This window comes from Lampetra planeri, chromosome 3 (genome assembly GCF_965212315.1).
Source record: "Lampetra planeri chromosome 3, kcLamPlan1.2.h2, whole genome shotgun sequence".
NCBI lineage: Eukaryota > Metazoa > Chordata > Hyperoartia > Petromyzontiformes > Petromyzontidae > Lampetra > Lampetra planeri.
In genome coordinates, this window is record NC_136109.1 from 13,128,296 (window position 1) to 13,381,152 (window position 252,857).

A 252,857-nucleotide genomic window follows, 5' to 3' on the forward strand; every position below is an offset into this window, starting at 1 on the left:
ACCAGGCTCTCCCGTGCGGTTGCTCCATCAGGCTCCACCGTGTAGTCGCCCCACCAGACTCCACCTAGCCACCACACCCATAGCCCCATTCATGGCACTTAAACATGACTTATGTATTGGCATGAATGTATCGATTAAACTGCAGTGGACATTCTCTTAGGTGGGTTCTCTTTTTTAACTGCCATTCCATCGTTAGTTCCATCCTTTCTCGCAACGTGTTAATATGCATCAGTGTATCATATCACCCCCATTGACTATGTTTATTCAATGCTCTGTCGAGATCACACCAAAAGGGTTCATGTTAAAGTTGTCTCAGCATAAAGAAAATTGTAAGAAACCCATACTCGGTGACATCTTACTCCACATCTATTATTTCAACATGTACATTTTCAGTCCAGTCATAAATAACTGAACAGTATATTGTTTTGTTATCGTGAAATTGCAGTCATGGTCTTCATTTCTTGTTGAGATATATTTACATTACAATGAATGAAGTGATTCGCTTGTGCTGAGTCAAAATTGAAAAGCATCAAAACATTGTAAATCAAAATGCAACTAAAAGGTTACAGTTACTGTTACTTCACTTTGGTTCATAACCAACTGCGTTAACATTGAAACCACTATCACTTCCAAAAGAGACCTGTTTTTTTATAATTTTGTAGCGAATGGCATTTTGAATAATCATTTTATTAAACTAAATGAGGCATTTTTATATACATTTGTTTGTTTATGACTTTAAAAACTGTGTTTTTTCCCAATTTTATTCCAATTTTTCTATTCTAAACAATTGTTTTTATTTTACCAGGTAAGGCCCACTGAGCTATATAACTCTTTTGCACAAGAAACCTGGCCACAAATCATAGCTCAACAAAGTGGCTTATGTGGAATTATATAGCAGCCAAATACTCTAAACGCATATTTCTAAAAAAGGAGGGAAAAACCGAAGGACCCAGAGAAAAATCCACGGGATCACTGGGAGAACATGCAAACTCCAAATATACAGGCGTCAGGGTCGGGATTGAACTCACAAACTTCCTGTATACCGGGCGAGGTTGTTAATATCTTGCTGCTGTGGCACCTTTCCATTACATATTCACATATCATGTAATGAAAACAAAAATATGTTTGGACTATCACAGAGCAGTGCATCGTCCAATCATAACAGACCGCATGTACTAAAAACTGTAGATATCAAGTAAAACATTTACCCACAGACGAGGTGCACTTTCGCACATGCCCTGCTGCATATAAATGTTTGTCAGATGGTAGTCAGACTAATATTTTAAATCTCAAATCTGGAATTAAACTAAAGTAAAAAAAATACATAATATAACCCCTTTTTGCAGACATTAGTGTCCAGGCTGATACAATAAACTTGCTTTACTTGACAATACAATCTCATTGTGGGTCGTTACCCAAATTCAAGCCCGAGTAACTTATGTACTGAACTTCTTTCGCACCGTACATAGCCAACCGTGCTAATCGGACGTGTGGGGGAAGGACAACGAACTAACACAAAAAGCAGTTCTATAGGAATTAAACGTAGTGTTGTGAGACCTCGGCCTACGATGATTTCTGGGGGGGGTTATATCCAAGGCAGTAACGTCTTTATGAAAAATGTAAGTTCAAAAGGTTATCAAGAATGTCATCCTGATTAAATGACCAATATAGCAGATAGCCACTGGTAGACGTGAACAAGTGGCAGAAAGTCCACATTGCACACTGGTTGACGACTGTTGACATGGTGGTGCTCATTTTTATTAGCTCTGGATAGGTCAGGCACCGGGCCAATCCCTGACAAGTTTCCAATGACGAGATAAGCACTATAACCACACCACCAGTGAAATAGTTCATTTAAAATAATCCTGTGTTCAAATGCTCTGTTTGGTCAAATAATGTGTAATTGCCCTTTATTAAACACAAGGTTAGTCTCTTATAATATGTTTTACAAGAACTCCTGTAGAGCTCATAAGTTTGCTCGTGGCAGATGTATGCAGTGGTTGGCTGCTTGCCAAAGGTGAGTCAATGGAGCTGTAATTAAAGTCACTCGTCTGAAGGATTTTGAAGCAATTACAAGAGAAAATTGCCTCCCAGCTGTTCCATAGACATCTATTTTTCAACTTCAAGCAAACACTTTCAAAGTCTCAGCAGTCCGTGACTTCCTCTGAAAACAAACAATAGTCGTATAATGGCGGCGTGCTCAGCAGGTCATTAACCCTTTGCTCACAGGAGTTCCTTTTTGCTATTTCCGTTTGGTGGGCTGAGTTTCCATGAGTGCAGATTATTAAGATTCGCGAGTTTCTTTATTGTTGTACAGAGGTGAATTGTTAAATGTCATTCGCGATTGAATAATACTGTGGTATCGTTAGGAATGAGATGTAGAAAATAGCACATGCACACACGAACAGTTTGCATATACTGTATAATACAGTTTCAGGTTGGACAATCAGTAAGAATGTAGACAGTGCATTTTTAACATCTTGCAGTGACTCCGATAATAGTTGAGCCCAACTCATCAGCGATCGAGAACAAAGGTTAAACAAGGAGGTTAATGTCTGTCTCAATGCTTAGAACCTTATATACATTCTGAAGTATATCGGTAAATGGGAATGGCCAAATGTAAAGCAAGGAGGAAGGAGAGGCTCGGTTAACTTGCCATAAACGTTTAGTACTATTACATGTTTTAGTTTATTTGCAATGGCTGTTGGTGCATTGTACATGACTCAGCCAACACATATTTGACTGTGAGGTGAGCCCAATGGTGAGCCGATGTCAGGATCTCTATGGTACCAGCATGATGCTTACACACGAGATTAAACCATGATGGATTGTGGGCAGGTGAGCCTGACTGAAGCTTCTCCCAGATGTCCCTGTAAAGGTTTCCACATTGTTTAATGTAGAGTGGATAGCGCATAATTGAGGCTGAAAAAACATGAAGCAAAGTGTGGATTGACAAGCGAGGCAGCTGCCATACAGTGGCATACAGCAGATTAAATTACAATACTGATAACAATTATTTTAAATAAGACCTCTGCTATGAAACCAGAACCAGGCATTAACACACTAACTACCCAGGCATGGGAATTTGTAAGTATGCAAATACATACATACATGCAAATATAAGCAAATGCATCCAATGAAACTACTCTTATCCATGGTGATGAAGAGGGTAGTATCCTATTGTTTAGACATCCTCAGATATGACATTATCTGAGTGGCTATCCACAGAAAATTGCAGATAATAGGATAACTTTGGCACATCCAGGAGACCACTTTAACATACTGTTGAGGCAAGTGCTGTTAGTGAGCACTTATGGCACATGGGGATTGGGTTGGCCACCACCACGCCCGGCCGCCTTTGTCTCCCTAGTGGCAAAGCTTACACACCGCCCTCGGTACTCATTTGAGGCTGAGTCGACCTCAAGGAGGCCCAGGACCTGTTCAGATAATCGTCACGGGTCTTGGCCGTGAGTGGGGATCGAACCCGTGTGTGTACAATCGCACATACCACACACAGAGCCGAATGTTTCAAGGCGGCACAGGTGTTCACGTAAGGGGGTTCCCCACGTTTCTGAGACTATTGAAAGCTTCGTGTAGAACGACATGCACGGCAGCTTCCACGCAACATTGTGGCATAATAACGATGCTTGAAACAGATTGAGACATGCCACCAACACAAAGCTGTCAATGAGTACAGTACACTGCCCAAGGTATGGGAACTCATACGTGTACAAGCACACACACGTGCAAATACGATCGTCCTCATCAGCCACCCCCTTGAGACCCCCAAAACTCGGTATTTTATTGATGCTTACAAGAGAAAATCAATGTAATGTTTTGTTTATTGCTAATGCAGGATTATATTGGAAAATCGTGATATTTTGGGATCCGTTCCTCGTCCCCTGGGAAGTTTTCTAAATCCACGTCTGTGTGTGTAGGTCACTGCTTCTCATGCCCGACATGGATTCTTCCATTCCCCATGCTGCCACTGCACCGTTTGTTCCCCACCTCCCACAACCCACCTATGGAATTCTGATGTAATGAATAGATTTGTATTTTTCGGCCCCCGAACAACCCCTAGTTTATAAGAGTCGAATTGGTACTAGGGCCTGAACTGTTTTTTTCACATCACTATCTCAATCTGGCATGTGACAACTGATGTCATTATGTCACAAGGGTAAGCACAACGGTAGCTTCATTATTTGTATTGTATTATGTTTTGAACAGCGAACTTTTAAAGAGGCGTCGTGTGCCACAAGGCAGGACATGTGATTATAGTAATTTGTTAATAATGAGATGATAATGCTAAGCTCATTGAAACCATGATTGTTACTTTTAATGGAATTATTGAATCTGTCTATCTGCAGTCCACTGTTGTTCCAGGGGAGAAACATGAAATAAATCTGTTACAATAATAATAGAACCAGACTTTACCACATTTAAAATTCACAATTGACAACTGGATTTACCAGATAACATTATCGCAAAGAACACACTGTACCCTGGAGCATGTAACAGAAGCTTTTTGCAGGCATCCACGTGTGGTGATGTGGCTGATACAGGCCAGGATTTGTGAAGATCTGTCTTTTATCCTACAAGATAATCAACACAGCTGCCACGCATGAGGTATGATAATGCAGCTCATGTTACAGATGTTCAGCACTGCGTTCTGCATTATACACCACTTGTCCCGTGTGCTAACTCACCGGTGATGTGTGAAGAGTGTGGTTGTCATTGTTTCGTGGATTGATTGCTTAGTTTTTAATACGTTTGTGTCCTTACTAAATCCTAGGGCAGGAGCAGTTTTATTTAAGATCACTTTATCATACATCTGCCCAATCCACGAGACTGGCATTCATTTCTAATTAATATAATTTTCAATGTGAAAACAGACACAATGTTCTCAACGTGATCTATCTGGGACATGTTATTAAAGCTTGTGAGTTTTTAAAAATAGTTTATATAAATGTACTGCCAAAGCAAGTAATCCATAAAACAGTCTTCTTTAGACATTGGTATGTTGCTTTTAATGATCAAGGTCAGCTTTTCAAAAGTGCTGCAACCTGCTCTCAAGGTGACTGAACGTGTTCACCAGGCCACCTGGCACAGAGATGGAGTTATGAGATCAACTGCAGGATTGTGAAGGATGGTGATGAGGCCTTCATCCAGCAATGGATTTATTATGGTTGATGGTAATATAAATACTCTATTATATTAGGCAGTAACATCATTTGAAACCAACCTGTAGTCTGATCAGTGGCCTAGTTATATGAGAAGTGGCAATTCATGTGTCTCAGGGCGAGTGTACAATTTAGACGTGAAAAAATAATTCACTACTCTAGTTTTCACTACCAAAGGGACGTACAACATAGAATAGATCATTTAGACTTTCCACAAAATGGAACTCAAGTTAGTAACCCTGGATGAATTAAATTATTATATTTTTTGGTTCGTGATTTTTTTCAGTTTTAACCTAATGTATTGCCGTGTAATAGTAAATGTCATTATAAGTTAACTATTTAACTCGTTTTTATTCTACCAGATAAGGCCCACTGAGCTATATTACTCTTTTTCGGAAGTGACCTGGCCACAACTGACAGCTCAACGAAGTGGCTTATCACGTGGAAATGTATATCAGCCAAATACTCTGAAGACACGTTTCTGAATGTGGAGGACCCGGAGAAAAATCCACCAAATCACGGGGAGAATATGCAAACTCCAAATATGCAAGCGTCAACGTCGGGATCGAACAACACGACCTCCTGCATACCAGGTGATGGAATTAACAACTCGCTGCTGTGGCGCCCGATTATCATCCGGTTTAAGATGATATTGTTATAATTACTGTTAGTGCTACAGGTTTGTTATCCTCTAGTCAGATGTTGTATTATTGCTTGAGTCATTGTTAACATTAAAATTATTGATGTGTTCGTTTTATCACGTGAGTATAACTTAGCACGTAGGTTTTCATCGCCAATATGATTCATAATAATTATTTGGTTAGGCCTAACCAAAAATATATGCTACGATTCAGTGTAATTGTCTTTCAGTGTTTTTTAGTAACAGATAATTATTGCACTGTTGGTCCCCTATAGTAATTATGGTCGAAGAGTGTTTTGAACCTCATGGGTGAAGATTGTGTATATATACAATGCAAATGTATTGTCAAATTGATAGATTGAAATGATAATTGATAGATAGATAGATGACTTGTTTATTTCATTAGTCGATAGTTGCAGCTCTATATTACAGTACTTTAGGTTTGCATTAATGTCATTATTTAAAACCTTGTTGACATATCGGAATGTGGAATTTACACCTCTCGTTCAGAGCTGCCAATAAACATCAGCGTCACCCTGGTGCTAGTTTGTGTAAGGAGACACTTTGACGCCTGCATAGTTTGCCATATTTGTTAAACATTATTGAAAATACGCGATACAATATTTATTCAAGTAAGAAACTTACATTTATTGCGTAAATTCCAAAGTGTTTTGCCAAAGTGGGAGACATAGAAGACTGGTGATTAGCAGCATGGAATGGATAAACAATGGTGAGATTTCAGTGTGAACATACTGAATTGCCATTACCTAATTCTTCTAAATGGCTCCGACAGAAACACTCATAGAATATTGAACGTTTATTTTTGTAGTCGCGATTATGGTGAAGTCATTTATATGTTGTACATGTAATACTTTACATGCAATGGCATTGCGATCACCACAAGATGTAAATATTATCTTCGTTTTAGTTAGCTCATGGACACTCGTTATATTGTGACTGGTAAGACAACGTACTCATTGTGCACCTTAAGATGTAAAACACAGCACTGCTTGTTTAGCTCACGAGCTTTCAGTCACCTATCCCTTATACACACTCAACCACAGAGCGCTCTTTCTTACTCCTCTGGTGGGAACCAAATAATAGCAAGTGAAGCAAATGCCGCTTGATAATTAGCTGCTCGTTTGGTTTTCCAGGAAGAGTGACAGCTCAGACCTACGTGACCCCAGGAGAATTAGCCGGTCACATTTAAAGCCACACAATGTGCACTTAAAGGTTTATGTCCACAGGACTGATGAGGCAGGAACTCAAAACATATGGTAACGTTAATGTTACGCGATACGTCCTGGCCACGTGTTTTTGTCAATAACAGGACATTTTTGTTATATTTAATGGCGGGGTAAGTGTATCTGTATCTTCTTGACTTCCTCATGTGCCATAAAATACAAATACGTGACATCAGTAACATTTCATTTTTGTGATTCGTTTTTTTTTTTACAAATATGCATCTTGTACAATAATATTCAATAGGTGAATGCAGAAATGGACTTGTTCTTGTTTAGGCTGATAATATAGCTCAGAAAATGAGGAGTTATTTATTCATTGCCACAACCCACTGTTTTTCTTCCCAAGCAGTGTTTATGCTGCCACGCATTTTATTTTACAGAGATCTGTGTTTATATTGTGAATTTACATTCTCATGTCAGCCTTCACTGCTGTTTAAATAAGGTGTATTGCAAGACTAATTTGTTAGCCTGTTATAATTTCCATTTATGTTTGTATTCGTAACGTACAGATTAACATATGGGATGTCAAAATTGGCACACCACCACAAACGTGTCGTGCATATGGTAAAATCATTCTCACATGTTCAGTTATATATTCATATATATCTCTATTTTGTACTGTGTGGAGTATACGTGTTTGTAATTTACACAAACTGTATCCGAGCTAACATTTTTATCATTGGCTTTTTCTCACCGAAGTAACGGTTGTACTCTGGCAGGTATCATTAAAAAAACCGATTGAATGAAAATGTCAATGTGAAAAATGCATTACATATTTATTATTGGAGTGACCTTGGCCCGCAATGGTTATGGATCATTTCCAAAATGATGGTTGAGCCCCACGCCCATAATCTTGAAACTCCACCATGGAAAAGAGTGAGGCTACAAAAACGATTCTAAACCATAGTAAAAACAAGCCTCACAGCAGGCCTCCAAAGGGCAGCATTGTTCAGTCTGTTTATTTTCAGCTGAAAGCTTTGTGTGCTGGTTTTCAGGTGATGTTTTTAAAGGACCCATTAACTAAAGTTTTTTTTCTCTTTTAAAAACATTTAAAGTGAACTGTGATTTTTTTCTGTCATTTGATTTATGTGCACCAACGTTTGGTGCAAAATTTGTGTGTTAACATATTTAAGACAATGTGTGAACAAGTCACGTCCTCTTGAAAGGTTTCAACTCACACTTAACATAAAAATATAGTTATTTATTCCTGATGATTATCTGCACGTTTGTCGAATTGAATCTGGAGAATCTGTGTACACATTTTGCTGATCTTGTTTCATTTCATAATGGACTCAGAAACAGCCAATTCATTTTAAAAAATCACAAAATTAAATATACTTTACTTAATATCCATTTGAATAGTACTGCAAGTAGAGGTTTCGATTGGCAATATCAACATGGAAATCAATATCTATTGTTTCAAGAGCACCAAGATCATTGTTTTAAGTGTTATATGTCCAGTGGCTGTTGCACCCTTGTGGTTCAGCTTGTCGCTATTTTATTTTCCTATAATGTCCCAACTTCGTTCCTGTTTTTGTCTTTTCCCCTATTTTCCACTTTTCTGCCATTCGGAATCTCTATGTTCTGGTTTATGTTGCAATACGATTTGTAAGGTCAAGGCATTTAAGTACCAAATACATTCAAATCCTAATCATTATGTGAACATTGCATAAGGCGTTCCGTTATTTCACATATCAGGACTTTAAGGCGAACTTTCTGTCAGTATATGACATGCAGATTTTTGTTTACGTATAAACAGATGTCTATATAAAAAAGAAAGTACAGACAGTATTATAATATACACTGTACAGCCCTGTGTCAATTCACTGCCGTGTCGGTTATGGGGGCTGTTTGACCATACTTCACGACGCTGGTCAGTGCAGGTTGGGGAAGTTGGAGAGTAAGGCCTGGCGCAGAACAAACCCAGACGCCACACACCACCAATGTCAGTCGCAAACCGAGAATCGAACCGAGGCTGCCGGGCTATATAGCACGCCAACCACTGTGCCATCACTCCCTCTAACAATTAGTCACTTAAAATCAACAAAAGGTTTAAATTGTAGGCTATGTATCATTGCCACTGCACACATGTCAGGCAAATGCAACACTGTCACAACTGTGACGTGTGTTTAGATAACCTGGCACGTGTTGGTTTTTTTTACCAATCTTAGGTTACATTTACTATCAAATATATATGCATTTTCGTGATGTAACCTTGTGCGTAAATATTTTTTTTTTCATTCTAATTTTTACCACAATTACTGTTTATCTTAATCGGAGGATGTGTGCGCCCTAAAATATATACCCATCCTTTTATGAAACGCAATACAGTTATGTAAAGCTCCGAAGCGTGGCCATTACCCAAAGTGTTTGGTGATGTTCAGTGAAGTATGACGTCACTCCAGCTGTCCCGGATTTTGTTGTTTCTATTTAAACAAAAGAGGCCCATCTGCATGATATGCAGATATATTCTCAATCAGCCTTCGGGTTCAACCAAACCATAAAGACAAAATATGGATGATGTATTGGCTCAATCTCTTGTGAATTGGCTCATCACACTTGCCTGTGCTAGATTGCTGTTAAATAAATGAGCTCACGAACCCATGAATAGCATACTTCAATTGTAACTACAGTGTTGTCTGACAGGTGACTATTGTTTCCAGTACCCTAAGGCGCTTGACCTCTTACTGAGTGCAATGTTCGCCAGCGTGTGTTGTGTCTTCTGTGTATTGTAGTTGTTCATATGTGTGCACACAGCTTGTGAAACTCTTTACTGGAGTATGACTTTATGCACGTTGTATCCTAGTTCGTGTTAATTTCACCAGGGGATCATTGAAAAACTTGTTCGGTGGCTCAACAATACAATAGTCAGTTTTTTTATCTGAAGTTTGCAAGTTAAATTCCTGGTTGAGGGTTGACTCAGCCTATCATCCTTCCAGGATCTATAAAGTGACTACTTCTTCGTGGGGAAGTCAACAGTGGTTGTCCTATGGATAGACTCGCCCCTGTCATAAGGTTGTAGAATTCCCACCACTTACTCAAGGCTGTAAACAAAAGATGAATACTGCTTGAATGCAAGAAATCACTTTTGTTAATGGAAAATCAATCTGTACAAATAAATATATTCATGAAGTGAACGTCCAAATAACAATACTAATTTAAAATCATTTTTCACTAATAAACTGCTGGATCAGGTTTATTTTACCACACTGCACGGCGCCAGGCAGGGGACAGGGCAGGACTTGTTCAGATATCACTCACCCCTGATGTTAGCCATGCCTAGGGATCGAACCCAGGTCACTAAGCTCATAGCGCAGTGACCAGAGACCAAACAAGAACCATTAATAAACATGAAGAGCGAAGTACACATCACTCAGTCTGTCAAAATTGTACATGTCGTTAATACTCCCATGACAGAACGTAATGAGTTTTTTTTACAATAGTTCTCGTTTTGCACTCAATATGTCCCAAGGTTTTTTTTAATGCATTGCTCTTGCCGATAACAAATGGCAACTGAGCAGTATTTGTTTAACAGGCCTGGCTGCTAATTGATACCGCCGAGATCAAAACCAGTTTAGGGTTTGCCTGATTAAACACAATCTATTGGACAATATTGGTGTGGAAGACCTGTAGGTTAATGGACTAAAATACTTCTTGCAGTATTTTTTGTGGAGAAACATACATTTATCTTTAAAACATGTTTACGTAGTCACTGCAAATTATGCAGAAATCCAATTAAAAAAAAAGCTTTTACATTCCAAATTATTTTTTGACGAATGTGTTTTGTTTCACACACCAACAACGTATAGGAATAATTGTTAAAGGGGCCCTAGCAATCATCGGGGTGGGTGATTATGTTGGTTTTGTTCGATTACATTGTAATTTGTTAACTGCCAGTTTGTGTTTTCTTTTGACTCTTGGTCAATGATACTTGTTCCACTTACAGTACAGCACAACATTTTAATCGCAATGAACAGTCGCCAACACAACATTCATGTTCGGTGATTGAGTGAACCTCTGTAAGCATCCTCGGGATTTCTTGGGTTGAGGAATAGCCTAATGAATGGCCTTAACGAATAGTCTACCATGCTGTCTGTTGCTTTGCATGTTGCACTTCCATTCCCACTACCACCTATTAGCACTGCCAATGCGGGAAATCTCAGCACAATGGGGTAGAAACATTGCTAAAGTAGCCGACGCTGCTGGTGGCAAGGCAAGCCTGGGCTTGTTTACGTGGGAAATTCAGACACATACAGGCCTCTTCTCAACGATACTTAGTAAATATTCCCTGTTATTTAAAGTCTGAAAGACGAATTCATGTTTAATGTGTTTATGCTAAGTGTCCAAACAGTTTTGCCATTTCATGCACGGTGGGGTGCTTTATGCCATCTGTGTGTAGAGGGCTCGGTGTGGTTACCATGTTTTGATTTTGCCGGACCAGGTCGAGTGGTGAAGAGATGGGAGGACGGGCTGCCCAGTGGGGGGTAGGAGTGGGAAAATGTTTTAGTGAGGGGCAGGAGGAGGGGGGGATGAATTTCCCATGGAAGGATTCTGGACAATTCCATTGAATGGGTCCCAAAACTGCACATTGTCTGGGTTGCTTTTGTCCTGCAACCCAAACACAAGCACCAATTCTCATTCTGCACTTGTCAACCTGGACAGGTGGCAACCCCAAGAAAAAGGCTATGGTTAAAGAGAGAACGAATATTCTTATAATTCCTAATCCATGTTTAAACGTGGGTTTAGCTTGGCTTTGCTCCTGCAACAGGCTATTCAGCAGCCTGGCCATGTATACGTACTCACAAATGTATTGAAATACATTGGTACTTCTCAACTTTTCGTTGTAAATGTCACAGCAGCCATTTCAATGGCGTGTAATTTCCAGTTTCTGCTGCACAATGCCCACTCCAACTGCAGAGATGTACACAATGCTGGTGTAATGGCTGGGCTTTAAACCCATTTCATTCAGCAACCTGGCACTGTCATGGAGAAACTAATGCACACGTCGAACATTGTGAGAGAGAGAAAAAAATCTGTTTGGGAATGGAATCAACCCATCATCCCTCCTGAGTCAATAACATCCATACCACTTTGTAGCAACTCAACAGCGGTTATTCTATGAAGTGAATAGCTCCTGTATAGGAATGTTGAATGTCCACTACTGGCTATGGGCCAGTAATGAAGATCAACACTGTCCCACACTTGTTTGAGCAGGGAGACACCGTTTAATAGACTTGCTAGATAGAGGCCCTGAGGTTTTCAAACACAAAGAGCCCATCCACAGAGCCAATTAGGTTCGGAAAGTGTGAGGTAGTAAGCTTCTTTAAATTAAAACGGATTTCTTGAGGTTCAACATGTAGAAGAAATGGAGTTCCACTTAAGAACATTGCAAGGGAAGAGTTAGAAGAACAATGTTGCCCTGCAGTGAGGTTGCTGCACCTCCAGTAAAGATTAAAGAATGCAGTGCCATAGAAAGCGTGTGAAAACAAGGCGTTGCAGTTACTGTGAACAAACGTTCCTGATAGCTGATAGTGGGGTAAGAGAAACAAGAAGGTGACGGAACAATGATAAGATCGTATCCGTAGTGAATAAAAATGTACAATCATCTATCAAGCAAACAGCTGCCACTTCTTTCTATCTTGTGGCCAGGTCGATTCTGAAAAATAATCGGTGGGCTTTACCTGGTAGGATGGGGATGGGTTAGTTTTATCTGTATGTGTTTTGGTGATTTGTTTACCTTTCTTGTACTTTGCACGACGATCACGTGTTTTTTTACTGTTTGTTGTTGTAACGTTCTTACCCGCCCCTACTGGACATCTGTGAAAAAAGAGCTTTATAGCTCATCGGATTCCTCCAGTACAAAGAAATCTTCAGATTTTGTATTGCATTTCAGTGTTTATTGTAATACCCACGAACAGAATGTTTTTACTCTGTAAAGCATTTTATTGCACAACTAGCCAAGTCGCCATTTACAGTGTATGTGTTTATATCAAGAAATGGGAAGTTGGTACTAATTTATTGGAGCGTGACTTTAAGTTTAACACGTAGGCTTTCGAAACCAATGTCACCCATCATATAGTTTGTTTGGGTTAGATCGCGTAAATATAAATGTGTCGTTCAACCCGCCACCACCAAATACAATCTGGCTGTCGCCTGATGAAGCTAGTTGGAATTACTGGCGAAACGTCATACTCAGATTGTAAATGTTGTGGATTTGCCCTCCAACACACTGTACTAGGAACGAATTGGCACGTTCTGTTTACGTGACAAACCTTACTAATTAGCTGTGGCGGGTGGTGGCGGGTTTAACGACACATTTATATATTTACGCAATCTAACCCAAATAAAACTATATTATGGGTGACTATTTAAAGATGTCTTGATACTATTTAAGATTTTTACTCGTTTATTTGCTATTGTTTTGAATTTATCGTGTCTGTGATGCTAAAGTTCCAAAAATGTTGTATCCATAGTTCTAAACAAATACTCTTCTCCTTGATATGTTGTGCTCGTTTTAACCCCATTATTACACACAGTCAAAAGGTTTTGAAAGTGTGGTGTTTGGTTTATTGTCCTTCCCCGCACCTCCTATTAGCACGGTTGGCTACTTACGATGCGAAAGAAGTTCAGCATACATACATACATTTTGCACCAACTGTGCAATAATTAATTAAGTGCATTGACATTGAGTGTATAATGAAATATGAGCTTATTCTTCAAATGAATACATATTCAACTTCTCTATTCAAATGTCGGCATGCGCACTTGCCAGGACTTTGTATTGAACAACAATCACATTTTTTTAACCATTTTCTGACTTGGAAATGTTTTGGGTTACTTATGACTCTCTGCAAATGCCTTGAAGGAATGCTTACACAAACTTGAAAGAATATATTTAGAATAATTTGTTTTATATAAACATGGGAAAATTCTTGTACAAGATTCAAAGGTTTTTCCAATTTCCTACTACCGTAGAAGGGGTTGGCGAACAAACATTAAATGTGAAGAGTATGTTGGCCCATTACGGCAATGCTTTATATTAACGTCATTCCATGCATTCCGCAGATAATTTCAGTGCTCAAAGCTAATGTATTGGTATTGTTGGTGTCTGACAATGGCTCTTTGATTGCATGTAGTCTCACTGCGTTTCATCTTATTCGGAGGTTGTCCCAAGGCACGAACTGGCATAAGACGTGACCTTTATCTCCATTGCCAAGACACCCCTCCACCCATTTCACCTTTCAGAGAGGATGTTTATTGTCTGATACTATTGATCCAATGCATGTAATGCTACAGACACTACGAAATATCAGTGACAGTTAGATTTTATTTAAATCAAGGAACCTCGTTGTTGCTGCACATTGCTTATATATATGAAACTGTAAAATACACATTCAGTATGAAAATGCCTGCAACATAGATCAAAGGCTGTTCAGTGTTTGTTGCTCTGAGCATGATACACATTTCAATGTTAAGAAACAGAAGTTTTTTTATTAGGAACCCATTAAATATGTATTTAAATCAAATACATTTCTCTAAATTGTTAAAAGGTTACGTTAATGTATCTTAACTAATACACTCTTGAGCATAGACATGCAGATGCAAAGACATACATTTTTTAAAATTGATATATCCAATTTATACAATTTTCCCCCTATAATTTACATAATGCTGAAAACTGTTGAAAAAACATTGCTCATTTTGTATGCAAGGAACAATGTAATGTAGTATTTTACTTTGCATGGTGAGATCAATTTACAAACGCATCGAACTGCACAACTGTACTGGTATTTACTGCATTTGTTTTAAAGCATGTGTGCATTAATATTCTGTTCTAGCGTATGGCATTATGTTAAACGTCTACTATCCATGAGAGAATTTCAGGAAAGAGTTCGTGTAGTTTTTCTATTCCTCCTGTAAAGGAGTACAGACTACATAGTGGTTGAACTATATGGTCCATAGTTTGGGTTGCGCATCGGCCTATTGATGTTTTGATGCGGTTGATGGCACACCAGTATCTTCGAGGAATGTCAAAGCCAGTAGATGCAACGTTTGGGTCTCGAATGAGGTGTTTATTCTACATGCCTGCGATATTCCACTCTTCTGGGTCTGGGTAAGATTCTAGGATGGTGATCCAAAAGAGGGGATCGTGACTTCAGTTGACAGCGAGGAACATTGTTGAGGTCATGGTCGATGGGTGGCCAAGAAAACGTGTAACCTCCTTTGCAATTTTCATGTCTTTGCGGATAATTGGTGTGCAGAATATTTTCCAGAGTAGGGAGCCAGGGGCTATGGTGTCGATATCAGTGTTCTGGTTTCCGGTTATGATGAGCATTGCGTTGTTTCAATTTGCATCTCGCAGTTTTTGTATTCAAGTTACTCGACGAGGCTGGAGCACAATATGGCGCAATCGAGTAGATCAATGAAAGGGTGGCAGTTCGCAGAACATCAGCTCAGGTGTCCCAGGTCATTGTTGCAAGTTTCTTTAGCAGCACAATTTTGTATTCGGTCTTGTCACAGATCGTTTTAATGTGGGGGTGAAAGGTCTGGCTTCTGTCCATGATAACCCCTAGATTACTTGGAGTGGGGTCATATCACACTGGACTACCACAAAAGTGCACGTGAAGGGTGACTGGCATTTGCTCCATGATTGTTCAAGTGGAAAGTGCTTTTCGATTTAAAGCTTTCGTGACTGCAGGGATTCATCTTCTTGGTTCTTTCGGTAAAGTCACGTTTCTACGTGACTTTACCGAAAGAACCAAGAAGATGGAAAGTGCTTGTGGTGGTTTTGCAAGGATTTGGTTGGAGTCACCAGCGACGGGAATATGCCTCCAATAAAGTTAGATCAGCAGTTTTAGAGTGTTGGCAATGCTCTCAAATGTTGTGCCCTGAGCAGTAAGGGCTTTGTCATCTAAACCTATGAACTTGCGAGATGATGTACATGGCAGCTACATGAATTATGTTTTTTATGCCTTGCTTAATCCAGTGAATGCATCAAGTACATTGGTCACACATAAATAAACAGAGCACATGTGGTCTACCCTTCCAAGTCAATTACCTCTATTTATCCGGAAGTTAAAATAAACATTCCCACACCTGCCAGTAAAACAATTTGTGCAATGACTTTTATAGAGTCTAAATCTGGATATTAAATATCTCACTTGGCAATATTCAATATCTCATTTCGCTCGGTGAGAGTGCATGGGACGTTGCGATGGCGAGATGTTAACTACCTTGCCTGGTACACAGGAGATCGTGGGTTCGATCCCGACCCTGACGCCTGCATATATGGAGGTTACATGTGTAGAGTCGTGCTTCGTGATTACAGACTCAGACGGAGACCAGGGTAGCATGTTCAGGGCTGCTTGCCGTTTATTCACACCGACGTCCGCACTCGTTCGGTCTCGAGTACCCCCTACTCCCTGACTCTCGCCCTCACTCCTGACCCCCTCGACCTTCGCCCAGGCTACCCCGTACTCATCCACCCCGAGCCTCCTTTGTCTCTCTGGCCCAGGAGCCTTTCTCCCTGCTACCTGGCTTCTGTCTCTCTCTCTCTGACTCCCTTCCGGCCAGGTTCACCTTTTATCCCCTTAGCCCGGGCTCCTCCCTTTTATCTGGGGTCTTTCTACTTACCCTACTCTCTCTATGCCTTCTGGCACTCCCCTTTCTGCTTGGACCCCTTCCCGCGGTTGCCCCTCGTTGGGTCCCCGCAGTACTCCTCGACACATGTTCTCCCCGTGGTCACGTGGAATATTCTCCGGGTCTTCCAGTTTCTCCCTCCACGTGATAATTCACTTTGTTGAGCTATCATTTGTGGCCAGATTGCTTATGAAAAAGAGCGATATAGCTCAGTAGGACTGAGCTCGTATAATAATAAAAAATATATAGTTTAATTTAGATTCAAAATGTTTGACTAATTTAAGACTAATGTACTTTCTGTACATCGTAACTAATGTACTTTCTGTACATTAGTTACGATGAATACAATTTATATTCAAGTACTGTAAATCAAATGTACTATATGGCTCATGACAAAACTGCACAGCAGCTTGCTCTGAATATTTGATGACGTGGTAATTAACAACCACTTTAACAAGGGTGTAATGGCTCACCCCCTGGCCATTCAATTGTTGTGAATAAGGCTATGATTTCATTCAAGAACAGATTCTTTGTTGTTTTGTAATATCTGTATAAATGTTGAACTTGTTAAGCACTGCACGTAGCCAACTAAACACAAAACGCAGTTCTCGGGAAATTAGTTTTCAATCTAGATTTAAATGTGTATAGCTCCAGTGACTTCCTAGTATCGGCAGGAAGAGTGTTCCAGATGGCTGCAGAAGCGCATCTGAAAGCGCGCGATGCAGTGGCCATCTTTGTTCAATGGTTAGCCAAAAGCCGCTGCAAGGATGACCAGAGTTTGCGTGATGGCTTATGCTCCTAGACGAAATCAGCAAGTATTGTGAATCATTTGTGGCAAGCACTGTGTGTGTAATGTTAATAGTTTTCTGTATTGTTTATATAGTTTCGTGCACAGCATTAGCCTAAATGTGATATTAGCATATGGTTTGAATATGGTAAGCATGCATTCAAAGAGTGTGGATTCGTACACACATTATTCGATGTATTGTGAGCTTTAAGAATCGATATTAATCGATATGAAGCGATGAATCTTTACACCCTTAAGTTTTACAGCACTGCACTAAGGCAATTTCCCACAGAAATCGTTGGGCGGCTGTAAGAAATGGTCCTGTCATGAAAGCTGGTGCACAAGCAGGTACATACTACATCATGGACTTTCCAGCTGCCAAAATAAATGCTTTTACGAGAACATCTGTGTGGTAAATGCCTATTTGCATCGTTTCATATTGTATTCAAAGCCATTGCTTTATTTACTACTCGGAGATCAGAGTCGCCTACAGATATTTTGTAACACCCATCATACAACACCCACACATTGTGAGAGAGCCTTTTGTGACTAGAAACGCAATGCCATGCACATAGCGAGTGAAAAATGTGAATGAAATACAATGAGCAATGATGAATGATACTTCTCACCCCAAAGCACTGACTGATATTGATTTTTTTTTACTATTTTAAAGACCTGTGACACTCATTAATGATATTTCACGGGGTCAGGAGCTCCTTTAAATGTGGTTAATCTTGCACTGACAGCTTGTCTTTTCCCACTTACATATAACCTACAACCAACACACAGCAATGTGTTAAAAGCACACGGCCTTTGTGCAGAAGTGCATTTTGGTTCTAACACTCCATTTTTTTGTTCGTCACTGATGCTATGAATAGAGGCACGGTCAAGTTTAACCTTCACCGATTCCAATAATATTCATTAATTAGTTGATATCCCCAGTCGGCTTGTATACATCTATATTTAATACATGCATACCACAAGTACCGTATGGAGTTGATGTTATTGTACTTTGGCAAATAAAATAGAAAGCGCACCCGAGAATACCACCACTCAGAGATGAAACGATGAGATTAACCTGTACATTAGCGATGGTGATTATCTAGCGGTGAATAGAACATGGATAATGGTGATGATGAAGCGACAACGTAGCTTGTGCAGAGGGCACGCATCGGTATAAGCAACAACGATGGGTGAAACACAAGCAGCAGTAACATCGGCAGCGATGTAGAATCAGCTGGGAAGCAGCGTGTAGCAGGCGTCACAGTCTCATCTGTGTCACCAGCAGCAATTTGGCGGATCAACACGGCTAATGTAATATATTGCCAGTGCCTTACTTATTAAAGCATGTCAGAATCCGTTTGGTAATGTAACCCTTCTACTTTCTTCATTCTTCTGCCTTATAAGCAGGTGTCTCAGCTCACACGTTAGCTTGTAAAAATGTGTCATTTGATTTATTCTTCCTATTTTCAGTGCTCGTATTTGATGGTATTCTCATACAGAAAGGTTATTTCACCTCGTCTTGCTTTATAGCTTCATTGCTTTCTGTCGCCAATACCTTAGTGTTTTCTGCCATCACTCTTCTATTCCATTCCTTATTTATTCCACTCTGTGCACTTTCCCGAATTCTGTGTGTGTGTGTATTATTGCCTGACATCTCTGTTGGGTATAAGCCAATTACTTTAGGCTGCCGTATTTTGAATTTCTATTTCCATCCTGTTTGATGTTTTCTCGTAACAATTCAGATGTCCTCCATGGACAATCCTCAGAGGCGGTTCATAAAACCTTCCCTTGTTTGAGTGTTCATTTTGTCAACCAAATCAACTTGGTGACTTTAACATTTATATTTTTTCGTAAAAAAAACGACTATGAAGTGGAGGAAAATGATCTAGCACGACAATGACTATAACTTTCACCAGAATCCTGAGCGTGACGATGGTGAGATACAGTTAACTCGTCTGAATGAAGACGCAGATCAAGATAATTAAATAACGTCATTAGAGTCGATACTATAATTGAGATTTACTGAGCGTGCTGATTGGCTGTCCTTATAACGGTGGGATGGGGAGGGTGGAATAGTGTTGCCCTACTTACCAACATTTAATAACTCAGAGTGGACTAAAATCATTACTGCATTAGTCGACTGGCCTAATAGAATGATTACATGGAGTCCACAGACTAAAACGTGACTAGAATTTCACAGGTTGGCATCGACAACACGACTCAGGAATCACCTTGATTCGCTACCGATTGATTGGTTGATCTGGCCATGCCGGAGAATCACAACATGTGACCTCCATGGTGCCAGTAAGTCTGAAGTACTCTCATTTTAAAAAATATTAGAAATGTGGGTTCTTAAATGTACTGTATCGTTTAAAGCTCCTGTATTGAGATCCTAATTAATGCTATATCTGCAAGGTACAAATTAATTCATTTTTTCATGGGTTTCTCTGGGTACTGCAATTTCCTCCCACATGAAAAAAAGACCAAATTACGAATTGGCCCAATGTCCCAAGCAGAACCTTACTGACAAAATCTTGAGACTCAGTTTGTTTCTCTTTCGAAATCAAAGGATGTATTTTTTTTTTACTTTTTGTTGCGTATTTCCTTATTTTTGCTATTTATATTCCGATACATTCATGACACTTAAATACTTTTTTCGTGTGCTCACATATTGTACCAAATCGAAGTCATAAGTCAAAGTGCCTGTCGGCTCAAATGTGTCAGTAGTGAAAATTCCACATTTACATTGGATGGCGAATCTATCCATTCAATGACCAATCTAGTCTTCCCACAAAGTAGTACCTATTTTATCAACTCTGGAAGCATAATTGGCTGAGTTAGCCCTAGACTGGTATTAGAGCTCACAACCTTTTTATTGTTTTCCAAGTAGAATGAAAAGCAGTGCCCACAGCCCTCACATTTCAAAATCAGTTGAACATTTCACTTCATCGCTGTAAAACCCAAACATCGTGATTTGGGGATGTCAGCCAGAAAATGTGTTTTTAACACTACATATTTCCTCAAAGATAGTAGTTATCTACATGGACAGGCAATTGCACACATTTTTTTCATGAATCCACAAACACATAAAATTTACTTTTGGCACATCTAAACACGATTTGTATATAATTTTATTTTGAATAAGCACAAAGAAAATTAGGAGCTCAAAAGAAATACCACACCCAGAAACAAGACACACCTACTCGGACTGCATTCTTTCGCATAGACTTTTGTAACGTGTATTTCACCTTAAAGGACTAAAAGTTGTTTTTCTCTTCGAATGCTTTTGAAGTTGTCGAACAGGTGTGACCTCTGGTGACCCATAAAATGCCATTTAAAAAATGTTCCCAGTAACTAACAAAGACACTCGATTGCTTTGGAAGTTTATTGCCAGCTGACAACATCAGCTCAACTCCAAAATAATCATGGTGCAGTGCACATCTTAACCCCTCATTAAGGCATTGGTTTCTGCCTTCATGTGAAAAGGAGGAATGTGCATTTGCAGGCTGGGGTTCAGTTTTAGTTTTGGCTAAAGAAAACAAAGGTCTTTGCAGCGGTGTGCATACGTGTAAGCAAAGCTAATATCAGGCTGGCTCCAAAGAATACACCGAGGAAAGCACACGGAGTACTCTGCAGCTTGGCCAGTGGGAGGAGGGAGAAGTGGGGGTTGGAGCATTCGACGAGGTTGGTGGTGTACAATTCAAGTGCTGTGGAGTTGGGGGCATAGCTACCAAAAATCTGTAGGGTAAAAGTTTGAAATGTGGTACCCCTAGAGCCTGTTCTGGTGCCAACCCTGGTCAGAAAATTGTCTTATGGTTTGGAGCGCATTCTGCAATGAGTTCCCGTGACATTAACAGTCCATTTCCCTCTTCTGCCTATTAATTTACAAACACAATTACCAAAGCTTGCCATCTGCTGCTAAACGGATATTAAAATTCCAGAGACATTCGCACAATGTTCACTATTGTCAGATAGATAATGGGAACGATTATCCGCAAAACGGTTGCCAAATTAAAAACTGTTTTGCAATAATTTATAAAGTAAAACAATTATCCCATGTTTAATTTTTTAAATACATTTTCACAGACCTTTGTCAATCCACTTCTGGATGGAGACCTTCCTACAACATGCCAATCATAGGGGTTGTTTTGCCCACACTTTGTCATGCTAGTCAGTGAAGGTTAGTGGTGAAGGGAGGGCCCAAGACCAGTTTATATAACACTCACTCCTAATGTTATTCATGACTGGGAATCAAACTCAAATTTCTGTGCTCATAATGGAGTGCACTAGCCACTGCACGACTCTCCATCCACCAAGGAAAAACATGGAATGTCAGCATAAATAGGCTAGAAATAAATTTTAACTTAACAGCATGTTCATGGGCTCTGTCATTTCTGTAGACGATGTGGTATGCAATATCCCAATGCCATATAATAGCATCTGGCAACAAAAAATAACTACACAGAAATCTTAATTCATTATGCCCCAACTACAACCTTATACTACGAGTATTCATTTACAAAAAATTAACCCGTAAAAACAAAGTTTTTCACTGTAAATCCTTTATATGCGTGGCGGCTAGAGTCCTCTCGTCCTCTGGCTTGAGATGGCTGCCACCTATGGGTCAGATGATTGTCTGCCACCATTAAGCAATTGGTAATTAAATATTTAATTTGTTTTCCCTAAACAGTGTAAAATTTTGGAATTTTTTTTCACGAAAATTAATTGTCACACACAACGAGTCTGTGTGGAAAATGTCAGCTTGATTGGATCACGGGAAGTGGGATAAAAAACGAGCGAAAGATTTGCACGGTCCTAAGCAAGCAAGCGAACTTAATATAAAGAATTTTAAAATATATTCGCCTGTGGAGGACGCGGGGATCGATCCCGCGACCTTTGGCATGGGAAGCGAGGGCGCTACCAACTGCGCTACTCCGCCACGGCCTGTGGAGGGGTTACGCTCTGGGCTCTTACACTGTGACGTTCAGCCAAAGCCATGAATGAGTTCTATCTGAATATATGTAAAATCATTTTTTTTTGCCTAAAAAGTGTAAAATTTTGGGAATTTTTTTTCACGAACATTAATTGTCTCGCACAACGAGTCTGTGTGGAAAATGTCAGCTCGATTGGATCACGGGAAGTGGGTTAAAAAACGACCGAAAGATTTGCACGGTCGTAAACAAGCAAGCACGCAAGCAAGCAAGCAAGCGAACTTAATATAAAGGATTTTAAAAATAGGGTGGAGTGCTGGCAAAGAGGTTATCAAACTCTGCTATGAACCTAAGTGACCTGTGCTTGATTCCCAGATATGAAGCACCCTTGACAGGGTTTGAGAATGCCTTCATCCGGAAATTGATTGACAATTAGTTGTAAAACATTATTTGAAAATTAAATAAAAAGATACGAAATTTAAAAAATATTCGTTTTCCCATCATGCAATTATGGACGTGATTTACTCCATTATTCAACACAGTAATCTAACAACAACTGTATTTTTCTGCAATTCCATTTAAGATGTTAGCAAGATACCTCAGCATGCCTTATTTTCCAGAATATCATTACATCCCTGGTGATTATTATTATTTTTATGATAGCCTGTTTAGGGCACCATATCTGAACAAATACAGTCACAGCATTGTTAATTGTACTCAGTGATCTATAAAATAATTATCATTGTGGTTTTAATCCGTATTGCGACCACAACATATTTAGATATTAGTAATATGACGGTCATGCCTTTACTGTAATTTAATTATGCGAGTTAGCCCTTAATTACTCCAGTTTGAAGGGCACCTTTGAAATCCATCGAGTTTCGTGTTAATGCCTGAGGTTCAGAGTGTGTTTATGATTCTTACAGATCATCATTGTGCCAAGCTCAAAGAGACAGTTTCAAAGGAGTCACCGCTGTGGTAACTCTTGTGTATATGTGGATACTGTATTTATATTTGCCTCATCCCTTTAAGTGGTTGCTGTGGTGAGAACTAAAAAACTAATATTATCCATGCTGAATGCCAAATTAATTCTGCTACACATCTTATTGGAATTTAGATTAAGGGTTTGATTTATATTCGTTGTCAAAGTTGATGCTACTATTGCTTTTAGGCTGAAAAAGAGCCAACTCTTCATGATTTCCCACGATTTTGCATGTTTTCACACCAATCATTGGCATAAACTACCCTTCTAGCTAATGTTGAAACAGACCATAAATGTCCATAGAGGCGACAATTATGGATTTTTTTCATGAAATATAGGTGCCTGCATGCAATGTGTTTGCACATTTGCAATTCTGCATGTGACCTTGGCACAACTTATTGTGGACGGACATTACTAGATAATTGAGAGTGTGATAAATGCATGAATTTGGTCTGTGCAAAGAACAAACAATGGATAGTCATACAAATTCTGTATGCCTGCTGTGTGTTTTTTTATATCTCCACATGAATGTATGTATGCAAAATTGACCATAAAGTTATGCTTGAGCATGTGCATTCATGAGTGTGCATATCTTAAAATGTATGTTCATTGTTTAGCGTGAATATATGTATACACGAGATTGAAGTGATGGTGGAGTGAATATCACTTTGCACACTGACCTGAGTTTGATTCCCGATATCTCAACTGGTCCTGGTTTCCTCCTTCAACAAACTGCATTGACCATAGTGACAATGAATGGTGAAATAACCTCACCACGACCAATACGGGAAGCCTTCATCCAACGTTGGATAGACAAAGAGCCTTAAATTTGTATTATTATATGTACACATATACCTAGTACATGCACCTGTGGTGCTAATGTAGCCACTGGGATACATTTCACAAGTTGTGATGTAAACCAGATAAAAGCGAGACAAAAGAACTTGCGACCTTTTCAGCTAAAAGCAATAATCTGGAACTTAAATGACAAGGGTTAATAGAGCTTGACTTTTTTTTTAAATTATTTGATCTTTTAATAAAAGAACCGGCCTCTCCTTCTAGCTCCAGTTTCCTTTAAATGCTGTAAACATATATTTATAGTAATGAGAATGACTTCTCGACTTTAGTTATATGAACATAATGGGGATTGCATGTGAAGTTAAAATGCCATCTGGGTCAATAGTTCACGTATACAGTTAGCCGGTCACTATTTGCAAAAGGTACAGACCACGTGATACCTCCTCTTTAAGGTCCTCCTCTTCAAACAAATAGCAAACAGCTTCAATATATGAACGTACAAAATATAACCTTGATCATTATAAAAACAAGGGGAAAATGTATAGTTATAATCCTGAAATATATATATCATAATTTCCATGGAGTGTTGGTTTGATTGAAGTGAATGCCACATTTGAAATACATGTCTAGCCTCTCCCCATTGCTTGAGATTCCCCGTATTTACAATAATGCATTTTAATAACATGTAAAGGGGGGGGGGGGAGGTGGTGCTGTGGTTAGCACAAACCCGAAAATCTGAGTTCAATCCCCGGCCCTGGATAGCATCAGTGGCGAGTAATATCAGAACAAAGTTTTGGCCATCTCTTTGTCAAGCAGCAATGACCAATATGGTAAAATATGGCCAAACAAAGCTGGTGATCGACAAGGAATGGGGAGGCCATTATCCTTCAGTGGATTGAAAAACGACTGCAAGAGTATCTTGGGAGCTAAGACTACTTACCTAAGTGCAAATCTGTCATGTTTTTGTTTGCTTGTAATAGTACTTGAAACAATAATCTTTGAACTTAGGTCACATTTTGCTAGAAAAGGATTTGTTACCTCAAGCCTACCTCACAAAGGTCGTTGTGGATGCAGGCTTCAGGGCAACCTTTATCTGGCCATCCTTTAGTTTGGATGTGGGCGCCACAGTGGTAAGATGTTAACTACCTTGCTTGGGCAGGAGGTCGTGGGTTCGATCCCGACCCTGACGCTTGTATATTTTGAGTTTGCACGTTCTCCTTGTAGTTGCGTGGATTTTTCTCCGGGTCTTCCAGTTTTTTCCCTCCACATTTCGAAACATGCATTTTTAGTATTTGACTGCAATACATTCCCACGTGATAAGCCACTTCGATGAACTATCATTTGTGGCCAGGTCGCTTCTGAAAAAGAGCTATATAGCTCAGTAGGCCTTACCTGGTAAAATAAAACAATCGTAAATATGACTTGAAATATTGTCAAATGCACCACAATCATAGGTTGTTGTTGTTGTTTTTTACAGTGTGGCTCAGACTGTAGGCCTGGCGTGTCCTCTACAGTACAATGGTTTCCCCAGAAGCTGCGATATAAGTAGTTTAGAAATACACATCGTGTCATGCAGATATTTGAAGCTGACCTTCTCTATATCAACCCAGCCTCGAATGTGTACCTAAAACCCCCTCCTCACTCGTGCCAATGTGACGATTGGCACGAGTGAGACAAAGGTGGCCATCATTGTGCGCTGATATCCTTTACCAGGTGCTTGGTAACAGCACGTATATCCCAAGACTCTACATGAGGCTAAAGAGGGATCTTCATCCTTGGAGTGCTTAATGTGCTGTATTCTAAAATGCATTTGCAAGGCACAGAGGTTATGCTGATAGGAAACATGAAATAATTCACAACACATGAGGTGTTTTATATTTAAGCTACCTAATATATGCTCTTTTTCAGGCTACTGTACAGTTATGGCCACTGGTAACTAAACCACGATTCATAAATCTATCAGTGACCAGCCTCACAAGATATACAACATTCAAATAGTCTCCCTCCCATTACAGCAAGGTTCATCCCTTATGGTGACCCTGAACCAGTCATGGAAATTCCACAATCCCATGGCAGGGGCAGTTTATTCATAGGACAAGCACAGTTGGTGGTAATTATTTTAATGACCCTAGAGAGTTGATGGGGGTGAGTCTCCCCTCTACCAAGATTTAAACTCACGACGTTCCCGCTGTGAGTCAATCACTCTGCCATAATGCCACCTGGCTGAGTAGATTATAATTATCTATCATTGCCAGGAACGGCTTGCAGTCTTCACTGTCAGCTTGAGCTTCCACCTATTCTAAAATGTACCTGAAGACTGAATGCTGTTGAAAATATTGTGACATTGTATCCAGTGCCTCTCAAATACTCCAAAAACGAAATGTTGTATAGCTAGGCTCAACAATAAAAAAAATACTTGCTAAGCCTGAAAGAAATTACAATTTTGGATTGGATTTTTTTATTAAATCCATTACATATTCTTATCGATATCTCTGGACAGCGACATAAGGCGGGGGGGGGGAGGTTTTCTGATTTAGTGTGGTGAGGGGATTGGGAGAGGGAAAAAAGAGATTCCAGGACCCCCCCCCCCCTCAGACACGGTTGGAAATAGGCCAGAACGAGCAGGATCGCCATTGTGGTGGCAGTGAAAACTGTAACCAGACTGCTTTTTGGAAGAAGCCAGGGACAAAGTGAAGCAGTGGGTCGTCTATCCATACCTCCACATATATTATGCTCCGTATATACCAAACGGTACATGGGAGGAAAACATACATATAATTGTGTAAAAGATGTATGAATATACATAACATGTGTATATACATATCTATGTGAAACATTGATTTATTATTTTTAATTGAACGTGCTAACAACGGGCAAGAAATGTAATGCATTTGTCAATGCTCGTGTCTGCCATTCTGCTTGTGCTCATTATCAGTCGGTACGGTCCCGATCTGGGTTGGAAGGGAGAATGCGACGAGTTCCCCCAGTAATTGTGCCCATTGCCAGAACCTTTCCCCAAGTCAAGTCAGTTTTTTTCTTTTCGGGGGGAGGGGGGGGTTGAAAGGCAGCGGCTACATTGACATGTTTGAGTCTTGGGTTGTGAAATCTTACATCATGTTTTTATCAATCTTTAAAACTCCCAGATAATATATTACTTATTTATCCAGGAGAGCCACACTGAGTTGTAGGACTCCTTTTCAGGAGGGTCTCTTAATCTGTTTTCAGACAGTGTGTTAAATCTTCTACTGCTGCAGAAATAACTAAATATTTATACAATTGGCATCAATAGAATCACTGGCTTATGAAAGTTTTTTAGACATTAAAAGAAATGTGTTGATCTTTCGTATTGCAGGCGTCCCTCGCATAACGTGCAACATGCTTTCCTGAAAAACATGTTGAAAGGGGGGGGGGGGGTGCGTTATGGCCGTCCATAAATTACGTCACTCGATTTTATACGATTTTTGACACCACCCCCCCTCGTCACACAGCGTCACAAAAAGTCAGACCCCCCCTCAAATATTACGTCACAAAGCTCTGCCCCCCCCCCCAAAAAAAACATGCTTTAAACTATTGTCATTGTAGTGCGTATTTAATATGACGCTGCACTCTGATGTTGTAGGAGAGAACATTTATTAAAACGTCTATTTAATTAAGTAGAACGTGTTGTCTATATTTATTTAAAGTTGCGCATTTTGATGTGACGTCACATTTCTCCCACTCGTCACACATCCTCACAAATGTCTGACCCCCCCTCCCTAGGTGCGTGACGTCATTTATGGACGGCTCCTTATTTTAGCTCTGGTTTAACAAAATGTGTATTAATAATAACAACATTATGAACATTACAACAAATACTTAATAAGGAGTTTAATTTTAAAAAATACGGTGCGAAAGAAGTTCAACATATATACAAACAAATAATAACTAAGATTAAAAAGATTAGTACTTAACAAGACGTAACGTCAGGGCTTCTTGAATGCTTCCATTGGCTGCTTGAAGCAGCATGCGTGATGCAAACAAAGGCAGTAGATCTATGAGAGCTTCACCGAGCCCGTGACACCGAGTGCCGCCATGACGCAGTGATGCCATCGGATTTAATATTTGGTCGGTTAGCTTGTGATATAATTTTTGTTACATGAATTTTTGTCATAGTATTTTTAAAAATGTGTACGATTTTCTTATTTTGTCTGCGTAACAGTGAATTTTAGCTATTGGGCGGGGGGGGGGGGTATGCGACGGATGCCTCTACAATGTTTCTAGTTCACCAACTTCAAATGTCATTACAAATCCCTTCGCACCCTTAGCACCACAATGTTAAGTCAATTTTAAAATGTTAAAAATGTTGCAAACTCTAGATTGATAAAGCAGTTGCTGACTGTTTAATTGGGCTAAGCTGTGAAAGGTCTCTAAATAATCAATGTTCGGTTAGAGTTCCATTTCTCCTTAATTGAAGTCCATTAGTAAATAACATTTCTTATTCATCAACGACTTGGTTTCTATTATTTATGAATGTTCCTATTCCAGGATAGGTTTTCATTATCGTAGCCATGTAAGTTCCAAGGAAATATCTCAGAGCTTCATAAAACGAGTACCTTAATGGGTTCCAACTTCTACTGATAGAGAGATTAAGCTGAGACAATTGTGCAGCAATTGTAAAGAGTATTACTGAACAAGCACAGCTGCGCTTGCAATTTCTAGAGAATGGTGTGAATGGCGTTTGTATGTCAAGAAACAAGACCTTGAGATCAAATTACCTTTGGGATACAGTACAGCATGTCCTGTGTGTTGTCAAGGGTCTAGATGTAAGTTAATAGGCTGGAAACCCGAGCCCGGTCAACACAATGGTTTCCTGATTCCAAACATCTGTATGTTTTACTTTTTTCGCACCGTACGCAGCCAATCGGAGGCGCGGGAGAAGGACAACCAACTGAACACACAAACAAATCTGCAGTATGCATACAGTGCGACTCCGAGTACTGTATACCACACACACACACACTTTACACGATAAGATAAAGGATTTAAAATTAAATAAAAGTTTGACATGTTTACATGCATCCCACCTGTCAATCACTCACTGTGCGCTTACTGTCATAGCCACGTTTTAACACCTGTATTTATATACGCAGCTATATGTGTGTGTGAAGAAGACTGTTTAATATTTAACAGTGCAGATGTTGTTTAAGAAACAGTGATGTATTAATTTCGTAGTGGTACACTAGGTTAACAGCATCTTGGCTTCAATATTAAGCGATGCTCTACGCCTTCGTCCCACCAGAGACCAGCGGAACTCCACCTATATTATCATTCCAGCTATAGCTATCAATGATCAGCTGATAAAACCATGAAGGTGAGCTGATCGTAGACGTTTTCAACATTTTTGCCACGGTGTCTGCCAGTCTTCCTGGTGGCAAGTAGGTCACTATGTTTGCATCCGATGCAGTAAATATTTTACAATATGTGAGTACTGTATTTACATTGTATTCATAGGGTAACATAGGATCCTAATAATAGGCCGTGTGTATTGTATTGACTACGTATCTTGTGTTAAAATGTAACTAAGAGTAAAGCTGTATTTTAACACCTCCACAGATGCCTGTTGAAGTCTACACAATCCCAGAGGATGTATTACAGCCGTCAATTTGTAGGTATTAATTCTAGATTTGAAGCTTTCGTGACTGCAAGGATTCATACTCTTTGGGTTTTTTCGCTAAAGTCACGTAGGTAAAACAATCAATAAAATAAATTAAAACACTAAATTAAATCACGACGTTTCGGAGGCAACAACTTCCATGGTGAATTTAATGGATGGGTGTCTAGAATTTATTAATTTATTAATTCTAGACACCCATCCATTAAATTCACCATGGAAGTTGTTGCCTCCGAAACGTCGTGATTTAATTGAGTTGTTTTCATTTATTTTGTAGATATACGATATCACACAGGTCTGTTATTTTGTATAAAATGTAGTCTTTAAGCTGGTTTTTGATGGCGAAGATGGTATCAAAAGGTTATCTTGCTCACAATAACAACTTAACATTACATATGAAATTGCACGCGTTCACCTATTTGATCTTAAACTAACAAGGGAAATCTTGATTTGAAGCTTTCGTGACTGCAGGAATCCATACTCTTTGGTTCTTTCGGTAAAGTCACGTAGGTAGAAAAATAATAGATCACGACGTTTCGATCGCAACACAAACAATCATCATCAGGTGGGACAACCACAGCAAGAAACAAGTATAACCCGTAAAAAACAAAGTTTTTCACTATAAATCCTTTATATGCGTGGATGGCTAGAGTCCTCTCGTCCTCTGGCTTGAGATGGCTGCCACCTATGGGTCAGATGATTGTATTGCACCATTAAGCAATTGGTAATTAAATATTTTTTTGTCCTAAAAAATGTAACATTTTGGAAAATCGTTTTTCAGAAACATTAATTGTCACGCACAACGAGTCGGTGTGGAAAATGTCAGCTCGATCGGATCACGGGAAGTGGGTTAAAAAACGACCGAAAGATTTTCACGGTCGTAAGCAAGCAAGCAAACTTAATATAAAGGATTTAAAAACTGCTGAAGTAGGCGAGAGATCTGCCGTGGCACGAGGTTATATAGGCCTCGGCAGTAGGGGGGAGAGAGAAGGGGGGGGAGAGAAGGGGGGGGGAAGGAGGCGGGGCAGAAAGTGGACCCCGCAGTAGCACCCGGGTCACTGGAGTAAAGTGGACCACCGCGGCAGCCCGGGTGCTGCTACGGGGTCCACTTCCTGCCCCGCCCCCTCTCCCCCCCGCTTCTCTCTCCCCCCCCCCTTCTCCCCCCCCCACCGCTTCTCTCTCCCCCCCTACTACCGAGGCCTATAAAACCTCGTGCCACGGCAGATCTCTCGCATACTTCAGCAGTTTTTTCTTGCTGTAGTTGTCCCACCTGATGATGATTGCTTGTGTTGCGATCGAAACGTCGTGATCTATTATTTTTCTACCTACGTGACTTTGCCGAAAGAACCAAAGAGTAACAAGGGAAAGTAATATTTAAATGCTCCCAAATTATAATGCGTAAAGTTTTCCTGCATTATATGCTTTGGTTGGCTGCCCTCTGCAGTGAAAATGGTCCTTCTGCAGACAATTCCCCCCAGTGTATGCACACCTCTGATTTGTGAGGAAAGTGATAACAGCTCAGACTGAAACGTTATGACCCCAAAAAAGCATTCCATTATGCGTTTTACATTATTTAGCACCATTACGTTTAATTAAACCTATTTTACTTTATGTTTCCTGTTTTTCTGTATAATTATCCCATATTATTCCCATAAGTACAACACCCTGTCCTCATCAAGGGAGACAAGGTTAGGAGAGTAGTTAAACAGAGGGAAATTGTGTTTTCATTTTGGTTTCTGCTCGGTTACCAATTCCTGAAATATAATTTCCATCATGATATTTTATTTTTCACTTGATACATTTTTTTTCAGCTCTTGAAATTATAAAATTTTGTTTACTTGAAATACGGTAAACAATATGCAGGCCATATACAGTATAATTTATGCCCCTAGTTGATATAAAGAAGCCCGTTGAAGTGAATTCAAAAGTAGATGTGCGACTTCATTTTCAGGTGCTGTTCTTTGACACATATCGGTGCACTGCGAGCTGCGAGAGTCCGAAATGGAAATATCTTTATCTTACAACATGATAGTGCAATTGGAATATCGGGAATCAATTAATACCCATGAAACCCAGGGATCACAATTAATTATAAGTCAATTGCACCTGAGCGACATGGTTTATGCATTTATGTCAGTGGGATTCAGCGTGTTAGCACATGTGGCTGTAGAAAGTGAGAATATGGCAGCAGTAGCAGACTGTGGATTTAAATGCGCAATTTTGAGGTAAAGAGATATATTTGAATTGTCGACTTTTTATGGACTATATAGTCCAATTTGGAAGAAAATAGAGATCAACTTCTTGGTTCTTTCGGTAAAGTCACGTAGAAGGGATCATAGGTTTCTTACTTGCAAACTTCCCACAGCGCTATCTGACTGTGAAATTTCAGTTTAGGTTGTTGCAATATATTTTGTATTTATTCAACGGTATCCCAGGATGCAATACACTCACTATTATCTGGCTGGATACAGAAACCAGGTCCTTCCCTGGTTCAATAAATTACTGTACATGAATCAACAAATCAAATAAATTATTACAATATAGTCCACAATTTGTGTACCACATCGTGGCTGTATGGATATGTGCATGCACAGGCAGCTTTTCTGTAAAAAAAAAATATGTAAGGGATGCCGAGAGGTGATCCCCAATTAATTAAATCCTCTGCATGTGGCACAGCTTACGACCTCTGTATGAAGCGAGACAAAATTTAAGGGACAGGGAACGGAAGTTTGAGGCATTTTTGTCCTGTCTCCCTACGTGTTACGCACATCGACATTATTACCGGCTTAAACAGGCCACTCCCATGCACTGGACTCCTCTCTGCGCTCTACAATTGGTGGAAGCAGCGTGATATATCCAAAATGCCAAAGCTAGTGCCGCCGGTGGCAGGAACCCAACAACTGTCAGGACCTGCCACGTCTGGCGCCGCAACCGTGGCCGACGTCCCGGTTGTAGGAGAGACTCGCCAAAACTTCCAGAGGCAATGGGCTAGCAGGTAAGCAGCAGCGACAAGGGAATTCAGCGGCTGCTTGCCGGGCTGCTTGCCGGGCTGCTTGCCGGGCTGCTTGCCGGGCTGCTTGCCGGGCTGCTTGCCGGGCTGCTTGCCGGGCTGCTTGCCGGGCTGCTTGCCGGGCTGCTTGCCGGGCTGCTTGCCGGGCTGCTTGCCGGGCTGCTTGCCGGGCTGCTTGCCGGGCTGCTTGCCGGGCTGCTTGCCGGGCTGCTTGCCGGGCTGCTTGCCGGGCTGCTTGCCGGGCTGCTTGCCGGGCTGCTTGCCGGGCTGCTGCGTGGTGAGGTGGCTCCACCGACAGAGTCAACTGTCCAGCCACCAAGCTCGGTGGAAACCCAGGGGCGACTTGCCCAACCGCCGCCTTCCACTGCTATGCAGGAATGAATCGAAAATGAGGCAGCCCTGTCACCTTGGGCAAGTGGAAAATTTCATGACCGTGGGTGGTCATTGGGCAGCGTTTGTCTGCCGCTTCGAGGTCACATACAGGGTGCTCAACTGGACAGAAGAGGAGGTTCTGAAGGCCCTGCCTGATGGTGCCGGGGGATTAGGTGCTGGTGACATTATTTTCCATTCCTGAGAACTCAGACACCCTCCAAGCAGTGTATTGGGCAATTACAGGCAGAAGTCTAGCACCCCCTATCCACCATGGCTCAGCACTTCCAGGGCCGCCAGCTCCTGGAACCATGAGTTGGCATACCGTGGCGTGATATTGGTGAGCTCATCGGCTTATTAATTTCGCCCACCGGGTGAGGATTGTGCTGCCGGTAGTAGATGAGGAATCGCGCACCTCCTTGTGGGTTGCCTGGAACATCTAGGCCCACAAGGAGGTGATTGGCCCAACCCATGTCGTGGCATGGCTGGCAGAGCCAGGCGGAAGATGCGGCAGAACTGGTGGCGACATCAGGGGTGCGAGCAACGGTGGCGAGAACGATGGAGGTGACGCTCAATGATGTGGTGGTGGTCATCCAAGGTCTGGCCTGTGTGAGGTACACACAGCAGGTGCACCTCGTCCTTGTAAGACTGTAGTCTGTCACCGCTGTGGCCAGGAGGGTCACATAGTGCGGGAATGTCACGGAGAACAAGCCGTGTACTGACCTGCTTCCCACACACCCAGGCAGTTTTGTTAACTGCCCACACCATTACCGAACGTTAACCCCACTAGCCCTATCATGTCTCATCACCATTAGCATCACTTCTCACCGAGCACAGCGCCTATTTAGTGACCCGACTCGATCACACAGTGGCACAAGCACGTGCAGGCGGGTGGTGGCGGCCACGTCAGTCCTCGTGGGGATGATTGCGGGCGGCACGGCACGTACAACCCACCTCGCCTCAAGCCTCATCTTCACGCATCATCTTTTACATACCTTCAATTTACACTCGGCAGAACATACGTGACAAACCTTACTAATTGGCTGTGTCGGGTGGTGGCGGGTTTAACGCCACATATTTACGCGATATAACCCGAAAAAAAACCTGTATTATGGATGATATTGGTCGCAAAAGCTAACGTGTTAAACTGTCTCTCTGTGTTGTGCACTTCGAAATACATAGTTGTTTGAAGATGCCACTTGCATGTGTTGGACTCCTCTATATCTTATATATAAATTAAGTAAATTGTAAATAACATCATTTGGTGACACTGTACTGTGTTGGCAGTGGTGCAAAATCACAAATAACAAAAAATGTTCATACATTTCATATCCATAACATAGATTACAATAACCATGACATATGAACAAATCCCCCAAAATATGCACAATCTCGTCTAATCTTGAAATATGAGGAGGGAAGCTAACGACACTGCAGCAGAATGTTATTGTACTCTGTCACGATTACTCGCCAACTTCACTTCGCCACACTAACAAGCGTGGTGAAGTACGACTCAATAACTCCCATGACTCACACAGCGTAGGAAGGCCCTCATCTAGCAGCAGATTGACACTTGTCACTATAATGAAGGTACACTATCTTGATAGCACTGCGTTCCATATTTAAAGATAGCTCTCATATTCCTTTCTCTGCTATCCATTTAGTCACTTGTTGAAATCAATTAGATCCTAATTGTGCTCTCTAACAAGAAGGATGCGACCTGGCAGATAAATTCCTATTTTGGGACTTTCCTACGGAGAACAGAGTGGCAACTTTTGCAAGGAACTATCCCTGGGGATGACACTACAGAGCTGCTCACGGTGATTCTCTCCTTAAATGTCCTTTACAGTTTGTGCAGAGGGGTTCATAGTTCAGTCCATATTTTAAACATATCCTGTCACAGCTGAGCATGTAAACCATGAAATGCATTTTTATCACTCTTGCAATGACGTAAGAATTAAAAAAAATACACGTTTTGCTGTCACAAATACATGCAGAAAATTGTCTGTGTACAATTTAATTATTTTCTGTAAGTTGTATGTGATTTGTTCATGTGAACACTGCAGCCCAAGTGCAACACAATGGCAGGCAAATAATGGAATCTTTAACCAAAGGACAACTACAAATTGTAACAATTGCAGGGTGAATTGTTCAATGCCTACTTCTTTCCATTGTTGACCCAGGCCGAGACCATCAACTCGTTACACCTCAGAACCTGGCTTATTTTCAGCAGGATCAAGATGTCATCGTGGCCAAAGCCGTTGATGCCACCACACCTCGCCCAATGCCTTCTACCGTGTTTCAGCAGGAGTTCAGAATTTAATCGTCGCCGTTCAGACGGGCTGGCTCAGTTCTCTGCCAAAGCCATTACTCTCAAGGCATCCGACCACTCCTGACAATTGCTCTTAAAATACAATGCATCTTATCCTGGTGGACAAAATCATATCAACGTGAGCTTTCTTTACACGAGGCATGTTTTGTCAACAGCAGCGTGTCTGCGCTCGGGACGGACAATGGAGAATTACTGCTAAGTGCTCGGGCTTTGTAATGGTATCAAGTGACAGCATGTTCCCCCTCCATCACCTGCACGCCAACACACTTTTAGCCTCACTTTACGACATTCCTTGAACACAGGAGCTCTACAATAGCATTGCACGGTTGTGAACACAACTGTGTCCGTGTGTATATAATCACCCATGATTTATTTACTGCCACTATTTTAATGTGTACTCTACCCCTCTGATATTCATTATTTACGGTGTGCGCGTGCTTTTTGTTATTAACAATGAGTACAGACGGTACAGTTTTATAAATAGCTAGTGACATTCATTTTTTAAAATAATGTAATACAGTCATGTGTGTGAAAATGTTCCGCGCATAATATGTAAATGATAATATCAAGAATGGGAGCTGCAGAACGCCATCTTGTGTGCAGGGTTTTAATATTATTCTATTTCACCGTAATGGGAACTCTTAAACAAGATTTAGGATGCAATTTTCGTGTCATCATAAAGGCCGTTTTGCTATTTTCTGTCTCATAACATAGTTTTAATGGAACTTCTAAGGCATTAAATAAAACAAATGACTCAGTATCACATAACGTTTATTTATAATTCACGTAAAATAACATTTGTGTTGGCCTTATTATGCACATAAATGGAGAAGGGCATTGGCAAGTCAACGAAAGCATCAAATGTTCCCGTGATGCATGGCCCATGTCGTTTATTTTACTGGCACAAAATCACTTCCACCTGAGGGTGAGTATGCTGCAGAGTTTGATTGCGCGTGGTTAACTTTGTTGTTTCTCTCTGTGGATTCTACAATACATTTGCAGGCACCACAAGGACCCGACAACTGATATGATGCCAGATACATTTTCACGTACATGACTAGACATAGTATACATGGCAAAAGCCTGGTTTTCTTCTCCGATTTCGATTTAAAGCTGTCCGACAGCTCTGTTCTTCACCTAAGGACGGCTGCGTGTGTGGTGGCCGAAACGTCGTGAGAATGGTATTGTTTTATTATTATTTTGTTATTTCCCTTCTACGTGACTTTACCAAAAGATCCAATACTATTCTTCTCTGATGTTACGGGTTTTTTTGACATATAGTTGGATTTAATCATATTTAATACGTAGAATACTAAAACATCATGGGAGGGGAGAGCCGTGGCGCAGTGATGAACTGACTGCGTGAAGAACGAGGTGACCCCGGGTTGGTTCCCAGCCACGAATAACATCATTGTAAACTTACAGTAAACGGGTCCTAGAGCCCTCCCTTTCACCTACCACAGTGACAGGCGTGGGGAGACCTTCAGCCAGAAGTGGATCGAAAAATGGCTGTAATTTATCATTATTATAACTGTGAAACATATCAAAGAAAGTCTTAATTAGGATGAGCAATTCACTCGATGCAATATACAGCAGGGACGTGCGGTCAGGGGAGGCAGGGAAGGCAGAGCCTCATCTGTCATACTCCAATGATAATAGCTGTTACTAAAAGTAAAAAAGAAAAAACAAATAAAATGAATATTAAGATTTTACTACTGATTTGTGTTATAAATGTAATTTCTGTACGATTCCAATCATTTTTATAGTAAAAATCGCCAAATTTGCGGAGCTCCGCTGCAAATACAGGAATACACGAGAGGGAGGCAGCGACGCGCTCAGCCTCCCCTCTAATTGCGCAACCCCTCAGGAACTAAATGGAGCGTGGACAATAAGCACGTGTCTGTTACTATCTCAGTATGTCACCAATTTAATGTTTGTAGACCCCTTCATTTCATGTCCTCGCCTTCCATACTCCAGGTAACTTATTTCACGTATGTGTATAAAGATATTTAGGCTCGCTGATCTCGTCATGAAACTGCAATGAAAAGCACCAGGGGAGGCAGCTATCACATCTGCCTCACTGAGGGGGACGTGTCTAACACGCCCCCCTCAGTGAGGACACGCCCCCCTCCGTGAGGCCACGCCCTCCTCAGTGTGTGAATCTGGCTCTGACACGAGCCAGTGCCTCCCCAGCCATTGACGTCACCGCACGTCACTGATATACAGCAACACTCTCCAAGGGCCTGAAGCAATTTTATCATTGGGGTACGATGATACCAAACCAACAGAACGGAAGAGTCTGAGAGATTAAATTAACAAAAGTAACGTTCTCGTGGTATACCAACATTTCAATGAACAAAATAATTTGGGAAAACCTTTATCTGCTTACTTCTTGTCAACAATTGCAAGGAATGCATATTTTATCCGTACATAAAAAAAATACTTAAATTGGTGAAGCATGTTATTTTTTTACTTATTTCATTTTAATTGCCTCTGAGCATGAATAGTAATGACAAGTACTGAGATTGCATGGCACTTGACTTGTCAACACATTCCTGCGGAGGGTGGCTGGTAGTAACGTTGGGTTGCTCGGTCAATGGCCAGGGTCAACGGCGGCGTGGTGTATACCGCAAATATGGCCGACTGTGAGGGCGGGCACAAGCCGGCGTGATTAGGTTAAACGTTGAGTTTTATAAGGGCACCACGGGGTGACCAGCCCCTCCCCACCCCACTCCACCCCTCCCACCCTCCCCTCCCCACCCAGCCCCTCCCCACCCTCCCCTCCCCACCCAGCCCCTCCCTGCACGACGGACACAATAATTCCCTGTGGGCTGGTGTAACCAGGAGGTTCCTACCAGTAATATTGATCCTGTTGCAGTATAAGTACATGCGTGATGCTCCCAGGGGTGCGACCTTATCACGTCATGCTGATATTTTTTGTATAAAGATGGTTAAGATTGGCTGTAAATAGACAGTACTCGACTTACGAACCCCCGCACTTACAAAATCAGCTTCCCATAAGATATGAATGTGTTTAACATCGACTTGCGAATGTGAACTCGCACTTGTGATCCGAACCGTCGAACTATTTTGTTCAGCGGAAAAATCCTCCGCGAGACGTAGCGAGTCACAGAATCCTGCCGGGAGTGGGTATTTGTGTGTGCCTGTGCGCACAGACTGTTTGGGGCACCAACATTCTGTAAAGGCTATACGGGGGATCTTTGTCTTGCCTTTGTGTGCACGCACATGTGCGTGTGTGGATGTCGGTGTGTGCGCACGTGTACGTTAATAATGTCAGCAAGTCCGACAGTTTCTTTCAAAGGCACTACAGCTTCCTCCGGGTTTGCTTCGCTGCAAACGCCTCTGGTGACAGCCAGTTACTTTACGCTGTCTCTGTTCTCTTTGTTTTTTTTTGCCTGGGCACTGCCTCCTAAGATCAATGAAACACAAATTAATGAGTGCACAGTAGCGTTGTTATTCATGAAGGAGCGGCGAGCTGCTGTGTATCCATACATATGGTAAAGAGGCTAAATGTAACGAAATGGTTGTCAACCACGCAACATGAATACGTAACTCAATCACAGACTGAAACTAACATCTAATTATTGGCAATTATGGCCACTGTCTGATCATAGCAGAAGATCCAAATTATGACACATTAACAGAAAAACAATCACGTTATCTGGGAAGCGGGTTGTGGGTTTTATTTTATTTTGTATTTTACTTGGGATAGTTCTTACCTTTCTAACCAAGTATCCACAGTGTGCTTCTGCATTAACTAAGGTTATTCTCAATGTTATGTCTTGGTGATAATTAAATATATAGTTACATAACATTATAAAATTAAAGTTCTAATTAAATTATTGTAATAAAATCATATACTGCTGTAATAGTGAATGTGAAGTTATTAAAGGGTTATAATTATTTAACAATTCCGGGGCAAGCTGTCACGTCATGTGCAAGTGAACGGCTCTCTCAAGGACTTCCACAAACCTTCTCACTTACCTAACACTATTACCCGTGCTAAACGTGTTTGTAGTTTCACCCGGCCTATTAAGAGAACCTCTTGGGCAAATTTGGAACCAACCTCCCCACCCCCTCCCCACCACACACATACATATTTCGCTGATCCCAGGAACAATGACTCCCCCCGCAAACCGAGACCCAGTCCGTCCCCTCGTGCCTAACGGCGGACAGGCCACCAGGTTAGAGGGTGAAAGCGACCTCCCCGCTCGCTTGCCCGGCCACACAAGGTCAGAGCTGACGATCTCACCGAAGAGGCTTTCCAGCTCCTCCAAGAACTTCACCCTAAGATTGACCAATTCGGCATAAGGTTAGAAGAAAATGCCCCCCCCCCCCCTTTTAATAGCAAGATGGACACCTTCAACGACCGCTTGGATAAGCAGGAGGCAGCCATCCATGAATCTCAAAAACGCGGCAGAAGTGATGGGCGACTCAGGCCGTAAGCACGAAGAAAATATGAAAGAAGTATAAAACAAACGCGAGGCTAAAATAAGAGAAAAAAAACAGCTGAGGCTCCAGACTCCCCTTCCATCTCACCGGACTCAAAAGTGCAAGCATACAGAATAGGCAGGAGACCAACAAGAAGCCGAGACCTTGTCAGATGTTGATCCATTTCTGTCGCAGACAAGAGGCGTTGAAGCTGGCGAGACTCTCCAAGGGAAAGGGTACCCTCATCCAGAGCAACCGAATCTTCATATCACCGGATCTCACGCTGGCCGACTCCAAAAGAAGAAACCTGCTCCTGCCTCCACAATAGGAGCTAGTGAACAAGGGGTCCGGTCCCAATGCAATACCCCAGTGAGGGATCCACACCGGAGGAAGACGGTGGGACTTTGTGACCCCAAAAGCATCGAATGCAAAGTCGTTCAAGAAGCACCGCAGGGCCTTTCCCCTAAAACCAACCGCGCTGGTGACCGACCCACATGTTGACACGACGGAGAGCAGAACCAGCCTGTCGGAGAGCCTGTGGCAAGGTTAATCATTACTTATAGGGGTGGAAGATGGCACTGACTACTCACAGCGCCACCCTGTTAAGTGCAAAAACCTCGACGAATGTCATCAAAACGGTGACCGAAAGTCAATCATCGACCTTCCTGTAAGAGGAGCAACTGTTTAGGCCATCAAAAACGTCCTTCTCAGGGTCAACCCTTCCATCAAATTTCCCCAGGTGTCTGCAATTCACCAACTGTCAGACAAAGCAACTGAATGGCTAAATCAATTAGAAATTAACATTTATTATTCATTGACCATAGGGAATAATTCACATAGTTGCTCATGTTTTTTTTCATAAGCAGACGGAGTATACGATTTACATCATATTTATCCCCCCCAATTGTATCTTGTGCCATTGGTGGCATGCGTTTGGATCTCTTGCAGAGCAAAACTTCACCCATGGTTAAAGATTGAGCCACAGAAGTAGATATCACAAACTACCTCTGATATGGCTGGCCCACAAATGTAAAAAGAAGCCACGGTAGTGATATATTAACTACCTCGCTTGGTGTACAGGTCGTAGCTTCGATCCCGACCCCTGCCCGTAAATTTAGAGTCTGCACGTCTCTCCCTGTTGTGTAATTATGCTGCGAGTCCTCCGGTTTTACCCTTTACATTTAGAAATATGCTTTAAAAGTATTTGGTTGCTATAAATTTCCACATGAGAAGCCACTTCGTTGAGCTTTCATTCGTGGCCAGGTCGCCTCCGAAAAATAGCGATACAGGTCGTCGAACTCGCACTTACCAACCAGCTTCCACGAAATATATATTTTTTATATTGACTTAAAACGCAAACTCACACTTGCAAACTGAACCGCTGAACTTTCGTTAACATATCCTTGAAATGTAATGAGTATTTGTGTGAAAGTGTGGGTAGCAATAGTGTGGCGGTTAGCGCGCTCACGACCAACAGACGATTATCTGAATGGGTCATGGGCTTCCTCTAGGTTGACTCAGCCTCAAATGAGTACCTGGTGCGGTGTGTAAACATCGCCACTGGGGAGACAAAGGCAGCCGGGCGTGGTGCGGGCCACTCATCCCCTCGTGTGCCGTGCCGGCCTTCATAGGCGCTGCTCGCTAACAACACTTGCCCCGTACGTCTGTGAATGCTGCAAGGTGGATCGTTGTTAAGTGTCTGTGCGTCCGCACGTGTCCCGTGTGTGCAATTGTGGTTACTTATTGCGCCCCTTCTGACAAGCCAGCATCAGATAAGCGAAAATAAAACATTTTCTCTTTACTTTTTGTTTTACTATATTTTTTGTGTCACATGCAAATGTACAATATTTCTTAATATTTGAGTTTCCCTGTTTTGCTGAACTAACACATTTCATAACACTGACTGTATGGGCATTTAAATACGGTACATTATTGTTCCAACTTACAGACGGGTCTCATGAACGAATTGTTTTCGTAAATCGACTGCTCTATTGCTAGGTGGGCTTTACCTGGTAAAATAAAATAAATAGGTACCGCACTTTCCCTGCTCCAAAAATTATCCTCGTATGGAAGTCAAAGTTATATTTTTAATTCTTAGAGTTCTAATTAACCAAAATTAAGTGCCAAACCGTTTGAATGTTTTTAAGGAATGGTGATTGGGCTGAGACGATCAGATAATTACATTTGAGTACCCAGTTTAGTTATGGAAGTTTCTGGGATTTAAACCCAGGATATTAGAGCAGTGACATCTCAGCAGTTACCCCATAACAGATGCCGCAAACTCACTGTCTAGATTTGGGTGTAATTAGCAATCAATTGGAAGCCTTTGGATGGGACAGAATGCTCGTCTCTACCAAATATACTGTGCGTCCTCATCCATTATCCACATTGCATTTGGGTATGTGATTAAATGGGTGCTCAGAGGTGACTGCAACACATTTGGATGAGTTTTTTTAGGAACTCTAATTAGCTTTGACCACGTAAGTTATGAATATTTTCCTGCATGATTGGATCACTTTACATTTTATTCAACAATATCCACACGTGAGTTTCACGTCTGTGAGGCTGCCATGAGTGTATCCTTTATATAGCACACAGTAGTAGCCATTTATACGTGAAGAAATATAAACTACTGCAACAGACTTGACCGAAGTTTTAATACAAAACCAAGATTAAGTAATCTATTTTCCATTTCACATTTATGTAACCTGCCTCATTGGAAGTTTAAACTTTTGCTCAATGACTCTTGACATTATCTCATGATAAAATGGCTATTGCCAGACATTGTTTTAGGATTGTGTACGTGCTTCACGAGGACATGTCGATAAAGTCAATTTTTAAACAGATATTTCGTTCTTAAAACGATGTCAATGAATATATTTAATGTTTGCTGTAACATATGTAAACACTTTAATAGAATACAAAATGTAACGTCTACGTAATTAAACCAGCTTGCAACTATGCCATTCATGAGTGCTGCGATTACCAGAACATACTGTGCAAAGTACATGGAAAAGTAGCAGGATTATTTTTCGTTCCAAAATGTACTTTATTTGAACACCCATGTTCACTTGTTACACAGCAAAGAGTCTGTGAGAAAGAGCACAGAGGCACTTAACAGAGGATATTTCACGAGTGATCAGTTATTTAACAGAATACGTACAGTTATTTAACAGAATACGTACGTATAGAATACGTACATTGCTGATAACTACATACAGTGCATGACACATTAGTGGCAAGTTTCGTTGTTTAATGATTTGGAATAATCCAAAATCAACTCAAGTGGTTGAATAACCACGTGCACTGCTCAAGATCAACGTCAGAAACGTCCATGATTGGACACTAGGATTTTCATGACCTTACACATGTACCCACACAGCTTCAACGACTTGAGTGGGATTTCAATGACAGAACTTGTATTACCTGGCCCGCAGGGAATTACTTTGTTACAGTTCTTTATGTATGGAAAGTGCCGATTCCCCTTGTGCCACAAGTCTAAACAGCATCAACAGTCAATAGGGATACTCTCTGGTTCTTTCGGTAGTCAAGTATAAAAAGACGCTTCGGTCGCAACACAAGCGTCCGTTTTCAGGTGTGAAAAAATCATCTGCTGTTGTGGCTTTATATAGGCACGGGAGGGGAGAGGGGAGAGGGAAGGGAGGGGGAGTTTGGCTGTGGGAGTTTATAGGGGAGAGGGGGGAGGGTTTGTGGGGACGCTTGTGTTGCGACCGAAACGTTGTGAATTCTTTTATTTTATTATTTTTTCTATCTACGTGACTTTACCGAAAGAACCAGAGTATAGATTCGTGCAGTCACGAAAGCTTCAAATCAAGTCATTCGGGATCATAAGGAAAACCATGCATAGTCACTAGAAAAGGGGAATTACATTATCATACATGTTTTACTGTACAATATTATGAAATCTGTTAGACTTTTAACGTAATATAAACATTAATTTAAGTTTAGCTTTAACTGAATAAGTTTTCATATGTAAACAATTTCAGGTCTGTTGAAAATATTGGACAAGCTTTTAAAAATATTAGCATTAAGATAGTGATGTGTGCAAAATCATGTTTTCATTTGGTATTTTTATTTTTGCCTGAGTTTTGAATCTCCAATGTCAGATTAATTTAAATAAAAGTTGATCGGCTGAAGATATGAGATGAAGTGTCCTTGAACTTTAAAAAAGGAGTCGCACGGAGAAAAGTCCAAAAAGCACAGAGGCAATTGCACAGCACCATCAATGAGTAAAAACGAATTCTTACCTAAAACTCAGCAATGATTCGATACACTTTCCATTGGTGTGATGTTTATACGTAATCCCTGATAACTGTTACTGCAAGGTTTTGCATTTATCATCAAACTAAGTTGGCAACTATAGCTAAGTGACACTGTATTAGAAGTCAACATTACCCCAAAGTTATGGAGATATGTTGGTGATGCTCATCTTAACTGTGGCTCCAAGCCATATGCGGGGAAACTGATGTTTCCATGTCAGGGCACATTATGTATGTTGAACTGCAACGTATGAGTTTCCCTCAAAAATGGTAATAATTTGTAATGAGCTCAGATTGATAAGATGTTGACCTGGCCAGATTTAAGTTCATGATACATGATGGAGTATTGCTGCTCCACCAAATGAGTTATTTCTCTGCAAGCAACATATGTATGGTCGTTATGTTTTGGATAATTGGATTAAAGTTCACGTGTAATTGTTAGTTACCCGTTGGAGCCAATGATCCCAACTCGCCATTTCTGGAAATGCATAGAATATAATTCAGTGTTACGTTTCAATGGAAGATGGTATACTGTTGGTGTATATTAAAATGGCATCAGTGTACACTCCGTATAAAATATAATATAATCCAACAAACCAGTAGCCACGCAACAGCTCATATATTTGTACAGAAAGACCTACATTAACAAAGCGGTTGTCATTAATGAATTGTAACTGAATGATCTCTGCATAGTCTTGAAATATTGGTTTAAAGAATATCCTCTGAAAATCTGTTTTGAGCTATAAGATTTAATAAAACTGGATAAGCTGTATTGCTTTGTATTATCCGTTTATATATTACTTACCCTATGCTAATTCACTGTGTATCCTTAAGAATGTTATGGTTTCATGTTGTGAAATTATAACTCGAAAGGAACGTGTAGAATTGCAAAACACTTCAGATTGATAGTTTCAAACTTTACCCAGAAAAATTACTTGGTATGTGAGAAAAATTAAGCAAAAAATTATATAAATATTCAACAAAAATACTTAAAAAAGACAATAAAGTGGTTTGTCATATAAAGCATTTTTCATTTTTACAAAATATAAAACATGGGATGAAAAGGCGTTTATACATGTTTTGTACAGGACATTATGCATGTCCAAGACCTCAGAAATTATCAATGTACATACAAAACCACAAGCAATTACAGTATCCAATTACACAGAATGCAATGGTACTGAAGTGATTTTCAGTACCAGAACACAAGCTGGCTCTTATGTCCCATCAACAATAATACATTAATTATTGCTGTTTGTCCACGTTACTATTTCATACTGTTTGTACAAAATCTTAATTTTAAATGGGAGATAATGTGTGCAACACCAGTAATCGTTCTAATATAGAGATGTTGTCTGCAATTACCCTCAAAAGCAAAAAAAAACATTTCCATAAATCAACTCCACACTAATCTGTAAAATGTAACAAAACATTTGATCTAGTGTTTGTACAATTTATCCATTACTTCTAAAGCCCCTTAAGTAATTACTTTTCTATGGATTTACATATTATGCTTGAACCATTAATATTTTTCTTTTATACATATTTCTTACAAACAAGTGCATCTTACGAGTGCAAACCAACAAGTCTATCACCGCTATAGTTGTAATTGATTCCATAGAGTAACCAAAATTATTTGATTATTTTTTTAGGACTCAAAACATCTTGCCAGAGTGGCATATGATGGAAAGTGTATAGTACAGCATTTAAAAATAAGATTTAAAGTTTTTACATATATCATTCATATTTCTAAAAAATACATGTTCATCAAAAGAACAAATGTAGTCAACAGACTTGACATAAGTCACCCCATAACATATGTTGAATGTGATGTAGAAAGTTACATGGCAAGTCAATATAAAAATGCACAGATGGGTATAGGATAAGGCTGGAACTATAAGCATATAACTTGTGAAACCCAATATCATTGTCAAGCAGCCAATCTTTCTAAAGGTATGTCTGTTGGCTACAATCTAAGAGGGAAAGATGGTCCAAACACTGTGCCAGTTCAGCGACGACTGAATCACAATCTGCACTTGGACTTTCTGCATCTGAAAACAGGTGACAACAAGGGCAATTAACATCATGCTTTTCAACATCACTCTCAATATATAATACACCCATTGTTTCATGTATCACACGATTGTTTAAAATATATTCATTTAATTACACAAATGCAATGGACCGATATCACAGGAAATGGAATGGACCTCTCGCCCAAAGAAGGGCTTTTGCCAAAGACGTGAGCCTAACGAATTTTGTTAGAAATTCGAAGGCAACGTGAATGCCGACACACATTGGCATTTTATTCGTACAAATCAGACCCAACAAATCAACTATGAATCATATTGGTCACAAAAGGCTACCTGGTTAAATGTAAGCAATATCAATGACGACATTGGCAACAGCACTTGTCGTAAACATTTAACATTCCAAGTGGTTTCCTGCAATATTTACGCGTGGAAAAAATACGGTGCAAGAGAGTAACATCATTGTCTCAACAAGATCATATATCAATATAAAATTAGTTTTTTACATAAGAATACAAATGTCTAGCAGTGTGCTCACCTGCACAGCTCATTCCATCCTGATCCACCAACCCTTGTACAAAATCACCATCAACTGGTGAAATATCCACAGCACGGGGCTCAAGCTCTGTTTGTTCACTTTGGTTCAGAGTCACAGATATGTTCGATTCATCACCTTGGTCTGTTGGCCGTACTCCTGCTGAATCTGTGGCTTCTTTGTTTCTACTCGGACTCATACATTTGTCGACATCAGACCCTTTTTCTTCAACTACCAAACTTTCTGAAGCTTCTGACGACTGATTATTAACGTCATCCTGGTCTGTCTCAATGGTTTCAAAGTCAGACATATTTTCCTTTGTCTCTTTAGTGTTCACACTGATGTCTTCTGTGACAGTTTCATGCATGAAGTTAGAGGTTGAGTCGCCGATTATATCAAGTTCAGCTTTTGTCGTAGGCTGACAATGCGCTTCTGGCATAGGAGGTTGACAAGACTCTAAATCCTGAAGCAATTCTTTCTCAGGATTGAACAAACTATGATCTTCCGTGTGTGTCTCCAGCTCTTCTGCATCTCTGTTTATTTGCCCTTCCTCTTCATTTAGCTGATCACCAGTCTGATCACTAGACTGTGACCCTTTACCACGTTTTTCTGAATTTCTCTTTTTTAAGAAGCCATCTGGGCGGAATGTACTTCTGGTCACTTGCTGTTTTTTTACTGAAGAATCAATTTCAAGCTCAAATACCTCTGCTGACAAAGCCTCACTCGTAGTGTCTTCTGTTACCTGTGTACACAATTTCAGATCACATTCAGTTTCTGCTGCATCTTCTGCACACATTTCTGCAGAATCTCCACATTCATTTTCTTCAGCAACCTTCTCACTTACATGCCGCAATAAATTTGACACTGGCTCTGTTTCCTGTTCTAATATCAAAAGATCGGCAATCGTGTTATTTTCTATTTCATTTTCTACTTCTGACTCAAGTTGCTGAGACGCAGTGCCTCTTTCACCTTCCAAAATAATTTCTTTCATTTCATTTTCAATAGCATCCTCTTTTAATATGGCTATTTCTACTCTGTGTATGTCAGTTGATTCCAAACTCGTTCCTTTATTTACTGCAAATTCCATCTCAAACATGTCTTTTGCATCTTCATCTACTTCCAACTTTTGTTCACTTACTGGTTCTACTTTACAGGGATCTTTACTTATTACCATCCGATTCTCATTCTGCCATGTGTCCACTGTATCCTCTTCAACATCGACATCCTCACGCTTTTCTTCACTTTCTTCAACATTAACAATCATAATAGAACTGTTATCCTCTTTGTCGGCACCTTTGCCGTTATCCATGTCACTTTCTGTATCTTCATCTTTTGTAACCACCTTGAGATTGTATTGGCGACTAATAAGTTTCATCAGATCTTGTTGCCAACCGGTATTGTCACTCTCAAGTGCCTTCTTTTCCAGAAAGTGTATCACCTTACAGGAAGGGTCCTCTTTCAACTTGGCAATTTTGTTCTCCAGCACAGTGCGTTCATTCCGAATGCATTCCCTCTCAATAGCAAGCAATGTCCTTTGCTCCTGCAGTTCCACAGCAAACTGATCAACTTTGGCCTCTTCCAGCCTCAATCTTTCTAATTTATTTGCCAGTTTTACTTTCTCTTCTTCAACCTTTGCTTTTTCTTCATCAAGTATTTTTTGTTCTTTTTGTAGTTTAGTCCAGTTTTCTTTTAACAATGCTTCAGACACATCGAAGCTATTTTCTTGCTTTGTCTCTTCCGAATCAGTCGTTTGGGAGCTCTGATCTACTGTTGGGCGTAATGGTATAGTGTGATCAGATACAGGGTCACTTGGCACCTCTCTAAATTTGGCCTCAACTGCTGAATCTGCAACTGTTTCTTGGTCTTCCTGGGCTACTTGTTCCCAAGTTGCATCCTTACTGGTTCCAAGGAGAAGCTCTTTCTTGATTTTGTTTGAAAGCTCCTCCATTGACTCCACCAAAACATCATTTGAACCATCACTTGGTCCACGAACGTACGTATCGATCAGCTCCACATCCTAAAGACGGTACCGACAGACAGTATCGATGATCAAGGTCAGGTTCAAAGCATGGAACACATCATCGGACAGGATGATATTGTTTATTCGTTTTTGACTGAAGCTGATAAAGAACCAATGGGTACTTTTTTACCACACTAGAATTATTAAAAACTGTTCTGAAGAAAGCTAATTACAAAGAAAGGATTACTTTATGAATAAATCAGGAACGTTACCTCTTCATATTCAAGAATTTCCATGGCCTTAGATAGGTATGTGTTGGTATCAGTTGGTACTGGATCTAGAATGAGAATAAAACACTTTGTTAGGACACTTTTTTTATAAGGCACAGACATTCTATATAATATACATGATTACATCAAATTGAGTTTCTCATATCTTGGCAATGTGGCCGAGGAAAATTTGTTCTGCATTTAAATGCATATATTGTATATACATTACGTCGCTTATCCACAACTCTCTCATCAATCAACTCGGAGACATATTAAATTCTTTTAAGAGTCAAAATTAAAAGACAAGGTTGTCAGCAGCACAAACATTTTATTTTTCCCATGCTGTTGCAGCTACGGTGGAGATTTTCCTCTGTAACAGTAAAAATTAGACTTTTAAGTATGAAATGTATTCAGTCCATGGTAAATTGGTGACAGAGAAATTATTGGCACATCGAGATACGACGCACTCTACATCATGCCATACAGAACGTGACGGTGCATACCACCTCTGCGATAAATATAAATGGATGACATCACGAAACCATAGTGGCTCATTGACTTTGCTTGCTGAAATTAGGTGAATATAAAATGTTTTCAGGTCAGTAACACGACAGAGCAAAGGAAGACCACTGCTTTTGAACACGATGTCAAGTTACATTCAGCATGTTGCAACTGCACTTGTGGAATAAGCTGAATAGGCAGATAAGATGTATTATGTAGCGATATATGCAGTATAAAAGAAAAAGAAAAGTTTTTTGTAAGATAAATATTTCTTGCCAACATTAAAGGTCAACATTTGCCATTTCCAGCTTTAAAACATAATAGACCAGGGCTGGCATCATTATACAAGCACTTATCACCGAGTCTCAAATGGTCAAACAATTGGCAGGGTTAGGGTGGTATGTTTAAAAAAGTTACATCATTTGTATACACACAAGCAAACACACTATTAATTGTTGCTTTGTTGTAAATGTGGTTTTAAAATGAGTCTGATGAGCACGAGACCAATGTTTTCTGTGCTGCATAGTTTCTAATAGAACAAGCTTTAACGATCTCCAATAAGCATGGTTGCGATAGAAGTTCAGCATACAATATACGGATGGATAGTTGGTTTTCTTTTCAATTCATGCACTTCCACTTCTAATGTTTTTGTATTGTGTATACAGTACGTGGTACAGAAGCAATTTCATGTTACGGTTATATACACGCACATGTCACTTTTAACTTGCAACAACAGCAGCATAGATCTGCTAATATATAATAAAAGTATCGTCTGGATAAGATGCTTGTGGCATGTAGAGCAGCAGAGGCCCAGTACCTGGATTTCTACCCCTCAATGCCTCGTAGTCAGAGGACAGCCTCACACGGCTGTGATCCATGACCTCAGTTGGCGATGACACCTTCGCCCAAGACCGTGGCCTCTCGCCTGGCACACACTCTTGCATCACCAAGCTTTCCATGCTCCCTGCAAATAAATACAGACATACACGTAATACACAGCAGCCTACGTCAATTTCATTTTTTATTTAGTTTTCTGTACCGACGATATATTTTATGTGTTGGTCAATTGGACTTCTTGCAAAGACCTTACACAGGGTGTTCACAAATGGTATCAATGAATTGTCAGTATTTTGAGTTAGGTCAATACAACTGTTCATGCACACACATATACTTAGTAACATGATGATATTATCTTGAGTGCCATTCTTCTACATGTCCACACTGATCATCCTGAGATTTGAGAGAGTCCCAAGTGTTCATAAAAATATTGAATGCGATATTTTTCAATCCTTCAGTTATGTGCAGCCAAGGATTAGTAAAAGCTTGACGGTTTAAATAAACTCAAATATATAAGGAATGTGCCCAACATTTCAGTTATACAGCTTAAAAATAAGTCAAATTATAATTCTTAAAAATGGTTGATAACCTTTAGAACACCCTGTAGTTTCAATTGAGAGTTGTAAATATGGTTAATAGGATGGACAAGGGTTTTATTCAAATACTAATAACCACAACGGGAAATGGGGTGATGTGTATTAACTTAATAAATTCACTTACGGTAATGACCACTATCTGAAATGTTAGATGGCATATTTTTCAGTAGCTCTGCAATGTTCGTTGATGTGGATAAGGAAATGTATTTTCAGTCAAGAGTAAGAAATCATTTTGTTTTTTAACCATTAAAGCTTAACTGAAACATGTATAGTGTGCATAAAAAATTGACTACGTCAAACGTTACCTTGAAAGTATTTTGGTGGCATGATTTCTGCGTTATCATTTTTACTCTCCAAAGTGCACCTGAAAAAAAGCATTAATTGTAATGTGTTTTTTAAGTTAAAAGGTAAATTTGCAGCCCTGCAAATGCTCATGCCATTGTTGGTTGAAGGGCCTTCACTATAGGGTATTTGGCCTTCTCTTCCATGCCGATCAGATATTTGATCGGTTGATTGACCTGCCGATCAACTAACTGTGATGTACCCATTTATACTGCCGGTGGACAGATCGAGGGATATAAGAAACTTGTCCGTTGTTTCAGCTTCCACAGCAGGAGATCGAATGGTGACTTATAGATTGCAAGTCCTGTGTATAAACCATTACACGATGGCAGTATCATAGCATCAATTGCAAGTTCTAAAACACGTTTCTTGCAGTCCATTGGAATACATGAGAATACATCAGTTTTAATGTGATACAACCCAAAAACACCTGTATTAAGAATGCATCATGCTGCACAAAGGTATTTTTAACCACTACCCTTTCCACCCAGACACCCAACGCTGGTGTTGTGCCAGTATTCTTTTTGTCAAAGACATGGCCCTTTACTAACGTGTGTCATGCCTTTTCAGTCGTTCTCACCTATCAACAGCCTGCCGTAGCAGAGTGTACCACGTGTTTCTCACTTCCCGCTTGTTGGCAAAAACCTCAAACATCCGAGGTTCTGGAGGTGTTGTGTTGATGAGGAAGAGCCCACAGCTTTGGTTTGCCATTGGCCGCACGAGCAGCTTTTGGAGAGAGATGGCCGCTGGCATTTGATCCTGTGCAGTTAACGGCAAAATATCTTGGCGAGTTCACAGGGATATCCCCCCAACACCGGTGTTGTAGACACACATGTACTGGAAACTTTGTATACGCACGCGCAGAGCACATTTTTACGTCATGCAACACAGCTCACTTGGTCAACTTCTATGAATTTGTGGCTCATTAGAATGAATCAAACGCTAACGATGCAATTAACTATGCTGAGCTATAATATATATCGTATGTCAAAGTTACAGCTATTTATAGAAAGCAAGATTTATTGTGTTAAAATTAATATATATTCTAATGCAAACATATGGATGTGATATTTATATAAGGATGGCACGGTTATACACGAGAGCATGGTGGGTCCAGCACCATTTCAGAAGTTTTCTTCCCAGGTGCTAATTCTGAGCACTCAATATAGGTTGAGTACTTCGTGGAGGTCCATGAGATTAGATGAGATAAAAGAGAGTCGTTTTGGGAAATTAAAAAAAATCACAAGTTGATACTGGATGGAGAAGGCTTGCGGCCAAGAACCTCCATTTAGGCAGATAACTCAAGAAGACCCAAGCCAGTTTTATTAATTAGGTTTGACTGCAAATAAGCATGACCAAGAATGTAACACTGAATGATGGTGTTAAATAACCACTGCTCCCCATTAACACATTTATAGTCAGAGATAAAGATCCCCCATATAGCCTTAACAAGACTTTTGGGGGCAAGTGCTGTTAGTGAGCACCTATGAAGGCCGGCACGGCACACAATTGGGTGGGTGGCCAGCACCACGACAGGTCGGCTTTGGTTTCCGAGTGGTGATGTTTACATACTGAACCAGGTACTAAATTGAGTTGAATCGACCACTGGTACGCACATACACAATAACATCATTATAACAGTATGTACCAGTGACGCAAAGACGTATTTCTGGTCTTTCTCTTGCAAGAAGATCAAGCAATCCTTCAGCAGCACAGCATGGATATCTGTAAAAGACACAATAACTTTAACTAGGCAAGCGACCATTTAAAACCCAACTCCTTTGCTGTGGAGATTTGAGAAGAATTCTATTCTATTTAGGATTTATATAGCACCCTTTCCAGAATAGCTTTTAATAAACTGATGAAAAGCATTAAATCATATTCAAAACAAACGCTCAAAGTCACTATACACATGCAAATCATTTAAATATATACAAGCCAATATGTAATTAAGTTTATGTAAACTGTAAATCATACAAATTTTACAATAGAAATAGAATGATTACAGTTAACTCAGTTCAACAGTAAAGACAGCAAATGTAACTGCCTAGACATATAAAACCTAAAAACAAAACAATATTTGAAATAAATTAATTCAATTGGAGAAAAAAAAAGTTATTCCAAAGGAAAATTAAACTAAGATATAGTATGATGTTAAGCAACCTACGCATTACAGAGACACAATCCAACGATCTAATATGTGATTAATCCTGTCCACAATTGGTCTGATCACCCCCTCTGGGAAGGGATGAACCGCTTCTTCAGTGACAAAAGTTTAACTGTGAATTATTTTTGATATGAAAATTAATTGCAAAAGTATCGTAAACATCAAAGTAAAAATGCCTAAAATAATACATTTTAACATTTTCAAAGTTTCATGCTGTCAATATACTACAAACCACTGTTTAATGATTTTTTGTGCACTGCCTTAAATGATACGAGATCTGTTTGATCCACAACTGGCGTATTATAATGGATAGAACGTACAATAATCAACCACAGATTGGTAACAAAGCAGGAATCCTCTGTAATAACTCTCCCTTTGCAACCCAATTAATTCGTGATGTGGTGTGAATCCGAGTGAAATACACATCACTTTTACTCTTGGAGTGAGTGAGGTGCCGATAGTGGTTGCAGGGTTTGCATGACCCAATTATATATACGAATGCAAATAATTTAATCTAGGCATTTATCCTAAGAGTAAATATCTTTTTAATCGGCGAATCGACACATAGTTACTAGCCCAAAGTTAGGAAGTGTCAGCGTACCTTTTGTGCGGCCTGGAGCCATCTTTCCCACTAGTGGTCCGTCATGGATCAGCTCCTTGGCAACCATGTCATCGCGATTGAAGGGAAGGCCACTCTTGAAGGTTGTGTGCGCCTTGGCCTCGATGCGCCCAACCAGCTCCTCTAGGCGCTGCTGCTTGCGGTATTGGCTGACCTGCTCATCCACATTGCTCAGGATGGCACGAAGCGAGGACACTGCACGTGTCAGGTGCATATGCTCCGAGATGCCCTCTGTGAGACAAAACAGGGCATGGAGAAAAAAAAATTACATATGAAGTAGATGAAACATTTTTTTTAATGCATGACAACTTCAATTCCTAAATTTTATATAAGTAAAACCTCACAAAGAATGTGGGGTAAACCGGACAGGGTACCTAAATACGTATATGCCTGTTCGGTCGATTTCAATTTGAGCAATGGGATAGCACTCAGACTGGACAGCCACTTACCGGCCATGCTGTACCTCCAGGCACTTAATTGCCCTCTAAGTGGCTGTGTCACACAAATCTACCAACCACTCCTTCAATATTGTGGATCACCATAGCCAGAAAGAGCTTTGCAAGTGTCAATCAAATGCTGGAATAATAGTACTTCAGTTGTCCATAATTTTAATTCTAAGTAATCTCCTCCACACTGCTCTAACGCCCCACACATTTCTTTTCTTGCTATGCTTTCCTCCATCCTCATCCACAGACAACTCTCTCCCACATATCTCGACAGGGAAGATGAAAACTTATTTTAGTCTGCAACGTTCTGAACTGGAAGGCGTTCCAAAGCCTCTGGGTGTCATGTACATACCAAGTCACATAACTAATGAGACTGTACGACATTGTCCAACGCAATTACGGCTTCATGTACCCCTTCTATATGGCCTCTTCATATGACCACACATGTCTTCACCCAATGTCACAGGGTCTGCTTTGTTTGCACGTTTGCCACATGACAAATATGAACTATGACAGCATGACATGGGGCAATGGATAGAGCAGGGCACACGTGCTCTCTGTAAGGCACAATGGACTAAAAAACATTTTCTCCATGCAGATGGATTTTTGACTGTAGGATCTCTTTTGTAAAATGCAATAATGTTACATTAGGGAATCTTAAAACTTAACTGGGGCAAAATATTAACATGCACATCTTTGTTATTTATTTCCCCGGCTTTGCTCTTCTGCAACAACTAGATTATGGCTTGAACCATCAACCATGTACACCATCACCTCTAAATAATAAAGTGTATCCTGTGCGATGTTCTGGTTATAATGTAACATATCAGCATCTCAGTATTTTCTTCTGTCAAACAGGGTTGCCAAGCATCCGGTCATATGATAAGATTTACTGGTTTTCAACCTTGCCGTACAGTGTCCACTCAATGCCCCATGAAATGTATTCACTACGACACATCATGAAGCAATGCATAAAGCAGAGCACACTTGCACTCTGTAAGGGATTTTTTTCTCTCGCAGATTTCTCTATGACTTTCGTCTGTTTATTTTCTGCCCATGACTTACGAATCATTTCACTCCCCGCCAACCCGTCCCCAACTTGTATATTATTTTGGAAATGGGAAAAGTCGGCAAACCTCGATGTCATCACGTGACGTGTAAAGTCATGCACCTTTTGTGTACTTGAGAATACGATCGAGGAGTGGAGGGTACTTGGTGATTCGCTGCGTAACGAGAAGCACGCACTCCAGGAAGCCCTTCCGCCGCACTTGTGGATTCTTACTCTGCTTCTGCATGGGGCACAGTCGCCAGCCAAACATGTCAGCTCACAGTAGTTTTGTCATGTCCTAGGGTCAATAATCAACCATGTGAAATTGAAACAAAATTACAAAACGTAAAATGAGCAACGTTTATTCAAATGCAATACATGTGACTCGTGTGTATCGTGTGGATTTTCAATTTCACTAAGACAGCACGTACCCGCACGAAAATCTGCATCTTCTTATCTTTGGTCAGAAGTTCCTTGAAATTAGTGACGGACTCACTCTGTTTACTGCAGAAGGCCCCATACAAATCCTTCATCTTCCCACCCAGATCACCTGTAAACTGTGCAAAAACACAAAAATTTACTCTTCTGATTACTAAACTGCAATTAATCAAACACAATACACTATATAAGTCCTCATAAACCATTGTTTTGAGATTACCTTCCAATTTTTTACATCCCTTAACACTATCAATTCCTCGCCATTAAATGTGAATGCATCATTATGAACAGCAGAGCATAACAAATTACAGCTTAAGTCAAATTACAGCTACAAATACACTTTTGATATTTATCTTTGCAAGCGACGGATTTTTAAGGAAATCATCCTGTTTTCTGTACAACCAGTGGCACCAAACAAAGTTAATCTTCAACAAAATCTCACTTACTATGGCACATATACTCACTGAGTATTTATTGAAAATTTTCCAGGTTATTGGTCGACTGCAGTAGTCATATATTACCTATGTACGTCTGTACAACATGCTATATTCTTGAACATCTGATTGCATACATTGAACATACTTTCAAATGATACTTAAAGTTCAACTGATAATAATTCTGAAGCGATAAATTACAAACCTGTTCGAGCAGAAGGTCTCCGATGTGATGAATGACAAAGTTTTGCTGGCTGTCTGGCTGCAGACTGTCCTTCTGACGGGCCAACAGGGTGTGTAGGAACTGCGTGTGAAATGTACTGAGCTCATCAAGCCGGGGGAAGATACGATCCACCACAACTTGATCTAGCTGCACATCGTTCTGAAGGCCTTTCCGGTACACCTCGGACAGGATACGCAGTGTCCTCACATAGTTCATCTCCGTCTGTATCAGCTCTGTTCCCAAACAAAGCCATGAATGTAATTTAAATATATACAGTACCATGCAAATTGGCAACAACAGTATGTGTTACTTCTATCATTATGGAGCAGAGAATGGAGGTCAATAGTTTTTTCTGTGGCCACTCATGATTTAATAATGAAAACCGATCGAGCAATATGAAGATAGAGAGGGCATCGCAGTTACTAATATGTCATGTGATGCATTTACAAAGCCATAATTTATCACCCTGGCCAGGTGAAATTAACTCTTTTGTCTGGAGCATTAAGAAAATGGGTCATATCGTGAGAAATTATCTCTCTGGGACGAGAAATATTCCATTGTAATATTCAATACGATGTAGATGGGACTTAGAATTGTGAAAATAGGCAACATCTGTTTAGGTATATAGGTGTGAGGGACTTAATAAAAGTATGATATCCAAATTTAAGGTATATATCCCATTTCATTACTTGCATACAAAATTAAATACACAACAAACACACATCTATGAGCCGTAACTATAATGAAATGACTCAAGTTGTCCATAATGTACCAAATTACTTTATAGACAACTCTGTGAATTGGGAATACAACTTTAAATTGGTGGCACAAACCCATAATTCAGCATTTTGGAGGTGAAATTGGTATGTTGCACTGAAATTATCATGCATGTAAACTTGCCGTCAGAGCAATGAGGTGGGCAGTAGATGACATTGCAGAACATTGGGGGCTGAATTATATTATATTGAGCTTACTCTGTGGAATGTTTCCTCCCACGTTTCCTCCCACATGCCAACTAAGGAAGTGGGGTAAATATTCCATTGCAGGAGCCACTGGAATGATCTGCTCGAGGCATGATTGACTGAAAGACTTATTTACTAATAAAAATGACCCAAAGTCTAGTGTGCGGACTGCTAAACAATGCTTGCGTATACAATATATACAAGTAAAAATGGTCAAATGTCAACTGGTTATAGAGTGCTTACTCGCCATATCTTTTATTTTCATGGGTAAAAGTTGATATTTTTACAGCCCTTTCTCAATCCACTGCTGGATCAAGGTCTCCCCATACCATGTTCGATGGTGAGGGGGGAAATCCAGGAACCAGATCAGATATCTCCCACAAAGACGTTAGCCGCCGTCCGGAATTAAACTCAGGTTACTGGATTGATAGCGCAGTGTACTAGCCACTGCTTGACCACTCCACTCCCATGATTCACGATCGTGAACACTGGAGGTCCTGCACTTCCTGGTGATGATGCTCTCAAGCTGTGTCATAGGTGAATTGAAGCTCATACAAGGAGCAGATGGTCATCGAATGCCATAATTAACTCGTGGGATATTTGTGTTCATTCCATGTGGCAATCTAATGCTTAATATTGAGATGTCTGCCAAAACATTTGACACCCAAGCCACAACATGTCATTTATTACACATTCGATGATGAGGCACACCAAGAAGCCCCAGAACCCGCTTTATAGTTCATGACGTTGCATTTGGTGGTAATAATGACAGTATTTTATCATATAAAGCAAGTGAACTCCCTTGTCCACGCAACATTATTTGAACTTAGGTGATGATGCTTCCGTTTGTTTTTATCCACCATTAAACTTCTCTGGAAATCATTGATCATTCACTGAATATAGATCTCCCCAGCCTTGGCAAATAATTGTATTTGTATAGAACAAGATAAGAGAGGTTAGATTGTGTAATTAGCCATATCAATATTTACACAATCAAATTTACCACAAATGTATAATACAAACAGAACAGGTACACATTTTCAAGAGAAATGTGATTACAAGGCAGGTCCGTCTGAGTCACAAGTATTGTGCATGTGACGTGCAATTAACTCCCCCCCCCCCTTATACACTCGTAAACATGTCACATGACTCTCCCTCTTCCCGGGCCATTACTCTACACTGGGCTCACATGCAAACATAACCCTTATTCAATCTGTTACACTCAGACACGTGACACATTTACTTCCACATCATAGCCATTACCCTTCAGTGCCACCCCTTGCTCCGGGAAATACAATTAATATGGCTAAGACTATAAGACGAGGCAAGGTTTCATGCATTTCCCTTTCAAAGAACTCAACACCCTTCAATCCTATTCTTGTTGGCTCCTTTTTACTTAGAATGGAGCAAAACGTTACAATGCAGAATATAATGTTAAATTATATATACCATTGAAAATAATCACGAATGGCTCCTGCTCATACAATTAGTGTACCAGTAGCATTGGATTATAAAGCCTCAATGTGCCAATGAGATACAATTTACGTATTTAATCAAATACTACTATGAAAGATCGTCTCTTTGAAGGCCCTTAGCCTAGGAGCAAAGGTTACGTCCTGTTTGATTCAACTCTCTTACACACGCGTTAACTACTTATGTACCTTTAAATTATATATCGCAGCCATAAAAGTAGCAACTTTGCAAAGTCATCTTATGAAAATCAATCATGACAGACAATTTTTTAAACCAACAAGCCACATTGACGTGAAAGACATTAAAACTATCAATGATTTGCAGAAGAGGGAGGAAAGCGTCCATGAGCTCATATGGAAGAGTGATTTAGAAATACAATTTTTATTATATTTTGAGGAACCTTGATCCCCTAAGAACGACTTGTGACCTGGCGGCTGAGGGTCACTGCTTGGTGGCCGAGTATCTCAACAGGATTGTCATGTCACCACCTTAAGTATACATGTCAGCACTTCTCATATATTAGGCTTTGTACCTTGGTAAAAATGTGTTCCTCGAATCAATGCTGCCATCTACAGGTATTTTTCCTAACTCTATGATAGTATTGTTACAATTGCTAAACGAGTGGAATGTTATTCATAATAAATTGGAAATGGTATTTACATGGCATGAACATTTGTTTGAAGCCGTTTTTAAAGATTTAACATATCTACAGCCAAAAGGCATATAGCCCAGCAATGAGGCCGTCTCTTAGACAAAGAGGATGATGTTGCAGATGTCACACACAAAGATAAAAACTCTGCCCTTCACATTATGGACTCAATGGTATAACCGTGGATTTAAAAGAATACCAATTGTTGGAACAAAATAAGCAGACGAATTCACTAAATGATTACACACAAATAAAATATAGCAATTATGAAATGATACCTCAATCATTCTGCTATTCAAAATGAATACCAATTTAACTTGAATTTTTAATTTGTTACTCTCTTATCGCAAAAATATTAATTGTTCATGGCGGTCCTCGGGAACAGACTAATATGAGACTTTGGAGGCCAACCAACCACCGCAGTCAGGGTCGAGATTCTGCTCGAGGATTCTGGAAGGTGGTCGTGGCCAAGGGCAGAGCCAGCCACGCCACAGAGGATAAAAACCGGGTCCCCCAGAGGGACCGGCGCTGTTGTTCATCCTGAAGAAACCTTAGTCTACGTTCTATGTCCTACATAGTCTCCAACACGTGGACTGGGACCCAAGCGGGGGGTCCATTGTAGTTAGATACGGTGTAATTAGTGTAGTTAGCCTGGTGATCACCACCATAGGTTGTTATTCTATAAAGGGGCAGTAGTTACCCTGTGTGGTGGTGTTAATAAATGTGCTGCCTCCAAAGAGTAAGTCTGCGACTCAGCTGAACTCACTACACATATATTATGCATATAACAATGCATATATAATTATCATAGCATGTTTTTTGTTTGCATGTTCACCACAGGTACGTGTGGTTTATGCAAACAGGATTCCTTGAATAAGGTTTCTGTTTGATGTTTTAACATCTTGGCGCCTGTTTTATTGCCAAAAAGGGTAAAACCTGTTGTTATATTTTAATACTGGCAGGAAAGGTCCCATGTGACATTTACAGCAGTTGAAAAAAGCTATTTACACGTACTATATCTATAAAACATTATGTTAAACTGCAGAAATCTTTACTCAGGGTTGAACCAAGTTTCTTTGGGTCTCAAGGGCACTGGGAGGGGGGGGACTGCTGGTACATTGGTTAACAGATTGTGCTATGAACCTGGTGATATGGGTTCAATTCCTGGGCACACTGCCCCCAATGTGGTGAGGTATAGTCAAATAATATATATTGGCTACAAAAGGGACAAGAGAAGTTCAACAAACAACCATACAATTTATAAGCTGTAGGGAGGGGCCTTTATCAAGCAGTGTATTGACAAAAGGATGTATTTTGTTTTTATTAGCACTAAACCCCATTGTGTCAGATCATTATCCACGTGTGTATTATGCACTCCTCTTTTGCCTTACCATAAATTACTTCTTGCCTCCTGACAATATCCTTCTTCTGCTTCTTGACAAACTTCTCCTCCATGGCCACACTCCATGACTCAGCTTCAAATAGCTTCTGTTCCATCTCAAAGTCGTACATTAAATTTGTCAAGTGCATATCTCCTGCGCCAGTCCAGGGAAAAAAAAAAGCGCGACGAATTAGAAATCTCTCAGCATTTTCCATAGGCTCATATAGTCGGAGTGAGAGATCCACAGTTCACTTTCACATTCATAAGCATAAAAGCCTGCTTTTGAAACCACTTCCTTGAACAGATGTCATCAAAAGATTTTCAAACATATATAAAACATAGAATCAGAATATTTATTTACACTGGAGGAATCCGATGTGCAATTCAAGCTCTTTTTCCCAGATGCCCAGCAGGGGCGGCTCAGAATGTGGCAATGAAAAGAAAATCCAAACACAATTGGAGTGCAAATTATAGGAAAAGTAAACAAATCACTTTAAAATATATACAAAAACGCAAATATTTTTTTATAGGTTAACAATTATCACCCTTTGCAATTGAAGGTAAAACAGGTATAATGTGCCTTGCAAACACTTCAAATTCTCAGAAATGTTGCTGCAATCGTGGAAAATCTCATTCATAACACTATAACATTTACACAAAGTAGATCAAACTTATAAATTACAGCTTAAATTGTGCCAAAACACCTCATCTCGAGTACCCATATAGTCGTCTGCCACCTTATTTTATTTAAACAATCTTTGAGGAGCTTTAAATGTCTTCATATACCCTCAACCTAACAATCTATCCTGGATGATTCAATAAGTGTTACAACAAATACTGAAAATGTGCCCTAAAATGTATACTAATCTGAATTCCTACACATTTCTTCGTCATGAACTATTTTACACATTTAACTTTTTTCTACTTTACTCTTTGTTTGCAGACTTTAATGTTCTGATATTTTGTAAAATTTAATATTTCTATTTCACAGTTATATTTGTATTATTTAATTGTTCATGTCAAGCAGGTCTAATGCCTGTCACACAACCGAATTATATCACTGCCGAGATCCTGCGTTTTGGCCGTAAGAAATACAAGTTAAAACAGACTCTTAAGTTTTACAAGTCTCAATGCAACAACCAAATATCCCAAATAATGACTGTTAGAGAATGAGTCTTGAGACTCGGTAAATAACTTATAAAAATCCTGTTAAGCTAAGTTAGGGCCCATTGTGAAGACATGTTTACTTTCTTCGGGAGGCTTAGGAGAATATGTTTGTCATCAACTTTAATTGCCTTTGCTCCATTACCAGTAATTTAGCAAAGCAAGTAAGAAAATAGTCTGGACCTAATTCAGTCAAGTGTAATTGTGGTGAATTAATATATGCACATATACTATAGATTGAGAGACCGGTAATCTGCACAGTTGAAGGATGGCTTTTTTGTGGCTGTGATTATTAGTCCTTAAACTGACATGGATTCTGTAGAATCTCTTTAGCCGTTTAACAATTTAAAGTACAATTATTCTACATTATACAAATTCAAAAGATAGCATATTTACATGTGTATATCTGTGTATTTGCTGGTTAGATAATCTCAAATTAATGTGCTGGGTAATTGTTGGGCGTAATACACCGCCACCACTTTGGTTGAGCAGGTACTTCCAGTCAGGGGCCAACAGGGGGCAATAGCGAGTCCGGCCTGTGCTAAGCAGGACTCGTGGTTCAGGCATCCCGGGAGGGGGGGAACGGTTGAGAACCGGAGGGGGACACCCCAGGGCCCCGGGTGGGGGGCTGGGGGGGGTTGCGCAATAATCCAGGTCCCTTGAGAAGGTTCCAGATGGTGGGCGTGGCCAGGAACGGGGTGACCCTGGGAGCCCCATAAAAGATGGACCCCAGAGCAGCTGAGCTCAGTTCGCCTCAAGCCGAAGACCCAGAAGCCACCTGAAGATAGGACCCTGGACCCCAAGTCCCGCCGTCCTTATAAGGGCCGGGGCTCAGTGAGTCCAGCGCTCAATAGGCTAGGACCCTGAGGATCCCCCAACCCGACGCCCTCTTCTCAGGGCCGGGTCTGTGTGAGCCAGCGGGTGAGACCTGAGGACCTTGGCTGGGTCGGGTCAGCCTCCCCTAGGTCCCGCTAGGCAGAGGGCTCAGAGTGATTAGCTCAGTGGTTAGGGCACGATAGCCCAGAGGCCGTACCTCCTTAGGTTGTGGGTAGAAGGGGCCATTACCCCTTCATGTTAGGGACCTAGAGTTATTGTTGTTATAATAAATACGTGTTGCCTCCTACGAAGACTGAGTCTCCCTACAAACCCACTACATATATACATGTAAAATAAACAAATGAAAGAGCTAAAATATCTCACCTTCATCCGTCAAAGACTCCATGGAGACACCAATGTTCTGGTGTGCCAGGACGAGGGAGTCAATGGACTGGGACATGTTCCCAAGAAGCGTGTGAACACCTTTATCCATCTTATCCATATCCGCATACCCGCTGTAATCGGGTAAAAACAGTATCATAATTTTTTTTACAAATTACAGTTCAGATGGACCTGTTCATGAATTACTTCATTACTTGTTATAAATCGTGTGTGTATTGTACATATGGATTTGTATATGCTCTACCCGACCTGTATTATTCCGACTTAAATGTGTGAGCCAATAGAGTTATAATTGTATGTTTATATGCAGTTGGAAAATACATGAGAATCTTCATCCCCTACTGCAAACACTAGCAGGACCCTTCTGGAAACAGAGTCATGAAACTCAGCAAGGCTTTATTGGGTAAACAAGCATTAACAATATACATTACGGCACTGAGTAATAGTTGTGTTCTCCTAAGAACATGAATACCAATATAATATTTTTACAACAACAAATATTGATAACACTATATACTTTTCATTGCTAGGATATGTTGTTTACATATGGACTAAACGTCAGCTAATTTACAAGAACAAATATTAACAAAAAAAACGATTAACAGCTTTTTGCAGTGGTTTTTAATCTGCCTGCTTAAAAAAAATATCAGATGAACATTCACCTGCAATATGCACCCATGACGTGCATTCCACAATACACCTGTTAAGTGACATATTGTGCACAACACGTGCATGCAGAACGAATGCCGCTTGGAGAACGTTTCTTTTGTGTGTTGTGCATGCAGCAGAACATACATTGGAATTCCAAATGTGTCAATCAGAGTTGTCCAAACTACCAAACTATGGGCCAAAGACCAAATCCAAATAGGGGCTTAAATATGGCCTGCTGCAGATATAAAATTGTATCAAGTTAATAATCTTGGTCCACATTAGATTTGTGATAATTGTACATGCAGGGGGTTCAGGCATAGTCGGTGACCCTCAGTGAGACTACCATAGGAACATAGGAACATGCATGATTTTATCTCTGTACATATATCTTTCTCATATCTCTCTTCTGAATTCATCTAATTCATCTTTACTCGCTTATGAATCTCTCTCATTTCTCTTCTGAATTAATTGCTTATATCTCCCTATTATATTTATGTCAGACGAAAGATATCTGTCATATTTCTTGTCCGAATATATCGCTCATCTTTTATATAGCCCAAGGCTGAAGATAAACCTCATGTCTCTCTTATGAATATCTTTTATGCATCTTACTCTCATATAAATTCAGATCTCTATCTCTTGTGGCTCTCTTTATGAATCTCTCTCCTATCACTCACCTCCATATGAATCTCTGCCTTTTCTGTTACGTATTATATGTTTGTGGTACAAGGGTCTGAGTAAGGATGTGTAGTGAGCCATGGAGTGGGTTATTCAGGCTGCACGATGGGTCATCAAGTGGCACAGTAGGCTGTAAATAAGTTTAAGCATGACTATACCTTTACATATTTCACCCACTGTGCATTGGAGCAAGCACTGAGTTTTACAGTCGGGTATTAAGTGAGGATTTGGTGTCGTACACAGTGAGATGTTTCTTGCAGTGCAGAGTGGTGGCCTATACAATAACCAATGTGGTTGACATCAGTGGTATGTAGTGATGTGTAATGCGATGTCAACATACCCTGCCATGTTGATAGTCGACACACTCTTGGAGAGTGTGGAGCTGCTCATGGGGGTACGAAAGGTATGACTTCGGTCCGAGAACATTAAGTCGGCTGCCTCATTTGGTAGCACGACTGAGCGTGGCCGCTCACGCCTTTGTGGTGTTACTGCAAAAAGTGCGAGAAAAGGACAAATAGGAGTGTTAAAACAGGTGTCATTTTAGCCTGTGCCACAGAAGTGAAACATTACATGATACTACATTTGTTCTCCGATGTGTCTAAGCTGTAACGCATGTTGTTCAGCATTATGCTCAAAGTTTCGCTCCACAGCTTATTCATGAATTGAATTCAGCAACATGAGACATTATGCTGAACAACATGTGGTACAACACAACAACCTTTCGTGCAGCCATAGTTCAAATGAGTTCTCAGCACATGTACAGCCCTTTTGTCATTTCAATGCTAGAAAAGGGCCTCCCCCATGTTGTACAGACTAAGCCGGTTAACTAATCGTACTTCACTATGCTGGTCAGTGCAGGTTGGTGGAGGCAGGGAACACAGACACAGGAGCATATGAGTACAATACAACGATGGATTCTTCTGCACTGCCCTCTGCTGCCCATAACATTGCCAAGAAGAAAACATGATTTGACACCACCCATCAAAAACTAAAATCTATTTTCCTTTTGTTCTCGCCAGTGACTCTGTGATCAGGTTGGGTAGAATTATTTATTGTAAATACTTATATCATGACATAGTGATGTAGATCCTGATGTAGTATTACAATGTACTAAGCACATGGTCCATAATGAGATAGTCAAAGCGTTTCGTTGGTGTGGGTTGGTTAAGGGAACGATTCACCCTCTATGTAAAGATGTTCAAACACCAAATATATATATCTATTGCAAGGCATCAAGTCTGCATTAACCCCACATACTTGTGGCAAAACATGCAAACAAACATGCTCTGATAATATATGCATCGTCTTTGAAATTGATTGGCCTACACCAGAAACAGCCTTCTTTACAGCCTTGTCTCATGCGGTGCTAGACGAGAGAATGGCAAAAGGTGAACACAGTACAAAGGCAATGCAAGTATCAAAGTATTAATAGCTCGAGTTGAGCAGTTATATATATGGGGCATTTTTGCCAGTATCAAAATGATGAAAAAAAGAATCGGCTTTAACGTTTCTGGCAATAAAGCAAGTGTTAAGATGTTCAAACACCAAATACTTCCCTTGTCTTTGTACTGTTTGTATTTTGGCGTTCCCCAAATATACTTTACCTGACTCGACATACACTCATAGTCTTAAGTTTTTTTGCAGGATTAATTGACCCAACCTGACACACACATAAACCATAATATTCGGTCCTTATCCAAACTTTCCAAAACTGGACGTGAATAGGTAAGGAACACTGCATGTCACAGTCCACACTAGTGCGATGCACTGGTTGTCAAGACGGTGTAAAAAGTGTGGTGACAATGGCATGAACCCGACTAAAATGTCTGACGGAAGGCATTGGGCTGTTTTTGTAATGGGGGGGGGGGGGAAACTTGAGCAGTGGATTTTTCCAGTTTTTTTGACAAAAGTAGCATATTTTTGTTTAAATCCATCAACACATGAATAAGGATCATAATATTTTGTTTTACGCACAAAAACATGCTGAAATGATCCATGCTTTCTGGTTAAGTGCACTGCTTTGCAAAAATACAGTAACAATATTAAATACAACATTTTTGTGGGGCATACATTGTATGCAATATTTTTTCATTTTTTGCGGTTTGAGAATATTATAATGTTACAATCAGACTGAGTATCAAGGCAAAGCTTCACCCGCATAGCACAATTAACACACTTAAAATAATTAAAATTGGTATAAATGTTATAAAGAATACCAAACACTAAGCGGCGTGTATAGTAAAACAATGTGTAGCTATCAGTAGTTTGTGTATGTGTTCTATTTACCCATGTTATTCCAATTGTGTTGAAAGAATGTAGCATCTTGTCTTATCAGCAACAAGTTTAATAAACCAATCAATTTCAAGGACAGTGCATACATTATCAGAGTTGTTATTTTTTTGCATTCCGACCGCAGGTATTGTGGTCAATGCAAAAATGACTCCTTGTAAAAAAAGGTGTCAGTTTTGTTGCCAGATAAAATGGTAAAAAAAACAATTATCAAACTTAATAAAGTTATTTCTTTTTACATGCAAACCAAAATATTGTCATAAATGGATAACTGGTAATGCCATTTCATATTTTATTGATAGAAAGTAACAATGGATCATACAACGTTTCTGAACGCTTTCACATTTTACTTTGTATGCCGTGTCAAGCGTCATCTGGCCACTTTATAAACGGTGGACAGAGTTTAAACAGAAAATGTATTCCACAATGTTGGTCGTCACTGCATGTGCCATGAAATGTTATGCATGTTAGAGCCATATTATACTTATGTATATCACCAACACAAATGTTAATATTACTGATATTAACAATGAAATTATGACAATTTATAAATGCTCATAGAAAAGCTTCGTAGCCAATAAAAGGTACAAACTTGAGATAGTTGCAAAAGTAGGCTTTCCTGTATCTGGAAGTTGCATCGGGCTTGGAATTTCCTGCAAAAACAACAAATTAATTGAAGGCAAATTGAACTCCCATTCGCGTAACATGATGCAATACAAGCTGCTATTGTAGTTGTGAGCCCTGTACAACACATTCCTGCGGAGGGAGCTGGTAGGAACGTTGGGTTGCTCGGTCACTGGCCAGGATCAACGATGGCGTGGTGTATTCCGCAAATATGCCTGACTGAGGGCTGGCACAAGCCGGCGTGAGTAGGTTAAACGTTGAGTTTCATAAGGGCACCACGGGGTGACCAGCCCCTCCCCACCCAGCCCCACCCCCCACCCCTCCCACCCCCCACCCAGCCCCTCCCCACCCAGCCCCTCCCTGCACGACGGACACAATAATCCCCTGTGGGCTGGTGTAACCAGAAGGTTCCTACCAGTATAATGTTTTATCAAATGTACACAATGACCGTTTTAAGTAGGGGTAGAATGAACATGTCATAAGTGAAACACAAACTCAATGTTGATGCCACAGTTATCAGATGACCTGTAGGTGGCCTGGCTGTTAAAAGGTGAACAGAATGTATGTTTGGAAACAAGTGTCGTGATAGCAAGTCCGTTGCTAGGGATGCCTCCCCGAACTATGATCTTCCTTAAAGAGGTGTGGCACAGAAGATTGCTTTCTCAATTCTAATGCAAACATTAGAACATACACTGTTCATACTCCAATGTGACATGACATGCCCCCTTAAAGGTGCCTTTCTGCAGCAGCAGGCATAATGTTGTACAACCAAGGCAATGTTTGACTGAAACCTTTAGTTAGGTTAAGGTTTTTACTTGAAATACTATATTTAGTATTGCAAGGGATACATGGACATCAGTACAAGGAAAGAACCATTAATGATACTATATTTTTGTAGTTGTTAAGAATTTTCAAATCTGGAATATAAGCCAAATCATGCGTAGCAAAAATATAGTAAAACATGGTAAATTAAGATACTGCACCCTGAACATCCCCTTTACTTCTGATGATATATTTTAATGGCCCAACAATAGCAGGAAAATTATTATGCTGACTTGTTCAGGAGTATATGAAGAACACGTAGCTTCAAAAAGTATTCCCCAGAAATGTGCTCATTCATTCTCCACTATAAATTCAATATTTCAATTGAACAAATTACAACATTAAGATCACTGATGCTAACACACATTCATATTTGTAAACATAATAATACTACACAACTTTCATTTTATACTTCACCTATTTAAGTGATTCTAGAAAGAAAACAAGCATGGTACGTTGTACTGATAATAATTCGGGTTAACTTAAAAAGCAAATATATCCTTACCCTGAGCTTGTTCATAGGACAGGGTGGTACTTTGTCTTTGCATGCTTTATGGGCCATCACGCTGCAATCTGAGCAAGCAATACAACAGCTGTACGTTTTTATGGGTTCCTTGTTTCATGCATGCAAATACAGTGAGAATTTTAATTTAAAGTGTTGGTACAATAAATCGGAATAAAAACTAACACAAATATTAATACGTGGTTATACAAAGCATCTGAAAATAACATTTTCAAATAAAGTTATCAGTCCTAAGAAAATATTGGATTTTTTGGCCAAAATATTAATTTATCAAGTCCCTGGTGGGAACACAAACAGAATGTCAAGGAAATTCAAGCTGGGCAGTTCATTCAGAAACTAGAGAACACATATATGGTCAATGAACTCCATAATGTACTTGTGCACACAACAAGGTATTTGCTATGACAAGACCTGCATACATGAAGCACCATGCAATACATATGGGATCCTAAAAAAAAATTATATTATCTCATCCTAATGTGGGGGGAGATGACATTTCAGAGTTATGAAATGCAATGGCAGTTGTAAATATCAACAAGACAATACCAATTTTCAGTGCACGGACTGCTGCAAAGCCATATCTCATCAACAATAATACATTGTGTAGCTTGAAAATAAACTTGATGAAGAACATGAAGGATTGTGACACCACATCACATATTAAGGTCGTCCAACCTTTAAAACAATGTGCAATTTCGCCTAGATGGTATTAGTTGCGTAAAAGGTAACATGAAAGCACGTAACAGGTGGGCCTCGGGAAGGCCAGTCCTTCCACCCTAAACTACATCAAGGCTTTCCTGAGGCCCTCTTATGGCGAGCAGACCTCGACATTGTTATTGAGCTCCTGAACATATTGCCATACACAATAACGGAATAGTAATACTTTTAACTCAATCAAACTATTTCGGTGTTTAATGGTTGTTATGGAGAAAATATTGAACATTTTTGCATAATACTAAAATACATGTTTCCTTGCAGCAGCTTTAAAAATATAGTACAGTTTAAAGACGAGAGATGGTAGTCGTCTCAAATGTAACTAAATTAAGCTACTGTAGGACATTAAAAAAAAGCGAAATCAGCATTCAGTGATTCAGCGGTTGCTATGATCAAGCAACGAAGTTAATGAAATAAATGTAAGAAATAAGAATTGTCAGTAGAATTATGTTTTTTTACAACGATTTCAGCAAAGAAGACAGTTGGCAAAATATGATACTTAAGGCACCCCAAGAGTTTGATTGCTATGGCATCAAAAGTGATTACATTGCCAATAAAAACAGACAAAAAAGTAACGAAAGTTAAGTTTCCAAAACAAGCCCAATGAACAATTGCTAAAGCCATAGCACAAGTGTGATGAGAAGACCTTGGTGGAATATTCAGTCACTTATAATGCCAAAGGCAACAATTCTGTTTTAAAGACTTATAGACCTCATGGCAATTACAGAAATACAAGTTACCTGGAGTTTACACATTATCATCCACACTTCCGATTAATAATTTCGTCAAACACGAGAAAATTATATCATTATCAGGATCAGAAGAACATGTTACAAACTTATATTCAATAAACTTCTCTTTGGACTGAAAGTAGTGGCAGAAATGAACATCCTCTATCATCAGCGTCATAGGTTCTTCATAGGTTCATGTGTCCCCATTACAGATGGAAATCTCAGGTAAAGGGTTACTTTATAAATGAATGCAATGCCATGTATGAAAAACAAGTTTAGGTAAAACACAAACATTAAATTACTTATCATTTCACTCCAAAAAGTTCATCTTCAAATGAAGAAAAGCAGGAAAATCAATGCTCTTAACAATATGGCATGGATCAAAAACAGACAATGAAAATTTAACAAATCTCTAAAGTGCATAAAGGAGAGATATATGCTTGCAATTACACTGAAAAACAGAAACATGAATGAATGGATCAGATAATAAATACAAATCTGAATATTCATATTAATTCTGAAGTAAAGTTCGTCAGGCTAGGGCAGGATACGTCATTGGCAGGGATGATGGCAGACTGGACAAATGAGATCATGGCACCCAAATGAAAGAATGTGCCCAAGAGAACAGCCAGATAGGTGATTAGCACAAGTTCAGATGTAACATTTATTGTGGCATCATAGGACATTGAGGAATATGGGGGGGGGGGGGGGGGGCTTCATCTAGTAGTGAACAGACAAGGGGTAGTGGTACAGACAAGGGTTTACAATCTCACTCCAAAATGTTGCAATATTTTGATGAAAACTGCGAATGTTGAACAAGACATTATCCAGTAACAGGAATGGCTAATTTATGGCATACTTACTCTGGCAGCGCATGGCTTCCTTGTGCTTCAGAATGGCGGAACAGTAACGGCAATGCGCCGACATAGGTGGAGGGCTTACCACCTCAAATTGGTGGCCAGTGCCCATTTGTGGCCCTTTTTCCCTGTCACGATCTTTCAGTCGATCCTTCTCTTTTTGTTTCCCCTGCAAGTGGATGAATTGATACACACAAACATCTCACTTTTAACTAACATTGGTTAAATAAATTTGCTGTTACCAAGCACATGCGATGGCCGCCATGGCAATACTATATATGTGCAGTAGAAAGTCTAGCAAAACAACAATTGGCTTTCTATTTGCATTTCTGGCGTTCACACACCACACAAGGTATTCACGATCTGGTGGAGTTAAACTAAGGCAAATAATGTACATATTCAGAAATCTAAACGCACGTACTTTAGATTTGGCACAGCACACAATGTAATCTCCATAACAGCACTCTTTCCGCACACATACAAATTATATGAAAAGACCAAAAAACATCAAGTACATAATATGATACACATAAATATAAACAATTGTTCAAATACTTTTTGCTTCAGAAGTGTATTAATATTAACAGGTGTTAATTTAATAACATTAGATATATTAATGCCAGTCGATAGTTATATGGAAATAAAATAGAAGCCTTGAATACCACGTAAGACATTACCTTCGGCAAATTAAACGCAAAAGACATTGTAGCAGTCCAAGACGATGACTAAGTAATGTCACGCAAAACGGTCTATACTTCCTTGCTGCTGGTAACACTCATCACAAAACTTTGCTCAAAAGCGACGCTACACAATTCAGTTTCACTTAGATGACTGAAAACCACCATACGGTTCTGGCGGTAATCAAGAATTTCCAATTTTAAAAAAAAATATGTTTTACATACATTCGGAAAGACTAAGATTTTGTACTGCTTCAGCTAAACGTACACTGAAGGAACTGCGCGCTTAAACAGTCTCCTCGTTTGTACTTTAACCCCTGCAGATAAGACCTGAACTTTCTACAGTGAATCACGTTACTACAATGCCACTAAAACCCCACCCTTCCGACACTGTACTCAATAATGAAGTTGAACATGTCAGCGAGCTGACTAATCCTTAAACTTCCTATAAGAACATCACGTCAAGGATTTTAAATTTGTAGTTAAAGAAAACTAAATTATGTTTTGTAACACACGACCAAAGTAGATTGTGTAAATATTGCATACAAGCTTGAAACATAGCACCAAAATTAGGACCAATATTTATATCTTCCATACCACACCAGTTTTGATATTTACATTACATAAACTGACACCAATTGGTCATCTAAAATTATACTTTGTTGTTGTTTGACTATACCAGGGGTCGGCAACCTACGGCTCTGGAGCCACATGCGGCTCTTTACGGGCTGCTTCTTGACGATATGTACGTATGTCAACAATCATGATGAGGCGTACGTGTCGTATCATGATCAGTCGATGCGCATCGCGTCTGCCGCGATCATTGCCCACATTGAGGACCAGGGATCGTTTGCGCAGGAGAGCTACGAGGGTCTCAATGAGGTCGACAAGACAAGGATCGTCAAGGAGATCTCGATATATGCGATGACGCTGATCGAGGGTCTCAACGACGTCAAAGCAGAGCGTAACGACGCCAATCGAGCTCTCGACCAGGATGCGGCGCCCGTGATGCCCGCTCAGCTCGTGAAGATGCGTCCTGGTGTGTTCGTGAAGGACGTGCTGGCAGTGCGTCGCGTGCATGTTACGAAATTCTGGTCAGCTGTGAAGGTCGACATGGTCAAGGAGGAGCATCGCCAACTGGTCAAGCTCTACAAGGAGGACACGATCATTCACGACGCCATCAACAAGCACACCAACACGACGACATTCAACGACGCGTGGGATGTGCTGCCGAGTGGTTTCGACAACCTCCGCGCTTTCAGCGGCGGGTTGGCATCGGTGCTCGCCAACACGACGGCGGTCGAGTCAGACTTCTCGATACTCAAGTGGGAACTCGATGAGTTCCGCAGTTCTATGATGCATCTGTCCCTTGAGGGCATCTTCCAGACAAAGCAGCGTCGCCTCCTGGTGTCGTTGCTTCGTTAGCGAGCGTAAATCAATGAAACAATGGGGCTCTATAGATGATCTACATTTATTCTACAAACTAATCCTGGCGGTGTCTACAAACTAAGCTAGTCTGTATAGTTTGTAGATATGCACAGTTTTAGGAGGCCTGATTAAAACCTCATGTAGTTTTAATTTTCAATTTGTAATCACAAGACGACCATTATTGTAGTGATAATATAGGACCAGAAAATGGTTTGCACACTGTGCTATGAACCTGGCGACCTGAGTTAGATTCCTGGCCATGGTGAACATCAATGGCAACAGAACTTGCCCCGAGTGCTCATTTCACTAATCTGCAGTGGCCAGCATGGTGAAGTATAATCAAACAAACTCCCATGTTCACTAATGCTTGGAGAGACCTTAATCCAGCAGCATATTGACAAAGGCTTTAATCACCTTTATAATGTGTAATCAACGTGGTATAAAATCACAAAACCACATGGCATAAAACTTAACACTGTATAAGCAATGAACAAATCCAAGTAAAAAAATATATTTATATTTACTTAATATAACGACATACTTGTTACTCTGAAATAAGAAATAAGCACAACGCTTCCAGTTAGCATATCGTGTTGGATAATTCAAACTCTTTTTAAAAGTCCCATTTTGTTTTTTGAAGAAGAAAAAACACACCCCTACTGTTACAAAGCCCTCTTAGGTCTGAGCAGCCCGTTTTAGTTGTTTGCAATAGTGTGAATGGCTGCCATTAAAATCACACTGTCCCATGCACACAATGCAAAGGCCACAAGTAATGCAGCATTCTCTTTTCACCAACGCTTTGGCAAACCGTTTTCCCAAAGCATTTGCCTTTAAATGTGTGCTTTAGTCAGACAGTACATTATTTCAGCAAGAGAATAGATGTTGAACTGTATTTCACAAACTGACTTCATGGCCTTGACCCTTGTCTTTCACATTTAGTTCTGTTCTCCTCCCAATGATCTGTATCAGTAACCAAAGCCTCCCCGATGACACCACGAATTCAATTCTGCTAAGTGTTCATGTCACGGTCTCGATTACCCTCTCATCTGCATCACATTTTCTGCAATTTGTGTTCCTCAATCCTAAACAGAATCTTTATTTTACAAAATATTGTTTTATATTTCTTCCTGAGTGTGGTTAAGTCTTGGGTCATATCGACACCACCCCCTGTGTGTACCTCTCTCTCTCTTCCATACCCTTCAATTACTGGTAAAACTTTCCACCAGCTTTGAGCAGGTGGAACATTGCACATGCACGGAGGGAGTGGCAACAGGCATTTAAAAAGCTCATTGGCACACCCAAGATGACGAGCCATTTCATACGTAAGCTTCCATGATCAATATTACAATTCATAATTGGTTTATTTTGGGTGATAGTGTAGGTAGACGTTTCACTGGAGATTACACCCAGTACCATCAGGTGTTAGCAAGAGCTCAAATCTCAAGTTGATCTGAACTTTTGCTCACACTTGATGATAATGATGCTGGTTGTAATATTTGGCGAAAATTGCATAACATGTTCCAAATTTAGCTTGCTTTTTAAGATACATGAGAATAGGGTTTCCCCTTTTTTTCTGGCAACAAAACAGGTGTTAAGATGTTAAAAAACCAAACTGAAACCTTTAACAAGGAATCATGTCTGCATTAACCACAATACTTGTGGTCAGAATGGAAACAAAAAACATACTCTGATAATTTATGCATTGTCTTTGAAACTGATTGGTCCACACCAGAGAAAGCTTTCTTTTGAGCCTTGTCTCAAAACGGTGTTCGACCAGAGGATGCCAAAAGGCAATGCCACTATCAGAGTAATGAGAGCTCCGGGTGAGCAGCTACATCATGGGACCTCCTTTGCCAGGACCAACATATGAGAATAGGTTTTCCCCTTTTTTCTGGCAACAAAACATACGATACATATTTGCTAAAAAACAGAATCAATTGGCAAGTTTGCCCTCCTCACAAATTGATTTGTTTGGCGTGTAAGGTGTTTGAGGGTGATAGCTCGAGTTGGCTTCATACTTACATCCATAAAAAAACAATTATGAATCACAACTAGCCATGGCCACTTTAGCAGCAGTGATGCTCACAAAACCAGGTAATTTATTTCTAGTCACATGTTTATTAGAATCACTGGATTTTGGTGGAAACTGTAAAAAAAAGAATAACTTAGCTGTCAATTACAATTTGTTTTATGCAGTAAAGATCCCTACTGGTTATATCAGAATTGCGCCCAATACTGCTAATTAATGCTTACATTTCATGTGGCAAGGTGATACATCTGATGACAGCATATTTGATATCAAATACATGCTTTTATATTTAAAATAACATTTCCTGGGTCTTCCTTTTAAAAGGAATGATAAATAATGTTTCTGCACACACAAGAACTTGCGTTCGTTCACACTCATGCTCTTAACTTACTTGGTGTTATTCGGTCCAAAGGCAGTTCCTGGGCTAAGAATTACCAATAAAAGTATATTAGTGAACCTTCCAAAACTAGTTTAGTACCAATAAAACCTATGTGCTACTTTGACCCTGCCTTAAAATCTGTCAAGACAGTCAAAGCGTAAAAGGTTGAGGTGATTTGTGCCGAGGCTTGTTGACGAAATGTTGCAGAGCAGTTGTTTTTTATTTAGATGTTCGAAATGAGGATGTTTATAAAATAGACTACAGTATGTTTTATTAATATAAAAACCACGTATATACATCTAAAAAGCAAGAATCAATGTTGCTGCTTTGAATTTGTATACAGTGCAATTAATAATCAAAACGTGTTTTTTTTCTGTTAATGAAAATAATATCGTAGAAAAAAAAATGTCTTTACTTATTTAAACATGCACACTGATTGGAATGCTGTTGACAAGAATTGATGTGTCCTACAATGCTTACATTAAGTTGAAATGAGATTATTATTATCATTGCTTGAAACTATTATTAGACCAGGTTAGTCATATTAAGCAATCTTTCACCAAAATTATTAATACTCTCTTATTTGTAAGAACTACTCCATTTGGAATTTCAGCCCAAACATCCTGCTACAGAAATTGAGACACATCTATAAGGACCACCCACTGCATGATCCCCGATTTAAATATATTTTGCCCACAGTGTGTAAATATTAACAATTGCTAAATGCAACACTGTGGATGCAATAACCAACAATGAAGCAATGCAAGACCACACAGCACTTGGGAGTTAGTAGTTTGAATGACGCTGCTTAACAATGCAGCTGCGTCTGGTACACGGATTTGCCAAGGGAGTGGTTCCAAACATGTTGCGTATCCTATACTTCCACCAGATGTATAAATGGTACACATAACCCTGCCATAATATGGGTTTTATATTTATAAAAGCCAGATTTCCTCCTAAATGTATGTATCTGCATACTGCACATTAACTCGATATTTACAATGTTATAAATACACTTAAAATACCCTTAAGCCAAATGAATCACTTGCCATCACCACGAATCAGAGGGGAAAAGGATGAAGATATTTTATAATGCACAATCAGAGTACGTGGTTGACCGTGGCATCCAAGCTCACGGGATCACTAAATTCAAGACAACAGATAAGAATGTAGCTTTGGAATGTTTAGTGTACAAATGCATAGTGAATTCAACACAATAGATTAATATACCTATGGACTTGTTAGCACACACAAGCGAAGCTGCACTACGAAGTAACCCTGTACAAGCATTCCCCACACTATTATGTTAAATATCTCACATCTCCCAAAAGGTTTCACAACTGGTACCTTGTACAAAAGGTTGTGCAAACGACGGCATTAAGGTATGGTTAGTTTTTACTTCTCTCTTACTCTCGTACACCATGCACTCAGAACATTACAAGATACCTTCCTGGCTACTATTGCTCAGACATCATAAGAGACAGTTTAACACATCGTACTCAAATTGTAAATGACGGTGATTCACTCTTCAACACACAGGTGGGCTAAAGTAGTGAACTATTTGTCCTTTGGCCATGTCGGATGGTGGAGGGTTACGACACATTTATACTGGTAGGAACCTCCTGGTTACACCAGCCCACAGGGGATTATTGTGTCCGTCCGTCGTGCAGGGAGGGCCTGGGTGGGGAGGGAGGGGCTAGGTGGGGAGGGGAGGGTGGGGAGGGGCTGGGTGGGGAGGGTGGGAAGGGGGGATTTAAATAAAATATGCACAATTTCTACCAAGAGGAGACGTTTGTTCAACTGTGTCTCTATTTTCAAGCTGAGCAATGTTCACTCAACAGGGGTGACGAAGACATGGACTGCTAAATCACAACATTCTCTTCACAAGGGTACAAATCTTTATTATCTACACAGGCTAGCTTAAAAAAACTAATACACATACAGTACATACCGCCATATACTATTAGCTATGTAAAAAATAAAGTGTCCATTGTTTCCTTGCGTCTACCAAAACATTCACATATAAAGAAATAAAATGTACTGGTTTCCCTGGTGAAAGAGTTTTGTTGAAAAAACAAACACTATGTTTGATGCTACAAGGCTGAAATCACATATATTTTGCTTTCCGATTCCTTCATATTCACTAAACTTAAGCATTAATTCATCAACTTCCCATGGGATACATAGATTCAAATTCCTCAAGAAGACCCATTAACTTACGTGAATGTAGGAATGATACTGTGTTTTTTAAACGTGAACATTTAAGTAAAATTAATTCAACTGCAACTTGGAATTTTACCAAGAACACTCTGTCAACATGTATGGTTAAGCTTTAAACAGTCTGTTACAATAATCTTGTTCTCTCAGATGGTATTTAGTTACACCAACACAATAAACCTGAATGTCTTTATAATCACATGATCACACGCTTTTATTTTAAAAAAAATCTCAACGCGAGAATCATATCCTACACACATTTGCATGATTACAGCAAAACAATGGCTAGTTGTATTTATAGGGGGATCACTGGCCCAGCTAGCTGAAAAGTCTGGCTAGTTGCAAATATAACGAAAATAAATCGTATAATGTAAACAACCCTGTAAACTCTAGTTAGTAAATTGCATTAATATGAATGTTTAAGAAAATAAAATGTTCCAAGACTCTTCTATATTTGAGTATGGCAATATGTGCAGGTGCTGAATGCCAATGTCAAGGTCTTGAGCGAGGCCATTATTCATAATTCTCTTGTGGCTGTGTTACCAGCGAGGTGTGCCCTAAAGTACGGTTGCTGAGCATCGCGTCCATTAGCTATACAGTCGAACGGCATCGGATGATTTTGGCCAACTTCAGCAGCAGGCCATGGATGTATGTTGATCCTCTTTCGACATCGTAAGTAGCCAACCATGCTAATCAGAGGCGATGATGCCAAACAATGTCATAAGCGACAGAGGGGTCAATCATTGCTGTGCCAATTTTCAGAAGATGCTGAAAACCAGTTTCAATGAGGGTGGTGAAGCCAATGGTCTGTTTCGCAGCAGCAACGACCAATTTTGAATCTGACGTGTTGGCAAGGCAGGTGGTCGATAATGGGGGAAAGTCTGGCAAGCATGGCACGTTCCATCAGCTTGGAGGTGGAGGACAAGAGGGATATTGGCCTGTAGCTGGAGGGCAAGTCATGTGGCTTTCCGGGTTTCAGAATGGCGATGACTCTGGCTGGCTTCCATTCGATAGGCATTTTGCCTGTCCTATTTACGACGGCGAAGAGGTTCTGCAAGCCATTGATGTCCATAGAGTCCCGAAAGGCTATGGCTATTAAAGACGATGAAATATGCATACAATAAAAAAACTACTGTGCTGTACTGTATTTACGGTGCGTTCTGCACTTATTCACCAATGACGTTATTCAAGGCCCTCCAAGAAAAGTAACAAAAAAAAACATGCGAACATAATAATGGATGAAAATAAAACAGGGATTGAGTACCCACATTACTCCCAATTTGAATAGGTGGCCGCCGACACACACCAAACGAGAATGTATGAACACCACGCTATGCTGAGGCCACCATCCCCTCCCCCACTCAATTACCAATGTGAGCTTGTCTCTGGTTAGCCAGTCAAATTTATGTCGAAGCTTTATACGGAGGGACATTGACTTCTGCATCTTACAAGCAATCTAAAAGTTGCAATTTTACCAACATTGACAAGACCAGCCGGCAATTAATGTTTTTTTTCTACTTTCATTTTATACACACACCCACAACGATGAAAACACCCCCAACACAAAACCTTTAGCAGGGAAAGGCGGGTGGGAATGGAATGTGTCAACGACCGCCGATGAAAATCGGGATCAATGTAAGTTACAGCGGTTTCCGACACGCTCTCCACACAAGAACATACCAACCCTTTGAGAACTCCACTGCTGGTGGCATTTTTTTCTTTCATTTTCCATAACGCTTCGACTGAGGCACTGCTATTGAGATGACTGCCCTCCCAGGCCATCGTGTCCAGCCTACAGGGGTGTGTGAACGTTTGGGGTGAGCTCCACAATGCTGGCTTTCAAACCTCAGCCAGGGAGACACCAGCCCTACTGGACCACGAGGTTGCCATGGCCCTAGTTGAATGGTGATTACATCTCCCAGTGGGACCCAGCCCCTTAACTATGTAAGCCACCTGGATGCATTCCCTCACTCAGTAGACCTTCCGTCACAGGTGCTGGCTAAAGTGGCCCTTCAGGATAGAGTAATCTTGTTGGGTGACTTCAATGCCCGAGTTGGTCATGATACTAGCACCTGGTCTGGAGTGATTGGAAGACATGGGCCAGATCAGCTCAATAACAACGGTAGGAAGCTGCCAGATTTTTGTGCAGCCCATGGGCTTGTAATTACCAACATGCTGTTCCGGCATTGGCGCATCCACACGTCATGGATGCATGCCGGGTCCAAGCAAAAACATCTGCTGGACTACATAGTGACGTAACAGCGGATGCGGGCCCATGTCCTTGACACCAGGACCTACCGTGGAACTGACCATCGACTTGTCATCTGTAAGATACGCCTGCCATTCTTCCACTCCGGTGGTGGGTGTACACCCAGGACCCCATTCAAACCCATAGTGGCATGGTCTCAGCTAGCTGATGAAAGTTCCAAGCGAGAATTTAATCATCGCTTGCGACTGGCATAGTCCGCCACTCCTGATTTCGAAAGGAAATGGCCGAGGTTTAGGACTGTGGCTCATGCAGCTGCAATGGCTGCTTTGGGTACATAGTCCAGACCTCCTCAGAGACCCTGGCTCAGTGGAGGTGTTCAGGCTGGCTGAGAAAAAGCGACAGGCCCACTCTCGTCGTCTACAGCATCCCATTCAGAGAATGAGGTGGCTTACTGCAGCCTTCGCTTGGAAGTTCGGAGAGCTGTGAGGCGCTGCAAGGATGGTTGGTGGTCGCGGGTTGCTGAGGAGATGGAGTCTGTCTCAATGGCCCGTGGTCACAAATCACTAACTCCATCAACAAAGTAACCTGCGATGCCACACCTATGACCATCATTAGGGGAAAGAATGGTGATCCAATCTCCAACCCCCAGGAACAAGTTTGCAGATTTTCTGAGCATTTCTGTGAAGTCCTGGGGGAGGGGAAATCCCTCAGCATGGAAAACAACGTGGGACAAAGTGGGGATGACCCTGCTGAGGCTGCTGTGCCTCAAATATTGGAAGAAGTCACCCCCTGTGAGTGGCTGGCTGAGGTGCCATCTGTTGAGGAAGTACTGAAGGCGATCCGGAGCCTGAGACCAGGAAAGGCATCGGGCAGAAATTATCTCCCAAGTGAATGCTGAGGGAGGGTGGCGTTTGTGCACAGACTGCCCTACATGACATCATAACAACAGTCTGGGCCACTGGACGGGTTCCACAGGATTGGAAGGATGCCCTGGTGGTCCCCCTCTTTAAGAAAGGGGACCGCATAGACTGTAATAACCACAAGGGCATCTCTCTCCTCAGTATGCCGGGAAAGGTCCTGGCAAGGATTATTCAACATCGCCTTGCCAGGCACGCTGAAGAGAGGTTAGCGGAGCCCCAATGTGGTTTCAGGAAAGGGCGATCCTGCACAGATGCCATATTTTCTGTCCGTCTGCTACAGCAGAGGTGTAGGGAATTCCAACAAGACCTACATCTCTGCTTTATTGACCTGGTCAAGGCTTATGATACCATCAGTAGGCCTGGGCTCTGGGTTGTTCTTCATGCTTTCGGAGTCCCTGACCTGCTGCTCATGATCATTAAGGACCTTCGTGATGGTGAGCGGGCCCGGGTAAAACTACGTGGCCGGGAGAGTAGGAGACATTCCCTGTACACCTTGGGGTACGACAGGGGTGTCCTCTGGCTCCCACATTATTTAACATATATTTCGACCACGTAGTGGCACAGATACAATGAGAGGCTGATCGATGCCCAGGTGCGGTCAGGGATGGCTCCCTATTGCTCAACCACGTTATGTATGCCGATGATCTGGTAATTGCCACTCACTCAGAGGAGGAGTTGGAGGTGCTGCTGCTGAACCTGGAGCGTGCAACTAAGAGGTGGGGCCTTACCATCAGCCCCACCAAATCTAAGCACCTGCCTGGGCATTTTGTACCATCAGACACTCCACCCCCACAGCTCCCAATTGGTGATGGGGCAGTTGTGGAGAGACCCATACGTGGGCAGTGTGCTCATGACCGGCTTCGGTTTGACAGCAGAGGTCTCACTCCGAATCAGTCGAGCGGCATTATCTTTTCATCGGTTGCGTAACGCTGTGTGGAAGCTACCTGGTCTATCGCTCCACACGAAGCTTCAGGTCTTCTCGGCCACGGTCATTCCCTCCCTTCTCTACGCTTGCGAAACGTGGACCCCCCTAATGGATCATCTTGGCTGGTTAGAAACATTTAGGCTGGCCTACCTACGATCCATCCTGAGTTTAACCAGGCTGGATTGTGTGAGGAGCTCACAAATCCTGGAAAAATCTGGTACATTTCATTAAAGCTTGTTTAAAAAAAAGTATTTTTAACTATTACTTATTATACAAAAAGCTGAGTAGTTAAACAACATTTAAAGGCACTGTCCGTGAAAATAAAAATTTCCTTACCAAAAATGTCTCATGCTGATACACAAGTTCCATACACTGTCATTCTTTTCCACGCATAGTTGGGTAAAATTTTACGTGTGTTTATTGAAGAACTGGTCGTCCTTTTGAAAGATCACTGCTGAATGAGGGCCCTCCACACGCTCTGCAGGTTTGTGGGTGTAATTTGGCCGGTACTTTATGCTGTTGGTCAGTATGGTGTTGGTTAGTGTAGGGTGGTGAAGGTTGAAAGCCACAGACATGCAAGTACCGTCTAGAAACACAGAACCGCAATACATTCTACTGCACTGCCCCCTGCTGCCCATAACGTAGCCCCACAAGCCCTGTGACAACCTACAGTATTTATGTAAGGTGGTCACCTATCGGGAGGCACTATCCAGGTTAATCTATGCTTAGTTTATGAGATCTGAAGAGATCGAACACATTCCGGGTGATTTAGTCATAGGTGCTCACTGGAGTGTATCGGTCCATATTCAGACACAATGTTTAACACGTAGGCTCTCGCCACCAGTATTATTCCTAATAAAGGCTTTTGGGTTAGATCACGTAAGTATAAATGTGTCACAACCCTCCACCACCCGACACGGCCAATCAGTAATGTGCGAGCGGGAAAATAATAGCCTCGTGGAATTTACTGGAGTGTATTGTTTAAATATGCTGTCAATAAAATACAACTTGGCTTATGAATGTCAGCAGATAATATATAGGATAAAATAGCTGCAAAAAAGAACCCATACATCTTCAATCACAAAAAAAATTTAAATTGAACATGTCTCTACTAGCACTATGGATACTTAAATAAACAACTGTTAATTTCTTTGTGGAAAATGTGATGACCAGCTTTTATATAAGACTCCAAAAATATTCAAAAGATAATACATGCATTATATCTGGTGTCCTACAGAATCTTACATAAATGTCAACGAAATATAAATGTCAACGAAATTAATGTCTTGGAACTGGAGAGGCTATACTGAACAGCATGAGCGTGAATCACACTCAGCCACCAGTAACATGATACATTCTGTAACACGAAAGGAATCGATGTAACTTATTCCTTTCAACACTGCAACTAAATTTCCAAGGTTTGAGAATAAATCACAGGATAGTACAATGTAAGCATATCACAATAAACCCTCTGATCTATCCACATGGGTGTTTAAGTTTTTACCTCTAACATAAAAAACATTGCAAGAGGTACTGTCATGTATCAGAATGGAGAATTATTCTGCAAATTGTGAGTCAGTTTGACTTTCTTGGATGAAAAAAATAGAGATATTATTATCAACAATCTATCTCAGAAAGAAAAAACAGTCGAGGGACTGCTTTGTCAGTGGGAGACAAATTCAAACTAAAACTTACCATGTACCTCAATATTGCCATCTTACAACAGAAAATTTTACACTATAATAGGCTAATTAGACAAGCCATGGTGCTTCACAGCAGACAGAGGTGGCATATCAAAAGATAGATGGACCTCCCTTAGGGCCACCTTGTCATGATCTGAATGACTATACTGCAGAACCTCAACCTTGGAATAAATTCCAGCTGAACTTTCATTAAAATGTAATGATATAGGCTCCTTAATGTTCAGTCAAACAAATGTATATTGAACCACACACCATCCACAACTGGGAATGGCAGCCCAGTAAGTACATTAGATATTTTTATTTGAGAGTATGTCCCGACATATTTTAGACAATTTTGGGATAAAAGTAATGGTGTTCAGTTCCACTTTGAAATAGTATTTATAATTTTTAACGTCTGTTTGAAACTGTGAAGCAAATCCACGAATCAAATAAATCTCATTCTAGATTTGAAGCTTTCGTGACTGCAAGGATTCATACTCTTAGGTTGTCGGTAAAGTCACGTAGGTAAAAAAAATGAAAATAACTCAATTAAATCACGACGTTTCGGAGGCAACACAAGTCTCCGACTTCTTGATACAGTAAATTTGGCTGTGACGGTCCCACCTGAAGACAGAGACTTGTGTTGCCTCCGAAACGTCGTGATTTAATTGAGTTATTTTCATTTATTATTATTATTTTATTATTATTCTTTTTTACCTACGTGACTTTACTGAAAAAACCTAAGAGTACAAATAAATCTCTTCAAAACTATGAAGTAAATGAAATAGAACCCATGATACCTGGCCTAATAGATAATTTTTGGTATTCAGCCATAGCCTACAAAAAATAATTGTGTCCAAGGTAGGCAATTACTTAGGCTTGTTAACAAAATTAAGTGGCAGCATTACAGTACAAGACATGTTGGTATATTTTTATTTCTCATTATTATCAATTGTGTTTCATTTAATGATGCACAACAGTATAACAAAGAGTAAGCATTTACATTAGTCATCCTCCCCTTTGCTTCATTTATTTAAATTAAATCAGACTAATGGATTCTAAAACCCGTGCGTTTATACGAAGTCCTGGTCATGTTATTTTGCACTTAGCAAGGAATTACGTTCTGTATCGAGGGAGGTGCTCACCTTATTCTTCTCACGGATGCTGGACATGCGATTCTTCAGAAAACTGAAGGTCCGACCAATTCCCCCCTTCTCTTCAGACTTCTTCGAGCCTTTCCTTCCAGTTTCCGCTTCATCCCTGTTAAGAGGTCTGGTTTGAAGCCGCTATACTCTTCTGTTATATGCGATTACATGAATGGAAGCTATACAATTGTAAAGTAACATTGTGGTTTAAAATCTAAAATTAAACTTAAGTTCAGCCCGAAAATAAAATTTTTAAAATCACGTAAGAGGTAAATTATTAATACGTTTATGCACATTTGTTTTAATTTTACAGAATACTCACATTAAACAATGTATATGCAAATTAATATACTTGTATTATTAATAGGATTTTAAATAACACCTAGTTGGGTTCAAATCAGCATAATGGGTGAGACGCTCCCATATAACAGTTTTTTTTTATATATTGGAGCAATACTGGGTGTTTTAAAGGCGATAACATTTTCTTACTATATTCAAATATATACATTTCTATAAAAGATGAAGAGCAATAGATAAGATTAGTGCAATGGCAGTCGAAGGAGAATAAAAACACCACAAAGACTGAGTAAAAAGATCAAATCATGTGCAAGACTGAATTTAGTAACACAGAACAGTAAGGAGTGCTAATGGTGTGGGAAGCCTTTCATCTAACAGTGATAAGACAATGCCTATTGATAACGTTTAGATCAAATTAACTTGCATTTTTCTACAATAGAGTTTATTCCTTACCAAGAAGGATCTTTTTAAAAATCCAGGTCTATGATCATAATCATGGTTTGTAAAAGGTCTTAAAACTATTTCAGCCATCACGGAAATTTTAATGTGTGACCACAATCAATGTTCATGTGCAGGCTATACTGTATAAAATTAGACCAAGTAGTTATTTTCATATGTATTTCTTTAACAATAGCATATTGATACAATTTGATGGTCAGCGATACTGCAGCAGGATTAGTCACTCTGCACTTGCTACCTCATATGGTTCAAAACACACAGCAGACATCTTAGCGAGACTCCATCCCAACATCCTGTGCTTAAAGCTGGGACACTGTTAAAAAAACGGACTCTAAAACATATACAACAGGGGTTCTCTATATTCAATAAACGGTGCATGTAGAATATTGCAGGATCAGTAAATAACCCATTTACCTGTCCTCGGAGAGTGAGATATTGGAACCGTACACGGCTTGCATTCCGTCTTCCTTGGAACCAAGCCAGCCAGTGGCATGAGCACTATACAAAATGCCACACACTGATCAGTTAAATTACAGTTCTACCTTTTGGTGGAGTAGCAGACTACAACTAAAGCCTTGCATGAATACAACGACCATAATTAGAACTTATATAAAATAATAATCTGTCAATGTCATCAAATGATGGTAAACTACAACAATCAATTTGCCATCAATAATTTGAGTGCTCTGGCTGCAGTGATGCTGGAGAAAGTTATCAAAAGTACGTCTCTAAATAAGCCACAAATGTATTCTCCAGAGACAGGATGAGCCGGGGTTAAGAGGGAAATCCCTGCAGGAGGTCCCCCACTTCGCTGCTTCTAACCGCACCCTTCCTACTTAGAGCACAAGGGCAGTACTACTCTCAATACTGCTGAATGCACTAATTACTTTAAATTCAATATTTAGGTGAAAATATACTTTTTACATGTGTGTAGGCGAAAGTTTGGTTGTTAGTGAGAAATGTTTTAGAAATATGAAATGAATGTCAAAGTTTTTGTTAGTATCATTACTACTGGTAATAGAGTAAGTGCATGTAACAGTGCAGGGATTACTCTTAAAGTGTGTTAGAACTATTATAGAATAGTGAACAAGAGCTCCAATATTCAAGCGCGACTCTCCTGCACTCGTGTGGAGCACTTGGAAGCCCATTTATATTCCACGTGATTTAACAACGCAACAAAATGCCTGTTATCCACACTGAAGTGTGCATTATGGTCACAAATAATAATACAAATATCCTGTAATTCACAAAAAAAGACCTAATCTGCAATTGCAGATACATAACCTGATTAACAGGATAAATGTATTCTGTATTTCCTTCTACTCATTAAAACAGCAGGAAGATAATAGTTTGCTTTAGCCATTGCTGATTAAATTGTCGATTGTAATTGAGTTCCCACAACGCATTTCCAAAGCATTTATAAGCAATGCAAGACATTGAGTTTTGCAATGCTTACAATAAAATTCAGTGTATCATTAGCTCCGACCCAGACTTGACAGAAATATAATTGCAGCTGTGACAATCCACAAATTACACACATTTCCCTATGTATGCAAACTCTTGGGGGGGGGGGGGGGGGTTCCTTCACATATAAACACCCAAAACGCTTTGAAAATTAAGCTTTATTCTGAGCTCTCGCCAAGCTATAAATTGTAAAAACAGTTAACTCATCTTATCTGTGGAAAGAATTCCATTAACAGGACTTGGCACATCCAGGGCGATTTGCATTAAACATTGCATATAACCACAATGGGTGTGCACACAGGGAAATGGATCTTTCAGCTAAGAAAAACATAATTCGCATCGTTTATTTATGGATGACAAGTTTCATTTATTAACCAGATCTTTAAATGCATTTAAGTCTTCCTGTTATCCACAAATTTACAGATGGATGAACATCTGTGAATGTGTTAATCTTCGGAAGAGATGACCTGTGGATAACAGGAGTCATGGATAAGGTTAACTGGAATGGCTTTAATTTCCTCCCATTTAACATTCAATGGGGGGCGTGTACTTTATCAACAAAGACAGACTTCCTTGTACAGGAAGCTAAGCAAGCTTTTGGCCTGGATATTGCTTGAACGAGTGACCACTGTGCATACAACAGGTGTAGCAGAGGAAAGCACACAATGCCCGTTCACCGTCTTCACTAACCTGCAATAACCAGCATGGTACGGTATGGTCAAGTTACACCCATGATCTGCGTGACATGCGGAGGCCCTCATCCAACAGCAGATTGATACATGGGGTGTACATTTAAAGGAATTAAGTTGGGCTCATGATTGTCCTCTTCAAATGAAAGTGTTTGTGCATGGCTTATAATTTCAATTGTATTTTATGATTTATTTTCATTTCATAATGGCAAGGTGGTATTTAATTACCCTGTCACGATTCACCTGCATTAACTAATGTGAATACATACAATTCAATACATAATTGTAAAGCAGTAAGACTAGAATCAGCATTTATAAGCACAGATGTTACAGGACTAATACATCCTTTACCGCCATGTCCTGGAGTTATTAATGCCAGTTCAGCAACATACGAGGTGCATATACCAAGTCCTTGCCATTCGCCTCATTCACTGCCTGCTGAACCAACTGTGCCGGGACGGACAATGCTACAATTCCCAATTGTAAATCATGTTTACGATGATGACACCTGCACGGTCCACAACCACTAACAACTACATCAGCATTGATACTAACATGAACATATGTTCATGTTAGTATCAACATGCATAAACATGACAATGATACTAAACAATTCATTCAAATCAACTTTCATTACTAACTGTTTGTATGTTCACAAACGAGAAATTAAGCAGAACGAACACGTTTTTAGACCAGCATAAAGAAGAGGCCCTGCCGACATTTTGAAGGGTAAGCGAACACAGTAAACGCCCATGAGGCCCCATTTTCAGGTGGGATGTTCGGTTTTGTAAGCAAGCGTGCCCGGCTGTGGCTCGGTTTACCTGTTCTCCGTGACACCATTTGGCTGCAGTGATATCCGCATCCCTGAACAAACACAAAATGCAAAAGAAAAGCAGCATGAGTGACAGCCGGAGATCTCCCTGGCAGTTGCAGGGAACGCCTGCTTTGTGTTGGCCCCAGAACCATGGAAACGGTCAGGAATAAAATAAAATGGAAACAATGGGTTTATTTTTAAAACGTGTTTTCCACAGATAGGTGACGCTATGTACTGTATACTCTTTGGAGGATTTAGAACAGTATGCTATTTGTGTAAATTGTACTGAGTGTCCCTTGAAAATAAATATACAATTCAGATGTATTTTTGGCGTATAATAATAAACGACAATTACCGTATTTATTCAGGATTATTTTTTAAGGAAGGCCTTCATTGGATTGTTTGCCCAATTCCATTTACGAGTGTTTGGCATGTGGGAGGAAACCACAGTAGCTAGAGGAAGCCCACTCATAGAGGGAGTAACAATCAGAACGATCCGTCAGCTAATCTCACAGCTCAATATCTACAACACCTGGCAAGCCCTGGCAGTCACCGATTCAAGTCCTAACCCAGCTCATTCCTGCTTAGCCTCCAAGATGGAAAGACATCAAGTACATTTGGGGTAATACGCTCGCAAGTCACATACGTAAGCTGGAAATGGTGCAGCCCGAGAATTGTTTACCTACGGTACTGGTGGTGGACACTCCCTTCCAATGGGTGTTGCTGTTCTGCTTTCTTACCAATAGAGGGCAGTACCAGCAAGTGGACTAATCACAATCTGTTTCCATCTGTATGTGGAAAGAGTGTTGCCTCCTAGCGCGCAAATGTTTTCTCGAGATGCTTTGGTTTCCTCCCACTTGTATGAACACTCATTAATTGGCTGAAAACATCTCAATTAAAAAAAACAAATGTAGGACACTCTTAAAAAAAGAGAACGTCGCAGTGGCTTTCCTGGATAAGTAAAACAAGTAAATTATCTGCCGTGCGGGAGATTGAACCGGTGACCTCTGGATTGCAAGTCCAGTATGCAAGCCACTACACCACGACAGCATAGGTCACATTATACTTGTTATGTATTCACTTATATCACTATATAAAATAGATGAGAGTATTTTTACATTTGCAGATTTTATTTTAGCTTTAATTAAATGGTCATATTACTCGGCAAATATTGTTTTAATTTGGACTAACATCCACAAAAAAAAATAGTAAGCAATGACAATTAATTTTGAGGAGGGAAGTTCTCATTTTAGGACACGTCTCCACAACAGCATGCATTAATGTACAGCTTTGGCTTGTGCAATTTCACATATATACGGCAAACCTATTTCTACCCAAAATTTGCGAAATGCGGTTTGATTTTACTCATATGCGGCTATGCGGTTGGGCAACATTGTATGTGTACTGTATGCACTACTCGGCAGGCAGCTGCCTCGTGATGTTTCGCTTTGTTTGCCCTTTTTCACGCATAAAGTGACAGAAACATCTAGCTAGTCTATTGGCAGACCACAACCGTCTCACTGCACACACACCTGTGTACTTTGATCTCACATGGCAAATACAGTATTTATTTATTTAACTTTTCATGCTGATGGTCACCTTATATTTGCTCATGCGTAAGTGTTTAGTGTATTTACTCCTAAGAGCACAACTGTTCCATTGAATTAGTGATGGCAGAAACTATCTATTCAAAATTAAATATATAACATTTTGTGACATGGATGTCGTGCCATTTTGGTCACATACTGATCACAGCTAAATTGTAAGAATGTATAATTTACAATTCATTAAATGAATGCAAATGTAATATTTTGCCGAAGGGAAATAAGATTGTTTATGCGATTGAGACCACAAATAATCAAATCTTGAACTGGACTGCGACCCTCAATCGTAACAACTCATGGAATCATCGAATGCAAATTAAATACACGTGTATTATGTTTGAATGTGAGAGGTGTTACTTTCAGTGAAAGACAGATTAGTTTCCGAAGGGACAATACACCAGTTCCAACATGATTTCAAAAGTGACACTCACACCGATGCCATATTTTCACAATAAAAAAATATTACTTACACTTAACCCATTATTATAGCGGTACATAACGCATAAGGAGTTTCTCACTGTCAGCAGCTGGTTTCGTGGAACGGCAGAGGGGGGAGATGGGTGTGGTCTGGTTCAGGTGTCGGAGCGAGGCGTTGGGCATCCACACATTCTTGAGATGTGTGTGAGACTCTTTAGCCTGTGGCAATAATCAAATAGCACATTAGTGACTGCAGACATTGCATCACATGGATCTAGCCACAACTGAGAAATAACTCTAAATCAACTTCATGGGTCTGAATTCATGTGCACTCATGAAAAAATTGACATTATGAAGAAACTATATCCTGAATCAAAGCAACCTGACTATGATCAGAGGAGCGCTAAAGCTGAAACATAGCACAAATACATTCAAGTTCAGGATAAGTAGAACGATCTGAAAACCCAAATATTTGAATATTATGCTCATACGCATGTATTAATTTGCTTTAGTATATGTATATGCACCCCGTATGGCTTGTATAACTTCATTCCATCAGACCACAAACTCTTTGGGCACAATTTTAAACATATCTCCTCCAGCCAGAAAACTACCTTGAGATTAAAACTTATTTCCTTTAGATTATAAACTAATTTCCTTAATCGAGCGGAAGAGAGGTTTTCACATCTTTCATTATTATTTTACAATAGATTACCTAGACATGGACATCTAAACTCTACAACAGCACCTAAAGACAACGCATGACCATTTGTTAAAATAAAGTCTCATCCATTTAGTATCTAAATAAATGTGAAGTCAAAAGTTTATGACATTTGTACTGAAGAAAATATGACCTAACTCAGATATAATCCCCATAAACTAAAAACAATTTATGAATGCCAAAACAAAAAAATTAAGTCACGGACAAAGCAGGAAATGTATGACATTCCTGTAAAAAAATTAAGCAAGTGATTTTTGTTGTTGTACCAGTCCTGAAAAGATTAGAAGTGGTAGAACACTCATCCTCAGACAAATACCTTATAAATAAACTGTTACTCGTAAACCAGCCCAGTAGTTGAGACATATGAAAATAAAAAATAAGGTAACCTATGTGTTTGAAGAGTATCTCCGCAATTTATATGTTTAAGTTTTACTCCTTTGACATGCATCAGATATAAGTGTGTGCTTGAGTAATTACCTCTGCAATACAGCTCATGCTGTGCCTGAAGTTCTCCATCTGTCGAGTCTGCATATCTCGCTGGAGTAAACAGTGGTGGGGTCCCTTGCCACGAGTTCCTCCCATCATCAGAGTCCTCCGTAAGTCGAGAAGAGTTGGGGTGGACCCGTCTGGGACGCACTGTCCTGCCTCCCCTTTGGCCTGGCTCATTGCATCTAGCTGGTCAAGGCTCATACTGATCATTCGGGAGAAAGGAGATTACATTCGATCTGCAGGAACGCAAACACATTGACATCCTACGATGTTGTTCGCGTGTACTACTGCACCTGCTGTAGATAAGGCATATTGTGTTCAAGTAATGTTAATTAAATATCAACGTAAATATAGGTATGTAAAGATAATATCTGAACTCAAACATTAACTCAGACACTATGCAATTAATATATTATATAGCTCTGTGCCTGTAAGAATCCATTAATGTAACAATTCTTAAATTCTCAATAGAGGACTGTGTGCGTAAGAGCCAAATGTTTGCAATTAATTGTATTTGTTAATGTTTATATGACCCTGTAACCAATAGAGCTGTGAGACAATATTTTTATTTAAACAAAGTATAACTGTGAATCGTAATTCATCATATAACTAGGATGGTACATGGTTACATGCCGATATGTTTCCAATTGCACGGTTTGTTTAAACATAGGTAAATATATAATTTTAACTTTAGTATTCATGAGTGTGACTTTGAGAAAAGTACCTTGCTTGAGGTAACTCAATGCACTTAGAATTATACTGAAAGTAATGCAATATGCTGCTACTTAACTGATGTACGAAACAGAGATTAACAATGTATTCTGCTTCTGAGACAGATTAAATATTTGTGCTTAGAAGATATGATACTACTTTTTACCCAAATAAACCTACTTTATTTTTCAACACAACTATTATATTTCTCTCGGAGCGATTTTGGTTGTAGTCGTAAAGCCACCCCGCCCGGACTATCCCCACCCATCATAACCGACTATCCCTCGTCAAACCTACCTACAGACCCCACAAACCACTACCTACGACTGCTTCTCACGTTCACTCCCCCAACCACTCCCCCATCCACAACCAACCCCCACCCTTAACCCAAACAAGCCCAACCCTAACTCTTTGGTTCTTTCGGTAAAGTCACGTAGGTATCAAATAAAATAAATCACGACGTTTCGGGCGCAACACAAGCGTCCATCATCAGGTGGGAAAGCATGATCCTGCTCCTGAGGCAGACTGTTTTCAAAGGTTTGAAATGGGTGTAGCTCAAGGGTTATAAAGAAGTGGCCGGGGCTAGTGATGTTAATGTGAGAAATTAGCATGTAACTGTAAGATAGGTGAGCGGCCTCCTCGACAAGGGCACGGAAGTGGCTATGTTAATGTGAGGGATTAGCATGATGTTAATGTGAGAAATTAGAGGGCACGGAAGTGGCTATGTTAATGTGAGATATTAGCATGATGTTAATGTGAGAAATTAGCATGTAACTGTAGAAAAGAAGAAGAGTGGCCTCCTCGACGAGGGAGTGCAACCCAACGGATGTAATCCAAAGAAGCTGTGAGTATGAGAGTGCAATCCAAAAGACATGTGAGCATGAGAGTGACCAACCCTGTCTGAAGGGGCGGGACCTAAACAGAAAGAGGCGGGGCGTAAAGAAGAAAGGGAAAGCCCTTAAAGAGAATGGTACACCTCAGTGACAGGGCGAATCAGAAAGAAGTGAGGCCTAAGCCAAAAATAGGGTGGGGCATAAAGGGGAAGGAGGTGGCACCTAAATAGAAATGGCCAGAGCCTAGAGAGGTTAAATTTGCCTGTTGATTTAAGGTAATAAAAGCATAGACATTAAATATGTACAGTGAGCAGCAAAGCTTTAGTGCCACATTCCAGTTAGCAGCATTCGATTGGGCCAAATTACTTCATTGGGAAGCAATAATTATCACCCATGACTGCAAAAACTTAGCAGGATCCTCCTGTAACCAAGTATTGAGACTCAGTGAGTCTTTGCTGGATAAATTGGGATTTCATAAATGATGATTGCAAGAAAGTCAGTATTAAAAATATGTTTACCCAACAGTTCAGCCTGAGTATACCACAAACCAAATATTTTTAAACATACAAATTAAAATGCAGCGCTAATTATGGGAAAGATAAATATTTAAACTGTTAAAGACTGTAATATTCCATCCATTTTAAGTGTTGTGTCTTTATGTAGAAATGTCCTTCTCTTAATTGTTAGTTTATAGCAATGGAAGGTGCTCACAGCCTTGAGATTGATATGAGTCATGTGATATTTTCAAACGGCTCCCTATCATCAATGAACAGTTTATCAAGAGTTTCTTAATGTTATTGTCCTTTTAAGTGTCAAAGGACAATGACTGTGAGACATGGGGCAAATCAAATGACCTACACAATGGTGTCATCTAAATATGTACTTGAATTGTTATGCACAACTGTAGATTGGTAGCCAAATCCTAAAAACATTTTTTTTTAATCACAAAAATGTAACACAATGTAGGCACATGTATGAAGTCACAAGAGTCACAGGGATTAAGTAAACTTTAGAGTTCCATTAAAGCCTTAATTCTAGCAAAGGCTGATCGTTAATAATATCCTATATAAAGCATTAATAACATTGCAAGAATCGGTACAGTGTACTCTATATATGTTGAACTTCTTCACACCTTACAAAGCTAACAATGCTAATCGAACAAACTAAACACAATAATCAGTGCAGAACACACTTCGTACTGATAGTTGTAAAACTTCAAAAACACCAAGTTACATCAAACTAAATTGCGGTTAGTCCCCAAATTTACCAGCCAAAGAAGGTTTATATTTTTGTTTATCCCACACCAACAAAGTTTTTAAAAATCAGTGTTTTCTTCTCAGAAAATATATCCATGTGATGGAAAAACTATTTTATACACATGACGCAATACAAATGCCTCTTGGTCATGTGTCACTGCAAGACAATAAAATCCTCAAATAAAACACTCCATCAATACGCAACAATAAAAAGTCCTTGTGAAACTATTCAGGCATTGTGGAGTGTTCTAAGATTATCAAGATTAACATAAATAAATTACCATTCGCTATACAGTAGATCTGCTGATATAGCAAGTCTAGAAGTAATTTATGTAAATGAATATTGTTTACAAAATCACAACTCGTCCAACACCTTTTTGTTGGCTTTGAAATTGCCACCGTCAGAAATCTGATAGCAGCATTTTGCATAATTTAGAATAAATAATAAGGGATATGAGGCTGTAATTGAAGTAGTTGAGTTGGGATATGCTGAAGGCATGGAAGAGGGTCACAGTGGCAGCTGTGATAAGGAAATGGTGGCTGTGGAGCAATGAGGTCCTGAAAAGTTGAGATATGTGGTTAGAGAATGACAGCCTGAAATCAATTACAAGTTTAGGAGGTATATGCTCAAACTGGAGCCTCTACTGGGTGTGAAATCTGCCAATGAGTTTTGGCAACATTTAGGTGGTGAAAGTTAGAACCAATCCAAGATGACAGTGCGTCAAGGCAGGATGCGAGAGAGTACATTGAGTTTGGGTTCATTGAGGTAACGGCAATGTAGAGCTGGGTTAGAATACTACTGAAAACTGGAGATCATTTTGTCAAGCAGGAAGAAATATACTGGAAAGAGTAACAAGGCAAGGATGGAATATTGGGGCATACAATAGCCAGTCCTTATATAGAAACATATGGAGCAGTTTGTGAGGTAACAGCATTAATCAACGTAATCATACCTAAGGGCCCACACATAAAAAGTCGTTCTTATGCTAATGATTATTGCTTACTCTAGAACAGTGCTCCACAACTGGCATGCTGTGGCACACCAGTCTGCCTCAGCAAAGTCCCAAATGTATAGCATACTTTTAAAAATTTTAGGAAAGGAAAAAACCTAAAGCTACCAATTCCCACCGCCTGCCCTCCATTGGTCGTGGCACAGTATGACAGACAGCCGTCAGCCCCCACCCCCAGCCCTCTCAACCCACTTGCTTTGCACATGCACAGTTGGGCTTCCATGGAGAGACACACACACAGACACACAGGGAAAGAAACACACACGGAGACATGAATACAAACACATACATGGAGACCCGCACAGATATTGAGACACAGATAGAGACACACACACTGATACTGAGACACTCTCAGAGACACAAAGACACAAATACACTCACAGAGACAGAGTAAAAGACACGGAGACACGCGCAGACACACAAACACGTGATTGATGTACTGTAGATTGTAATGTATCTAGAATTCACTAAAATAAAGTATATTTAATTTAAAATCATATAGTCACATTGTATAATTCATATTAAGCGAATTAGTAATGCAATAATTATACGTTTATTTTTGTACAACATTCCTGTTTTAATACATGCCTTTCTTAAAATGCAATTCAAAGCAAATGCCCCACAAAAATGGCTCAAATTAATCTGCCGATACCTGAAAAAGGTGGAATTAAAAACATTGGATTCACTTCAAGAAGCATGCAATTGAAATACAACCAGACATAAATACAGAATGGCCAGTGGACAGTGTTGCTAGCAATGCTGGTACCTGTGTAAATGGTGAGTGTTCTCCTGTGGTTCCAAGATAACAGGACACCAACTGAAGCTTAGAAGACACCACGAGGAGGACAAAGATAAAGCACCAAGAAACACCCAGTCAAAGCGAGGCCGTGATTTTCAACAAGCACAGAATAGTAACACCAGTGACCCAGTCCTGACAAGCCACTTATCTTGATGATTTTTCAAGGAAACTCTATTAAAGTTGGAAAATGTCCCTTCAGGAACACAAAACCAAATCCTGGTTTGTCAGGACATGGTGACAAGAACAAGCAAAGTCAGAGGTATTGTTTGCGTTTTCAAAACATGCGGAAATTTTTGTTTTTGTTTACCTTGTTTATGTTTGTTACAGTCTATCAACATGTGCATTTAATTGAAACTAGTATGGGCATTCAATGCATTTTCATCGGCGATTACATTTGGTGCATATGCATTTCATAGGTGCCAAGTGTTGCGTGAACAGCAATTACTTTATTACAAGTACATGGTCATTGCCGAAGACTCTCTACCGTGATGCTACCCGACTAACCGACATCTATGCTCCATCTGCTAGCTCCTGCAAACTTTCGCACAGTCAAAAGCTGGCCTCAAAGGTCCCTTCTTACAGTGTCTACCATGTGGCTGTACGTCTTCCCCTTGGTCTATGGCCTTTGCGTTCAACTGCAATGCCGTCTCGGTGACGTGCCTTCCTCCATCCAGAAAACATGGCCAACCCATCACAATTTTCACGTCATGATCTATTATAAACGTCCAAGTCGATTGTCTTATCCTGCATACAATTCTTAACATTCTTCAATACAGTGTATTCTGAGTGCCAAAAACTATTTTCTAGTTTGTTCTATTGAGACAAACATTACTTCTCCCAAACACATATGTTGACTTTACTACTATTTCAATGAAGTTTATTTAAACATTTGTGCTGCTTACATTGTTCACATAATTTAAACGGTCTTTAACTACCTCCCCATTCTCACATCCCTATTTCTTCCTGTAATAAAGGTGTAAAACCTGTTCAAAAAAGGAAACTTTTGAAGTAAAGATTTGTACAGCATTACAAGTATGCAAAGATGGATTCTCTCACACTGGATTTCAATGAATGTGCGGAAATGTGGATAGGAATCATTTGCATTGACGACATTATTAGACACTATTTTTACAAGGCACGTCACATGACAGGCACCAGAATTAGTTGTCAGAAGGAAAATTAATCAGAGGCATGCAGCGATAGGAATAGATCTTGGAGCTCCAGCCAACATTAAGCAATGCGTTGCTCAAGAGCCACCAGATGATATTTCAAAGGCTTACTAACAAGAAGTGATTACATTGAAAATCCTTGAGGCAATGTGGAGGTTTGAAATTTCATAATTTGTAATTTCAAGTATAAAAATGTGAATGGATCTCTTGGTGCTTTGGAACGCAACAACAATGGTGCTAATAAGTAGTTTTTACTCCCTTAAAAGGCAGTATGATCATTGCATCTTAAACAATATATACATGTATTTTCCAAGGTGCTAATTGGAAAAACGTAAGGCTCAGGTAAAAAGGCCACACATTTATACCTCCGCTTGTGAGACAGTGGTCTTCTTAAAAAGCCTCTGAGATGGGAGAAACAGAAAGGACAAATACTCAGAAGAATGGATTAACCAAAAAGATCATGGACTGTAAGCAGAATGGAATAACATTATTCATTTAGGGATAACGTCAAGCAATGGAGCATGCAGAGCTGTTAAACAAAGTTCCAAATATGAAGGGTTATACAAATGAAATGTCACTGAATGTTTTTCTCAGACAATACCAGACCTAGACACATGCAAATGACACCAGTTTTGGAGTACAGTACACACTAACATTTGCTAGTCACAAGCAAAATGGCTCAAAAGTGAGGTGAAGCTCAAACACGGTGTAGCAATCCAATTTCTGCTCAAGGAGGATGAATCGTGCAAGAAATCCATGAACACCAGGTCAACATGTACGATGGTGGCATTGTAACCGAGCGATGTCCGTTGGCAAGTGAATCATTTTTGATCCCAGTTCCCCACAAGCATTCATGATAGGCCGCGGGATTTTCACTGTGTCGGGATTGCTGCTGCCCCTCCCCTTCACAGCTGGTGAGAGTGCATTGATCATATGCGTGGGTCAACGTACGGGCTTCCTTTGATGTCATCATTACGGTACCTCTCAGGTTACTATATAAGTATATAAGTCTTGAAAAGCTGGATGAATATTTCAATTGGGGAAATTATCTTTAAATCCATAAATTAGTATTGGCTCGAACGTCTGCATGCATTTTTTTATTTAAAAAAAATGTAACACCCACAAAACAAAAGTAGATCTATCATTGTAAAAATAATTAGAATTCAATAGTTGTTTGCATCATTAGTTTATAAATTAAACATGTACATTTGTCCTCGGAATTTAGCGATGAAATCTAAGTTAAAATTCATGGAGATGGTGGATGCTAAATGGAGTGGAGATGAAACCTAATTTCTTATAAATAAAACACCTTTACAGTGCTAAGTATATGTTACTATATTTAACAAGAAGTTAAATCTCTTGAAGTCAAATGAATTGCAAGCAAGAGCCTTTTCTGTTGAGCAATGTCTGGCATTAAGCAAATAATTAAAGATAAAACAAATTTAATTTCATTGTAATTATCCACCAATACATTTTATTCAAACATAATAACAATTTATTAACTTTTAGAATTTAATATTTTTTATTTAATAATCCAAGCCACTCAGCATCACGATGACGTGGAGGTGCAAGATTAAGGTTCACTGGATATGGAATGATGAAGAGATTTTCTGATAGGTTGGAAAGTTTTATTTGTCATAAAAAACTAAAAATAAAATGTAACAAATGACAGAGAGAGAGCACTAACATAGCATGGAGCCCAAGGTTATGGGTTATCTAAATTCTAATTCTATATTTGAAGTTTTCGTGACTGCAAGGATTCATACTATTTGTTTGTTTCGGTAAAGTCACGTAGGTAATTTTTTTTTATAATTTTAAAAATGTTTTTTTTCGGTAAAGTCACGTAGGTAAAAGTCACGTAGGTAAAAAAAATTCTCATTTAAAAAATTTTACCTACGTGCCTTTACCAAAAAAACCAAAGAGTAGATCTAAATTCTACACAACTGATAAGTATACAACTCTATAATTGCAAGTACACACTATTTAAACTTGGTTTTGACAAGCGCATCTTCACGTAATTAGTTTTGCCTTTAGAAAAGTGGGCTTAGTGAGGACATATCACTAGGAGGGAACGCGCCCGAGATCACGCATATGGGACGATGAAGCCACAAGCCAAAGCAATGATGAGACTGATGCGTACGGATTGACTGCATGATGTCGCATCCTACTGTGCACAAATTAACTTGCACCCAAACAGTCCGAATTTGTGGATTTATTTTTAATGTTTGATTAATTAAATTTACGGTATGCTTTCTGGATAATCCTAATTCAAGCTTCCTCTAGTCCAGCTTCAAAACGTTTTATGGCCGATGATGATGAAACTTAAACACACTTAATGAAATCATTGTATATACATTTTAATAAGTTACACAAATATCTAATATATTAAGACAAATATGACGCATTCGCACATAATGACAAACAAAAAATGCATAATGAAATTGCAGGCGTGGTGACTCACCTTTGGTGGCCAACCGTGTCTTCCCAAGACACTCGCTTTCCCGGTTCCCAGGTATGCCGACGTGTGGGCGAGTGTGAGCGCAAGGCTGTGCGGAATCTTGGATCGCGAAGAAGAACCTCCCCAACTCGGTCCTCGCCCTCACCATCACTCTCCACCGTCTCTGCTGCCTCTTCAGTCACCACTTGATTGCTGGGTAGACGGCCACCTTGAGCAGAGTCTTCGCATGACGATAGGCAGCTGCCCCTCAAGTCTCCTTTGGCGGCCGCCCCATGCACTTCACATCCCGGACTGCCACTCCGGGACACCATGCTCATACCAAGGGCGTCGTCAGTCGTAGAATGGGAGGTGGTGACGCCGTCCACTATCTGCCAAGTAAAAAAGAAAATTCAAATGGTTTCATTCTCAGCTGAGCGTGGGCTAGTGCTCATGACAAAATTACTTGACGGAGTTGAGTCTTTCCATATCCTCACTGTTGGCTTCCCCACAAAGCGATAATCATTGACCAGAGGGATGAACGGCCAAATCGAGTGCAGATGACCTAAATTGGCTTACAATGAAAAGGTTACGAGTTCATATTTGCAGATTGGGCTCAACTCAAGTCTGCCAAGTAGTCCAATTGTGCATCAGTAGAGTAATGCAGTCATATTAAAGTTCATCAAATGTAAAATGGCCATTCATGGAAAATTATGCTTCCATTCAAATAATTAAAACATAAAAATGCAGCTATACAAAGCAAGTAATAGAAATAAATTCCAGCACTCACAAAATCTCTTCGCAAGGGTAAATAATCATCAAGTTCATGAGGTACAACTGTTTGCATATTCCATCCTGTGATAGGGTGTTCATTTCGGGTTAACGTAGAAATTCATCTACGGTCCATTTATCACACACTGATAATTCAAATCACGTGAAAAATGTTAATATTGAATTTTAAGTACCAGAAATGTCATTAAATGGTTACGTTCACTTGAGAATGTAGAATTGAAGTCGTGTATGCAACAGAATATGATTTAGTCTTTTTAATCGTACATATTTTGGCAGCATATATATGCCAGGTAGAATATAGACTAACCTACAGAGGAATCAAGAACATGGAGACACAGGAAGCTTGCTGGATTGCTGAAAAGTATCATAATGGCTAGGTCAAGCACTGAGACAGCACCACTGTGAAGCTGAGTGTGAATCAGGATTTCAGCCACCATTGAACCAGTTTATCACATGCAGTGATTCGATGATTTTGACTCGAATATCAATGATTGTGCAATAAACAATTAATATATTGTGTTTTACTTAATTATTCCTGGTTCAGATACGAGGGCTGAAATACGTAAATATAATGGAAAACTGAAATATGATGAACACCTTTTTATAAAGCATGACACAAAAGTGTATAGTATTACATGAGAGATACCTATTCAAAGATAAACACTAATTGACTTGTGTGGTGTAATTTCCCGGGGCCATTCTCACCACCTGCTAGCTGCAATTGCAATTAAAATGTGTAATAAGAATGCACATGTGTTACACATGTGTACATGTAATATTTACATTCATTAGTGTGTAGTGTAGTGTATGCCTTTGTGTATGGACCAAAAAGTACAGTACTTACTACATATGCGTGCTGAACAAAATGTCTAGTATGGAAATTATTATTCTATTTTTACACTTCTTTGAATATAATTTACATTTTAAAGTGTTTTTTTTTATGAGCTGACCTGGTCCAGGTAAATGCTAAATCCACCTAGCCAGTGTTTTACTGTATAATATATTCGAAGATGAGACTAATCATGTATCAAGAAAAGCCTCATTTAGTTTCATCTTTGGCTGCTGCTGTACAAGTATTTTGCTTGCGGGCGGAATCCAAGTAGCAAGAGAAAACCCACATATACATGTCAATGACATTCTAAAAATCTGCAAAACAGATATCAATAAATATCTTCCTTTAACTATTTACATTATTTGGGCTGCTCGTTGCCTTTTCTGATTTGGACGAACACATATGAAACCTGACTAAGCCACAAAACCTGTTCCAAAGTTCTGGATTACAGGCCTGAAAAAAATGGCCAAAGATGGGGGGGGAAAAAACAATTAAAACAAAAGAGAGAAGAAGAAAGGCAAGTTTAACAAGAGGCAGGGAGAGAAAGGAAAGACAAGGAGATGGCCATACCCGAGGTATCATGTGATGCGACTCCTCCACAGCTACATGAAGTAAACACAATCGCTTATTAAAGCATGTGTTGTTTTGTTTCACATAAAACTAGTGACCTATTGTGTAAGCCTCTTATTTATTATCCATCTTGAATTATTCTAGCCTCTGCTACCCAACCACAACTAGGTGCAAACTTGTATACAGTATTTAAAAAATAGCTGTGAATAAGTTAAAGTAAAAACTTTTCTTATCTGTGTTTCTCTCAATTGTTCCTTCTATTATCTGCAAATGCCAGATGTCATATCCTGTTTCCATGAGCCCTGGGGCATTACAGTGGAGCGTAAAGGAAAGACGAACAGGGCAATGGAGAACTCTGAAGGAGGCACAAGCAGACATGGAGATGCATGGCAAAATATGCAGGCAAATGTGGTGAAACACAGATGCTGGTGGATTTCGAGGGAACATGCTTGAGGCAAAGGAAGACACAGGGTTCATGTGGGAGATGCAGGGAGACAGGAGCGTGCAAGAGATAAAAGAAGAAACAAGTATAACCCGTAAAAACAAAGTTTTTCACTATAAATCCTTTATATGCGTGGCGGCTAGAGTCCTCTCGTCCTCTGGCTTGAGATGGCTGCCACCTATGGGTCAGATGATTGTCTGGCAGCATTAAACAATTGGTAATTAAATATTTTTAAAATGTTCCCTAAACAGTGTAACATTTTGGAAAAAAATTTTCACGAAAATACATTGTCACGCACAACGAGTCTGTGTGCAAAATGTCAGCTCGATTGGATCACGGGAAGTGGGTTAAAAAACGACCGAAAGATTTGCATGGTCCTAAGCAAGCAAGCGAACTTAATATAAAGGATTTAAAAAAGACAAGCAGCACCACCAGGAACCACTAAGCTGGAGTAAACATAGGATCGAACAGCGTGAAAGACTTAGTGATCATATGATCTCTACAGTGGCCCACGCTGCTCAACACAATATGATTATTTAAAAAACTTTATTTATTCAGCCTGACATCATAACCTGCTGGCTATACAGACACAGCCAAACAGAAAACAGGTAGCTATTATTCAAATGTACATATTATAGATATACCGACTATATGCTTTAATAACATGTTAAAATCTGAATTTAAATAATTAGCATTGTGTTTACCTATACTCTTTAACAATAATTAAAATGGCAAATTAAGAAAAACATTTAACTAAAAGGAAACCGAACTCATGACTGAAATTGTAATGAAGTCCTAACTATAACTGCTTTGTTTATATGCTTTACAGTAACATCGCTATTTTGGTAATTATTACTGTCTAACAAAAAGCGATGCAGTGAGAGTCAAGACTTATCAGGGGATTAACGATACTAAATTTTAGTTCAACTGAAACAGAGTTAACTTTAGAGACATAAGCCGTCACTGGGGGAAATAAATATTTCAAGTATCGGCATGGGTAGGTGATGGAGGCAGTCTAAGCGATCCCATAATGGGCATTGGACATTCTAAATATCCAGTCATTTAAAAACAAAAACACTCAAAAACAATGGCAACACTTTCCATTACGATTTCAAAATCAATACCAGTCAATACCGGTGGTTCAGAACACTGTGTGCTGTGATCCCTGTCGGAGGGGACACGGAGCGAGAGACACATCAAAGCTACATTTAAAGGGTGTCTCTTCTTAGGCCTTGATTATAAGTAAATTACGAAATATGACTGCAGTTGCTTATGACATGCATGTCCATTGCACTCCCTCTGATTCGTCAAACCTCGACAATGGCTCAGTTCCACCCCTCTCACCCAATCAATGATATCGCATAGGACTGCATATTCCATAGTTCCTTCCATCATAGTAAAACTGTTAATCTGCTTGGCACAACAATCACATCTGACCTGTCACGGAATGGCTCTGTTACTAATCTGGCTAAGAAGGCATTAAAAAAGCTTTGTTTTTTCTCCTTCGCCAAATCCTTCTTTAACTCCTAACAATTATTACTACTACATGAAGCACGATTCGGCCAAAGTTGGGATAGTGTTGTTGGAGCTAGGGTGGAGCAGTTGCTACCTCACTGTACTTAATAGAATTCAGTGTCAAGCAGTCAGGCTGTTTGATGATTCAGCACACAATAATTCACTCGTCACTCGCTCAAGGGCAGTCGGTTGCCTCCTCACCACATTTATATCACTACGACCATGGTTACTCTTCCTGGGACTTTACGGATATGATTCCTCCAACCGAGTTGAGGATTCAGTCTACCAGACTGACTTTGTAGCATCCAAAATGCAGCATGTCAAAACACTTCTCGCGCTGCTGAACTCTGGAAGTCTCTCTCATCATATATTTTGCCAAGCTCTTATATCCTTGCTCAATTTAACAAAACGTATTAACTCTCATCTAATACAATTGTGATGGTGCTGTTTGTTGATAGCCGCTTGGCATTTGGGCCTTTGGGGCTGTGCTTAGCAACACTGTTAAAAAAAAGTTCTCGCCCTCATAAAACCGGTCAGGAAAATGTGGGAACTAAAACATAAACAACGGGGGCTTAGACATAGAGACACGTATAGACAATGAGATAGGCAGAGATAGAAACAGCACACATCGTAGATAGACCTGGTGGCAGCCATGGAGAAATGGGACAATAGGAAGCATACATAAAAAGAGATGTGGAGATAAAAGTGGCTACAGTCATAAGCAGAACAAAGTACTAAAGAGATCCAATCCTCGCCCAGAGGCAGACAGAAGAATGCAGATCAAAATTGTGCAACGAGTACAAACCATATATCGCATAAAGTGATCTGGCCTCGTAGCTCAGCAGTACAGCTCGAAAATTGGAAGGTTGCAGGTTCAAACCCAGATTGGGGGTTGACTGAAACAATCATGCCTCTAGGATTGATGACACGATTACAACTTTGTGGGTACTCTTATGGAGAGACTCACCCCCACCATGGGAATGTAAAATTTGCACCACTGGCTCAGGGCTGTAAACAGGAGATGAACACCACTTCAATGCTCATTTGAGCGTTAAATCACTTTGAATTGACTTTTTTACGGTGTGTTGTGGTTTTACACAAATATAGAAGGCGGAAAAGAGATGCCTACAAAATTAGACTTGAAGAAATGGAGACAGAAACATTCACACACAAACACCAAACACAAGAGTTGAATAAATTCAAACAGGCTGATGTGTCATCTGGAGAAGCACGCATATTTTGCCAACTCCACAGTCCTGTGCAATTAAACATGATTGTTTACCAAAGGGCAGCCCATCCTATGAGTGAGGCGATTTAAAAAAAATAACTGAGACTGACCTTACTAGACACTAACCACCACGAGCCAGCATACACTTACCACTCAGCAGATACTCACCACCCACCAGACATTCACATTCACTAGACGACACACTCACCACTCAGCAGACACATACCAGACACTCACCCCTTACCACCCAAGCAGAGACTCAAGACATGTGCTCCAGGCGCTCACAAGAAACTACTCACCAATTACAAGCCACTAACCCACTCACCAACACCACTCAACGATACTCAATACTCACAATGCATTCACCATACATACACACACACACTCACGTGACACTCACCAACCAGAGACAAGACTAACTCAGCCACAAATTCACGACTCACAAGCATTTGCCACTCATATACACTTATTATGCGTCGATCCGCAGCGGGTGTTGCCGACGAGTACTATTTAGGCTGTGTCGTGCAATAGCATGTTACGTCCATCAGGAGGTGCACCGCTCAATGTGAAAAGGATGTGCCCCCATGGTTTTTTAGATGTGTAAAAGGTCGTAGGTCATATATAGGTCATGTTAAATCATATCGGGCATTGCATTCTCACGGCCTGAAGGAAGCATAAATGGACACTGTACGCATAAAGTTACTTAAGTAAATAATGTGACTGAGTGACATATTGAAAGGCAAATTAAGCTGTTAACATGTGGATAGAATGCTGTTATATATAAATTCTGATTACAACAATCACTAAACATCCACACGAGTGTGCTCCTCCCACACAGTGATGCACCGCTGGAAGGCATCCTCTACTAGGGCTATCTCAAATTATAGGAAATAATTTACATTGCACTTGTAATTAAAACTCCTCATTCACAAATATGAGAGCAGGCTGTGGTTATTACACCATTATCTGGGACCATAATTTATTTTATAGTCGTTTATTGCCTGCACTATCATGGACAACAAGATTACAGCACTTTCTGACAAAATCACTATTACCCATTTTAAAAAGGGGGTCAAGAACTAAATCTTAGTAAAGATTTGAATTATCTGCTGCCAAAAAGTATTAAATACTATACCCCATAACGCACAAGAACATTAGGAAAAAATTCACTGGACGTGTTGGGCCTTGCAAAATTGTCCACTTTGAAATTCCTATTTGAGAACTTACCATGAGGTTTGTCACTTATGCAACTCTGAAAGTAATGTTTTGTTATAACAAGGTGAACCAACTCCAATTATTTCCAGAACATTATGAACAGGTAAAAAAAAAGTTATTCTCTTACAGGAAGACCCAAAAAACTTAAAATGTAATACCAATTGAGAATAGGTTTTCATATTTTGGTACTGGCAAAGGAGGTCCCATGATAAAATACCAATTATTTAAATAGTGATAATAATGACTCACCTCATCTCTGTTGCCAGCAGCGAAACACAAATGAGGCTGGTTTCACAAGTCCTGCAGTACAAGTATTACTATGGCGCCACTTTGGGAGACAGGGTGGCACAGTGGTAAGACTTGTGCCTCACAACAACAAGATGTGCCTGGGTTGGATTCACTACTCAGATGCATTTTCTGTGTGAAGTTTGTATGTTCACCTCCTGTCTGTCCTGTGTGGGTTTGGTTTCCTCACATCGCTAAAAGAGAATGCAATTGGTTTTGGCCAAACATACCAATGCTGAAAAATTACCTGCATTTTACTCAACTGGGATTACACATCTCAACATCACCCCCTCTGTGAAACCGTGGCAGGATCCTCATGAAAAAAGTTGTGATACTCTAGTTAGGCTTTCCTGGGTAAAGCATAATAGTAATTCAGACTCGGAACTTATGAAAGCCTGATGTCACACCAGAAGGCATGGACTTCCCCTATAGCTGTGGGAAAATACAGCAGAATGGGACTTTTTGTCACAATTATCTCATTTCCTTCATAAACGCTGAATCAGGCTTGGGCACTAGAAGAGCATGAGTTAACAATTTATATTTATCGCTTATGAGTATTTCTTATTTGAAGCAATTACAGTAACACTTCACTACATCTACTAATTCAGAGGTACAGACTACAAGTAATACCACATCCACAACATAAATTAGATTTTTTTTGTCATCCTTAATTATCATCATACATTTTTGGTGAATCTTTGACAAAAATACTTACATCGGAGGACCTTATTTCATACATTCACAGCTATGGGTCTTAAAATGGCAAGCTTAGTAACAACTGTATATTCAAATACACAGAGAAATAATACAAATGTAAAAGTATACAACTACGTAAAACGCCTGCCATAGCATTTAGCCTATGAACCATCACATAGCGGAGATGCCCTGTCTTGGTGCAAGCTCTCTGGGCTGGCTACGCATGTAGACAAGACGTCTTGGGGAAATCATTCGAGTGGGTTACATCTCTTGCTGACTAAATGCATTCCAATGCACGAGGGTTGACTTTTTGAAGCACTAAAACACTCCCCGAGTAATAGGGGCACAGGAGGAGCCTTTGGGGGGCACTTTGTGTACAGGAAGTTTCTATTTATTCGATAACGCTTCGGCAACGCAGTACCAGTGGGATGATGTTGTATTCAAATCCTTTGACCGTACCCAAAAGGCAAACGTTATATTTACGCTTTACAGTACTGAATAAAATACGCATGAAAACGACCCCACGGCAGTGAAAACGCTGCATAAGACACCGTACGAGGAACTTCCCCCCACGCCTCCAACACCACCATGGGTTTGCAGCTAAAACCAAGAACAAAAATCACTTGAAGATTGTTTCACGAAAGTGACCACTTCATTGCATGTTTACTAATCCTACACAAGACACGGGGGGATCATCCGGTTCAGTGCTCATTTGAGCAGGAAATCACGTGCTTGGAGAAGCCCGTGAACACGGCAATAGGATTTTGTAAAGAACCCGGACAACACTGGTTGAGTGGAACATAGCATGCACAATATTTCACGGTCTTACTGAAATACATCAACAATAGCTGAAGATCTCCTTCAAGGTTTTTTTTTTAAGTTTGCGAGTCCATGAGCTGGATTATCCCATATACAGTGCAGTCACACACGTCTTGTTGTATCGGCATGGGTACAACCTCAACAATGAAGTGTTCATTCTGACATCGAACATCGAAAGGAAGCATGGAATTGCACATTTGAACATTCTTTAGGAAGTGAGGCCGATGCGGATAAGGTTCTGAGAATCATTTAAGGAAGTACTGTGCTTGTAATGCGTTATAACCCCGTATGAAACACTATATTAGGTGGCGTACAGGCAGTCCCCGACTTACGATATCTCGATCTTACCATGGCGATTCGACAAAATTGCCATCATCAAACTAACATCGTTCAAGTATGCAGACGACAGACAGAATCTTGGTGAGTACACTACAATATGATACGTTACGTTCAATGCATTTATGATACGTAGCTTTACCACGATAAATTGCTCTGTTTTGCTAAATTATCACCGTTCTTTAAGATTCCTGGGTAGGCTGAGCCATCTTCGACTTACGACATTTTAGACTTACGATGGGGTCGTCGTAACGCATCTCCATCGTAAGTAGAGGACTACCTGTATATCCAATATATATGTAAGTAGATAACAATATATATGTATGTAGATAACAACTAAACACGTGGCGATCTACGAACTTAGGCTGTTCGGGTTAACTTATCAGCAACAACGCGTCGCTTTAAACAAAAACAAAATTTCACGTTCAATTGCACCGAGGGTTACGTAATCACGGGGACGTTTCAGACGCATATCACACAACACACGAGGCGACGAGATTGCCTCGTGTGCTCCATCGCTGCTGTAAGCTGATAAATGTAGCGACATCACAACACTACAGCTCGTCACGTTACCACCACCCCCCCCCAACTCAACACGGCCATGCCTTCAGCTTAACCACCGCCGCCGCTGCTGCTGCTACGTCTCATTAGCGAGGGAAAAAGTGTAAATAGGTGTGCATGTTTCAGGCTGTGGACGGTAAAGACTCACCACGTGCCCGCTGCGAAAGCCTTCTAACCCACCTCCCCACACGTTAACTCCGGCAGCAGCAGTAACAGCAGCAGTTGTGTAAGAAGTGGGAGTTATCCAGCAGCAGCAGTAACAGCAACAGTTGTGTAAGTCGTGGGGAGTTATCCAGCAGCAGCAGTAACAGCAGCAGTAACAGCAGCAGCAATAACCCTGCACTGCTGCCTCACCACTCACTGTGCAGTCAGGAGCTGACGCCTCTAGCCCCGCCCCCTCCCTCTAGCCCCGCCCCTCCATCTAGCCCCGCCCCTCCCTCTTCCCCCACCCCCCTTCCCCTACCCCCCCCCATACGACTCCTCTCCCCCCAAACTACCCCTCCCCCCCAAACTACCCCACCCCCCCCCAAACTACCCCACCCCCCACTGTGGTAATAACCGACGATTACACAGCTACGCCCACACAAATCTACCCCCGCCCCACTACACACTCGTGACCCCCCCCACCACCACCTTTACCCCCACCCGCTCCCCACTCTCATCCCCCCCCCCACACACCGGGCCGGGAGGGCATCTCCATTGGTCCGCAGTGACGACACAAAGGGGAGGGGGGTGGGAGCCGTGGAAGCAGGAAGCCCTTTCCACCCACGGCCTCCCTGCGGTGACACACGCGCGCGTTCACGTGGCAGCCGTGATTCGCTGTCGCTACTGCTGCTGCTCAACTGAGACGTGCGGCGTGATTGTGCTGTGTGTGTGTGAACTGACTCATGCATCTTAAGACACACACGCACTTGCTTGCCGTATACCCACCAAAGCACACACGCAATTGCTTCCTGCACTATGAACGGCTCTTGTGACATTTGGGATCGTCCGCATGTGGCACGGATTTTGTAAAAAAAAATACGGTTTCAAAGTTGAACCCCACGGGGCTTTTAGCCATTGTAGCAGCTATATCCAATAGCACTGAGTGGTTTTGTATGTGAAGTTTGGTTTTTAGCCCATGGTCTGTAGACTGGTAAGTGTCAAGGATATGATGATTGTGATTTGTGGCAAGTGTCACTGCCTCTATGTATGCGTGTGTTTTCTCCGGACACTAGTTTACCCCAACATGTCAAATATTAATGGCACTATACTGACCAAACATCTCTTGAAAATGTCTTAAGACTCGGTGATGCTCTCCTGGGTAAATAATTGGTACTCAATTGACATTTAATTTCTGGAAAATCCCACAATATCGGAACTACGTGACATGACACTGAAATGGGCTCACGAATCGCACCAATGGGAACTATAAAAACCTAAAATCTTGTGATTATTAGGCGCTGTGTCATTTCTAACTGTTGCTATAGTATTCTTTGGGTCTTTCGGTAAAGTCACGTAGATAGATTCAAAGAAAATAACAAAACTAAAACTGAATTCCTTCAGTCACGAAAGCTTTAAGTCAAAGATTTGTTACTAATTTGTTGCTATAGTATTCACCATTTTAGTGCTAGATTCGCATTTTGTCAAAATGTCTGCAACACATCAAACGCCTCGGCAATTTGTTGGTGACAGCTAGAGACGTTCAAAGTTTTTGTTACCAAAAAAATTGGTGAAAAGATTAATCTGTCAACCTGAGAATATGGCTCATGCTCTTAATGTGCACATTAATAGAAAGTTAGTGTGCGAGCGGATGGAGTGGTGAATGACTTATACAGTAAATGGGGTCGGGCAACTCCTCGGGGAAGAGGATGCTCTTTAGACTCAGGGCTTCACAGCGACTGACTAAGCAACTAAAGACTTGGTTGTGGGTGGGGGGATGGGTGGCATTAATACTTGAGGATAAGGGCAAGCGAGGTGGAGGGTGGCATCGAGAATGCAGGCTCAATGGGGTGCTATGAGGCTTAATAAAAAAAGATAACAAGACTTCCTGGGAAAAATAGTAACCGTGGGGGGTGGGGGGCTAGTTTTGAGACTCCACAGGGGTCTGGAGATTAGAAAGGTGGTGAGGCGGGCAGTGGGGGTGCTATGATGCCCGTTGGAGGGGATGGGTGGATGATGTTAGGGGTATTTGGTGGGTGATAGTGGGGCGGCAAGGACGGCAGGAGGCCCGTTGATAGACATCGAATTTGGTCACGTGGATCACAGTGTAAGCCGTATGTCCAGTGTAAATATTTATGGCGTGAAAAGTGAGCTATTGCCCTTGATCAATATTGATAAGGTGACCAACCCATGATCTCCACCCTCCACACATCAACAGTAGCCTTTGACGTACATAACGTAACATATTCATATATAGAGAGTTTGGAGGAAACAACCATCTTAGATTTCTGATAACATAGTCATCATAAAGGGAATGAACTGCAGTAAACGTTAGCATAACTTAATGGAAAAGGATGCAATATCATGACCAAACAAAGGTCACGTACAAAGGTTTGCTAAGCAATTGGTGATATCTGTTCGAGGGACAACTGTATGTCTACGTCGGACAGCTGCTCAAGGCGGACTGGGATCAAAATGGTGATATGAGGCAGACGAGTCGGTTGGAGTGTTTTTGGGAAGCTGAACTTGATCATGAAAAGCAACATGCCGATGTGCCTGAATAAGAAATGTATGATCCGTGTGTATTGCCTATTATGACATGTATGGTTAAAAATGACATCATAAAAACGTGAGAAAAGTGGGCTTGGGCAGGACACATAGCTAGAAGGGATCATGGAAGATGGACAAGAATGATAACAGAGCTGCAGCCAAGGAACGGAATGTGTCCGGAGATGCCTTCCATGTAGGAGACACATCTATGAAATCAGTTCATGTGCAATTACTCGATGTATTGTTACATTGCAGGATCATGAAAAGTGGCGATGGCTTGGGGAAGCCTTCGTCGAGCAGCATATTGATCATGGCTGTTGAGTATGATAACAGTCTGTCTTATCATCTTTTAAATAATTTGTCAAATGCGTAAGTGGTTGTCCTGTGGGGTGGAGGTCCTATCAAGAGTTTGTCCCCATTAAAAAGAAAATGGGATTTTCCACCACTGGCCTCAGCACCAATCAAGGAGACACTGACATTTTAATACTTGCATATATAATTTAAAACAGATGAAATTAGGTAACAAGTGTATTGTATTCATAAGTTACAGATTGTATTAACGTTCAAAACTTCAAACGTACGTCCCCAGTGAACATGTCCCCCAACTGTAAAAGTATTGTTTAATACATTTCACCTTAGCATCAAATTATTCAGAGTTTGTATACATGTAATATAACATATGGAAAACAATCTTTTAATTATAAAAGGGTCTGCGGAAATGTTTTGAACAAACCAAAACCTCTGTGGCAGAATGACATCGTCGCAATGGTAAAGTTACGAGTTCAAATCCCGGTCACAGGTCGACTCAAGAAATGAACCCTTCCCGGGTCAATAAAATGTATACCACTTTGTGGGAAGAGACCAGCTTCAGTCAATGTGGACTTTCCACCACAGGAAAAGAAGGACCTCCAATGTAGATGATTGCCTAATGCTTATTTAGATTCGGGTGTAAGACTTTTGCAAACAACGAATCCCATAAACTAATATTGCCATACAGTATTTAACATTTAAATGTTCGTTGACCTATGGATAGACTCACTCCAGCCATATGAATGTAGAATTTTCACCACTGGCTCAGGGCTGTAAATATGAGATAAGCACTTCAATGTTCGTCTTCACAGGAAATCGCTGACTCTTTTGACTAATCTGCTTTGAATTATAGTTACAACACATTGTACGTAAATTATCAAGGTTCTCTTCTAAGGAAATGGCGATGTAATAAATGGCATTAATGGTGAGTATACCTGAACCTTGTCTGGCATGAGTCCCAGACATTAAGCACACACAGCAGATGCGGGTGTGTGGAAAATCATATTAAATGGTTTTGACTGACAATGCTTCAAAGTTTATGCACGTGCTCCTGCCGTGTATAGTGTGAGTACAGACTTTAAGTGAGCTATTCGTGTGTTATTGCCATGGATAAATGTACCAAAACCCACCCACAGCTGCCCCCTATAAACACAGCTGTGAACATTTTCCACTCTTGGAGAGTCCCTCATGCTCACCAATATATTGCTTGGGAGTAAATGTGCTACAAAAGCACATTGGTTTTGCTGTAAACACTTGTGATGCAACTTTACTTTAAAAAAACATAAGTACTTTAATTTCAAAACTTACCAAACAGTTTTTATTTGGAAAAAAAATGCAAAGGGATGTCAATGCTGTGTATTAAAGCTTGTCACAGTATATGTGTCAATAACATAAATGTATCTCAATTGGGGTGTGCAGCGAATGGCTATTGTGAGAAGCCAATAGAGCTCTTTATTAGTTAACTCTTGTTAGAGTTCGTCGGGAAAAGAAGTTGCATGAGTTTTTCTTACTGTTTTAAGTGTGCAAATGGCAATACAGTCCTGTAAACGGAGCGTGTATCCTGATGTTCTACAGACACCCAACAGGGGGCACCACTGCCAAACGACTGCAAATCACAGTTCACATCCTTTGGAGGTACAGGGATGCTGGCATGGATTATCTAATTGGAAGAGAGATCGTTCTCATTCTATCAAAGCAAAAAACATAATTTGCGACTACTTACGAATTATATAAAATCACGATGACATAAACACTTATTAAGTGGCTGATAACATCTTGAAATAAAAACCCAATGCAGGACCCTCCTCAAAATGGGTCCTGCAACCAAGTGTGGCTTTCCTGGATAAATAAGAAAGTCATACATCCAACTGCTCCATGAAAAATGTATCATGAAAAATGTATCATGAAATATGTTGGTTACAAAGCAGACAATGTCAGAATACAAAAGGCCATGCTATAAATTTCGATAGTGTGTTTGAGCATTAAACACAAAATTTTGGCTGTAACCCAAGGCCATTGAGACAGGTGAATGAAGAGTGCAGGGTGCACTATGCTGCCTTTTCACACCTTGGTGAATATAATTTGTCACATTGCTGGCCAAATTATATTCTGAATATCCAAGTTGTTTATTATTTTGTTATCCCATGAGATTGTTTGCATCTTCCACACATGCCTTGATTCAAAGGTGAAGAGCAAATTCTCTTGTTGTTTTGTTAAATGCCAGCTATCTGGGACATAAGTAGCACATATATTACTACTCAAAAACCCATCTCTTAGTAATAAAATTGGACCTCTCAACTCTTCCAAAGTTAGTTGATGTAACCGGTACTACCTACATACTGGAGTTTCAAATAACACACAATATGAAAAAGCACACAGCCTCTGTGCCACCAACAGTTCCTTAAGAAGTACAATCTTAAGTCACCATCACATTTGACCACGCAGATAAGTAATTAAATCCTCTAAAATCTCCACTTGTGATAAAGATGCAATAACCCCATCCAAAACCAAAAGGAATTTTAAGATTCATCGACCATGTTTCTATGAATGTAATTCATAATTAACACAAATTATATGTTCATGGAAGATATACTTTATATTGTGACCATCATTTCTGCGGAAGGGCTATTTTGTCTAAGTTCTGAAAAAGACATTCACTCCTTACCTGATAGTGTGAAAATGAGGTTTCTGCCAAGATGTGTCCTTGCGTCACCTCTGTTGAACCCACGAACCGAGCTCCTTCCATTGCAAACAAAAGCAAATATCACAAAGTCAGTGCTTCACGTACTATTTTCAATTAAATCACAGCCGTCAACAAATACCCCTCATAAAATTATAGCTTACTCGGTAAGTGATAAATAATTATATTAAATAGCCATGTAAAGATTTCTCCCCTTGTCACAATTCAGGCTCACAACTAGAATCAAGAATTCAGAAAAAAAATTTTCTTTCAAAATCATTTAACTCGCTTAAAAAAAAAATTCAGAATTATGGCATTAGATGAATAAATGCCATTCGGATATCTGTAGCTAGCAGTGCATCATCTTGTGTTATAAAACGACCCCAGAAGGTGACACCGCAGAACAACTTTAGGGGTTACTTCGGTGAACCACTTTATCCATCCACGGGGAACACCTTTAAAATGCTAAGCAAATATTTTTTTCATCGTATGTCAATTGAACCAGTGTTTTTTCCAGTTATCAAAGCTGGAATGATCCAAATGATGTGGAAAACCAAATTTAACACGTATCATTGTACAGTATTATTGATTCCACCGACATTCACACACATAAGAAACCCACTTTAATCATGGGCGGCTCCTTATACTGTCACTTTCATATTGTTTCTCTTCAGAGATATAAAAAAAACTACCACATTGGCTTCTTTCCTCTGTTTTAAATTAAAAGTTCTGCCTTTGTAACGCAGCATATTAATAGTTTCTGCACGGCGCATCAATAAATAAATAAGTTAGCTGTTACTGGTGTCTAAACGCTCTCTGAAGCGTTGTAAATGCGGCATAGAGTTAATTAAAATTGACACCCACGAGCAGGACGCCTTCTCGCATTGGTGTGTCAGATGGCTGGGATGTCGCACGATATCCCATCCATCGCAAGTCACCTCCAGGAGGACTTCAAGCAGGGGCGATTGACGGTATCAATCAAGGTCTGCTTATCAGCTATTTCTGCATTCCATGGCCAGATCAACAACATAAGAGTGGGGTCGACTCCAATGCTAACATGATTGTTGAGGTAAATGGCAATAAAAAGACCCGTGGAACCTGCGGTTTGCATTTTAAACATTCAAACACGATCACCATTTGAACCTATGCCCAAGACCTCAGAGCGTCTTTTGATGCGATAGCTTCTTTTTCTGGTGGCCATCATGTCGGCCTGGAGAATCGGGGAACCCCAGGCACTGTTTGCACGTAACCTATTCATGGACTTTAAGGTCAATATGGTAGTGTTGAGAACTTCTCCTCAATGCCAAGGGTCAATTGGCAGCAGGAACTACACCTTCTGAATTTGTCTGCTGAACAGGCAAATGATGCTGCAATCACCTGATGAAGCTTGGGCACTCAAATTATACCTTCAAGAAATATGGATTGGTGAAAGCCCATGAAGTTATAAATGCAGAATGCTGCAACGTTGGGATCATGATACATATGAGCAAAAACATAGGTTCACAAAACAATGTAAAATATCCATTGGAGGAACACAACTGGAAAACACATCAGAATATGTTTACATAGAACAGTACCTAGGACAGGTATTAAAGGCAGACAAAAATCAATATGATAAAATAGAAATGTGGAACAGAGAAGGTTGGATTGCTGTTTGAAAACTGAACTCGATGTGAAAAGCAGAACACCAATGTGACTAACGTAGAACATTTTAAGAATTGTATGATGCCTACCATGACATGTATCAGAAACATGGACAATGACAAAAACTGCACAGTGATGTATGGAGAGAATTACACCGAGTAACATTAAGAGGAACACATGGATTGGGGAACAAACATATGTACATTACAGATACCAAATCGACTTTAGAAAAGTGGTGGACAAGCACAATTAACAATTTTAAAAAACCTGAACACATTCATTAATAACACTGTGGCCTTAACAGTAAAAATATACAAGAGGTGACGTTTTGGGCGATGATCCTTCTTCATAGCACATGTAAGAAACCTTAGTGCGCATGGGCAGAGTACTTTTGCTGGAAGGGATGATGGGCAGTGGTTAATAGAGTGGCAGCCAAAGCAAAGTGCATGCAATGAGGTCCGACACAGAGATGGAGTGATGAAATCAGCTCGTGTACAGAAGTGAGATGGATTGTTACATTGCAAGATCATGAGAGATTGTAAAGGCTTTAACAGGCCTTCATTCAGTAGTGGATAGATCATGGCTGATGATGACATATATATTTAAAACTGTCAATATACTGTTCATCTAGTTGGGCAAAACTGTCCACCAAAATAAGCTGAGGTGAATTCGAAATGTTTGTGCAAATACATTCTTTAGTTGTCACTTTTAGCCACCCCAAATCTGTCAAAGTTAAATGTGCAGTCATCCACAAACATATTCGGGCTGCAACAATGTGCCTTGTTTTGGCACAAGCTTGCCAACGGAATGCCAATACCACTGGCACACCCTTACAGTGTGTGGGAGCAAGCAACTATTTTAACACATGTGGACTTGTATTGTATAGCCAGGCTCATAAAATCTTAACACATAGGGACGGCAGCTGTACATATTCGCATTGTATTTTTCAATGAGTTATTTGCACGCTGCTGCTGCTCCTCTCCGATCTGGAATTAAACCGCAATGCCAGGCGAAAGTGCAAGAGGAGGTAGTAATGTTTCCTGCACCTGTTGAGTTACCACAAAATAACCTGCAACTTTGACACTGCACTAATATACACAGAACCATATATATAATTATATATAAATTGTAATTATTACAGTATCCTTAAAAATATGTAAGTAATTACATGTTCACTTTTCATTGCATGGATAAATACACAAGCACAGATTTGTTTTGTGGTCAATGCAAACATGACTCCTTGTAAAAAAGGTGTCAGTTTTGATGCCAGATACAAGGGTAAAAAAACAATAATCATACGTTGAATTGGTTAATCGTTTTGCTTCATATGAGTTGTAAATAATTATCAATGTAATGTTTAATTTCATATTCATGAGGATGTAACTTAATTCTACATTTTAGATAGTCCAGGCTTGGTTTCTTTGAATAATTAAGCCTTCCAAATGAGCTGTCAACCACAGATTGCCTATCATTGGCCCGATATATTTAAGCGACTGTTTGTCAATGATGGCAACAAATTATTATACTCCAACCAAACTGAAAAATAAAAAAACTTTTAAACCATTAAAACAAGGTAAGTATACTCAGCGAATGGGATTTGGAAGTCTGCCAGAACAGTCTAAAGGGGCATTCAGTGCACCGTCCATCTCTTGGCAGCTTTGATTTTTGGGATTTAATCACTACCCCCATGGGAGTACTGAGGCAACGTCTAACTTCCCCACCTTGCCAAAGGTCGCTCACGACTTCTCCCACCATAATCACTTCCATTTGGAAAGCCACATGTTTTATCCAAAGTATCCAAGATAAAGCCGATCACTGTGTTAAAAACAATGGCCTTTTTGTGAGCAATACAACACTCACTCAGTGATGTTGAAAAATAGAACACTATTTGAAACATAGGTTATTACTGTTTTATTCTCGACCACTTTGCTTTGAAGAACTCGATTTTTTTCTTATTTATGTATTCCATATTTCTTGTTTCGTTATTTACAATACACCTACCGGTCTGCACAGATATCTTGAGCTACTTGACTGTACTGTAAAGTACCTTCTAGAGATTGTCTAGCGTGACGTCAATGGTCACTTTATTGAGGGTCCTAACTTTATTTATTTTATCCCCTCATGTTACCAGGGAACATTCTTTCGTAGTAACTTGAATGCTAGCATTTCCATTTTGCACAGATCTGTCCCTAACAAGCACATTGTTCAGGAAACGGTTCATCTAATTTATTTAAGTATAAAAAATGTCAACCATTGTTTATCTTTTGACTTAAAACTTGAATGACTGCAGGAATTCATATTCTTTGGTTCTTTTGGTAAAGTCACGTAGATAGAAAAATAAAAATAAAGTGAATAAAAATAATACTGTAGCCTGGTTCTTAATCGAAGTGAGTGTATTGGCAGTCTATAATTTAGACTGTAGCCTGGTTATTAAGTTTGGTGAGTGTACTGGCAGTCTATAATGCAGACAACTTTTGGTGACCGTACCAGCATTCTATAATGTAGACTGTACCCTGGTTATTAAGTTTGGTGAGTATACTGGCAGTCTATAATGTAGACAACCTTTGGTGAGCGTACTGGCAGTCTATAATGTAGACTGTAGCCTGGTTATTAAGTTTAGTGAGTGTACTGGCAGTCTATAATGTAGACTCACCCAGCTTAATAACCATTGCTACAGTCTACATTATAGACTGCCAGTACACTCACCAAACTTAATAACCAAGCTATGATCTACATGAAAGACTGCCAGGACACTCAATCCGATTAAGAACCAGGCTACAGTACTATTTTTATTCACTTTATTTTTATTTTTCTATCTTCGCCGAAAGAGCCAAAGATTGTTTATCTTTCACATTATAGTATGAGTAGCCAGGCTCACACAACTACATACAATACATAATCATTATTACCGTCATAGTGATATTCGTTGTAATGCATTCTATATCCACTTCTAGACAACATTCTCATTATGCTGATGGCAATACGAACTGTGCAGTCAACGTTCTCTCAAATGTGTCAAGACCTTCTTCCCATTGCTCAAGCTATCACCTGATCGATCATTGCCCATGTCGGTTCTCTGTGCTTTTTAGCCCTTGTAAATTATTTTCTGACTTCTCGCCTGATGGAGACTTAGAAACTGGGGTATATGTGTGGGTGTAAAAATGTAAATGTAGGGGTAGCAAAATAAATTTTGTGTCATAATTCTAATTAGAGTTGCAACAATTTGAACTTTTTAAGGGTTTGCAGCCGATTCCAGCGGTCATAGTTAATTCCACTTACATTATACTCTTGTTTGCTAATATTCTGAATGTTAATTTGCAATTACATATAAAAGAGCCTTGATATACCACAATTGGAATACATAATTGCAAGGTGGTTGGTTAACTGTGGGTCCGTGAACAGCATTCTCACATGTATAGCAGGTTTTAAAACGTTGAGAGAGTATTACCCAACCACCCACAATATCCATAAACTCACAATAATCAAATAACATGCCAACTATACTTTAAAACTACAATAATCAAAGGGGTCTCACAACAACACTCATCACATGTTTCATACAGGTTTTTTACAGAATGATATCCAACAAAAATAAAATGGTAAGCTGAAAGTGGAAGGTTTTCCCACTGTAACAGTCTTCCAAATGTTATGCAATCAGAGATGAGGAAAGAGATGAGGATGAGGAAAAAATGGTGTTGGTGCATGTGGAGGGCCTTTGGAATTCCGTGGCAGGATTTGGGATTCAAGTGGTCGTCGTAAAGTGTCGCACACCTTATTAAAAATGAGTATGGTATATCTGTAAGCTGTAGAGGTTATAGGTTACCAGAGAAAGGCATTGCAGTGGGCTCCGAAAAATCGGTGTCAACGGGGAAGACCTGAATCCAGATGGTTGGATACTTAAGGGAACACTGTGGAGGTAGTGAGTCAACTGGCTAACAAATGTATGATCTGCCAGATGGAAGAAATGGCAATGTGCAATGACATCAGTGGTATTTGACCTCTTCACCTTAAAACAAGTAAAGATCCGAGTCAATCTCTTGCTAGTACCATGTAAAACAAGTGAGTTACACGATAATGTGAGCAGTCTTATTTATTTTGTCATACAGTTATGTAAATAAAGTGGATGTTACATTGTCAGTATCGCATATGAATTTTCCTTATGTAAATATATTGTTAAGTTGTGAGTTATAAAATTATTCAAAATAGCAACATAAAACACTCTAGATTTGAAGTTTTCGTGACTACAAGGATCCATACTCTTTGGTTCTTTCGGTAAAGTCACGGAAGTGAAAAAATAAAATAAATAAATCGCGACGTTTCGGCCGCAACACAAGCGCCCGTCATCAGGTGGGACAACCACAGCAAGAAGATAATTGCTGAAATGCTCAAGAGAGCTGCTGCAAAACAAGAGGTTAAAAAAAGTAAGAGACTTTACGTGACTTTACCGAAAGAACCAAAGAATATAAACATAAAACACCCCTCTGTTGTCCGCAATGACTGGATGTGTCCACGAAGTAGGCAATGAGAGGCGGTGATCCAACTAACCTGGCGGTGCTGTAGAGTGCACTTGTGGGTCTGTGTCCACGTCTGCAGTGTAACAGGATGGGTCAACAAGTGGACATTCTCTGTGAACCTGCGGAGTGAGGGTTGGGAGAGACAGGGCATTCGCAAAGGTAAATGAAACAGATGACTTCTCTTAATTTCCCAACATGCAATCATGTTCTTGTGACACTGTAGAATGTTAATTTTTTTTATATAAACCTTTTCCTATACTTTGCACTTCTATAATGTTCTAGTATTGTTTCTTGTTGTAACGTTCTGACCCGCGCCGACTGGACATCTGTGGAAAAATAGCTTTATAGCTCATCGGATTCCTCCAGTGTAAACATTCTCATTCTGATTCATTATAATCCATTATGTTTTCATGGGCAGGCGATATAGACATACATTTGGCTTCATGGTTACTTCATGTACTTCTCATTTATGCCAATGCGGACTTCATGCTCATACATGCAAAAAAGAACAAAACATTTCCTACACTTGGCTAGGAGAGGGAAAAGATGGCTACTAGACACAATGGTATGATACAATGCAGAACATTTTGCCACTGCACATGTATGCATACATTATTCTGTACCAGGACATTTCCATTAGATTTTTCCTGCCATGATAGAACATATGAAACCACTTTCTCAATATTTCGTGATGGTTGTTACCCCACTGAGCCTCCGCAAATTATATATCAGAGATAAGGGGGAGCCCCCCAATGGGCTCCCCCTTATCTCCGGTTGTAGCCAACATCTTCATGGAGAAATTTGAGACGGACGCCATCCAGACTGCGACTCTACGCCCGACCTTATGGAAGAGGTACGTAGACGACACTTTTGTCATCTGGCCACATGGCCGGCCTGCTCTAGACCAATTTCTCGACCATATCAATTCCATACACCCAGCCATCAGATTCACCATGGAAGTCGAAAATGATGGCAAGCTACCCTTTTTGGATGTCCTAATCAAAAGGAGACCTGATGGTTCAATGAGCCACTCTGTCTACAGGAAAGCCACCCACACGGATGCTTATCTAAAACCGGATTCCCACCACCATCCATCCCAGAAGAATTCTCTCATCAAGACTCTATATCATAGAGCCCAATGCATCTCCGACCATGAACACATTTCCAGTGAACTCAAACACGTACGCCAAGCTCTTAAGGCTAATGGTTACTCCGACTACACAATCCGCAAAGCCATCACTCCAACCACCAAGAAAGATCCTGTTGAGGAGCCTTTCAAGACCATCACCTTACCCTACATTGCTGGGGTCACAAAAAAGATCTCCAAAATCCTGATTAAACACAAGATCCAGGTCCGATTCAACACAGTACATAAAATCCGTGATCTGGTACCGTCTGTAAAAGATGTGGTTCCAGACATACAGTACCCTGGTGTCTACAAACTAAGTTGCCTCTGTGGTAGCAGTTACATTGGGGAAACCAAACGACATGTCTCGGACCGCATCCGTGAACATAAAGCTGACCTGAAACACTGTAGGACAAACACCTCAGCCGTGGCAGATCACTGTTACAACTCAGTGGGCTCACATGACATTGACTTCTCCAAGACAGAGGTTCTCTGCAAGCCATCTGGCTATCATGAGAGATTCGTACATGAGGCGATCCACATTTACAAACACAGAGACAATTTTAACCGAGAAGATGGATTCTGGCTTAGCAATCACTGGAAGGACGTAATAAACCATTTTGATACACATTAGGGTGGGTAGAATAATACATAGTGTTATATTAAAAATGTATAAGGTATAGGGTGGTTTATAGCAATACAGTATGTAATTTAATGTTGGTTTTGCCTATGGAAGTATATAGTACGGTATAGACGCGTGTGATGTAAGAGAATAAAGTTTAGATGGAAGCATATTATATAATTTTTTACAACGTAGAATTTTTCATGTATTACTTACTGTTAGTAACTCAGCTTATTGTAGAGTATAGTAAGTTTACTGATGATGCTATGTAGTTTATACTTTAGTTTGTCATGCAGTTTATACTGTAGTTTTTTACGTGGTTGTTTAGTAACTACAGCTACATACTATTAACATTCCTTTCCTTTGTTAATGCTCCCCCCCTTCCCCCCCCCCTTTGATGCTGCTAATCCTGCATAATGCACGGGCATAGTATTGATTTGGAACCCCCCCCGCCCACCTCCTACGCATTTTCCATATGCTGAATTCCTCTTGATATGCAAATTATTTTGTTTAGGCGCTCTTCTTCCCACCTCCCCCCCCTCTAACCCAGCTTAAATATACGCTCCAAGCTTGGGGTGTTTCATTCTTCGCCTGAGGATGGCTGCTTACGTTGTGGCCGAAACGTCGTGAGAATTGTTTTATTATGTTTTATTTTTATTATTTTATTACTTCCCTTCTACGTGACTTTACCGAAAGAACCAAGAAGATGAATCCCTGCAGTCACGAAAGCTTTAAATCGAAAATTATCTCGCACTGGCGAGATGTTAACTACCTCGCCTGGTATACAGGAGGTCATTGGTTCGATCCCGACCCTAACGCCTGTATATTTTGAGTTTGCATGTTCTCCCTGTGCTCACGTGCATTTTTCTCCAGGTCCTCCAGTTTTGCCCTCTACATTTAGAAATATGCTTTTAGAGTATTTGATTGCTATACATTTCCACATGATAAGCCACTTCATTGAGCCAGGTTACTCATGAAAAATAACTATATAAGCTCAGTGGGCCTTACCTGGTAAGATTAACAAAAAGTTCAGTTTACAATTGGATTGGCAGTTATGCACAACGAGTAATGTAAACCTTATTTCACACTGTATGTAGCCAACCGTGTTAATTGCATTTAAGGTACACGACGTCACACCTCAGCCCTCCAACCCACCCTCCAGCCCGATGCACTTTTAAATCTAGATTGAAAACTCATTTCTTTAGAACTGCCTTTTGTGTTTAGTTTGTTGTCCTTCCCCCGCACCTCCAATTGGCACGGTTGGCTGCTTACGGTGCGAAAGAAGTTCAACATAATACGAAAACATAGGCACCATAGCTCACGCTATACCCAACTTCATTACAGTATATTACATCTGCTGTAGGCATGTAATGATTCATCTATTAAAATTGATAATAGAGATCACGACATATGCATCGCATTCTGAATGCAATAAATGACGATTAACTATACAAATGCAAATGATATGCAAATACTACTGTCCAGAAAATGCCATCAATGACGCACTATAACCAAGCCAGAACAAAATAAGACAGACACAAACAAATAAGGCAGACAATACAAATGAGACAAAAAATGTCTTCTTCAATTAAATCGTGACCCTCAATGGTGACCAATGTATTACTTGTGGGTAGAGGGAAAATGTGGGAATTGTTATAAAAACAGGCAGTCCCCGGATTACGGAAGGGTTAAGTTCTCGAGAACGATCCGTAACCAGAATTTTCCGTACGTCGGAAACTGAACAATTTTCCCCCAAAAATCAACGATAAAATCCCCATAGCCGGAAAGTTGTGCCTCCCCTTCCGTTTAATCTCAGTACAGTATCACGCTGTCGTCCGATTTATATCGTTACCTGTATCGTATCGCTGTACATACGCTGTGCACTGCCTATGAGTCTTTCATTTCGAGTATCTACCCTAACACTACCCATTACTAAACTCATGGAACATATACTAATATCCAATTGTTTATGAATCCCACGTAACATTGTAATAGTAATTGTTAACAGAAATCAGTCACTTCCTAACGTTCGTTTACCGTGCATTAATCTAGACCTTGACTTCACACACACACATACACAAAGACAAAGGTAGAGTAGGCTCGTCTTGATAGAATACATCGCAAGATTTGGAATGGCATCACATGAAAACGATATTATTTTAAAGATAAATTGTATGTCTATTTTATACTACCTATGGAAATACAAAAGTTTGTTCAAATAGGTTTATATTATCATATCATCCTATATTAGGGAGAGAAAAAAGTTTTGCTGGCTGCTTGGCACGCTAGTGCGGTCGTGACGTCACCCACATCCCACATCGCGCTGACGTCACGCCTCCCCCCACGTACAAATGCGAAGGCAATAAAAATTCAGTATTCTATTACAAACTTAATTCGAATGCCAAATTTAATTTCCATAGATCCGTATAACACCAATTAAACAGCAAAAGTAAAACAAATATATTAATAGAAGCAAATATAAGTTTGTATCAAACGATTTATATAAAACCTTCATGTACTAATATTTTACAAATCCACCTGAGTAATTACTCCTTCAAAGGCAATATCTAATTTGTATGCAGCAGGTGCAATAATGCATACATGTACCAATTTATAGAAATTATTTAGGCTGATGATATATGCAGCAAATCTCATTTGGTCAATGTTGTTTATGCATGCAATTTATATGCACAGGATTTGTTCATGTTACATGTAGGCTACAAAAGTATATAAATATTACTAAAATAATAATGTATTCCCGAATCAAATGATGGCCCTACATCGTGACAATGCATCGAAACACCAGTGTGGAGAATCAGTATACCTCAATATGCAGGACATTTGTGTAAAATAGTATGTATCATATCCAACATCGTTCTACTTATTTACCCATTAAAGCCATACCGCGTCCAAACACTCTTTCAGCAGAGGCCTGCATCTTTTTTATATATATTAGATGTGTTCAGTCAATTGTTGACTGTTTACATATATGGGAGGAAACCAGGACACCTGGAGAAAATCGTGATTTGAAGCTTTCGTGACTGCAGGAATCCATACTCTCATTTTTCTACCTACGTGACTTTACAGAAAGAAACCCCAATTGTGTGAAGGGGCAACACTCTATCCCGTACAGACGGGACAGAAGGATGAATCGACACTTGCTGTACCAGACTCTCCCCCAGGAAGCCACGGCGTTGGCACTCTCAATTCCCACGGGGAAGTTTTGCAATATTTGTGAGATTCACTCACGCTTTCCTCCACAAGGCTGGATCACAAGCGCATGCCAACAAAGACATGAATGGTCATGATTTTTGCTGTGATTATTAAATTATCAAACATTTTTGTGTGCAATGTAATCCCAAGTGTTAATTTCACCAACATCTTAACGACCAATGTAATTTGTTTGTTCCACTCTAAGAGACTTCCTGGTATAAAAACAAGTTAATAAGTAACAGCACACAATTACTTTTTAACTTGTCAGCTTACAGACTACATTCATTTAATCTCTCTCCACGGTAAATTACCGTACGTGTGCAAAACAATAGGCACCATTATCACGGACTGTCTGCAAGAGTGGATAAACGGAAATCTACTTTGTGATTGACTTAGATGGCTACATTTTCATCGTACTCTAACTGGCAAAACAATCAATGATAATGTTACTTTCTATAATTTACATTCTGTGCTTAATATTTAAATATTCTTACAAATGATTATAATTTGCCTCTTTGCCAGTATTTGGTATTATGAAAACTTCAACTGGCACTTTCACGTATTTGCACTATACTGTAACCATCTCTGGCACTTACGGAGAAAATGACCAGTGTTGACCTCCGTACTAGGCATGCTTATATAAGATGATGACTTTTCCACCACTTCCATGTGACTCATTATCCATGGGAAAATGTAAATAGAAAGAATAAATCCACAGACAATATGACTGTCTACGGCTCAGCCCTGGACACACGATAAATTCGTAGTGGATTTAGGGGCCTCATAAGAATGCCACTTTATATAACGCTATGATTACAAAAAAAGTTTGGCTGGCTGGCGTGCGGGCAGGTAAGTGCATGGTGGTGACTTCACCAAGCGCATCTGCGTGATACCCTCATATGCATCCCACAGCGTTGAGCCAGGTTCGTGCATCGTGCTAACATCACGCCTCCCTGCCAATAGAATGAGCGTCCAGAGTCAGTGAAAATGATGGAGAAGGGGAACGTGGCCTCGGTTGATATATAAGGGAGATGCGTGGGAGACTCGGGGCTGCTGCAATGGGATCTCCGCCTGATGTCAAGTGAAGGTGTCTTCAATAATGTGCCATCTCAAGAGAAGTGTGCCAAGTCGTCATTACATATTTATCATACTCTATTGCAGAGTTTCACCTTTAAGACCATCTAACATATGTTTTCAGATAGCACATGTCTATTTTAATGCTAAATCCTAGTTACATTGTATATGTACTGCAGAGTATTATTGACTTTGAAATTTGATATATTTACACTGCAAAAAAAATACATCTGTGGATTAAATACTGTACACAGTATATGGTATTGTCAACATGAACAAAGGTTCATGCGCGTGACACCATAGTCAAGCACAGTAGAGCATTGCAACATCTACAATTCATTAACAAATAGTTGTGGAGGTGACATGGCCCAGTGACAGCCAATTCACCGCTTGTCCGAGTTTCACAGTTCAAATACAATGGCCGCCATGCTTGTTACTGCCGGTGTATTATTATTAAGTGGATGTTAAAGGTTCGGTGACTTTATTTGCAAGAGCAGGGCACTGTGTGCCATTAGCATGGTCCAAATTTGAAAAATGACCGATAAATGACTCAATTGGAAGTATAGCAATCATTGGCCCGACTGTGAAAACTTGACAGGACCCTCCTGAATAAGTCACATGGAACTCAGTGATGCTTTGCTGAGTAAACAAGTGTAAATGTCGAACACATCAGCCACAGTAACTCGGTCCCAAGTACAGATGCACCATAGTAACTGATCAACAAAAACAACTAGACTTTATATATATAAAAAGACCAACTGTCAATGTTAAACAATTACTCATAATGTCTCACCAGCAGGGTTGGGCCATTTTCAAAATCTTATTGTAACCACATTTCAATGGAATACTGATGTGCGTATGTGCAATACATTTTTTTTATCGTGGTCATCAATACAGTGTTACTGAGGAAGTATTTTTTCATTAATATTTGGCCAAATAAAGCAATTGTGATCATTCATATGTTTTTGGGAATTCTAGTGTGATATCCAGAAATGTAAACATATCTGCTGAGTAATGTACCGCAACGCAAATTGCGGAATTGAACAATATATTATTCAATATTGCAGTGAGAAACAAAGTGAACGATGTCATGAATCACCAAAAGATCAACTCCCAGTAACACAAGTTCAACTCCTGGCCACGCACATTGGTAACAATTGATATACGACACAGATCTGTGTAAAACCCTACGTTAAATTAACTTGAACCTGGCACAACAACTGCTAATGCACCATGCCATTCCAAATAGGTACTGACAGTCATCGCCCCAACGGTTTGTCCAGGCCTAAAAGTAATAACCAAGCAGCATTACCAGAGTAAGATTACACGAAGTATCGAAATTCATAAAAGTTAAACGCTTTCGACAGGTTATTCACAGGGACGTTAAAATATATTTTCCCAAAATTATTTTAGACAAAAAAGGCAAAAATATTCACTGAGAAAACATTAACACATCCGATTTGCTGATGAAATGGCAATTATAATGTAAAATTGTAATGAACCACAGGAAATGTTAGAAGAATAAAGGTAAAAAAGTTGGGCTCGGGATAAATGAGCAAAACAGAGGTCATGCACAAAAAAATTACTATAAACAATTGTAAATATCTGTCAGACAGACAGACCTGTAAATTTCAATTTGTGTACATGAAACAGCTGTTGAAGGGAGATCAACATCGAAATTATGCCATAGAGAGGTGGATGAGAACAGGTTGGAGTGCTTTTGAAATCTGTGAAAATTAACATAGCAGTGTCTAAATAAGTCTTTAACCGGCATATACTACCTGCCATGACACATTGTTCAGAAACATGGCGGTAATTAAAAGTATAGAAAGTATGAAAATGGGAAAAGCATGGAGAGATGCAATTATGGAATTGCATTGACCGGTGGATATAGGAAAACGTAGATTGGAGAACATAAGCAGTTTAATGACATAATTTAAACTGTAAGGAAAAGTAAGTGGGCTTGGACAGGACATGTGTCACTAGAAGGAATGATGGGCCATGGTCAAGATGAATAAAAGTGAAAGCCAAGAAACGGAACTTGTCTGATAGTACATTCACCAAGGAGATGGAGCGATAAAATCAGCTAATGTGCAGATCCCAGGTGGATTATAACAGAGCAGAATCAAGAGGTAAAGCGGCGGTCTGGGGAAGCCTTCATCCACCAATGTATTGACAATGGCTGATGATGACGATTGCTATAAAAAAAATGCTCAGTCACTCACAATAGTAAAAGCTATTATGATAATGTATGTGTGTCCTAACAGCAACAGTACGTTTTCTAATTAATAAAATCTGATATGATTAGCTGATCTCTGTCAGACCCTCTAACTCCTAAAGGGAAGTTGTCATACAAGTTACAGACATTTTAATTTGTAGGTGAGTGATTGTGGAGTTGTAATATCTTCATTACAAACATGTAGAGTAACACATCTTATCCACGGCACATCTACCTTTCCTGCAATTCTCAATTATCCTAAAAATGGCAGCATATCCATTCCGTTATCCGCATTTAGCCATTAGTGCTGAAAGAAGTCCATTTTGTGAAAGAATATAAATAACAGGATTCACCAATAAATAGGGCCTCCACATCACCAAGGCTAAGTGGAAATGCATTGCATTCTTAGTTGAATTTTAAACTGGTCGAGTGGCCACATTTATGATCATTACAATACCCAAGACATATTTAGAGTGAAAAACCCAGCAAGAATGTGATCGATTTCACGTGAAACATGAACTGTAAGCGCGCACCAAAGCCTGCACATTCAAATGTGAACATGTTGACAAGACCACCGATTGAGAGGTAAACAGGACAGGTGTCGGTGCTTCCTGGGGTCCGTGTCCCTGTCACAGCTCACCTTGACCAGCACCACACCGCTTGGAGATCGTTCTGAAGCAGACCTCCCCAGCATGTACTGCCTCCGGCGTCGTTTATCTTGCCACAGCATAGCTTTGGCCATGCTCACAGAGCCAAATCAAGGCACAAAAAGTCTGTACACTCTCCACTAAATCGACCCAACAACTGCCCTGCCCCGAAGAGGAATTAAAATAATGAAATGAAAGGTTTTTTTTCCCACTGACTTAATGAGTTGTCTCAAGTTTAGTTGCCACGAAAAGTTGTTTTTGTTTTTAGCCCAAAACATTTGTTTTAAAATGTAGAATTCCGATTTATTTTCAGATACTAAATATTGTTTGGTAAACTATAATTGTCAAGTTCCAAAACATGAAATGGTCTTCGCTTTTTTTCTATCTATTTGTATATCACAATCACATCCCTGAACTGCAGGTCTATGCGGTTAACATCTGTTGCTTATCTGAAGGAGAATGTTTTACTTTTCCAAGATAACAGACATGCTTCCATCGGACGTACAGCAATATCTCACTGTGCTTCTCCCCGGGCAGACCGGCGTGTTTGTAAAGATATCCATAGCGACAAGGTTGACTCCATGACGTTGCCTTTGCTGTGCTATCAGCTCTCCGAATGAATAACCACGAGATCAAATAAAAACCCTCAGGTCAGCAAACGTTCCCACATCTACAGAAATCACCGTGCGAACTGAGCCCAAGAAGTGTTGAAGATGCCCCCTTGCAAGCAAGCAGCTGGCCACGTTGTCAAAGTGGATTGAGAGAAGGCTGTGATTCGCGCAGAGGTCCAGTCGTCGCCTGTCACGCAGAGCCTGAGTGGACACAAGTGTGCTCCGGTTGAAGCCTCACGTCAGCTAAGCCGTTAGTCCTGTTACTGTTAACGTGGAGGAAGGCTGCACATCGTGCAAAGCGAGGGTGACGTGTGTGGTGGGGGGGGAGAGGGCTTGCTAATGCAAACTTCCTGAGTCTTGATCCCTGCATGATTGGCCAGTGAGGCTCTCACTTTCTCAAGAACTTCAGTGCTGCCAGATGCTTTGTTTGCGAGTAAAGCAAGCAACGAGCGTTGTGCATGCGTAAGACGAATGCTGCTGAGGACACAGTGCAGTGAGATTCTAAAATAAAAATGCCCAAGACTTAAATAGCAGCCCTTCAAAAAAAGGTAACAATTTTTTTTTTACAAAGTGTAATGTGTAACTTAACAGATGCACCAAACTAATTGAAATGGACATGATCCAAACACATTTGTTTTACTGGCTTTAAACAAAGGCAACCCAGAGCAGAGCACTGTGTTTAGCGAGAAAACACATTACAGTGGCTTTGGCACACAGGCACTTTAGTAGTAGCACTGTCTTTTTAAAAAAATGTTATGCTATGGAACTGAAATTTTTATACCCAGCTGAACAAATATTTTATCAGCAAAAAGGACAGCGCTTCAAACCCGATAAATATATACAAGTACGTGTAGTGATAACACCATCAAGTTAAGGCAATGGTAAAGACAACATGAGCTATGTACGCGCAACTGCGTACGAGAAAAGTATCCGCATTCAAGATTACTAATCCCCATAAAAAAATGTGTGCCTTCACAAACATTCAACCAACAGCTCGTGGTGAACGAAGTACTTGTAGACATGAACAATTCACCATCACCTAACACACTACAGAAACAACATTCACGGAAAGACCTGAAGATGTACAGACACTTTTAAGAATACCAGTGCTGTGAATCCACATTTCACAATGACGAGTGGTTCGAATGACAACACGAAACGCTGTGTCCGCGTGACGTTTAGTGCGATGTTTATTGTGATGTTTATTGTGACGTTTATTGCGACGTTTATTGTGATGTTTATTATGATGTTTATTAGACTGCTGTCACGGGGGTGACTACAGACACGGCGCAAGAGTGACACCAGTAGTAACAATTTGTAGTAATTTAGACATAGCAAACGAGTAACATGGGTTGAGGCGTGTTTGTTTACGAGCATAGGCACCTGAACTTTAGGGGACTTGTGCCATATTATTGCCACCTCTTCCGCAAATTACACAACCCTTAAGTTAGTGAATATGAAATGTGTATCATCTTTGGAGCTGTGGAGAGTTAATGGTTAACCCTCTAGCTCAGCTGATGAGAATGTAAAGTTGATCAATAATGAGCCGTTCTATCACGTGGGGAAAAGGTTCAATCTTACTGTGAACCTATGGTGGTGTAATTGATTGGCATGTCAACATTTTAAGTATTTCTTGATATGGAGACATATGAAGGAGACATTGTATGCATATCTATTGGATATTTATATTCTCCACAAAGACACTAACTGTTGTGTGTCATGTATTATATAACTTTGTGTCTTGCCTATCACATCTGGCAGTTCACCAGCATTGATTGAATACAAGCAAACAGTTGACTGGTTTCAACATACAGTGTCTAAGCAGCAGTCAGGCTTGCTTGAATCAATGCTCCTGAAATGATGCACTCCCAGAAGGCAGTGGGGCCGATGGGTTGTGTAAAATATAATTTTATTTTTATGTGGAGCGACAGATGTGTTAAGAAGACATTGTCTGCTTTTCTCTTTTGCTACTTATATTCTTCACAATGCCACAAATTGTGTTTTTGAGCGATGAAAACATATCACAGGTAAATCAATTGATAGACAATGCAGTGAGGATAAGCAGAGTGTGATATGTAGTTTATCATAGTGTAATGGAATAAACCAGTGAGTTTGTGTGTTTTTTTTGCAAGGAGTAAACTGTAAGTGTGGTATCATTGAACACATTATGACACGAGAGGCTGTCACATGATTCCCAGGTTCGATGAAAATCGCCCCCAACCAAAGAAAAGTAGGAACAAATATCGGCGATCAAAATTTTGCAGACAGTCTCTATTCAATAAAACAGTGACTTACTTTTATCTTACACAATAGCCCCACAATGTTCCGCAAATCAGAACAGAAATGAAAAAAGGCTTTGTGTAAGACTGCTCATAACGCAGAATGTTCAATGGTAAGTTTAGCTCGGCAGTGGTGACGATGCACGTGGCACTGTGGAAGCGAGATTTGTTGGATCATACAAATGTTGTGAAACTCCCTTCCCGCGGGCATCAAGGTGACATACACTGGCTCACCAGGAGAAGGTGGTATAGCAAATGTGGACCCCACCTGTTCTATCTGTATGGGATTAAGTGTTGGCCCCTCACACGTATGGGTTTTCCCCAGGTGCTCAGATTTCTTCCCACATGTAAACAATCATTAATTGGCCAATATATAATATATAGAGGGAATTTAGTTCCGAATCACTACGTAGCTTCTTTCACCACTCGTCTGTGGTTCCCCGCTCCTCTGAATCACTCTTCTTGAGAGTGAGCGAATACTGTGGACGTTACAAATGGAAATTATTTTTAAAAATGTAATGGAAACATATCACAAACCACTAAATGCAGCTTGTCATCTGGATACAGTATTCATATTCATTATTTTTTTACACGTATTTACAGTGGAGATACCGAATTATATATCTATTTTCCTTTTTCCAGCAATAGAATAATGCGTGTGCTTGCTTACAATGCCTGGTGATGATACACTGCTCTGCATCCAAAATAACCTAGCTTAGTAGTTTTGTTCAAATTACAGTACAGTATGAAACCTCATTACCATGATGATGTGGGCTGTTCCAAAAAAGAAAGTTTGCTGATAAAAAAAAAGTTCCCTTCAGATAGCAGACTGCTTCGATCTTCTGCACAACACCTCTAACTTGCGGACGGTGGCACTGCTGCCACGTCACACATGTGACAAGGCAACAGGGCGTCCACCAAGAAACAAAAATAAACAGGGGCAACAATCAGCTAAACTAATACAATGTCATCACAAGTCAAGCACTTACTTGCCATTTTTTATCTGCAATAACTCTATGGGAACTTAAATAAAAGCAATTAAACTCCCTTTGTCCTGTAACGTCCACATCACAGAGGGGCTCCACACCAGGAATTGCGGATCAAAGCTCCTCTGAGTAGAGCAATAACTGCTCTACACTATTTTTCTTGTTGGAGACCAAAAAGAGTTGTGATGTAACCCAATATCAATGTTGTGTTTTTTACTTCAAGGGTTTTTGTTTGGGTCTATGGCAAAGAACAATTCACAACAAACTCTATCTATAGTATTCACAATATAGAGCTGATATGGCACAATGGACTGTTAGAAGTCGCTTGATTCACTGAAATTGCCTTTTCTTTTAATGTGTCAATTCCTCAGAAATGTATGAACAAAAAGAATAACAGGAGAGTATTTGGTCTCCATATTAAGATTCACAGATGATAAATAAGAGTTTTACTGTACTTGTTATATACACAACCTATGTCACGTGTGATATATTGCAAATCGGAAATTAACTACTAACCTACCCCGATATCCTCATTGTTGTCCTGAATTTTCACTAATGCTGCATTTACACAATCCCTTAAAAGTGAGTCGGGCCAAGTTTATGAACTAGGAAAGTGGGTTCTCCCCGGATTCCCACACCAACCTCACTGGGTCATGCCAGCTCCACCCACGTAGAGTTCCCTTCTAAGTGGCAGAGTAGCTCATTTGCCAAAGGGAACGAGACACATTTAGATGGGCCACCCATGTAAACAGTCATGATGTCACTGGATCAAAGGTAAAAAGAGACGCATTGTCAATAGTTTTCATATCATGTAATACAACCCAATAATACGTTAAACGTGTTTCTATGTATGATGGCTGACCTATCCCTGTGGATCCAAAGGTCCATAGAGCAATGGATCAAGAATCGAGCCATGCTTATACATTCCCAGAACGACCCACCACGACTTGGGTTTGATTTCTAATGGCCAACAGTTAAACCACTGCACCAAATGTGATAAGCACTGCATTGTTTTAAAAAGTCTTGGTCTATTTTCCACTGTTTTCCCTCATACTTTGAACTACTTTTGCTATTGAAATAATATTTTTCACAAAAACATACCACTTCAGCTTCATAAAAAAGTATTGCATACTTTTATGATTATTTTTCAGGCCACTAATGGTAATCATGGAATATAATGTTTCAAGCCATAGGCCATGTAAATTACTTACCATGTTAAGGGAATTATCAAAGGTTGGTAACAAAAAAAGCCTTCCATAAAGCTTTCAGTAGTCAGGAAAGTGGCAATTAATGACAATTTGAAATGAGACTGAAATATATGCTTATGTTTTTTAAGAAATACAACAGCATGCATTTTTGTACCAATAAACCATCTCAGTAAAGAACAATGTGTGACTTGCTTCATACTATGCATGCCTCTACCATAGCCCTAAGCTGACATTCAAATAAAATAAATTGCAATGATTTAACCTTATCAGACACACTCATCTCCATCATCCACATATCGCAGCATTAAAACTCCCCTACATGTATGACCTGCTGTAATCCCTCGTACAAGTAATCCTAACCAGTGTTAGGATTGAGGACCACTAAAGGCAGGGATTCTAATTTGCATTTTCCTTTGCGGCCAACTGCCACTGTGCTCCTCCTGCAGACCCCACCATGGTGAATGGTGGTGGGGTGTGCAGAAACACGCGTTTACATTGTTTCGATTATGTGGCTGCTATAAATTTCCACGTGATAAGCCACTTCGTTGAGCTGTTATTCGTGGCCAGGTCGCTTCTGAAAGAAAAGCGAATTTCTCAGTGGGCTTTACCTGCGATTTGCTTACCTTCCATATACTTTGCACTCATTTCGTGTTTTTCGTATTGGTTGTTGTTTAACGTTTTGACCCCGTGCCCCTACTGGACATCTGTGAAAAAGAGCTTGAAAGCTCATCAGATTCCTCCAGTATAAATAAATATTCTGATTCTGAATATAAATGCGGAAGTCACACTCGTCCTGCAGGAGGAGGGAGAGGGGGGGTGGACTGGAATGTGGAGATCTTGAGATCACAGTCATCTTCACGGATCACAGAAACCTTGGCACTTTGTGGACCCCCCCCTCGCTCTACCCCCACTTTGTGGATCCCCTTCACCCTCTCCCAGACCCCCAATTAATCATACATGCAGCCAAATAGTGCGAAATGGAACTCCAGTTTAAAATAAATTTTTCATCTGTTAAAACCAGACCCCATCCGCAGAGAATTTACAGGACCAACCTGCTATAAAGACATCAATACAATGTATGACTAAAGCTGTGACCATTGGCAGATAAACAATTTAAATTACTACTTTTTTGGGTTTCTCAACAAAAGATGCAAATTATTATTTTGAGTTATGCATTGTGTCATTTTGCATCAAACTAGGACCCATATCTTAAAGAGAGGTATTTGCGTTTAACACCTAGTAGTTTACAAGCATTGATTAAAACAAGCCGAACTGCTGCCGAGACACTGTTGAAACTGGCTCAGTTTTTGCTTGTACTGAATCAATGCTGCTGAAATTATTCACGCCCAGAAGGCCAACTGGGCGAACTTATCACAATCTCTGGACCCAAGTGAAGCCAGTGTGTGACAAGTTTTGTACAAGTCAGATACAATCACATTCAGATCATGGTAAATTTGAATGTGTGCACAATTAATGTTTCACATGTAATAAACCATTTTTAATTATTATTAATACAGTACCTTAAACTACAGTGGACATATAATAGCTATGCAATGATGTCTAAAGTTATTTATTAAAATTAATTATCATGCTCATCATATATATGTATACATTCTGCATTTACAGTATTTGATTGCAGAAACTAACTGAAGTTACTAAATCAATAATGGAGTTGGTCATATGTTCAATGTCCATATGTAATAATAACTCAGACAATATCCACAGTAAATGAGGACTCTCTTTCTGGTAAAGCCAACAACAGAAGCAAGCTTCACCAGCCTGGAACTATCGTAGGGAAATAACTTTTCCCCTGTTAAATTTAAAACCACAACAACAATTGCATGTCCATAGAATGCAGCCTACGTGTAAGCACACGTTTCAATCGGAATCTATATGAATTATTTAAAGATGGTAACAACTCAAATTGACATGATGAAATACAATTACATGCAATATACGTGAACACAATCACACGTCATAACATCAAACCCATCGGAGGTTTCCTTGAGTGCTGAAGAGGCAAGGCAGGAGTTCTCGACAATGTGTCCATGGACCCGTGGGGGCATCACAGCGATTCAGGCGGCCTCAGAACATCAATATTTATGTAAGGAAAAGCCTCGGATGACTGCGAATATCTGCAAGGCTTGCACTTGAGGGAATGTCACAAAAGTCAAGAACCAAAATAATTGCGATCGTACCCCCTCCCCATGACCCCCCTCCGTCAGGCAGATCGACACAATACCACCTACATCATTTGGTAAAAGCCATACCACCCGTCTCCCTTAGGGTAGGTCTCTCATGAGTTAGTAGGGTTTCCAAAACTCCAATATTAATTGCCACCACAGTCCACCTTTCCACATTTACCAATCCTCTTCATTCAAAAACAAATTGCTGTTAGACGATGCACACTCCTGATGTTCGTAAACACATCCCATGTGAAACAGAACGCTGATTCAAATTATGATAGATACCTGTGTCTGTACATGTGTACCCTACTTGACAAAGAGATTGTCGATTTACAATAAGATAGTGTCTTCTAATCTACAGGTTCATGAAATATGTAAGGGCTTAATTGGTATTTGAATGCAGAAGATTGATTTTTGGTGAGATAGGTTGGGCCTTGAGCACTGGCATTTGGGTAACCCAGAGACAGGGTGTCCTGCTGGGTGATACTGTGGTTAGTGCACATGGCTCACTTGTTTAGCGTTAAAATACCATTCAGGGGTCTGTCACCCCTCTTGCTAAATTATATATTTAATTATGCATAAATGCACATAGTTACATATTAAAACTAAACTATTTTTTATTTTACCAGGTAAGGCCCACTAAGCTATAATATGTAGCTCTTTTTCAGAAGCGACCTGGCCAAAATTGATCATCCAATTAAGTGGCTTATCATGTGGAAATGTGTAGCAGCCAAATACTCTAAACGCATGCTTCTAAATGTGGAGGGAAAAACCGGAAGACCGGGAGAAAAATCCACGCGACATACGGGGAGAACATGCAAACTCCAAATATATAGGTGTCAGGGTCGGCATCGAACCCACGACATCCTGCATACCAGGCGAGGGAGTTAACAAATTGCCACTGCGGCGAGATGTATATGATATAATGTATTGGCATGTACATAATACATGCCTATATACTATGTAATTTTGCGTAAAATTAAGACTCCATAGTCTAAAGAGAGAGTCCTTTCCTGCCTTATTGAAAATCAACCAGCATTGACTCAAGCAAGCCTGACTGCTAAAATAATGCTGCTGAAATGATGCGTGATGCGTGATGCTCTCCCAGAAAACCGGGCGGCTGATGGATTAAAGAAACATAAAAAATTATGTGGAGATGGATACGTGAAGGATAAATTATCTGCTTATTAATGTTGCTCATTCCCAATGTGTTTTTTTATTGTTTTAAATCTCCACAGGATCAGTTCTATTTTATTTTGACTCTTATCACATTCTCATAAGTTTGCAAAATAGGCAGAACCAGGAGCCATAATCGCCGTTGTGAATGCTCATCACAAAATTAATTAATGTACATCAAGGCTAATATCTAACTCGGGTCGATGGGTTTGTCGTGCAGTGCACTAACCACTGTCTGTTTTCCCGTCACATATTCACGGCCTTCATATTTCATTACAGAACATCCTTCCATCTAACCCCTGGCCTCCCTCTACCAAAGTTTCAATCACAAAGCAGATATGAAAAACCCGAAGCTTGGCTTGCCATGCTAACCTTTGGCTATGGCTTCTCCTTTGAACCATTGCCTTAAATAAGCATCAACATACAGTACCTATACACTACTTAATTGCTCTCACAATTTTAACCCAGTCATGGCTGTGCTTTGGCCCATCTAATTAAAAAAGAACGACTATTAGTTGCAATATTCCTGCCTTAGACACTCAAGATGCAGAATTTCAACTTGCAAATTCCTTCTTACGTATCCTTCACAGACTCAACCACTGTCCCCAATTACCACCACCCCACAATCCCTTCAACAACTTCTTTCCTCAGTGTCCCCTTTCTCCAAACGACCCCATCTACCCCACTCCAACCCCACCCCCACACACTTTACCCACTCACCCTACACTGTGCCAGTGGAGAAGACGCGCATACACAAGTGAAGAAAGCAGCCCACACCCCTGGGGAAATGCTGGATAGTTTACAAGCTGCCCCCTCCCCTCTGATCGCTGCTGTTCCCGGCTCATTAGCAGATCTCAGTCAAACAAAGGAGCCACAGTGTGTTGCTGCTGCCAAGGGATTAAACACTGCCTTTTGGAAGCAGGAGAAGTTATGGCTTCTACACTTTGGGAAATGTCCATAGCCCATTCCCAGTGAGTAACCACATGGCCAGTTTTTCATGTCAAACTAGCATTCATGCAAGCCTTAACAACTGCCTCCATGGGGAATGGAGGGCAGAAACAATGCTTTGACTAGTCCCTTAATTGTTCTTGTATCTTCCGATGTGTCAAAAGCAGGTGAAAATTACAACTGAGAAATAACAGCACAAATTAGTTAACAATGTGGAAAAACTAATTTTGAATTTGTAACAGATTTTGTAATTTTCATAAATGACTCAGTGGTTAGCGCCATGCCCCATGAACCTGGTGACCTGAGTTCGACCTGAGTTTGATTCCTGGCCATTGCTAATATTGTTGGCGAGTGATACATTAACCGGTTTTTTGGGCTTTCCTTTCACTAACCCCAACTGACCACCGTGGTAAAGTATGCTTAAACGCCCCCATAACTGAAAGGCATGGGGAGGCCTTCATCCAGCAGTGAAATCCATTACATGTTTATTTATTAAATAAATAAATAACCATGTAATGTTTCATGTAAATACATATGGTAAGGGATTCTAATTCTCAGGATACAGTCATTAAAAATGTACCTGTGAGAATAGAGGATTTATGATTTATGCAAATTGAAGTACAGTGTATGCAAATGTGACATTTAGGTTCGTGGAATGAACCCGACAGAGAGTAGAGACCGAACAAGAGTCAGAAAATAGACAAAACAGTGCGAAATAGACAACAAAGAATACAAAAAATCCATTGCCTATTGTTCATTTGCCAAAACATACCCAGCAGTGGTGCAATTTTCTTGATGCGAGGACATGTATTGTACGTTGGCATCCTGTCTGAGCACTGACACACCAAAGGTTCATGCGTTGACATTTATAAGACAAATACAAACGTATAATATGAGATTAAACACAAAACCTCACCATTTACAACTGTTAATTAAATACTGTTAGAGTTCTTTCTTCCATCAAATGGTTATGAATTGGTGTATTTTAAACCGTATGTCATGTAGTTTATGTAAGTGTTGCCATTTATAATCCACATTTTAGGGTATATATTTCGTATGTAATTATCTGGTTCAACCACCTGAATGTAAAATTATATTCGCTGCTCTGCATGAACATCAACTACAGAAAAAATAAGGGGACGAACAATGTATTTCGATGTATATTTCAGCCTTTTTCTTTCCTATGGCTGATGCAGATGCAGAGCAACAGCTACAATTTCACATTCAGGTGGTCAAGCGAGACAACCGCATCAGGAGCAGCGGAGTGTAGTATCGCTGCGATGTCTCCTTCGTATTTGTGGATCGAGCATTGCGCCGTTAACTGATGTACGGTCTGTTCTGAGTGACCACAGTCACACACTGGAGAGTTTTTAATTTTCCATTTGTGCGTCAGGTATCCGCATCTGCCATGGTTTGTGCGGATTCAATTTAGGTTGGACCATGGGCTTCTTGGAAGATTAAACCCAGGGATCTTCTGCGTTGGGTCTTTCCCAAGGTGCTTGTTTGCGAGTTCTTTTGAACTCCAGTACAAGTATGGGATGTGAAAGGCATACACAAATCTAACCTTATGGAGCAGCCACACACACAGCACTGTTCATGCAACTGCCCCTTGGCCAGGTTGTGCAGTCATCGATTTCATTCTCTCCATTGTGCAGTAAATAATGTAGGAAAGCACACTGTCTACTCCAACATGATGTTAATAGCTAGGGGGCGGAATGGTTCACATCCGAGAGGTCTGATGAATTGTTGCAATTCAGTCACTATTCCATTAAATAATCAATTCTTTTTTTTACATCGCGATTAACGCTGTGGTCACTAGTGCCTGCGTGTTTCATAAGAACCTATTACATACAACATATGTAAAGTAAATAAATAAAAAACATTGATTCCGACATACACCATTCAATACATTTATCCTGAGTATAACAATACTAAATGATGCACAGTTTTAGCACTGTTAAATGCCTTTTCACATAATTTAAAAGTGTTGTTCACTATTAGTGTTATAGCTTCAAAGTTAATGAAAGTCACTTGAAAAAGAGTCAATGTTAAAACTGCCTTTAAATATGTATTCTGTTGTTTTCAGAAATGCAAATACTCAAGATAAATTTCTCTCATGAAAAATTAAAGGCAAGTCAATTGTTCTGCTTTATTTAAAATGTAGAGAGATGTCCTATTTCACCGTAACCTGGAACCTGTTATTGTAAATCTTTTTTAGAAGGAAAACCTTAAACCCTTATTATTTGTGGGAAATCACTGATAAAGGATACATTTAGTGAGATAACAAACTTCTGATTCTGAAACTTCTGACTTCTGATATTCATATTATCGATTAAGTACGGATAAGGCAATTCAAAGAGCCAGCGCAAAAGACAGAACACAAGCATGGCAATCCAAAAGAGAGTACAAATAAAACCAATAATTAAAAAAACACAAGGTACAAACAAGTCATGACAGAAACGATAGGTACACATTGAGGCTCTCCACCGCTTTCGATCCAGACTAGATGTTGGAAAGGAGACAACAGAAATAGTGCAGGCCGACTTTCAGTAAAGAGGACGTTTTTTATTGCTCCTCTGATTGTCTTTTTGCAACAAAATTCAAGGGAATTATTAAGGTTGCCACCTTTCAGGGTTTGACCCAGACAATCCGGGAATTGGTATCTGTGTTCAGGTGGCAGGAATCGACTTGTACTGTGATCTGGTAGATGCACAGTTTTCATGAAGCTAGGCTGATGAAAAAACATGTCCAGGTTATATCTGCGAAAAACATCTTTTATGTGATGCTTTTTGCGCAGTCAATAGGTGACCGGGCTGAGACCATCCACTTATGAAGATTAAGTTTAATTATAGGCAGCTGCCTGGATTTTCACCCAGGATCTCTAGAGTGCTGGCCCATTGCTCTGACTCCTGAACAACAATGCTCATATACAAGTGTGATGTAATAGCGCCAGCTGCTATCCAGCAGCGGCAACTGCCGTGGACAAACAGTACACACGCCGGTATGTCGGCAGGTCTGGAGGAACTGGGGCAAGGGTCAAGGAAGACCCCATCTGGAAGCCCCTGGAACCTGCTCGTAGGTTCTAGAAGGGAGGGGTGGCCAGGGCGGAACCAGGCCGTGCTGGGTAGCATAAAAGGAGCTGAGAGCGGGAGCTCAGGGCTGCCGGTTCTAGGAGTGAACTTGTCTCGTCATGGCTCTCGTCTTTGCCGTCTTCGTCGCTGCCATCTTCGCTAGATATTGCGCGACCGGATAGTTGTTGGCTGTCTCGGTCAGCGCCATCAGTGTTACACGGTCAGGGTTATGTTTAGGTTAGACTAAGGAGAGTGCGAGGGCGTGAAGGTATTAATAAGAAAAAATGTGCCTCCTGGAAACCTTTGTCACCGAATCATTGACACTACACAAGTAAGAGGTAGTGTCCTCACTTCCTTAAAATTTTAAATACAATTCCTGGTAAAGCATTCGACAACTGTGCTGGGGTTTTGACCTCTGAGCTACATAGCCACCTCAGCCTCATTGAGTGTTCAGACTTTTTTTTGAGGACGGTCTTGCACAAGGATGTTCGTCGAATTCCATTTCAGAGTTTAGTATGTGGGAGGACAACAAAATGCCTAGAGAAAAGGCATGCACATGAAGGGATAACACTCATATATCTGCACACATCTGTGAGATCCACCAACACTTTCCTATGATGTGCTGGATGGCAGGCGTGTCCCATCATGCGCAGCTAATGAACACATTACAGTGCAGGTAATAAAATACGTAGGTATAATTTCTCATAACTCAATGCAACACTGTTGAAGTCATGTGCCTTTTATTGGACCCTTCCCCGAGTAAGATAAGTCGTCCTACTGGCTAACAGACAAAAACACATTCCTGCGGAGGGAGCTGGTAGGAACGTTGGGTTGCTCGGTCAATGGCCAGGGTCAATGGCGGAATGGTGTATTCCGCAAATATGCCCGACTGTGAGGGCGGGCACAAGCCGGCGTGAGTAGGTTAAACGTTGAGTTTTATAAGGGCACCACGGGGTGACCAGCCCCTCCCCACCCAGTCCCACCCTTCCCACCCAGCCCCACCCTCCCCACCCAGCCCCTCCCCACCCTCCCCACCCAGCCCCTCCCCACCCTCCCCTCCCCACCCAGCCCCACCCAGCCCCTCCCTCCCCACCCAGCCCCTCCCTGCACGACGGACGGACACAATAATCCCCTGTGGGCTGGTGTAACCAGGAGGTTCCTACCAGTATTACATCATGTCCAATCTAATCTTAGCACCGCACACGTGTACATGTGTGTGGGGGGGGGGCATTATCGCCTTCCTTCTCCCCTTTCCTCTCATCCCCCCCATCCTTCTCTTCTCACAGCGCTGCTCCCCAACGTTGCCGTTCTCCCCCAACCATCCGTTTGTGCTGCAGCACAGCTGTGTTGGGATGGGGAGGTGATGTCAGACGGTGCAGACGGTGCAGGCCGCCGGGTTTCCTGCCAGTGGGTGTGGGCGGGTTAAGGCCCTCTTTTTCACAGCAGAGTGGCGGGTGCTCTTACATCAGCCCCCACTGATTGAAGGGGCCCAACAGAAGGGGAGATTATCTATCTCTCTATATTTACTCTTCGCTTTGTCTCTCACGACTGCAGAATCCTTACAATGTATAAACAATGCTCGTGTACATAAATAGGAGATTGTCTTCTCAATGTAGGGTTGCCATGGTTTTTTTTTATTTAAAAACCACCACACTTGCTACATGTGAATACCTATACAAAAGATAACATCTACGGGAAGCCTGACAGTTACCCAGGGTGTACTTAGTGCGCTGTTAATAGTTCACACGTCATATTTAGCCACAGCGACACCTGTCTCAAGGCCACTCTTCAGCCATTTGATGTCCACTAAAGTAGTGCCGTTACCATTTAGAAATGTTCCATTATTTTTGCTGTTTTAATTACATATACATTATTTAATCCAGCGATATGCCATACATTTATCAATCATTGTGTTTAAGAAAAAAAGATTGTATTTCTGATTCATATATTATTTTTGGTACAATATGCCAATTTCTAAATATTGGCAATATTCTTTTAGGAATGCCTCAGTGAGTCACACAATTTTTAGTAATGCACTGCATTCGGATAATTTGGCCAGTTCCAAAAGAGTTGTTTACATGTGGGAGGAAACCAAAGTATCTAGTGAAAAAACACCCATAAAAAAGAGAACCCGCAATGTGTTTTACTACTGTAACATATTACTTCTTCAAAAACTTGTAAATAATGATTACCGGATACAATACGTCAATATTCAAGCAGAGAGTTTGTATTCATTAATTAAATAAATACAGAATATATGTTTGAGTAAACACGTTTGTATCCGTTTCATGGTAAAGGTCGTGCAGTTATGCTATGGGGGGAAAGTAACATTTGCTGTTTCCACACTGCAAATGTCATAAGTTCAAAGCGGAAGGCATCACATTGAACAGGATGGGTGGGTAGAAGCCAGGAGTCCCTGGGAGGCAACCACTACGTGGTCACTACAGTCACAAAAGGCAACATGTGCAACATTGAGTCAACATCCTATTGCTGTTGCCTCAATGCTCATAATCAGGATCAGCTATGGTCAATGCCCTGCTTCATGAAGGTGTCCCCAAGGCATCAGCTCGTTTCAAAGTCCCGCGATGCAGCAATCCACCTAACACCTGCACATGAGCTGTTATCTCTGCTCAATCTCAGAGGCGGTGGGCGAATTCGCGGGTTCGTTTTATCCCTTGGCTGCCACTACATCGTTATTCTCGACCCCCGACATCATCCCTTCTAGCGAGGTGTCCTGCTCAAGCCCACTTACTTTTCTAAAGTTATGTTGTCTTTAACCTGTGTATGTCCTCTGATCTATGTGTTCATCTTTCTGTCTCCAAAGGCACTCAAATCCATCCAAAACAAATACACGAACACTCTGAATCATTTGTGCCATTACCTTCCAAAAAAGGTCGCCTAGTTTATCACGTCATTGCACTTGCATTTCAGTATGCTAATATTTATTTTAATTGTAACAATTTCCGTTGTTTCATTTATATTTTAGGAAGTACAATCTTGTGTAAGTGGCTATAAACACATTGGATTCAGTTCCAGATTTTTCCCATACTTTCTTGGAATCTGTCTGAACAGATAAGGATGCAGCACAATGCATGTGCGTACGTCCTGTTGTATGCACGTTCCATTGTGACTGGCAATGATCGTTTCCATTAGCTAGAGCAATGTTCATGGTGGCTGGGTATCTCAAGGGCCTAATGCACAATATGCTTATCACGTAATCACTGCACATAGGAGAGCATGTATCACCATTTACCCATCAGTGCCTTACCACAGCAGTTGCTAACATAAAAAAAACATTTAAAAGACTGTCACATTTATCATTCTAGTAATACATTAAAAGAGCATAGGGCATATCTCATCAGTGCTAACAGACTTTAGACAATTGTTAAAATTCTACATTCTTATGGCAAGGCAAGTCTGTCCATTCCATAACTACTGTACTGTTGACTTCCCACAACGAGATGCCAATTTTATCAACCACGAATTGACGAGTTGACCTCGGCGGGATTTTATACTGACAAACACCTAACAACTGCCTCACCCCACTGCATCAGTAGTACGTTAACAAATTATTGTTTAACTGCTTGAAACAACACAAAACCGGCACGGGAACATCTGACAGGAGATCACATTCTTTACACATGATGCAGCTCTTGTCTCGAAAAAGCATAAGCATCCAATGCTGTAGCACATAAACGTTACTCAAATCACAGAGTGCTGTCGTCACAATGATTTTTTTTTCAAGTCAGACAACTTATATGTGAATTCTCTTCATTGACTGAAAAATAGTTGTATAATAGTCCTTCCAATGCACTGCCAAAATGTATGAATAAGAATATAAGAGTAGTGCTATTATATATGTGTAAAATAGAGGGAGGCAACGTTAGGATATTTTATATTGTGTATTACTGGTAGAAACCTCCTGGTTACACCAGCCCACAGGGGATTATTGTGTCCATCCGTCGTGCAGGGAGGGGCTAGGTGGGGAGGGAGGGGCTGGGTGGGGAGGGGCTGGGTGGGGAGGGTGGGGCTGGGTGAGGAGGGGAGGGTGGGGAGGGGCTGGGTGGGAAGGGTGGGGAGGGTGGGGCTGGGTGGGGAGGGTGGGGAGGGGCTGGGTGGGGAGGGTGGGGCTGGGTGGGGGGTGGGAGGGGTGGGGCTGGGTGGGGAGGGGCTGGTCACCCCGTGTTGCCCTTATAAAACTCAACGTTCAACCTACTCACGCCAGCTTGTGCCCGCCCTCACAGCCGGGCATATTTGCGGAATAGACCACGCCGCCGTTGACCCTGGCCATTGACAGAGCAACCCAACGTTCCTACCAGCTCCCTCCGCAGGAATGTGTTAAAACGTGAAACCTGAGGTGGTTGAATGCCTCAGAGTTCACAGCACTGAGCCAGAATCGCTCAGACCATGGGTTCAAACTGGGCAGCCACTCGCGATTAAAACAGGTTCCGAAGTATCGAGAGTTGATGGACTCAGCCCACTCACGAATGACTACACAAAAACTGTGACATTTTGTTTTCAGCTTCATCATAATCCACATTTCTCTTCTCTTGATAGTCCATCGTAAATGGCAACAATGAAGTGTATCACGTTGCTTGTAGGCAGAGGTGGGACAAAGTCATTGTTATGCAAGTCCAAGTCGAGTCGCAAGTCATCAAATTCATGACTCGAGTATGACTCGAGTCCAAGTCACATGACTCGAGTCCACACCTCTGCTTGTAGGTAATACAAGGTAGCGTGCTATACTGAAAGTGAGTAGCCATTGCACTGGGGAGACCTGCACCCCTTAGTGCAAGTGCTGTGACGCCCAAATTGCCGTTGGATGTTGAGAGCATCTCGGCTGCCTTGGGTGGAATTCAGAATCTTCGCGGGCTAGGAGGAACAGTATGACTACAAGTCACTGGCAGAAGTCCATCCTCCAGCTACCGCGATTTAAGTAGCGCCATATAACTGTCAGAGGCGCTCGCCATAACCATTAGTCATTTTCCAAACGCAACAGTGAACATACTTGTTTTGAGTGTGTTTTTGAAGCTGGCCAGAACAGATGTTGACTTCTCGGAAGTGAAGCAAGGCCACAACCAAGCGAGTTCCAGATGACCGGTGGTGCAATGCTGAAAGCACAATCTGTGATAAGTGATTTTGGTGTCAGAACTTCCAGTCTTTGTACATATTTGAAGAGCAGGCGACATGACTTGGAAAATGATCAGTTTGAGTTAGCCAGGCATCCCCGCTGAGTAGACCGTCAATGTAAGATGGGCCAATTTGCAACTGAACCTCTAGCACACTGGCAGCTAGTGGAGAGGTCTCAAGAGGGATTCGGCCGACGCTCAACTGGTTACTTGTTTGACTGTCCTAGCCAGATTGTTTTAGACCAAGTGCCGACAACCTGTGCTTTAAGGACCACTTTGTGAAGTTGTTTATTAAGGATCGTCTGGTATTCACATGCATTGTGGCTCTTTAAAAACATTTTTTTATGAAAGTCGAAAAAATGGCTCTTTTTGTTATTTTGGTTGCCAACTCCTGTTGTAGACCCTCTGAAATCTGTCCAAGTTCATGCCAGAAGTTTTGTACAGAATGGAACTAGAGTAGTTAGCCTGGATGAGACCACAATAATCGTGAGCATTTGCGCAATCACTGCCATTATGAGATGTAATGTATGTTGCAAACCTTAGAGATGTTAGTTGCATGCTCTACAGGTGTTCTTTTTACTTTAAAATGATAGCCTACTCTCAAGGTCAACTCCAATATATTTTTAGCAGTACTTGGCAGACTAATACCAGCAATCAATATGGTCTGATTGGCAGCTGCTGTTTCCAGTTTTTTATTACCTGGACATTACACAATCCTTCTAAACATTTACTGCTATGCAAAGTTGCCAGTCACTGGTAGGAAATGCGTTGCCAGTAACGATTGCTCTAAAATTATCGTTGTTTTTCATAGCATTCAGGATTGTTCGTAAAATTGAGCAACCTACTACCTAGAAGACCAGGGGCTGCATGCGGAATCTTTAAGGACTGCTTTGTAACGTTATTCACACGGCATTGCAACTCTTGAAATATTGAGTTTATTTTTTTTACCGAATTCGAAAAAAAAATGGCTCTTCTTGTAATTTTGATTTCCCACCCCTGACCTAGTCGAAATGTATGGATGTATGTTGAACTTCGTTCGCGCCGAACGTAGTCAACCGTGCTAATCAGGGGTGCAGAAGCACTGATGGAACAAACCGTGTCTGTTGGCAACACGCCTCTACTTACTACAGACCCCATGACAGTCGTACCCAACGCCATACAAAAACGATTATGTTCCCACAGGCCCTACAAAAGTCTGCTCATGTCGACGAGCTTCACAGAACATTACAAAACATCACCACGAGCCACACAATACATGTTTGTTTGGCAGCCCCATTTTAGTATAAATATGTTTAGTCAATTACCTTCCAAAGTTGGAATTGGTGTCAGTATATTTTGTTTCAGGTTGTATAAACCTTAAGAAAATTGTAGAAAATGCTAAAATAAATCTTGACATTTTGGCCTTGCATTGTTCAAGTGACTTATTTAAATAAGCCATTATTTATGTTACATGTAACATGAGTGCTTTAATACATCTACACATATTGATTGACAAGGTCTATACAGAGGAATACATCTCATTCATTATCATCTTCTCCACAAAGCAAATCATGGGTGCCTCTGGCCCCATAACACGGAGTTAAGGGACAGAGCCCTGCAATGCCTTCCTGTGAACACCCATTAGCATATGCCAGTTCAGTACACATGACCAAGCAGACTAAATCTGTTTACAGTCCAATTCCTCATAAGCAGACCTTGTGCTTGTGGGCAATAATGAGAGTTTGCGTCATTTGTGATGTGTGTGACGCACAAATAAAAATAATAAAACGAAACATGAGCGTTTGCAGCTGTGCTCAGGCAATGTCACCAAAACACAAAGGGGGTTTCAACGTTAATGTTTCTCACGTATCTCTTTGGGAGATAAAACATCAATGTAAAACAGTTCTCCTACACAAATAGAAAATGAGAGTGTAAAATTTACATCTACTGAAAACTTTCAACGTAAATTGGGATCTCAATTCAGACTTTTAAACCAAGTTTCACTGCATTCTCAATTTTGCTGATAACTGCTGTAATGTGTGAGTTGAAAACAGTACGCAGAGAGGGCATGACCACACAAAGCCAATGAGGCACAAGGCAGCAATAATAATGGCTATACTGCACTACACTGATGATGCCTAACAAAGATATCCCGTTGCCTCATTGTCCTTCTGCAGTCTAAATAATATGGCCACAATTTTTACTCTTTTGTATTGGTGGTTTAAACAAAGCTGTGTGTTATGAATGCTGCACATCACGTGACATGCAAGGCATGATGGGAGGACTGAGCCTATGGTCACAATCGCAGCTTTTTGCTTTCTCAACGTGACGAATGTCATCAATTACTGCTGTTATTTCTGGCCTACATGAACTTTTCTTTACAAAAAATGTTGCGATGTTGTTGAGTACAGTATGCCACGATAGTAATGCCCCCCCGGGTTACGTCAGGGATGCGTTCTAGAGAGGTGCGACGACGAATATCGAAATTTAGAGGGTAGGTGCAGGCGAAGGCTGAGGCAACGGATACAAGAAAGGATGGATGCTGTCAGCGACGTAAGCATCGATTGACACGACGCAAATCAGGTAGTGATATTAATAAAGTGACGACGTATTTGCGAAACGACGTGGGGGGGGGGAGGACGCAAATCGGGGTATTACTGTATACTGTATGAGTTTACAGCAAAAACAATGGCTCTGCACAATGACCATAATTCGTAATTAAATAATCTTACTTATCAACTCAGCATTCCTATAAAATGCAAATTATCACCAGCTGTTGGCCCGCTGTGTTTCATTCCAATTAATGAAATTGAGAAATCTGGAAAGTACCAATTTCAACAAGAAATAGCAACCATTCTTTAATACATCAACCATGCAACGTTACAGGAATTAACGGAGGGCACACCGTGCCCTAAACCAAGGCAACACAGTATTCTAGACCACACAAATACCAACGCAAACCACTCCCTCTACTCCGAGTTGGACCGTTAAACACCTGATCCTTGGCTATTGTTTAATCCAGCCCTAACACATGGGTTTTTCCAAAATCCTTGTTGAATGCCAGTATTTGATCAATTATGCACAATAATGTTTCTACGACCACTAGGAAGCAGGTTAATCTACCTGGGAAGTGACAATTTGGGTTCTAGGATCAGAAGCATGGCCTCGATTTGCATCCAAACACTTCATGTTGGTAAGTACGAGTTGGTGAGATTGGAAGGTCCAGGATCTGTTAAGATATCACTCGCCGCTGATGATAACCGTGGCCAGCAATTGAACTCAGACCGCCAAGTTCATAGCACATTGCATTATCCACTGCACTCCTAGCACGAGTTAGGTTAGGCTGTTTAAAGTTAAATATATTCCTGTTGTTATCATTTTAATGTATTTTTTGCATTCACATGGCCTTCAAGTAGACCTTAGTGCACATCTCATTTCCTCACTGGCTTGTGCAATCACAACTGATTCCAGGGTGAGCCCAGGAAAAAGCGTGAGGGTCTCTCGCGAACGCGAGCTCCCGTGCTCGCCTGGTGTCAGCACCTGCGCCCACTTGGTGAAGCGGCGGCCTGGTCGGCCTGCAGTAGGAACATGGGCCGTGCCAACAACCGCTCTTCACTAACAGAGCTAGCAGACTTCACAGCGGTCGTGCAAATGCAGCGTGGTCATAATCACACTTTTGTGCAGATGCATGTATTTAAAGGGATATTTTTTTCAGGAACTGAAATCTCTTCAAGTGACATTTCGAAAACACACTAGGGGGGCACACTTTTCTACACGCCAAGTAATGCGAGAAATGCTTGTCGTATGAAAGGTAATCAGATGTTTTTTTATTCTCGAAGCAGGAATTTCAGCCAAATTAGTGAAAAATACGTGCTGTAAAGTAACACTCAACTTCGGCTTATCAAGTAAAAATATAATACATTGTGATGCTTTGTATGTTATTTCCAAATTAATCTTGGAGAGTGATCGAGTTAAGGGAGTGATGTCACGCATAAACATATCTCAAAGTCCATCGCCACGGTGACTGTGCAGCACAACGGCCAGCTCCCCAGGCTGGCCTAAACCAAGTGTGCTGGCACTTAGTGAAAGGCCGTCCCCTAGCACAGTTCTAGATCGCTCGCATCGGCACAGCACTGAAGATTATGGGGCTTGTGAGATGGCTGCTTGGCTCAGGGATCAGAGCACTGGTTGTGAATCTGGACAGCTGCCCCCTGTCAGATTGGGCTTTCAAATGTAGAAAATCAATGGCCTCAAGCTGGTCACCAATAGCCGCACATCCATATATCATCATCATCATCATATTCAGTTTTAACTTAATTATAGTTTATTCCTATCTGACACTTTAATATTTCAGTTGGACTGACATGTCACGAACATTCTTTGCAGGGCGTGTAATAGGTGTGCCCCTAGTGTGGATAGAGGTGTCTTGAAGGGAGATGTAGCTGCATGGCATCATCGTCTTCGGATGTTTTTCTCATCAACAGTGATGCATTGTGAACTGTGAAAGTTCTGAATGGAAATGACGTCCTCTCACAATACGACTCCGATATCACAACTGGATTATAATTGGTAGAAACTATGAAAAAAGAAAAGAAAACTGAGCTGAAACTAAATTTGGTGCAGGCTTATACAAGTGATGATTTTGTTTTGCCATATTGGGTAGTGGAGAGTCTCAACGACACCATTTTTTCCAGATAATTACGTGGCCTAACCCAAAGATCAATTATGATTTATACTTATAGTAGTGAGTTAGCAACATACCAATGCTGTGACAAACGAATAAGAAATATGAACATTGTGCAAGAAAATTTCACGAAAGCAAAACAAAGCAGAAAGCAGCATGAAGAGGTGCATACTTGGAATTACCCTCAAAGACAGGAAGAAAAATATTCTTTAGGGAACATATGCAATTTAATGATATGATATTGACTGTTAAGAAAACTCAATGGTCTAGGGCAGGACCTTGTCACAAGGGCTAATGGCCGGTGGTTGAGAGTAACGATGGAATGCCATTTAACACGGGGGACAGGCCCAAAAGGGTGCCCACCGTGGAGATTGAGCGATTAATTCAACGAATGTGAAGGCACCAACTAATGTGAGTGATGATAACAGCTTGGGAAGGCCTTCATCCAGCAGTGGATAGATAATGGTTGATGACAAAGTTTTGTATCCTTTGCACAGCCAAAAAATCTAACTTAATGATTAATATTCCTAACAATACACAAGATGAGATAAAATATGCCTCCAGGAGTTGTTTTAGCCACAACATGCTCTTAATTTCCTTTTGTCAGTGGGCTATTTGTTTTCAATACACACCGAAAACTTACTTCACCACACCCTTTCTTCCTGACAGCATGCTGATGTCATGGAAACAACAACACTGTGATGTTTGGGCACAGTACTCTTTTAATAAGTCATCATAGTAGCAGGAGTCTTAAAGAGATTACAAACTGGATTCTCATAAAAGTAAACTGCAGAACAGCATTCCTTAAACATTACTTTATGTAACTATTCTTAAGAAACTAAATTTTGTGTTTACCAGGTAAGGCCCACTGAGCATGACCACAAATGATAGCCTAACGAAGTGGCTTATTACGTGGAAATTTATGTCAGACAAATACTCTCGACGCATGCGACCACGGGGAAAACATGCAAACTCCAAATATACGGGTGTCAGGGTCGGGATCGAACCCACGACCTCCTGTATACCTGGCGAGGTAGTTAACATCTCGCCACCATGGCGCCCCATATACTGGTACTCTGCTTCATCCTTGCAGAAATTTGCTTCGAATCTATTTTAACTATGTCTTTAAATAACAATTATCTTTATTTACTCAGTAGGGAAGCCTCACTAAGTCTCAAGACTATTTCAGGAGGGTCAACGTGTGGGAGGAAACCAGAGAAACCCCCATACATACGGTGACACTCAAAGCTCCACACAGATAGATTATTAATGTACTGCCGTTGCCTGGAATTCCCAGAAAGTCCACCCCATTCAACTATTAACCGGCTCAATTCTAAGTAGCTTCCGAAATCCGATTCCATTTGGGGTATTCAGGATGATTTGGTCATAACAACAAAACACAGAATGACTTAGCTGAGCGTAAAGTATTAAAACATGGTTGCTCAAATAATATACTGTGTACAATTTTTGAATTTCGATCAATCATCAGGAAATATTGCTTACTTTTTGACTGTAGAATACTTGTAAAAGTGGAGACATGAACCGTGGGCATACGTGAGGAATAGTTACACAAATGTTGTATACAGGTGCTTCCTTTCAAACAGGATTTCCCAACCTCGATTCAATCCCAAGCCCCCATGTGGCAGGATCCATTTGCAGTCGTCTTCCCTGTGGTCACAAACAACTACAAGGTGAATGATATAAATGGAAACACACACTCTAGTTGTGGGAAAAAAATAATTTGGGAAATATTGCACTCATGCCAAGGTAGCTAGATGGATAGTACTCTGCAAGCAGAAAGCCTCTGAACAGTAAGTCTCAATAAAAGCCGGGGTGCTCCTTATGGGCGCTACCAAAACACCAAATGTATATCTTTCGTAGTATTTTTAAAACATAATTGGTAGATGGCATATCCACGTTGTTTGGCCTCAAAGCGGAGAGCATTGAGAGGTCACGTAAATAATGAATTTCAAGTCGACAAGAGGCCGTGCGCCTGACAGTCAAAACAGTTGCTGGGGCTGGGAGCACGTGGGACTGTGATAGCATCTTTTATTTAGTCAGTTATTTATTTTTACAAACAGTTCCTCGAGTTTCATTAGCAGCATTCCAAATTCCAGAAGCCAAAAATAAGATAACATTGGCAGAATAAATGTTCTGCACTGTCCTGCTCAGCTGCCCTGCTCGTTACTGTAAAACCTTTCCATATTGACAATCAAACATTTCAATATTTATATAATGCAATTAGGATTCACCATAAAAAATTGCTCCAGTTCAAGAGTTAATTGTGTGCAATGACACCTACATGCATTATTCTGTTAGATCCAACAGCGGGTCCAAACAAAGCAGACAACATTCCTCCAAAGGTCTGTTCTTACATAATTGCACAATCGGACTTCAGGTCTTCACCCAGGACAACGACCTCTGGATGCCACTTGAACGCCTCTCCCGGTAACCTGCCTCACCTCCATGCCATATGCAACAAGCCCTATCCATCACAACCTCCTCCTCTGTCTCATTACATCTACAACACTTTATTTCCACGTTCTGTTTGAACGTCCAAATTGTTTAGCCGATCCTGGCATGTTTACACTTGAACGTCATGAAATTCTGCATGCACCTGTTTCTCCTTTCATAGCCGTGTTGTTAAAATGGAGGTGACTGACCCATGCAGTAACACACACATTCATGAAACCACATAGATCACGTGAACTGTGAAACCCACCGATGAAGTATTTTTAAAAGACGTGTCAACTTTTATAAACTCCTCCACCGGAAGAAAAAATACAGCTCGTGTTACCCACCAACCATTTGGAATCGCCAAACAGACAGGAATCCATACTCTTTGGTTCTTTCGGTAAAGTCATGTAGGTAGAAACATTATAGATCACGACGTTTCGATCCCACCTGATGACGATTGCTTGTGTTGCGATCGAAACGTCGTGATCTATTATTTTTCTACCTACGTGACTTTACCGAAAGAACCAAAGAGTATGGATTCCTGCAGTCACGAAAGCTTCAAATCAAGATTAGACAGTAGACCGTAGGGTCATATTCATCGTTCATTTGTCAATTCAATTTCCTTTTATGACAAAGCTGAGAGGTTCTCAGAATGCAAAGGTGCAGCCATGCCATTGCTTGCTCAAGACACTGCTGTGGAAGGGCGTCCAATAGAGTGAGCGTCCGAGTTCGAATAAAGCACCCACACTTTACTCCACCACACACACGTGAACTGCCAAATGACTCACTGTGGTGCACCCATATATATATTGCTGGGCGGAGAGGTTGTTAAGATATGTTCGTGTTATTTATATGTGAGACACACTTATACGTCGTTATATTGAGCAGTGGCTACTTTTTGTAATTATAAAGTACAAGCCACTGCAGCATCATCGCCATTAGCACATTTAAGGCACCACATTGTAAAAGGTTTGCAAGTGTCCTTAGAAAATAAATAAGGGCAAATGTCAGGTTACTACAGTGTGCTGTATTCCTATTTATGTCTAAAGACAATATTGATAGGTGTGACCTGTATAAAACTGCCAGAGGCCACTTACTGTATATTCTTCAATGCAGCTTTGGGAGATTTGCAAAAAGCACTGTCACACAGTGACCCACACTTGCATATTATGAAAGTGATAAGAAAAATATCCTTTTGAAATTGATGCTGCAGCATTTTAAACTTTGGCAGTGCCCCACAGAAACCGTGCGGACTAAAACAGTTGCGTTTGTGCATAAATTGCTCAATTCTGACCCCTACTGGTCGATTTAAACACGAGCACGTTCGATGTTGATTTTTATTCCATTGTCCTCCACATTTATTTTCATTCCCAAACATGTGTCTATAGATGCGCCATCGACACTTGCATATTTATGCACGCCCATTCGTGACTGCAGAGTATATGAAGCACATGTACGTTGCAAGGCATCGTAAGCTTTGGTTATGTTCGTCCTGTTAACCCAGACTTGCTTGTGCAGCATGTACAGTGCTGTTATCAACACTCTCGTGATAGTGGCCAAAACACAACTGGCTGCATGACTGGGGGATAACAGTTTCGTATTCTCATGTCTGAAATTTCCATATGGTTTGTTTAAATGCCAATGTGTTAACACCTACAGAGACCTCACAAACTGCCCTTGTCCCATCATTCCCACCCCACGCTCTCTACACTCCAGCCTTCTTCTTCCTAAGCACCTATGACTTAGAAGTGTCCAATCTGCGATTCCCTCACCGAAGAGTAATCCAGGTAAGGCTCTGGATTGGCAATTACAGAGCAAACTAGAGAGATCTTGTTTAGACACACGTTAATGCAGAATGTGTCTAACCAAGTGCACTGGTCTGGCCGTCAGGTCATTTGCCTGGACATTTGCATGACATGACTCATCGTGAAATATCCATGTGTATCCTCCAACATTACACTACGGTACTGCATACTGTAAATATATATTGATTCCCTCTGTGTGTGTGTGAATAGCTAATATTCAGCTTTATTGTAAAAAGGTATCCGTTGTGATCTTTTACTGCGTACTCTATCAACTGCAAGGAGTAATAGTTCGCTCACTGGAGTTTTAACTGTTTAGATAACGCAGTGCAGCAGTTGAAACAAAGGGCAGGCTTCTTTAAAAACCGCACTCATGTCCACCCAGCAGGATAAATGGTTTCACCACAATTAGTCAATCGATAAAGTTGCGTGTGGTGTGGTTAAGTGTGGGAACTCCCACCTCTCGCACCACGGTGGCAAGATCTTAACTATCTTGCTTGGTATACATGACGGCATGGGTTCGATCCCGACCCTGACCGCTGTATATTTGGAGTTTTCATGTCCTCCTCGTGGGCATGTGGATTTTTCTCCGAGTCCTCCGTTTTTTCCCTCCACATTTAGAACATATGCATTTAGACTATTTGGATGTTATAAATGTCCACATGATAAGCCAAATTGTTGAGCTATCATTTGTGGCCAGGTCGCTTTACCTGGTAAAAGAAAAAAAAGAGTACAAATAGTTTTTGGTCTTGAAAAATATGAGGCCAGCGTGGAATAGACCGAATATCCTCTGGAGGGGCCCTCTAGAGGTCCCTCTAGTGGCATGAGGAAGCAATTGCTGGGCTGCACCCTCACTTTTTGTTCACTCAATAAACTAACATTATGCAGTGATTGAAGAACAAGGCGCGGTGGGTGATGTAACAAGTGACATTGGGACGATTACTGGGGTCAACGTGGGTGCCCGGCGCTGACCATTGCTGTTGTGGGGGACGACAGACAAACCAGAGGCCTGGTAAAACCCACGCTCAGTGTCCAGAACAAATAAAAATGCGCCACAGAGACGAGGCCTAGAACATGAGCATTCCCCCTTGCGCCCTCATTATGGGCCTCTCTCCTACAGCCCCCCCTGCTCCCTTCTTCCTCACTCCTGCCACTGCCTCCCCCCATGGCTAATCTGATTTGTTTTTAATTACGTTCAATGAGCTGAAAAAAATCTGCTTCGTCACAGGGGACCCTCCAATTAGTACAGTTCTTTAGTGCCAAGTGTGTTCGACTGTACGGTTTCTGGTTTTTTTCTTCTTAAATCCGTAAGTTAAGCTTGTTTTGCTCCTGCTGCAGTTTCTAGCAATTACTACAATGAGCCAAGAATGTCTGTGTGTAACGCGCGTGACGTCACTCCACATGCCGCACCCCCCCCCCCCCCGTCATTAATATTCATGATAAATTATTTTTAGAAAATTCGCTTTAAGTTAGATTTTTATTTATTTAAAGTGAATCTAATAAATAAGTATACCCAGCAACAAAGTGGATTTGGTGTCTTTATTTATTTCTTCAGCACTTGAGACAAAAGGTAAGTCTAATTTATGCTTCTACATTATAGTAAAATAGCCATTTCTCTGTGATTTTACAGATATTGAATCGATTTCCAATTTATTTCAACCCCAGCAACCGAAAGCAGAAGAGAATAAAGTATCAGAACAGTGAATTTGAGCACATTGAAGGTCAGTTATGTAGAGTGCTACAGTGACATGAAGTGAGGTGTTTTATGGTATAGTTTTGCGTAAGATTCACTGCCATTAATAGTACTACAGTGAAATGCAGTGAAGTGTTTGATGACATACTTTTGTGCAAGATTCACTGCCATTAAATTTACACATTACTCTGCTCAATTTTTACGTAAATATTACAGCTTCTGTCCTAGGACGGGCAAACAAGCTAGTATTATATATTGTTTAAATCCATACCATCTTTACCAGTGTTACACAAGTAGCAGGATATAGTATGCAATCTGAATGGGTATCTAACCAGGTTATAATAAAATTGGTGTCACTCAATTTAAACTTAGCAAAACATGTTCTAATCAAATACGTTTATTTTTCACTTCAAAACGTATTTTAACTTCCATCGTACTTAAACTCAGTAACCACAGGTCTACTTGATTGAACCCAAATGTTGTTAGAATTACATCTTTTGTCAGTGACCCATGCTTTCATGTTTGGGTGATACACATGGAGTATGATTGAACACACATTTCCATATAATATTCTGAAACAAAAATAAGGATATCATTCGTGTCTTGGAAAACAAGTCAGAGTAAAAATGTTTGCCCACGCATAAAAGCATGACGAGGTGCCTATCTACCATTCACAGTGCCATTTCCACATTCCCATGACCAGGGAAAGTATATCCAAAGAATAACCATGACAAACTTTGCCACAAAGTTGTACTCATGCCATTAATCCTTTAAGGATGAAGGGCTGAGTTGACCCTGCCTTGGATTTTACCCTGACAACTTTCAACTGCTCTAACTGCTGTGCCATAATATATTCTTACCAACACACAGTTACAATTTGCGTGAAAACATTGTCGAATCAAAACTATAAATACATACATACAGAAAAATCATCAAACTATCACCAAAAAATAAATAGTACTGTATTTGTACCACACTTGTTGTACGATGAATACAAATGTAGCACCGCACTTGTGAAATACTGTATGCTTAGCAATATGAATGCTACCGACTCATAACTCCTCAGTGTGATACACGGAATGCGGTAGGGCAGTGTTTCTCCATACGGTTCGTGGGACTGTGGGGCAATTTCAGGTTTATCCGGACAATAATGACAACGTTTATACCTTTTGTTTCGGACATTAATATTTTACTTATATTTTCATTACAAATTAATTTATGTACACTACCCATACCCTAAAATCTAAATGCCCCCCCCCCCCTGAAAAAAAAACCTATAGCTGGGTAAAAAATATTTGTTTTTTTATCGTCTGATAACATGAACCATTTTGCATTTGTGGTAGTTTGAGAAAAGTGGGTTGGGGGGGTGGAGGGGGTGTTCTGTGGAAATGTTTGCATCGGCTGAGTGGTCCGCGAGCCAACACAAACTTTTGAGAAACACCGCTGTAAGAGGGACACTTTGCGTGTCAAAAGGTTTAAAATGGAGAGCTCAATGCAGCAAATGGAGGAGCGCATCTGTTCAGCGTCGGAGCGTTTTAATGGGCCCCATTTGTTAGTGGCCAAGAGTCGCCTGCTGTGATTGCTAAAACTGATGCAGACTGTCCCGCACAGCACACAAGTCTAATCTCTTCGGCACACTGGCCACTAATCTGCCTCCATCGACGCCTCCATTCAGTGTTGCAAGGGTGCAATCCTGAGATATCTACACTTTACACTTCAGACCTTTGTATTATTGTTTTGGTTTTATAATTCAGCGGGAATCAATGCTCAAACTATACCGCCTATTTGGTGATGTTGTTGTTGGCAGTGGTGCACTACCACAGATATATAAAAAAAACATTTGTCAGTAGCTGCCTTAACAAGTAAAAGTGTGCAACATGCGACGATAGGGGAATTGGCCTTATATGTATTATGTTTAAAGCCGTGTTGTTATCGACGAACTTGTTGAGTTTTTCAACTGTACAGTAATTTAGTTTTATGACGCTTAAACTCGCCCGGGGCCCTCTGAGCAGCAAAGTACAGCAATGCATTGTAGTGAACAACGATTTTTAAAAATATATATATATACATCTGTAAAAGCGCAACATTGTTCCTTAAACGTTCACCTTTTTTGTGACATTTAAGTTATATAATGTACTCGTTTTCACGTTGCAAGTGCAGGTTTCGAAACTTTAAATCTACCACTCTTATTGCGGTTAATACGCAACACAGAATTTGTTTCGCATCCTATCTGTATATGAAACTTAACGGTATGCAATACATTTTTAAATATGAACGAAAACAACAATACAAAGATCCCCCGGATAGCCTCTTTACATACTGTTGGGGCAAGTGCTGTAAGCGAGCAAAAAGACAAACAACGCGCACAAAGTTGGTGAGAAAACGAGTTTGAAACTACAACTCAAAACAAAGCACACATTCCATCAAAAGAATTTGTTCTGACCTGACGTGGACTCAGACCTCCATCACCTCCACCCGTCGGGCTGTTTGTGTGACTTCTTCCACTTGTGTCCGAACTTAAATCATGCGGGCAGCAGCTGAGCCCTGCAGCCAAAGAGAGCAACCCCACGTGCCATTAGAAAGCCACCAACATCACCACCACCACAGAATGAACACACAAACAACACCGCATGCCGCCCTATACCTTAGTCAATGAGTGCTCAATCGGAATGGTTGAGATTCGCGTGAACCATACCTGAAATCAACACCACGTGAAAAAGAACACCGTCAACGCCACCGCAAAAATCATCGGCACGCGTCCGCGACAAACACGCACGCTGACCCCTCTCGACGGCCAGGTCACCATGCCGCGTTGGCTGACCCCTGTGGACGACTGTGCAGGTGTTCACGCGGTGACTTCGGGGGGCTCAACCATACCGCCTACCAACTGCTGATGTCACATTGGGAGGGTGGGGGGCACTGGAGACCCTCCCACGAGCACCATCCAAACAAGCGCCCAGGGCAGGGCGTGGATCCCAGCAAGTGCGTGCACACCCACCCGTGCACGCGTGCAGTAACTCCGTGATTCCTTCGGGCATACAGCTCTCCTTCACAGACGTATGAGCTCAAAAAAACAAATATTAAGCACCTCCCTACATCCCCACCTCCTGCTTTTCAATCCAACGCCGATGGAATGTCACCGTGGAAACTGACCCACGTCCCCCATTGTTGTCAACATGACATCAGCACGTGCGCTCAGAGGAGGGCACACAATCGCAGCTGAGTCCAGTGTGGTGCAAATTGCAAGTCGTATCCGACTACCCAAGATCGTATAACATCGCTACTGCTACACAAACTCTCAACGCCTTTCAAATCACCTTTCTTGCTCAGCGCTCTGGTAGAGCTGCAAGGAAGCCATCAATTGGCTGTTTTTGCAAGATGCCCGAAACAACATGAAGTGAACTCCCTTTCAGATTCACCTACATGTTGCGAAACAAGAAAAAGACTTCAATGCATTTCTAAAGTAAATGAAAACTGTTTTGGTACAAAATGCCTATGCTGTAGTATATAATTGAATTTGTAGTTGCTTTGTTAGCATGGTGGTACTACTTCTGTCGTATATACTGAATACAGTAGATACAGCACACTTGCCGCAAATTCTGCAGCTGGGCTTTCTAAGGACTGCTGAAAAACAACCATTTGTTCCGTGTACACTACCATGATGAGGCAAACTGTGAGCAGCATTGCACGTTGGTGTTAAAACTCCACTTCATTTGACAAATGCCGGGCTCGCGTACACAAGCACGAGCATCAGCCACCAGAAATGTGTTGGTCTCTTTTTCTGAACACTCACAATGGCTAGGAGCGGTAATCCATAATCAATTTGTCCGAGCTATTTACAGAATAGTAGGAATACAATTGAGGCTGTGAAACCACCAAAATCACATAATGCTGCAATGTTATGCTCTGCCAAGCCAAACGGTAAGAAAGAATACACGCTAGTGAGCAGAGTATTAGAAAAAAAATGTTTAAGTCATATCCAGGATCATAACACTAAAAACACCATTATGGTTTCAGGAAATAAAATAGCTCTAAGTAAAACAAACATGCGCGCTGTTATTTCACGGTACATTTATTTCCCCATTTGAGTCCCATTGGTGCTGGAGTACTGTAGCAGTAATTTGTGGAAGAAAACAAAACTCCACGTACAAAATGGGACGTAAGCACAAGGCAATCACTGGGTATCCAACAATATATTAAAATTTGAGACGTGAAAAATACTTATTTGCTAAAAAATATCCCACTCAAGAAGAGTACGATTTTTTTCCATTGGCCAAGTGGCACAAATGGTATAGTACATGATTTGCAATCAGCCTATGAGTTAAAATCCTAGTCAATGGTCAACTCAGCCTTTCCTCACTCGGAGGGCTGATATAAGAATCAGAATCTGTATTTATCCTGGAGAAATCCGACGAGCTATGAAGCCCTTTTTTCATAGATGTCCAGTAGGGGCGGGTCAGAATGTTAAAACAACAATCAATGCAAAAACGATCGGAGTGCAAAGTATAGGAAAGGTAAGCAAATCACTAAAAATAAATACGTAAAATATTTTTCAAAAAGTTAAAATTGCATAAGTACACCAATTCCCAAGCTTGCGCAAGGCAGCAGAACAAAAGCAAAACAGTCCCAGACCACACTAAGACAAAACACAGTCCCTCAATAAAATTGCACATTAACTATGGATACATGGGTAAGGATGAAAGTTAAAAATGCAGTTGTATCCAGCACGAATCTTCTGCTTCAGGGTATTTTTACCGTGAGTACCACTTATTGGGAAAGTCAACAGCGGTCGTCCTGTAGAGAAACTTTCCCCCACCAGAGGAATGCCGAATTTCCATCCAAGCACCGTGCGGTAATCAGGAAACGAGTACTGCCCCACGGTCAATTTAGCAAGAAAATACAGTCATGGTATTTTTAAAAAGATATATTATTGAAGCAGTATTTCCGACTAGATAACCATTGGATATTTAGGCTGCATCAATGAGTTTAGTGAACCACTATATGCTTGCTCTTTTTGTTTTCTAACAGTAAACATGCACAGTAATTTAAATGATTCTCTAAAAACCCACAAGACACACAATGGCCAATGTTTGGGTTAAACCTCCAATATAAATTACTCGGGGCAAATCAATCTTCTGTGAAGGCTAACACTGCATACCTCTCTATAACATCTGACACATACAATTATTAACACTGTAGGCTTTTATCTGAATATCACCCATTTTATTGTATGTTGAAGGGCCAAACATTATAAACAATTGTTATGCGCAAGTGTATTTTCATGGTTCATGTTTTCACTGCATTTTAAACCACTTCTAAGAGCAAACACGGGCCACAGTAAATGACTCTTATTCATATCTTCGTTTTCATACACAAACCAAGTAAAACACACCAGTACTCTTTATTAACAGGTCTCTATCCTTTTGCAGCTGCGAATCTAAAAAGGCCAAAAATATCCACAAAGTATATTTGCTTAATTTATATATTGCGTAGTGTGTCATGATACATGGATCCAGCACTTTAAATGACCTGCCAAACAAATGGATGAGGCCAATGATTTGGCCACAAATACGTTGGTTAAGATGACCCCACGTATGCTCGGGCCTTCACAGGTTCTACCAATTAGGCCCTGATCCATGGTCATAATGGTGGCGAGATGTTGTCTCCCTGGCCTGGAGTTCAACCCTGATGCCTGTACAGTATATTTGTAATTATTGGCATGCGTGGATTTTTCTCCAGGTCCTCCAGTTTTGCACTCCGCATTTAGAAACATGTGTTTAGATTATTTGGCTACCATACATTCTCACATATTATAAGCAACTTCGATTAGTTATCATTTGTGGCCAGGTCAACTCTGAAAATGTATTAATAGCTCAATGGGTTTACTTGGTAAATACAATAGTTTAGTTTATTTTGGAAAATACTCCACACGTTCCTAAATTATAATGCCTTAAAAAGAAAGAGTACATAAATTGGAAACGTTCTGGGCAATTGCCCTTTTTCACAGCACATCAATGAAGAATGACATTTGTATGAAAATTAGATGTAATCGGTAGGTAAAACAGTGCAATAACTACACATTTGTATGCACGTGCAGTACAAAAAAAACATCATTCACCACACGGTTCCGGTAACATCACCGTGGTATTTGTGCCAAGCTAAGTTCACTTTGAGGTCATGCAAGGTCAATTGGCAGGAGCTCGTGGAATAGACCTACATTTTAAGTGTCAAGCAGTTGTCATTAAAAGATGTCCATCACTGTGCCAATGTGTTTAAGCTACACACGCTGATTATAAGCGTAACTCCTCTAAATTCCTTCGTTTGTGGAAGTCGGAAACCACCAACTGACCAATAGCAGCTTTCACCAATCTACTCCAGTGGATGATTTTTACACCACTGGCAACAACCATCAACAAATCCACTCAGCTTCAGGCCCCTCAAGCGAAGGCTATGGGTGGGAGGGGAGGTGACTAATCACATTTTGCCATGGCAAGTTGACTGAGTAACCAAACATAAATAGCCATATAGTGGGCGATGAATCGTAAACAAACGGTGCTGCTCAAGGTGGACGCTAATAAAATTCTGGAGAGAATTCAAGGAAATTTAAAATAAAAATGTAATAGATACACACAGTACGTTCAACGTATATATGTGCTCTGCATATAAGTACACACGTGTGCATATTTTATCTGAATGTAAATCCCTCCAAACATATACACGTATAAGTTTCCCTCACATTTTTCGGGTTCAATTTGTGGGATCTCGCATATATGCAGTGAACATATTTCGATCCAAAATTCTCTGAATGCGGTTTGCATGCACTTTATATGCGGCTATGCGTTTGAACGTGGGCAGGCACCTGTCCCGTGCAATTTCGCTTTGTTCCCTTTTTTAAAAGTGTCTACTGCATAAAGCGAAGAAAATCTGCATATTAGAGGGGTAGATATGCGCAAGCAATACACCATGTGATATACATGCAGTACGCCATGGAATGCCAAATGGCCGTGTGTGATTTTCGCTCAAGTAACGATTGCAAAGGGCCTATTTTGAGATCCGCGTACACCTTCGTAACAGGCGAGACATTTCTACGTGCTAAATAGACATCCTCGCCTGGTTTTCTCTGCTTATCGGTGGAAACTATGCTTGAGGAATGCTGTGAAAGTACACCACCTCCCTAATGTAATTCCAGATTGATCCTGTCCCAGTCATGTCCCGTTTTGAAGCAAATAACAATCCCAACAGAAACCAGGTTTCGCATCGAGGACACTGTTGGATGACACGCCGAGAAACAGCGGATATGCTCCCAAAGCTCTTTTATTGCAGAACCTCTAAAGAAAAACAGCTGTTGCCAAAATACAAAACATTTACAAGTTTGGAGTTACATCGCGTTAAAATGCAACTGCATCCCAAGATGCTGAACAGGAGAGTTGGATGTACCGCACAGGGGGAAAGGAGGCTAATATATACAGTATGTAGTTTGTGTAAAGTCTGTTCTCCTATAACGCATGTTTTCACAAAGCAAATTTGATATGATGCGATGAATGTATTAGGGAACACATGTTTACAACGTGTATGCGAATTGGATATAACGCGATTGAGTGAACAGAACTACGTGGCGCGAGTAGGAACAAGCGGTTGTTACGGCTGCCTCAGCGGAGCATCACCACACAAGGTGGGATGCTGCTGGATGCTTCTAGATGATACCCACGCACGCCTCCGTCTTTGTTCAGCCTGCATACGCATCTCACGCGTTACCACGGGGGGAGCTTTACCCTATATTATGTTATTTATTATAACGCAATTTTTCCATGACACGGTATTCTTTAGGAACGCAACTAGCACGTTATAGGGGTACAGACTTACTTCTGTAGGGTTTTTTTGGCGAAACACAGCTATAAGCATAACAAATAAAGGCATTGAGCCTGTGATTGAACACGGGGAGGTATATGAATCAGGCCCTGTGTATTTGATATGTTTTGGTTTTGAATATCAGACTATTTTATGAACACTCGAAAGACTGTGTATGGCTTTCCAACACCGCACAGCTGCTGGAAACATTAATACAAATTAAAGGTTTCCACTTGATATGGACCTAAGTTTTCTGTGGCCAGGTTAAAAGTGCGCCAGCATACCACACATTAACATGAAGTAACAAACAAGCTCAATGCATCCGTCAGTAGCACTGCCTAAAAGGAAAAGTATATAATAGGCAACATTTCTAGAAATGACCCTTCTTCACAGCACATAGACAGGCCAAATAGGTCATGCAATAGTGTGCTGGAAAGCTGACATAGAAATACATTGGCTCACATTTCAGAGCTAATGTACTATGGGTTAATGGATGATTGCATTCACATTCAGACAGAGCTGTGTGCCATTATTGTGGTCTAGTGCTATTGAATTTCAAGTTAAAGATTACGATATTGGCAGAGATCCAAGAAGTGCAGTGCACAGCGACAGAAGCCTGATGCTGCAGGCCTGCATAATGTCTCATTACGACATTTTCAGAACACAAGAAAAGAACTGTGACAGAACAGAGAGAAAAAAACGAACCCTCTGTGACCAAAAGTGAACTTTTAAATGTCCAAAGACGAGAACAAAAACACACTGTATCGCTCGACAATGGAAAATAATATGCAGTGTGACACTGCTGGAGCTTTTACAAAAGCTTACGCTTCACAATTTGCTTTGATGCACTGAAGAAATGCAATATGACAGTGCTGCGAGCAGATTTAAGAGAGATGGGAGAAGAACGCTTCAGAGATATGTACAGTATATGAAACTGAAATAAACACACGTACAGTATTGACACATTACTTCAGACATTACATAACTTTTTGAATATGATAGAATAAGATACATTTACAAACACTGCAATTCATCTTGAAAATTCATCCCCTTATATTCAGGGATTCATTTCGGCCAGGTCTGTCCGTGTTGGCAAACCCAAAAATATTACTGCACCCAGGCCACCACAACCAGTAACACATTCCTGTGGAGGGAGCTGGTAGGAACGTTGGGTTGCTCGGTCAATGGCCAGGGTCAACGGCGGCGTGGTGTATTCCGCAAATATGGCCGACTGTGAGGGCGGGCACAAGCCGGCGTGAGTAGGTTAAACGTTGAGTTTTATAAGGGCACCACGGGGTGACCAGCCCCTCCCCACCCAGCTCCACCCCTCCCACTCCCCACCCAGCCCCTCCCCACCCAGCCCCTCCCCACCCTCCCCACCCAGCCCCTCCCTCCCTCCCCACCCAGCCCCTCCCTGCACGACAGACACAATACTCCCCTGTGGGCTGGTGTAACCAGGAGGTTCCTACCAGTATAGCCACAGAGACACGCAGAGAGAAACCTCCAACACCACAACGCATTTTGTCTACTTTTGCCACAAAAGTGAAGTCGCGTGCTAAATTCTTCCAATTAGCCTCAGGTTATCCACGGGTATTAACTTTGCTTTTTCCCCAGAATGCATTGTGGAAGAATTCATCAGTTCAATTATCCACGCTTTTCCCCCTCTGGATTTTTGCAGATGAATTACATATTTCTCCAATTACCCACCGTTATTCGCAAATTTTACCCACGAATAAGTGGAATACATTTGTGGTTAACCCCACGGCAAATATGATCTGAAAAATGTGTCCCCCACATGACAACGGATAAGATAAGTTTTCCGGTACTGATACCCAAAGGTGATTAGTTTTTGAGCACATATGGATTGTTAACCTGCAAAGTACATGCCCCACTGGTTATACGTGCACTTGATCTGTATTAAGATACCTGAAAAATGTGAGGGAGCTGCAGATTTAAGGTGGTACCCTTGTGGATTAGATCAAGGAAGTTGTGAATAAAAAACAGAACACGTGGGTTGGGGTAAGCAGTTGCTGCCCATAACAATGTCACCCCACTCTTTAAATGCTCGGAAAGCTCCCAGGCTGGGCTGGCACCACTCAGGTTCTGTGTTTAAACAGGGACAGCCATCTGTGATTAAACCAGTTTTTCAAGTGTATTCAGCTGATGGTCTCAGCTTGGTCAGCAATGAACACACAATAAAACCCCACCACGTAAAATGTATTTTTACAATTGATTTGAATAAATTCCATCTATTAGAATTAATCTATATACACACGCGAGGGTTACACAGAAAGTTATGGCCCACATTTTAAAAAAATCCCACTGGAAATCGATCAAACTTTTGGTGCTGTAAGATTTAACTTTCCTACTTTTTGGCATAGTGAATAGTGGTGTGCGTCGCAAAGAGCTGGAATTGAGTTTTTCGACCGCGTAAAGCAAATCAGTGGGCGACATTCACAAAAGGCTGAAACCCGTCTATGGAGACGATACTGTGGACAGAAGCACTGATGGTTGCTGCGGAGTAAAACGAGTAAAGACATCAAAAGGAAGAGTAAAAGCTGATCTTCTCGATGCCCCCACGCACTGATCGCCCTGTCACGGCCGACATTGTGCACCTCGCTGATAACACTATTATTAGTCGGGACCGACGCATCACGACCAAGAAGTTGCACATGTAACCAGTAAATCTGCGAATTCTAGTACATTTTTGGGCGAGGGAATAAAAGTGGGGCATTACATTCTGGGAAACCCTCGTATATAGTTTGACTTTCATGTAACAATCGCACAGCAAAAACTTTCGTGAAAGGATACAAAAAAATCATTAAAGGATTCAAAGAAAAAGACACTTGAATTTTTCATAAGTCCCTTAAAATTTTCTTCTGTCAGTCAGTTCCTGACACACGGGGTATACCGCGAGGCATCTGAATGAATCCTTAAACTCACGAAAGGCCAATTGCACAGTTGGAATACATTGGGGAAATAAATAAAATAAAAGCATTGTAAAGAACTAATGAGTACATAGACACTCGTATCTCGAAAACAGGAGAATGGGATCGAGATAGAAGATATTGTGGATAATAAAAATGCAGTTTAGTATAAAAATGTCAACCTATTTCTAGATAGTAATAATAGTCAATAGTTCAACTGTGTCATACATCCAATGGAAATGACAGCTATTGGCAGAGTGCATTAACAACAAGGTAACATAAAGTGACGTCAGTTCGCTTGCACTTTGTAAATGTCTACAGTGTGCAGAAACGGGTTCCATTTATCTATCCCGTGCATCTGTGTATATGAGATATAAAGTAAGCGACTTTGAAAACTGTTTTCAAACAATGACATCATGTAAATGGACCCTGTGCTTTTTAAATCTTATTGCACGTACACTTTGTCTCGTGTTGCATATGATACACTGTGAAAATTACCAATTCGTCAGGAAGCACAATACAGAGTGGATCGCCAATTCACACCATCATAGATTGGCTGGTTTATAAACCAGGTGTTTGTGCTGCTGAATTGTAAAGCGTTATTTAGTCGCATTATACTGGTAGGAACCTCCTGGTTACACCAGCCCACATGGGATTATTGTGTCCGTCCGTCCGTCGTGCAGGGAGGGGCTGGGTGGGGAGGGAGGGGCTGGGTGGGGAGGGTGGGGCTGGGTGGGGGGTGGGAGGGGTGGGGCTGGGTGGGGAGGGGCTGGTCACCCCGTGGTGCCCTTATAAAACTCAACGTTTAACCTACTCACGTCGGCTTGTGCCCGCCCTCACAGTCGGGCATATTTGCGGAATACACCACGCCGCCGTTGACCCTGTCCATTGACCCAGCAACCCAACGTTCCTTCCAGCTCCCTCCGCAGGAATGTGTTACATTCTGCACGTATACATCCTACTCATAGAATGATACGGCTAGGTGCTCAACTTGTCAGTATTTAATGTTGCTGAAATAGAAACAAGACAGGTCCAGTTCTACAACTTTACAAGCAGTTTTATGACGCGTGATAAATGGGAACATTACAGTCTGCAAAAGTCAAGTCTCACTTACTCCCTTCAGACTGCATGTTTTCCTTTTCATAAATATACTGGGATTTACGAAAACAATGCGGTCCTTAAACCCCACGTAATTTAATAAAAACTAAACATTTTATGAAATTACAACTTCAAGGACCCATTGGGAACACCATTTAACTTGTAATGTTTACACTTTTAAACTCTGCCAACGTAATAAAATGTGTGGCACATTGAGATGGCAAGATTGGGAAATCTGTACACATCTTGTAAAACTTTAAAGGTTACACTTTTGTTGCTGTTTCAAATTGACTTCATAAAATCTTTAAATCTTCTTAAAATGAACGGTAATTGGCGTTGGTTCAAAATTGCTTACTATCCTTATCACATGACTCATATAAGAGGAAGCCTCCTCTTATTTGTGGGTGTCTTGCCCATACCTCTGTTTAACAAATCTGCTTTTCCTCCTACGATCTGCAGATTACCCTTGTGCAAAGTTTGTTGGAATTGGCAAAAAAAGGAAAACAATCTATCACTTTCAGCAAAGCTGATTGAGTAGTAGTGGTTGATGGAAGGACTTTCTTTAATAAATGTTTTTGGGTTTTATCGCGTAAGTATAAATGTGTCGTAACCCTCCACCACCCGACAGCCAGTAAGGTTTATCTCGTAAACAATACGTGCCATTTAGTTACTGCTTGAGCCCACCGTCGTGTTGGAGGGTAAATCCACGACATTTACAGTTTGAGTGCGACGTTTCTCTGGTAATTACATCCACACATTTATACTTACATGATCTAACCAAAAAACTTTTGTTATGAATAATATTCGTCGCGAAAGCCTACGTGTTAAACTGACTTTGTTTAAGTTGTAAGCAGGTGAGAGACATAGAGGGTAAGGAGTTTTAAAGTTTGTCCTTTGTATTGCATGATGGAATCGGAGTCAAAGCAGATCAGTGACCATATATGTAATGGTAGAAACGGCAAACAGAGTATACCATACAATTTTTTATTTTACCAGGTAAGGCCCACTGAGCTACATAGCTCTTTTTTAGAAGTGTCCTGGCCACAAATTCTAGCCCAAGTGGCTTACCATGTGGAATTTTATAGCAGCCAAATACTCAAAACGCATGATCTTAAATTAATTTAGTGTGTTCTTTCTCCCTCTTCCCTAATGTTCAAGCTTGCGTAATTGACCACGCGTCGCCGCACTCATTGACATGTTAATTTTTTCTCTAACCCCTCCCTCTCTCCGCCCCCCCCCCCTCTGTCTATTTAAGGCCTCGCCACAGAAACGATCTCCCTCTCTGTGCCTGTGTTACTCTCTCTCTATGTATCTTGGTGATATCTGTCTGCTTATATGTCTGTCTATAGTTTTCTGGTTAGATTTTTGTTGCTATTTCATTTATACCTGATGATGATTGCTTGTGTCGCAATCGAAACGTCGTATGCTATTATTTAATTTATTATTTTATCTTTATACGTGACTTTACCGAAAGAACCAAAGAGTAACTCAAAACGCATGTTTCTAAATGTGGAGGGAAAGACTGGAGGACCGGACTAACATCCACCCGACCACGGGGAGAACATGCAAACTCAGAATATACAGGTGTCAGGGTCTGGATCGAACCCATGATCACCTGTATACCAGGTGAGGTGGTTACCATCTTGCCACCGTGGTCAGTAAAGATGACATGGAGAGGCAAGTGATGTTGACAGGACTACATCAATACGGTTTCTGAGTAGACTCAGTCAAGGAGTTTATACAGTTTTGAGCCACCGCTGTAAATGCGAGAGCAGTAGTCCACTCTGGGGCAACAGCAAAAAAAATCACTGCTTTGAAAAATCTCGGTTGGAACAGGTAAAATTAAAAGTATTTTAATATTCAGATTTTAACTCCCAAAATAATATGTCGAAGAGATAAAGCAAGACAAGGGAATAAGCTCCTGTGCCTGAAATTACCCAGTAGGCATCATATCACCTCAGTCGTGGCTGACGTCAAACCTAATAATCTTTCCTTGAGAATATGCCTTCCTTGGCATTCATGCGCATGATCACTGCCACGTTGTGGACATCGCGAGAAACAACGGCGAGTCCATGCTCCACCATGGAATCTCCGCTTGCTCTCTCTCATCACACTCACCTAGGATTTTGCAATGCTCTTCATATAACAGGGATGACTGCACAACCACTGGTTGCACAGATAACAGGATTTGTACAGAGGTTGATGAAGAAACATTCGTTCTCCTGTGTATGTATTTATGAAATATCGCAACTGTACATGAAATACAATATCCAAATACACATAAAATGTACAAAATAACTGGCTGCAGTTTACAACATACCTGCATTGTGTGCACACTTGGGGTGGGTGAGGCCCTTGTTGCCAAGAGAAATAATTGTTCCGCCGAACCCTACAGTAGTCTCAGGTTTTTAATTAAAATATCAGCTGTGTAATTTGAGAACCGTAAACGCGCATGCCTTTAGTGACGAGGCTGCTCACGACAAACACCATAGAGGAGGCTGCGCACTCAGAGTACGCCTTGCCCACGTGGCCTTGCCGTGGGAAAGGCCATCATCCAGCAAGCCTCGACGTGCTGCACCATACAGGCGTGGCCATGTCCCGTGGCGCAACTTGGTGACACAGCACAACCGCAGGCTACAACAATCACAAAGTCAACAGCGGATGATGCCGTCCCTCCACTCTCATTATTGTTGTGTACGAGCACCTGTACGAAACGGGTTCATATCAGAGCCACGTTTACATGCACAAGGCGACTGCTTCCTTCACCTTGGACGGCAAACACAGGACAATTTTACGGAAGCTAAAATTAAATCATACCAAAATATAATAGAGCATACATCGAGTAAGCTAAAGAAAATAATTACACCAGATTGTGCCATTAGTGTTCATCCACAGAGCCAACTAATAGTCAATCCTTGGCTGTTGCTTGACTTTTGGCTAGCCACTGAACAAAGATGTGCACTGCAATGCGCGATTTCAGATGTGCTTCTTCGGCCGTCTGGAACGCTCTTCCTTCCGATATTAGGAAGCCACTGGAGCTATGCACTTTTAAATCTAGATTGCAAACTAATTTCTTTAGAACTCCTTTTTGTGTTTAGTTTGTTGTCCTTCACCCGCACCTCCGATTGGCACGGTTAGCTATGTATGGTGCAAAAGAAGTTCAACATACATACAATCCCAGTGTCCTGCAGGCAATTGATCACTGTATCACGTTCCAGAAAGACACACAAATACCCCATAACTGCAATGTTTAGTCTCCTGTAGGCCCGAGCACTGCAAAGTATCTCTCCTTCAACCTCACAAGCGATATGATTGACTCCATCATTAGACACCATTATTCCATCGCTGAATGAAGGCCTCATTAGACACCATTATTCCATCGCTGAATGAAGGCCTCCCCAATCCACTGCCATCTCTCCATGGTTCAATGTTAATGTGCCATTACATTGAGGGATTGTGTTGTTATCTTGGTCTGGGACTGTTGTGTTGTTGTTTTTGCTGCCTTGCCCAATCTTGATGAATTGGACTTACATAAATAATGTCCTATTTATTTGTATTTAGTGACTTACCGTTTTCTCTATTTTGCACTCCTATCGTTTTTTTTGTATCGTTTGCTGTTGTAACTTGCTAAACCGCCCATACCGGACATCTGTAAAAAAAAAGAGCTTCATAGCTCATCGGATTCATCCTGTCTAAATAAGGATTCTGATCCTCACGGTCCAACAATGTAACAATACACAAAGCACCTACACAGGAGCAATGTCATCACTCCATTCTCTTAGGAGACATCCTCTCAGGTACATTCCCTGCTTGGCTGCCACTCCATGTTATTGACCATCGGCTCACCATCCCTTTTATCGACGTATACTGCCAAAGCTCACTTACTTTTATCAATCGATAAAATTATATACTTAACCTGTATTATATTCCCTCCACCATGCATTGATTTTCCTGCTCTCAGTGTAATTCCAAGCAAGGTTTCTCCCCAGGCTTCTTTTGTGAAATTTTAAGTTTTGTTACATTTTCTTCATTGGTGTCCATATGTCTGATCCATATGTCAAAGCAGGTAGTATGCATTATTAAGCAAGTCTTTTTTGGTCATGTCGGTACGTTACATTTCATTATCAGGTCATCTTTCAAAAGCACTTCAACCCACTCTTGCCTGCCGCACGTCCGATTAGCGTGGTTGGCCACGTATGAAGGATGCGGGAGAAGTTCAACATGAACACATGTCATTTTGATTCCAGTCTGCTTTCGATAGCTGTCTTAGGTGGGGTAGGGTGGTGTAAGAAACCTATGGGGGGGGGGGTAAAAGGCCGATTTGTCCTGCACTGCTGCTCACGCATTATTGTCTGTTGAGCTGCACAAACCAGGAGTAGCAGCTACCCCTGAAGGAGGCGCCACTCAACTGGATTGCGGCAGATGACATAATTTCCTGTAAGCACCGGGACAAAAACACGGCTTTTACCCCACGTATGTATCTTACCCCCCACCCTACCCTTTGCATATTCTACAGTGCTTTCAACGATATCGCTACAGATATGTAGTAAATGGAATTTCTGTCTAAGCTAGGTGAAACTATTACATTTGCTATACATGAGAACGTGAGCTCATAAAGTTCTGCCATAATCTCACATGAGAGCTGACATCATAGGCTTGAACTATGAAGTAATCTGTGCAGGATACAAAGACAAAGATCCCCCGTATAGCCTTAACAGACATGTGGGGGAAGTGATGTTTACGTGCACCTATGAAGGCAGGCACGGCACACGAGGGGGTGGATGGCCAGGACCACGACCGGTCGCATTTGTTTTCCCAGTGATGATGTTTGTAGACCGCACCAGGTATTCATCTGAGGCTGAGTCGACCTAGGGGAGGCCCAGGGCTGTTTCAAATAAACGTCACTTGTGTTGGCCGTGAGCGGGAACGGAACTCAGGTCGCCAGGTTCGTTAACTCTTCAATTCAACAAACCAATAGAATCAAGATTAAACCAATAGAAACTTTGATGGACGTTCAAATATTTCTCTCCATGGCTAGGTTATGAAAGCAATCCCTTGTAAAAGAGACTGGCTCAGTGGACCCTCACCTAGTATTTAAAAACGCTTAAATATTCACGTTAAAAGTTACAAAGATTTTCTTTAAAATATACTAGTATGATCATAATCATAAATGCAGATATGTATGTACATTAATTTATAATTTAACGTCCACTTTTTTAACACATTAGGCACAGACTAAAGTCAATGGTGCATATCGATTACCGCTCACAAACCCTCACTGCTTATCAACCATTCACCCCATCCCCATTCATTATTCCCACAATTCTACGACTAACAATGACACCGATTCATCCTATTCCACTGATAAGTAGACATCATATTACACTCAAGGAGAGTTAGTCGGCTAACACAGAACGCATCGCCGGACGGGATGATGGCCGCTGCATGAGACTGCTAATGGAATGGCCCCCACGGGAGAAGACGACCAAGGCGATATAACGACGAGATCAGCTCATGTGCAGCAGTGAGATGGATTGTGGCATTAGCAGGGCAGTGAAAGGTGGCAAAGGTGTGGGAAGTCCTTTATCCCCAAGTGGGTGGTGATGTGTGTATATACTATGCTTAACTTCATTCGTACCGTACGTATGACAATGCTAAAAAAAGGATTATAGCATTCTCATCTATCTTCGGTTATCTAATGGCAATTCTAACCTCGGTTGAACATAAAGACAGCTCTCTCAGACGCATATTCTCCGTGAAAAATGTTCCAAGTCTTCTCATAATCTTTTATCACCCATGCTCTATCATTATAGCGTCAAGGATGTTCATTTCTCGAATGCTTGAGTCATGACGGAGGTAGCATGCCATGCTCTATAAACTACCTCACTTCATGGAATCTCTGCATTCTTGTTAGAAGCATCATGTTGAAAACATGAACCTGAGCTCTAAAAATGTATGTTTTGGTCTTTTTTTTAAAACAGTTATCTACAATATTACTTCTTTTTTTACGTGATGTTAGTCAAGTACACGTGTGCATAATATTTCAGAATCTGGAGATAGTTTCTATTTTGTACCCAAACTTGCCTTACACAGTCAATATTAACATCACGTATTATCTATTATAGTTTATTTTCTGACTCACAAATACTACATTCCACACTGGTCATTGCATATGTGATTATTGTATCCTCAGAGCCAGATATTCAAAAAATAAAACAATTGGGAGATTGTTTTAAGTTTTCGGATATCACCCTCGCCCCTGTGCTTCCTGCCAATGACCTCCACAGCATGTGACGCATTGCAGTATACACAACACGACACAGGGAAACCATGCAATAACAATAGTAACAATGTTGGCAATACCGCATAACCATCCAGAAAGATCACATGAGCACTGAGAAAGTAGAAAGAGCAATGAAAAGTCATTATGGACCACTACATTGCAGACTGGTGAAATTCCTGCTTTCCTGTGACGTCTGTACCATGTCAAATATGATACTTGGCGGAGCTTAAACATTACTCTTTTGTTACGATATCCATGGTGATATAATAAAATATAGGTTTCTCCCACACATCGCCAAGGGAGCCGAAGAATGAGTGGATCTCTCTCCTCATCACTCCCACATGCCTCTGGCATAAAGATGAACCCACAAAACATCCCCTCCAGTGAGCAACATTGCAGACTGAAGGATATCGTGCCAAGTGTAACACGTGGTCCCACTCATTACACACAAAGTGCTTGCCACAAATGAACCACAATACCCTGCTGATCTCATTAAGGAGCATAAACCATCATCACGCGAAGTCCGGTCATCCTCGCAGCGGCTTTTGGCTAGCTATTGAACAAACATGGTCACTGCATCGCGCACTTTCAGATGCGCTTCTGCGGCCGTCTGGAACGCTCTTCCTTCCGATATTAGAAAACCACTGGAGCTATTCACTTTCAAATCTAGATTGAAAACTCCTTCCTTTAGAACTGCTTTTTGGGTTTAGTTTGTTGTCGTTCCCCTGCGCCTCCGATCAGCACAGATGGCTATGTACGGTGCAAAATAAGTTCAACATACATACATATACATGGTGTGATACAGACGCCGGTCCAGAAAGCAATGGAACTCTACGCAATTCCATGCTTTCACGGACTAAAGGAAGACTGTCATGCTTGCTTTATATATCCCATGGTGATACATGAAACAGATAAAGCAAATGAGCCCCATTGCTTCAAATATATGAAATTAACTCAAACGATGCTTTAAAATGGCTTTATTTTAATTAGCTATTTCCCATAAACATCCACAAAATTATTTTATCTGCAACACTTTCCTCAAAACATAACATATCCAAAAATTATCTAAACTGCAAATCCTTCTAACTATCATCATAGAAAAGGAGAGATACACCGTATTATTCATCATTAACTATATTGCCTTTTTGCGGCCCCTTGAACCACATGTGGAATAGGCACAGAGTTGCTGTGATCACAAGTACAAAATTAACTCCTCAAAAGTGCCAAGCAACATATGTGACCACTGCGTGACTTTGTGTGTTTGTATGCATTGCACAGGTAACGAACATTCTGAGGATTTGCGTGATTTTACATGCATTTCCATTGGAACTTATCACGTGCTGTTTTTAGACAAGTGACTAAAGACCAATCAATATCTTCTCAGGAACATTTGATACAAAATCAATCTCAACATGTATGCAGCTCAGCTGGTAGAGCGACTGCCTCAATTGTCAGTTTGTTTTTCTAATTGTGGCAAGAAGCAAGTAGAACCCTTCATTACTCCAGGAAATGATGCAATGAGTACCACCAGTTGAGTCGCACTTAATGGTATTTCCACAGTTCTTCTATGAATGGACATTTCCCTGTGGATTTTCGAGCACAGATTGATAACATCCAGTAGAGATGCGACAACTCTAAGCTCAATGACCATAGGGACACTTTGACTTTCTTAAAGTAAAACAAATACATTAAACTGGCTGATATTATTATGAAAAGCCACAACACAATTTCAGCAAAACAGAACAAATTAAGAGGTAGTAAAGGTTCATCCCCACAATGTCTTGCCCATGCCACTGCTGGCAGAAGGGCTTCAAATACAGGGAGCTCTAAGGAGCCCCTCTTAATAGGTATTTGGTCTACTCTTCCACGCTCGCTCAACTTCTTGAAAGAGGCGGGAATACCCTACACCGTACCCGACCTTCCAATCGACTCAGTGTGGTTTACACATTTGTCGGGAGAGGCAGCTGGATGGAATAAACTTGCCAAATAAATTCAACTGTCAAGGCGGGACAAGTCATGCATGTTAGACCCACAGAGCCAGATCTGGCCAGGTTCCTTTAAAAGTCGGCAGCTACAATAGCCCAAGGGACTAATAACACACAACCATATGGCCTGTACTTGATCTGGTTTGTCACGTAACTAAATATTTATATATATATGTCTTTGCAGTTAACTTAGTTGTTACGTATTACTTGAACGGTGCAATTCTGATGCAATAACAATGCTAAATAATGTTTATATCTATGTTGCCCTGTTTAACATGTTACCAGAGTAAATAAAGTTGCATGTAGTTGCGCAACATACAGCAACTTGTTTAAACTCCAATTGAAATTAGTTTCCTTTCACTCTGATTAGCTGCATTGGACTACATGGCCATCATGGCAATGCTAATTCCAAGATGGCTGAGTTTTATGTGTGAATATGATGGTGTAGAGATATTTCAAAACAAAAAGATATACGGTATTAACATATCTTTTGGAGTGGTAAGCCCAAGTCTGTATGTATCACGCTCACAGTTCTCGGATACCGATTGTTTGCTTTGTTAAATTACATTATTAACTTATTTATTTACGCTCATGAAACAAAGCAGTCATGCTTTGTATTTTATTTTATAAGTGTTCGACCGGTTCCCTATTTGTGTAACATGTAAAGGATGTACTAATACCCGCTGTCTTGATCACGGCCTATTAAGCCGGGATTGTAATTGACATCTCTACTGTGTAGCATTTGTCCCGTAGCAGGACGTCCATGAAATATTGACGAGCAGCTCATTGGGCCCTTCTTGCTGAAATAAAACCTTAATACTGGTAGGAACCTCCTGGTTAACCAGCCCACAGGGGATTGTGTCCATCCGTCGTGCAGGGAGGGGCTGGGTGGGGAGGGTGGGGAGGGCCTGGGTGGGGAGGGGCTGGGTGGGGGGTGGGAGGGGTGGGGCTGGGTGGGAAGGGGCCCGTCACCCCGTGGTGCCCTTATAAAACTCAACGTTTAACCTACTCACGCCGGCTTGTGCCCGCCCTCACAGTCGGGCATATTTGCGGAATACACCACGCCGCCGTTGACCCTGGCCATTGACCGAGCAACCCAACGTTACTACCAGCTCCCTCCGCAGGAATGTGTTTAATATTCTTCATGTTTCCTTATGTTCAGATTTTTCTTCCTAGGCGGATCAAGTGTCTTTCTTTGCCGAGATCAGGGGTCAGCAGCCTACGGCTCTGGAGCCGCATGCGGCTCTTTAAGGACTGCTTCATGACGTTATTTGTTAAGGACCGTCTCCTCTACACATGCATTGCGGCTCTTAAACTATTGAGTTGTGCCAAATTCGAGAAAAATGTCTCTTCTTGTTATTTTGGTTACCGACCCATGGCCTAGATCCTCATGCTGGACTATTGTGCCAGCCGCCCAGGTAAGACATGTTGCCAAATGTAAGCTACTAAAGTTGCATTGTTTCATATAAGAAGTTGTCCAACATTTGGAATGTGCTTCAAAGTTACACGCAAAAAGCTGCACCAATTAGGCTCAATATAGTTTACATACATTTTGGATACCTAGTATATTTAAAAAAAGCTAGCCTCAGCTCTGGTTTGCAAGTAATTAAGTGGAACAAACCAATTCCTATATGACATAACAAAATAATGACAAGATTATTATCGTTACTGGCCTATATTTCATCCCGTGTTGCTATCTGGATTAAATCCACAATCTTTTAATTTGTGGCTTTACTCTGACATAGGCATTAAGCCATCCAACATATTGCTGCTTAGCTATGCTCTGATCCACCCAGTCAAAACTGAAGTAGGTCAAGAAGTAAAACAAATAAAACACAAAAATAGTATTATTTAGATTATTCTTCTATGGAGAAGTAATGTTTTAAATTTTCACTTTTACTCTATATGCGGTGATAACAAAATATTGTTTACAGTGTTTTGGCTCAGGTTTATTAGTTAGAATTAAAGATTCATGTCTGTTTGGTATCTGTTTAAAATGGCTCATTATTTTACATCTAATTACATTTTTAATAAATGGTTTACTCATTTCATTTCTTTATCACAACTTTGCCTTTTTGTAAGATCTGATAGCAGAAATTAATTACATGAAATGAGTTATAAAAAGGTGATGCCAATATGAGCATTCACTGACCCAATATTACTGGTAGGAACCTCCTGGTTACACCAGCCCCACAGGGGATTATTGTGTCCGTCGTGCAGGGGGGGGGCTGGGTGGAGAGGGAGGGAGGGGCTGGATTGGGAGGGGAGGGTGGGGAGGGGCTGGGTGGGGAGGATGGGGCTGGGTGGGGAGGGGAGGGGAGGGGAGGGTGGGGAGGGGCTGGGTGGGGAGGGTGGGGCTGGGTGGGGGGTAGGAGGGGTGGGGCTGGGTGGGGAGGGGCTGGTCACCCCGTGGTGCCCTTATGAAACTCAACGTTTAACCTACTCACGCCGGCTTGTGCCCGCCCTCAGTCGGGCATATTTGCGGAATACACCACGCCGCCGTTGACCCTGACCATTGACCGAGCAACCCAACGTTCCTACCAGCTCCCTCCGCAGGAATGTGTTTTAGTGAGTCAGTTGCATGGAGCATCTAGTTAGTTTCTCCCATCATGCAAATATTACACTGCTGTCCATAAACTTAGCATGACATATTGAAACACCAAAACTTTTCACGTTTTAAAATGATGCATATTTTTATACAAAGCAAGCCAAACACATGTGAGTGCTTGATTGCATTAATGTCATTAGCAAACAAGATTAAACTTCACAGATATTGTTTCCTTGGTACTAATTTCAAAGGCAATTATAGTTGTAGTGGGCACATCAAAAATAACATTAAAACACAATCCACAGATATACATGTACGTTTTCAGTTATAGTATTCACTGAGACCAATGCACTTGTCTTTTTCAATAAATTGAAAATTTAGTAGTTTTAAGCTTGGTGTGACAGCATTATGGACATGCACACTTCTTAGCAATACTTTGTAGAACTTTGTGACACTTCCTATTTTTTATTTTAAAAGAAGTTTGAAGTACACTATGAGATCTCTTTTACCAGTGGCAAAATATAATGGTAGGTTTTTACCCTTTTAACTGGTACAAAACTGACACCTTTATTCAAGGCATCATGTTTGCAATGACCACAACACAAGTAGTCAATAAAGCAAACAAAAAGAAGCAACTCTGATAAGGATAATAATATGCACTGTCCTTGAAGTTGATTGGCCCACACCCGAGACGGCTTTCTTTAGAGCCTAGTCCCCATTGGTGTAGGGCCAGATGACACCAGAAGGCGTACAACTCAAAAACAGTGCAATATCAGAGTATTGAGGTAAACATTTACACTATGAGATCTCTTTTACCAGTGGCAAAATATAATGGTAGGTTTTTACCCTTTTGTAATGCGGGCGTAAACGACCTTCCGGAAGTGACATCATGGGGGGAGGAGTTACGTCACGTGGGGGAGAGGGTAAGGGTCTATAAGGGGGGTAACCGGAAGCAGTCGGGAGTGATCGGGGACTAGGAGAAGAGAGAGGCCACGCAGGGCGAAGGGTGAGAGAGAGTGGCGAGGTCGCCACACACCCAAGCCAGGAGGATCGGCACCGTCGGCCAACGGTGACCGGCCCGGGGGCAGGAGGAGCAGCGAGGAGGCTGCAGAGAGCAGCGGGTCTGCCAGGGAGGAGTCGGCAGCAGGGGTCTGCACGGCGCGACAGCAGCCTGGGGCTGCAGAGTGTGGGCTACGGGAGCGACAGCAGCCTGGGGCTGCAGGGTGGAGAGTATATAGGGGAGTACCGTGAGGGAAAGAGATCGAACCCAAATAAAGGACACAGGACAGAGAGAAGCGTCCGAGTCTTTTATTACACTGGTGTCAAAGTGTAACGGTATGGCTAAACAATTGAGAAAAAAGAATATTCCGTCTCCGGCATCGGCTTCATCTTCCGACGACGATGACCTTCCTCCTGCGGTGGATCCGACTCTGGCAGAGGAGGAGATCCGTGCTGGGACGAGTGCGGGTCCAGGGGTCCAAGATGTCGCCGCGTCGGCGGACCAGTCTGCACCAAAGGACGCGGATTTGAGATGGAGTCAGATGGCGGAGCAACTTGAGACTCTCAAGAACGTGCTTGCACAGTTGTGTGCGCTTGTTACGCCGAGGACGGCGTCGGAAGGCGATGTTGGTGGTCCGCAGGAGCCCCGGTTGTCTTCAATGTCGACGCCATCAGCCACGCGGCATGAAGACGCCATCTTGGGCGTGGCGCACGACGAAAGGCGGGAAGCCGCCATTTTGGGCCCTCCGCGACGGAAGGCCGCCATCTTGTCGACACCACGCTGCGACGCCATGTTGAACATGCCACCGGAAGAGTCAGCGGCTGGAGGGAACGTGCCAAGGCGTCGCAGTCGTCACCTAACGACTGTCAAGGAATTCTCCATCGGGGGCGATTGGAGTGCGTTCACCTGCAGATTTTTGGCAGCGGTGCGCTCGGCGGGGTGGACTGACGCCGAGGCATTAGAAGTTCTTCCGACTCTCCTTGATGATGAGTCCGTTAGATTCTTTCGCTCTATAAAAGCCGCGAAGAAGAAAACATTGCGTGGTGTGTTCGACGAAATGGCTGACGCTTACGAGCCGCCGGATGACGCTCATCGCCGGTTTGCGCAACGACAACCCGCACCTGAGGAGTCTCCGGTGGCGTATAGGGGCGCAGTACTGGAGCTGGCAATGGCCGCATACCCGGAGATGGAGCCTGACCTGTTGGAACCTCTCATCCTGGGGAAGATGTTGGAGTTGTCCCGGGATCTCGGCATTCCCATGCCGGTGTGCGGTCACGAGAAGCTCACATCCCGGGCTGCGGCTAAGTGTCTGGACGCCCAGTTCAACCTGCGCCGGTGGAAGCAGGTCACGGCGTGAACGGGTGGGCCCATCGTCGAAGGGGGAGCCGTGGGTTGGGACCCCAAGAATGCGGTTTATGTGCCGGACGACAGGAGCCCGCAGGAGCTGTCGGCTGCCGCTGCTCCGTGGCCGGAGCCGCGGGCTGCGCCGCCGACACGGCCGCGTCGGGACGGGGCGCCCGCAGCAAGGCGCAATAACATCGACTGCTTTCGCTGGGGCGTAAGGGCCATTATGCCAGGGACTGCTGGGCCCGCGTCCCGGGTCCGCCCCAGCAGGAGGCCTCGACAGCGGCCGCTCCAAGGAAGGATTCGCCAGCACAGGCAAGTCGGTGCGCACCAGACACCCGGCAAGGCTTGACACCTCACTCATCACCGTTGTCATGCGATCCGGGTGTTTTTAATAACGGGAGACCATTGCCTGTGCCTTGTCGTTCGGTAACGCAGTGGCGTAAGTTGGCTCGGCGGGTCGTCGCGGCCGCTACCGGTTCGTCCACCGTACCTGGGTCGATACAAGGGGTGGACGTACGGATTTTGGTAGATTCCGGGGCGTCCGCGACCATTATTTCGGATGTAATATTCCATCTCTTGAACATCCCACCAGGGGCCGTGAGTCCGGCTTACGCTTCCTGCGTCGCCGCGAACGGGGGTAGCATGGGCATTGTGGGCCAGGTGTATGCTACAATTGCTATCGGGGGAGTGTCGGCCTCGGGTATTGTGTTAATTTCGAGGTCTCTTGCGGTTCCTTGTTTATTAGGGCCCGATTTTCTGGCCAAAATGCCCATTTTAATTAGAATTAATGAGAACTGCATTCAATTACCGGAAGGCCGTAAAATTGCCTTTTTGCCGTCGCCCTGGGGGCGACCTGCTCCTGTCGCCCAGGTGCAGGCGTTGTCCGAAGTGTCTGTGGATATTCCACCTGGCTCACAGATTCTCATTCCTTTGCGTTATCGGAAGCCTGTACCTGGTCGTCAAGGAGCGATTGGGGTTTTGTTGTCACCGTCCGCCACCATCACGGGTGGATCGGCGCTCGTCGGGGCACAAACTATTGTTAGGCCAGACCAGCAGCCGTTCTTGCAGGTGCTTAACGCGAGTGCCGAAAGCGTGTGTGTGCCGGCGGGTACCGTGGTGGCACATGCCACTACTGCGTTTACAGCTCATGATGATCTGTCCGGCCGGGGGGTTGTTGGAGGTGTTTCGGGGCCCGGAGCTGTGGATAACCGCTGGATTGCTGAATTGTGTGGGGAGAATTCAACTCTTTCTGGGGAACAGCGTTGTGCGATTCGTAAATTGTTATCGAGCTATTCTGATGTGTTTAGTTCCGATGATTTGGACTTAGGACGCACCTCCTTGCTTTACCATCATATTGACACAGGGGACGCTGCCCCTATTCGGTTGAACTCGCATCGGATGAGTCCGGCTGAGCGAGAGCATGTTCGAGGGGCAGTGGATGACATGTTGGCTGCGGACATAATATCTCCGTCTAACAGCCCATGGGGCGCACCTGTTGTTTTGGTCAAGAAGAAAGATGGCAAATTGCGATTTTGTGTAGACTTTCGTAAATTAAATAAGGTGTCGGTGGCGGATGCGTATCCCCTGCCGCGTATGGACGACTCTCTCGATGCCTTGTCGGGGGCGAAGTTCTTTTCAACGCTAGATCTCTCTTCGGGCTTCTGGCAGCTTCCCCTCGACGAGTCCTCGCGGGAAAAGACTGCTTTCCGTACGCCGCAGGGGTTATTTCAATTTAACTGTCTTCCGATGGGGCTGAATGCGGCCCCTGCCACTTTTCAGAGGTTGATGGAGTTGGTGTTAACGGGGTTGCAGTGGGAGACATGTCTTATATATTTGGACGATATTATCGTTTTCAGCCGCACATTTGACGAGCATTTATCGCGGTTGGAGGCCGTGTTCACCAGGATGCGTTCTGCTAATTTGAAATTTAAGCCCAAGAAATGTCACCTGCTGCAACACTCCGTGCGTTATTTGGGCCACATCGTCAGTGCGGACGGGGTGGCCACGGATCCGGACAAAACTGTGTGCGTCGGTGACTGGCCAACCCCTGCCACGGTGGGGGATGTGCGTCGGTTTTTGGGGTTCGCCTCATACTATCGGAGGTTTGTTCCAAATTTTGCTACGATCGCGAGGCCTTTGCATCTCCTGACGGGTAAAGGACACAAGTTCGCTTGGGGACCCCCGGAGGAGGCGGCGTTTCGAGGCCTACGCGATCTATTGGCCACGGCACCGACGTTGGATTATCCGGATTTTGCGCATCCCTTCATTCTGGATACGGACGCGAGTGACACGGGTATTGGGGCGGTGTTATCTCAGTCCAAAGATGGTGTAGAACGCGGTGTCGCGTATGGTAGCCGGATTTTGTCTCCCGCTGAAACCCGCTACTGTGTCACTCGCAGGGAACTTTTGGCTATTGTTTTTTTTCTCCGCCAATTTCGACCGTATCTGTACGGTCGTTCGTTTATTGTTCGCACGGATCATGCGGCCTTGCAGTATGCTCTTAAAATGAACCAACCATCCGGCCAGCTGGCGCGATGGTTGGACACGCTGCAAGAATTTTCCTTCCAAATTCACCATCGGAAGGGAGTGCGTCACGCTAATGTGGACGCACTTTCCAGGCTGCCGCAGCGACCCCCTTGCACATGTGTGTCGGGGACGCACAGGTGTGGCCCGATTCAGCACCCCCCTCCGCCTGTCGCGCTGGCAGTCGAAGTGCCGGAAGCTCCACTTGAGCCGGGGCCGGCTGATGGGGGACCGGCTGATGGCATTCTACATCTCCCGAGGTCTGTGTGGATTCGGGAACAGATGTTGGATGATTCCTTGGTAACGTTACGTAAGCGGCCTGTCAAGGGGAGTGGGCGACTCGTTGCGGGCGGCGTGCCAGAAACCGCTCTCCGTGATGGCTTGCTGATGTGGAGGGAAGGAATGCAGGAACGCTGGCGTCTGGTTGTACCGGCATCATTGCGGTACGAATTGATTAGGACTCTGCATTGTGACACGCTTTTACATCTGGGGGTGCAGAAGACGCTATTGACGCTGCAGCGAGACTACTATTGGCACGGCATGACGACGGATGTCGTCGGGCACGTTCGCGCGTGTCCCGATTGTGCCCGCCGTAAGCCGCCTAAACATCCATATGTACCGCGGATACAATCCATCCAGGTGTCTCGAGTTAATGAGTTGGTGGCGTTAGATATTTTGGGACCCTTTCCGCCATCCACTAGGGGAAATAAATATTTGCTGGTAGGGGTGGAGTACCTCTCCCGCTGGCCGGTGGCCTGGCCTTTGCCTGACCAGTCAGCGGCGTCTATCACGGACGCCTTTCTTTTTGGGTATGTTATGGACAAAGGGGCGCCGGAGAGGCTCCTTACAGACCAAGGCCGGAATTTTTCCTCCAAATTGTTGGGGGAAGTGTGTGCGGCGCTGGGTACAAAAAAAATACGGACATCACCCTACCACCCACAAACGGATGGTATGGTGGAACGGCTTAATCGGACCCTGTCCGCCATGTTGTGCCATACGGTTAGTGAAAAACAATCGGATTGGGATTTGCATATCCCTGGGGTGCTTTCAGCGTACCGGATGACGCCGCATGCGGCTACAGGATATTCGCCGTTTTTTGTAATGTACGGTCGTGAAAACGTACCGCCGATTAATGAACAGTTGGGAACCGAGGCGAGGGGACCTGTCAAGCCTCTTCCTGATTACATTCAGGACACCGTTCGCCGAGTCACTGAAGCGCGGGTGGAGGCTCGCATGGCTACGGCCAAAGCCCAGGCTCGGAACGAGCGGTGTGCGCGACGTTCAAAAGGGGAATGCCCTTGGAAAACGGGGGACCTGGCCTGGCTCCATTGTCCACAGGTGCGGCCAGGTACCTCTCCTAAATTACATAAGCCATGGCAAGGGCCGGTTCGCCTCATCGAGGTTCCCAACCCACAGTCGGCGCGTGTTCGGTTTGGTTCTCGGCGTTGGTTCATCCATACATCTCGGTTGAAACCATACGTGGCCCCTCGACCGGATGCGTCATCTCCTGAGGTTGCCTTGCCGGGGTCTGCTGCTGCCGACTCGCCCTTGCCTGTGCCTGCTGACTTTGCTAGAGCGCCTGTCGTACCTTTCACAGACGAGCCGGCCGTGACGCGACAGGGGAAAGCGGACCCAGCTCGGGGTGCGCCTGCCACGGCTGCGGAACCTTTGAGGCCCGCAGCCCTTCCTACCCTGCCGCGGACACGATTGCGGGACGCCTCTGGTGCTGCGCCTTCAAAAAGAGGGGACCGTTGCCAGGCCTCCAATAGCGACAGGCGAACTTCAGCCTGTCGCTCTTAAAACCCTGCCATGTTCCCGCTCGGCGGGTGGGCCACCGACCGTCCGGGACGGCCCGGCGACCCGCACCCGCTCGAAATCCCTCACATTTCGTTAATTATTGTGTTGTGTTCTTGTTCTTTCCGTATATTATCGTGTGTTCTGTGTCCTTTTACGTATTCGGTCGTGTTCGCTCGCATTGCGTATTGGAGTTGTGTTCAGCCGAGGTCGGCTGGATTTTCTCTACGGGGGAGGGTGGTGTAATGCGGGCGTAAACGACCTTCCGGAAGTGACATCATGGGGGGAGGAGTTACGTCACGTGAGGGAGAGGGTAAGGGTCTATAAGGGGGGTAACCGGAAGCAGTCGGGAGTGATCGGGGACTAGGAGAAGAGAGAGGCCACGCAGGGCGAAGGGTGAGAGAGAGTGGCGAGGTCGCCACACACCCAAGCCAGGAGGATCGGCACCGTCGGCCAACGGTGACCGGCCTGGGGGCAGGAGGAGCAGCGAGGAGGCTGCAGAGAGCAGCGGGTCTGCCAGGGAGGAGTCGGCAGCAGGGGTCTGCATGGCGCGACAGCAGCCTGGGGCTGCAGAGTGTGGGCTACGGGAGCGACAGCAGCCTGGGGCTGCAGGGTGGAGAGTATATAGGGGAGTACCGTGAGGGAAAGAGATCGAACCCAAATAAAGGACACAGGACAAAGAGAAGCGTCCGAGTCTTTTATTACACTTTTAACTGGTACAAAACGGACACCTTTATTCAAGGCATCATGTTTGCAATGACCACAACACAAGTAGTCAATAAAGCAAACAAAAAGAAGCAACTCTGATAAGGATAATAATATGCACTGTCCTTGAAGTTGATTGGCCCACACCCGAGACGGCTTTCTTTAGAGCCTAGTCCCCATTGGTGTAGGGCCAGATGACACCAGAAGGCGTACAACTCAAAAACAGTGCAATATCAGAGTATTGAAAACCTACCATTATATTTTGCCACTGGTAAAAGAGATCTCATAGTGTAAATGTTTACCCCGAACTCTCAATACTCTGATATTGCACTGTTTTTGAGTTGTACGCCTTCTGGTGTCATCTGGCCCTACACCAATGGGGACTAGGCTCTAAAGAAAGCCGTCTCGGGTGTGGGCCAATCAACTTCAAGGACAGTGCATATTATTATCCTTATCAGAGTTGCTTCTTTTTGTTTGCTTTATTGACTACTTGTGTTGTGGTCATTGCAAACATGATGCCTTGAATAAAGGTGTCAGTTTTGTACCAGTTAAAAGGGTAAAAACCTACCATTATAAGTTTGAAGTAGTGGCCCATCATGCTCATGCTTCATCAGAGGCCTGAGCCAGCACAGCTGAAATCCTGTATTTGAATTTGGACAGCCATCTGTAATTAAACCATGTTCTCCGGCCTTGTAATGAATGAATGTGCAAAACATTTTATATTCCATCCGGCTTTTCACTTAATTTAGCTTAATCCATCTCTGAGAATTTTGGAAATAATACTCTTTGCAGAACATAAAAGCATGAGGCCAATGTGGATAATGAGGCCTACTGGCGTGACTTCAAAGTAATTGTGTGACATAATCTCTCTGACACAAGGTGATGCCCTATTCACCCTAAGTTCCAAATATAAAGCTACTGTTTCTTTCATAGCATGTTTGCAATAGCACAATTTAAAAACATGTATGCTTGAATTTTTTTTTTTTACAAAAAAAATCTAACAAAATATATATTTTACATTTTCATCACCACCAAGTGAAAAACTGAGCTGAGAGTGGGAGATGTTTAGAGTGCAACACATCTTGAGATCTTGCTATCCCTGATACAATATATACCACGACACTAAGAGTACATTGATTGCCTAAACGTCAAACAAAAAAAACTCAACACACTTGTCAACAACACTACCTTAAATTAAACTATATATATAATAGATGACGTTTCTGGGAATGTCCCTTCTTCATAGCACATATGTGAATTAATGTAATTCGTACATAAAAGAGGTGTTAAAATTAGTCCGACTTGCTAAGACTATATTTCCCTAAACCATTTAGACCACCACTTCTATATACACTATACTTTACATCAAACCATAAATACTCTACCAAAATGTATTAGGTAACCAGTAACCATTAAGATTATAACCATTAGAGGTGAATTTAATGTATGGGACTACTATTGCCCTCGAGTTCAAAAACTTATAATTTTAACACCACGTGTGCCCATGATAGTATCTAACGACACACCTCTCCATATTGCTTGCAGTATTCACGAGAACATACTGTCGTTGTGTGCTCATGTAATGATTTATATGGTAGTTGGCCTTCACTTTGGCAATTAGAAAATAAGGTTTTAAAGAAACGATTCTTACCGTTACAATATCTTACTATTACTAACCATACATGCATGTGAATGTGGAAACATATATAATGGAAATGCAGTAAATTACCATATGCTATGGATTTTAAGCCACACGAATTTCTCTGTATTTAATAGCAAATGCTGGGATGGTTTCTTCTAATGCAGTAGGCGTGCGTGAGACCATATTTGGATCACTTTATTGGCATGGGGCACACGTTATATGTGCACTAACTTTCCAGAGCACCTCATAACCAGGAGAATATGGTAATAACGTTGCCAACATCTGCAACAGCAAACTTATCACTTATGATTGCATTTGCAATTAAAATTAGTCTACCGTTTTTACATAGACACTAACGTGATGGTAAACTACAAAGATTTTTGGAAGGGTCCCCATGTCATCTGCCGGGCGTGCGTAATTACAGGGTGAGGCTCACAAGATTATCACGCACATGCTCACGCACACACTGTAATACACAGGCTTACATATACAGCTGGCAGACTGTTATCTTTGCATGTGTCTGGCACACTCCGGTACAAATTTAATGTCAGTTGAGAAGCTCCATGGAGTGTGCAGAAATATGAATGACAATAGTATTGACTGGATGCCTTTTTCTGTTGAAGGTGTTTGCATATTTGTTCAGATATCGCAATAGTGATATCTGAACAAGTCCTGGGTCCGCCCGACTTTCACCAACCCATCCCGACCAGCGTGGTGAAGTATGGTCAAACAACTCCCATGACCAACATGGCCAATTGTGGCTCTAAAATTAATTAATGAAAACTGTTGGCGTACAACTACATACGTTTCTGTAAAAATTGAACATGTTACTGGCTTCATCGAGCATGGGATACAATTTGAAATATACACCATTCAAATATAGAACATTGCATTTTAATTAATAATATTTCCAAATTGACCTTTTGCCAGTATCAAACGGTGTTAGACCAGAGGACGCCGAAAGCTGTCTCTGGTGTGGACACATCAGTGTCAAGGACAATGCACATATTATCAGAGTATGTTTTTAGTTAGCATTTTGACCACAAGTATTGTGGTTAATGCAGACCGTCATCCAGCAGTAGATAGGCAAAGATATGCAAATTAATATTAATGCGTATAAAGGTGTGTTACATTATGAATATAATAGCTGTTTCTGGCAAACATTTGTTTTATTGTTAAAATAAATATTCGGTGTAAACCATTATATAAGTATAGTACACATCAGCATACTCTTGTAAATAAAGCAAGCATGACATTTATTTATTATGAACAGTTACGTCTGAACACACACTATATACAGCTACAAATCAGGAACCCTTGGACTTGGGATAGGGAGTTTTATGCAACGCTTACATTTTGTTGTCATACTTACAACAGCATGACGTGTTTGCTTATTCTAGCCTGGTTTATTGGTTACAACAAAATAAATAATGCAGCTAATGCATTTTTTTAATCCAGATGTAGTATAAGAATAGATTTTTCCCCTTTTTTCTGGCAAAAAAACTGAAACCTTTTTACTAGGAATCATGTCTGCATTAACCACAATACTTGTGGTCAGAATGCCAACAAAAAACATACTCTGATAATATATGCATTGTCCTTGACACTGATTGGTCCACACCAGAGACAGCTTTCGGCGTCCTCTGGTCTAACACCGTTTGATACTGGCAAAAAGGTCAATTTGGAAATATTATTAATTAAAATGCAATGTTCTATATTTGAATGGTGTATATTTCAAATTGTATCTCATGCTCGATGAAGCCAGTAAACATGTTAATGATTTTACAGAAACGTATGTGGTTGTAAGCCAACAGTTTTCATTCATTCATTTTAGAGCCACAATTGGCAAATTTGACCATCGTACAGAAAACAGAGGCCACTTGCAAATAATCTTAAATGCACTTTAATATACAATTTACAAAGATGGTATGCTTAAATCCTAAAAATTAAACCCTAAAACAATGATTAACCCTTTCCCGTTCCGATTACGCATACGTCATCGAAACGAATCTGGAAGAAAAAATAAAATAACGTTATCGGTACCGAGGCTCCCATAAGGCCATGCGGTCTTGTCGCTACAGTTCTCTGCGGTGAGAACAATGTCTTTTAAAACAACGGCGCTATGCCTCTCTAAATAAAATTTACGCTGAGCCACTTGCATGTTCCGAGATTCAGAGGTGTACAGGACCCACCTTGCAGCTTACAGATGTCTCAGAACGGGAAAGGGTTAGTTTGAGGAATCATTACATCATCATCACGATCCACGGGCAGCCAGCCCATAGGTGTCCACTGCACAATTCGTCATTTGTTTCCACTTCCCCTTTGTGTTGTGCCAATATGCTCAAGTGGTGCACATCGTTCTGGCACCAATCTCTTGAGTCGTCAAGCCATTCTCTTCTTGGTTCCTTCCATTTCTCCAAACACGCTTTAAATGTTCCTGTTGTCCATCCTACATGTGTTCAAATAGTGCCAGTTTCCTTCTCATCACTGCCTGCATCAGGTCTTCCTCTATGTGAAACCTTTTTCTTACTGCTACCTTGGTCAATCTTTGGTTCCAGCTTAGATGCAGTATCTATCTGTAGCAATACATTTCTAGTGCAAATATCTTATCTCCGTCAGTCTTTTTAAATGTCTAAGTCTCGCAGGCATACAAAGTTGTACTGAACACACGTTCTTAAAATGTTCAGTTTGGTCTTGTAGTTGATTTGCTTGCTTATCCAGATGTTATTGAATGCTACCATTACACCTTTTAACCTTTGCGATCCTCGCTCTTATGTCTTCCGAGCAGTCGTTGACCTATGTCAGTAGACTTCTCAAGTATACAAATTCCTTTGAAATGCACAATATTGCTTTCTATCATTACGTCTTTCTCAATGTCCTCCCTTCCGAACACCATCGTCTTTGTCTTTTCCACGTTAATCCTCAGCCCTGCATCCTTTCCTGACTTATTCAGCATACAAACACTTTTCCTGCAGTACTGCGCAGCTTTCTTCCATCAGACCTATGTCATCCGCGAATCTCAGGTTATTTATTTCTCCTTGCACATATTTTCCTGTGCCGTCCGTTTGCTGTTGGAGGAATCATTACACCCAGTTCAAACTGGTTCAGTGGCTAGCAGGGTAATGACCAGCTTTTTACAGCCACCCAGCTATGCAGGTCTGGACTGGAAATTTAGACTCCCTCCAACAGTTCTTAATGGCACAAAAGTGCAGGCAGGCAGAAAGAACCACGGCAGGCGTGGACACACACGCAGCACGCATAGCACCGCACCCACCTGGGTCTTGGCTCGGGCTTGTTTCTGTCGAACGTGAGTCCATGGCATCAGCTTCTTGCTGTTTAAGGAACACATCATACAGAGGGAGGAAAGAAAACACGTCTTACTATTAAAAAAATAGCCCAAGTAAAACACATAAAACTGTAAGATTGTAATAACAGACCAAAAGGACAGTTGAACAAATGACAAAACTGTAATCATAATAAAGCCTACGTGTTAAAACTGTTATCCTTTGTGTTTTGAAACATGACTTGATTTATATACTGTACTGGTGATGGACATGCTTTGGTTCAGATGGAGTATTTTGTTCTAGTTTTTTTTATTTCCGATGCCTATCAACGTGGGTGTCAGTGTAAAGCAATGGGCAGCAAAGAAACCACATGGATGTGTTCTTACTTAAAGTGAAGAGGTATTTCTGGATGACTTAGAGCACTGAAAGCTACTACACCACAGTTAGTTTTTAGTCCTAGTATTTCTTTGACACTGAACTTTCACATCAACCAGTGATCTGCATGTAAGTTAAAGTACTTAGCACACTTTTTAAGGATAAACTTTAGTAGAACGCAAAAGGCTGAATCTTAATAAACAACTAACCAATTACTGTAGTGGACATAAGAAGCAATGATTGTACGTGGCAATTTTTTGTGGTTTATCATTTTGAATACAAGCAAAATACAGCAAATCCCTCGCCAACCGTGGACCTTGTCAACCGCATAATTCATGTACACACGGTTCATTATCTTTATACCAATTTACCAAACGCGACCTGTTAATGTTGAGTATCCACGTGTAATCACGGCGCCGCCAACACGCATTGACACATTTGGCGGGGCCACGGTTCTCCTCCGAACCACTGGGCCCTCCGTCGCACTGCGTAGCTTATCAGCTGCTGCGTTTGTTTTGTTGTGCCTCTGTGCCTGCCTCCTGGCCTGCCCCACTCATCTGTCATCGATGACCCGGAGGAAGAGGAAGGGCCGAGCCCTCCCTGGGTCCTTCTGACCACCCTTTCCCCCATCATCTCATTGTCATTGTCATCAGCATCGGTGTCATCATATTCATGGACGTCTACCCTCAATATTAAAAGTATGTAAAGTTAAATCAATGCTTATTTCCGTTGTATTACATTAGTGTGTAATGTACTCAATTGTATTCGTGTTAAGTGAAGAAACAGGGAACTTAAGATATGATGAGTCTGACCACAGCCATGGTTCCCCTAACCCCATATATTCCATAGGCCCTGAACTCAAATATTTGTGTTACATCAATGATGTGATTACAGTATACTGTACTGTAATGCCAGTCTTATGACTCGGAGGTGGAGTTATACATTTGGCAATAGGTGGTTGAGCCATAGAATCCACTCACCCAACTACTCTGCGTTCAAGCAGCCACTAGAATTAAAGGTCAAATGGGCAGAGTGCAGATTTGAGAAGCAATGGGCTGATGCTGCATAGTGGCATCAAGTTCAACCTTAGTGAAAAAGACCAATCAATAGTGGCACTGAATACTTGAGCAAAGCCACTCCCATAGTTAACAGGAGATGGGGGAAGGATATCTACAACGTTGATCAAAGCATCGAATAGCTTTGAATCCATTATATTCCATCTACACAAACCATCTGATCCACGAACCATTACAGGATTGTAGATCATAGTTTTGCATTGTTGCTATATGCATTACATATTTCACCATCATTTAGTGTCAAATTATAATGATTTAAGCAGAGGTGTGGACTCGAGTCATGTGACTTGGACTCGAGTCAGACTCGAGTCATGAATTTGATGACTTGCGACTCGACTTGCATAACAATGACTTTGTCCCACCTCTGAGATGTGGACTCGAGTCATGTGACTTGGACTCGAGTCAGACTCGAGTCATGAATTTGATGACTTGCGACTCGACTTGGACTTGCATAACAATGACTTTGTCCCACCTCTGGATTTAAGGCTTTCGTGACTGCAGGGATTCATATTCTTGGTTCTTTCGGTAAAGTCACGTAACTTTACCGAAAGAACCAATAATATGTTACTGTATATGTGATCCAATTAAATTTTCTGAGTTTTTAAAAGTGGATCTACTCATATCCGAGACATCTTCATATTGTCCATCAGTCACCACCAACCAATCAAAAAGCTCCGTTTTGTTCCCTCGGCACTATCCCCCGATTGGCCAATTCAAACGTCCCACTGATCACTCAACCAATCGGCTCGTCCAGTTCAGCTCAGGCACGGCGGGTGGTAGGAAGGGCAACAGTAACGTTCTTGAATTTGAATTCAATTTGTGTAACTTAAAATCGAGCTGATGGCTTCATCTCAGGTGGGATATGCACAGAGATGAGGTGGGAAAATGACAGAATCTATGATATATATTGCACAATATTAAGAATATTAACAGATGAGATGTTCTTCTTGGTTCTTTCGGTAAAGTCACGTAGAAGGGAAGTAATAAAATAATAAAAATAAAACATAATAAAATAAAAGCTTTAAATCGAGATGAGATGTTCTTGTACAAATGGGAAAAGGGGAGTACAGGGGGTCTCCGGTATACGTCGCCCCGATATGTTTGTTTAACACGTAGGCTTTCGCGACCAATATCCATAATACAGTACAAGTATTTTTGGGGGTTATATCGCGTAAATGTGTCGTTAAACCCGCCACAGCGAATTAGTAAGGTTTGTCACATAAACAGAACATGTCAATTCGTTACTAGTACAGCACACCGGTGTGTTGGAGAGCAAATCCAACACTCAGATTGTAAATGTTGTGGTGACTGATGGACAAGATGCAGGAAATGTCTCAGATATAAGTAGACCACTTTTTAAAACTCAGTCAATTAAATTGGATCACATACACAGCAACTATCATTAGACAATAAATGATGGTGAAATATGCAATGCATATACCACAATGCAAAACTCTCATAAGGCACACGAATGTAATAATGACAACATGTTCACTGCAATACACCCTTATATAATTAAGACCGTATAGATTAACGTCACGTTTGTGCACAGCAACACTGCCTTTATGTCTATGAAGTTTGGTAGTTTCATTTATTAGGATTTACCCTGTGAGCCATTCGGCTCTTGATTTGGGTTCAGCCGCAACAAACAATACAATTACAAGATACACCTAAAATTCATTGTACACAAATCTAAACATCACATAAGTAAACAATAAAATCCTACAGAAAAAGCACAACCCGTCCATTCTGCGTACAAAAAGTGCATAACAATCATAATACAATACAGATCAAAATTTTAAGTATAAATCTATCATAAATAAAAAAAAATCGGGCCAAAGCAAGCCCCCTCTAAAACTTACTAAAACAATGCTATATATTTTATTATATTATTTTATTATATTTTGTTTTATATTTATTCTTTAATTATTTCCATTCTACGTGACTTTACCGAAAGAACCAAGAAGATGAATCCCTGCAGTCACGAAAGCTTTAAGTCGAAATTTAATGCTATATAAACAACGTAACACCTCCAAGTTTGACTTGACGTGGGATCAGTGGTAAAACGTGGCACGTGGCAGCAGCCATAGCAAAGGCCCTCCCTGCCTGGCTGGCTGGTCATCTGCGTTGGACGATATTGACCCATTGAAATAGCGGTGAGAGAAGCCAGACAAACCTTTGTGAAGGATAGTGGGGGGGGGGGATGGGGGTTGTTGGTCAATAAACTTCAGCGATCTTCCGTAAAGGATTGTTTGTATTCGGCAGTATTAGAAGTATGGCTTTCACGCAGAAACCTCAAGTAGGCCAGAGGCACCTGTGCTAAACACGAACAGCAAAAGCGAATGTTTGTTTCACTCTGCGTGCAAGTTGATTCGCGTTTCGTGGCAGGCTAAGAGTGCACGCTTAACACTAAAGTGCCACCTGCTGGGCTAATTGCTAATATCCATTCATAACCATTAGAGATCATACAGTATTCATAGTCACGTAAGAGCCTATTGACAAAACCATCTTTCATGAGAGATCCGAGTTAAAAACAAACAAAAAACAGCTACAATGTAGCAAATAGATAAAACTAAAAAAGCATGTCAAGAAAAGTAGAACACAAAATCAGAGTAAACGTGATCCATAAGCTGAAGTGTAGATTAAGTGTCCTCACGATTATCAATACATTAAATTTTTTTTTTTAATCTTGGTCCAGTATAGTTATTCACATCATATAAAAAAAACAGTGACATTCAAGCTGTCCATAAATAAGGAATCTAAAAGCTAATTGAATGCTGACGTACACTGCACAGTAATGCAACACTGATGCCATTCCGCTCCACGTTGGGAGGGCACCATATGACGATGCCCTAATTTGAGTACAGTACTGTAGTCACTCTTGGAACATAGTATAACAATTTCGATTTGAAGCTTTCGTGACTGCAGGGATTCATCTTCTTGGTTCTTTCGGTAAAGTCACGTAGAAGGGAAATCATAAAATAAAACATAATAAAATACAATTCTCACGACGTTTCGACCACAACGCAAGCAGCCGTCCTCAGACGACGTCTGTCTTTCCGACAGACCTGTTCTTCACCTGAGGACAGCTGCTTGCGTTGTGGTTTAGCTGTGGTTATAATGTGGATATCATGGTTGCTGTTATGTGGTGGTAGTTGTTATAATGGTTGTAGTTATATGGTGGCTTCAGTTGTGATTGTAAAAAAAGTTTAAGGGCGATCTTGCTATGTATACACATCGTGTTGATTATGTAGACAATATTATTGATATTTTTATTGCTTTTCCTCAGCATGTCTTGCAAGGCGATGTTGAATAATTCTTGCCAGGACATTTTCCGGCACACTGAGGAGGGAGAAACCCCGGGAGCTGTTGTAATCAGTGCGGTCCCTAATATCAAATAGGGCAGTCTGCACACAAATGCCACCCTTCCTCAGTAGATCGCTTGTGAGGTCATTTCTCCCTGGCGCTTTACATGGTTTCAATCTCCGGATCATCCTTCGCACTTCCACAATGGATGGCACCACTTACAAGGACTACTTCCACTAATATTTGAGGCACAAGCAGCACCAGCAGGGTCAACCCCACCTTACCCTATGATTTAGTTTGAGCTGAGGTATTTCCCCTCCCCCAAGACCTCAGAGTAATGCTCAGCAAACCTGCGAACCTGTTCTTTGAGGTCAGAGATCAGATCACCATTCTTTCCCTTAAGGATGGTGATAGGTGTGGCGCTGTAAGTTACTTTTTTATGTTGTTAAAAGTGATTTATCATTGCGTGCAACTGAGGCAGTTTCCATGACCTTAGCAACCCGTGACCACCACTCATCTTAGCAGCACCACACGGCTCTCTGAACCTCCCAGCATAGGCTGTGGTAAGCCTCGTTCTTGGATGTGGGATGTTGTAGATGGTGGGAGTGGGCCTGCTGCCTACTTTCAACTAGCCAGAACACCTCCGTTAGCCAGGGATTCTGGGTAGGTCTGGACTACTTACCCAATGCAGCCATAGCAGTTGAATGAGTTTCTGTCTTGAAACTCACCCATTTCCCCTCGACGTCAGGAGGAAAGGACAATGCCAATCCCAGTTGTTAGCGATGGTGTCAAAGACGTGGTCGGCATTCGCTGTTCGTAACTATATAGTCCAGCAGACGTCCTTGCTTGGACCCAGCATGCGTCCACGATGTGAGAATGCACCGATTCTAAAACAGCGTATTGGTGATTACAAAATCATGGGCTGCACAGAAGTCTAACAGCCTTCAACCGTTGTTATTGAGCTGATCTAGCCTGTGCCTTCCAATCACTCCAGACCAGGTGTCTGCATCATGACCCACTCAGGCATTAAAGTCACCCAAGAGGATGACTCTATCCTGGGGCCACTTTAGCCAGGACCTGGGACAAGAGGTCATAGAAGGCATCTGATTCGTTCGCCTTGCCTGCATCCCTCCACGGATGTTCTGTGGGGGCATAAGCCACCACCACCATCCCTCTCCTCCCATTGATGGGAAGGTGAGCCCACAATAGCCTGGGACTCAGCTTACCACCCCTCGCCTCCACGCTCCCATACCACCTTCTTTTGTTCAAAAGTGCCCCTCCCTGTTGTTTGGCAGATTCCTACCCCGAGTGGAGAACTGCCCACCCCTCATGGTGACTGGAGCCAGAACCAGTCCACCAGATCTCCTGTATACCACAGAAGTCCAAGTGGTATTGGTCCAGCTCCCCACAGAAGAATGGAAGCCTCTCCTCGCAGTGAGCATTCGAACATTCACGTGGCCAACCTCAGTGTTTTCCTGGTGTTTCTTGATAAACCCCAAGGGGAGGGGTCGAGTCTGGCTCCACCAAATGTGGTTTTGCCTGGAGGCATCATAGACGCCTCTCCTCCCCGAGGCCTCCAGCACAAGCGTAAATGGGTGTTTTCATCGTGGTTACCGGTATAAAGTTCTCCTCCACCCTCACACACACTACCATTCACATGACATATCCTGTGTATATACATGCACACAGTCAATATTCGTGTGGTGAGTTACTCTGGCTGCATGCATGTTATCTGTCTGCTATTTTGACAGTTCACTGCTCCAGAGGTCCTTTGTCTTCCCTGCTACAAACCCCCCCATAGTCCCACCTCCCTCTCGTTCACTGTTGATACAGTCTCAACGCTATGTCAACAGTGGTGTTTTCTGGGTTATGCTACCACACATACCATGTTACCGCGGTATTTTGAGTGACTTTAAAATGCCACTTCCGTGGCTTTAAAGCACCACGTCCTCACGCTACTGCAGTCCCACAGCACATTGCCCTGGCAAACTCTTATTTCAACCCAACATCCACCCAACATTGGCATTTGATCCACAACACCAACTCTTAGTGTGTAGCATGTTTTTTTGGCAGTAAATACACATTTTTGGTTTGAGTATTTTTTATTGATATCTCTAGATATGACAAACTCTAGAAATGTTCACTAGAGGCCCTTACACCAGCAGAGGTGTGAGCAAGCATTGCAGGGCTGGACCCCTTAACCCTTAACTATAACAAGGTGTTTTATGTACTGTATTTATTTCATTAATTTTCACAATGAGATCCCAAATTCAGTACGTCTGTACGAATAAATAATGTGCAGTCATAAACGTTACATAAAATATTAAATTTCCATCAGCGGAAAGTGATTAAATATGAAATAGGCGGCAGGCAACCATCCCATCAAGCCAATATGAATCACAATACCGTTACGAAGACAACATTGATACCAATCACTGATTTTTGGTGCAAGCTAGATGGGCGATTACAGCATTTTACTACTGTAATCTAATTACAATGAATACATAGGGTACAGTACCTGACTCAGGCTACCGTAGCAACACGAGAATGGCATTTCTACGAGGTTGGATGACACGATAGGCATAGTGAAAGGCTACATTTAACATTTTCCTCAACAGGTTAACCTTTACAACTGCATTACTGTACTTGCCATCTTTATCAGTTATTAATGACCCGGTTAATCGTTGTAAATGCTCTAACAGCTGTAAGTAAATACCTATTTTGCGTATTTGCTGTATGGGGTCATGTACAGTTCCCAAATAACTCACAAACACCTTGTGAAAGACCCAACGCAGATTGTCCCTGGGTTTGATCTTCCACGAAGCTCATGGTCCACCCTAAACCGCCGCATCAACTGCACAAACCATGGCAGATGCGGATACCTGATGCACAAATAGACTTTGATCATCCAGAACAGGACCGTACAACAGTTAACGACACAAATGTCTGATCCACAAATACGAAGGAGACATCGCAGCGATACACTCCGCTGCTCCTGACGCGGTTGTCTGGCTTGACCACCTGAATGTGAAATTGTAGCTGTTGTTCTGCGTCTACATCAGTGGCCAAACGAAAGAAAAAGACTACAACCAGAATAGTCATCATAATTTACCTCGTCGGTTTAAATGTCATAAAAAAAAACTCAAAAGCAGTTTTTATGAAGTCTCAAAAAGTATCCCACTCATACCTGTTAACACCTGATCCGTGCCCTACCTTACTATAGAGCAATTCAGACCTTATTGGTCACCCCGTGCCCTTATAAATCTCAACGTTCATCCTACAAAGTCCCACCACAAGGGAGAAACACAAATAGACAAAATATTGTTTTTACCCGTATTGAAACGGCTGTATGCTTTATGGACCTGAAAACTCAACCCCCCTGTACAAGAATATGGCTAAACCGTATGGGTTGACAGGTATGCCCACTGTACATTAATTTGAACATACTGTGTAGTCTTTTGGAATACAAACTATTTGTAATGTACAAAAAAAAACACGTGTTCTTGTTTTTATCACACATTCCGCTATCTTTAAGCACGGTAATTCAAATAACGTAGGATAGGCGAAGCATACCGATCGTGTGAGTTGGCTGAGTTTGTCGTACGTCTGGCATCGCCACTCTGAAAGGTTCTTCTTCCTGCCTCCCACGCTTTACTTCAAAGTCACTGTTAGTACATCTAAACATTGGTTGGGGAGGTTTTCAGCAGCGTTCACAAATTCATAGAATCTGACAAGGGGCCCTGGAACTGAACGCCTCCTTCCTTGGCTCCCCTGATCATTTCCAAAAAAACACAAGAATACAAAACACAAATAACTCCACAACAAACTCTCTTCAGAGTAAATACAGGACGGTGTACAGTACCGTATCGCCAAAGTATTCGTAACCTCGGGAAAGGAATATTTAAAGGAATTAATGTATCGTCAACCCACACTGATCGGCCTGGTGAAGTTTCATCAAACAACTCCCATGACCAACATGACGGGGGGCAGGATTTCATCCAGCAGTGGATTGACAAAGGACTTTAAGTTATCTATTACATGAGCTATAAGGGGCCGTCCATAAATGACGTCACGTGATTTTGGACAATTTTTCACCCCCCCTCCCCTTCGTCACAAGGCGTCACAAAAAGTCAGACCCCCCCTCAAATATGACGTCACAAAGCTCTGCCCCCCCCCCCCCCCAATAAAAATAAAACATGCTGCAAATCGCTTTAAACTATTGTCATTGTAGTGCGTATTTAATGTGGCGCTGCACTCTGATGTTTTGTAGGAGAAATCATTGATTAAAACCTATATTTAATTAAGTAGAACGTGTTGTCTATATTTGTTTATAGTTGCGCATTTTGATGTGACGTCACATTTCTCAAACCCCCCCCCCCCATCGTCACACATCGTCACAAATGTCTGACCCCCCCCTCTAGGTGCGTGACGTCATTTATGGACGGCCCCTAAGTCCACAGCATACTCTACCTATATTGGACATTGCAATACTGTACTAGAAATAGACTCAAAACAAATGCTCTATACGTGACTGATTGAAATGCGCTGAACAGAATTACATGTTTGCATCGATTGTCACAGCTTCAATGTAGAAGTCGAGGTCCATCACCATCTACCATTGTCTATCTACGGTTGGATGAAGGCATCCCCACGCCGTCGCCATCTATCTACGGTCCAGTGCCGCTCCTACCCATTTCACCCCTACATATGAACTGGTCTCATCACTCCATGGAGAAAGCAAGGTTAGGGATTCCAATTACATGGACTGTTCTACCTAATTAGACATGCGAACAAGATTATTTCCCAACACTTCTAATTGACTACTAGCGGCCCATCCGGTGTTTGTAACAATTATCATTCTGCACTGTCAAAAGGATAAACATTAACACAATGTCAAACAATACAATACATAGTTTGACAATTTAAATATTTTGCGCTGAATGGGCCCTACAATATGGAGTGCTATTTTCAGCAATATCTGAAAACACATCAGTATTTAATGGACGTGACTACTGATGAGATTCAATGGTCAGGATTGGTCTAAAGACTGGCAGCTTGAATAAATGCTACTGTACAAATGTCTCCGGAGTTACCCGGAAACGATTGCATTGGGCATTACATGCATACTTTTTTCCTTGTTAAATGAGTTGTTCTACCAGCAAGAAGGTCAAAACATAGCCCTAATGACAGGCTGAAATGTGCAGTCAAACTTATTTTTTTCAGTCAACCGATTATCCAATAAATAATTTATCCGGAATCGGCAAAACCCAGTTCTCTCTTCCAAATATCCGGGCGTGCGTAGCCATCAATATAGCCAGGGTCCACACCATGGTTATTGGAGTTATTCGGCAAATTCTACCAAAGATACAGGGTCGAGACCATAGAAAAACAAAGTTACTTGGCAAATTCATCTAAATAACTGGGGTTATCTGGGGAAAGTGGGTAAGTATCCCCCTAGACCGCCTCTTGCCACTAAGTCAGACATGGGAGTATAGTTGGTTCTCCTATAACGTGTGTTTTCATAACGCAAATTGGATATGACGTGATTCATATATTAGGGAACTGTTTTTTAATATATATAACGCGGATGCAAATTGGATATAACGCAATTGAGTGAACAGAACTATGTCACGCGAGTAGGCTGAACACGATTGTTACGGCTGCCTCAGCGTAGCATCACGCAAGGCACTGGGATGCTGCTGGATGCTTCTAGATGCTACCCGCGGGCCCCTCAGTTTTGCTCAGCCTGCATACGCATCTTGCGTGTTATTGCAGACTGTGCTTTAACCTATATTATTTATTACAACACGATTTTTCCATAACGCGATCTTCTTCAGGAACATAACTACCGCATTATAGGAGAACAGGCTGTAGTATATGCCACCGCAGCGCCGACCGTTTGCGGTAGTCCTTTGAGTCTCTTCTGTCAGGTTGCCAAGGAAGCTCCCATCCCGTACGCAACCCTCCACAGCCTTCCTACGCCTCTTGAAGCCTTGTTTGAATGCCGCATTCCACACTCCCTGACACTTTGCCAGTCACTCCCTGACACTCTGCCAGTGCGTACTGTACAATGCACGTGTGGGGTGTTTATTGTACTCTCTTCTTGCATATGGTCATTGAGTAAGTCCTCGTTTAACGCTGTAGATGCTTTCCTGAAAAGTGTTGCGTTAAGCGAAAAATATGTGAAGCAAGAACAATTTCCCCATAAACAATACAACGATAAAGTTTGGCAAGATACGATATACGCACACACCATTCATTATACATACTGTATCATTCCACGTGCTGTATCACACCGCTCAGCGACTCAGCTCAAGAAAGTAGTTTGCCCTCGACTGCTCAGAAATTGCATTATAACAGGAGTTATAACCGGCGCGATCCGGATTTTGCAAAAAGTGTTCCCTAATAGAAGAACCGCGTTATAGCGAAAGCGCGTTGCGAGAACACGCGTTAAGTGAGGACTTACTGTGTGACCAGGAGCTATATGCCAGTGGAACATGATCACATCTCGGTCGTGATTGGTCTCCCACCCCCAGTAGGGCCTTGCTTTACCATTAAATGCAAATTGTCATATCTGGATTCAAATTAATGACATCCATTTCGCCTAGATATTAGTTTGTGTTTATCATACAAATAAATGCATGGATCAATGTCGTCTGGAGACCTAACCCAAAATAAATAAATTATGAATAATAGCATTGGTCGTGAAAGCCTACGTATAGCATTGTGTATCGTCATTTGCCCCCATGTCTGACCGAGCCTGTAACGTAAAAATCGTCACATCACGCCTCGCCCCCGCCCATACACGTTGGCCAAGCCCCGTTTGGTAATGTTTTTGTCACCTTTTCGTCATGCGACGCAGGTTGCTCTGCCAAATATCTGGGGTCAGGACCAGTGATAACGGAGTTAATCAGCAAAACTTTTAATTTTCCGGGGTTCCGTGCCCCATCGCCCCCGAAATTGTGATACCGCAAATGAGGATAAGAGACGCCCTGTTCTATCTCACGCCTGCAGATAAGAGGACGACCATGCAGGCGAACTCCAGGCCAACACCAGAAGCTCAACTCCACCGCAAAAAATCATTGATGACAATGGTGATAAAGCCACTGATGAAAATTGTCATGCTATTCTTTTTGTTGCTTCTGATGTTATTGTTTTCTGTTGGTGTAATTTATTCATCCAAAAGAGTCTCATTGAGTCCAAAGACTTTTACATGAATATTTTCATTGTCGGAGGAAACTTCAGTTTCCATAAAGAAAGCCTACAATGATGTGATAACACAGGTGCAAAATGAAATGATGAAAAAATAATATACCTAACTCTCTCCTGCAATAATACAGGTGTTAAGATATTAAAACAGCAAATAGACATATTCTTTGGGTCTTTCGGGAAAGTCACGTAGATAGGTTCAAAGAAAATAACAAGATCGCCGCGGAGGATGTTCGGCGACCTTCCATTAACATGCTAATCTCTCACATTAACAAAGTCACCTTGGCGCACTTGCCGTGGAGGATGCTCGGTGGTCTTGCATTGACATGCTAATTTTTGCCTGGCAGCCCTTTGATTGGTGGAAAGCCCACCACCGCCACGGTCACTGCCCACCACTTGCATTGGCATTGGTTGCTGACATTTGGGCTACGACCATTTCAAACCTTTATAAGCAGTTGTCTTTAGAAGCTAACCCCCTTTTCCTGATGACGATCGCTTGTGTTGCAATCGAAACGTCGTAGTTTTTTTAAAATAATTTTCTTTGAACCTATCTACGTGACTTTACCGAAAGACCCAAAGAATATGAATTCCTGCAGTCACGAAAGCTTTAAGCCAGCAAATAGACACCCATTGCAAGGCATCAAGTCTGCATTAACCGCACATGCTTGTGATAAAACAAATATTCTCTGATAATTATTAATTTTTTAATAGTTTTTTTAACTGATTGGCCAACACCAGAAGCGGCCTTCTTTATGGCCTTTTCTCAGCAGTGTTGAACCAGAGAACACCAAAACGTGAACAGTACAAAGACAATGAAAATATCAAAACACTAATAGCTTGGATTGAGCAGTTAAAGAAGGTTGTCTCTGGTTTCGGCCAATCAGTTTCAAACACAATGCATATATTAGTGAACTTCATTTACTTGATTTATCTTTCCCCTGACTGTTGTCCTGGAATCTGGTTATCTTGACAGGTCTGTGGCCTGAGATAAAGTCAACAAAGACTATTTCTGTGATTTATTTGTATGCATTGGTGGATGTTTGGTCTGTCTGTACTTGTGTACCCATTTCAGTGCAAGTTTGGGTTTGGTTCTTGCAGAGGTTCTAAATATTACCATTTTAAGTGCAATAGCCGGAACCAACCCTCAAAATTATTATTCAGAAGATTATGATGTTGATAATGATAATAATGAGCAATGTGATTTTCATTTCTGTTGATGCTTTTTTACCGATGAATTTTTTTTATGCTGTTTCTATTGCAACAAATTTCTGTGAAGTCAACGCTTTCTCCAGCACCTCCAATTCTCCACGGGCCCTGCAATGAAGAACACTGCCTTAAATTCTATTTGATTCCTGGAGACTAATATTTCCACTCCTCCATAGTTTAAAGGTTACCACTATTTAAACTGATATAATTATCTCTTTTTCTTCTCAGCTCAGCGAGTCCCAATTTGTTTGTCTCAATTGTGTCTCCAGTTCGACAAGGTTTGATTCTTCAGACGGAATCTACATGTTGTACGGCAACATGTACAACCATTTTGCAGGTCGTGAGGGTTATTTGACCACAGTTTCCCTGGTCAGTTCGAGTTCATGGAGTACGGAGCACAGCAATTTGAGCATAGTAAATACAATAACTGATATTGCCGCACCTTCTTATGCGGACAACAGCCCTACGGCTGCTGACATTGTATACATAGTACAATATTATCCACGCTTTCATCCAGCAGTAGATTAACTAGAGCTGATGAAGATTAAGTACAACATTTACGATGATATGCATCACGATTTCAAACTTAAATTGTGTGATCTACAAAAAGCAGCATGTGATTGGCTGCACACATCTTACCTATAAAACTACATTGTGTAACCTTCAATGGCATGGACTATATACCCTTACATCATTATAAATTGCGAAAGTAAATTTAGAACAAGATATCAAGCCATTATGTGGAGGCCTCTGGGCAATAAATCTGTTCTCTTATCCTCAGGTTACAAACCTCTTTATTCTGCAGTCATGTAATTCAACACCCCCACTTAACAGGGAAAGGTTTTTAAAGAAAAATGCACAGTAAACAGTACTTTATGAAAGTCCTGTTTTTTTTACTATTGTTTGAAAGTATAAGACATCTGAATTTTTATGCATTTACAGTTGAATAAGTGTGGTCCAGCTTGACATCAGCTGTTCACTATTCACATTCCAAAACAGTCAACAGGCTGGAAAAACTTGAAAAAAGACATCCCTTGCATGGCCGGACTTGGGTGAGTGTGGAAAGGGCTGACATTTAGAACGTGCGGCTGACGATGGTCATAATTCCCACTGTCAAAGGGCCCTTTCTCTGCCGTGCAGTGTGCTGCGCTCTTTCACACGTAGCTCTGATAAACAGTTAAGCACACACGTGGCTTTGTCGGTGCTCAATGTAAAGTTCACACAGAGCTCTTGGCACAATGGTTGTTTTCCCAAAGGGGGACCCCAGTCAGGGAGACTCAACCCCAAATAATGTTCAAAGGTTGTCTTCTCTTTAATGTGGTTCATCAACATAATGCACTTTTTGTATCGTGACTAGTATTGCCTGACAAACTTTGGTTGATACTATCGAGTAATAAAAGCTTCACTATTTGACAGCACTGCGTGAGAGTTAATTAATCTGGGTAAGAAACACGCGCATAACTTTATAACTTTTGAGGAGGACCACGTTCTCATGATGTTGCATGTCGGAGAACGCTACTGTAAGTCAATGTCATGGGCCACAAATCGAAAATTATTCATAATTATAGAATTACATATCTCCTTTCCCTGCCTGTAGCATAAACATTATATGTGAGTCTGACCTTTACTGTTGGGTCGATAATAAGTGACGAGATTGTGCCTTTCTAATGCCTGCAGCCAATACATTCCTTTCTGTTGAGATGGGGCATCCCTTTGGGCCAAATAGCCACATGCAATACAACAATTCGCTCGTGATGATCTTGTGGTGACAATTCCCAATTTGTTAAGTGAGTATTGTCATGCATATTCAGCAGAGGTTCCTCCATAAATATGACGTCAGTTACATTCCTTCAAAACTACAACTTTTGAATGAGGCCACTGATTGCCGTCGTCATACCTACTACAATCATCCAGGAATGTCTGTCCTTAACGCTTGTGACGTCACTCCACGTCGACCAGCCCCCCCCTCATTAATAATCATGAACAGGTTACGTCCTCCACATGGACCCCCCCCCCCACCTCATTAATAATCATGAGCCGGTGCCATCCTCCAAATGGACACCCCCCCCCCTTTCATAATAATTAGCGGCTGACGTCACTCAACATGGGGGGCCGAGGCGCCTCCTCCCCCCTCCTCGGCGTCAACTCACAACCCTCACGACAAAGGCAGAACCCTCACCTCACGCGATCTCCGTCACGCTGTTGAGACATAGAAGTAAAAAGGACGTCATGATGAACAAGGGTTTATAACCTTTAAATGAAATAGGTCTGTGTCACCTCGCCCTTAGCATTGGACCGCTGCTATTTTCAACATAACCCGTGCGCATACCATTTTGGGGAAAGAAACCATGATAATGGTGAAAAAATACACTTTTGTGAGGAAATTTTAATATAAACTTTTTACTGTTTATCTTTTTTATGATCGCTTCACTGATTTCATAATCAGATGCAACGTAATTTCTGATCATATGCAAAACTTGTCCAACCACATAATCCCATGAAATGTTCGCGCAATAATTGTATCTTGTCCAACCATTTGCGAACCCGTCATGTCCATTGTTTGTGGGCCATAGGCTTATGAGATCAAATATATGACGCATTGAAAATGGACGATGGTGGTATTTTTTTGATATATATATACACATATGATGACATGTGACAGAAACACTGACATGTTATTTCGTGTTCTGGGCTGGCAGATCGATATTTCCATGACCCCCTGTGAACTGCTCCCCGTTATCCCATCTCCACTCCCCCCAACTCACCCACTTAACCCTGTTGCCTGGCAACAATCAGCAGTGCAAGGGTCAAGGCTTGATGTTGGAGGAGGAGGCCCACACAGTACATCGATATTCGTAAATCCGTTAAAGAAGTGCACGTAGGATGCTCTTGCACCCACAAAACGGTGCATCCCTCGACTTATCTATTTACGTAGCAGCGATGCAATGACGTATTGATTCAGCAAAGTACAAATATAACGAACTGTTATTGATACATGCTTCGAATCATGTGTGTGAGGATTTATGATTTAGGACATGTGTAAAATATATCAAATGGTTAGGCCAATGGAGCAATCAAAACTATATAAATGAGAGAGAAAATGACGACAAATACAAAAGTGGCGGTACAAACAAAGAACATGAGAAAAGGAATCCATTATTGAATAATTCACTGAATAGCTGAGGTTGGAATGAATCATTACATGTCTGGTACTGGGTATAAGTACATATGAAAATCTAAAATGCAATTTTCACAATCATTATTTCTAAAGTCTTAATATGGATCAACAGTCAAAATATTGATCCTTATTTTCCTTTAAGAAATGTCCACCATGTATTGCATATATGTGAACACTGTGTGTCATGTGTGTATAAATGCAAAAATAACACAACTACGCACAGTCATCACAGATGTGCTAAAAATTGTGACTATCGATCTGCACTTGAAATCATTGTAAAAATTCAAATGTGATGAGGTATACATTGCTGTATAGACTTCATAAATATCGTACGTTTTGAATTATTAAGCTACTATTAGGTAGCTATTCATATGCCAATTTAAAAACTGGAAATCTTATTTTTTTGTAAAGTGCATTCTAAACTTTTCTTTTCCACTCTGTCTCTTTAGCCTCCATAGTTCCGTGTTATGAAGAAGGGCCAATGCCCGAAACATCGCCTTTGGTATTTTCCTTTTAAGGCATTGTTATTGACGTGTATTGGATAAAACATTTTCATGATATTCCAAGCAATGCTCGTGATTATATCACACCTCGCCATTGCTGCCTTATATTAAACAACGCAACAGTATTAATGTGCAGTTTACAGCCCTTTGTCAATGTTCTGATGATGGTTTTTAGTGTGGCCACCCTACAATATGCATATGTGAAAACACCCCATCATGCTGTCAAACTCAATGGTTTCAAATGTGTGGCGGCCTTCACACTGATGATGTCTTATCGCCGAAAGTAGCCCCCCTTCTGAAAAGGCCTCCCCATCATGCCTGTCATTTGGGTTGATGAACCAAACTGCACCACACTGGTCGATGAGGGCTGGAGAGGGCGGGCCAGGACCAGTTCAGATAACACTCGCCACTTGATGTTAGCCATGGCCAGGATTCGAACCCAGGAATGTGGGTTCATAAAAGAGTGCGCTAACCACCGCATTACCATTTCACCTGTCCAATTGGTATATTACATATTCTGTTTGTATATATACGGGACCCCTCTTTACCATTTTGATATGGGGGACCAATAGCGTGGATCCTATTATCCACGGGCTTATCCGCAAGTTTACTCCACTTATCCGTGGAGGGAAATCGCGGATAATTGGACGCCGTTCCACTCTGAGTTTTAGGTACATTCACGGATGACAGCGGATAATAGAATGGAATAGGGATTTTTAATGACGCAGATGATAGGAGTTGTAAGAGGGTAATGAACAAGAGAAGTTCTCCTGTAAACACATATTCATGCACTCTACGACAAAAACATAAACAGTTACGTTTAAATTAATATATTATATTTTGAACAAAAATGTATAACATCAGTTCTGAGTTACACTCATGAATTATAATTTAAATACTGTACTCCCCTCAACAACGCGTGGTTGTTTGCTTATGAATTTCATTTTAAATTACATTATAACAAATTCACGATTTATATGGCATACACGACATGTTATGAATGCTCGTAATGTCAAACTTAGAAAAGTAACATAATATGATCGTATGTATTCCTGGCAACAGTGCCTGATGTGTTGGCAAGTATTAAAAACACATATGAGCGTGATGTATGTAATGTGATGTAATGTTAACAGCAGAACTATATTACAGTTGTACTTACCTCAATTTGATGTGTAATTAGGAATCGATTCATCAACATTAAGCTCATAACTAATCTAATACACCCACTAGAGGCGCTACCATTCAGCACAGCATTTAAAAAAAGTATCGTTTCCTCATAAGAATCACAGGACCTTCAATTGTGACGAATCATGAAATTGCTGCAGACATGAACCGTGTCCACGCGTACTATCTACGGTCTTCCACAACGTAAAGCCCCATGTACTCTGCACATAAATTCCCAATCAATGGGAATTCATCTTCATTATTTTTCGAGTCTCTGGAACCAGAACCATGCTAACAAAATGACACCTCCGATTAGTACGGCTGCCTACGTAAGGTGCGAACAAAGTTAAACATTGACACATATATAACACACCACCACTGATAACCTCAACCTTGTTGAATAACTGTCCGTTTTAAATGCAGGACGATTGCAATTTCGATTTACGCTATAAAAAAAACATCAAACATAATGCTGTTCAAATGCAGCGCTACTGGATTTAAAATGCTCAACGAAAATAATCAACGTAAGCATGAGTAGGCATGGGAAACACAAATAAAAACCGCAAAGTGAGCATGCCTTCTGTGTCACAAAAAAAGCAGCCAACATCATCAATTTGACGGATATGAAATCTGGCCCAGTGGCTGAAAACGCCAGAGCCCAGCGGGAAGGTGGGTGTGGGGGGATAAATAGAAATGACGGACAATGCTAAGTGCAGTGAGGCAATTAGCACTCACTGTGGAATGTCTCTGTTCCAACAAACACACCATAAAGTTATTGAGGAATCCAGCAAAACACTCACTACCTTTCATATACTGTATGTGTTTTATTCCACGCTTGTATTTCGTGGGTTGGAGCCCATCTGTGGATTGATTCTCATCTGTGGAACACCCCGAGATTTATCTTACTTGGGGGGCTCTCTGGATAAATGGCATTTGTGTACCTGCTGTGACAAATGGTTCAGAAACGTGATTATTTACGAGAAAAAAATATATCACATGAATTGAAAAGTGCAAAGAAGCATGGAGAAATCCATGCTTTAAATTGCATTGAGAGACAGAGGGACACGTGGATTAGAGAACATACTGTACTCAGGTTAATAATAATATAATTCATATTATTAAAAGTAAGCGGGCTTGGAGAGGACACTGCGCTAAAAGTGATGATGGCCGATACTCAAGAATAATAGTGGAGTGGCAGCCTAGGAATGGACATGTCAGAGAGCACATCTAACAAGGAGATGGAGCTATGAAATCAGCTTGTGTGCTGGTGCTAAGTGGATTGTTACAGTGGATTGAACATGGCTGATGATGATGACTCTGCTTTCCTCCCACATGCCACTCATGAATTGAACATACCGATTGTAGAATCCTCCTGAGAAATAGTCTTGAAGCTCAGTGAGACTTTCATGGGTATAGGGGTTTTTGCTTATTTGAACATGAAATAAACACTGACAATATTTTACTAGGTTATTTAATTTTCGTGTGCCTGTATACTCCTCTCTATGTGTGCCGTTGTGATGTCTGTCTGCTTGTATGTCGGTCTATAGTTTTCTAGTTAGATTTTTGTTGCTATTTCTTTTATGCCTGATGATGATTGCTTGTGTTGCAATCGAAACGTCGTAATGTGTTGTTTTATTTTGATTTATTATTTTATTTTTAGACGTGACTTAACCGAAAAGAACCAAAGAATAATTCCTGCAGTCACGAAAGCTCCCAAATTAAGATTGAAACACTGACAACTGTTTTAGTTACCCATTGTGTGTTGTGCGAGCATCAACATCATCATTAGTTATGTAATGCTGTGTGGAAGCTGTCTAGCTTCTTGTTATCGAGGCTCCGAGAGGCCAGAGATAGAGGCACCATGTAACATTTAGTGATAAGCAATGCAATGTATCTCTCCTCGGAAGGTAAGCTGTTTTATTTGGCCTTCGACAGGCTGCTGCTAGACTTGAGATAGCGATTCTAGACATCAAATAACATCAACAAATTGTTCTTCATTTGCAACACTCCAAGCCATACACAGTCAGGCTAGGGAATGATCTAAACCGTATCCCCCTAATGTAATCAAAAGTTAAATAGCAGAAAACATTTTCTACTTTACAAAAATTCGGAGAGATATAGGTAAACTATAAATTATTCTTTATTTTACCTGCTAAAGCCCACTGAGCTATGTAGCTCTTTTTCAAAAGCGACCTGGCCACAAAATGATAGCTCAATGAAGTGGCTTATCACGTGTAAATGTATAGCAGCCAAATACTCTAATCACATTTTTATAAATGTGGAGTAACCCGGAGGACTTGGGAGAAAAATCCAGGCGACCATGGGGAAAACTGCAAACTCCAAATATGCAGCAGGCGTCAGGGCCGGGATCGAGCCCACGACCTCCTGTATACTGGGCGAGGTAGTTCACATCTCGCCACAGAGAAAACGAGCACTCTTGCACTTTTGCATTCTTGAACACAATCTGAGATGTTAGAACATATTTTTGCACAACTTTGTGTGTGCCTCAGAATGTTCCATTCATTCCCCATACTGTATTAGGCACATCAGGCAACCGTTCATTCAGCAAGTAGATTTTTTTTTTAAGACAGTGCTCTGAGCCACCCACATCAACATTAACCCTTGGATGTTTTTTTTGGATTATATTTGTAGTTTGTGGTAGCCACACCATCCTCTCAAGTGTCAAATTGATTCTGAGGAACAATGCTCAAAATAGGCAAAGGGTCATGCACAGTATGTGGGTCACAGTTGACTGAAATTCTAGTCATTCTCATTTGCCTACACAAACCATATCAGTTTGCTCCTGCCAACAGGCTCTTGCCAGTCCACATCGCCTTGCTCTTAACCACTCGCTGCCAATAAGGAACATTGTATTTCAGCTCAGTTTTACAAAAGCATATTAACCTTAAGAAATGTATTGAAAATCCAACGTGGGTTGCTACTCATTATTTTCGCTAAAATCAATATGTTGGAAGAACTTTTATGTGTGGATTAATTATTTCTGTTATCTACCTTTAACCTTGCATAATATTAGTCACCCAGAAATGGCAGCAGAGTCATCCTATTAACTGCATTTATCTATGAATGAGTCACCCAGAAGTGCTAAATTCATCATTTTAATCCAAGTCTTTGGACAGAAAATAGGAATCACATACAAGCAGCAAAAACTTCATCTACATCCATCCCTGGATAAGACGAGTCACCTGGGAGTGCTGCGAATTCATTTTATTATCCATAATAGAGGTGTTTGGGTTAGATCACGATCTTACCCAAAAACCTTGACGATGGATGATATTGGTCGCGAAAGCTTACGTGTTAAACTCATCCTATTATCCAGGTTCATCTGCAGATAAGATCCACACTTTAGTGGACTTTTAGAAGTGCTACATCATATTACCAGAGTCTTTTGAGAGATAAGAGGAAAGATCCAGAAGTGGTGGAAAATTAATCCTTTTTATCTGCATTTATCCAAAAATGTAGATGACAGAATCCACCAATAGGGCACACCACATCACCGCTAATAAGAGGAGTTTCTCTATATTAAAATGCATTGTTGACATTTTCGTAGTTTGCATTATAATACTTTTTTTTCTTGCCATGAACTGAGTTCAATTCCAGGTGAGAGGTAAAATAATTTGCAAGGGATGTCACGCTCTCCCATTTCCAACCCACACAGGCCAGCGTGAGGTATAACAAACAAACAAAAACATGACTTACGTGGCGTGGAGAGACCTTCATCCAGAAATAGATAGAAAATGTCTCAAATGTATTTATTTTATATATGTAGATATTGATAGTATTACTTGACATACCTTACATTAGGTGGCCACTATACCTCATATGGTACCCCTATAGAATGCTGAAAACTGTGCTGTGGTCCTAGATACTGACCTTTATTCCCGTGCACAGCATTGGATCAGGATCCATGTCACAGTTTACAGTGAGCCTTGGAGGCATGTTGGCTCTGCCATGCTCATCGCTCGACCAACTTTATAGCAGGCGTCTGTGTTTATACAACGATGAGTGTTTTGGGACAGCATGGTGCTAAACACAACGCATGTAAAATACAGCAAGACAATTTCGATTGATAAATCACTCAATTTCTCCTTTAAACAAATTCCATATTACAAGGGTGATATTTTGTTTTGTTTTGAAACATAAATAATGAAAGACATATGCACTTAGTGGTGGATCGTGCGTAATAAAATAACAATGATGAACAGGAGTCTGTTTCACCATGTAAATATAAAATAAGATTTCAGTCCATCGGCTAGCAGGCTTTGTGGACTGTTTTTTCTCTTTCCAGAAGTATTTGTATAAGCAGGCGAACTCTGAACCAGTTATGACTTAGTGTCATCAGCCACACGAGCTCACACTTGTTGTTGCAAAAAATTGGTCCAAAAGCCCCATGGGATGATGGATGTTACTTTACATTTATGTGCTGAAGCAGACACTCATGTGTTTTATTACTTAATCGTTGAATTACACTCCCTCCACCGAAGTACATGTTGTAAACATTTTCTATAATGCACTGAAAGGGCCTCACTGTGTTTCACCAAACGAGTAGCATTTATTTAACAGGCCACACTACCGATGAGATATTGAAAGTTGAAACAGAGCCAAAGTTTGCCGACTTAAGAAAAAGTTGCTGAAAAATATTGGCCCAGAAGCCCCCGTAGGCTGATGGATATGAATATTGTTGTTTCAGTTATTTTGTTGCAATATTAATACCTGTATGTTTGCATATGTTGGGTATTTGGGATCATTTTCCTCACCATTTGAAAACCAAACATATTAAGCATCTTTGCAAAGTCCATTCGCAAGCTCAATTAAGCTCTCACCAAATTGGTTCGATGATGGTTTGCACACCTTGGGGAAAGTAACATGTTGACTGAGAATATATTAATGCCACAGCAAAGTTGACAGGACAATCTGATGCATGTGAGCAGAACAAAATCAGGACAACTTGGTGACACTATTAATTCACTTTTATCGTTTGTGGAACTTGCCAATTATACAATGTAAGTCTGCATTCATTAAATGAACGCTCTATACTGCACTGCATGGAACGTTCTGTTCTTGCAGGTTGGTAAAGTTTATTAACAAAGTCAAGTGAGCAAGAGTCTGTATGCTACTATTTATGCTTAAATACATTAATGACTCTCCTATCGTACAGTTACATGCTAATTTCTCACATTAACATTCACTAGCCCCGGCCACTTCTTTATTACCCTTGAGCTACACCCATTTCAAACATTTTAAAACAGTCTGCCTCAGCAGCAGGACCATGCTTTCCCTCCTGATGACGGACGCTTGTGTTGCGCCCGAAACGTCGTGATTTATTTTATTTTATACCTACGTGACTTTACCGAAAGAACCAAAGAGTATGGATTCCTGCAGTCACGAAAGCTTGAAATCTAGATGACATTAATGACGTTCACTGTACTGAATCCACGACGAGAAGGTTGACAGGCATTGAGTTTTAGATTTGGCAAATAATTTGCACAGCTCCGTTGTTAAATGGCATGGGCTAATGTTTTGTGTGTTGTCTGAATCTTAACACCACAGTGCAACTGTAAACAGAGCATAACCTATGCAATCGCTTGAAATGCCATTGCTGCTGCTGCACATATCGTGTTTACTTTTCCCAGCCAGTGCTTGGGCAGCAAGGAAATTTCATTGCCATTTTTTTTATAAAGACTTTGTGGGTAAAATCGTAAATGCCAGGCCCGTTTTTCGCATAAACACCCAAAATTCCAGCCGAAGAAAAAAATATACGTAAAAAGTTTGCAATGTTAACATATTATACGTGACTTCTGTTGCAATAACGTTGCACACAAACAAAATAATTGCAAGTTATAGCAAAAGGCATTATTGGAAACACACGTTTACAACAATTTCACTCTTCGCTACATATATTGACCACACATGCACAAATTATATTTTGAAAAATTATGAAAATCAATAAAAATGTATTCTACTGCAGAGGTGTTTAGTAGTTTTCGGATTAAATACGCGGTGAGAGACATGGAGAGGAGAAACAGAAAAACACTATTCTGTCTTTCTCTAAGCGCATTGTAAATTTAACAATGAGTAAAAACAGCCAGATAAGTTGTTTTCCCAACTCTGATGCTCACGTTTGCTCACTTGGAGTGGTTATTCCAGAATTTGTCTTACCGCTGGCGTGGATGATGAGGCTTCGTAGCTGAGGAGCAGAAAACACTCCACTGTAGGTGCACCACGGCCAGGTTATATTTGTGTGGATAAGGAGGGCATGCTGTATAAGCAGTCTAGAGAAAGCGTTATTTAACAGTTATATTCATGGCTTAACCCACATTATTAATTGAAGGGTAAAAACTATACTGTGGCTGTTATAAGCTGCTTGTAAACTGAAGACTATGGATTAGAAACGCACAGCTTTCTCTATTTGTTTAAATAGTGAACTGTGAGCCTTATTTTTTGTATTGTCTTAATTATTACCATTCTTGTAGATTAGTTACTCATTTTTCTTGGGTCTTTCGGTAAAGTCACGTAGATAGGTCCAAAGAAAATAACAAAAAAATAACAAAAAACGACGTTTCGATCGCAATACAAGCAATCGTCATCAGGAGAGAAAAAATAGCAGGAATGCTGCTGAGGCAGTATGTTTTAAAGGTTTGAAATCGGTGTAGCCCAAGGGTCAAAAGCGAAGTGGGCGGGGCTCGTGATGTTAATGTGAGAGATTAGCTTGTTAGTGTAAGATCGCAGAGCTACCGCCACATCGAGGAAAACGAGCAACGGTGGCTGTGTTAGTGAGACATTTAACCTGTTAATGTAAAGACATTTTACCTGTTAATGTAAAACCAGAGAGTCGAAAATAACTATTAACATCGGAAGGTAGGATGGAAACATCACAGCCAGTTATGACTTAAACTGGTTAATAACGTCCTTCCAATGATTGCTCAGTTTGTACTCATCTACCTTCGTCTTAGAGTAATAAATTTCGCGTGAGCCCACCGCATTAAAACCATGATCAGCCACGGCCGATGTATTGGTCCTACCGTGTTTCAGATCTGCCTTATGTTCACTAACACGGTCCGAGACATGTCGCTTAGTTTCCCCAATGTAACTACTGCCGCTGACACCACTTAGTTTGTAGACGCCGGGGTACTGCATGTCAGGGATCACATCCTTCACAGATGGGATCAGATCACACATTTTTTTTTACTGTGTTAAATTAACGCGAGATTTTGTGTTTGCTCATGATTTTGGAAATCTTTTTAGTGACCCCTGCTATGTATGGCAAGGTGATGGTTTTGATTGGGTCCTCAGATGGTTCTTTCCCAACGGTTGGGGTGATAGCTTTACGGATTGTGTAGTCTGAATATCCATTCATCTTGAGAGCTTGGTGTACACGTGTTCCAGTTCACTGGCTAGGTGATGACTGTCGGAAATACATTGAGCTCTATGGTGTCGAGTTTTGATGAGGGAATTCTTCTGGGATGGATGGTGGTGGGAGTCAGGTTTTAGGTAGGCATCCGTATAGGTGGCTTTCCTGTAGACAGTGTCCCTTTGACCCATCTGGTCTCTTTTCAATTAAAACATCCAAGAATGGTAACTTGCCATCCTTTTCCACCTCCATTGTGAATTTGATGGCTGGGTGTATGGAATTGATGTGGTTGAGGAATTGGTTCAGAGCTGGTCGGCCATGTGGCCAGATGGCGAACGTGCCATCTACGTACCTCTTCTACAAAGACGGACATAGAGTGGATGCCTGGATGGCATCTGTCTCAAATTTTCCCATGAAAACATTGGCTGCAACTGGAGATAAGGGAGAACCCATTGGGGCACCTTCAACTTGTTTCTAGAATGTTCCATTCCAGGTACAAACATAGCAAAGAGCGAACTACTATTGTTAAATTAACGGACGCCTCACATGTTTATCTCACTCGCAAATCTACTACCAAAGACAAGTCACGCAGAGTCAATAGCGGCCACGCTGCTCGTAACACGCCCGATCTACACCCTCGCCAGCAGCCATCGTCTCTTCGCTGTTGGTCCAGTGCTGATAACCATCCATCTCACTCCTGCACGTGATCTCGTCTCATCGCTCTCTCTACGGTGGCTGTCCTCATGGACACGTTCCCACCTTTGGCTACCATTCATTCCATGACCATTGCCATCCATCTGGCGTCATCCTGTCTGCCCCAGCCAATTTACTTTTTCTAATTGTCCATGTAATAATGTAATTTATGTTTTGTTTAATATATAGAGCCCTATATGCAAGGGTTTCCCTGAACACTTTACATCACATCTCATCTCAAATAATTGTAAGGGCACCCCCAGCAGCAGCTGTCACTGTGAGTACAAGATGACACAGCACCTGGTCTGCAAACAGGCATTAGTTTGCCGGTAGGGGGTGATGATTTTAATGTGTAATCACAATTGAGTAGCTTGTGGATAATTTTAGAATTTGGCAAATGTCTGATTTGTGTTTGTTCCATGAACCATGTGTTCCTGATATACATACACTACTCACAATACAATTTTATTATGGATATGTCGAGTGGCTAAAGGCAACCACGTCTCATGATACTACAACAAACAGTGAGGCATGTGCATTATAGTGGAGAAGTGAGTCTATACATATATACAGTATTTCTTTTGGAGAAAAGTGTTTTGGAGAAAAGTAAGTTTTGGACATATGGGAAGAGAAAGGTCTTGAGCATGGACTTGAACAAGCACAGGTGGGTCATGGGGAGGGACATCCAGACAACATGGGCAGCAAAAGGGAAAATTCCAACAACCACTGAGCAAAGGTTGCCTGTGGGAGTACAGTGAGATAAGGGAGAAACGTAAGGCAGGAGCGAGTCTTTGCAAGGCTATCTGGACATTGATCTGGAACTGGCTTCAAAGCAATGGGTATTTTGGAGTATTGGGGTGGGTGAGAGGGAAACAGTAGCCGTATTAGGTCAGAGTATGTACATGAGCCATAAACCTGATGTACATGAGCAAGATGAGTATGGGTGCAGAATATAGCAGCAGTGCATGCGCTGGGCAAAAAGCGTCTATGAAGTATAAGGTTATAGTCAATTCTGATGTTCCACAACATTTTCTATAAATATTTGTAAATTGCAATGTTTTCAGAAGGTCCATGACCACTGAGAAAATGTGTTACAAGCACATATGTTAGTCAATTATCAGCATTATGGCCAAGTAATTATCGATCACATCAATGATAACCAGTAATCTTCCTAATACCTACTGTATGTTAAAGCAAAGGAATTGCATGCTAAATTAATGCTGTTACCCATTATCTTGCAGACTAGTGCTTCTAAAGTGATCAAAAATAGTATCTGCATAATATACCCGGTCATTGACATACCTCTCATATCACCACACCAACAGTAATGAGTCTTCACATGAGCAGGCCTTGCTTATGAATTGTCTGCTATTCTCTGAGCTCAGTGAGCACATCTCCCAGTCCATGCCAGGAATATCCGGGGATGTGTTCGACAAGTGGCAATAAGGCCAAGCTGTTGACTCACACAAGTTATTTCTTAAGAGCCCAAACCTTGCTTGCTTGCATACAACGCAATTTAAACCTATTTTCTGAGTAGGAGATATTAGGTTTCACTGTTATCAGAGCTGAATAATCAGTTAAAATACACGCACATTACGCTGCATTAGAAACAGGGGCCGCCACACCACTCTCCTTAAGTGTGTTCCATATAAAGCGACTCAGAGGCAACAATGGCAATTCAACGACCTGTAGCGTTTCAATTATCGAGCAGACAGTGCCACATTACGTATTTATAAGTCGTGTCTACACTTCCATCAATTCAGCCATGCTGGTTGTGATCCAGGACAGGGATGCCCCCTAATTCTCCAGAGTGAAAATGCATTCTACCATCCTAATTAACTGAGTCAAACTAATGTGGATATGCACAAGTGTACCCGCATTACTGTCCAAGTTATTGGTTTCATTTTATCCCATTATATTCTCAAATATATTTGAGAAGCTTAACCTCGTAGTTTATTAAACAGTCCAGTAACACACCATTTGTACGTGCTGCTCATAATATGTATTACCACACTTGGCATAAATGTGTATCGAGTTTTAAATATATATCCTGTTAGTAATGAAACACATTCATTATGATTTTCTTGCCTGAATTAAAGCCATATAAGTGAAAAATGGGTGCAATGGTGGCGAGATGTTAACTGCCTTGCCTAGTATACAGGAGATTGTGGGTTTGATCCTGACCCCGACGCCTGCTGTATATTTGGAGTTTGCGTGTCTCTCTCTTCCCGTGGTCGCATAGATTTCCCTCTGGGTCCTCCGGTTTCCCCCTCCACATTTAGAAACATTCGCATAGAGTATTTGGCTGCAATACATTTCCACATGATAAGCCACTTCGTTGAGCTCTCATTTGTGGCCAGGTCGCTTCTGGAAAAAAGCTATATAGCTCAATGGGCCTTACCTGGTAAAATAAAACGTTTGTAGTTTTAGATTATAGTTTGAAGTGCTTATTTTTATGCACTGCCTCTCTCACCTCAATCGTTCCTCACCACTCATCGATTCAACAGATTGTATTATAAAGAACAAGGAAAAATTTTAAACGTAAATTTGGTGAGATGTGTCGTTTTGAATGCAATGCACGTAAACTTTTCATTGTATGAATAACGAAATCCTCGTCTCCATTCCAAGGAACGTTGGGTTTCTCGGTCAATGGCCAGGGTCAACGGCGGCGTGGTGTATTCCGCAAATATGCCCGACTGTGAGGGCGGGCACAAGCCGGCGTGAGTAGGTTAAACGTTGAGTTTTATAAGGGCACCACGGGGTGACCAGCCCCACCCAGCCCCACCCCTCCCGCCCCCCACCCAGCCCCACCCTCCCCGAAACGTCGTGATTTTATTAATTAAACATTTTTACCTACGTGACTTTACCGAAAAAAACAAAGAGTACAGCTCTCTCCCCACGCGCAGCTTCCTGAAGGATACTTGCGAAGGTTAATAAGTCTCCGATTTCAATTTGTTTGAGGTATTAAAGTCTAGTAACGTTTTCCCTTCGCAGTATTTTGTTGTGAATGCCGTCGGAAGAAGTCACACGATTGGCGTTGCAACGGTCCTTTTCAGGCTGTGTTATGATTGAGTATGTTTAAAGCAACTTAATATGTTAGCTAAATCACCTTGTGATTGCTTTCTCTCAAAGTAACATATTATATGTTAACATACATGAGGGTAATTTAATCTGGGAGGTAACACCCTTATTAGATTATTCCATAATATATAAAGGCTAATGATATGCTAATTTCCCCTTGTGTTTTGGCATCATTCTTGGATTTTAAAAATTATCATAATCATACAGCTAGGATATAATACATACCTAACTGTAATGTGATTACCGGTACACATTGAAAAAGAACAGTACAGGAACCTGCCTCTGGTAATCTAACTACAGTTACACATTACCTCCGATTAGCATGGTTGGTTAAGTATGGTGCAAAAGAAGTTCAACACATTACTCTCCAAAAACTGATGATGACAATGATAATGACCTTTTAGCCAGCAGAAGCCTGACTGAGTCTCATGACTCTTTTTCAAGAGGGTTCTGCATCGAAATATTTGGCCAATCCCATGCACAAGTGTCTCACTTGTGAGTGGAAATTGAAGTAACTGGAAAAAATTCATGCACACAGTTAGATGCAATCCATTGCTGTCCTGCCATCTCCTGGATACCTCGAGATTTGACAAGACACAAACAGCAGATCACGCGACTCCCGTCATGACTTGCACGCATGTCATGTGAATACCGCATTGCATGTACAATGCTGTGGCTTAGACAGGGCTGGAGGCATTGTGGTGATAGGTATCCCATCATTTACAGAAATTGTTGGCATGAAATTCCACACGGCCCAAGCCTGAAAAACACCTGGCATTCCCAGGCAGGCTTTTCACTCAAGAACTCACGTGGTTCATTCCTGAAGAACTTTCTAGAGCTGATGTGATTGCTGGCATTCAGGATTATTTGGTAGTAGTTGTTTGATGATGACGATGATATTGATGATACATTACAATCACAAAAATATAGAGATGTTGTAAAGCATATTTTAGGCCACAAATTGTGCTGTTAAAGCAGCTGACAGAATGCAGACATACGTCTGTAATGACCATCTAAATTACATTTCAAATGAGTCCCATTGTTTAACATAGCCATAGCAAGTTGGCAGATATCTTCCAAAATAACCTCATGAAGCCAACATCAGACAATGAACTCTATTTAGAACACAATCAGAGTCTGTTGAGTCCTTGTAAGGAAATGTTTTTAATGACAGATGTCCTCTGTCCTTCCAAATGGAACATTGGGGTACGTTACCCATCCGCTGCAGACAAACTGCTGCGGATGGGTAACGATGTTTCAAATAGAAGAGACATTATGCACTCAATCTGACAGACCGCCTAAACCCACAACTGAATTGTTTTAAAATTGAAAACCTGGTCAGACGCTAACTCAACCTATCATCCCTCCATGGTAGAAACAATGAGTTCCCGGTTTGTGTAAAAGTCAATCAACCATATAAGGTGGAGAGACTGGTCCCTGGAATGGGAATGTGACATTTAACCAAGGGCTCAGGACTGTCAATGAAGATGAGCACCACCCAACACCCATTTGTGCGTATTTTTATCTCTTAGAAATCAACCAACGCATACGATATACCAGAATAAACAGACTTATACTCCAGTTTCAATTTAACCACAAGCTGGCATGTAACACTTAACTGCAATGTACTTCTTCTTGGTTCTTTCGGTAAAGTCACGTAGAAGGGAAGTAATAAAATAATAAAAATAAAACATAATAAAACAATTCTCACGACGTTTCGGCCACAACGCAAGCAGCCATCCTCAGGCGAAGAATGAAACACCCCAAGCTTGGAGCGTATATTTAAGCTGGGTTAGAGGGGGGGGAGGTGGGAAGAAGAGCGCCTAAACAAAATAATTTGCATATCAAGAGGAATTCAGCATATGGAAAATGCGTAGGAGGTGGGCGGGGGGGGTTCCAAATCAATACTATGCCCGTGCATTATGCAGGATTAGCAGCATCAAAGGGGGGGGGGGAGGGGGGGAGCATTAACAAAGGAAAGGAATGTTAATAGTATGTAGCTGTAGTTACTAAACAACCACGTAAAAAACTACAGTATAAACTGCATGACAAACTAAAGTATAAACTACATAGCATCATCAGTAAACTTACTATACTCTACAATAAGCTGAGTTACTAACAGTAAGTAATACATGAAAAATTCTACGTTGTAAAAAATTATATAATATGCTTCCATCTAAACTTTATTCTCTTACATCACACGCGTCTATACCGTACTATATACTTCCATAGGCAAAACCAACATTAAATTACATACTGTATTGCTATAAACCACCCTATACCTTATACATTTTTAATATAACACTATGTATTATTCTACCCACCCTAATGTGTATCAAAATGGTTTATTACGTCCTTCCAGTGATTGCTAAGCCAGAATCCATCTTCTCGGTTAAAATTGTCTCTGTGTTTGTAAATGTGGATCGCCTCATGTACGAATCTCTCATGATAGCCAGATGGCTTGCAGAGAACCTCTGTCTTGGAGAAGTCAATGTCATGTGAGCCCACTGAGTTGTAACAGTGATCTGCCACGGCTGAGGTGTTTGTCCTACAGTGTTTCAGGTCAGCTTTATGTTCACGGATGCGGTCCGAGACATGTCGTTTGGTTTCCCCAATGTAACTGCTACCACAGAGGCAACTTAGTTTGTAGACACCAGGGTACTGTATGTCTGGAACCACATCTTTTACAGACGGTACCAGATCACGGATTTTATGTACTGTGTTGAATCGGACCTGGATCTTGTGTTTAATCAGGATTTTGGAGATCTTTTTTGTGACCCCAGCAATGTAGGGTAAGGTGATGGTCTTGAAAGGCTCCTCAACAGGATCCTTCTTGGTGGTTGGAGTGATGGCTTTGCGGATTGTGTAGTCGGAGTAACCATTAGCCTTAAGAGCTTGGCGTACGTGTTTGAGTTCACTGGAAATGTGTTCATGGTCGGAGATGCATTGGGCTCTATGATATAGAGTCTTGATGAGGGAATTCTTCTGGGATGGATGGTGGTGGGAATCCGGTTTTAGATAAGCATCCGTGTGGGTGGCTTTCCTGTAGACAGAGTGGCTCATTGAACCATCAGGTCTCCTTTTGATTAGGACATCCAAAAAGGGTAGCTTGCCATCATTTTCGACTTCCATGGTGAATCTGATGGCTGGGTGTATGGAATTGATATGGTCGAGAAATTGGTCTAGAGCAGGCCGGCCATGTGGCCAGATGACAAAAGTGTCGTCTACGTACCTCTTCCATAAGGTCGGGCGTAGAGTGGCAGTCTGGATGGCGTCCGTCTCAAATTTCTCCATGAAGATGTTGGCTACAACCGGAGATAAGGGGGAGCCCATTGGGGTGCCCTCAATTTGCTTGTAGAAGGTTCCATTCCAGGTGAAGTATGTATTGGTTAAGCAGTGTCTCACCAGGGGGGGTACCCCAGCATTCAGTCCTTGATGAACCAAGTCTTCAATGATTGCGATGGTGTCAGGCACAGGCACCTTGGTGAACAAGGAAACCACATCAAAACTGACAAGCAGGTCGTCTGGGGACAGGGCAATCCCCTTGATTGTTGATACCAGGTCAGTAGAGTTTAGTACTGCAGAGGTGGTTTTTCCAGTGAAAGGCCGTAGGATTTCGGACAAAAAACGAGCCAGTTTGTAAGTCGGGGAGTTGATAGTAGAGACAATGGGACGAAGAGGTGTATCTTCTTTATGTATCTTTGGCAAGCCGTACAATCTTGGTGGCCTGGCTGCAGAAGGTTTCAACGAGAACTGTTTGGTCTGATCAATTAATGCGGTTGAAGCAGAAATGATGTTGTTGGTTTTGGAGACGAGGCTGTTGGTGGGGTCTCTTTTTATTTTTGTATAGCTGCCATCGGTGAGTAGTTCTTGAATTTTGTTGTTGTATTCTATTTTGTCCATGATGACAGTGGCATTGCCTTTGTCGGCTGAGAGGATGACAATGTCATCCCTCTTTTTTAATTGAGCTAATTCAAAACGCTCATCTTTGCTGATGTTGCTAGCTGGCATCTTAGCGTTTTTGAGGGTTACAGAGATTTCCGATCTTGCTACGTCTGCAGCGATGTGACTCAAGCCCTTGAGAGCTACATCTACTCGAGCAATTATATCATTAACTGGTATGTGTCTAGGTGTGACTGCAAAGTTTAGTCCTTTAGCTAAAACGGATTTCAAACCTTCAGAAATAGGACTGTTACTGCGATTAATTACGACTTTGTTAACATCTAGCTTTTCAATGTGTGGGTCCGGTTTCTTGTTTGAGAGGCGGTTGAATTTGGAAATCAAGTTGTCCTTACATTTAGTCGTTTTATTATGTTTTATTTTTATTATTTTATTACTTCCCTTCTACGTGACTTTACCGAAAGAACCAAGAAGATGAATCCCTGCAGTCACGAAAGCTTTAAATCGAAATTTAACCGCCTCTACGGGGAGGGTTTCCACATAACTTTGAGATCCTTCAACAAGCTCCGGGACAAGAAGGCTCAGCTAATCGAGTCTCTCACCTTTCTGAAGAGATGCCGCGACTCTAAGGTAATACCGAACGCATTTACACTAACATCTGCTGCTGTAACTTCTTCTAATGCGAAACGAATTCTGTCTAGAACTAGCTTAGCTCTTATCTCAGAGAAAATCAGACTTACGCGCACCGAACTAGATCAGTTAGACAAGACACTCTACAAATCACACTTATCCTTGAGTGCAACAATGTCCACATCGGATTGGGAACATGTGGAAAAAATGACTGCCTCTTCAGCTGCCGCTATGTCGACTAAATGTAAGGACAACTTGATTTCCAAATTCAACCGCCTCTCAAACAAGAAACCGGACCCACACATTGAAAAGCTAGATGTTAACAAAGTCGTAATTAATCGCAGTAACAGTCCTATTTCTGAAGGTTTGAAATCCGTTTTAGCTAAAGGACTAAACTTTGCAGTCACACCTAGACACATACCAGTTAATGATATAATTGCTCGAGTAGATGTAGCTCTCAAGGGCTTGAGTCACATCGCTGCAGACGTAGCAAGATCGGAAATCTCTGTAACCCTCAAAAACGCTAAGATGCCAGCTAGCAACATCAGCAAAGATGAGCGTTTTGAATTAGCTCAATTAAAAAAGAGGGATGACATTGTCATCCTCTCAGCCGACAAAGGCAATGCCACTGTCATCATGGACAAAATAGAATACAACAACAAAATTCAAGAACTACTCACCGATGGCAGCTATACAAAAATAAAAAGAGACCCCACCAACAGCCTCGTCTCCAAAACCAACAACATCATTTCTGCTTCAACCGCATTAATTGATCAGACCAAACAGTTCTCGTTGAAACCTTCTGCAGCCAGGCCACCAAGATTGTACGGCTTGCCAAAGATACATAAAGAAGATACACCTCTTCGTCCCATTGTCTCTACTATCAACTCCCCGACTTACAAACTGGCTCGTTTTTTGTCCGAAATCCTACGGCCTTTCACTGGAAAAACCACCTCTGCAGTACTAAACTCTACTGACCTGGTATCAACAATCAAGGGGATTGCCCTGTCCCCAGACGACCTGCTTGTCAGTTTTGATGTGGTTTCCTTGTTCACCAAGGTGCCTGTGCCTGACACCATCGCAATCATTGAAGACTTGGTTCATCAAGGACTGAATGCTGGGGTACCCCCCCTGGTGAGACACTGCTTAACCAATACATACTTCACCTGGAATGGAACCTTCTACAAGCAAATTGAGGGCACCCCAATGGGCTCCCCCTTATCTCCGGTTGTAGCCAACATCTTCATGGAGAAATTTGAGACGGACGCCATCCAGACTGCCACTCTACGCCCGACCTTATGGAAGAGGTACGTAGACGACACTTTTGTCATCTGGCCACATGGCCGGCCTGCTCTAGACCAATTTCTCGACCATATCAATTCCATACACCCAGCCATCAGATTCACCATGGAAGTCGAAAATGATGGCAAGCTACCCTTTTTGGATGTCCTAATCAAAAGGAGACCTGATGGTTCAATGAGCCACTCTGTCTACAGGAAAGCCACCCACACGGATGCTTATCTAAAACCGGATTCCCACCACCATCCATCCCAGAAGAATTCCCTCATCAAGACTCTATATCATAGAGCCCAATGCATCTCCGACCATGAACACATTTCCAGTGAACTCAAACACGTACGCCAAGCTCTTAAGGCTAATGGTTACTCCGACTACACAATCCGCAAAGCCATCACTCCAACCACCAAGAAGGATCCTGTTGAGGAGCCTTTCAAGACCATCACCTTACCCTACATTGCTGGGGTCACAAAAAAGATCTCCAAAATCCTGATTAAACACAAGATCCAGGTCCGATTCAACACAGTACATAAAATCCGTGATCTGGTACCGTCTGTAAAAGATGTGGTTCCAGACATACAGTACCCTGGTGTCTACAAACTAAGTTGCCTCTGTGGTAGCAGTTACATTGGGGAAACCAAACGACATGTCTCGGACCGCATCCGTGAACATAAAGCTGACCTGAAACACTGTAGGACAAACACCTCAGCCGTGGCAGATCACTGTTACAACTCAGTGGGCTCACATGACATTGACTTCTCCAAGACAGAGGTTCTCTGCAAGCCATCTGGCTATCATGAGAGATTCGTACATGAGGCGATCCACATTTACAAACACAGAGACAATTTTAACCGAGAAGATGGATTCTGGCTTAGCAATCACTGGAAGGACGTAATAAACCATTTTGATACACATTAGGGTGGGTAGAATAATACATAGTGTTATATTAAAAATGTATAAGGTATAGGGTGGTTTATAGCAATACAGTATGTAATTTAATGTTGGTTTTGCCTATGGAAGTATATAGTACGGTATAGACGCGTGTGATGTAAGAGAATAAAGTTTAGATGGAAGCATATTATATAATTTTTTACAACGTAGAATTTTTCATGTATTACTTACTGTTAGTAACTCAGCTTATTGTAGAGTATAGTAAGTTTACTGATGATGCTATGTAGTTTATACTTTAGTTTGTCATGCAGTTTATACTGTAGTTTTTTACGTGGTTGTTTAGTAACTACAGCTACATACTATTAACATTCCTTTCCTTTGTTAATGCTCCCCCCCTCCCCCCCCCCTTTGATGCTGCTAATCCTGCATAATGCACGGGCATAGTATTGATTTGGAACCCCCCCCGCCCACCTCCTACGCATTTTCCATATGCTGAATTCCTCTTGATATGCAAATTATTTTGTTTAGGCGCTCTTCTTCCCACCTCCCCCCCCTCTAACCCAGCTTAAATATACGCTCCAAGCTTGGGGTGTTTCATTCTTCGCCTGAGGATGGCTGCTTGCGTTGTGGCCGAAACGTCGTGAGAATTGTTTTATTATGTTTTATTTTTATTATTTTATTACTTCCCTTCTACGTGACTTTACCGAAAGAACCAAGAAGATGAATCCCTGCAGTCACGAAAGCTTTAAATCGAAATGCAATGTACTTGTTTTTACAAGAAGTAATATGTATGTACTGTAATTGCAGTACAGTACTGTATGTATTTGTCGATAAGACACTGTATGTTGAACAAATATGGACACGTTTTCCTAAACATATACTGCACTGCTGTAATGTACTTAAATTAATAGGCAAGGCAGATGTGACTTTCACGAGCAAATGTTTTTGCACATTCACCAGTTTATCCTTCTCTAATCCCATTTCACAAAAGAAGCCTCTAACGTGCTGGATCGAGACTGGCCTCTTTGTTGACACATTGGCAGATCGAACACGGGGCTGCGGGATGGGTTTAGTCATTCTCGCCACGACGAATATTGCAACTTTTTTTATGCGTGCAAAATCTGTGCAGGGAACAAAAGCAAAATGTCCAGTTCCAAGATAAAAAGTCACTTTCACAAAATAATAAAGCGTATGTGTCCAAGAGCCGATCATATATATATATATTATAAAAAATATTAATGATGAAATTATGGTGTGTGATTATCCAGTTTATTCTCTGTGTAATGTTTACATATCCACAAGCATGCATGCATGTGATTGTTTGACTATGCAGATAATTATATTCTTTGTCCCACATTTTGCAACGTTAACATTCTGCACGCAAAACGTTCGCCAGTGATAGAGCCTTACTAATTTAAAAAAGTTATTTTCAATTATATTACGCTTTTGTATGCATGTATGTTGAACTTCTTTCGCACCGTACTAATCAGAGGTTTGTGGGGATAGGACAACAAACTAAACACAAAAAGCAGTTTGAAAGTTGCCTTGTATTTACAATGTACATGTTTGGAATTGCAACCTACATATAATTTTTTTTACGATCAATTAACCTGCTCCGTTTTAGAGATTTAACACGAGTATTATTTTATGTATGATTGTTATTACGCTTCTTTACCTCAGAAAATCCTCACTGAGTCTCAGGACTCATCTTCAGCAGGTTTCTGCCATGTTTTTGCAACAGGGAGCGATGCTGTGGCGTGTCATTGCAATTGAGTAATTTTGCGTTTTGGATGTTTGGCCAATACCCCATGCAAATTAGGGGGAGAACTTGCAAACTCCACACAAAGGCGACTATGTCAGGAATCGAACCCAGACTTTCCTTCTGTGAGACACAAAGTATTACCACCATGTCACCCTGCCGGCCCATGTTGACATCACTAGTTTGACTTAAAAGAATGCTCACGATGTGATTTTCACGTGAAAATGACACGAAATGTTTCTGATGCTTTCATAAGCATTATACTGTACAGTACTTGTCTAACAAAAAATATCGTGCCACTGGTGGCAGAAGGCAGAGCACTGAGTGAGCTGCACTTAACACCTCGGTTTGAATCTGACAGCTGTCCGTGATTAAACTTGGTTCTCTAGTTGAGCAAGTTGATGAGTGCATACAACAAAAGTGTTATGATACATCTGATTGATCACATTTGGCAAAAAAAATTCAACCTCTTAGAATGTAAAATATTGGTTTGACTGTAATGTGATGAACATTGGAGTGAAGCAGGGCATGTAAAACGTCTAGTATTAAGAGTTGTAAGGAGTAGTTACGTGATATCTCCTTCCATGGCTATTCTCTAATACACGGGGAAGGCACTGTTCTAAAATCATTGATTCTTAATTCTCCCTATCATATGAAGCAAGGACGATGATTGAAATATAATTGGGAAAAATACTATTATCTTCAATTCTGCTACAATGATCATCACATGTTATTGTAATCGTGTGATTTGTTTCCATTTTTTTTTATTTTAGTTGGAATACCATTCCTATTTACCAAAAAAAAAACAAAGGTCTACCACCAAAATGATATAGGCCTGTGCAGAGAAAAAACAATAAAGTCCTTTGATGATGTGTATAAAAGCAGTTGTAAACACAAAATGGAATACCAAAGATGTTTTTTTAAAGCATTGCATTTAGAAATGTGGTACTCTTGAGTCATTGAAAATGAATACAGTTCCACTTTGCGGGGAAGTCAACAGTGGTTGCCCCCTATTGGTAAACTCACCCCTGCTATATAAATGTGGAATTTCCACCATTGGCTCAGGACTGTAACAGATGAGCATCGCCTCAATGCTCATTTGGGCAGACAATCACATTGACTTTGAGAATGGCATTCAAGCACTGTAGTAAACCCTGCAGAGTACATGGCTGAAATATATAACGTATTTGTTTTATAAATTACATTTTCGTAATTTCAATGTAGTGGCCTCATTAGGTGACGTTAAATATTTAAATTAGTGGGCCACATGAGCGATTACTCTGAAACTGAAGCAAGGCATTTAATAATTTAGTATACTCCTGATAGACTGCCAGATCCGACAAAGCCTAGCAGCAACATGTGTGTCACCTGGACAGCTATTAACGCAGAAAATGTATGGCAAGCATTACTCAACATACATACGCACGCTAGAAAATGCAATGCCATTCATGAATGTACGACAGTATATATATCCGAAAGCAGTGGTTCTCAGAGTGCGGTCCGCAGACCTCCCGTGGCCCGGGATGGTCCTCCAGGTGGTCCACGGGGCTGTGATGCAAACGCAGGTTGATCCGGACAATCATGACAATGTTTATACGTTTTGTTTCGGACATTAATTCATATCATACTAATGCTATTTAATTAAAAATGTAAGTGAGGTAACTACCCTGATTAAACTACCCTAACCCTAAGATTTAAATGTCACCCCTAAAAAAAGCCTTTTCGCTTCATAAAAATAAGAATGTTCCCATAATATGAATCATTTTGTATTCATGGTATGGAGAGAGAAGTGAATGCGTTTTGACACCAGGGGTGGGGGGGGGCTGGGTGGCCCACAGAAACGTTTGCATCGGCTGAGTGGTCCGCGGACCAAAACAGTTTTAGAACCACTCGCCTAAAGGAAGTGCTCTTCATGTATTTGCGTTCATGTGGTTTACATCACAACAGACTCAGGTTGGCCAAGCTCCGGCACGGAGTCCCAGGAACTGGAGCAGAGTTTCACAATTTTCTACGTTGTGCTTTTGAGCCGAAGCGGAGCTACAGCCGGGGTCAGTGCGGCTGGGGTCACTGGGGCCGGGGTCACTGGGGCTGGGGTCACTGGGGCTGAGGTCACTGGGGCTGGGGTCACTGGAGGTGGAGCTAAGGGCAGGAGTGCACCAATCTTTAAAATATCCAGATGCAAGTTCTACATTCTTCTACTGCATTGAATGGAACAAACATTTAATGGACTTCATTGGCAGTGTTGCTCAAACACAAATTTAGAAAATCAGAATCACACAGCATATTCTTATGAAAGTAATATAAATCTTTTTTATAGGGTTTAGATTTGAGAGCAGTTCCCAACACAATGTGAAACACGACAGGATTAAGTTATCCTGTGATATACCAGGGACAGTAGCACTGGAGTGTCAACGGACAAGTGAAATTCAAATAACCTTTCATATTTGATTTGACATGACAATTCAAATAACATAATACTTTTGGAAAAAGTTTTAACTATGCAAATCCAATCTCGCGCAAGAAGAGCGCATAAGTGTTGTCATCACATCTACGCTTCTAGTTAAGGAATGAAACAGGTGGACTTCTCCACCAATCTGGCTGTCGCCTGATGAAGCTAGTTGTAATTACTGGCGAAACGTCGTACTCAGATTATGAATGTTGTGGCTTGGCTCTCTAACACACCAGTGTGCTGTACTAGAAACAAATTGGCATGTTCTGTTTACGTGACAAACCTTACTAACTTGCTGTGTCGGGTGGTGGCAGGTTTAACGACACAATTATATATTTACACGATCTCACCCCAAAAAAAACTGTATTATGGATGATATTGGTCGCGAAAGCCTACGTGTTAAACCAAATCCAATCAGTGATGGAAATTATAAATAAAAAAATTATAACGAAGGCTGAATAGTGGTGCTCAAGATTTTTTATCAGCAAAACAGATAATAATAATATAGAAGTGTGTTGGAGTGACACAAGTATAAAATGCATCCCTAGGCCAGACATTGAAGATGAACTGGGATTTAAGTTATACAATAAAGAGCAGGTTTGAGTTTGTTGTAGAAAACTGAAGCTAGTAATGAAAGCACCATACCAATGGACCTCACGAATAAAGTCTGCAATCGGTGTACTGTATATGACCTGCTATGACATCGACAAAAGACATGAACATTGACAAAGAACATGGATAACAATTTTTTTTAAAGTTTACATATCATGGAGAGGATCATAGTGGAACGACATCGAGAGACAGAAAGATGGCTGAGAGAACATATGCATGTAAGAGAACACTCACAAGTTAGAGAAATTCAATGAGCTTGGACACATCGCTCGAAGGTCAAAACTGACGGCGAAGTGGTACCTGAGAGCACGTCCACCAAGGAGATGGAGTGATGACATGAGATCATTTGCAGGAACTAGACTGTTGCATCACGGGATTGTGAGGGGTGGCTTCATTCCGCAGATGACTGATCATGGCTGATGATAACCGTGACGACACATACATGCGTTATAGACTTCTGGGAACGAAAGAAGAAGTAGAACTTGCCAGTCTCAAACTTTGGTCGTTTCAACCCAACACGATTGAGCTGTTGCTTGGGATTGCCTTCTCTGTGCCGAACTGATATCTGTGATGTACAATCACTGTGATTGCCTCTGTAGAGTGTAGAAGCCCAACAATCATCCCCTGGGGTTTTAGGAAGTCTGCATAGCGCTGCTGTCTGGAGCAGTCTGGGACTAAAATATGTTGAACACACTCAGTATGCTGTTTTGAATCCCAGCCTCTGATTATACAGCACTTTTAAAACCCACCCACTTGGCAACGTTGTCTCCCCACTGAGCAATTCTGTTTATAACTGATTTATTGTATGCTCCTGTGTCTATCATTTTTTCTGGTTGCTATAAGTTATTTTATCTGTTATAATTACGTGTCAGAATTAAGTACATTTTTCCTACATCCTGTCCACAGGGACTTCCACTGTGGCTCACAGTCTCTTGTTCACTCGCTTGGTCTGCCAGGTAGGGGTGGCGGCTGGTGTCCCCCGACTGACCACTCTGCTGTGCCACCTATGCCTCTGACCTTGATGTGATTCACCAACTCTCAACCATGCCTGTTCTGAACCTGATTGTCCCTCTTCCCACATTGGCTCCTGTGCTCAGCTCCTCGTCCATTTTACGCCGTGTTGCAAGAAAATAAATACTGTTTTTTAGATTATTTATCAAAAAACGAATTGTATTTAATATAAAAAATTGGTACATCCGAGATCATCGTTAAACAAGATAACACATATACTCTTTGGTTCTTTCGGTAAAGTCACCTCGGTAGAAAAAATAATAGATCACGACGTTTCGATCGCAACACAAGCGACCGACATCAGGTGAGACAATCACAACACGGTTTTCTACCTACGTGACTTTACCGAAAGAACCAAAGAGTTTGGATTCCTGTAGTCACGAAAGCTTCAAATCAAGATAACACCTCTCGTGCTGCTGAAGAGTTTTTTTTCGGTTAGATCGCATAAAAATATAAATGTGTCGATTAAACCCGCCACCACCCGACACAGCCAATTAGTAAGGTTTGTCAAGTAAACAGAACGTATCAATTAGACTCTAGTTCAGCACACCGGCATGTTGGAGAGTAAACCCACTTTTACAATTCGAGTACAACGTTTTGCTGGTAATTACAACCAGCCTCATCAAGCATAAGCCAGAATTGTGGCTGGTTGGAATTGTAATTAACGGGCTTTATATCGGTCGTGAAAGTGTTGAACTGACTAACACCTATCGTGCTGCAGTTTCCATCCTCACCCACACACACACACCTGCTTAGTAATTGCAGCACAACAGGATTTCTACAGAGCAGTAGAGATCAATCAATTCATATTGACTATTGAGTTCATGATACGTGTGTTGAATAACGTGTGTAAGAATACACGTGTTTTTTCCCGTTCGCATATTGTAATGGGTTAATATTAACCCAGCAGCCAATGGAGGTATGTACAACCATCCACCACAATGTTACAATAAATCACAGAAAATAATCAAATTGCTGGTGGGTTGAATCAAACCACCTCTATTACCGAAGTGGACCATCCTCTGCAATATGAACAAAGAAGCTCATGACAGAATTTACAGAAGAGAGTTACAGGACATACCAGTACTGTATAACATTCTAAATACAACTTAGGGGCCATCCATTTAGTACGTACGCATGGAGGGGGGAGGAGGGTTAACCTAAATGCGTACGTATGGGGGGGTCTGCTACAATGTGCGTACGCATAGGAAACGGGGGAGGGGGGTAAAGCCTCGATAATAATGTGTCTACATTGGCCTTCAAATGAGTTAGATAGTCCGGCGATGGACTATCTGTTGCTTAAACACGTTAATATTATTCATCCGTGATCGTTTCTGCGTGGCTTAAATAGCGGCAGTTCTAGAGGATTCGGGAGGGGTGGGATCAGGCGTAAGTACGCAAGTGAGGGGGGGGGTGTAAAAAGTCCGCGTGCGTACAGGGAGGGGGGAGGGGTCAAGTTTTGACATATTTTTGCGTACCTACTAAAATAACTAAATGGATGGCCCCTTAGCATATTTCCCATAGCCAATTTAGAACTACTAGAAAAGTCTGTCCTTGTGCAAACGGCACTAACTGCTCAAACACACGTTTTGTTATTGAAAAAGACGTCTCCAAAAGACATCCTACACCGACACAATAGTTTCTAAAAAATTACATTTTTGAAACATTGGTTTTTTTCTGTTACAATATTAGCTTTTTATATATACGATTTAATTTGCATACTTCTATACTTAATACTGTTTAACTTTCTAAGAGGTGAAGAGTCTGCTTGGCACACATGCCGCAGTTACCTTCTCATACACTGCAGTGCATCTATGCACTCTCCTACTCATAATTTGGCTGTATCCATCCATATGTTGATAGTACTCAGCCACGCAGCACATTCTAATGGTCAATTTGATTTCAATAACTTACATAGCTCTTAAAAATGTGCTGACCTATACAGCCTGCAGAAACAAGCCATTCAAGCTGTGTAAAGACTGACAAAGACTCCCAGTTGAATAACACTTGCTGACACAGTACTGTATATACATACCACAGTTTAGCCTAAATTGCACCTAACTCCAGAGCAAATAAAACCTGTTGAATGATGCACAAACAACATGACTCCAAGTTGGACTGCATCCCGTCATTGATTATTCTATTTTCAGAAGGTTGCTATGATCAGTTGATTCTTAAAATGTGCTGAGCCAGTGTTCGTTGGTTCTGTACGGAGTCCACGGTAGGTCCTGGTGGTGTTACGAAAGGCGGGTTTAGTGAGATATGTTGAGATGATTTCCCATTCCTCGGTACCGGTGGAATAACTGATTTCCTGCAATGGCATGTGGCTTCAGGTCTCATAACGTGTACACATTTCCTCAGCCAGTGGCACTCATGGCGTTGCAATTGTCAACTTGCCACTTGCTGTAATAGCGTCGCCTTAGGTTTCTTCCGAGGTCAAATATACTTGGGATGAGGGTCACACCGATGTTGGTGACTTCACCTCCTGGCTTCACCAATGTCTCACCATCCATTATCTATCCATCGTTTTCCACCATGTGCCACTCACAAAGATAAATAATATACCTTCAACAATATCAACAGAAAAATTACACTTTATATATATAACATTTTTTTTAAAGATGGTCTTCCTCAACTGCCTCTTACAATGAAAATTACTTTGCAGGTGTCAATATACATTGGATGTTACTTTAACTAAAAACAACGAAAAATGTTTTAGTTTACCAGGTAAGGCCGACTGAGCTGTATAGCTCTTTTTTAGAAGCGATCTGGCCACAAATGATAGCTCAACGAACATAGCTTATCATGTGGAAATGTATAGCAGCCAAATACTCTACAAGCATGTTTCTAAATGTGGAGGGAAAAACCGGAGGACCCGGAGAAAAATCCACACGACCACGGGGAGAGAGACACGCAAACTCCAAATATACAGCAGCAGGCGTCAGGGTCGGGATCGAACCCACGATATCTTGCATACCTTGCGAAGTAGTTAACATCTCGCCACTGAGGCGCCCGACCCACCGAATGTGCAGCTCCATGCAGAGATACACAGTCAGCTATAATAAACAGACAACACGGCAAGTGCAATAAAAGTGCGTGGCTGACACAAACGTGGAGGGTACACGTTGTTCAGATAACACCCTGACAATGTTCCAACACTGTACATTGTCAACCGGGCTTCTCTACAGCTCAAGTTCTGAAGTTACTCATCTAACTCACTTGCAAGCCAAACACTGCGGTACTGTAATGTCGTTTGAATGTTAGGCTACGTCCTTTGAGCATTACAGAATCCTGCAGGGGAAATGCGAGGTTGATTTGGAGTACAGCTAAGGCACACACGCACCTGTATAAGTGTACTCGATGTACACACACATGCACCTTTATAAGTGTACTCTATATACACACACACATTCACCTTTATAAGTGTACTCTATGTACACACACACATGCACCTTTATAAGTGTACTCTATGCATACACACACATGCACCTTTATAATTGTACTCTATGTACACACACACATGCACATTTATAAGTGTACTCTATGTATACACACACACATGCACCTTTATAAGTGTACTCTATATATACACACACATGCACCTTTATAAGTGTTCTCTATACACACACATACACCTTTATAAGTGTACTCTATGTACACACACATGCACATTTATAAGTGTACTCTATATACACACACACATTCACCTTTATAAGTGAACTCTATGTACACACACACATGCACCTTTATACGTGTACTCGATGTACACACACACATGCACCTTTATAAGTGTACTCGATGTACACACACACACATACACCTTTATAAGTGCACTCTATATATACATACACACGCAAACCTAATTTTCATCTAGAGTATAATAATGGAATCGGGAGAGTTGTAGCAGCAGTGGTGTTTATGTAATCGCCACAGGGTCCGATGACTTGATATCTCACTTGGTACATGAGAAGAGTTATTATTGGTCCTCAAACCAAATACTGCACTGAACGGGGTCTATTTGCCCTCTGGTCCACCTTCCGTCGTGAGCACAGTGCCGTCCTGTGTGTGAGATGAACACCCCGTGCAGGAGAGAGAGAAGCTGCAGTAATAGAACGTGAGATTCCCAACCACTGGCTCATTGTGAGCAGCAGAGATGAGCACCGCCAAGTGCTCATGTAGGCACGAGAGGCACTTCATTTGACTTGTACACACCAGTGCCGCATTGAGCTAGTGCGGGGCCTGTAGCACGTGTTATAAAGGGGCCCTAAATAAAAAAAAACACATAAATATTAAAACACATTTTTTTTTACTTGCACAGTAAAGTAATTGCATTTTTTAAATTTGCTATACAGCCAGATAATAAGACAAATCGATAACCTTAAACACGCAGTCGTTCATAAAAGTTAAAGGCAGTATAGTACTGTAGTAATAGAGCAAGTGCAGAATCACTGAACCGGAATTGATAGCTTGAAAGCATTTGGCGCGGGGCCCTTGAAAGTACCATGTGTAGTTGCTGTTGCTACGAGGATAATCCGGCACTGGTACACACACACGAATGTGTGTGTACCAGTGCCGAGTGTGTGTGTGTACTACTACACATACACACGTGTGTGTGTACTACTACACATACACGTGTGTGTGTGTACTACTACACATACACACACACATGTGTGTGTGTATGTGTAGTCAGTGTAGTCAGAGTCCTCTATTTGCAAGCATAAACAAGCCACCAAATGCTGCCTGCCTCAATTTCAAAGACCACATGAATGTGGAATGTCCACCACTGGTCCAGGGCTACCAACGGATATTGAGCACCACCCACTTAGAAGCTTATTACAACAGCGGCGACGATTATCTGAACCGATCCTGGGCTTCCCCTAGGTCGACTCAGCTTCAAATGAGTATCTCGTGCTACGCGTAAACATCGACACTGGGGAGACAAAGGCGGCCCCGCGTGGTGCCTGGCCACCCACCCCTCGTGTGCCACAGTGACGGCCTTCATAGACGATGCTACTCGCGAACAGCACTTGCCCCAACAGTCTGTCGAGGCTGTACAGGTGATCTTTGTCTTACTCTTAGTTTTTTTCGGTCAAGTCACGTAGGTAAAACAATCAATAAAATAAATGAAAACAACTAAATTAAATCACGACGTTTCGGATTTAATTTAGTTGTTTTCATTTATTTTATTGATTGTCTTACCTACGTGACTTTACCGAAAACACCAAAGAGTATATGAATCCTTGCAGTCACAAAAGCTTCAAATCTAGAATGGATCTTTGTCTTGTTACACACACATCTATAAAACAGTCTGTATGCAGGTTTGTTAAACTTCTTTCGTACCGTACGTAATCAACCGCGCTAATCGGAACGGACAACAAACTAATCGCACGCACAAAAACGCATCCTTAAAGACGAATTAAAGGTTACCGAACAAACGTCAAGGGTGTTAAGTTGCATCCCGAGATGAGCACCAAGCAATGACAGCAGCTTCGCCACGACGCAGCAGAGGGAAGTAATTCACGTTACTCACTGCTAGACGGGGTAATGTTGCTGTGGGTTTGGGGGTGGATGCGGACGGATCGATTTTTTGCTTTTCCACCACTCCCCCTTGCACAGCGCCCTGCTGCCCGGCCGTGAGCAATGAGCTCACGGACGATCCCTCGTGCAGCGCTGTCACTCACGCGGCCGTCATCCTCATCATCGTCATCATCCCCCAACCCCCCCTCTGCTGCTGCTGATGATGATGTCGTGGCCAGGTCTTGTTCTTTTGGTGACCATGTCCCCCATTGGGGAGGAGGTGTCGTTGAATAGCTGAACCTCAGCTACGCGCGAATTGGGTTGTGAATAGGAATGAGCTTGGATATATGATTTCAATACACATATATATATTGCTAAGAAGAAGTAGTAAGTACATGTGTAGTAACAAAAACATGTTCCTGGCCAACAACATCGATATCTGTAATTGTGTCATGTTTTGGGCAAGGTCATATGCATGCTAAATGGATACAGAACGGTATGGGCAGCGACGATGCATTGCGGTAGCAATGCCGTGTCACCATCGATTTGTTAAATGTTAATGCTGCGTAAGTGTTGGGGCATACGCACTGCAGGCTTTTTAAAAGCATTTCCTCCACTATCGCTGTGTATAATGTTCATGGGATAGCTATAGGTTCATCGATCTCTTTCCCTATTTAATCTACTCCGGATGTTTCTGGGTGTCTGGCTTGAGCTTGATGATAATTATTATTTAAGGAACTAGGTGGTCAAGTGTTAAAGTTTTCGACAAAGCCAGCAATACATTTATCACCCCTAACAATGAAATAGCCTTCAGAAGCATTGACTACAGCTTAACAAGGCTATGTACCCAATTCCAACTCCCTTTATTCTCACACACAATATTTCATAATGTTGATGTTGGCCTACTTACAGTAGAGGACTGTCTTTGCAATGTGTGATTTATTAAACCTTTCCAATGTAGGGCCAGAATGAAAATCGTGTATGCAGGTGACTTTCCATGTATGTACGTTGAATTTCTTTTGCACCGTACGTAGCCAGCCGTGCAAATCGGAGGTGCGGGGGAAGGACACAAACTAAACACACAAAGCAGTTCTAAATCAATTAGTTTTCGATCTCAATTTAAAAGTGCAAAGCCTCCAGTGGCTTCCCAAATGAGAGTTTCAGACGGATGCAAAAGGGCATCTGAAAGCGCGCGATGCGGTGACAGTCATTGTTCGATGGGTAGCCATGAATGGTAGATGTGACTTGGTGCTGTTTTAGGTGAGCAGAATATTGGTTGAATGCACTGTGAGCCGCTCTGACTAAATCAGAAGAAACCGATTACAGCAGCCGACACGAAAACTGCAATGAGTGTGAAATTAACAAATATTTTTAAGATCCATAATTGTTAAGTTAATGGAACTAAAAACGAAATGCTATTTGACAAATGCAGTATGAAAATTGCACACACCCAAAAGAATTGCAAACATAAACAATGGCGAACAAATTAATCAATCAAGTTGGTCCTCTTTCACGTGAATAAACACAAATTTGACGAATGAAAATGACACATTGGCAGACCAACATAGCACTTGAAAACCAGTGCAGCACGAGCCAACTATTGTGCGACACTTTAACCGTTCATATATTGCCCCCTGCAGGTGTGTCCTCGTTCCACTGTGGCATTTCAACTGACCGATACAACGCCTGTAAAATAATTTTGCTTTCTGAATGGTCAGTCAGCGTTATATTGAACGATAATTTTTTTCTTGCGTTGACAGTGGTGCACAATCACAAAAACAAATCATCAATGCCACTGCCTTAAAAATAAAGCAAGTTTATAATGATGAAAAAGGAATAGGCAATAATACATGTGGTTTATGCGAACATGATTCCTTGAAAAAGGTTTCAATTTGGTGTTTTCATATCTTAAAACCTGTTTTATTGCCAGAAAGGGTAAACCCTATTCTTATATTTTGATGCTGGCAAGGGAGGTCCCATTATGTTTTACATAATCAGTTGAAGAATAAAGGGGATAGGGAACAAATACTCTGAAACGTTGATTTTAATTCCGATGAGAACATTTTAAGGTATTTCTCGATTTACGAACTTCCGATTTACGAATTTTCGTTTTACGAAACTTTTATTGCGAGCCGTAGACTTAGGGGCCGTCCATAAATGACGTCACGCTATTTTGGACGATTTTTGACCCCCCCCGCCGTCGTCATACGGCGTCACAAAAAGTCAGACCCCCCCTCAATTATGACGTCACAAAACTTTGCCCCCCCCCCCCCCCCAAAATAAAACATGCTTCAAATCGCTTTAAGCTATTGTCATTGTAGTGCGTATTTAATGTGCCGCTGCACTCTGATGTTGTAGGAGAAAACGTTTATCAAAAGTCTATTTAATTAAGTAGAACGTGTTGTCTATATTTATTTAAAGTTGCGCATTTTGATGTGACGTCACACATCGTCACAAATGTCTGATCCCCCTAGGTGCGTGACGTCATTTATGGACAGCCCTTTAGTCGACGTACTGCATCGGTGTACTACGCACTGTTCACCCTCAGCGTGCCCACATCACCAGTTCTCTTCTTCCCAGTTCGTTGTTAGCGTGTGCCCCCATGGGTCTGCATTTGTTGTGTAATTTGCCATGTATTTCAAGCACCCTTCAATATGAGTAGCAAGCATGAATCAACATCACCAGCTATTACTCCAGTAAAGAAGTCTAGGAAAGCCATCTAACGAATCCGGATATCATAAAAAGGCGTGAGAAAGGAAAACGCTTTGGTAGGCGTTGAATGTTCCCTCAACACCAGTAGCTCCTGGAAACCCTGCCTCCGAACCTGAACCATCATCATCTACGCCACAAACTCCATCACCCAGCCAAGAATCCTGGTCAGCCCCAGTAGAAGATGGCCAACAACTTGCCACTTCTCCTCCCCAGTCACTCATCTCGACACACTAAGGTGACCATAGGAATCAGGTGAGTTTCATTATTACAGTAAAGTATTATTATTATCATCGTAATTTATGGTTATGGTTGCATTATTGTAAAGGGAAAATAAAAATTACAGATTATCTTGCGTTATGAGAACTTTGCCTTAATTTTTTCCTTTAAAATAACGGGAATTATTGTTTTGATTTACGAATGTTTGATCTACGCAGCATTGTTCAGAAACGCATTGTATTCATAAATCGAGGAATGCCTGTAGTTGTATGGCTACACAATTATTTGTCATATTGAGTTTATAAAGCGTTGGATAAATAACTGTGTGGACTTACATTTCAAAAACCTCTGTTTAAAAATAATGAAGCCAGACAGAATCTTCTTGTGAATTCTTCTTTTAAAGTAATATTTCATGTTTTTGAAATTTATATTGAAATGTGTACTTCAACTTTACATATAGGATTGAGTTCAAAAGAGTTTGTCTAACGTTTATTTATTCTACTTTCAGAGGCTTGTTAAACATGAAGAGGACTTTTGAAAGTGGATGTCAGAGGAGGAACAAAACAGCGGCTTATTGAAGGGCAGCTAAAACAATTACCAAAAGTTGACAGTTATTTTAATGTATATGTAGGGCTGTTACGGGAGGGCTGTAAGTGCATACGATCCAATGGGTAACAAACACAGTGGGCGGAGTTACGGGAGTACACGGGGGGGGTGCCCGCAGCGACGTCCGCATCAGGCAGCCTGGGGGGTTGTGATCCTGATGGGGGGTATAAAGGGGGAGGACAAAGAGAGCTCGGGGCTCAGTCTGGGAACAAAGGAGGAAGAGTGAAGATCCTCTAGCTAGAGCCCTGGACTCCCCTCGACGCCGCCCTTGTCAGGGCTGCAGAGGAGCGAGCCAGAGGCGTGGTTCCGTGAACCAGGGTTAGACCCTGGGACTCCGGAGACCGTAGCCCGACTCACCAGTGTCGGGCCAGTTAGCCTCCCCTAGCTCGTTAGAGGAGGACTTGGGGATAGGTGAGATTAGCTAGGGGGTATCCCCAGTTATCCGGGTGAGGGGGCCGCTACCCCCTCTAGTGTTGTCCTGTACCGATAAGCTGAAAATAAATATACGTGTGCCTCAACCTGGGTGTCCAGCGTCTTCACCGGTACTTCATCTGGTGTCAGAAGTACTACGGACATGGAAACACGTCAGACAGCTCGAGCCAGAGTACCGGAGGAGGACACTGCTGAAGTCGTTGAGCCCGAGGCGGCTCACCAAGACATGGCGCAGCCGGGGGCCGACGCGTTCCTACCGGGGCATCGGCATGAAGAGGGGCCGCAGCCAGACGCGCTACGGCTGGCTCACGAGAGACTGGCGGAGCTACTGTACGCCGCTGCCGCCACGCTGGAAAACATCACGCGGCTGGGGGCTGGTGGTCCACCACGGGGCGAGGGGAGCCGTCAACCTGAGCGCCTTCCCGCCATTTCTGAAAACTCAAGCTTTGAATTTCCCGCCATCGTCACGGCAGCTGCGGAGGGCGTGGCCGGGCTCAACCTTGGGTCCGACACCGCTCTCGCTGGGACAGCTGCGTCATCTCCTGCGGAGGGAGCGTCATCACATCCGCGACAGGCGATTCCATCTGCCATTCGCGCCGACGCACAGCCGAGTCCCGGGGATAGCAGCCTACAGACGTCCAAGGCGAACGCTGCGCTACAACAACGGCTGCCTCCGCTTAAAGAATTTGTTGGTGCAGAGGGCGACTGGGGCGGCTTCCAGCGACGCTTCATCGCCCACCAAGAAATGGCAAGGTGGTCCGACGATGAAGCCCTCTGCGCGCTGCCGGCGCTCCTCGACGCAGACGCGCTCGCCGCCCTCACATCGGCGCCGAAAGAGAAGCGGTCTACTCTGCCGAAGGCACTACAGCTGCTGGCCGGGGTCTATGGACCTTCAGCGGAATGCAGAGAGCGGTTCTACGAGCGCAAGCGGGGTGAGAAGGAGTCGCCCCTGGCATACAGGACGAGCCTCCTAGCGCTGGCTAAGACGGCTTTTCCCCGTATGGACGACGATGGCGTGGACGCGATGGTCACGGAGAAAATACTCCTCCTGGCAGACGACCTGGACATCGCTGTCGTCGCACAGGAGGACGCCGAGATGACCTCTCTTCAGGCGGCGCGCCTCCTTCACGCCAACCTTCTGTCCCTGCGGCGGAAAGCCAGCAGGGCATCGGCAGGGCGTGCGGTGGCTGCAGCCACCCTTCCGACGGAGGAGCTCTTCGCCGTCGACCATCGACGGCAACAGGCGCAAGAAGTACGGTCGGCCCGGGACGGGTCAAGCCGTTTCAACCGCCCGTCGTCTCCACCGGGGCTCCCGCGGTGTTTCAACTGCGGCGTCCGGGGCCACGTCGCCTCGGGGTGCCGCTCTCCTCGACAGCGCGGGACGACGGCTCGACGGGACGCCGGGCCTCCTCCTCCCAAGCTCCAGCAACATGACCCGGCGAGTCGCGGCACCACACATGTTTGGCCAAAGCACCTACCCGTTGCACGCTCTCGCACCACAACAAACGGGGGGCCGATGTCGCGTTGCGAGGGGCTAACGCGGATCACTGCGGGGACTCAAATCGAGCCCAAACAGTGGTCCGTGTTGGCCCATCGCGTGGTAGCCGCGTCGTCAGGGTCGTCGGCCGTAGTCGGACACATTGACGGGGTAGAAGTACGCATCTTGGTCGATACGGGGGCATCGGCGACAATCATTTCGGAATTAATTTACAATATTCTGCCCGTACAAAGCCGGCCTTTACTGCCGGTTAACGTCCCATTCTATGCCGCTAACGGGGGCTCTCTCGGCATCATGGGACAGATTCGAGCGCAAATTTCTATTGGGGACATCAAATTGTCGGGGCCGATTTTCGTTTCCTCCTCGCTGGCGGTTCCGTGCCTGCTGGGGACGGATTTCTTAGGTAAAATGCCCATTCGTATTTTGATCGACCAAGGATGCATTGAGCTTCCATCGGGGCGGCGCATGGCGTTCCTGCCATCCCCTGCGGCAGCTCGGTCGGCGTTCGCGACGGTACCGGCGTTCGTCGTTAAAACTGTTCGTGTGCCGCCGGGAGCTCAAATGCTAGTGCCTCTGAAACTTCGTAGGCCCTTCGCTAAGGGCATAGGGGATCAGGGTGTTTTGCTGGGACCGTCTAGGGCCGGGGTTAATGGGCCTCATTTGATTCCGGCCCAGACCGTCGTAAGAGGGGACGGGGACCCTTTCATCGCGGTCCTCAATGTGGGATCGCAGACGGTGGTGGTTCCTCAGGGGACGGTGCTCGCTCACGCGACGCCAGTGCCCTGCGAGGAACCTGTCGCGAACCACGTTGGCACTGCTTCCCGGATGCTCCCACATTCGGACAGCGATGAAGGGTGGATCGACGCGCTTTGTGCGGGATCGACGGACCTGACAAATTCAGAGCGCCAACAGCTTAGAACGCTACTGAGGGAATTTTCCGACGTTTTCAGTCGTGATAAATATGATTTGGGTTGCACTCACCTGCTGCGTCACCATATTGACACGGGTGACAGCGCGCCAATTCGCCAAAATCCGTTTCGGTTAAGTCCCGCCGAAAAGGACCATGTCAAATCGGCTGTTGATGACATGTTAGCCGCCGACATCATTTCTCCCTCCACCAGCCCGTGGGGAGCGCCGATCGTCCTGGTTAAAAAGCAGGACGGCTCGTTGCGGTTTTGCGTTGATTTTCGGCGCCTTAATAAAATTTCGGTTGCCGACGCATACCCGCTCCCACGGATGGACGAATCGCTGGACGCTTTGGCGGGAGCGCGATTCTTCTCCACACTAGATTTACTTTCGGGATTCTGGCAGCTTCCTCTGGACGATGATTCTAAGCCTAAAACTGCTTTCCGTACACCGCACGGCCTGTTCCAATTCAACCGGTTGCCGATGGGCTTACACTCAGCGCCGGCAACTTTCCAGCGATTGATGGAATTGGTTTTGGCTGGATTGCAATGGGAATCGTGCCTGATTTATTTGGATGACGTTATTGTCTTTGGTAAAACTTTTGATGAACATCTCCAGAGGTTGCGGGCGGTTTTCCTAAAGATGCGGGCTGCTAATTTGAAATTTAAGCCCCAAAAATGCCATTTGTTACGCGAGTCGGTGCGTTATTTGGGGCACATCGTAGGGCGCTCGGGTATTGCTACCGATCCCGCCAAAACGCAGTGTGTCAGCTCCTGGCCGACTCCCACCTCGGTGGGAGAGGTCAGGAGTTTTATTGGCTTCGCATCATATTACCGACGCTTCGTCGCTAATTTTGCAACGATTGCCAAACCCCTACACGCGTTAACATCTAAAGGGGTTCGGTTCCACTGGGGTCAGGATGAGGAAGCTGCTTTCTGCTCCCTTCGGGACGCGCTGGTGAAGGCTCCTCCCTTGATTTACCCAGATTTTTCGAGGCCGTTTTTGCTCGACACCGACGCGAGCAACACGGGTATTGGAGGCGTGCTTTCCCAGGTGGTTGACGGCGTGGAACGGGTGGTCGCGTACGGCAGTCGGGTGTTGTCTCCAACGGAGCAAAGATATTGTGTCACCCGTAGGGAACTGTTGGCAATTGTCTATTTCATCCAACAGTATCGCCCATATCTGTACGGTCGGCATTTCACCGTCCGCACAGATCATGCGGCACTGCAGTACGCCCTGAAGGTTCAACAGCCATCGGGACAATTGTCCCGATGGCTGGAGGTCCTCCAGGATTTCAGTTTTGAAACCACTTATCGTAAGGGCGTTCGCCACACCAACGCTGACGCTCTGTCACGGATGCCAACCGCCTCCGAATGCGCATGTCTCCTGGGGTCGGGGCGTTGCAAGCCAGTAGGGGACATGATGGTTCCGGTCCTGGCGGCGGCCGCCGACGATGAAACGGTAGTCCCCATTGATATCGCCGAACAGGGGAGAGATTCCCTGCTTGGATTGCCCGTTGATGAATGGGGGCGCCTCCAGTTGGAGGATGCCTCCCTCCTCGCGTTGCGTCGTCGCGCCGGGGAGAGGGGGCGTGTGACGGGTCATGCCGACGCATGGGAAACCCATGCGGGCTTGCTTATGCATTGGGACGGGAAATCCCAGCGTCACCGGCTGGTGGTCCCTTCTGGCCTACGAGGTAAGGTGGTGTGGGCTGCTCATGAGCGCCTCCTCCACCTAGGTACCCAGAAAACACTCGCCTTGCTCCAGCTGAATTTTTTTTGGCCGGGTATGACAAAGGATGTCACTGATCTGTTGGCGGCATGCCCTCAGTGTGCGCAGCGCAAACCACCGGCACGGGAGTCGAACCCGCCCTTGCAATCCATCCAGGTCTCCAGAATAAATGAACTGGTCGCACTGGATATTCTGGGGCCATTCCCCGCCACCTCCAGGGGAAATAAATATTTGCTTACTGGGGTCGAATATTTTACGCGCTGGCCTATGGCCTGGCCCCTGGCGAATCAGTCGGCAGCAGCCATCGTCGACGCCTTTGTCCAAGGTTATGTCATGGACAAAGGTGCCCCGGAGCGGTTGTTGACCGACCAGGGTAGAAATTTTTCGGGGAAACTCCTAAAACAAGTCTGTGATCTCCTGGGAACGAAAAAAATTCGAACCTCCCCCTATCACCCGCAAACGGACGGGATGGTCGAGCGTCTGCATCGCACCATCACGTCTATGTTGTCGCAGCAAGTTTCGGACTCACAGGCTGATTGGGACTTACATATTCAAGGGGTTCTAGCGGCATACAGATTGGCTCCCCATGCTGCGACGGGGTTTTCACCTTTCTTTCTTATGTATGGCCGCGAACCCGACCCACCTGTTCGGGCACAGTTGCAGATCCCCGTGCCGCTGGGCAAATCTAAATTGGACGATCACGTTAAATTTAATCTTGACAAACTGACTGAGGCGCGGGATGCGGCGAGGCTAAATTCTGACAGGCGTCAGAAGGCGAACGAGCGCCTCAGACTGGCTCGCGCGCACGTGCTGCAGTGGAAGCCGGGGGACAGGGCATGGCTGCACTGTCCCCAGGTACCACTCGCGACCTCCTCTAAACTCGTACGCCCGTGGCGGGGCCCCGTCGAGGTTGTTGAGGTTTTGAGGCCTCAGTGCGTTCGAATCCAATGGGGGAGGCGCCGGTGGTTTGTACACCCCTCTAGGCTGAAGCCGTTTGTTGCGGTGCGGGGGCCCACGCCACGCACGCGAGGCCAAGCATGTGGGGGGTCGACCGACTCGGAGGGTCCGTCGCTGCTCTCGCCTGATGTGTTGCCGGCTGTCCCACCCACAGGTGTACCGGGAATGACGGGCTCACGCCCTGGAACCCCCACAGGTGATGCCGACAGTCGCGCGACTTCAATCGCGACCTCACCTCGAATGGGACAGCCGCCACCGGATGGTCCGCCGTCCGGGGTTGCCCCGTGTGACGGGCCTGCGGCAAGGACGCGCGCTAAAATGCGCAGACTCTTATAATATACAGCAGGAAGAAAAAGAAAAAAAAAAACTTTTCTTATTTATTTTCCTTCACGGGTCATGGTTACTGTATGCTGCGTCGGTGGTGTGCTCCTTGCACACTGAGTGTGTTGTGTTGTGTGGGCGCGGTGTGTGTGTTGTGGGTGCGTTGTGTGTCGTGGGTGTGCTGTGTGTGATGGGGGAGTTCCTGGCTAGTTGTACATACGTGCTTACGGATTTCGTATTTATGCGGGGGGGGGGGTGCGTCGGACATTCCCTTCGGGGGTATGGTTGTTGTTCTTGTTGTTGTTCTGCTATTTGCATTTTGTTGAAAAAATGAGGCACACACGGGGTCGAGGGGTAATTGTTCCTTTATTTGGAATTGTTGCAGCCGGGACGGCTGCGAGCTGTAATGGGGGGGGTGATGTAGGGCTGTTACGGGAGGGCTGTAAGTGCATACGATCCAATGGGTAACAAACACAGTGGGCGGAGTTACGGGAGTACACGGGGGGGGTGCCCGCAGCGACGTCCGCATCAGGCAGCCTGGGGGGTTGTGATCCTGATGGGGGGTATAAAGGGGGAGGACAAAGAGAGCTCGGGGCTCAGTCTGGGAACAAAGGAGGAAGAGTGAAGATCCTCTAGCTAGAGCCCTGGACTCCCCTCGACGCCGCCCTTGTCAGGGCTGCAGAGGAGCGAGCCAGAGGCGTGGTTCCGTGAACCAGGGTTAGACCCTGGGACTCCGGAGACCGTAGCCCGACTCACCAGTGTCGGGCCAGTTAGCCTCCCCTAGCTCGTTAGAGGAGGACTTGGGGATAGGTGAGATTAGCTAGGGGGTATCCCCAGTTATCCGGGTGAGGGGGCCGCTACCCCCTCTAGTGTTGTCCTGTACCGATAAGCTGAAAATAAATATACGTGTGCCTCAACCTGGGTGTCCAGCGTCTTCACCGGTACTTCATATATAAAGGAGGGCGCTCCATTTTCAAGAGAGTCAGACAGGACCACAGCAACCACGGGAGAACATTCAAATATACAGGTGTCCGAGTCGGGATCGAACGCACAACCATCCTGTATACCAGGAGAGGGAGTTAACATCTCACCACCGTGGCACCCCATGAAAAACATAAGACTTGGACCCATCCAATGTTGCCGACTACCGTACATGGTTATCTCCCTTTGAAACCATTATTATTACATAATCTTCAAGAAAGCATCACAGTGCCCTGAGTGCATCCTGCCTAAGTCCATAATAACCACGCTGTGTTTATAAAAGGAAGGAGGTCCAGCAGCATCAGAACAATGGTACATTTCTGAAAGTAATCGCCCTGAAGGTGGAGAAGGCTGTGAGGGCTTGAATGGCCATTTCTCTATAAGATCATGACTTAGTAACCTGGGGGAGATATGCTTAACCTTAACAGAGGCACCAGGCAAAGATGTCCACTATCCCACTCCTTTTTCATTTGACATGAATCCACTCACCCCTCTCATAAAAAATATATTTTTGAATTCCATATGATATTAAACGTTTATAAAACTGCCTTTGGCTCTAGATCTAGATTCTGAGAGCAGTGTGTTTTCTCCAGTCTGCTCTGCATTTTGAGAAATTGTGTTTTTATGTTGTGTGAGGGCATATACTTGTTTGAGCTATATTTCATTACCAGCTTGCACAACCAGATCTGTTGCTGTATATATATCAGAATCCCAACCTATAGAGCTATAAGGTGGCCAAGAGTTGGCAGTACAGTACAACAAATAGGTTGTTGAGTTATCTGTATGCATTTCATTGAGAAATTGTCTAAACATCCGAATATGAACTGACCTAAACCATTGTCTTTAGACTCAGTGAGGCCTTGAATAAATATATATGCTCTCTTAAATGCTCTAACATTTTATCAGGAATCCTCAGTGGCGTTACGTTATTATATTCTCGGTGTTAGCAGTGCACTTTTAGGTGTAAGTTGTTTGGGCTTTGCAAGGACTATGCCTGTGAAATCAGATAACTATTATAAAACACTCTGGAAACGAATACGCAACCCCAAACTTGTGCTCGTTGTTTACAGATGTATACAAATCTGGTCACACACCTAGCAGATATATTCCTCCCAACTTTTTCTCTAAATTACATGCAGAAAAGTGCAGCTGGTAATCTGGAGAATTTGGTATTTGTCGGACTCGCAACATGTTACCAGAGCTTGGATAACCCTGTGTGATGGTGTAAAGGACGGTAGGGGGGGGTATTGGCAAGGGGAGGCTCATGCGGGAGGTGGGAACATGCGTGACAGCCGACTGCCCTAAACATTTTAGGTTCAGATCAAGAAGTCATCACAGCCACTGATGCTATACCACACACACACACACCCCTTGCTGTAGTAGATGATCATAGTCGTCGCAAAGTCAACATCCAAAGTTGGATGTTAAATTACCTTATTATCTGGCATAACAGGAAAATGTCAAAAAGGACTTTGAGAAACCGAGGTTCAGCCTAATAAAGATGTGAAATCAAGCAGTGCCCAAGTTCTACATGCGAGTTTGGTACCCCTGTTTAAAGGTAGAGGAAGTCTTGCATACTACTCACTCTGCCTTTTCTGTCCCTTATCGTCTGTATGTATGTGCGCTGAACTTCTTTCGCACCTTACATAGCCAACCACACGAATCGGAGGTGCGGAGGAAGAACAACAAACTAAGCACAAAAAAACAGTTCTAGATAAATAAGTTTTCAATCGTAGTCTACGCTGGTGAGAGCTATGTAATGTTGTAAATGTTTACAAAGTGCAGTGGTGTGTAA

The 252,857-nt window shown here is 41.7% G+C and overlaps 1 protein-coding gene and 2 long non-coding RNA genes across 19 annotated transcripts; 1 reads left to right on the top strand and 2 right to left on the bottom strand.

The window, feature by feature from the left end:
* Window positions 1-3,461: 3,461 nt before the first annotated feature.
* LOC144717359 (uncharacterized) lies at window positions 3,462-29,976 on the top strand. The gene is made up of 3 exons (XR_013585086.1): window positions 3,462-4,626; window positions 5,543-5,773; window positions 29,101-29,976. It is a non-coding gene; the product is annotated as an uncharacterized LOC144717359 (long non-coding RNA).
* A 13,066-nt stretch (window positions 29,977-43,042) lies between these two features.
* Window positions 43,043-44,842, bottom strand: LOC144738182 (uncharacterized). The gene is made up of 2 exons (XR_013589158.1): window positions 44,744-44,842; window positions 43,043-43,107 (listed from the first exon to the last, which is right to left on the bottom strand). It is a non-coding gene; the product is annotated as an uncharacterized LOC144738182 (long non-coding RNA).
* Window positions 44,843-45,307: 465 nt separating this feature from the next.
* LOC144738116 (uncharacterized) lies at window positions 45,308-240,856 on the bottom strand. 17 transcript variants are annotated; one of them, XM_078621146.1, is made up of 30 exons: window positions 240,716-240,856; window positions 193,468-193,525; window positions 160,937-161,037; window positions 121,416-121,503; window positions 115,212-115,285; window positions 100,283-100,647; window positions 98,187-98,222; window positions 96,620-96,676; window positions 92,032-92,245; window positions 90,935-91,052; window positions 88,820-88,862; window positions 86,260-86,343; window positions 85,090-85,204; window positions 71,485-71,647; window positions 69,159-69,226; window positions 67,800-67,860; window positions 65,259-65,406; window positions 63,572-63,702; window positions 61,218-61,361; window positions 56,725-56,975; window positions 56,079-56,204; window positions 55,771-55,888; window positions 54,136-54,384; window positions 53,016-53,092; window positions 51,948-52,126; window positions 51,331-51,389; window positions 50,410-50,556; window positions 49,095-49,159; window positions 46,866-48,879; window positions 45,308-46,348 (listed from the first exon to the last, which is right to left on the bottom strand). In XM_078621146.1, exons 2-30 carry the CDS (start codon window positions 193,508-193,510, stop codon window positions 46,245-46,247), a joined length of 5,442 nt encoding a protein of 1,813 aa, XP_078477272.1. In that variant the 5' UTR covers window positions 193,511-193,525; window positions 240,716-240,856; the 3' UTR covers window positions 45,308-46,244. The 17 variants fall into 17 exon arrangements, with proteins under 17 accessions (XP_078477272.1, XP_078477169.1, XP_078477163.1 ...); XM_078621043.1 differs by having other exon boundaries at window positions 96,620-96,670; window positions 240,613-240,718; XM_078621037.1 differs by having other exon boundaries at window positions 240,613-240,718.
* Window positions 240,857-252,857: the final 12,001 nt, after the last annotated feature.

Excerpts from the sequence above, each read along its gene's own strand:
- LOC144738116 (XM_078621037.1), bottom strand. The coding sequence starts at position 240,642 with ATGCAACTTAACACCCTTGACGTTTGTTCG. Across the intron at positions 67,861-69,158 it reads GTCCTATGAACAAGCTCAGG|GAAATTCCAAGCCCGATGCA; the intron begins GTAAGGATATAT and ends TTGTTTTTGCAG. Across the intron at positions 46,349-46,865 it reads GGATGGAATGAGCTGTGCAG|ATGCAGAAAGTCCAAGTGCA; the intron begins GTGAGCACACTG and ends ACCTGTTTTCAG.